The sequence below is a fragment of the Neovison vison genome, chromosome 7 (assembly GCF_020171115.1).
Source record: "Neovison vison isolate M4711 chromosome 7, ASM_NN_V1, whole genome shotgun sequence".
NCBI classification, from domain to species: Eukaryota; Metazoa; Chordata; class Mammalia; order Carnivora; family Mustelidae; genus Neogale; species Neogale vison.
Window position 1 is genome coordinate 40629504 of NC_058097.1, and position 265327 is coordinate 40894830.

Consider the following 265327-nt stretch of genomic DNA (forward strand, 5'->3'; position numbering starts at 1 on the left):
CAAAATATCAGAGATATCATAAATGTCTATCAGTAAATGTTCTAATCTAATGATAACTTCATTACCCGAAAACACTATACAGCTGTTAAAAGATATGAAGTCGATCAGTCTACAAGGACATGAAAGTATGTCCAGGACATATTGCTAATTGAAAATAAAGTTACTGGGGTGCCTGGGTGGCTCAGTGGGTTAGGGCCTCTGCCTTCAGCTCGGGTCGTGATCCCAGGGTCCTGGATCGAGTCTACAAGGACATGAAAGTATGTCCAGGACATATTGCTAATTGAAAATAAAGTTACTGGGGTGCCTGGGTGGCTCAGTGGGTTAGGGCCTCTGCCTTCAGCTCGGGTCGTGATCCCAGGGTCCTGGATCGAGCCCCACGTCGGGCTCTCTGCTCAGCGGGGAGCCTGCTTCCCTTCCTCTCTCTGTCTGCCTCTCTGTCTACTTGTGATCTCTGTCTGTCAAATAAATAAATAAAATCTTAAAAAAAATAAGAAAAAGAAAAGAAAGTTACAGAATGGTATAAATTGAGAACACTATGTGCAAACATGTATTCCCATAACCCAGGTTAAATCAGTAATTACCCCTGTGGAGGAAGAGCTCGGATAAAGGGGCAGAAAATTTTCACTTTTTGCATTATACATTTCTACATTATATTCATATTTCAATAGGTGTGCATCATGTCTATAATAAATGTAATTTAATAGGTGATTTTGATTTGTGGGCATATGGCCACCATCTTACTTTATACTCTTTGCTGTTCTATTTGTAGTAAGCATACTGAACATATTCCTAAAAAATTAATCGCATCAGTCATTTTCCATTTCTGATAATGTGGGTCAGAGTCCCAGGGCGGAAGAAGAAGGCTGAGATGAGCCCAACATTCTGCAGTCCTTTGCTCTTTGAAGCATTTCTTGATTCAAGGTCATATGAAGGTGGGCTGCCCAACAGAAATCAGTGACTAGGAATCTGGGAAACCAAAAATTTAAACTGTCACTTAAAATCCAGGAGGGGCTACACTCAAAAAGGGTAAACTGCAAACAGACACCCCTCTCAAAAAACTGAACACAAATTTAAGACATCTTTCAATCCCAATCTAGATTAAGGTAATTAGCTCTTATCTACTTGCCTGCCAGGAGGAAAAATTAAACCCTTTTTGAAGGATGATAACATTCACCACAGTGCCAAATTATTTACATTATTTGTCATACATAGTAACTTGTATTCAGTCTAATATCACCAGGATGTCTATGCGTTATAACCAAATTAGATAGCATATAGAAAAATAGACAATAATAAATAAAATTTTAAATGAAGGAAAAAGAAAATAGTACATAGGAAGTAGTATAAGCAGATCCTTAAGGGATCCATATATTGTGAATATCAGAAATGAACTTTAAAAAAACTGATTGAGGCCCTAGCTAGAATAATAAGACAAGAAAAAGAAATTAAAGGTATAACTTTAGTGGTATTTGGGTGGCTCATTTGGTACAGTACCTGCCTTTGACTCAGGTCCTGATCCCAGGGTCCTGAGATGGAGCCCTGCATCCTATCTAAAGCTATAGTAATTAAGACAGTGTGGTATTGGCACAAGGACAAATGAACCAGTGGAGAAGTATGTAAGATCCAGAAACAGCCAGACACACATCAAATGATTTATGATAAAGGTTATGGAGTAATGCAGTGAGGAAAGAAGGATTATCCTTTCTTTTTTCAAAAAGAGATTTTATTTATTTATTTGAGAGAGAGAGAGAGAGAACAAGCAAAAGCACAAGTGGCAGGAAGAGGCAGAGGGAGAGGGAGAGGGAGAAGCAGACTCCCTTCTGATGCTGGGCTCGATCCCAGGACCCTAGGACCATGACCTGAGCTGAAGACAGATGCTTTACTGACTGAGCCACCCAGGCTCCCCAGGAAGAATGATCTTTTCAACAAATGATATTGGGCCAATCAAATACCTGTACAGAAAAAAAAATTTTTTTCCTTCTATCTTACCTACATGAAAATCAAATTCAAACCGATTGGTTATCTAAATGCAAATGTAAAACAATGATGCTTTTTTAAAAAAAGATTTTATTTGTTTATTAGACAGAGATCATAAGTAGGCAGACAAGAAGGCAGAGAGAGAGAGAGAGAGAGGAGGAAGCGGACTCCCTGCTGAGCAGAGAGCCCGATGTGGGGCTCAATCCCAGGACCCTGATATCATGATCTGAGCCGAAGGCAGAGGCTTAACCCACTGAGCCACCTAGGCACCCCAACAATGATGCTTTTAAAGGAAACTGTAAGAAAGTATCTTTATGACCTCAGAGTAGACATGGGTATAAAAAGTAGTAACCATAAGAGAAAATAACTTGAGAAAGTTGACTATATTAAAATTTGAAACAAAGACCGTATCAGGAGAGTGGTAACACACAAAAGTGAGGAAAGATAGATGCCATCAGTACAGCGGACAGACTCATACACAGACCATGTGAAGATCTCCAAACCACTAAGAAAAAACACCTAGACAACTTAGTAGAAAAGCGGGCAAAAGACAATCCTAAAAGGTGATATCCAAGTGTTCAATAAACTTATGAAAAGATGCCCGACCTCATTCAATATCCTTTATGACAACCACTTTGGGAAAATAGCTTGACCATATCTGGTATAGCCAAACATGTGCATACGTGTGGCCCAGCAATTCTCCTCCTAGCTATATACCCCTCAGAAATACCCATAAATGTTCACCTAAAGGTACGTACTAAAATATTTCCTAACAGCATTGTTTGTAACCAAGCTGAAAGCTACCAAATGCCCCCAACCACTGAGTGGATAAACCAGTGAAAGACTATATGCCGTGATAAGAATGAATTAGCCATAACCAGACAAACAATATGAACAAATTTCACAAAAATAATATTGCGCAAAAGAAGCCAGAAACAAAAGAAGACATATATAATAGGTAGGGACTAAGATGGCCCTCAGTCATTTTTGCTTTCTGGTATTCATGCCCCTGGTTAGTTACCTCTCCTCTCCCAAGTATGGACTGAACCTCATGACTCACTTCTAATGAATAAAATGTGACAATAGTGGTAAAACTGTCACTTCTGATATTAGGTTGCAAAAGACTGGCTTCCCTCCCAGATTCTCGCTCCCTCTTATTTTCTCCCTGTGAGGGAAGTTGGTGCCATGTGGTGAATTTCACAGTAGGGAGGCTTATACGGCAAGGAACTAAGGGGAGTCTTAGTCCAACAACTCAAGGATCTGAATCCCATGAACGATCTCCCTCTGGACTTTGATCTTCTCCCAGCTGAGCCTTCGGATGAGGCCACCGTCATAGCTGACCGTCTGAATTCAGGAGGTAACCTTGAGTCAGATCTACCTAGCTAAACCGCATGTGGATTCCTCACCCGCAGAAATGGTGAGATAAGTGTTTCTTGTTTTAAGTTCCAAAATTTGGGGTTAATCTGTGATGCCTAGGCTCAGCAACGTGGGTTCCCACTCACCAAGACCAAACTGGCGATGGCCGCCCCCGAGTGCCCAGTCTGCCAGCAGCGGGGATGTGCAGTATTACCCCCCTCCCCTCCAGGGTGTTTGGCTGGCTGCCTGATGACGGGTGGATTTCACCCAACTACTTCCAACACGGAAGAGGCCGTGTTTTGTTCTTACCGGTGTGGGGGTGTCTGGGTGGCACAGTCCGTTAAGTGTCAGACTCTTGGTTTCAGTTCAGGTCATGATCAAGGGATCTAACCTTGATCCCTTGATCCCGTGATCCTCCACATGGGGTGGAGCCCTGAGTCTGCTTATCCCTTTCCCTCTGCTCCTCCCCCTGCTCGCTTGCTCGCTCTCTCTCTCTCTCTCTCTCTCTCCCTCAAATAAATAAATAAAATCTTACTGGAGTAGACATTTTCTCTGGGAATATGGCTTTTTTCTCCCTGTGCACCATGTTTCCCCCAAAGCGACCACCTGTGGACTAACAGAATGCCTTATTCCCCATCACAGCATCCCACACAACACTGCTTCTGATCTAGGAACTCACTTCACAGCAACCTGAGCGCAGCGATGGGCCCATGCTGGTGGATTTCACTGGCCTTGCCATGCTTTCCCACCATCTTGAAGTAGCTGGTTTGACAGAATGGTAGAATGGCCTTTGAAGACTCAGTCACAGCACCAGCTAGATGGCAAATCTCGCAGGGCTGGGGCAAGGTTCTCAAAAAGAGTGTATTTGGAATCAGCATCCCGTATAAGGGGCCGTTTCCCCCACAGCCAGGAGTCACCGGTCCAGGAATCAGGGGGAGGAAATGGGAGTGGCACCACTTTGTATTACCCCTGGTGACCCACTAGTGAAATATTTGTTTCCTGCTCTGCACAGGCATGCTCAGCCGGCCCAGAGGTCTTCGTTCTGAAGGGGGGAAAGCTTCTACCAGGACACACAATGATTCCATTGACCTGGATGTTAGGGCTGCCACCTGGCCACTTTGGACTCCTTGTTCTTCTGAATCAACAGGCAAAGAAAGGAGTTACTGTGTTGGCTGGGGTGACTGGTCCCGATCACCAAGGGGAAGTTGGGCTGTACTCCACCAGGGCGGTAAGGAAGGGTATGTCTGGAATAAAGGAGATCCCTTAGGGCATCTCTTAGCATTACCATGCCCTGTGATTAAAAGGTCAATGGAAAACTACAGCCCAATCCACGCAGGACTACTAATGGTGCAGAGCCTTCAGAAATGAGGGTTCAGGTCGCCCCACCAGGTAAAGAATCAGGACCAGCTGAGGTGCTTGCCGAAGGCAAATGTAGTATAAAATCAGAAGCAGAAGAAGGTAGTTACAACCCCCCCTAAACCATGGAGCTGGTTACAGAAAGGAGGGCTGTCACCATCACGAGTATTTCCTCCTGATTTTATTATGAATATGTGTGTGCGTGACTGTGTGTACGTGTGTGTAGCAAATGCCTTTGTTTTCCTCCCTCTTATTCTCTTTAATGTAACGTAAAGTGTATTGACTTTCTGTTATACTATTTAAGAAGTGTTCGTTTGAAATCATAGTATTTAAGTTACAGGATATCAAGAAGAGTCAACATCCCTCAAGGACTTTACCCCCTCTTCTGGGAAAGGGGTTAATGTGTTTTCAGTGGTATGGAGAGTGGTTGTATCATGTTAGGTGGAATTATGATTGTTTTTATTTGAAGATTCACTTGGTTTAAGGGATGCCGTGGGTGCCACGTTGACAAGGGGCAGAAATAAGGAAGGAGGGAAAACAGAAAATGATGTCAAAGACATATTGAAAATGTTTAACATCATATAATTGGGGTCCCAGAGCAAGAGGAATGAGAGAATGGATTTCAAGTTGGCTATTTGCAAAGCAAGCCACACCTGGGCACATCATCGTGAAAATGCTCAAATTAAAGATGATGAGAAACCTGGAAAGTATCTAGAGAAAAGAAAGGACACATTTTCTTCCAAATTGACAGATTAGTTTTTGTTTTGTTTTGTTTTGTTTTAAGGAGGGGTTGGGGGCAGAGAGAGAGAGAGAGAGAGAAAATCTCAGGCAGGTTCCTGGCCCAGCACAAAGCCCAACATGGGGCTTGATCTCACAACGCTGAGATCATAAACCTGAGCTGAAATCAGGAGTCAAACACTGAACCAACTGTGCCACCCAGGGGCCCCCGACAGCTTAGTGGTTTTTTTTTTAAATAAAGATTTTATTTATTTATTTGACAGACAGAGATCACAAGTAGGCAGAGAGGCAGGCAGAGAGAGAGGGGGAAGCAGGCTCCCCGCTGAGCAGAGAGCCCAATGCGGGGGCTTGATCCCAGGACCCTGGGATCATGACCTGAGCTGAAGGCAGAGGCTTTAAACCACTGAGACACCCAGCAAACCCCCCACCCCAATAGCTTAGTTTTTGATAGAAAGAATAAAAGCCGGGTGTGGGGAAACCCCAAAATAATATCTTTAACACACTGAAAGAAAATAATTGCCAACATAGAATTCCACATCCCATGAAAATAGGCTTCCAAAATGAAGGTGAAGTGAATAAATGTTTAGACAAACAACCAACAATGTTTAGACAAATGTTTAGAGAGAATTAATCACACGTATACTCACTGTAGTACAAATGGTAAAAGGTGAAGAATTCAAGAAGCACGAGAAAAATAGTCCCAGAGTTAAGGGTGGAAATTCAGGAAGAATCAAAGAGCGGCAGAGAGAGAAGATGCGTGTTTACGTCTAAGTGGACACTGACTGCACAAGACAAAATAATAATGACTGATGAGTTTTATATACACGTAGAATAAAAACATATGGCCACAAGAGCATGAAAGGTGGGGAGGGAAATTATCAGAGCAGACCTGAAACAAAGATCTGAGTTCAGATATGCGATTCAGGAAGTTTAGCCTGGTAATGTCACTGTGGGACTGGGGAAGTGAGGTGGGGAAGGGAAAAAAAAAAAACAATGAAATGTACATAACCCAGTCATTCATCACTGTGTGTAATTGGAGCTTAATTGTGCTTGGAAACTCTAGGACCAGAGGAGAAGAGGCACCCCTGAGTTAATTCCACTTCAGGGGCAAAAGAGCTAGGATAGTTGCTCACTTTCTCCGGCTAGTAATTGGTTGAGGATTACTTCAGGGAATTTTAAATTTCCTGGCACTTTTAGTCTCCTCTGCCCCCAGCACTCAAAAAAGCCCTCAGGCCAGGTTAAGTCATGGATGCTGGAAGTTATACATTGAGCCAACGGGCATGGACATGGTAAATGCCAAGGGGGTTTATGTGGGACAAAGAAAGTACTACTGAAAGCAAGGGAGTTCACAACGTCAAAATTTATTTTTAATCATCCAGGAAAAAAATAAGTGAACGAATTTATATGAGACTCTAGTAAACAGAAGATGGGCACTGTTAACTTCAGAGGTCAGAGAGTCAAATTATATGTATTTGACAAGTAAATGGAAGGGAAAAAAGATTGATAAAAATGGCTGGATTCATCAAAAAGAAGATTGAAAAGTTGAAAAGGTGAGTGAAGAGGAATGGAATGAATGGGGGACAAATACGAAGATGATAAGTTTTAATCTTGATGTATCATTAATTGCAAAATATGTAAAAGAATTAAATTTTCCAGTTGAAAGACGAAGCTGATCAGATTGAAAAACAGAGCGCCCAAAAATGCTGTTTACAAGAGAGACACACCTTCAATCCAGATCCAGAAAAACTAAAAATAAAAAGATGGGAAATATGGACACTGTGAACAACACCCAAAACAAATTTGGTGCAGTTCTATTAATATCGGACAAAATCTGTGTTAAGATGGAATGCATTACAAGAGAAAAAGAGGATTAATGAGAAAAGAGTCAGTCACCAAGGAGATACGACAATTTAAATTTGTATGCATCTAGTCACATAGTCTCACCATGTTTAAAGCGAATGAAACGGAACTAAAAGGTGATTCACATTCGTAGTGGGAACATTTTAGCACATGTCTCTCATTAACTGAGAGGACACACAGAACCAATAAGAATATGTAACATGCCAATGGGATTAACAAATTAATCTAATTAACGTCTATAAAATATTGTTCCTGACATCCGGAGAGGACACGTTCTTTTTAAGAATGTGGTAACATTTACCGAAATTGGCCATATATCATGGGCCAAATTTTAGAGGACTGAAATCATACAGGATGTGTTTTCTTGCTATAATGGAATTAAGCTAGAAATCAAAAATTAAAAAAACAATGCCCAAACCCCCACATGTTGGCAATGGTGGCTCCGTTACATCAGGTATCAGGGAAAGGCAAACTAACAAGGTAATGAGTTGTTTCTGTAAACCCCCGATCCTCACTGAACGGCTAAAATAACAAAGACTGACTGATACGACATGGTAGGATGTACAATGGAGTATATCCATTTGGTAGGGCTGCTCCAACAAAACACCACAGGCTGAGCAGCTTCAACAACAGAAATTTATTTCCTCACAATTTTGGAGGCTGGAAGTCCAAGATCAAGGTGTCGGCTGGTTTCCTATGAAGGCCTCTCTCCTTGGCTTGTAGGGACCCATCTTCTCCCTGTGTCTTCGCATGGTCTTCCTCTGTGTGTATCAGTGTCCTAATTTCCTCTTCTTGGTTTGTTTTTTTTTTTAATTTTTAAAACATTTTATTTATGTATTGGAGAAAGAGAGAATGAGAGAGAGCATGAGGCGGGGAGGGTCAGAGGGAGAAGAAGCAGACTCCCTGATGAGCCCGGAGCCCGATGTGGGACTCAATCCTGGGACTCCAGGATCATGACCTGAGCTGAAGGTAGTCGCTTAACCAACGGAGCCACCCAGGGACCCTAATTTCCTATTCTTAAAAGGACAGTCATAGCGGATCCCAGGCCACTCTGAAGACTATTTAATTACCTCTTTAAAGACCCTGTCTTCAGGGGCAACTGGATGGCTCAGGTGTTTCAGGAGGGAGACGGAAAGTGACTGGGGATTGGGAAACACGAGGGGGGCTTCTGTCCCTTGATCTGGGCGCTTGCCTGGCACAATTCCATTGAGTTGGCACTTAAGTCTGTGCAATTTTCCTCGGTATATTAGCCCAGTAAGAAGGATTAAGCCCCTAACCCAACCTGAGCCTGCTCTGCAACAGATTTTATTTTTATTTTCTTTGTTTTTAAATTTTTTTTAATTGTTGCTTTTAAAGATTTTATTTATTTATTTGACAGACAGAGATCACAAGTAGGCAGAGAGGCAGCCAGAGAGAGAGAGAGAGAGAGAGAGAGAGAGGAGGAAGCAGAGAGCCTGATGCGGGGCTCAATGCGGGGCTCAATGCGGGGCTTGATCCCAGGACTCTGGGATCATGACCTGAGCTGAAGGCAGAGGCTTGAACCCACTGAGCCACCCAGGCACCCCTGTGCCACAGATTTTAAAAAGCCACTTTTATCAGGACAAGGACCACATCCCTGTTTTCCGTCCATGTCAGGCAGGAGCCCGCAAGGACAAATTGGCATTATTCTCTCCTAGGTGCTGACCACACTCTGAATTCAGTTCCTCGGCAGGTTTGGGAAATTTCTCCCCAGAGACTACCACTCCCATGCACAAAGAAACGTTAAGTGACTATTCTTAGAAAGGGGAGCTTAGGGAAGGGGACTACTTTTTATGACCGCATTGAGAAAGGATTCAGGAGAGAAAAGAGCTTGGGTAAACAAGACAAGAATAGAGTCCAACAAATTTACCCCCGCGGTGCCTTCATCCCCAAAGGAACTAAAACTAATTTTCAGCATGGATCCTTCTTAAGGGCTTAGATGCCTTATTCCCAACTGATTATTCAGCTGAATTTAGGCGTTAGTTTGCAGTCCCATTCCCAAAGCCCTCTCTTCCCCGCCTCTTCCGGACCCCGCAAGGGAGAGCTGAGCACTGGGAGCTGTGGTCTCTAGTTTTGATAGAACAGAAAAAAAAAATTTAAGTTACCTTTGGAATGCTTAAAATTTGGCATCTGTGTTCCTCATGTGATTCTGGAAGTATCTGGCTCTTTCATTCAATTCTGTATCAAAACCAGAATTATTTTCACGACAATCTCAGTTTCATGAAAAACCCAGGAATCGCGGGTGGGGATTTCCTCCTACACACGTGCCTCACTGGCCCAAGGCCACAAGTCTTTTGCTTTTCCATGTTAAGGAGAACAAAATCCTGGCAGGGGTCATGGTGGGGGCGCCTGGGTGGCTCAGTGGGTTAAAGCCCCTGCCTTTGGCTCAGGTCATGGTCCCAGGGTCCTGGGATGGAGCCCCACATTGAGCCCCGCGTCAAGCTCTCTGCTTGGCGGAGAGCCTGCTTCCCCCATCTCTGTCTCTGCCTGCCTGTCTGCCTACTTGTGACCTCTGTCTGTCAAGTGAATAAATAAAATCTTAAAAAAGAAAGAAAGAAGTATGGTGCTTCCTAAGCCTCTAGTCGAGAACACGCTCTACTCCCAGATGTGTCCCTCTCACTCTTACTCAGATACAAAATGGACCGATAGGTCCCTTTTAAAATACAATTCATTTAGTAGTATGTCATTTGGGTGACTTTTACTTAAACTTCAAATTAAAAAAAAAAAAATCTCCCTGAAGGGACATATTTCATGTCAAGAGACAGGAACTGAATTTTTCCTTAGTCTAAGTCAGACTGCCTCTCTGAGCACACATCCGCATATAATCCTTGCAAAGCAGGGCTGGGAGGAAGGGAGAAGGCATTTCCCCAAAGAATGACTGTGATTATATCTACAATAGTGCATCCTAAGAGGAAAAATGAACCTGGCAGCTCTCAGAGTAATGTGACACCTGTGGACAGCCATTCTAGATAATTGTGTTGTCTTGGCACATTGGGGTTGGGGGAGTTGATTATCTTAATTACTCTACAAATCTGCCCCCATACATCAAGGCCCACCTTGACCATCCTACTTAAAGGTACTCAATACCTCAGCCTTTCCTCCTTATACTCTTCCCGCACCCCCAAGATTTACCACCTTTAGTACAGGGAGGAATGTGACCCCAGGAAGGCAAAGATCTCCTTCCAGTTTGTTCCCTGGTACATACTAAATGCCTAGGACCAAGCCTTGCACATAACAAGCACTCAATAAATACTTGGGGACAATTTGAAAATTCAGTACCTTCATTAACCAAAGGCCAAGCCTCCTAATCTTGCCTCAGCTCGAACTGAAAACTTTGATTACAAAGTCTTTCCTGAAAATAGAACTAAATCTGTACATACAGAGAACAAACTGATGGTGACCAGAGGGAAAGGGAAGGGGTTGGGCAAAATGGGTGAAGGAAGGGGGTGGGTACAGGTTTCCAGTTTTAGGGTGAATCAGTTACAGGGATGAAAGGTACAATGTAGGGAGGTGAGCCAATGGTATTGTAATGGTGTTGTACGGTAAAGAAGGTAGCTACACCTGGGGCAAGAATAATATAATGGAGGGACCCGTCCAATCACTACACCGTACCCCTGAAACTAACATGTGTTGGTCAATTTTACTTGGTGAAAAAAAAAGACCCAGTCCTTGCTGTTACCCAAAGGATATGCTAACATTTTCCAGAGATGGGATCAGGTTGCACTACCCTACCTTTTTATAACACCACTTAAAATACATCATTATTAACAAATATTAATCTAATATGAAGGTCATAAAAATTCTGGAAATTAAAAAAAGCTTACATATGTACAAATACATCCTCTGTGATGTCAAGCAAAGTTGGGGTTAATTGAAGATTCTCTGAAGACGAACTCAAAGACACAACACATTTGTCTTTAATCACGGCATGAAGTGTCTGTGTGAGGAACAGCATATGAAAAGTACATGTCCCATTATGATTGGTAAAACCGTGTAGAAGATGCCCGGTGTGTGCCAGACCTCTAATTTCCCCCAATAACCCTTCAAGATAGTGTTACCACCCACAACGATAGATGAGGAGACTGAGGCCCCAAAAGGAGAATGACCTGACCCAAGGTCACACGGATTTCACATGATCTCAGCCCCAGGGTCTACCCCCAGACGCTGGCTAGCTCTCCAGAAAAGCACCCAATGCCATTCCACGTGATATCCACATATGTCATTGGTTTCGTATTCTTAGTCAACACATATGTTTTGAGTAATTGTTATGTTCTTAGCCCTGTGTTGGCTTCCTTGGAGATTGCTCTAAGAAGCCTGCCATCTCACTGGGAGGCACTCATGAACCCCAGGGAGACCATGTGAACAGAGGAGTGAGACCCACATGGATGCTAGGGGAGTTCCGAAGAGGGAGGAACCCCCATGGGCTGGGCTCCTGGCCCTACTCATGGTGTGCCCCTTTGCCTTCTCGGCCAGGAAGGGCCATGGGTTGAGTTTGGATTTCAGCTTCTATCTCTCCCTCACAGTGGCACCTCAAGTCTTTGTGAGAAGTGACCTTTCCCCACCGTGTGGTCTTGGCACAGGGGTGACTGTAGGCTGCTGTATCCTGCCCGCCCCTCTCCCCCAGCCTCTGTGGAAACCAATGAGGCAAATCTTTCCTCTCTTAGATTCTGGTGGGGTGTGAGGAGACATGGCACAACCAAGTGTGGAGCCAGTGGCCAGCACCTTGGGTCTTGCATAAGCGACACAAAGATGGCAGGCCACGGGTAGGCAGCAATGACGATGGTAGATAGAGGTCAAACCAAAGGACCTCATCTCCATTGGCTGCTCCTGGGATGAGTCAGTGATACAGGCCCTTGAGATCAGGTTCAACCCCTCCCAAGTCCAGAAGCCTACGAGATCGTCCCACAAACCCCTTTGCAGGTGACATTGTCCCAAATTTCTTGTCCAGTCTTGACTGGAAAGGTGTGTTTTTCCCTTTACCCTTTATCTAGAACTTAATGTGGATGGGTATAGTTCATGAGAAAAACGATTCTAGGGACGCCCATCACTGAATCAGAGGGTGAAGGCTCCTTTCAGGAAATGGGTGTTCACTTACTCCATCAGTCAGAGTGTGCCTGATTCTTACCTAAGAATTCTGTTCTCCTCTGAAGTTTCCTGAAGCCACCAGGAGTCATGGAGTCATGAGCGAGCTCAGGCCCCCAGGCTGAACAGGGCTCGGGCTCAGGTGGTAAGGAGGGCAACGCCAGGGCGCTGGGGACCCTGCCCATCTTGCTCTGTGGGATGATGCAGGGAGAGGCTTTCCTATATTTTGGCCCAGAGCATAAGATCTTATCTGCAAAACCACATCACTCTGCCGGCTCCTGAAACCATCAAAGAATGAAGCCTGGGATGACCCATTTATTGGGTGAATGAAGGCTGCACGCCCCGGCACTCTTCATTACCTTGCACAGTGTCACGTATTAATTCCCGGAGTGTATTTTCTGGACACATCTACCCCTTTAACCTCCCTGCACTCATAACTACAGTGTGCAACTGTAATTTGAATTCATCAAAGCCAATTATTCCCAGTTCCTTTTTTTCAACTCAGGGTTTTTTTTTTTTTTTAAGTTGTCATGGGAAAATAATTCTTAATAAATCCCTTTAAGCACAGGGAACTAGGGCAATTACAGACATTTTAAGAATTATTGAAACATTTTTAAGTTTTTTTGATTTATGTTCCAAAGGACATAAGTAATCCTTTCTTCTTCTTCTTCTTCTCCTTTTTTCTTGCTGGAAGAGGTTCAGTTAATTTCAAGGACAGACATGGGGCACACAGACTGTTCAAATCTAATTAATGATCTGGCTTTGCCCACAACAGTCACACCTTCAAAACATTGAGGTTGTAGCTAATCATCTGAAATTCTCCCACACTGAAATAATTGCACACACCCTTTTGGGTCATGACAGATATATGTGCTGGGTGAATTACAAGAAGGGAAGGCGCACCCCCAAAGGGAAATCAAGTTATGTTTGTTAGTGACTCATCAATTTAATCATGTATTAAATATTCAATATCTGATGTAAAACATTTAAAATCCTGGGGTAGTACCTTGAAGCAAAAATACACAAGTCGGGTTATCCAATCGTGTGAGTGGTTTTTTGTACCCCCAATTAGATTAGAAAATCCCACAGCTGGGGAAAGCAAGCGGGGGAGGTCCCAAGGATGGTACAGCTCAGAGATCCGTGGGTGACTGAACCTGATGAGTTTGGGAGGGGGTTCCTCCCAGTTTATGATACACGGGAAGCCGAAGGCCAATGACTCTTGGCCATTGGAGAGATTCCCCCCATGCCCAGTGGCATTCACCTGGAGCTAACTGCATTAGAGCGTGCATCGAAAAAGGAACGCAGCATTTATGACTCATATTTGCGGTTAATCTAAAAAATACTTGATTTTTCCATGCATTGATAAACTTTAAAAAATAGAATAAGAGGGAAAAAAAAAAGACCTTAACACCTAAAAAGTTAGAATGTGGCAGCCGTATGTCTCTTCCAGTTGAGAGCCAAACCCTAACAGTTTACCCAGTAAAAAGACCTGGTCCACCAGGTTAAAAAATAATGCCATAAATTCCATCTGAGTCAAAGTTGAGTGGTGGTATGTAGGTCTGGAGTACGACTACAAAAAGAAGTATTAGAACAGGCCACAGCATGCCGCGGGAACTATCAGACGCATCTTTTCTTTGGCACAGAAGTTTGGAATTCACGGCTCCCAGGAAAAGAACTGCGTGTCAGTCCGAACTTTGGATCCTGACCCTGGGAGTCAGCTCTGTGATAATTCTCATGTGTGAACCGAGTGGTTTCTAAAGGCAAGAGAGCTTTTCCCTGTGGGGTTCGGGTGCTGTTGTCAATGGGGCATCTTCCAGCCGTGTTTCCTATAATCAGCTATGATCCTTGGTCTTGCCCAAGGAGGATGCCCGTGTAAGATGAGAGAGAAATGAGCGGTAAGGCAATATTAACGCAGAAGATGGACAGGGTCGAAAGATGGACTGCCATGTGAAGATCATTGATGATTCAAGGGAAATCGGTGTTTGGACCTGCGTGTCCGACACAGGCCACGCTGTCAATGGCGCTGGGGATGGTCTAGGGCTGATCTTCCATTTTCCAGTGTACTGTGGACCACGAAGGACCCCCTCACTCCTGCCCACTGGCCCGTGGCCCCAGCACTAAGCCCTTCTGATGGGGGGCGCTATTCCCAAAGTGCCCCAGGCTCTTGCCTTTACCTTGACAACAATCTGAAAAAGAAATTCACACTACACAACCAACTGCGGAGGAAAGGTTAATTTGTGGGAGGTCCTCATTATCCTAGGATAAAGAGTATCACATGCCACCCAAGCCAACCCCTACAAAAGATTGGGGTGAATCTAAAATTCCTGAAAACAGGAACCAAAATTTCATAATAGAGTGAAAAAAAAAAAAAGCTATGATCGGGGGTTTGCCTGGAATATTAAACAAGCATTTCGTTTATATGTTCTTTTATAGTTCAGGAAAAGTCAAGTTTGCTTTCTGTTTCAGAAAACCTGGGGTGAAACCATAATCATACACAGTTTTTAAAACTAACAATGAATGTTCAGGTGTTGAAGGGCGAGGTTCTATTTATGGTGCTTGATGATACTCTGGATTGTCCCTTAGACTGTGGCAGTGTGATGACAGAGTCACTTGACTCATTTTCCCAAGAGTTTCCCTTTGCTTTAAACTCACTCTGTTGCATGTCCGTTTCCTCTATCCTGCAATTTCCCTTCCTCGGTTGGTCACCTGTCTGAATCTCGCCCTTTGCTTGTGATACAAGCAATCACTAGACTTCCACAGACTGTGAAATCTGCCCCCCCTTTTTGCAATATCACACCAGGTTGGATTTATTGTACGTGGATGCTAGTCCATTGTCCCAAAGGACTCACCCCTCGAGAGAGTCACACGAAAGGCGAAATCACTCCCCTGTTGGCTCAGGAGATGTATAAGGGAGAATTAATTTCGACCGTGGCAAATTCATCCTCCATGGCCATTCATATTCTCATGTTATGATTATCTTGGATCCTCTGAGCAACTTTGTAAATATCAGGCTTTGGATAAAGAAATCCCCTTTTACTTCCCAGAACTGAATGATGGCCCATTTATTCTTTTCCAATAATACAAGACTAATCTTGAACTGGAGCCTAAAACTATAAATTCTCTTAAGTAACTAAAGCTTTGGCTGTATCCTCAATTTTTATTATATGCTGTTCTCATAATTATTTTCTGAGCATAAATGAAATTGCCATTTTTATTATATCTGAAAGATTTATTATACCCCAAAGATTTTTTTTAAAGACAATTTTCTCTTGATTTGTAAGTTATTCAATTGTTTTGTTGATCCTCTTATTTAATATCTAGCTTTATTGCATGGCAGACAATAGACATTCTACTTTTTTGGAATATATTCACATGTCCTTTATTGCCTAATGTAAATTTGTGTGTATGTGAAGGCTTCATGCATGTTTGAAAAGAATGCGTGTTCTTCAAGCAATATAGCACTAATAAATTTTATGCGTTAAATCATAGTTAGATATTCCTATGCAGAACTTTCTTGTCTTTTAAAAATAAAAGACACAACTTACATTTCATACAATTCACTGATTTTGAGGTATACAATTCAAAGTTTTCTGGTCTATTCACGAGTCTGTACAGCCACCACTATATTCTAATTTTAACCTAATGTTGAAATCTACTTCAGACTTATGACTTAGTCCCAGTAAAGGGCACTTTAATCCTAAAAAAACTCCATTCTGCCCCCTCTTTATGCTATTATTGTTATAAATATCACTCTTCTATATGTTAAAAACTCAATAATGCATTGTTACGATTAATGCATTATGTAGTCTCACGTATTTTCAAGGAGCAGAGAAGAAGGGAAAGCAAGTACACTTGACCCTTGAACAACATGGGTTTCAATTGCATGGGTCCACTTTTATGTGGATATATTTTACTGTACAGTCCTGCAAACGTATTTTCTCTTCCTTATGATTTTCTGAACAACACTTCCTTTTCTCTAGCTTCCTTTATTGTAAGAATATAGCAGATAATACATTGAACATACATAATGGGTGTTAGCCAATGGCGTATGTGATCAGTAAGGCTTCTGGCCAACAGTAGGATAGTAGTAGCTAAGTTTTGGGGGAATCAATATTATATGCAGATTTTCAACTGTATGGACATGTCCATGCCCCCAAGCCCCGCATTGTTCAAGGGTCAACTGTGTATATTATTAGAGTTGTTACAGTACCTTCTTGTTGACCCTTTCTGGTTCTCTTCATTTATTATTGCAGATTCACATTACCACCTTGTGTCCTTTCCTTATCCCCACATAGCTTTGCTCCTACTTTCCTTCTATGTAAAGTTACTGTCAAATATATTGAATGCCTATTTATTATAGACCCAACAATACAATTATATACACATTGCTTTATAAATCAGTTTAAGGAAAACAGGAAAAGAAATATATAATTATGTGCTGTCTTTTGCAATTAGTACATAATTAGCTTTACTGAAGCTCTGTGTGCCTGTGTGTGTGTGCGTGCGTGTGTGCATGTGCGTGACTGAGCATTCAAATTACTGTCTGAGGTCACCTGCTTTTTGCCTGAATGATTTTTTGTCAGGCAGGTGGGCTTATCAACAAATTGTCTCATGTTTTTATATCTCAGAATGTCTTTATTTGGCCTTTGTTTTTTAAAGATAATTTTAGGGGATATGAGATTATTAGTTTGACAATACTTCACTTTCCACACTTTGACTGTGTCATCCCACTTATCACTGGCTTCCATTCTTTCTGATTAAAAGTTAGCTATAAATCTTCCGGCAGACTCCTTGTGTGCGATGAGTCGTTTTCTTTAGCTGCCTTAATGATTTTATCTTTGCCTTTGTCTTGCAACATTTTTACTATGATGTGTCTGGGTGTGGATCTCTTTGGTCATCATACTTGGGAGTTTCTTGAGCTTCTTGGCTGATAGATTGATGTGCTTTTTTCAAATACTTTTTTTCTTAAATAAAGATGGTGAATTCTTTTTTTTTTTAAGATTATTTACTTATTTATTTGACAGACAGAGATCACAAGCAGGCAGAGAGGCAGGCAGAGAGAGAGGGGGAAGCAGGTTACCAGCTGAGCAGAGAACCTGATGAGGGGCCTGGGGTCATGACCTGAGCCAAAGGCAGAGGCTCAACCCACTGAGCCACCCAGGCACCCCTTTCCAAATACTTTTAATGTTCCTTTCTTCTCTTCCAGCTAATTCCTTTATGTGTATTTTGGTGCATAGAATAGAATCTTACTTTTTTTCCAAGGCTCTGTTATTTTTTTGTTGTTGTTTTCTTCTTTATTATTACTTTTTTACTCTCTGTAGATGGATGTTGATCTGTCTTTATTTTCGACAAGTTGTTTCTGCCAACTCAATCTCCTGTTGAATCTGTCTCTCTAGTGAAGTTTTCATTTTCATTTTGATTATTGTACTTTTCAACTCCAGAATATCTGTTACTGTTTTTTTTTTAAGATTTTATTTATTTATTTGACAGAGAGATCACAGGTAGGCAGAGCGGCAGGCAGAGAGAGAGGAGGAAGCAGGCTCCCCATTAAGCAGAGAGCCCCATGCGGGGCTTGATCCCAGGACCCTGAGACCATGACTTGAGCCTAAGGCAGAGGCTTTAACCCACTGAGCCACCCAGGCGCTCCTGTGTTGCAGTTTAAGTAATTTTATTCCTCACTGCTGTTCTCTGTTGGATGAGACATTGCTATCATCCTCTCTTTTAATTCTTTAAGTATGAATTCCTTTAATTCTTAGAACATATTTGTAATGGCAGCTTTGGAGTTTTTGTCTATTTCACCACGTAGGCCCTTTTAATGCCATGCCTTTGAAATATTTATCTGCTTGACCTGTCAAAAAAAAATAGAGGTATATTAAAATATCCCACTAAAAATGAGGTTTTGTGCTTTCTTCGCCTTATATTTCTAACTTTCAGCTTTCCAAATTTCAGTGCTGTCACTAGGTGCATAAAAACTTTTGATTTTGGTGTTTATTTTCTATTTTGGTGTTTTTTATTTTCAATTTTTTTTTATTTTTTAAAGATTTTATTTATTTGACAGAGAGAGAGAGAAAGGGAGAGAGGGAACACAAGCAAGGGGAGTGTGAGAGGGAGAAGCAGGCTTCCCACTGAGCAGGGAGCTTGATGTGGGGGTTGATCCCAGGATCCTGGGATCATGACCTGAGCTGAAGGCAGACGCTTAATGGCTGAGCCACCCAGGTGCCCCTATTTTGGTGTTTTTTAAACACTGAGCAGCTATAAATTAATATTTGGCATAATGAGTATCAGAATATGCACCCATCAAATTTAAGCAAAAGAACATATCACTAATTTTTTCACTTTTTATTTTGAAGAACAAATTTGGAGGATTCATAATACCGGATATAAAGGTATTACTATGTCAACATAATATGTCATTGTGGTATTAGCTCAAGGGTAGATAGGCAAGCAGACCAAATGCACAGAACAGGGAGTCTGTTTTTTAATTTGTACATGGGCAAATCTGCTGTTTTCTTTTTAAATTCTAGGTCTCATGAATTATTTAGGAGAAACTTCCCTGATCCATGTATATAGGAAAATGCTTTACTGTAATGATTGAAAAAGTTCTTTCTACACTTAGATCCTTAACTCATCCAGAACTTCAGTAGTGTGCGGTAGGCATCTAACAGCCGGCCGTCACTCTCACATCTGTTGACTGATCCTTTCTTTCCCCCTGAACTTAAAAGGCCATTTGCATCTTCTAAATTCCCATATGTAACTGCTGCTTTGGGGTTTTCTATTCCATTCCCCTGGTCTGTTTGTCTAGTCTTGGACCAGTATCCCACTGCTTTAATAGCTATGACTTAAGGGTATATTTTGATTTTTTGGGTAGCACACGTGCCTGTTCAGTATTTTTCCCTAGGCCTGTGGTGAGTTCAGAGGGTACCTTCTAAGGTCTTCTGAGTCTTAAAAAAAAAAAAAAACTGAGGCCAGGCAGAGCATATAGATTCTACAGAAATATCTTTGGTGCTTGCCTTCCTAGCAAGGACCACGAAAATACACTGGACAGAATTATTGCCTTCAGCTTCCTCTGGGCCCCATGATGCTCTGACGTTTCACTTTTCCAGAGTCAGTTCTCTTTCCTAAATTCTTGTTAGCTCTAATTTCACATTTAAGCATCTCTATAAACCACTATCTCTCCATTGACTCCTTTGGGATGAACTTTCCTTCTAATTTGCAAAAACAAACCGTAATATGAGAAATTCCCAACTTCCTAATGGCAAACTTACAAACTTGCACCCAAATCTATTCTTTCCTCTCTTCCTCTTGTTAAAATGGGAGGACAGTCCTTCCCTCTCCCTACCAGGCTCTATTAAGCAAGATGTAATCCTATGCCCTCCAGCCCCCTTAGGGAATTGCTCCTGTCCATCCTCTCTATCTGTGTTTCAACATGCCTGTCTCTCTCACCCTTACACACACACACACTTACACACACACACACAGACACACACACACTTTCACTCCACACTTCCTGCAGCTATCCTGTTATCTCCTCTTGCTCAAAGCCACAAGTGTAGAAAAGTTGTCTAAACTCATCATTTCTTCTCCTCCCACTCGTTTCTCTGTCTGCTGCCAAGGTCGCCTGTCACCTGTTAAATCTTTACTAATATTCTTGCCTCTGATCGTGCCCTCCTTCAATCTGTTTCTCACTGTAGCAGCCGGAACAATCCTTTGAAGTTGCAAATTTGGACTCATTCTTCCTCTCCTTGAAAAGCTTTCATGACTTCTTATTGATCTCAGATAAGATCCAAACTCCTTGGCAAGGCCTCCGCTGTCAGTTTCCTTAATCTCTTCAGCCCTCTCCAACCCCAGGCTCTGCTCACAACTTGCTTCTCAATGTCCAAGACTGGCTCTCTGTGCCTCCCCTGGTCTTTCGTTTTGTAGCTTTGTCTGGCTAGCTCATACTTAACTGCCTGGACTCCAGCGAGAAAATGGGAAGCGTTTCCTGACCTGCACCACTCCAAGACCAGATGAGGCCCCCTTCTTTGTGTTTCTCTGGCACCTGGCGCTTTATCCCTACTATGTGGTACTTACCATATCACACTGTGTATTTCTCTCTGTCTCCAACTAGACTGAAAACTCTTTTTTAAAAAAAATATTCTTTTTTTTTAAAAATATTCTTTTTTTTTTAAGCTTTTATTTTTTTGACAGAGAGATTACAAGTAGGCAGAGAGGCAGGCAGAGAGAGAGGGGGAAGCAGGCTCCCTGCTGAGCAGAGAGCCCAATGCAGGTCTCGATCCCAGGACCCCAAGATCATGACCGGAGCAGAAGGCAGAGGCTTAACCCACTGAGCCACCCAGGCACCCCTAGACTGAAAACTCTTGAGAGCAGGGATCATTTCCTAATCACCATCCAACACTGACATTGAGCAAAGTGCCTAGTACATGGCAGATAAACAACTCCTGTAATAGCCTGGAAGGTCAGCATCATCTGTGATTTTTTCTTTTTTTTTGTAACTAAAGAAGGCTGCTTATTTTTATCGTGGTGAAAAAAACACCTATTATAAAATGTATATCTTGACCATTTTAAAAAAATGATTTCATTTATTTATTTGACAGAGAGATCACAAGTAGGCATAGAGGCAGGCAGAGAGAGGGTGGGGGGGAGAAGCAGGCTCCCTGCTGAACCGAGAGCCCGATGTGGGGCTCGATCCCAGGACCCTGGGATCATGACCTGACCCAAAGGCAGAGGCTTAACCCACTGAGCCACCCAGGTGCCCCTTGACCACTTTTAAAGGTACAGCTTAGTAGAGTTAACATGCATTTACATTGTTTTGAAACAGATCTCCAGAATGTTTTCTCTTGCAGAGCTAGAACCCATACCCCTCACACAACAATTACTCTTTCTTCTCCTCCCCCAATCCTATGTCCTGCATCTGTGAACTGGAGTCCTTTAGGTACCTCACGGAATGGAATTGTTCAGATTCTGTCATTTGTGACTGGCTTGTTTCACTTAGCGTCATATTTCCAAGTTTCATCCACGTAGCGTGTTTATGGAATTTCCTTTCTTTTTATTTCTTTTTATTATTATTATTTTTATTTAAATTCGACTAATTAACATGTAGTGTATTATTAGTTTCAGAGGTAGAGTTCAGTGATTCATCAGTCTTATATAACACCCACTGCTAATTATATCATGTGCCCTCCTTAATGCCCATTACCCAGTTACCCCATGCCCTGAACCCCCTCCTGCCCAGAATTCCTCCATTTGTTTCCTGTGATTAAGGGTCTCTTAAATCAAAGAAGGTGATTAAGGTGTTTCCTGTGACTAAGGGTCTTCCTCTCTGATTTTGTCTGGTTTTATTTTTTCCCCTCCCTTCCCTATGCTCCTCTGTTTTGTTTCTTAAATTCCATATATGAGTGAAATCTTACCATAACTGTCTTTCTCTGTTTGACTCTGATTGATTTCTTTCTTTTTAAGGCTTCAGAGGACTCTACTGTGTAGCTGTAACACATTTTGTTTTTCCATTTGCCCACTGATGGACTTTTGGGTAGCTTCCACCCATTGGTGACTTTTTATGGTTTTCTATAATATTTATAATTCTGTTTTTTATAAGTTTCCAACCCTACAACGTTTAAATACAGTACTTCAGATAATATAAGCAAACATATGCTTTCTAGAAATATAAGAGGCTTTATTAAATATAGTATTTTGTTATTATAAAGTTATTTGACTCTTTATACATTAGAATGCATATATAACTCATATGTATTTCACTGTATAAATCCTTGTTAAGAGTAAAAACACATAAGACTAGGTATCAATCAGTTTAATTTACACAGAAGAACGAATCTAATAAGATTCATCTTTCTAAGGTCAAATTAACTTAGAAGTATAAGGTTCTTACTTGAGAGTCTGCACCTATATATCAAAAAACTATATATATAAACTATATATAACATATATGTATAAACTAATTCAATAAATGGGAACATAGTATCATATAGAATTTACAACATATGTATCTCTTCCAAAGCAAAGTGTGTATCTCTCTTTGAAAGAAGGAACACAAGTAATTAATCTTAATTTTATTCAAACAACAGACAGCCCAGAGGAGAACATTTTTAATCAACACCTGAGATCAGGTGGGGATGGATCGAGTTCTGTGCACTAATGGTCAAATTATAGCACAATCCATACAAACAGGCATTCAGTTCCTCAAGGGAAAAAAGACAAAGGAAAGAAAGGTGACTGGAAAACAACAACAACAACAGACAAAACCCAGTAATAGTTCAAGTCATCATCCTGTTCCTTTAAGCAATTACCCACGTTAGGTATATCTTTTCTTCCAAGCATCACCTTCATTTCTTGCTGAGTTTTGAGAATTTGGTCACCACTATTTGGGGTTAGTTAAAATGGACATTTAGATCAGTTCTTTATCTGCTATTGTTAACAATGATATAATGTACTTCCTTGTATCTTTGCCTGCATGTGTGATGATCTTCTGAGAATAAATGATTGAATTGAAATGACTAGGTCAAAGGATGTGCACTCTTCTAGGGTTTTTATTGCAAATGGCCAAATGGCCCTCCAGAAAGATTCTATGAAATTGCTCTTCCCCTGACCAATTTACCTTCTCACTATTGTCATTTATTAACATGTTTTTCATTATTTATAATCAAAATAGAAAATGGCATCTCATTGAATTGATTTGCATTTGTTTAATAAAAGATATTTTTTCATGTCTCAGGCCATTAGTATTTCTTGTGAAACTCCTGTTGACATTCTTGTTAATATTGTGGCGTTCATCTTCAGATTATTGATTCTCTCTCTTTTTTTAAGTAGGCTCCACGCAGAGCATGGACCCCAATGTGGGACTTGAACTCAAGACCCTGAGATCAAGACCTTGGTTGAGATCAGCAGTCAGCTGCTTAGCCGACTGAGCCAACCAGGCGCCCCTATTGATTTTTTTAGAGTTACTTATATGATAAGGAAATTGATACCTCTTATATATTGCAAATATTTCTCTAGTTTCTCATTTGTTACTAATTTTATTTATGTTTTTATGTGATCAATTTCGTCAGTCATTTCCTTTGTTTTTGACATGGAAGTCAAAGTTAAATAACCTCTACATAGCAGGTTCCTATCCCACAGGGAAGTAACTTGCTAACTTCTGTGAGAGCTGTGGGACAGGCGTTCGCTGCTAATCAGGGAAATTTTTATTGCTGTCTGTTGTGTTTGGGAAGTCTTGCCTCTTGTTAGCCATTGGCTCCTTCCTGCCAATGATAACCAATTGTATCTGCCTAAGCAATGCAGTGGGCGGTACAGGGGATGAAGGAGGGGTGCCAGTCTCTTGAGCACCCAGGCTGTTTCTTACTCCCAAATCCCCAGCAAAAGCTGATCTGATCCCGGAACAGTGGTCAGAAATAGAAAATTAACATTGATCTGGTACTAGCAATAAATCTATAGACCCAGTTCAGTTTTCTCCAGTGACCCCACTAACGTCTTTTTTCTGGTCTAAAATTCAATCTAGCATTCCTTGTTGCCTTTAGCTGTCATGCTCCTTAGTTTCCTCTAATCAGGGACAATCTTTCAGCTTTTCTTGGTCTTTCATGACCTTAACTTCTTCTTCTTCTTCTTTTTTTTTTAAGTCTCCTGGCACAGCACGGAGCACAAACGGGGCTTGAACTCATGACCCTGAAATCAAGACCTGAGCTGAGGGTACCTGGGTGGCTTAGTTGGTTAAGCGACTGCCTTGGGCTCAGGTCATGATCCCAGAGTCTCGGGATGGAGTGGCGCATTGGGCTTCCATCTCCACTGGGAGTCTGCTTCTCCCTCTGACCTTCTCCCCTCTCATGCTCTCTCTCAAATAAATAAGTAAAATCTAAAAAAAAAAAAAAAAAAAGACGTGAGCTGAGATTGAAAGTCGGTTGCTTAACCAACTGAGTCACCCAGGCACCCCTGACCATTTTTTAAGAGTACCAGTCAGTTATGTTATTAGTAAGTAACTTGTGAGGAGATACTTTGAGAATATGCAAACATCCTGTTTCTCATTTTCACCCATTGATTTTAACCTTCATTGATGATTCATTCCCACCAGTTATTACGGTGGTGCTTGTCTAAAGGTGATTTGCTATTTCAATAATTCTTCCCCCATTTAGTAATTGGAATTTGTTATGAGGAAGAGCTGTTTCTTTTCTGTGATTTATTTGGTTATTCAAATTATTTACTTATGTCAATATTAACTCATAGCTATTTAGTTTATTCTGCAACTTACAATTCATTACGATTATTATTCAGTTACTCAGTTGTCCCAGATTTGGCCATTGGGAACTCCTTCAAATTAACTCCTAAGTTCTTGTGATGGGTCTCCGTCCGTTTTTGAGCCTTTCTTTACTTCCTGGCACCAGGAGATGTGCCAGATTCTTCTTGTGTTTTCCTGCCCAATTCTGGAATCAACCACTTAACCAATGAACCCTAGTTCCACTCACTGAAGGAAGATATTTAGAAACCATGATTTGGTCCCTAGGGGGCATCATTACTACTGGGCTGTTTTTGCTTTTGGGTCCTCTCAGTGGACAAGGCTAGAGAACACACATTAAGTACATTCTCACACACACCTACACACATCTGTATTTATTTCTCTTTCTATCCATCTGTGTATATACTACGAATCATGAATTCATGCCACTAATCTCAGATTCCAGCCCAGATTCCACCCCCCCCACCATAGGATTGATTCTAGCCTTGCTTTCCTCTTATTTGTAACTTCTTTCTCCAACAGTGAGAAACTTGATCTCATTATCCAAATGTATTAACTTGTTTGCTTGGTCCTAGCATGTACATAAAATAGTTGCACAATTGTTACCCTACCCCTTTTTAAAAAAATCAGTAACTAGTGCATATTAATTGTGTCAAGTTATTTTTGCCATTACCCTTATCCAATCCAAATACTATTTTCTAAAGTTATTGAGGTTAGAAATTCAGGTTAGCCACAGTGTGGTTATGTTGTTCATTTGTAGTGCAGTTAGGTTCATTGGTTGCTATTTGTATTTTACTTTGGGTCCCTCCCACATCCTGGTTGGCGTTAACTATCTATTTATTTCTGGGGAGTGTGAAACTTGACCATGGTCCTCAGAGTCAGCGCTATTAAAAAAGGTACATTTACTCTCCCCCTCATCTACTCTACCTTCTTTCCAATTCCATCCACCCTTGTAGATAACCAATCTCACTAGTTTCTGGTTTATTCGTCCCGTGTTTCTTTTGCATTAATGATCCCCTGCCAAATCTTGATGGCAAATGGACAAACATGGTAGCCAGGGCTCAAAAGGACATGGTCATGAAGAGTACAGATTTCTTAAGGTGGAAGGTGTGGGTCTGTTCAGCGGGTGAGCTACTTAGATCGGAAGAGGTGGTAGCCAATGGTATGGAAACTCTAGTTTGGGTGGTAGGGAAGGCCAGTGACAAATACAGATGTAGCCTTGAGGTTGGTGGCAGCAAATCTTTCCAGGAAATGGGACCATTCAGAATCCTAGAGAAGCTCTTTACAAGTGGGACTAATTTATTGTAAGTAATAAGTGGACTCAAGCCATGGAAGAGGGGGACTGCAGTAGATGTCATAGTGTTACCCCCCCCCCCGCCCCGGTTTCCAGGTCCCCATTCAGGACAGGTACCCTCACTGTCCACCCCCCACCCCAATGCATTTTCTAATCCCTTGTAAGTACCTGGCACAGGGTTATGTGCATAAAACAGAACTTTCTCTTCCTATAAAATCAGAACTGAGTATAGCAGATGGGAGAATAGCAAAAAACACCACAGTGTGCATTTCAATATTAAATCCTATGCCACGGAGAAGAAAGAAGAGGGCCAGCGGGAATTGGAAGAGTTAGCAAAACTGAGAGCGGCCTGGGGCTTGAGGGGTGGGGAGGATCTGGGTACGTGGAACAGGGAAGGAGTGGCCACTGTGGTGGCAGGCAGGACTACTGGGCATTTCTAGCGTTTCTCCATCATGTCCCACTTCTTTTCCTCTTTCCTCTCTGCCCTAGACATGCTCTGACCCCACTAGCTGTTCTGGCTGCTGTACCCTTGGTTTCACTGGTAGTTTAGCCAAGATAAAGCAAGAGAACATGTTCTGTATGGCTCTCGAGTTTCCCCAAGTCTTGCCATCTGTAGATTTGTTCGGGTCTCTTTCGCAGCAGGAGAACAAGTCTCCAACTGCCCTCACCAAGTATTTCTTGGCCAGCTCCTGGAGCCCCACCATGAGGCCCTGCACCACTAACACGGCCCCTTGACCATCATCAAGGTCTCTTGGAGACAGGCCCTTTGGCACAAGTGCTACTTCGGCTTCTTCTTTGCAGAGTTGATCTCCCCCCACCCCCACCAAGGGGGTAGATTCCTGAGGTTTACAAAAACACACATCCTCCAGGCCTCAAAGCAGCTCCCCAGGGCTGAAGAAATGGGGTCACTCACAGCAGTGGGGGGAACTGTCCCTGTCTTCATAAAGATTGCTAAATAGTGCTTCTCTCTCCCAATCCCAGATGTTTCCCCGGAAGCCTTTGCAAAGAAAAAGAAAACAACGGGGCACCTGGGTGGCTCACTAGGTTAAGTGTCCGACTCTTGATTTCGGCTTCAGTCACCGTCTCAGGATCATGAGGTCGGTCCTGCGTCAGCCTCAGAGCTGAGCGTGGAGCCTGCTTGGGATTCTCTCTCCCCCTCTCCCTCTGCCCCTTCCCCTGCTCAGCATGAACATGTCACATGCTCTCTTTTAGAAAAGAAACCAAGAATTGGGTCCTAGGTAGCAAATGCTTTTTGGAAGGACAAATTATTTTTGTGCTTCCCATGTGCCAGACACCTTGCTAGCTTCTTTCCATGTCAGTTTACTTAATCGTTATAGCAACTCTATGAGGTGTGTACTGCCCACCTTCTCTACAGATGAGGAACAGAGCTTTAGCTACGTCCAATACAGCCAACATCACTGTCATCTGTCTCCAAAACCCATCCCACCGCCGTGATGGAGACCAGTGTCCTATAGATTTTATATAAGCCAACAACAAAACAAATACCAAAGACAAAAACAAATACCCATTTAGCTTCAGTTTGGTGCTTCATAGGCACTGGAATAATAATTTGCATTACAATTGTTATGTAGCAGGTAATTGGTGCATATTCAGTGGATGGAAGATACAAGACCCTTCTGGGACCACAAAAGATACAGATGAGCTCTCCTGATATGCATGACATCATAGCCTTCTCTTATATATATAGATGGCACTTACCTACCTTTATATGCACAGATGGCAGGTACCTAGCCTCAGGCCCACAGATGCATGCAGCTCTCATGTGTATGGTCGGTCTGTACCTATCTTCATGTGCTCTCATGGTACACAGCCACCCTTGTGCACACAGATGATATGTACTTTTCTTTATTTTTTCTTTTTTAAAGATTTTATTTATTTGACAGACAGAGATCATAAGTAGGCAGAGAGGCAGGCAGAGAGAGAGAGATAGAGGGATGTTGGACTTGATCCCAGGACTCTGAGATCATGACCTGAGGAAGGCAGCGGCTTAACCCACTGAGCCACCCAGGCGCTTGATACATACTTAAGGGCACAGGTGACACCTTACTCATAGGATAAGGCAGTCTGACATGGGGTGAAGTGCTTTATAATGGACATTCACACTACTTAGTAACTGTTCAAGTTTGTACCATGTGAGATTTTTCTCTTTCATGCATTGGACGCGCTTATTAAGGTTAGGGTGTTCTAAGTTAACCGTTCAGCATCGTAGCCCCCTCCCTGAGCTGCCATGTCAGTGCGTGGTGACCTGTTCCTGGCTGTTTGATAATTCCATGGATGAACAATTGATCCAGCTGGGCATTGCGATCCCAGAGTCCTTGCCTAAGACTTTGGTAACAGGGACTTAAAAAGAGAGTTGGCTTTCTTTAGTGACCAAAACTGTGGACATTGAGGCTGTCAGTGACTAGATGAAGAAAGTTGATGTGCAAGCAAAAGATCAATGAAACCAACACACACACACACACACACACACACACACACAGAAAGGCAGAGACAGATATGAAGACATTTGAGCATTTTAGTTCTTGGTTCTGATATGGCCTGGGTGTTTCATGAAGAGGGGCCTAGAATCTTTGACCAAGTCCTTCTCTCTGCTAAGGCTAGTCAGGGATGGTTTGAGGTTAGTTCCAAGAAGAGAGCCCTTACCAGTGCAGAATGTCTGATGATCCTTTTTGTGCTGATACACTGAGTAAATACCTACTGAGAGGCAGACCTGTGACACTCTCTCAATGCTCAAAATAAAGATATGGCCCAGATCTCCTGTCAGAGATGGTTAATCTGGTATACTAATTTTTCAGAAACTTTCCAAATACAAATTCATGATTAAGTACTTAAGTATTATCATAAGTACTTAAGATACATTTAAGCTACATGCATAAGTTTGCCTAGTAAACTTCTATTGATCTGGCTTTCTAAACAAGAGTTTTGAAATTACCAATTTTTTCCTAACCCTATGGAAGCCAATGAAATAAGATATAGTGACTAAGGAAACTATTCTGAAAAACACCTCTTGGGATACACTACAGGTCGACATGAACACCTTCACTGTTCTGTGTATTTCAGGGCCTGAATCATCAAAGCAACATGAGGCACAGCTTGACCTTGAAGTGTATTTTAGTCTCCCATAATTCTATAACTTGTTTAAAACTCACGTATGAGCATGATGGTAACAACAGCTACCACTTCTGAGCTCTTGCCATGTAGTAGGCAGGTACCTTTCTGGGAGCCAAATACATATTAACGCCTTTAACCACCACCGCAATCTTCTTGGGTAGATACGGTCATTTAATCCCTATTCGCAGATGACCGAGAGGTAACATAATTTGCCCAAGGTGACACAACCATTAGGAGGTTAAGCTGTGGAGAGGAGCTGTGGAGTGAAGCCTGATACTAGAATCCACACCTCTTAGGTAACTAAAATAATCCTAGCAGGTCTCAGGTTAAGTAGCATAATCTAACAAGACATCCTGCTTCTCAAGTCCTTAGAGGGGATTTTGATGTAGTATTTCTTTATAAGCTCTTTGGATTTGTGAATATGGATCAGGTATCAGGGAGGCAGACATCTATGCAGGAAATCTTTTATTATGAGGGCTAGAGGCCCTGTGACTCAAAACAGAGCAACATGGTGGATCTCCTCAACCCAAAGATGGCCTCTGCCATTCTCTCCTTGTTTCCTTATGGTGAGAGCAAAGCTTTCCAAGGTTTCCCATCTCTCTTGGGGTGAAAGTCAGAACCCTTCTTGGGCCACAGACCTTGTCAATCTCACCAGTCTCCACTGGGACACTCTGCCCTGATTCTCTGGCCTTAACATTTCTCCCATCGTAAAACCTTTAGGTAAGACATTTCCTCTGACTGGTACCTACCTCCACTTTATCTGTGGCACTTAGGCAAATCCTAACTCATCTGTTAGGCCTTCCCTGAACCACAGACCACATCTGGTTCCCTTCTTACAATCTCACAGCATCTTGTACTTCTTTCTTGTATTTATGAAAGTGGTAACAGAAAAATTGTGTAATTACTGAGTATCTGTCTCCCTGGCCCTGGGGACAAGCTTCAGGTAGGTAGGGGTTGTGTTTATCTTGTTCATTGCTGGATCCCCAGCACTTCATTGCTGGATCCCCAGCACTTAGCCCACAGCTTAGCAGGTAGTTAGCCCCTAATTAATATTTGTAAACTCAGTAGAAGAATTATCAGCTGCCAGCTGAAGAGGAAATACTCGAATCTCCTTGGCATGGACCAGACCTGTCCAGACAAAGACAATGCTAGAGCAGATTGGCAGAGTGGTCAGCAAGCCAGAGGATAAACAAGTATACTTATAATTTTTTTCTTCTATACAACTTTTAAGTGATTGGCAAGTGGCAAGGGCAAAGTTGATTTTGTGAGCAATAAAATACAATCCAGTTTTAACAGTGCTAAAATCTTGATCAAAGAAATTTCAAATCAGAACGCTGGGGGGCCAAAGTAAAAGAAACATTAGTGGTTTTGATGGTATTATGTCTTGCTACCAAGTATGTTTCTATGGTTATAGGTGTTCGCCTTTAGTTGCAGCTCTGTCAATTTCATGTTTTATCTTTAGTTTTTGCAAAGGTTTTTTTTTCTTTTTCTTTTTCTTTTTTTTAAATCATCTCTTTACTGATTCCTCGAAACAATCTTAATGCGGAGAACCGGTGCCATGGCCTGGGCGATGAAGAAATGTTTCCTCTTTCAAAGACTTATTTTTTGGACGATAAGAATTGCTAAAGAGGAAGCAATCAAACCTATCGCGCTGGCGCTGTCCTCCACCCAGCGCGCTGCTTCCTGGTTTTAGACGCTTTCAGATCCTCCAGCTAAGTGTCATTGGACACATAAAACCGGACTGCCATGCGTTTTTTGTTGTTGTTTTTTGTTTTGTTTTCTTGAGATCCCATCTCTCGGTCTGTTCACCTGGAAGATACCACACGGAAATCCGTAGCGCAAATCCAATTCCTTTCCCGGTGGCAATGAACCAGTTTGCAGCGTTCACCAATGTGACAGCAGTCCTAGGCCGACGCTGGGGAAATGTGGCTCCACTTGTTTTCCGGCAAGCCTGCGGCCCCCTTCGCGGCCTGAGGTCCTTCACTTCCCTCCAGGCTCCGCCGGGTGCCCCGCAGTCCCGGGAGGCGCGTCTTGTGGGTCGCTCCGGGGGACGATCGCTGCGAGGGACGCGCAGGGGGCCTCTCCGAGGACGCGGCAAAACACAGACGGACTTCGGTGATTCAAAAAACCACCGCAGGAAGTTGGGCCTCCCAAAGACAGGTGCTGCCTTCGCAAGGCCTCAGCTCCCCAACGCCTCCAGCTCTCACCGGGCCCTTCTCGCCGCCGGTCGCCCACAGCTTGGGTCCGCCGCCCCGCGCGAACCGCGGAGGATGCGGGCGGCGCCAGGAGCGGCCGCCAAGTCCCGCCACACCCGTCCGCCTCGCCGCGCCTTGCCGCGCCGCGGCCAACGCCTCCACCACGTGCCCGCCTCCCGCAGCCAGACCGCTCGCGATTGGCTGGCGGCGCCGCCCGTCGCGAGGGGCGGGAGCGTCGCCCCCAGGCCGGCGCTCCAATTGGTCGTGGCGGCGGCGGCGGCGGCGGCGCGCGCGACCCCAGCGAGGAGGGGAAGCCGGTGGCAGCGGCGGCGGCGGAACGGGCGGAGGCTGCCGGTTTCGTAACCGTCGCTCCACCTCGGTGACTCGCGGGCTGCGAGGCCTGGGTTCGTCGGGCCGCGCCGCGCGGGGCCGCTGGGAGTGGAGGCCGCCTGGGGGCGGGCGGGCTGGAGGCGCAGGTAAGGAGGCCGCGGGCAGGCGGGCTGAGGGAAGGAGAGGAGGCCGCGGCGGAGCCGGCCGCTTGCCTAGGTGCCGGCCGGGCTCGAGGAGAGCCGGCCGGCCCTGAGGCGGCCGGCTGGCCGGGAAGGCCCCGCGCGTCCCGCGGCGCGGGCGGCGGCCCCGCGCGGCGTCTGATGCAACCTGCCGGCAACACCCGGCGGGGCCGCTGAGCTCATCCCTGGCCGCGGCCCAGCGCCGAGGCGCCACCCGCCGACCCCCGCGCTCCCCCCCGGGAGCCCCTCGCCGCCGGTCCGCGACGGGACGGGGTGGGGTGGGGCGGGGCGGGGGACGAGGTGTGCCCCCTCTGGAACCCGGCGTCTGTTGGAGAAACGGGCAGTGGTGACAGGCCAGGCGCGTTATTGGCCCCCGGGGATACGGGGTGTTCCCCAGAGCAGCGGGAGGTGGACCGTCCCTCACTGTAGTGCCACATCGGGTCTTGCCCGCCCCTCCAAGACCGCTCGGTGCGGGCAGGCGAGCCTTCGGTTCCGAAGTTCGTAGAGCGTCCAAGTGGGCAAGGAGAGCAGTTCATGGTGAAGTCCGTGACTTTCCAGAACTAATCCCGCGCTCACTTGAGGAGCTTGTAATGCGAATGTCCCTGCACTTCACTGCCCAACGAGGTTAGACGAACGTGCGGCCAGTGGACTGGGAAAAGAGACGGGCCAGAAGCGGGGCGCTTCGTGAGCCGGTCGCAGCGAACACAGGCTAGAAGACCGCTAGCAGAGGTGTCCAGGTGAAGAGGATGGAAATGCATGTTTGAGGGGGAAGGGTCTTCTGTCCTCCCGCGGGAGCTTGTATGTTTTTAATCCTTCGGAAGGTTTAATCGTTCCGTTGGCCTTGTGTTTGAGACTTGTGTTGTGATCGGGCACCTTAGAACGTGTTGGTTTCAGAAGGGTTTTCAGGTGAGTGGGTTACACCAAAAACTGGTAGTTTTCTCCCCGAGCCTATACTCCGCGAATCCTTACGTGAAGAGTTTGCCCTTAAATTCAGATAGGATAACGCGACTCCCAGATAAATTTTGGAAAGAAAATACTGTAAGGGCTCGCTCTACTAAGAAATTCTGCATCTTAAAGTTCCTGATCCTGGAAAGTTTAAAAATCTGGTCAGCGATTACCACTTGATCAGTATTGGGGAAGAGCTGTTCTTAAAGCGGATTCTCTTGTTTCTGAAAAAGCTTCCTATAAATAAGGCTGAGTAATTACAGGATGCCAGTGAGCTGAAGGATTTTTCGATTTCTTGATTCCTGCTTCTGGTGGGTGCACTTGTCTGATTCAGTCGTTTTTAATACCTGAAAAACAGGAGGAAACACGATTTCATTTTTTCAAAGCATCCGTTAAATTCTCCAGAGCACATCATGACCGTCAGCAGTTGTCTAATTTTGGAGAGGTGGTTTCACCTGTAGGGATTTAAACAGCACCTGGTGAGTCCCTGGTAAAGACAAATAGGACCTCAGGGGATTGAATTTGGTCTTTTGGTCTAGGATTGCCTCACCTGATCACAGTAATGGTAAACGTGGGTAGCTGCAGTTCCTGGTCTGTTGTATATTCTTGGGAGCGAGTGTTTCCACGGGGTTCTTGTAGGTTCATTGGTCTCCTACCTTTCTGGCTTTCCAGCCCTGTGGGTTAAAAAATTTTTTTATTTGAGTAAGATTTCCTGTTAGAGGTATATTTGTAAACACTGTGTGTACTGTTTTTTTGTATGTTGTAAATCCTACCAAAAGTAGATTAAAAAGATGATGTTAAAAAAGACAAATGAACGTACATTTTCTCCATACTCTAGTGGACCATTCATGTACTCCCCGAAGGGATGTACCCTCCTTCATGGAGCCCGGTGTTGGGTCATAAAGCAAGCAGCGGCAGCTAAATAGAAATCCTGCTCATTTGGGTATGTATTGACTTTGCTTACCTTGACATCACGTTAAGTACAGAGTTGTCAGACCTTGGCAACATGTACCCAAGAACTTGAGGTTATTCATTGGAACACATAACTGGCTAAATAGAAAATAAAGGTTCTTAGATGAAGCAAAGACCAGACAAGAAATGTTCATTGTGTAGACCGGGCACTCGAAGTAGCAAGTAGACTTGTATTCTTATTTTCCTGTCCATCTTTAAGAAAGACCAAGAACTTAGCATAGGAAGACTACTATCTTACTAACACTCTTGATTTAATTGTGGTTGTTTTAAGAGATTTCAGTGCTGGAGAATCTCATTTTTATATAGGACATTTATAAAAATAAATGTTTTCTCTTCGCCTCTGAGCCAGTATTGGACAAATATTTCTCCAGCACCACTACTCTGGCTAGCCCTGCACTAGGTGCTGGGCATAGGATATGAAGACAGAGTCCTGCCTCTAGTTTGGTCTTCAGGGAGCCACACTATAGAGCTGGCACTGACAGAGAAACTAGGGGAACGGATTGGACAGCCACACAAAGAAAAAAGAAAGCGTGACCATTTAGGGGATCGGCAGTTGTTCGGTATTATCGCGGTGTGAAGAAGCATAAGGAGCAAGGGCTGGGCCGGGAGTGAATACCTTCAATTTGATGCTGGACCCCGGAGCAGGTTTGAGTGCTCAGTTGCTCTGGAGACCATGGTTGGAGGGTGCACTGCTAAACCAGAGGGGATGAGTGCCCCTGGGAGATGATGTCAGCCTGAGGTAATTCTGTGGTGTTAGGACAGAGAGGGATGGTGCTTAGAAGTTCTTTTGGAAGGTGGATGGGTAGAATTGTCAGATACCGATGATTGTACAGATTGGGAGTAAGGGAGAAACATCTATGAATATTTTGGAGTATAGATGCTCATGAGGAAATTTTGAGTTGAGAATTTATTTTGGGGAGCATGGGGAGGAATATCTGGTTGTCCATAACATCAAAAAAGAAATGACAGGAGAATTAAGGAAAGTTTTTTTTTTTTTTTTTTTTTTTTTTAGAATTAAGGAAAGTCTTGACAAGTTTGCTTTCCTAAATGAAACTTGAGAGAAATTTGTTTTACTCATTCTAACCTTTCTGAGTTTTCAGTGTGTTACTGATTTGAATGAACACTACTTAAATTAAGAAATCTGAATTAAAAAAAAATTTGCCCAGTGGACCGTCTTTCTAAAGATCCATTGTTAATCTGCAGCATTGGCTCTCAAACCTCAGTGTCAGTGGAATCATTTGGAGGGCCCTTTAAAACAAGATCGCTCAGCCCTATTCCTAGAGCTCTGGATTCTTATGTGGGGGTAGGGGGGCAGCCTGAGAATCGGCATTTCTTTTTGTTGTTGTTGTTTTGTTTTGAGAATCTGCATTTCTGACAAATTCCCAAATGCTGCTGCTGCTGGTCCAGGGACCACACTTTGAGAACTACTGATCTTCAGTTTGTCTCCTGCTCCCTGCTTGAATGATTCACATGCTAGGAAACGAGGCACCACCCTACTTCCTGTAGAATGAACTTTGGAATAGTGTTTGTCCACATAGGAGCCAGACTTTTGTTTATGATTGAATATCCAGATTTGAAATAAACTCATTTTTTTCCCTGTTGTAGTAGCTCAGTAAATGTTTGTGGAAGGAACAAAAGCATAAGTGATAGTGGAAACTGTGAAATGTGTAACTTTGAAGGCAGCTATATTTGGCTTGTGTAAAAACAGAATTGATAATCTGGAGTTAACTTTCTTGGACCACTTGGCCCTTTGATCCCCTTTACTTGGTTTACTTTCCTTAATGGATATTTTTCACTTAAAACTTACTTTGTTGGCTTTGGTTGAGGAACTTAAAAAAGATAATTTTTGAGTTCTTTTTATTGTTTCCAAGTTTCCTTGCTTGTATTATTACCAGTTTGATAGTTACTCTTTGTTTTTCAAGCAAAGGGCACATTTTCAAAGCCCCCCTCTCCCCCTCACACCTGCTATGTTCAGCCTAGTACCCTAGAGAGAGGAGTCAGGCTGAGGTAAAATAGCTCTTCCTCATTCCCGTATCTTTGGGTACAAAAATGGGCATGAATATCACTGAATTTGGAGCCTGTATTAAAAGCTTTTAGTGACTTGGGAATAAAAAGCAGCGCATAGTGACTGCCCTATCTTTTATAGTGACTGAAGTTCGTGGTATATTTTCAGAGTCAGAAGACATCTAAATATTCTCTGTCCCTTGGGGCGCCTGGGTGGCTCAATGGGTTAGGCCGCTGCCTTCGGCTCAGGTCATGATCTCAGGGTCCTGGGATCGAGTTCCACATAGGGCTCTCTGCTTAGCAGGGAGCCTGCTTCCTCCTCTCTCTCTGCCTGCCTCTCTACTGCTTGTGATCTCTCTCTCTGTCAAATAAATGAATAAATAAATCTTAAAAAAAAAAAATTCTCTGTCCCTCATTTGCAGTTGGGGAAATTGAGGCCCAAAGAGGGGAATGATAGGTCCAGAGCAAAACTGGGGGAGCCAGAGCCAAGACAAAAATTGACCTGGTTCCTGCTCTGTGTTTTTTGGATCATTGTTTTCTTTGAGCTGTCTGTAGAGATTAGCTTTAAAGATTAAAAACATAATTGGTGTATGAAAAATGAAAAAGTTAAATAAGATGACCATGATCATGATAGTTGAGACAATTCCCAGGAGAAGTATTAAAGAAGTTTTAAAAGTCACCTAAAATTCTTACGCTCACTTTACACCAAATAAATAAGCAATAATGTAGATGGCCATGAACAGTGGTAAGGTGGCCCAGATTAATACTGAATTGCCACTGTTCAACTGGAAGGAAAAATAGTCAACATCATAAATTATCCAAAAAAATTGTAAAATATCTATTTTTAAAAATTTATTTATTTGACAGACAGAGATCACAAGTAGGCAGAGAAGCAGGCAGAGAGAGGAGGAAGCAGGTTCCCTGCTGAGCAGAGATCCCGATGCGGAGCTCGATCCCAGGACCCTGGGATCATGACCTGAGCCGAAGGCAGTGGCTTAACCCACTGAGCCACCCAGGCGCCCCTGAAATGTCTATTATTTTTTTTTTTTAAAGATTTTATTTATTTATTTGAGAGAGAGACAGTGAGAGAGAGCATGAGCGAGGAGAAGGTCAGAGAGCAAAGCAGACTCCCCATGGAGATGGGAGCCTGATGCGGGACTCGATCCCGGGACTCCAGGATCACGCCCTGAGCTGAAGGCAGTCGTCCAACCAACTGAGCCACCCAGGCGTCCCTGAAATGTCTATTATTGAAGATAGACTTGGAGTCGATATCCATCTGTGGTTTGGAAGGAAGCTATCTCTTTTGCCTTAGTTTGGAGTGAGAACAGGTGACCCACTAACTCAGGGCTGCATGCATGGCTTTGAAAACAATTGAAAATAATGATAATATGGACTTTAAAAGGAAAGATTTTTAAAAGCAGACCAGTGAAGAGTGTTTATATGAGAAACGCCTGGCTAAAGGTTTGGGTGAAGCTACTGGTGTTTACTAACTGAGCTTTTCCTAAGAACTGTGAGATGTACTCATTTGAGGCATTTCATAATTCCGGCTCCAGGTTTTTTCCACTGATGTAGGTTTCGCAGTTTTGTGAAAAGAGAGCAGGATAGTTCTATGGTTCGTAACACTGCTGTCTGAATTTCCAAGAGTCCTGATTTCTTGGTGGACATGGCTCATCTGCTGAGTCAGTTTGTCTTGAAGTGACCTCATGATCCTGTATGGGCTCATGTAGGTCTGCTTTTGACACATCTTGAGGCCGTTGTAGTGCCCTAGTTGGATTGATGGTGATCCAAGTATGACTAGTCTCTGAAACTGTGGCTTCATTCCTAGGAGCAGCAGCACAGGAACCCTGGAGAGTTGGTGTTCCCTCCGCTGTGTCTGCCGTGTTCAGTGGGTGCCGGCTCAGGCTCTCTGCGTGCTTCAGCCCCATACTTGCTCTTCTTGGAGTGCATCATTAGGGCTTTTGTTTCTTTCCCTGTGGTTGCAGGTTGCCCGTGTTGAGATGTGTTTATAAGTTATGTCAAGAAGGGGAAAAAAAAAAACCCCACGGTTAGAAGCAGCATGGTGGGATGGGGCAGCACACTGGAGGTCCCAGAGCTTCTGGATCTCTGAATCAAGAAGCTAACTTGGGAAATCGGTGTAAACTACGATCTGTGAGGTCATTAAAAATGAAACAAAAAACCAAGCCCCCTCCCACCCCTCCCCCAGCAAAAAAAGTCTTTTCATAATACTTCATAAAGATGTACTCCGGGAGAAAAGTCAAGTTCTTGGTGACTCAGTCTCTGCATATTGGTGTCAGAGCATGCAGTCATCCTGGCAGGTTGTGGAGGTCGGGCACGATGCCGTGGGATTCTGTTTTGATGTGAGCCAACAATTGAAACTTTGTCCCCCTTTCTTTGCAGGTGTCTCTTCTATCCTAATTGAACTCAGGTTTTCCGTGTTTTACCTAAACATCTCAAATTTCTCTCTGGCAGATTGCCAAGTGCTATTAATTCGTCTGCGCTACCTAATTAGTGGTATTCTTTTGTTTTTCCTTCCATTTTTGATAATAATCACAGATGGGCAGTACCCTCGGGGATTCAGGTGGGCTGAATTTGGCCTTCTGGTGCTCCTGTACTAACTTACCTTTCTAAATTAAATGATTTAGATTTCTGAAACATTGGAACAGTTGGCAGTTTCTGTATACTTTTCTCAGCATAATCAATTAATGTTGGCCTGCTGTTAGGTACATGCAAGTTTAATCTCATTTGATCTTGTCATTTCAAACATTTTAATGCAATTTATTTTTTAACTAGGTACATGTGAAGATTTCTTGGCAGCTTAGTGTGGAAACCATTGATCACTTTGCTCTCATTTCTGCCTGTTCTGTGTCCGCAAGAGAGCGAGCCCAAATGAGCAAGATAGCCCAGCAGAACAGCTCTCCGGGGATAAGTGTTATTCACACTCAGGCTCATGCCAGCGGCTTACAGCAGGTTCCTCAGCTGGTGCCTGCTGGCCCGGGGGGAGGAGGCAAAGCCGTGCCTCCAAGCAAGCAAAGCAAAAAGAGTTCGCCCATGGATCGCAACAGCGATGAGTATCGTCAGCGCAGAGAGAGGAACAACATGGCTGTGAAAAAGAGCCGGTTGAAAAGCAAGCAGAAAGCCCAGGATACACTGCAGAGAGTGAATCAGCTCAAAGAAGAGAATGAACGGTTGGAAGCAAAAATTAAATTGCTGACTAAGGAATTAAGCGTACTGAAAGATTTGTTTCTGGAGCACGCACACAACCTTGCAGATAACGTGCAACCCACTAGCACTGAAAATACAACAGCTTCCGATAATGCAGGCCAGTAGACCTCACCTCTTCGAAACTTCACGACTCGTGGCTTGAACGTTAAAGGTGTGACTGCCTACACCATTCATATCAATGGCCGAACACTGTCTCGTTCCATTATTCAAAGATCCACTGAAGGTTGTTTTCCAGGATCAGCACTGAAGGGTTGATTAGCTTAAAAATGTTAGCCATGTAATTTGAATATCTAGTTTTAAATGATAGGGATTTTTTTGTGTGGATAAAACATTTTTAAGGTATATGGTAAAAAAACAAACAAAAAAATGCACCCCTGGACCTTGATGTTCTTAATAAATCCTCACTTCCAAGAAATGCTTCTTTTGTAGGTTGATAAAAGGAATGGGGAACTGGCAGGTCCTGCAGAAGGGTCTTGGTTTTATTGGAGATGATTAATTAGACTAAGGAAAGTTGAATGCCATCTCTGTTGATTGTTTTGTGATTTGTTTTTCTAAATTATGTATTAAAAATCCTTAGGGCTATAGAAATCAATCACTTTGTAATTTGGAGTGATTTTATGTATAACATAAACCTTGTTTTAGCCTAATTAGTACTCTTTTCCCCCAACAAGTGTAACTTTTTGAGTATTGGTGCCAGGTTAAGTAAATTCCGTTGTGTTTTAAAGGCAGCATTCAGCCAGTTGGCTTAAAAATACAAATAATTAGGCAAATAGGTTTCTTAAAAATAACAGTAAAGCATATTAGAATTATCCTTTTGGGATACCTTTGGGTTATTGGATCGGCATTATTTTGTTTTCTAACAAGAAAAAACCCCCAAGAGTTGTATATCACAATTTTTATTTCTGTAGATGGTGGTCAAATAAGTAAATATTTTTAAAATACCATTTTGACAGTCAAGTTAGTAAACTAATGCCTTAACAGTTTACAGATTGGGATTTAGGTAGTTTCTCCTGTGTCTAAATATCTGAAATGGGGCCATGATTTTTAAAGGCATAAATTTCTTGTGAAGGATCATTTGGCATTTGATCCTAACCAAGTGATTATTAGAAAAATATGTCATCAACTCTATGCCATCTCCCAAAATAGTAGTCTAAGAAAACTTGAAAGTGTAAGGTTTAACCTTTAATTTATTTCACTTAAATACATCTTTTTATATTGTTTTTGTGATGTTTCTTTTTCTAGTTAGTGGGCTCTTGTAGACTTTTTGTACCACTGCTTCTGTTTGTTCATTTGTATGCTTTTGTGTCCCATAAATTATTTTAGAAAGAAAATGCTGGTAAAACTCAGGATATTGACATTTTTGTTGAGATTAAAAAATGGCCGTCGCTGAAGTCGGGGATTGCGCAGGTCTGGTTCATGTCAGTGTCAGTGGTTTTGATTGTCTTTGTTGATTTCTTTCTTTTCTTTTCTTTTCCTTTTTTTTTTTTTTTAAAGCACAATCCTAGCTCAGATTTGTTGACTTTTGTGTATTACTGTGTGTTTGTGTCTGGGCTGGTGACAAGAGACAAGAGTTGCATCTGATTAAAAAGTTTGTGTTACCAGGTATCTTATTTGGACATGGTCACTTCATTTTTGGCCATATTGTTTCTTACTAGGACCTAGAAGTTGTCCCCTTGGGTTGGTGCAAGACTGCTGTCTTTGCTCTTCTGGGCCAGCGGAAATACCATTGTGACCTGCAACTCAGTAAAGCCATTATTAAGGCCATGAGCCTCTTCCACATGTGACTGGAACCCAGTGTTGTTCATGAGAGCCACTGGCCCGGGAGGGTTAGCTCCCCAGAGGGCCAGAAGACAGGATTGAGGTTTCTGTTAGGGTCCAACACCAGTTTACTTTGGCTGGAGTATCAGTCTGCTTCTCAGTCGATAGATGTTTTGACTAGGAGGTAACCCACAGAATCCTCCTGAATCTTTAATAGCCGACTGATATTATATAATTAACCTAAGTAGAGGTGCAGTTAGGCCACTTGAATCTTTAAGTATCTGTAAAGGTATTAACAGACATTGTTACCTCTTGTTTATTAAAAAAAAAAAAAAAAGTCTTTCAGAAATTGATGTCCCTGTGGAATTCATGGTTACCAATTATATGAATTGACTTAACCATCTTGGAAAAGGAGCTTTAGGGAAATCATCAGTGGTGTGCACTCGAAATTTCAAATCCGAACAGATTGAAATTTTAGGAAAAATTGATTCAAGCTTTCCTGTTACCTATGCAAACCAGAACTTGAGCACAAGCCATCATGTGTGCATAGAACAAAAATGTTAACCATTGTCTTACTGAAGTGTTTGGGAATGAAAGTTTGCAGTTTGATAGATTTCTCAGTATCAAATTGAGGGAAACCAAGTATGGGGAATGGGTAGATTTAGAGCTTTGGGAATTATAAGTTGACTTTTGTAACTTCTGTAGGTTACATGTGAACCTTTAGGATTTGATCTGCCTTTGCTGGCAGGTCCCTTGATTTAGGAATTAGGCTTTAGTGTAAATGTCTAACTGCATCAGCGTCATCCGAGATGGGTGCTTTCTGGGTGGTATTGGCAGCAGGTGGTGAGATCAGAGCAACTCTTCCGCTGTCTGGCCCCTTGTGGTGACTGGAATGTGAGCTAGGATACTTTGGACATTCTTACCAAGACGTAGTAAGATAGCAATTTTTTATGACCAGGTGTTTGAAATTTAGGTCACGAGTGTGAAATCCTGAAATTTACATTAAAAAGTAGTATGTGCAGTTTAATATTTGGTATTAAATCAGCTTTTGATGTTTCTTAGTCCCCATTAGAGGGCTTGAAACTTTGTACCCGAACAGCCCAGTTAGCACCTTTCGATGCCTTAGAATAGGAAGCAATTTTCTGTTTGACAGAAGGTAGGGAGAAGAAAGTCCATTCTATAGCTGTTAGAGTTGCCTCTCAGGTAAAAGTCCTTTACCTTGTTCTTTGTGTTCCTGGCCTTCCTCAGTTTGTGAGATTACTCTATTTTTTTAAATATAATTTTATTTCTTTTAATGAATTTGAAATAAAAAAACTTTGGAATAATGACTGTATTTTCTTGTGGGTTTCTTTCTGTTCATATACACCGAGGAAGTAGTCCAGATGTCCAGGAGCTCTGAAGAGCAGGCAGGCTCAGCCGTCTTTCCTGCTCCCAGCCCAGGGCAGGGGTGAAGGTCACTGACGGGTGGAGGGGGGCGTGAGGGGGTGGGCAGGGAGCAAGAGGTGCTTTTGTCCAAGCCTAGATTTCCCTGATTGGATAGGAACATCATTTCCTCCGAATATAGAGTGCCTCTTCAGGGCTGTTCTTTGTCTGGTGGTCTCTAACTCGGAAGCCTGGACTAGGGTAGAGAAGGCAGTGGCTGGCACGCCGGCTCGGATGCCTCGTGTCTCGGTGTGTGGTCTGCGTTCACACAGTGGCAGGAGAAATGAGTTCTTGAGGCTTTGAAGTAGATGGCAATGTCAAAGTAAGGCCTTTCCCCTAGCAGCACAATTTATAGCGTGTACCTCGTCTTCATTTACGTGGTGCTGTAGAGTGTCTCTACAAATGAACGAGTCAATACTGAATCCGTGCTGATTTGAGTGTTTCAAGGGAAGATGTCATTTAGAGGCTCTTCTGTGATCCTTCAGCCATTTTCATGTCTTGGGAAATAGGTTTCTACCTACTGCATCTAAATGGCAATTGTAGTGCAGTAATTATTTCTGTGAGTAGTACGTCCTATTTTGTTTTTACAAAGTAGGTGTAATTTGGAAGCCCATAAACAGTTTGTCTTGGGAAATTTTCTGTAGAGATGGTTTGTGAAGGTGACAGCTCTTATTTCAGCAAGAGCACTTTCGGACCTTCTTGGTCACTGCCGGGGAGTATCTAGAGCCTGTGGGCACCGTGCATGTACTCAGAGGAGACCGCCAGCCCCGGGTCATCTCCTACTGCCCCACACACTCCTCCCGCAGCTCTAGGCCTGGAAGCTCTGCAGTGGTGCCTGGAGTGCCCGGGGTGCAGAACTGGGCTTGGAAGCCAAGGGGCATCTGGCCAGGCCTTCCCGCTCCGCCACCTTTCCCTTCTACTCCCGAAATGTGTTCCCCTCCTCCCCCACTGCACAGAACCATCATCTCTTCTTGCCCGGACTTGGTCTCCTTGGACCACTGCCTGCTCTCTGGAACCTTCTTTCATTCCCCACTGCACCCAGAGGGAAACCCAGTCTCCTTGTAACGTGGCTCCCTTGATCTGTGGACTTGCTTTCCTTCTGTCCTCTGTCCCCTATTACTTTGGCCGCAGGGCTCTTCCAGGCTCTTTCCAGGCTGCCTTTGAACAGCTCACGTCGTGATGCCTCATCTAGTCTCGCTAGCCCCCTGACTTTCAAGACAAGGCCAGCCCTGTTACTTTCCTTCATGGCACTTTTCCGTGAAGAGATTTGTGCTTGTTCAAGGCGAAGCCTCTTGGGAACCCACAGGTTCAGAGAGCAGAGGCGCGGTGGGTTTAAACTACGCTGGCCCAGAGGAGATGCTTAGTTATAGAGTGAATGAATATGCAGATCCAGGGTTTCAGAAAGGCTTTTTGAGTGCTCTTCAGCTTTCTAGAAGGGTCTCTGAGGTGTTTCTGAAGCTGTATGCATTTCTGCAGAGGTTTGGGGGTGTGAGGAGTTGGGTGCAGAACACGGGATAGAGTGGGCTCTGCCGGCCACCTGCGCCCCGCACCACTGGAGGGGTTCCTGACTCCCTGACCCCGGCAAGACCAGTCAGACCTATGCTCCCAGCATCTCTCTGCAACAAAGAACATGTAGTTACTGGGAATTGCCCCTTACTCGTTTGACCTTCTTGCTTGGCAGTCACAGAAAACGTATGTGAAAGAGGCAGTTTTGGTATGAGGTATCTGAAGGAAAGGAAGGGGAAAGATGTGACGCAGCTGGCTCTATTTCTCCCCACAAACGAAACTGTCCCTTTAGCGTGCCGGCCTCACTTTAACCAGGTTTCTCTGGGGGGGTGAGGGCAGGTGAAACCCCGGATGGCAGAACGTGTCCTCCGCAGGTGCAGCTGGGACAGAGAAGCCTTGCTGAATGGAGACTCCTGACACTCAAGACCGTCACTGCCAACCGCTCAAGGTCACAGATAACTTAGGGACTGCCTGTGCATTGTAGGAAACCTAAAAACATGGCTGTGATCAGTCTGAGGAGTCAACGAGATAAATGGTGATTTGGAACCGAGGTGGTCTCATTTTAATGTGGTCACTTTGCAAGCACTTTTGTGTTAGAGCCACAGGAAGAAATTGGTTTGTACTCAACGCTTCCGTGACATCTCAAAAGGCCTAGATTGGGCTACAGAGTTGACCACCTGTCAGGGTTTCATCTCTGGTGTCCCTTCACCTTGGCTCGGGAACTCCTGGATGAGAGCGCTGTGGAGAGACAGGCCCAGAGCGGTTTGGCACAGAGCTTCCCGGCTTCCGGCCTGGGCTGGGCCGTGGGACGGGGGACGGGGCCAGCAGAGGTGAGGATAGGCATATGCCATCGGCCGGGACTGGGCTTAGCTGGCCCTAGAACGCTCCCTGCCTGAGTGGAGTTTGGTCCATGGAGTTACACTTAGGGAAGACAAAAGGTCTCAGCAAACATGGAAGACATGGGAAGGCTCACCTCTGCCACGGAGCTGCCCTAGGTGGCCGTATTATTCGGGTGGATGCTGGCTTTGCTAGCATGTCCGCATGGAAAGGGCACCAAGGACAGGCATCCCTGCAAGTCTCAGGTTTTACAGAACTGTGCCTTAAGTGCCACAAAAAATTCTGACCCCTTCCGAAATCGAGCTTTCTGGCAGTAGCCACGTGGAAAAGGCTTCCTCCTCCACAGGTTCACCGTGTTAGGGTAGTGCCAGCCCTGGGTCCCAGCAGCTTCTAGGTCTGCGCATGCCAGGCTCTGCTGCCGGGCGAGAAAGAACAGAGAGGAAGTTGTGTACAAAGGACCATTTTTGGAAAGTTTTTATTGCAGGTTCTACTCTGTGCATTTGATTTTTGAGAGAAAACATTGGAAATGAATCTTCCCTGAGCAGAAGAATACAAATGACAGCAAGACACATCTTAGTTGCTGCTAAAGAGCAGAATTCTTTTCCATTAGCACTTTAAAAGCCACCGTCATTCAAGCAAAGTGTGATCTTGCAGAGCATTAAGAAAGAGTCCCACTCCCCCAAGGAAACAGCACGCTCAAACACGGACGCAGCCATGGGATTTCTGAGCACCCCTCTCTCGCCGCTCGAGGGCCAGTTGTGAAGACAGGTGGCAGGCTGGGTCCCTGGTCCCACTGGGCACTCCCCACTGGCTCTACTTGGGGCTAGAGAAGGGAGTGAAGGCCTTGTCCCTGCCTGCCATGCACGCTTCAATCTCCTCCACCGTGCGGGGCACACAGGTCAGCAGTTCCATGCCGCTGGCGGTCACCACAACATCCTCCTCGATCCGGACCTGCGTCACAATGACAGACACTCACAGGGGCGCCTGGGGGGCTCAGTGGGTTGAGTGCCTGACTCTTGGATGTTTGCTCAGGTCATGATCTCATGGGCCCTGGGATTGAGCCCTGTTTCAGGCTCGGCGCTCAACAGGAAGTCTGCTTGAGATTCTCTCCCCCACTCTGACCCTGCCCCTACTCAGACACATCTAAAAACTCTGGGAAAAAAAAAAAAAAAGAACAACAGACACTCTCATTCCTTCTGAGCTCTGGCCTCACACACTAGATTAGAGGGTCAGACCAGCCGCTGGTTAGAGGCGTCCCTTCTGAGGAGCAGCCTGTCCTGCCCAGGATGGAAGGGGCTGGCCTCTAGGCCGCTGCGGGAGGCAGCAGAGAAGCAGGCTCCTCCCCCAGGGCCATCTGTTTGCCCGGTGGGCGGGGCGGGTTGTAGAATCTGCATCTGTCTTGTTGACAGACCATGGGAAGGCACAGGCCGGATCCTTCTCAAGAGGGGAAGTGAAGTGTCCGCCCTCCCACCAGCGCTCTTGTCTCGAGACCATGGGGTGACGCACCGCAGCGTGCGGGTGTCCTGGGAGCCGGGATGTGGGGCCTGTGGGCACTCACCCCGCCAAATCCCCGGAAGCGCTGCAGGACCTCGCGGTTGAAGAAGCAGGCGCGGGCCGGGTCAGCCAGGGCCTCATCCAGGAGGTGGTCGATGAAGTAAATGCCCGGCTCCACGGTGAGCACCATGCCGGGCTCCAGGTGCCGTGTGGTGCGCAGGCTCCGCAGACCGGGCTCATCGATGCGCTCCACACCCTGTGGGGAGAGGAAGGGCTCAGAGCACCGCAGCATGGACGGAGGGCTGCGTGCCTCGGCGGCAGTCGGATGGCCACAGGCCAGCCAGGCGAGCCCTCCCTGCAGCCAGGAGCGCTGGCGCTGGCCCTGGGGGCTGCGGAGACCCTCCCCTCTCTCAGATACCTCTGGACTTGGCCGGTTCCTGCCCCTTGTTACCCCCAGCATGAGTGCAGAGCCCCAAGGACCCCCACGTGCACAGACCCAGGGCAAGTTGCCCAAGCGGGCCGGCCTCCCCCAGGCCACATCCCCCGCCAAGCCCCGTCCCCGCTAGACAGACGGGCAGAACCAAAAAGCTCTTAAGGAAGCTTCGACACTTCCCATGCTGTATCGTTTCTTCCAGGCAGCTTGAGTGGAAACCAGCCCTAGGAGTGCTGGGTCCCACTCCTCCAGGCTGAGACCCAGGTTTTCCGTGGGGCCTTCCAGGAGGAGGGACAGGTGCTCTCCCCAGGGCCGGCCTGCCAGCGCCAGCGGTTGTGGACATGCACGGATGCATGTGGAGCCTGTGTGCGTGGCCCGGGGGCTGAGGCTCTGATGAGGCTCTGAACCGGCCCCCAGCCCAGGCCCGTGAGCTAGTGAGCAGCAAGTAGCCTTCCTGGTCGGGCTGGGAGCCTGCCCTGCCCCACTCGCAGCTCCCCCCTGGAAGCCCAGCTGCTGGGAGACAGAGCTGTCATTTCTGACTGTTTGGGGGCCAAGAACATCAGACTTCAATTAGCGGTTCATGTAAGGTAACCAGAAACAGGCTGGCTCGGCCTCCGCAGCTGGGCACAGCAGGGAAGCCTGTGACCGGGATTCCGTGAGGGTGGGGATGGCGGGACACGCAGGGGAACTTGTGCACAACCACTGTGACCTGGCGTGAGCTGGGCTGGGGCGGAAGAGAGGAGGGGACACCAAGGCACCGTGACCCCTGATGCTTCCTGCATTGGGCACAGATGCCTTTGTGGAGTAGCACCCGATCCCGTGACAATTTCTACCCCCAGGGGCGAGACCGGAGGGCTGGGGATGCATCCCTGGGCTCAGAGGGGAGATGCTGTGGGGCCGGCCAGTGGCCTTCGGCCATCTCAAGTCTGTGCCTGTCCCTTTCCCTCCGTCCCAAGGTCATCAAAGCTGGGGGCCCAGCAGAGTCGGCAAACCGGTAGGCTCAGGTCTCCCCGCTCCCCCTTAGCCACTGTGGGCGCCTGCCGGGCCACTCTGTGGGTGTGCCCAGGGGAGGGCAGTCTGCTCAGGCTTGGACAGAAACAAGTCCTCTGGAAATTTCAGGACCAGCCCTCCAATTGTGGTTGAGGGGAGAGAAGGAGGGGCCCCTGCCACAGCCCACCAACCCTTATCCCTTCAGAGCATTAGCTCCCAGGAGTTTCCTGCCAAGGAGGCCACCCGAGCAGGCCCTGGCAAAGTGTCGGGGGCTACGCTGTGGAGAGCAGCTCCCCCCAAGGGGAGAGGCCGAGCTCCCTTCCCTCCAGCTCCAGGCCCTAAGCCCTGGCGGCAGTTGGGGGCGCCTGCCCGTGCCGCGTCCACACCAGCTTCCGCCAGGGCAGCGGGCCGGACGGGGCCTCTGCCTTTACAGGGCGGAGGAGACCCAGATGTGTCTGAAGGCCTGAAATAAAACAAATGACTTTTATAGGAAAAGCCATATTTTTTCTACAATGTTTATCTGTCAAAAGAATAGACTCTGCGAGCACAAAGGGCTGCTTACTGGAAAAGATAAAACAGTTTGCTGCCAATTTTCTCTGGTGGAAAAAAAGCGCTCTGGCGACTAATGAATAACGAATCTCAGTTAACAATGTCTGGAAGGCCCTGCTTTTGGCTCCCTGTACACAATGTGATGGATAGAAATTAGGAAATTAAAACTGATTTTGTTTCTCCAAATTTAACTGTTTACACTTGAGGAAAAAAATAATTGAATAATAATGCTTCTCTTGAGCAATTCCCCCCCCCCCCAAAATCATCCTTCGTGCTTTCAAAATACCCTGCAGCCAACAGGCCCGGCCTAGTCTTGGCTAACCGGCTGGTGGGCCCCAGGGCGTGCACCGATTGCATAATCAGCCCCCTGCACCTTGGGCTCCGGGCCAGGAGGCAGGACCAGGCTCACCCCGACCCACCCGGGCCCGGAAAGGCTGCAGCCACCTGCTGGGCAGGGCCTCCCCAAGGCTGGCTGAAAGCACCCTCTGGGTGGTCCTTTCAAGAATCAGCGGGTAGGAAGGGGAGGGGAAAGCCTTGTCTGGAAATGCCCACAGAAGCCTCCCTCCCCTGCTAAGGGGGCCTGGAGGGCCTGCAGACCAGGAGGCCACGGGGCCGTGCTGGGCTGGGGCTGCTGCCAGGCCCGTGAGGGGCGCTGGGCTCTGCTTGTCCCAGGAGGGACCTGGGTCCGCCGCCTCATGGCAGTGCCTCACCGCCCTGGCCTGTGTGAAGCCAGAGGCAGGACACGATGGCTGCGGTATCACGAAGACTCAGCTCTCCCACTGCTCTGTGGGAACCAAAGATCTACCACCCCGTAGGGCAGGGGCTCCCCACCCTGTGCATAGCCCGGGGCTCACCAGGCAGAACACACATCTGCCAGCAGGCCCTGAGGCGGGGGCCACCAGAGGCAGCATGCTGGCACACTTTGGGGAACGCCCCTCACCCCCACCCTCGCTGGTGCCCACAGCAGCCCAGGGCTAGCGCAAAGCAATGGATGCAGGGAGAGGAGGGGCAGGGGGTGCTCTGGGACCCCATTTCTCTGTCTCTGACCTGTCTTACTCCACCCCAGCTGGCTCCCAGAGCCCTGGGGAGGGCCACTCACACTCACGTGTCCACACTTACCTTGGGATAGCCTCCCACATCGTGCACATCAATGCCCAGGAAGTGGCCGAGCCCGTGAGGCATGAACACGGCTCCCAGGTGGGCCTGGACCATGGCGTCAATGCTGCCGCTCAGGAGGCCGATGCGCGCCAGCTCCTCCAGGTGGATGCGGTCGGCCAGGCGGTGCATGTCAGGCCACCAGACCCCTGTGGCTCCAAAGGAGGCTATGATGAGCTGTGGAGCCTGGCTGCCTGGCCGAGGCTCCCCGAGGGGACCCACGAAGCCCCCGGGCAAGCTGAGGTGGGAGGGTTGGAAGTGGGTGGCGCAGGTGCCGTGCCCGGGCCAGCTCTAAGGCAGGGCTTTCCCTGCAGTAACTGGGGATCTCAAGACTTTCCTCTTTCTCCATCGCACCTTCAGGGGTAGGCTCCTGTTGCCCACGGCCAGATGCCCAGCTTAGGTTTAATCCCCAGCCCACGTCATGTCTGCCCTTGGCCAGTGCGGGCTTCTGGGACCAGGGAGCCCAGGAAGATCCCTGAGCAGCAGCAGGACAAAAGCATCTGTCCCCAGCAAATGGGGGGCAGCCTCAGAGAGCCCCACACCAAGCTCAGAGCGTCAGGCTGTGAGGGGGCATCCCTGCACACCCCAAAGTGGGGCTGATTCACACCTGGACCCACTGTGGGGAAAAAAGGTTTCTGGGGTGAAGGTACAGCTGGCACGGCCTGGCTGGCAGGGGTCTGTGGCCCTGCCCGCTACGAGCAGGGGTGGGCCATCTCCGTGGCAGCCCAGACACCCAGGCCCCAGACTCCTGATCAAACTCATCTTTGTCCCATGTTTCTGAGGCAAAGGTCACCGTGGAGAGCACATCACCAGGCACCGAGTTTCGGGGTGAGCAAGCTCCAGGGGCTCCGCCCAGGGCTCTCAGACAGCTGCCCGCAAAGAGCCTCAGCTGTTGCCAGGGCACCATGGCCCTGCCCATGGGGCTGGGGAGTCCCCACCTTCAGCCTCACTCTGAGGCACTGGGCACTCGGCCTAAGCACCCCACAAGGATGGAGGCCGGTGAAGCTCCCTGCCCCACCCCACCGGGCTGAGTTTGGGGCACACATGCCGGCTGAGGCCCGTGTGCCAGGCAGACAAAGTGGGGGCACACACCCCTGTGCAGTGCTCCAGCCAGAAAGGCCAGGGCCGGCCCTCGTGGCCCCCTCCACGTGGGGGGCGAGCCTGGCTCCCAGGAGGCATCCCCACGACGCCCTGCCATCCACACCCTCCACACGCCTCATGACGGATGACGGCTGCTGCCAAGGAGCACCCTGGCATTCCACACCATCGGGGGCCTGGCTGGGCCCTGTGCTGGCAAGGGCTGGGCCGGCAGGGCTGGGCTCTGGACTCTGAAATTCTGTGGTTGGCAGGGGGTAGCCCAAGGGCTCTATCCAGGGGGAGAGAGAGATGAGAGCCCACTTGGGGACATGGGGCATGGCCCCCCAGACATGCACTGGGTTCCAGGCCTCCAGGTGGGCCCCTTCCACACCAGGCCAGAGGCCCCACAGTCGGGGTCTTGGGCTGGACAGAGGCACAGAGCTGACCCAGCCTCCCCAGGATCTGAGCAGGAGGGCCACTCCTGGGGCAGTGGCCAGCTCCTGGCCACAGGCACAGAGAGGCTGAGAGGAGAAGATCCATCTCTAGAGAGAGCTTCCTTGGAGACCAGCTCCTGAGTCCTGTTCTGTTGTACCTGCCAAGGGCCACAGGCATCCCGGGCTCTGGCTTTACCCGCATGCACAGTGGAGGTTCTAAGCCCTGGAGGCAGAGCCAGGTGCGAGGCTCGGGACGGTTGGGCATCCTCAAATGGAAAGCTGGGCACTGGATCCCTGCTCAGCAGCTCGCCCACCTCCCTGAGCCTCGGATGCCTCTCTTTGTCACAAAGAACTGCGATGCTGGCCCTAGAAAGCCAGCTGCAGAGGCTCTGGCCTGTACCAGGGGTCAGTAGCCTCCTGAGACTGTCACTGGCCCACCCAGATGCCGGTTCAACCCTTGATGTTGGCCATGCTCCTGGGGCACCAGCCTGAGCCTCGTGTCCTCACTCCTCCGAGGCCGACTGGGTCTACCTCGCCCTTCCCAGGCCAGGCCACTTGTCACAGAAGCACACGGAGGCCTGAGTCAGCCCCCTGCCTGCGACTCAGCCCCTGGGGCTCGGCCAGCACTCCCTCCCTACGGTCCCGGTTATACCCCTCCCTGCACCCTGTCCCCCAGCCGGGCCTGCCAGCTTGCTTCTCTTGTCTCTGGACCAGAGGGCTGCTGCCTCCTCTGGGCACCCCAGGCCTGGCCTAGCAAACGCCGGTTCAAGGGAGAATACAGCAGGCTCGTCCCGAAGTTCTGCTCCTATCTCGGGGGCTCTAGGCCGAAAAGCGCCCCGGGCAGTTCTGCAGACTCGCTCCTGGCTGGCTTGGCCCCTGGGACGGAGGAAGGGCATCCCTGGCGGCTCCACAGCAACTCCACTTCTCTTGGGCGGGGGGGCCTTTTTGGGTGGCTAGAGGGGAGCCCCAGGAAGTGGCCTGATGTTGAGTCCGGCCGACTTCCAAGTGGGCTGTGGCCTCGGCAGAGCGGGGAGTCAGGTATAAATCACACTCCGCGCCGGCAGCTCGGCTCCTCTCCTGTCCTCCTGGGGCCGGACGTGAGGGCCCCAGGCGGTCCCCACGGCGCCTCCCGTCCTCCTGGCCTGCGCTCCTCGGGGCTGGTCTTGCACACGCGCTCGTGGCTGGCAGGGGGCTGCTGCCTGTGTGTGGTTAGGGTTGTGACAGTGATTCAACCTCCAGCAACTTGGCCCCAGCGTCTGGCCCGGATGCTGGTTACGACACCCTGGGCCAGGGCAGGGGCCCCGAAGTGTGTGAAGGTTGCTGTCCTTGGGCTAGGCTGGAGGAGTGGATGCACTGCCCCCCGCCCCCCTCCCCGAGCCCTCCGTCAGCAACCAGCAGGCACCTCGGGACCCACGTGGCCAGCCAGCCGGAAGGCCCGGTGGGCCCCTCAGGCCGCTCGTACTGGGGATGGATGCCACACTGGGGAGCACACTGCAGACAGCGTCACCAGCCCTGCCCGCCCTCCTGCCTCCAGCAAGCACTGAAGCTTGTTGCCTTTGCCCTGGACATCTCCTGAATCTGACTCCTGACCCCTGTGGGCCTCCTGCTGCTTTCCTGCAATGCCTCGTTCCCCCTGCATTCTGCAAGAAGCTGGGCCCTGCCCTGTGCACAGAACCCCAAGTTCCTCAGCCTGGCCTCCCTCTCACACGCCCCTGCGCCCCGAGCCCCGGTGGTGCTGGCACTGCCCTGTGCCTTCCACCTAATGGCCCCTTAGCTGGGACCACCTCGCCAAAGCCCCTCCCTGCCCATGCTCACTCCCATTCTTCTTGTGGGCCTCTGTTAAGGCTTTCTCTAGGAAGGCCTCCCTGACTGCCCCTTCCTGTGCTGTCAGAGCTCTTCCTGCCAGAGGACGGCATCTAGGCCCTGCTGTGGCCTGGTCCAAGCCTGCGCGCTGAGAGGAGGGACCCTCTCCTTGAGGTGGAGGTACTGCTCTGTGCCTGACCAATGGAGGCCTGAGGAGGAACCCTGGCTGCAGCCGGTGCTGTCACCTCACCGGCCCAGGATCTGTGTGCCCCCGGCCCTCTGCGCACTCAGACCCCAGGGTGCCGGCCTAGCAGCTGGGTTTGTGCCTCCCACCCTCTATCTGGCTGTGGGCTCCGAGGGACCAGAGCCCTGGTGCCCAGGCCCCAGTGTGTGCCCAGAACAGCCCCAGGTCATAGCTGGTCTTCTATGCCCCGATGCCCCTCAGGCGACACCTTCACCTGACAGGGCCCAGGCCCAGGCCCAGGCCCAGGCTGGCTCCTTGGAGCCTTGGTGGCTGAGGCCTCCTGCCCAGAATGCAGCAGACTCGGGCTCAGGCCCGAGCTCGGCCAGGAAGGCCCGCAGAGCTGAAGCCTCACAATCCAGACAAAGAGCTCACTTCATCCAAAGACAACGGCCCTCAGGAGACCCTGTGTGCGCCAGGCTCTGGGGGTGCTGCAAGCAAGGCGCGGGGCCGGGTCCCAGGGCAGGCCCGTGGGCTGCAGGGAGCTGTCTGGTAGGCCAAGCTGGCGCGGGGCTGAGGGCTTCCAGCCACCAACCCCCCCCAGACCCATCTGCTGCCAGGACCTTCAGGGACCCATTCACCCTGCAGGAAGGGCAGGGGACAGCGTGCGCCCCGTACTGCAGGCGCCTCCGTGCTAAGCGGAGCGTGGCTGCTCCTAAAGCCTGTGTGCCACACCCCCCACCCCTCCCGCCGCAAAGAGCCCCAAGGAGTAAAGAAGGCCAGGGAGGGTTGGAACTTGCCCACCACCCTACAGCCAGCAGGGGGCTCTCAGGGCAACAGGGCCACATGGAGGCCCTCACCAGTCAGCCCTCCCTGCCCTGACTCCTGCCACAGAAGCAGCCCACCCCTGCATGTGTTGCCATCTCTAAGAAGAGGCCCCAGGAGAGTGCGACCACTCCAGCCGGTCGGGAGGCAAAGCTGGCAGAGGCACCCCCACCACAGGCCATGGCACACATGTGCCGGGCCACAGGGGCACCTCCTTCTCTCCTCACATTGGCTGCAGCTCCCCTCCATGCAGGTGACCGGGACCCTAACCGCTGCAGAGCAGGGAGAGGGGGGAGCTGTGCACATCTGCTCATTGGAGTGAGGGAGCGATGGGGGGCTTATTTGCATAGACAGAGACTCCCCCACCACTTTCACAGCCTAGGAGCAGTGGGGCCCTGAGTCCAGGGCCTCTGCAGGGCCCCGGTGGGGGGGTGGGGTCAGGTGTGGGGCTCGAAGGGGCCTGTGGCCTAAGCGCAGGAGGCCAGGGTGGGCAGGTGAGCCCAGAGAGAGGAGCGTCTGGCAAGTGGGAGGCAAGGCTGTGGGGGGCCTGGGGACTTCAGTTGTCCTCACTGCTCCGTGGTGGCAGGAGGCACAGAGGCTATAGAATGGCTCCACAGCGGCCCACAGACAACCGTCTCTGAGGTGCTCCTGCTGGGATCACCCAGGCCTCCCTTGCAGGGGCTGAGTGGTCCCCGTGGCACACCCACTGGTCTGTCTCAGGTGGGCCACCGGGCCTGACACAGAACCCAGGGAGAGCTCGATTCCAGAAGGCAGCACGAGGGGTGGGCAGGCATGGCGGTGGTGTTCTCCGGGTGCCGTGCCCTCAAACCCTGTGTGGCCCCTCTCCGTGATCTCAGCCGCCCTTCCCTGGCTGTCTGGGGGACAGGGAGGAGCGCTCTCCTGCCCCCCGATCCCAGGTTCCGTGTGTGCTGCAGTCATGCTGTGCGGCTCCTCTGGGCACTAGCTGCGCGCTGGCTGTCCACTCACTGCTCCTTGCGAGGCCGCAGGAAGCAGTCGTGTAGTCTCTGTGTATGTGTGTCTTGGCCCAGCAGCTGAACCCACAAACCAGGGGCATTTCCGCTAGCACAGGACATGGGGCTGACCTGACCACGGCCTCCTTGCAGCTCTGGGGAGGTGACCTGTCCCCACTGAAGCAGCCCTGCTTGACCGGTGCCACATGGGACCCAACAGGGTCAGCCCTGGGGAACTGTCAGTGGGGTGGTCAGCGTCACAATCCCCAGCCCTGGTAGGAGAGGAAGCTAAGGCCCCAGTACAGGCCCGGCCTGTGCCCCACTGTGTGCTGGGGGAGCCCCCCCTCATGCGGTGTGTGGAGACGGGCTCAGCTGAGCCCAGCCTGGTCCGGCCTGAGGCCTTCTGCCTGCCCCGAGAGTGACACGGCCAGGCAGCCTCATGGGACCACGGTGCCCGGGGGAGTGTGGGGTCAGAGCCCAGGCCCTTCTCAGGCAACCGGGGCCCTGTGGACTAGCCTGTGAGCTGGCCACTCTCTGGGCAGGATCGGGGCGGCCCTGTCAGTTGGCCAGGACAGCGGCTGGGGAAGTGCTACCCATGTCCCAGCAGACTTTCCTGTGGGTGTGTGGGCAGGTGCAGGTAGGCCAGCCTGGGCCCTGACTCCCGTCTCGCCCCGGGCAGAGGCTAAGCAGGGCCAGGGGCCCGAACCCTGGAGCTCCGAGCTGAACAAAGAGCTCTCCTTTCCGAAGCTCTGCCTGCCATCCCTCCAACCCTTGCCCTCCCTCCCCAGCACGAGGCACCCGTTGGCCTGACTCTGCCTGCCTGGCTCTTGAGTGTGGACCTGGTCGCCCGCCAGCCCTCCCTCACTGAGCTGCAGCCCACCCCACCACCTCCTCGAGGGACCCAGCGTGGGGGGTCGGGCCACAGGGCCCCTCACGGGCTCACAGACAGCAGATCCTGGCTCCGACCTCAGAGGGCGGGGGCGTCAGGCCTTCCAGCCCTTGGCCTGGACTCCAGAACATCTAAATTCACAACTGCTCCTGCTGCCGGCCACGGGGTGGAGGGAGACACTAGGGAGCGCCCCACAGCACTGGGCTAGTGGCATAGAGAGAGTGAAGAGAGCAGGGAGGGTCATGGCCCCCGGGTGACTGGAGACGGTGTCTCCAGGCAGAACTTCAGTGGGAATAGGGGATGCCTCCCGGGTTTAAAGGTCAGGCCCCCTCTCCCCCTGCCCCGGGGGGGGGGCAGCCCATTCCTTCCAGCGCCCTTCCTGCACCTCCCCCACAGGGGAACTGGCCACCCCATCCCATGCTCTTCTGTCTCCATGCAGCAAGCATCTGGAAGGTTCCCTGTGTTTGCGCTCCCGGGCTGACTAGGCTTCTTAAACAAGTGATGAACACAAGATCCCCTTTCCTTCTGAAGCCACCAAACCACACAAGTCCTGTCACCTTGTCACCCCAGCAGGGGCTTAACTTGCAGGTTTTCCATTCTTGTCTTCCCTTGGGGGCCGAGCTCCCCAGCCTGGGACTCCTCTGACTGCCAAGCTCTGCCTCGACCAGTGAGGGTGCCGGGAGGGCCTGGGTCCACCAGTATCGCTCCACGGCTCCCTGGCCTCGGCTGGGGGCCCAGTGGCCAGACGGGGGCCATCTGGAAAGGATGCTCAGGGTGCCTCTCAAACTGACACCCTCTCAAACCCGGCCTCCTAAGGCTGTGAGTCCTCCCAACACCTGGCCTGGGGGCCCCGGGGTTCTTTAGCCAACACACAACCCACAGGCTCAAGAGGCCCCAGTCTGGGGACCTTCCTTTCCTAAGGAAGGGCTCTATGAAGGGATGCCGGGCTGACTGCATGGTCCCTCTGATTTCAGAACAAGCTCGGATCCCAGCCTTTGAGGATGTCATGGCCAGGCCCCCGGAGGGCCCTGCGGCAGCCACCCACCATTCCCTGAGCGCCGCAAGACCAGAGGCAGTCCGAAAAAACAGGCGCCCCAACACCCAGCCAAATGCCGGTGTTGGCATCTGCCGGAAAAGCTCTCCCTGGAGGGGACCCTGCTCTGGGACAGGAGAGGGGACACGCTGACACCCCAGGGGCCCCTCCTTGCAGGGGTTCTTGCTGGCGGAGGGTGTCCAATGGGGTGCAGGGTGACTTTGGGCCAAGCTCCCCAATTCCCAGCCTTGTCCCTCCTTGGTGGTCAACCCCTTTCCCAGCGCTGCTCCTGGGGCTCAGACACCACGGGGCATCTCAGCCGGTTTAGCCCGTGAAGGGGGACGGATTCAGGCTGTGGAGGGCCTGCCCCACGGCCACCAGCGTCCTCACCTGGCTTCATGGCGCTCATGACGGCTCGGCAGCTCCGCAGCACCGCCTCATAGATGGCCTTCTGGTCTGCGGTGAACTTGCCGTTGGCCGGGAAGGAGCATGTGATGTCAGAGGAGAAACAGTAATACTCTCCACCCATGTCGAACAGGCTGTGGGGAGAGGAGGCTGTGAGGCTGGGAAGCCCCCTGCCCCAGACCCTTGCCCACAGGGCTCAGGGGCAGCCTACTGGGCCCCAGGGGTGTCAGGGTGCTGAGCCCCAGCCACCTTACCACATCGCTGGTGCACCAGCAGTACAGGGCCTCCCCCTGCTGCTGTGTCCTCATGATGCTCGCTCAGGAGACCTCTGACTGCAGAGCAGGGAAGCCCGAAGGGACCCGCACACTCCCCTGTCCTCCCCAGCCTCTGCTGGCCAGCATCTGGATGCCCAGAGTTGGGGCCTCACTTGGAGAATAGAGGAGGGGCCGAGATGTCCCCAGGCCCTGACTCACCACCTGGCCTCCACCCGAGCATTCCCTTAGACCCTCCTGGGACTTCTTGGCCCCAGCACTGCTCACGGGAGCTGGGCAGGGGCCTTGAGATGCAGGCACCCACGCGGGGGGCAAGGTGGGCCAAGCCACACCACCCAGCTCTCCTGGACCCCAGGGTGTGGATGAAAACTCCGCCAATGGCTCTGTTCCAGCACCAAGGGCCCCCTGAGCAGAGGGCGGTGTCCTTCTCCCTGCTGGGATGGGCCAGATGTGCTCTACCACGGCCAGAGGTCAGGCCCGTGGCAGTCCTCATGTCCCACAGGGCAACCCCGCATCCCCAGGGGTGGAGAGGAGGAAGGCTAGGAGGCCCTAAGCCGGGTCTGAGAGCCAGCAGAGGTAGGCTGCCAAGTCACAAGGGTGGCACAGCGCACCTGGCTGCCAGACCCCCTGTGACAGCACCCAGTGTGGTGGCGCTGGAAGGGAGTGGGGTGGGTCTCTCTGCTGCCTTTGCCGCCTGCCCGTGTGCACAGGCCCAGGAGCAGGGGCCTCAGCATCCTCAGCAGTCAAGGGCAGGAAAGAATCCTCCCCCTGCACTCTGTGTGCTGGGATGCGACAGGATCCGTGAATGGCTGCTAGGTCACCGCGCTGATGGGACCCCAAATGAGAGCAGGAGAGGTGTACAGGCGGAGCAGTGCCCCCCCCCGTCCCCCCCAAGCATCTCAGCAGGCCACTCGCCAGCAGGCATACAGAGGGGGCCCTCCAGCACCCTCGGCCCTTCATCAGCCAAGCATGACGCTGATGGGAGACAAAGCCAACTGAGGGACAGCAGTCCAGCCCCGGCCCGGGATTCTGCTGCGTCCCCAGCGCCAGATGACCAGAGTCGGGTGGAGCCGAGGGGTGGGGCTGCCCTCTGCCACTGTGCCCTGCTCTGTCCTCCGTCTGCAGCTGCACAGATCCTGGCAAACCTGAGCCCGGGGCAGGGCTGTGCTCTCCTCCAAAAGCAAATCCTTGCGGTGAGCCCAGCGGCTCCACCAACATCCCAGGGGTCGCCCGAGCGCCCGCCTTTGGGGCCCTGAACCTGGACGACAGAATAGGGGGTCCTGGCCCCCACCTGTGGAGGAGTAGGGCCTGACGGGCAGCACCCGCTACTCCAAAGAGACAGAGTTTTAAAGGAAAAACTTGAATGCCCAGACACTCTGCTGGAATCCAAAGTCCCCTGCCGAATGAGCGCTTTTTAATCTCCTCTCTTTTTCCGGTTGCAAAACACCATAAACAGTGTCAACAGAGCAAAAAGCACTAGATAACACCTCAGGTGATTCTAAGGGGGTGGGGGGAGGGCCCCAACCAGTACACCACGAGAACTCCAGGCCGGGTCAAAGTCACAGACTCTAGGGGACCCTGCCTGGGGCAGGCTTGTGGGGGGACTCAGACATCACTGGGGGTGACCTGAAGACAAGACAGAGAGGCCTTGAACGGACACACCTGGGGGGCTCCAGACACAACAGGGGGTTTGGGCCAATAGCTGCCTGCAGACTGACCCCTGTGGGGGGCACTCTCGCCCCCCCAGAGCTGGCCAGGAGGGCAGCGCGCATCTCAGCCCTAACCTGCAGAGAGCGTGAGGCTCTGAACACAGCCCGGCAAAGCCCCGTGTCAGGAGGGTCAGCAGCTCAGAGCCCAGAGACGGGCCCTCCTGTCCTGACTCCAGCACTGGACCCCCTGGGCCTCAGCACTTCTCCCTTTAAGCACGGGACGCCACCGCCACCGTGTCCTCTCGGGGCCGGCGTGTAGGCAGGTGTGGGGAGTGGATCTGCATGGGGCCACGGCCCACTTCCACACCGGGAGTAGAGCATTCCCATGTGCTCCTCCACCCCAAGGCAGCAAAGGAACCTGGTTTGTGGTTTGTTGATTCAGAATGTCCGAGAGTGGTCTGAGCAGACAGGACACAGCTGGGGGCTGGGGCGACACAGACTTGTGGGGGCCACCCCACCAGGGGGCAACCTGCAGCGGCACCCCTGAGGCAGACGGCTGGACTGTGCTGATCTCAGAGAAAAACAGAACTGCAACTATTTAGGAAACGAGGAAGCCCAAGGCATGCTGAAGTCTGGAGTCACGGAGAGCAGCGGAGACAAGACGCTTCTCTGGGGCAGACGAGTCGCGGGCCCCAGTGCTCCGGACACGCTTCTCAAAAACACGGCGAGAACGTGGGACGGGGTGCCGGGGTCCCTCGGCCAGCCCAGGTTTACTGTTCAGACTCGAGAAGACCTCGCTGGGCTTTGTTGGGTGAGGCCCGCCCGCTCGTGGCAGAGGGAAGTGAGCGCCCAGGCGGCCAGTTCCATCCTGCCCAGGGCAGCTTGGGCACGGGGCTGGAGTCTATTTTCGTGATCTCAGTTCCCTATCTTTCTCTGCTTTAAAAAAAAAAAAAAATCCCCCTCAGAGTTCCTACACGCACAGGTTACTCAGATTCAAGGCCCTCCGGAATCCAGGGACGAAAGCCGTGTCTTCCGTAAATCATCTCCCTCCAGCTCCCCTGTGCCCACTTCACTCGTCCTCCAGCACAAAGCGACAGTGGGGAATTGGGTCATCCTTTGACTCCCCTGAGCGCTCAGGATCCCCCTCCCCTGCTGCTTGGGGCACCCACCTGGCTGCTACCATCTTTGGCAGAGGGACACTATGTGATAATCTAAGACATCTGGGAGCCGTTACGCATCTCCAGGCAATACGCTGGCATGCCTCTGCTCACATGTGTTTATCTGGTTCTATTTCTGGCCGGGAGGAGAGGTTCTGTCTGCCCTTGGCTCCTCCTGGGCAGCTTCATGCCCGGGCCGCCCGCCACACTTGGCTCAGCCCGGCCCTCTCCAAGCCCCACTCAGCTCCCCGGGCCCCACCGTGGGGTCCGGCCGGCCCTGGGGCACAAGGGCTCTGAGATGGTCGGGCCAGTGATGCAGGCTTGGGCAGCATCCTGGGGAAACGCTGCTGTGCGCGTACAAGGCTCTCGGTGTTCAGTGTCTAGTGTGACTCTTCACTGTTCCGAGCTGCAGCCTCGCCCCCGTCCGCCTGTCACCCAAGCCTGGCGCTGGGCCTGTCCGCCGTGGCAGGAGCATTTCAGACCTCCACTCGCCGCCGCCCCAGCCTGCGTTCCAGGGGATTTCTGAGAAGCAGGAAACTCCTGCTTCCCTCCAGACCTCAGCATGAGAGAGGAAGACGTGCTGCTCGCTTTCCCGTTCATGTCCTACAGCGGACAGCCCCTCCGGACGAGGCATGTGGCCCACCTACCCGCCCCCAGCCTGCCCTTCCGCGGGATGCCCAGGTCCCGTGGTGACCGGTGGGGCTGAGGCCATCACTTGGAGGCCATGGGCTGACTCATCAAGCAGAGCTCTCCCCAGTCCCTTCTAGGCATCCCTGTTCCCCACCCCAGCCCTGGGGACAGCTATTCCTCTGGGGCTCAGGCGAACAGGAAAGTTGCCCAAGTGACCAGCCCCCAGAGCCCCAGAGCCCGTGAGGCCCGGGGTACAGGCTCGGGCTGGGGGCATCCTGTGTGGCTGGGAAGAACTGTGTTTCCCGTTCTACAGATGGCGTGGGGAGTAGTGGAGCGCCTGTGTGGGGCCATGTCCCCAGGAAGGCCATACATGACACAGTGACTGTCCACTCAAGCGCTCATGCCCCTGCGGCACAGCAGACGAGGGCTGGGCATCAGGGCGGTGGCCTCTGCCGGGGAGGGCCGGAGTCGTGTCACGAGCCCGGCACATGCTTCGTTTCACTTTTTGGGTCAGCAGCGTCCCGTGATGTCTGTGAGCACCCAGGCTGGACCAGCGCTTTTCGACCCGGGGGCGGTGAAGTCACTGAGTGGGGACAGGTTCTGGTCTGGTAGGTCATCCCCTGCATACGTGGGATGGAGCCCGAATGTGAGGGTGCTTTTCACTGGGACAGAAAGTGAGGGCTACAGCCACGGGTCTGGCTGTCCAGGCTAGCAGGGTCTGTGCGCCCCCAAGAATATTCTCTTAACCCTGAGGCCTGGGCATGTGTTTAAGATCACTGAATCCTTGGTATGGGGCTGCTGAGTGAAAGTCAAGTGTTCCTCTGAGAACAAGGGGACAGGGGTCTGGGCTGGGCCTGGCACCAGGGATCAGGCTCTGGAAAGGACACTCGTTCTCTGAAGTCAACCAGGACATCAGGCTCCAGGACAAGGGAGGCCTGGAGGCTCCCTCACCTTGGCCCCGCCACCAGCTTGGGGGAGCCCTCCTCAGTCCAGCCCTGCCACCAGCTTGGGGGAGTGGGGTGGGTCCTAGACACAGACTCGCCCCTCCCTGGGGCTGCAGGGGACTGAAAGACAGAGCAAGTGGCTCCTGGGAACAGGCAGGACTGTCCCATCACAGCCTGCAGGATACCAAGGGAACTGCTGGGGCCCTGGGGTGAGCGGTGCCCACCCCTCACAGCCTGCAGGCCTGGTGCATGGTGGCCTGGGACGGAATGGGTGAGGTAGGGTGGCACCCCCCAGGCAGTTAAACATCTAGTCCATGTCAATCCTATGGAACTAACTGAGAATGAGACAAGGGCACTGGTGGCAGGAAGGGGGCCAGCTAGGGAAAGAGTCTGCGTTGGCCACGACCCCTCATTGGCCTGTCCCCTCCTCTAAGGATGGGTCAGCTTTGGGGGTGTGACGTGGCCAGCAGGGGCCACTGACGCCAGCAACAAGTCAGATGTCTCCAGGGGCTTCCCTGGGAGGAAAGCCCATATTTCTCCAGGCAGAGAGAAGCAGGGCTGCGGTCACTGTGCGCTGTGTCCACTCTTCTGCCAGTCGGCGGGGCAAGGCAAGCGAGACAGGGCATCAGGCTGTTAACAGGGCAAGGAGAAATAGAGGCCCCCGAGCCCTGACAGGAGAGGAGAGGAGATGGGGAGAAGACATAGCATGGGGTTGGGACAGGCGTCTCCCACTAACTGGGCAGGCTGCCCCCTCCCACGGCCCAGGGGCAGCAGGACAGAGCCTCCAGCAGGGAGGAGGCCTGCCCACACATCCTGGGGCAACGCTGCCCTCTTCTGGCCAGCGCTGGGATGGCGGGCTCCCACCCACATGCCGCATCCTGCCTGCAGCTGGGTAACTCAGGCCTGGGCATCCTTAGACAGGCGCTCCAGAAGGTTCTGAGGATGACCACAGGGCATTCTACCTCAGGGATCACTCCCCCACTCCCTGATCAGATGGTGGGAGTGGGAGGCAGCAGTGGCGCGGGAGGGGTGTCCCAGCTGTCCTCCCAATCAGAACCCACTGGAGGCACACCCTGGACCCCTCCTGACTCTGCCGCTGGGGTGATGCTGCTGAGGGTCCCCGGGGACACGGGAGCACTGCAAAGGCCAGCCCAGTGGAACACAAGGGAGGATCCGACTCTGGGTGCCTGGCTTCCCAGTGGATTTGAACGTGGACAGTGGCGCTCCCTGGTGGCCATGGGTGGCCTACTAGCCCCCTGGCACTTCCATCTGCCTTGGGGACTCTGGTTTTCAAAGCCCAGGCTGTCTGTGCGAAGCCAGGGCAGCCCATGGGCGCCACATCTGTCTTCACAACATCGGTGCTCACAGCCACCTGGATGGAGCTGATATGGTGGGGAGGGGTCTTCCCAGGCTCCCACCCAGAAAGGGAGTCCAGGGCCAGAAGCCACCATCCTTTGGGTGAGCACGTGAAGAGCACGCGTTAGCAGGAGTTCCAGGCTCCTGCTGCCCTGTCTGATGAGGTCTACCACTGCCTCAAACGCCAGAACAAAAAGCAACTAATGGCTTCTCTAGGACTGTGGCTGGGAGACAGGTTCTTGAATAACCCGTGAAAGGGCTCTGAGAGCCAGGGGAAAAGGTCCAAGGGGCCCCCCAAGAGGCCTCATGGCTCTGAGGGAGCTGAGTGTGAGACCCCCAGGGATCTGAAGCTACTTCAAAGTCTAGGTCCCTCTTTGTCCTTCATGTGGAGCAAGTGGGGCTGATGCAGCAGAGAGACATGGGAAGGGGTCCCTGGAGCAGGCATGGTGGGCCAAGCAGACCTCGCTGCCCAGCCCCGGGCGACAAGGTGGACGTGGAGGGAGAACCAGCCTGCCTAACCCAGAAGGCCTGTTCCCAGGCCATGACTGAGGCTGACAGCAGCCTTGGCCCAGCTCCCGGGAAGGAGCTGGTCCCGGAGAACAGGGGCATGGCAGGGTGGGCTGTCCTCACACCCCACCACGCACTCACCCAGAGGACAGCGTGGCACTGGAAACACAGTACAGGCTCGAGAGCTACCTGCCTCAGGCTCTGCGGAGCCTCTCCCCACCAGTCTGCCATGGAACCCGCTGCTGGAAGGTGGGCCTCGTGGTCCCAGAGCACAGGCAGAAGGCCAGCCTGCTGGCTCTGAGGACAGTCACCACTGCCACTCCCACCCGCCAAGGCCGCGCTGCGCCAGGCTCCCCACTCAATACCGCTTATTCTCGCCGACTCCTCCTAGGGCTGGGTGTGGATGGAGAAGCTGAGCCCTGGGGCACCGGCCACTCAGCCAGGGAGGGGGAGGGCAGGGGCTGGAACTAGGGACCCTCTGCGGTCATCATCACACATCACACGGCCCGGGTTCTCTGAGGCTCCCTGTCGGGGGCTGGGGACATGTCTGGGACTGGAGACAGAGGGACAGGAAGGCTGGCTGTCTCTCAGCCCCCACCCTCACCTTCTCCAGCAGCGCCTGACTGTCTCGGACCCTCTCTGGCCCCAAGCAGCCCTTTCCTCAACATTTAAATGTCTCTGGGGCATTTTCACCTGACTTCAAGAGACGGTGATCCAGGGCCTACCAGCAGGCAGGCGCCTGGAACAGTGGTGCTCTGGGAGACACTCAGCTCCAGGAAAAACTCTGCACTACACTTCTGTTTTGGTTTCATACCTGATGATGAAGTATCGTGGCTTTTATGTTGGGATAACAGAGTGATCTATTATTTACCGAACACAGTAGGCGCGGCAGATCAATTTCAATAAAACAATGGATTATAAATGCTGCCAGCAATCTGGCAGTGGCAGTAATCAACAAAACATGTTGTTCTAAATGCTGCATAATAAATTGACTATAATAAACTCATAATTATTCTACTGGCTACATTTCAAAGTTAGCACTAGAAAAATAAAATCACCCATTTGGACTTGGCATTCACACCCACGGGATTCCTGGATCACTCCTGTCTTAGCTGCAAGCAGGAGACGTAGGTGCCGTGCCCCCAGGAAGGCCAGGGCCACATCTGGGCCCTGTGGAAAGCTGATGTACGCTGCGCCCTGGTCAGCCCAGCCCCAGCCCAGCAGCGGGCAGCCTCAGGACACAGCTGTGACCAGCCTCTCAGGGGGTGAGGACCATAGTGGGGGCAGATAAAGAGGAGTGTGAAGAAGTAGCTACTTCCTCTGGGGTGTGCCAGGTTCACAGAGGAGAAAAATCATGGCCACATGGCACTGCCACAGGGCCTTCTAGGAGGCCAGAGCTGGCCCTAGGACAGCTGAACCTCTCTGGTATGGCTAGGTTGCTGTTTCTGCCCGGGGACTAGAGTTCCACATCCTGGACTCCTGGCCCAGCCAGAATGAGCGGCACAAAGGGCACTGGGAAAAGCTCCAGGACACAAAAGTCTGTGGAGATGCCAGGTGGTCTCTCTTTGGGGCCACCTGTGGCTCAGCCATGGTCCAGAGGGCACAGCCCTCCCCTCTCTGGCCTTGGCCTCCAGCTGAGCCAAGTTTAAGGTAGCCACCTCCCTCCCTAAATTCCTCTGGCTCTGTACCTGGGCCTCCCTGTGTCTCAGTGACCTCACCTACATGTGGGCAGGGCGAGGAGGGGTCCATGGGTGGGGACAGGGTAGATGTCCCTGGGGCCAGGCACTGGGGAAGTCCCGTCAGGATTTCCACACACCCCTTGGCCCCTGTACCAAGAAGGACCTGAGCCACCCTGGGAGGGGCTCAGCTGCTTCAGGTGTCCACCTGTGTATGCTCCCACCCCTGCTCTGCTGGCCCAGGGCCCCGGGAAAGAGCACATGAGCTCGTCCCTGCCTTTCTGACATATTACTTCAGCCCCTTCCTGCTGTTCTGAGAGCCATGTGCTGGCTCCACTGACAGAAAAGTAAACTGAGGCTCCGAGAGGGAACTCAGTGGCTTTGTTTCCTCCCAGGAAGCTGAGCTGGGCTCTGGCCGACAGCAGTCCCAGAACAGCCCATCCCGCTACTGACCCTGGGTGAGTGCAGAGCCCGCAGCCAGCCGCGGAGCCCGGTGTGCCCTGTGGAAGGGATGGAACCCCCAGGATTGGGTAGATGTCTGAAAACACTTAGCAGGGACAGCCCAGAACACGGCTGACACCCCCGAGTGGATGTGGGCCAAGGCATCCTGTGTGCAGGCTCCCCCAAACCACCACAAGGTTGGGCTCCACGTGCGGGAGGAGGCCAGGCTCTGGCCACCGTAGCTCCGGCCAGGGACGGAGCCTAGCGGGGCGACACCCACAACGCGACGCGAGGCCCGATGCTGCCAGGGAGCCGGCCGGTGGGACTCCTGCTCAGGTGCCCCTGCAACCAGGAGCTTCAAGTCCCAAAGAACCGAGTGGGACCGGCCGTGAGTGCCTCCCTCCCCATGTGTTGATGACCACGGCAAGATGTCTGACGGCCAAGACAGGGGGCCTTGTGGGTGGCTCTCAGTGGTCCTGTGGCCACCTGGGCTGGCCCTGCCCGACGTCTGGGAGGTGGAGAGGAGAAATGGGGAGTGCCCAGTGCCTGTGAGTCCAAGAGAGCTGGTCCCAGTCAGCAAGGCACCCACAGATCCCGGCCAAGGCCCGGGGCAGCTGCCCAGAGAGGTGCGGCACATGGGTGGGACTGAAATCCTGCCAACGGGAGAGCCCGTCGGCGGGGCTGGGGGCCGCAGATCCTGCCCATGTCTGCTTGGTCAGGGCTCAAGCCGGTGCTCCGAGCACCTAAGTTGTGCTCAGGGAAGCCCTGCAACCAGTCTTGAAGGTCAAGCGCCCCTTGTGACCTTGTGAACTCATGGCCATTTCTGGATGGCTGAGGCTGGCGGGACTCCCAGGGTGGGCGGCTGCCCAGGGGTCCTCCCTGCTCCAGACTGGGGCCCGCCCTCCTGGTCCCGAGCTGGAGATGGGAGTGTGGTGAGTGTGGGGCAAGTGCCGGTGGCTGGCTCAGTCCCCCTCTGAGGCTGCGTGTCACCCCCTCTGTGCTCCCCCTGCCACGCACAGAGTCCCCTGCACCGGCTCTCGGGGCTTCTCTGGCCTTGCAGAGAAGGCACCGTGCAGGCAGGCAGCCCTGGCAAAGAAGTCTGGGCCAGAACAGACAGGGCCTCCCAGTGCTCAGCCCGCTCAGGCTGGGACCAAGAGGAACCCCCAGTCAGTCCTCCTGGAGGCGGAGACTCACCCCACCTCACCCCACCCCAGCCCCGCGGGTCATAGGCAGAGCCAGGGCAGGGGTGGCTCGGGGCTGGCCTCACTCACCACATGTCGCCATCCTGGATGGTCCGGTCGTTGGGGGCCCCAGCGTGTCCGTAGTGCAGCACTGCCGAATTCTCACCACTGCAGAGAACAGGGGGAGGTCAACACCCGTCCTCCCCCAGGTCCTGGCCCATGAGCAGGACCAACCCTGCTCCAGGAGAGGCCGGGGGCGGGGGGTGCCAAGTGGGGCCCTGCAGCCGGCGGCCAGCCTCATGGCTTGTGGCTCCTGTGCTGACAATGTGCAGGGCTCCCCCAGCAGAGCGCCGTGCGGGCAGGTACCCTTGGGGCTGGGGATGTTGGAATGGCAGGGGGGTCAAGGGTCTGAAGCCCAGGGAAGGGACCCCAGGGAACCCTCCCTTCCTGGTGGAGGCAGTGGGGAGGCCCAGGGGGAAGGGCCCGGACCATGTCAGGGGCCGCCGTGCTGCCTGCCTCACTCCTCTCCTCAAGCTTGCTTCCCTAATGAGCGACGCCTTTAAGAAAAAAAGGACTTCTAAGTCTGTCCAAAGGAAAAAAAAACCCCACCTGGGTGTAATATTTATGGCCCTGTTCAGGAGTCTCAGGAATCATAAAAGTAGAAATAATGATTTTTCTCTCTATCCACCAGAGAAGAACATTTCCAAAGACTGCGATGCTCGTATGTATTATTCATGCGCCGAGGACGTGCGCATCAGCAGAGCTGCGGCCCCATCCTGGCTGGGCGGAGGCCAGACCTTCTGACCCGGGGCCGGGGGCCGGGCCAGGAGAGCCTGGTGTGCCCAGGAGTGGAGGGGGCCGGCCCCAGCCAGGATGTGCCCTCAGACACACCCACAGTGATACCCGTGACACGCACACAGCCGTGCACACCCACAGTCACAGGCTGCCCTGTTCTCCGGGTCATTTGAACCCCGTGGCCTCCAAGCACACTCAGCTTCATGCAGCTGACACACACAGACACACATGGAGCCTCCTGCCCCAGCCACAAAGGGCCACATGTGGGGGGACATGCTGGCTGTGTGTGCCCGCGGGGTGGCGAGGGAGAGCACGGCAGCAAGCGCCCCGCATGGGCCGGGAGCCTTAGGAGGGGAGAAGGACTTTGCTTCCGTGGCGCTGCAGTGGGCATGGGAGGGAGCAGGTGTGTCTAAGCCTGGGAGTAGGTGGGGGGGGGTCACCTTCCCACAGCCCTCTCCCTCCGTCACCCCCACTTACCTGCCGCAGATGCAGGTGTAGGAGCTGTGGCGCATGCCGCCCCGGGAGTAGCAGTAGTGCTCGAAGAGGCTGCGAGGGAAGGAGGGACATCAGGACGGAGCTGCCAGAGCACACGCGCCCCCCGACCCCTGTAAGCCCTTGGCCCAGGCTTTGCTCGGCCAGGAGTTCTCCTGGCTCCAAGCTAGCCTCAGAAGGCCCTGGGCCTGACCCTGGGGAGGGGCCCGGGAAAAGGAGAGCAGAGCCGCTGGGCACTGGTCTGGAGGACAGGGTCAAGGCGCAGGCCCTCACGGAGACAAAGCAGGGCAGAGGGGTCTCTGGTTGGGGGCAGAGAGGGAGAGAGAGGCAGAGTCTTAGGACAGGCCCTTCTTCTCCTTCCTCACGTCAAGCAGCAAATGGCCCCCTGGACAAGCTCCCCCTCTCTGGGCAGGGGAAGCAAAGATGAGATCCTAGAGAGGGTCGCCAGCTCCCAGGCTGAGACCAGAGCCAGAGCCTGGGGAGGCCTCCAGCTGCACAGGATATCAGCAGACCCGGGACAGAGCCAAGGTCAGAGGGTGAGCCACCCTGTGCAAAGGCCTGGGTCCTGCCCCCTGCCTTTCTGGGACAGATCCTGCAGATGACTACAGGGGCTGATGGACCAGACCAGCCTCATGAACACCACCTCAGCAGTGCTGAACCCTTGGGGGGCCATGCTACCAAGAGCTCTGGGGAGGCTGTGGCCCTGCCCATCCTCCTGACCCCCCATAAGCTCCAGGACCTGGGGGCTCTCTACTCAAAGAGCTCAGCCTCTCCAGGCCTCACCCCATCCCTGATGCCTAGGCAACAGCTCAGGCCCAGCACCCCAGGAGCCCTGGCTGAGAAGCAGGTCCAGTGGACCCCAGTCCACCCACAGACCACCAGGGCAGGGGCCCAAGCACAGGGCTGTGCCGCTGCTCCCGTCCTCAGAACACCAAGGCTGCCTGTGGGCATGCTGAGTGGCCATCCTTCCCCTGCACGTTCGAGGCTGGTTTCGGGAGCGTCTATATAGAGGAGTCTAATCTTCCAGACACTGTAAACACCAATTACGTGTAATTGTTATGATTGGGTATTAAGTAGTTGTCATGCAGGAATGGTTCTGCTACGTTCAGTCGGCTTCCAGGCTTGCTTCCCAAGCCTCCCAGGATAATTGTGTATCTGTGAGTGAACGATTCCCTCAACTGAAAGGATTTCAGGAACTGCCACGGGGGCAAGGAAGGGCACACACTGGCCCCTTATCAGTGCCCTGTATTCACAGCAAGGGCACACCAGGGGTGGCCACCAACTTCCACCTCTGTCCCGGAGACCGTGGACCAAGCCACAGCCCTGTGTGCGGCTACAGCCCAGTCCGTGCATTCCCGGGGCCAGCATTCCCAGGGCCCTGCCCCATAGGCAGCCTCTGCTCCCAGACTAGACACTGGGGCCTCAGACATGGGGACCCTCGCACAGCGAGCCCACAGTGAGGGGAGGGCGTCTGACATGCCACGGAGCCGAAGTGTTCCCTTAGAAGGAAGACCCAACCCTGTGGGGATAGAAGCAGATCTCAGGGACTGCATGGATCTCCAGGGGCTGGGGACAGTGGGCCTCTCCTGGGGTGGGGACAGGCAGACAACGGCAGGTGGTGGGAACAGCCAGGAAGGCCAGGCCAGGGGACAGCTGGGCTGCCTGTGCGCGCGGATGAATAAGCGGGAACATTCTGCAGCGGCCTGACGATGTGGGGAGCGTGGGCGGCTTCACTCCCCCGCAGCCAGTCTCAGTGGCCTGCGTTTCCCTGCCGTGTCCTCTGCTCAGGAGAAACAGCCTTCACGACACGCTCTGGCTTCCACTTAAGAAAAAAGCACTTTAGGGTAAACGGCATAGCTTACAGAAGCGCTCGGCTGAGCGGAGGCTGACCCAGTTTTCACCTGCGGGTTGCAGCCCCGCAGTGGGGCAGCTTCTAGCCACAGGAAGACGAGAAACACCAGAAGCTGAAAAGTCACTCGAGCTGAAAATGACTTGAGGTTCTTCAAAATTGGACTTTGGCACCTAATTTTGGTTTAAATGAACTTTTCTGACGCGATGTGAGGACCAGCTGGGGCCTTGATGGCAGTGACAGGTGAATGCAACAGGCCCCCTGTTTTCTGCTCACACGCCTTCGAGGGCCTTCTCTCTGGGCTCTCGAGCCTGGGCTGCGGACACGGGCAATGGTCAAGGGGGCCGTGGAAAGATGCGAGTCCCACAAGGGGCAAGGGTGCTTCCATGTTGCACACTGGGGGCACAGGAGTGACGTGGAGCTCCTGTGGGGCCTGGCTGGGGCTCGGTCAGAGCTGCCCCTGTTCCCGCTACACGGCTCACAGACCAAGGCGGCAGGAGGGCGGTTCGTAAAGATCCCTCTGGAACTTTATGGAAAATACGACCAACTGTGGACCAGATGAGAATCAGGTGGCCCGTGATCAGAGGGGACTAACTCCTGACAGACTCTACAGCCCAATTCGGCTGGAAGCTACCCATCTGTCCCTGGGGAGCCACAGGGAGACCATGGCAGAGTCAGCTGAAAACTGGAACCGGAACCGCCCCACCTCCCACACTCAGAAGGGCTCCGCGAAAGATAGTACACGCAGGACCGTGCTCCTGGGACAGGAAGGAAGAGGGAGCTGCCAGGCTTGGGAAACTGGAGGCCTTGGCTTTTGCTGCCATGTGGGGACAGGGATGAGGCCTCAGGGGCATGAGAAGAAGTAACAGAAGAGAACAGAGACCCCCACCCCCACATGCCTGGGCTGGGATGCACCCTCAGCAGAAGGGCAAGACGTGGAGAAATTTCACCAGCGTCGTAACAGGCCATCGGAAAGCCTGCCTGGGCTCTAGGGAAAAAATAAAATACCGGCCCTCCCTCAGAGTTGCTAGTGTGGGTCTGCCCTCCGGGGGGTTCAGGGTCCAGCGTGAACCACCTGCGTGGTTTGGAAACTCGTACATCAAGAAATCAGCAGAAGCTATGTTGCTGAATGGTGTCCCCAGCAGGAGTGACACAGAGCCAACTGGGCAGCCACAGCCTCAGCCCAGGCCAGCCAGGGTCTATGTGCACGCTTAGGTACACAGACACACACACGGGTGTATATACACACCGCCACACCCTGAAGATGAACATTAGTCAAGAGTTGTCAGACACAGCCAGCACCAGGCTGAGCCCCCCAAAGACTTCTGAAAACAGAACTGTCGGGCACTGTAAGTACCTACGAACTGACACCTAACCACAGAGCACGAAAACACAACACAGCAAAACTTCTGGAGGTGACCAGTGTATCCACCAGCAGAGGGGGGCAGGAAGCCAGGCAGCAGGGCCCGCAGCCCAGAGATCACTTCCGCCTGCTCTTTCCATCTGTGACTCCCTCCTGTGTGCCCGTGTCCTGCGGGGCCGACCTGCCCCACTCCCTCCTGCTCGCCTGCATGGGGCATGGGGTGGGGAGCACATGGCTGGGCAGCAGCACGTGACCTGGCAGCAGGGGGGTGGCTTCCTGATGTGCAGAGGCGAGCAGGGGTCTCATGCACACCGGCCACAGTGTGGTCCCTGAAGGTCCCACCGGGCACGGCCGTGCCTCTATCAATTTACCCTCTTTGCCCATAAATTTCTCCCAAGCAGGACACGAGTGGAAAATGCTTTGTCTCCAGGCATCAACGAGAACCTTTCAGGAACCTGGGCGAGTCTGTGCTGTGAATAACGAGGTGGATGGAGCGACCCCAGCGACAGAGGGGCAGGCCCATTTGTCAGTGCCTGGAGATGACGGATGGGGCAGGGAGAGCAGATGCCGCGGCCCCGATCTGCAGGAGCGGGGTCTCCAGGGACAGCACTGCGGGCCTCCCCCAGGGCCCGCACATCCAGCCCACGGAGCCTTCCTGGGCTCACAGCCCAGCTCCTGCCCTCTGAGGTTTATCGCCTGATGAGCAGATAGCCACGGTCCTATAAAAATGCATTAGCTGCCCAAGATGATGGCAGAAGGGCTGCCCAGGGCAGCCGGTGTCAGTGAGCCATCAGCATAAGTGTGAAGGCCGGCAGCCTGGCCAGCGGGGGAGGTGAGCAGGGGCTGCATCACCCCCCCCACCCAAACCTGGGCAGATCCCGGGAGGCCGAGCCGGGAACAGGAGCGTGGAAGGGCAGATGGGCAGGCTGCTCCCCGCACATGGCTTCTCTACCTGGTGCGTGTCCCATCGTCCTTGCTCTGGGCCACATGCCGAGCCTCATGGGGCCCCGCTCAGTACTGATGCTGAAGCCAGATCCTAGCTCTGCCATATACCAGCTGTATGGCCCGTCTATGCCTCAGTTTCCTCGTCTGTAAGATGGAATAACAGCACCTCCCACAGAGCTGCTGTATCACTTACATGATGAGACACACGGAGGTTGTAACGGTGTCTTCCAGGACACATCGGCTGTCACCGCTGTGCACGTTCAGGGGCTTCAAAGGGACTGCACACAGCAAGGACCCCTCGAGGGAGGCCGGGCTTACACACAGAGTCTCTTGTCCTTTAAAGCCAAACAGAATCCCCCCGTGGCCCAGACCCCTGTGCCCACACGATGCGTCCCCAGGACAGACACGCACACAGGCGTCCTCTGACACGGGGCATCCAGCTGCCTCTGTCCTGCTCATGCCTCCGGAAGTCTTGCCTTCTCAGGGATGTGCGAGGGCCTCAAGGGGTGAGAAAGGAGAGCATGGGTGTGTCTCCTGCTGTCCTGGGGCTAATGACCATGTTCTGAGCCGTTATCACAGCACTGCTGTACTCTGGATTCACATTTACTCTCAACTACCCTTAGGTTGGGGGTATAAACGACAACTACGTAATGAATGTGATGGGCCTTTTGGAGACCTGAGGACTTACTAAAAGAAAATTCTTGATAGTAAGAAAACCACAGTCCCAAAAACAAGAGCCCTGGGATTCACCTTGAGGCGAGCAGAGTGTGTTTCTGTTTTCCTGCTTTCCCCGACAGGTAGGCAGCAGCAAGAGAGGACTCGGATCTAGACCCCGAGGAGGGGTCCCATCTAGGGGACAGCAGGAGAACAGCTTTTCCAGGGAACCAGAAGCAGAGACCACAGTATTTCTTGAGTTTCCAGGGAAGGGTGGATACTGTTTCACTCGCTTCTTCTGGGCTCATCAGAAAGCACCCATGGGGGAGGACAGTCCCCATCCCGCTCTGGTCATCACGGGCCACCCACCGTGGCCGGGCTCTGCCCAAATTCCCGGGAGAGCCGCAGCTCCTATAACCGAGTTCTCCATGGGCCTCTTGAACGGCAGGTTCAGGACTAGGTGGGGGTGAACTGGGAGGCTGCCTGTCCCTCTCCTTCCCTGGGCCCTCCCTTGAGGAAAGACACAGGGCACACTAGGGAGCCATGACTGAGGCTCGAGGGTGTTGGAACAGAGCAAGTAACATTCACAGAGTTTGTCACCAAGAAGGGACCGAGCTGGACTAAACCCAGATATGCAGTGCTAATAAAACCACAGCTCACGGCACAGCCTACAAGACTTGGCACCCACAGGGGGACAGACCATAAGCAGTGGCTCTGTGGCTGTCTCCACTAGCAGGAGCTCCTTCTGCCTGAGGCCCCCCACCCCAAGTTCCCTCCCACTGCCCCACCTGAGTCCCCGACTAGGGACAACGACACCTTCTCGCCCGGGACCTCCCACAAGGCCCCACCATTAAGAGAAACCGAATGGCCCCTGGCAGCCTCTGGTGTTACCAACAGCCCTTTAGGGGAAGGAGTGATTCTCCTCCTTTGTGGGAAAAAGGCCCGGCAAGAGCAGCCTCAGAGACAGGGTCACGGCAGGAAGGCGAGGAGCACTGGAGAGAAGCCACTCCCTCGCTCCCCACGAGCAGCAGCTATCAAGGTATGAGCTAATTAGCATTTTAATTGGATAATTGGGAATTCTAAATCGCCTATCTTGTATTAAGCATAACTGAGGACATAACATGACATTCAATTAACAAATATTCCTCTTTATTCTTGACATGCTTGATTAGGCTGGATTTCCGAGTTCTTTGGTATCAGCGACGGGAGAAAGCCCTTGCCGCATCAGACTGCTAATAAATGCAAATCACAAATATATCGAGAAGATTTTAGAAACTCTCTACACAAAGGGGGAAAAACACCCTCACCCATCATCTTATTCCCCAGAGAGAACCTCTAGTCAAGTATGTCATTGAACATCCTTCCAGGCATTTTTTTTTTTTAGAGGCATAAACACAGATTTCTAAAAACAATAATGAGCTGTATATTAAAATAATGAAACCTTCCTTGAAGCCACTTTTTGACTGAAGTCTAACGTGCACACAGAAGAGGACTGTGATCACAGGGACCCAGCACAGTGACCCAGCATGCAGGGCCCTGCCCAGCCCGGCCTCCCTCCCTCCCTTGGGCACCTGACTTCCAACACTGCTCCTGACTCCTGCCTCCCCTGGATCTTTACATCGAGCCCTCTCTGTTTCTCCTGCCGCTGCCCTCAATGCCCTCGAGACCCGCCCAGGTGGCAGGTGGCTGTCACTGCTCCTTCTCCTTGTTGGTAGCATTCCACCTGCTCTGCTCATGCTGCTGCTGAACATTCTGGAGGTTTCCAGACTGCAGCTCTCATGAATGGGGCTGCCGTGGACACTCATCCTGCTTCACACCTATGCATGGGGCCCAACTGAGCTCAAAAGGTGCCCTGCCGCCAGCCCTGGGGCACGTCAGGGAAGGGTCTTGCTAAAGCAACACCATGTTCCCTTGCCCATAGATACGCATCTGTACTGTATTTATTTTTCGGGGTCTCTCTGTCCAGAATCTGACCACTGCTCCCCGCTGACGCTGGTGCAGGCCACCTTCTTCTCTCGTAGGGTGATGGTGACAGTGACAGAGCCGATCTCCCTGCTTCTGACCTCATCCCCTGTGGGGGGCTCCTTTGATGATGATCTAAGTAGGACCACAGAGTCCTGACTTGCTGGGAGCAGCCCGCTCCCTCTCATTTTCCCCGTCTCCTCTCATCTTCTCCGTTCGCCTCCCCACTGCTACTCTTGGGACTGCCAGGCAAGCTCCCAGTGCAGGGCCACCAGAGGAGTCCCATTCTCTCTGCCTGGAATGTCTGTCCCAGAGATCCATGGCTTGCTCTCCCCGTGAGGACTGTCCCAATGTCCCCTTCTCAGGGACGCCTGTCCCCAGTTCCCTGGATAAAGGACTCCCTCACCCGTTGCCCTCACCGGACGACTTCCATCCATCCATCCAGGCATCCATCCATCCACCCAACCTTTCTCACTTCCATTAGGCTGGAGTCTTGTCTCTACTGCCCACTCAAGTGTCCCCAGAGCCCAGAATTGTGCGTGGCACACCGACGCCTCCCCATACATTTCTGTGGAGTGATTGCACCGTATATGGTTGTGTGGGTGGCACCACACCCTGTAATTTACTTCCCCAATTTCACACTGCTGGGTATCTAGGTTGTCTCCATCTCCGTGTTATGATGGACACCTGTGGCCATATGCCTTTCCCTGCCTCTGGACTCAATTCCTAGAAGGAGAATTACCTGGGCACATTTGGAGTCTCAGGGCCCATTCTGCCTGATAGACCCCGAACAAGTTCACGAGGATTTTTAGGGTCCTGGGCACCACGGGGACGGGCTGCCCACTGAGCTGTGAATCTGGCAGGCAAAACAAAAAAGTATTTTGTTGTTTCACTGATTAACTGGCCTGTTTACATGCTTATGTCCTCGTATTTCTTCCTTTCTGAGTGGCTTGTATTTTCTTTTTTTTTTTTTTTTAGGAAAAATGAATGTTCTTATCTTTAGACCTTATTCATCCCTAAAGGATTTATACATGAAGGACACTAGCCAGTGGTGTTGACCATCATCTAAGTAGCAAGGAGCTGGCCGGTTCTGACCCCTGTAGGACCATCTTTGCCGATACCCTGAAAGAAGGGCAGGGCGGTGGGGGCAGGAGCTGCAGTCAAGAAAGGTAGGACTGACCGGTACCTGGAAGGGTGATGATATACAGGAAGACAAAACCTGAAGTCTGCAGCACGCAGCTCTGGTGAACATTCTAGATCTGTGAATCTAGACCCCTTTGGGGCTGACGCTCTTAAACGAGTGGGAGGGCCCCAGCTTTGGGAGGCCCGGGGAGAGCTGCACCCAATGTACCTTCAGCCGGGATCAACACCTGCTCGCATCTGACCCGACTGCAACAACCCCGGCCGACATCAGCAATCATAGCCTTCTTGGCCCCAGAGCAAAACCATCGTGCCCCCCACCCCACTTTAAAAAATGCTCCGGGCCACCCAAAGAATCACCCGTGGAGCAGCAATGTATAATAAGGAAGGGACAGAGGGAGCTAGTTCTTGCTTGACACAGTCCAGAAGCTACTTCCCTCCCAAGGATGACTGCACCCCTGCCTCCCCTCCCCAGGAAGGTGCATGGGGAGGATGCCCATACATGGGGAGCCTCCTGGAAGAGCAACAGCTAGAATCTCCCCAAGCACAACAGAAGTCCATGCGATGGCATCACGGGGTCCACCGGCACACATGTTCTACGTGTCAGGTGTTTATTTTAAAGTGTTCCACTCCACCTACGGCAGATCATACTGAGTTTCTCTCATGACAGGGATATAAAGCTTTCTTTTAAAGGACATGTAAAGAAAAAAAAAATAAAGAAACCATTAAGCAAACAATACTGCAAGTGGGACAAGGACTCGGCAGACGGTGTGGGGGTGTCACGTGACTGATGCTGGGGGATCTAACAAGGCTTTTCTGCAGAAAAACCCGTTTTTAGCTCCGGGAGGGAGTACCTTGGTCCAGAAGCTCCCTGCTCTCAGAGAGCACCTGCCTGTCCTCGGAACACAGCTGGTGGGAGGGACTCTAACAGAACCCGGATTCTCTCCTGTACTCCCCTCCCTTGCTCCTGTCCCCAGCCTAGGGGCCTCAGATACCCAGCCAGTGTGGACCCTCAGGGCAAATGCCAAATGGGCCCCCTCTGTTCTTAGCGCCTGGAATGCTGGGGGGGGGGTCTCGGGGGACGATGCCACCTCTGGCAAATCTGGCTGCTAAGGGCCTAGGACAAGCAGATGCCAAGTTCTTACCACGCCCCTCGGCTCTGCCACTGAGTGAAGACACGGAAGCCTTCCCTTCAGCCTGAATCCTGGCTGGAGCCTTACTTGGCAACGTTTCTGTCATCCTTTGTTTAATGGCCCGTCATAAAGCCAGGTCACTAGACAGGGCCTGCTCAGGGCAAGGATCCTCACAAATGCCCACGTGGGTCCACGGTTAGACAGCACCATGGGTGTGTCTGGTGGCCACCACGCCCCGCATGCGGCGTCCTTGGAGCCACCACTGGCCATGAGGCCCCACTCCACAAATTCCTGCCACCGCCCGTGGAAGAAGCAACACCTGGAATCCTTCCCCACAAAGGTGCTTCCTATACACAAATCCCGCAGAGCCTGAGGTCCCGGCTTCCACTTGGCGCGGCCGGGACACCTCTCTACAGGAAGAGAGGGCTGTGCTTTCTGAACCCCTCCAGGGTGTCTGGCTTATTTCTACAGAGCCCACTACTACCTTATTCCCAAACATCAAATTTCTCTGTCAGCCTCATCATCTTAAAGTATGTCACAAATCTGCCCTCTCAGATAGAACGTTCTCTGGAAAGCACTGTTTTATGTCAATGCCTCTCTAAAGCAGCGGGTCCAAAGCTTCAGATGGCTCATCGCAGCCCAGCCCCAGCTCTGGTCAGGCCTCTGGGGCTCTCCTCTTCGGACTGAGTGGCCTCCTGGGTCCCATTTTTCCTCCCCACAGTCCTCTGCTCAAGGTTCTTGACACCAGCCAGGCCCAGAAGCACACATGCAAACCATTCTAGGTGTTCTAGGCCCAGTACACGGAATACAGGGAACTCGTCCCCTGGGGTATCAGGGTGCCTGGGGCCACCTCTAGCCTAGAGGACCCAGGAGAGCGGTGTCGCTGCAGCCCGGGATCCCGGCCAACTGCAAGAAGGGGGAGCCATGGCCGCCTCACCAGGTGAGTGGTACCCCAGGAACCTAAGACACAGTGTGTCCTCTTCGAGAACATTCTCCTGAGCTCTGGGGAGACACAAAGCCCAGGTCGAAGGCAAACTGTCAATGGAAGGAGGCCCAGACACCGTCTGGCAGGCCTGGGTGGGCTCTTGGTGGCAACGGCCCTCTCTGCCCTGCGCGCGCTTGCATTTCCCAGCAGCAGCCTGGCTGCTCAGCGCACACCGCCTGGGACCCTCTCCTAACAAGCCTTTGCGTCCGGCTCACAACTCCAAACGTTAGTTGAGACACACTTGGCTGGACGAGCGACAGCAGTGCTATTTATCACTTTGAAAGTCTTTATCCACTTAAGATGATGAATGGGGAGAGCACCCAGGCTGCCCCTGTAGAAAGATCAGCCCTTAAGAGAGGAGGCACCACCAGTGGGGGGCGCTCTCCAAGCACAGGGTGGGGCTCCTCTCACCAGGCCCCCAGGACCTCAGCACCGGCTCACCCCACAGGGTATCTCCTCACCTGTCCCCAACATGCTACAGGATGACCATGCTGGGTCCACAGGGAACAGGTGAGGTGATTTAAGAACTTGCTCTTGTACTCAGAGCCTTTCCCCTGCTGGCTTCCTGCAGATAGAGGGCAGGTCCCTAAAAGTATCCTCCAACCTCCATGAATTAAAGAATTTTGGTAACTTAAACATATTTATCAATAGCAAATTAATAAGGTCTAAGTCCTATGATGACAGGGTGATTAAACGGTTTTTTAAATAATCCATTTTTAATTAAAATGCTACCCTCTCTTGGTTTCTGGATAGATTCAAAAGAAAGTCTTAACAGATGTCTTGTTTTTAAATACACATTATATAAAGCCAATAATTAGAAGAATTCATGCTTTTAATTATACTTTAATTATTCTTTGCCTATTGATGCGAAGTTAAATATTCTCTCTTTCTGGTACTACTGCCGCTAACCGAAGCCAGCAGACGGCCAGCAGGAACTGTTCCGTGTGTGAAGTCCTGTTTCAGAGAGCTGTATAGAGAAGGTTCTCTGGAACTCTCTGTCTTCCTCCTGGCAGATGGCATCTATTTCTAGTGAACTGCCTGGTCTGGAGGCGCTCTCCCGGCTCCTGGCCAGGAAAAGTCATGCTCCAAGGCCAAAGCACCAGCTACATGATGAAGGTCTGCGTGTCCCCTCCTCTTGTCCGGTCACGAGGCCAGGAAGGTCCCGTGGTGGCTCCATCCCCTCCCCGCACACACCGCGAACCGTCTTCACCAGCATGACCCACACAAACAACCAAATCGCCCACCCAACTTCAGCAAGCTTACAGAATGCCACGCGGACTTGGAGGAGGGGGCAGCGGGAGTCAGGCTGTGAAGTGGAGCTTCCTGCTTCCTCTCCAGGGAGGGTCCATACTGCCTGGTGGGCCTCGAGCACTGTTACGCCCTCCGCCCCCAGCCCCAGCCCCCCCCACCCCCGCTGCCAACACATGAGGGCTACCCTCGCACCAGGACTGCTGCCGCCCCTCCACCCTGCTCCCTCAAGCCCACCTCGCTGCCCCGCTAGCCAGGCCCCCTCATGGCCCACCTGCGGGCCCCAGAGAGGTGGTGGCTGGAGGAGGCCGTCAGGGGCCTCTCCCCTCTCTCACCATCTAAAGCCCTTCCTAGGTGAGCCCTCTCCTCTCTCCTCCCTCCCCCCACCCCACAGACACACCCGCCCTTCATGGCTTTCACCTCTTGCATTTGGCTGTGCCCCTTTTTCCTACCGGTCTTGAAGGGAAGTCATAGATACAGGCCCAAGGCACCCTACGCCCAAGGCTGGGTACAGGGAGGAGCACGCAGCAGGTCCTCAGTAAACATCTGAGGAAAGAGTAACGGATGGCAGGGACGGTTGGCGGGACATGCCTGATGGTCCAAACAGAACACGTGCACATGTGCACATCCCAAAACAGGGGGCCTTAAACCCCAGCTGCTCCAGAGGCGCCTGGGCGGAGACCTGGCCATGTGCTCGCCTGTCTCCCTGTAGTCCGTGGGACCATGGGACCCGGTTCTCGCCAAAGGGAGCATGAGTGGGAGTAACGTGGGCCACTTCCAGGCAAGGCTTTTAGGAGCGGGTGTAAGCTTGCCACGCTTTATCTCTCCCCTCTCAACGGGGGGCAGAAGAGTCAGGGAACAGAAGCAACTTCGACCCTGGGGGAGGACAGTCCCGGGGTCTGCCTCAGACTGCGACGTGAGGCAGGAATAAACACTCACTGTGCCCGGCCAGTGAGATCTGCGTTTTTGTTGTTAGTGCAGCAAAGGCTATGCTATGTCGACGAACACACATAGGAATTTAGAATACGGTAAAGGTGGAGTTTTTAGGTCAGGGAGGTAAAGACATCATTCCAAGATGGTGGGCTGATGGGCCATTTCACGGGGGGTAAAAATGCCCCGCATCCTTGCTTACTCATCACTTTTTTTTTTTTTTTTAAAGATTCTATTTACTTATTTGACAGAGAGAGATCACAAGTAGGCAGAGAGGCAGGCAGAGAGAGAGGGGGAAGCAGACTCCCTGATGAGCAGAGAGCCCGATGCGGGGCTCGATCCCAGGACCCTGAGATCATGACCTGAGCCGAAGGCGGAGGCTTAACCCACTGAGCCACCCAGGTGCCCCAATTACTCACCACTCTTAAATGCATTTTAAGAAGACCAAAGAGTTACACGTAAAATATACATGGGGATGCATGGATTTGTCACACGGTCCATACCAGCCTGGAAATATGTCATAACTGCACAGAAAGTTTTTTTAAAGAAAATCGTAAAACCATAAAGCTAGAAGACAGACGTGAGCAGCTGAATTGTATTGAGGCAGAAGAGGAGGCCAATGCGGGGATGTAAAAGGCATCAACTGCACAGGAAAGGAGGAATTTGACAATCGATGTTTAAATGGTGCATCACACTGGGAAAAAATATTCTGACAAGTAGAAAGGTAACATGAAAGGCCCTAATGTGACATGCTCTCGGAGACCAGTAAGCAGTACCCCGAATGTCCCAACAGCAGCTTGTGCCAAGGACAGACAAGCCACAAAGACAAATGGGAGAGAAGCACCTGCAAGAGAAGCTTCACTTCCCAGTAACCAAAGAAGTGCAAACAAAGGTCAGTTTTACTTTTCCCTTATTAGTTGGTAGAGATGAAAAGTGATAAAAGGAACACAGTTGACTCTGGGGCCCGAGTGGGTACAGGCATTCATGGGTGTGTGTGTGTGTGTACACATATGTGTGTACGCTCAGCTCAGTGGCAGACAGTATGGGTTCTCGAGGCTGCCTGGCTCCGCCAAGACCCATCTGTCTGCTGTAGGATCATGGGCCAGATTCTTAAAGCCTCTATGTGTCCTATAAAGTGCAAGACGGTGCTACTCGTCACACCTCATGGTATTAAATGAGAAAATTTCTAGGAAGCACATAGTATGTGCTCACCAGACATTAATGTCCTGGCAGGTATAAGGGAGAGTAAGTTCTGGAGGACAGGTTGGCTTTGTGCATCAAAATTTCCCCCAGCAATTCCAGTTGCGGGAATTTACCCCAAAGAGATGGAAAGTTAAACACTTGAGAGAGAGAGAGAGAGAGAGAGAGATGAGGTTGATCGCTGCAGTGTTGTTCAGGCTGGGAAGTCCAAAGCCACAGGGCCATTCCCAGGGGAAGACTGGTATGAGCGGATCCTGGGCGGGGCCCCACATGTGCCGTGTGCCTGAGCTCAGAGACGGAAGAGATATCCCCTTGACACAGGAGGAGGAACAGTGTGGTCCCAGCAGATCAAAGTCTGTCCGTCTGTCCCCCTGGAGAGACCCGGAAGCACGTCTGCTAAAGCCACACCTCTATCACAGGTTTTTTTTCATACCTTACTTATAAGGTTCTGTACTGACTGAATTTCCTATTGGGATATGTGATATCTTTTTACCAGAAAAAAAGCTGTTTCATTTTGAAAATATTTTTTGGAAGAAATGAAATCTCCTTGTTGAAGACCAGCTGCCCTGTACCAGTCTTGCCCCACTCACTGCCCCTCTCCCTCCCCAGGCCTCTCAGGATGTGCTGGGCCCAAGGGACCCAACCCACACAGCCAGGATCTGGGACCACTCCCCGAAGCTGCCACAAGGGGTCGCAAGTGCACACTGCCTGCCACCCGCACACAACAACTTGAGAAAACTTTGGCTTGGCTTTGGGGACTGCAGTTCAGAAACTCAGTAGGCAAGGCTCTCTGGTTTGGGGTATGGAGAATCCAAGCCACGAGAATGTCTGCTCAGCCCTGCTTCCAAAGCCCACTTAACTTCCTTCTCTGGACTCAGATTTTGTGGCAAACCCCCTGTCTGCACAAAGAGATAGGCCTCCTGCAGCGGGAGTGGAGGTTGTCAGAGCCTGGTTGGAGAACAGCCCTTCCTGCTTCCTCTGTCTGCCCACAATGTGGTCAGTGCTGCCCTCAGTGGGCCGCCCACCCCTCAGGGAAACACTGGAGCCCCCTCAGGGCTCCCACTGGAGTAGAGGGAGCAAGAGACAGGATGGGGCCAAACAGGCAGCTTGCAAGGACGGAATTAAGAAGCAGATCCCCTTCTGGGGATCTCTCTGTCTCCCTTGGGAACAGAAGGAAGTGTCTTTGCCCAGGGCAACCACGCTGCTCCGCAGAAGCGAGCCTGCCACTGTAAACAGATTCAGCACATCCATACAGGGTAAGTCACCTAGAATGTATCTGATATGACATTCGCCAAATGCCTGGGAAAAAACTCGGATTCAGCAAACAGCTCCGATTGGAGGGGCCTACCAATCACAGCTTCCAGATCCCCCAGGGAAAATGCCCTCCGTGCATGGGAAGCCGGGGATCCCTGCACTGGCCGCCTGGGCACACATATTCCAATGCCACCCCCCCACCCCCATACTGGCCTGCAGAGCTGTGCCCCGTGCGTGGTGTCAGCCCCCCAGCCCCTGTGGTGTGGTGTGCTGGGGGCCAACACTTTAAGAGAGTTGTTTCTACCCACCTCGTTCTGGGAGCCACACAAACACTTCTAACCCGTGGGAACCGGCTACCTTTCCTGGCCTTCCTTGCCTTGGGCAGAAACAATCTCAGCGATGCCCCAAAGAGCCAGGCAGCCCAGAAACTTCAGTAACTAGGGAACGAGAGTGCTTTGTGAGATTTTCGTAGTCTGGATGCCAGTTCTTACCTCTTTCAGTGCGAGCAGGTGTTTTGTCCTTGAACTGCAGAGCCAGAGCTCTCTGCTCCCTGCGTGGGGGGCATTCCCGCCGAACAAACACAGGGCACACCAAGACCCCGAGCCTGTCGCCCCTTTGGTACCTCCGGGGGACTTGACTCATTTATAAGGCAATTTTAATAATAACTACATATTAATCCTACATTCCCTTTTTACCTATTTCATTGACTCTGAGCTGTTAAGGATTAGGTAATATATTACAATAGGCTTCTAGGGACTTTTTATTAACTAATGCCCCATATTTAAAAACCTTCCCGTCCAACGAGAAACATTAAGAAATGTGGTCCCTTTTATAATTGCTTCTAATCGACTCGATATGCAGGTCCCGGCCTTAACAGACAGCCAGGGCGGTGCTTCCCTAAATTGCATTTAACTTTTCATTTTCTTTCTGTCACTGGCCAACGTTAGAATTCTGAAAGCACACAAATGGTCATTTGACTATGTCAGCCTGTCGCTCTCCAGAGGCCTATATATTTGGGAAGCGCAAGGAGTGTTCGTGGTAAGAAACAGACAGCAGCCTTCCTGCCCAGGCTGTCACTGTAAGACCTCTGCTTTGCATGTCCGCTCTTTGCTTTTTGTTTTTTTGGGTGAGCCCATTTACTGAACTATAACACATACGGTAAAGGACACACAACTTTAGTGTCCCAACTGATGACGTTTCACGACAAGATCCCTGGGATCCCGACCTGGAACCTTTCCCATCAGGCAGATGCCATGCCCGTCTCTCCCCCGGCCCTCTGCTCCCCCATCAATATGGTTTTGCCTGTTGCGGGGCTTCCAGGAAACGGGATGAGACCGCACAGGCCTGAGTCTGACATCTTTCCCCTGACGCTGCCTGCCTGGCAAGGAGTGGTCTGTCCACGTTCTCGCGCACAGCAACAGCCCATTCGCCCTCCCCCTCGACGGTACCCGTCCGATTATCCATCTCTATAGTGGGCTTTGGGTTCCCGCAGTTTCAGAGTACTCCCGGTCCATGCACAGAATGTTCTGGCACATGTCTCTGCAGTTGTCTGCAGGAACGGCCAGGGACGCTCAGCCAGTCATCTTTCAGGGATCGTTCAGTGTCTGCTTTTAATGTTTGCTATTTTTCAGCCTAACAGGGAAGAGAGTTTCAAGCCCACGCCTTTAGGAAGCAGAGGCATGAACTGGGCGGGAGACATCAGAGCGCCTGGCCGGGCCTGGGAGCTGCCCGGGGCCATAAGAGTCTTCTCCGCAAGTCCCTGTGGGACCAGGGCGCATGTGGCCCTGGCTCGGCCCCAGGGCAGGATTACACATCTCGAGGACACAGAGCGAAGACACAGAGGGCGGCAGATGGCTTCTGATGCCCCCTCAGAGGTAGCTGTCTTTCTGCAAGTAGACCCTTCAGCAGAAATGAAAAGGTGGTCAGAAATGCGGAAGGAGGGACAAACACAAACCGGCTCAACTAGGAAGAAAGCTGCTGGCTGGGGGCGCCCGGAAGTAGCTGGGAAAGGTCCTGCCCTTCAGGGCTGCCTGAGCTGGGTCTCGGGAATGGGGTCAGGAAGGAGCCAGGAAGTCCAGCCAGCGACAAGTGAGACCCAGGCCCCCTCCCTGCTTCCAGCGATGCCTTGAGATGGGGCCAGGGTCGGCAGCTGTACCAACACGGGGCAGTTACAAACATCTGAGGACAGTGGAGAGAAGGAGCCAAGACAAACACCGGGTCCCACAGGGCAGGAGCCCCAGGGCACAGAGGCCTGGCTCCCGGGGCAGCCAAGTGCGGGCAGTTGAGGTGACAGCCCTCTTGTCCATCCGGCACTTCCAGGCACAGAGAAAAGGCCCAGCCTCCCAGGACTGTCCCAGTAAAGCCACCAAGCTGAGGATCCTTTGTTTTCATTTCCAAATTCAAAGGGCCCTTGGCTAAGCCAGCGTCTGATCCCAACTCAAAGCCATACGGCACCCCTGGGGAGCCCGACACAGAGGAGCCTCAGCTGTGACAGCCCAGGGGGCTTGGAAAATTGAGGGCCCAGAAGCCAGTTTTAGAAGTTTATGAATAATAAATGCAATTAATGTGATGGAAAACAGAATCTGGAAGCTAAGCTGAGGCCCCAGGGCGGGTGACTCACTGGGTCACCCTCCCTTGTCATTTCCTTCTGCCGGAGCCCCTCAGAACAGACAGGTGGTCCGGAGGCGGGGGCGCCGATCCCCCATCTGGCCACAGCCGGGAACAAAGAACAACCGGGGTCTGGGTTTGGCCGAAGGACAAAGGCCTCCAGAACCCATCCCTTTTCTTTAGCTCTGGGCACAGCGCGCCCTGGTGGTAGGGTTCCTGGCCCCTGAGCCTGCCTCTCGGGCCCCCATGAAATGGGAATGCCAACCACACTTTGCCTGGATGGCGTCCTGTAAGTGCGGACCCCAGCATCCTGGGGGTCAGCATCTCCAAGGGCTGTAGGCAGTGGACTGCCTTAGGCTCCTCATACCACACTGCCTTGGTGGCTCCCACTGGGGCTCTGACACCAGCCCCACATGAAGGTGCTCGTGGTCTCCTCCTGGCTCTGCCTGCCCAGTGCCTAGCCCTGACTATCCCTTCAGCAAACGTGGGGCGGGTGTGGACGGAGAGGCTGGCCTCCTGGACACAGTGAGAAAGAAGAAAGGCAGATGGACCTGGGGGAAGAGAGGAAGAGCCTGAACTTAAACCAGCCCAGAGCTCCCCCTGGCTTCCTGGCCCGGCTTGATGTCCGGGTGCTGCTCTGACCTAAGGGAGGTAGGGGAGAAGGCGCAGGGCAGAATGAAGGGTCCCTGCGGGGGAGGGGCAAGGATGGGCTCCCGGCGCCTTGCTTGGAGGCTGGCACAAGCCTTCTTGTGTCTCCCGCTGGCCCAGAATGGGACGCTCCTGCTTGACAAGGGGGACACAATCAAGGGCTCCAGTGGGCCCAAGGCTGAGGAGACCCCCGCCCCTCCTGTGGGCCCAGGAGGCGCTGGGGGCTGCCGGAGACCCTCCTCATTCTCCCCCCGCCACTGCGGGGCCATCCGTGAAGATGGCTGAGGTGTTACCAGGAAGGCTCTCACTTACTACAAATTGTGCCTTTATGGGAAAATCAATGGCACTGCCTCCTTGGTCTCCCACACTTGTTGCTGCTTTGAAGTAATTACTCCGCAGGGCGACGGGCTGGAACTGGGCCAGTGCTCCCAGGAGTGCCTGCCTGCCCCCAGCCCAGCATCTCAGGGAGGCCCAGGAAGGCGAGCTGTCCAGAGAGACACGTCCATCACACCCGGATCTCTGTGCTTGTCCCTTGGGTCTGCCTGGCAACGCCATCACATGCCTCCTATGCGCCAGCCGTGACGTGCTATGATCGTGGGGTGAGCCAGGCAGACCAAGGCCCTCAATCCACAGGGACATTTCCTGAGTGAAGCTGGACACGGCAAAAGCCATGTGCTGGGAGAGCACAGCCACAGGGACAGGAATCACTGGAAGTCTCCCTGAAGGAAGGGGTCTGCAGCAGAGGACAGAGCAAGTGGGAAATCCCGAGGCAGAGAGAAGCAGGGCATGTGAGAGGAAAGGCAACCAGGCCTGAGGAGGCAGCCAGAGCGTGGGGAGCAGCAGGTCAAGCTAAGTGAGCCACGTGGTCGGGGGGGGGGTGCTGAATCCCAAGGATGTGGCCCCAGGAGGCTGGGGAAGAAAACGCCCTCCCACCTCCGACCCTCAAGACGGCTGCATCGCCTGCTCCTGGCACAGCCACTCCAAACGTTAACTTCTCAATGCAGTCTAGTTCTTTCTTTTGAGATTCCTTTAAATGATAGCTTGTTTAAGTACCAACATCAATTGGCCAGCAATTCCACGAACAAATGCTTCTCTGCTTGTCTCCAAGTTCAGCCACTTTTATTTGTCCCCAAGTATTTGGCAGGAACCGGTTACATCAATAAAGAAACGTCAATTTTTAACAGCCACATGAGATGCAAAAGCTTCAGATGGATTTTTTTTTTTTGTCAGCAAACAGGACGCCTGGAGGAGCGTCATTAAGAGCCATTGGAGACACATGGGCAGGCCCGGGAGACGGGGCTCCAGATTTAGCTTGGATTAAGAAGACACTGCAGGCGCCGGGCCTCTCGGCGTCATAAATAACACTGAAATTTTACACCGTGGTTGAACTCTTCGTTGTCACAACCGTTTAGGTCACAGAGTGTGTGAGGCTGTAGAGCAAAATGACAAATCTCTTTCCCCACCGCTAAGTGCATGGAGCCCATCAGAATAAATCCAACCACACCGGCCGCTACTGGGCAGCAGGCAGCGACACGAGGGGGAGACCGTGGAGGGGGTCCTGGCATCGGAGACATCCTGGACAGTGATTTCTGGAGGTGCATGGACTATGAGGAGAGGAGCCTGTCTTCTGGGTCCCCCTTGTCACTTCCTGCCACGTCACCTCATGGTTGGAAGAGGGGGGCTCCAAACCCTTGGTAACGCAAGGATTCCGATACCCAGACTCTCCCCAAAATGGCCAAGTCACAGCCGAGCTGATGAAAGGGCCAGAGAAAAGTGAGGCAGGAAGGATGGTCTCTTGCCATGAAATACAGGGACGGAAGTGTATTAATGCCGTGGGTGATTCTCCTGGAGAGCCAGAAGTAACCCTCCAAGGCCTGCTGGCTGGACCCCTGCCCAGGTGTAAGCCCCAAGGATATCACCTGCCAACAAGACTTCAGGAAGCATCGGGGAACTGGGCCAGGATCGAAGAGGGCGGCCGCTGGGCACTAGGTTTCTGGCACACTCAGCTGAGCGTGGGGAAGACAGACCCATCTGCTCCCTAGCCTTGGGGAGTCGTCCCAGAGGCGGGGACACTGCACCCCAACAACCCCCAGGCCCACGCCGTACATGTTCAGCAAGATAGTGCCAGTCTTACGATCCTGTCCCAGCCCAGAGCCCCAACCCACACAGGGGCTGCCTCCTCTCCTGGGCCAGACTGGGCCAACTCTCCTGCGGTTGTCAGAAAATGGAACCTGTGGGGCCCTTCAGCCTCTAATGTGCAAGGGCAAGGCCACTCCGAGAGCCCAGCCCCAGTGGTCTTCCTGCACTGGTTGCTCTCCTAGAAGCAGAACCGTGGAGCCTCAGGTAATGGCAACTCTTTGGGACGGAGGGGTGGTCTCTCCCCGTTCTTTAACAGGAACACAGCAAACCAGCAGAACGCTTCCTAGCGAAAAGGGACCTGCTCTCCAGGACAAGCCAACGGCACGGTTCTCCTCCCCGAAGTGCAAAAATGTCTACCCTGGGAGGGGACCTGGAGGGGCGCTTTGAGGGGCTGCTCCCCCCAGCCTGAGGAGGATAAAGCATGGATGGATGGGGTCCGCATAACCTGGCATGTCTCACATGCATCCACGGCCCCTAGAGTATCCGGGCCGTGCCTGGGTCCTGTACTTCCTGGCCCGCCACCTCCCCTGGGCTGGGCTCCTAAGCTGCCGGGGGCCACGACCTCTGCCAGGATTGGGAGCAGCACTAGACCGTCCAAATCCTCACCCGGAGGGGCCAAACCTCAGACAAAACTGGGTCAGCACAAACGGGATTCGGGCGTGGGCAGGCTGGCGCCTGTGTGGGCTGGCTGGGATGCCCACTGAACCCCTCTGAGCCGCTGGGTCTGCTGGAAGTCCCAAGCCGTTGGCTTTAGCTTCTTGAGAGCTCTCTGCAAAGGAGAGGCCCAGGGTGAAAGGGACGTGGCCCAGACGTGACCCGAGAGCTGGTTCCTCAGCCGTCCGCAGTCGTGGAGCCCAGTGTCGTCCTTGGGAAGGGTGGCTGGTACCCCTGACTGTTGGCCTGCCTGGCTAAACCAGATCCCATCCTCTGAGGTGCTGCCACCCTCGGGCCTTGATGAATGCCCTCCATGAACTCCCCGGAGCAGATGCCAAACTTTACAAGATGAGGTTCCAAGAAATGTCCTTAATGATTTTATGCCAGCCTTTAGTCAAGCAAAGCAATGGTCCATTTATAACCACTCTCAATGACATCCAGTGGGTCCTGTCACCGGATGGGTGACCCTCGCTGGAAGTGGACCTTGCCCCACTCATTCCTCTGTTCTTCCCTCTGCTGCCTCATTTTCCCCAGGCGCAGGGGGTCTGGACTCTTCCCTCAGTCTTCCCCACCTGACCTGGCAGTAACTCCCCCTGCCGAGAGCGCAAGTCAAAATCCCTGGAGTCACCCTTGAGCTGTCAGTAAATGCTGCTGGCTCTATCCGGTCTAGAGCACACCCCCCGATAACTGCTGGGCCCCTGGGTTCACCAGGCCTGGTGTAAAATTATGCCCAGACCTTGCCTGCTTCTTACCTCCGACACTCTGACCCGGTGCCGGTGCCCTGTTACCTGTTGCCCCCACCTTGGGGCCTCCTCGTTGGCACCCCTGCAGCCAGCTCCCACTACCATGGGATCAGGTCCCTCCTCTACTCGACCCCCAGCCCCAGCCTCTCTTCTCTGCCACTCAGGCCTCTCTGAGGGTCTTCTGCTGACAGCCGAGGGCCCCCTAGCACCCGGGTTTCATTTAACCTCTGTGCCAGGCCATCAAAGCCACTGTGTTCAAAACAGCAAATCACTCCCAGGACTTTTTCTGTTATCTTTCCCTGTTTTTATTTTTTTCCCTGGTATTTGCTACCACCAAAAATGCTGTACATTTCACTTATTTTTGTTTATCTCCCCTCGAGCTTCACAGACAGGTTTTCCTCTGTCCTGTCTATCCTAGGACAGTGCCTGGCACCTGTTGTCACCCCATAAATGTTTATAATCCAACAAACTGGCAGAAATGATCTGGGTGTAGGCCAACACTCGCCAGCACACGGGGGGCCTGCTTGCCAAGGCCAGGCCGTGCGTGGGTGGGGGGCAGGTTGGTCCGCTCGGCCAAGAGCTCCGAATAGTCCAATCAGAGCTCTCTAAAACAGACAATCCCAAGTGTAATTCCTAGCAAGTTCCAGCCCTACCTACTACAGCCAGAAATGATTTCAGAAACTCCTGGTCTTGGAGGGACAGTGAGCCTGGTTCACGCAGATTCCATCAAGCCCAGAGAGATCAGCTCTGGCTCTCTTGGGCCTCCTGTGATGGCCTCAAAGTCTGCCTACAGGAACGCCCTGCCATTTAACAGCTTTCTGGTAAGGCTGGCTCTGGTCTGGCCCCAGAACGACCTGCGGATGATTGCCACACACACCACATTGCAACACCAAGCATGCCCCTTATCTGCCAGCACAGGGGCTCGGATCTGACTCCTTGATAACCACTGGGCCGTCGGGTTCCCAGGGCCGGTGACCACATCCACAGGAAGGGAGGCTGCCTGGAAGGGCGCACTGCCCAGGGGGAGGTGGGGGGTGGGTCGTGACCTTGCTCTGACATGCATGACTTCGGCCCCAGTCAGGTGGATGCTCCTCGTACCCTGAACCTCCGAGGGTTGAGTGAGGAGCCATCCTTCCCCACCGCCCGAGGAAGCAGCCCTGTTCCTTCTCTTCCTCAGGAACACCTGCTCTGTGCCAGGCCCAGGCCGCCCTTGGCCCCAGGGCAGGGCTGGTTCTCCCTGGGTCCTGCCTATAGCCTCGAACCTGCTGGGGCTGGGCCCTGGGGACACCTGGGACACCGTCCATCCCTGCTGGTGACCTCTGCCCACCCCTCCACGCTCTCTCCCGTCTCTACCCCACCTCTGCCCTGTGCCCAGCCTGTCCCTTTGCTCCAGACCTGCTATCTCTGAAGGGCCACAGGGAACAGTTCCAGATGCTGCAGGAACCTCTGAAGACCACAGCCTGCTCTCAGGTGCCGGCTGCTGGGTTCTCTGGCTGGAGCTGACCCTGACCGGGGGTGGGCAAGGTGTGGGCTGAGCCTCCTGCCCCTTCTTAGGCAGTCTCTTTCCACTTCAGGCGACTGAAGCTTCTTCTTTACCTAGAGTTGGCCAGATTCTGCCCTGATTCTGGCATTGGCTTATAAATCATCATAATTCATGACATCAACATATTTGTCCTTTTCAATCTTTATAGGGAGTTTAAAAACCAGAACTCCCCACAGGACCATCGGGCCTTTCTGGTACCCCGCACTGTACAATGGTAACTGCTAGGGTTTGAATGCCAGCTCCTCCACCTGCCAAAGGGATGACCTTGTCAAGTTACTCGGCCTCCTGGTTCCTCACTTTCCTGCCTACAGAGGGGATCAAACAGTAGTCCCTACATTCAGAAGGTGGCCATGAGGATGAAATGGGCTGTACCCTCATTTGGTCACAGAAGGGCAAAGGGCCCACACTGGGCTGGCATGCGGTCAGCCTTCAGGAAATGCCTACGGTGCTGCCGCTGCCACCATGGCTGCTCTCCCCTAGACCCCTGCTCCGTGGGAGCATGGCCATCCCAGCATGCTACATCCCAGGGCTCAGGGCAGTGTCTGGTAAAATGCTTGCTGCAGGGGTGCCTGGGTGGCTCAGTGAGTTAAGCCTCTGCCTTCGGCTCAGGTCATGATCTCAGGGTCCTGGGGTTCTCTGCTCGGCGGGGAGCCTGCTTCCCCCACTCTCTCTGACTGCTGCTCTGCCTACTTATGATCTCTCTCTGTGTCAAATAAATTAATAAAATCTTCAAAAAAAAAAAAAGTGCTTGCTGCGAGAGTAGTGGTCTGACTCAGGGAGCTTGCCCTGGCCTCATGGGCTTCAGGTCTTACATCCTGGTCCAAGCACTTCTCACCCCCCACTTGATCCTCCTGGAAACCACCACCTTCCTATCCCCACATGTCACTAATGTGTCATTTCTAAGACTCTAGATCTACTGCCTCTGGGTCCTCCCCACTCCTCCACCTACACGGTGACCCCAGGTTTGTAGCCTGTCCCTGGGAGACCTGTCCCAATGTTGTCGTAAGACCGACCCACCTCCTGCACAGGGCATAAGGGGACCTATGAGGGCCAGGCCTGCATGCACACGTACACACACACGCGCGCGCACGCACACCCAGGCACACACACACTGGAGGCTAGGGCAGGAAATAGAGCCAGGCTCTGGCTCCAAGCGCAGCGCCTGGGCCCTGGGAATCTTTCTCCCATCCAAATCCATGGGCCTCATAAAAGCACAGTCCGAGGGCACAGCCTCTACCATTTTCAGCAGGAAATACACTGACTGGGAGGCAGGAGGCAGCAAAGAAATCAGACAATGGACGGACCTCAGCGGGAACAAAGCTCAGTCAGTGCAGCATGGCCTGCCACTACCAAGGCGTCCAAGTGAGACGTGGGGGACTCACTGCCATCCTTCCCTTCCCCTCACCGCAATGTCTGATCCACCACTGGATCAGTGTCAATGTCAATGACACAATCAATGTCAGCTCCAGCTCCAAACTCATCCTTCCCCCACCCCTGCCGCCTAGCCTGGGCCACAGGGGCCTCCCCGCTGCCCTCCTGCTGCCACCTCGGTCTGCTCACCACCCAAAGCCACGGCCTCATCTCCCAGCTCCCTCCCCAGCCACAGAAATCTCGAGGGGCTTCTCACTGAGACCCAGCCCTGCCACCAACTCGTCTCTTACCCGCCGGGCTCCAGTGACTGTGCCCTCTCTCCACGTGGCAAGTGCCAGTTGGCTCCTCACTGCCCTCAGCCTCAGCTCAAGGGCCACGACAGGACCCGTTCTTTCCTGGACTCCAATGTATCACCATGTGTCATTCTCCTGCTTGTCTGGCTTCCTCTCTGAAATATCATCTGTGACTCTGGCCAGCTCCCTCAGGCCCAAGCCCTTCTGAACGCGGGCATTGCAGAGTCACCTAGGGAGCCAGCAGAATGGAACCCAGGCCTGATCTCTCCTGGGAGCAAAGGCAGTTACCAGCTGAGTTGTGTCCCTGCCCCCCAATTCATGGCGAATGTGACTGTATTGGAGGATGGGGTCTTTGAAGAGGTGATTAAGTTAAACCGAGGTCTTTCGTGGGGACCTCATCCCATCTGACTGGCGTCCCTACAGGGAGAGAGAATTAAGACACACAGAGGCACGAGGACGGATGCCGGTAGGGGGGAAGGCCACGTGAAGACACAAGAAGGCAGCCAAGGAGAGAGGCCTCCAAAGAAATCAAACCTGCTGACGCCTTAATCGTGGACTTCCAGCCTCCGGGACTATGAGAAAATAAATCTGTGTTGTTTGAGCCCTTCCACCTATGGGATTTGGTTAGGGCAGTCCCAGCAAACTTGACACCTCCGGGCCGGAGGGATGAGAGAGGTCCCTAGAGGGAGGGAGGCGGTGGCCACAAACCACCGGTGTTTGAATCACCTACGACCTGAAAGTTGAACTAACAGTGCCACCAGGGTTAAAGCCAAGACCTCAGAAGAAGAGCCAGGCAGAGGACAGATGTCAGGAGCCCCTCCCTCGAGCCTGCTCCAGCCGCAGCGTCACGGCAGGCCGGGAGGAGCCAGGATCTCTGCAGCAGAGAAGTGAAGGAGACCCCCAAGCAGCCCACCCCTGGCTGGGGTTCTGGCTCCCCACCCCCACAAGGAAGGGCTGCCAGTCTGAACCATAACAGACGGCAGCCTCTTGGAAATTCATTTCTTGCCTCTTCAAAGCATTATGGATTGATTGCCAAGTCTCACCATAAATCAAAAGAAAGTCACTACTCATTACCTACTTAGAATTCCCTGAGTTCTTCCTGGGAAACCATTTCTCAGCTGTTTGATCTCTGAGCCACCAGCACTATCTCTAGGCATGCCACCCATCACGGCAGCCACCAGACACTTTTTTCTTCCAGGCTCCTTTCTCAGCACCTAGATGAATTTCCACCTTTCTCTAGTTTCGAGAAGAGCTGCCAAGATAAATGATTCAAAGACTCCGGCTCACGCTGAAAATATATGGACTGTGTACAGCTGGTTCTGCATAACCCCGCGCTGGAGGGGCCACGCTGGCAGCCAAGCCCCAGACTCACCAGGACACCAGGACGCTCTCCTGTGTCTTTTCACCCCTGGGATAGTGACACTTGTCCAGCTTCAGCCAGCACCAGCTGCCCATTCCTCAAGTTAAGCCCCTCCCACCTGAGTAGAATATCGCCAAGCACCCCAGGGCTTTGCCAGCTGGCTGTGGCTCGTAGAAGCAAGGAGGTGCCCCATTTCTAAACTGGACACCCAGGAGGAACCTCTTTCCCAGTCCCACTGCTAGCACCACTTGCCAAAGGAACCCCGCCCCCAAAAGGGCTCCTTTACCCCCCAGGGCAGCAGGGTCTGGCTGACATCTGCTTCCCCCACCCAGGGTGCCCATCTCTATCGACACCAGCCTGGCTCCAGAAAGAGCAGTGAAACCCTACTTCTCCTGCTGGGGTGAACAGCAAGACAAAGTAAAACAGCAAAAACGAAGTCCAGCCAGGCCCTGACCCTAACCACCAGCTATCTGCTGGGGGGGGCGCAGGGTGTGGAATGGGCGGGGCCAAGGAGCCCCGGTGACCCCTGGCTGGAGGGCTGGGTACCATGCACCGGGCCCCTGCCCTTGCCAGGACCCCTGGAAGACCCGGCTGGGCGGCCCACAGCACTGTTCCTGCAGGTCACGAAGTGGGAACAGCCCCAGCCCAGGCCCAGACACAGAAGGTTGGCAACTGCCACTTGCAAACGAGGGCATCCAAAGTGCTGTCACAAGTGTACCTGTGCAGCTGGCGGTGCGTGTGGCTCCCTCACAGAGGGCAGCCCCGGGGAAGGCAGCAGCACACAAGAGCAGAGGGGGTGGGTAGGGGCCACTCCACCCCAGCGCTGGCTTTTCTAACAGCACAGCAGAATAAACCGAACGCAGCTGGCCAGGTAGGAGAGCAGTCGTGCCGGAGCTGGGGGACGCCAGCCTGCGTGGCCAGGGTCTTACTCCAGGGCTGTGGCCAGCATCTCATTCCACTCAGAGAAGCAGGGCACAGGAGGAAACCTTGGAGCACGGCACCTCCAGAGGCCCGGGAACAACTGGGGATGCGCCACAGGGATGCCATGCTCGCCCAGACCCCCGGCCTGAGGACTGTCACCACCCCCGGCCCTGGGCAGCCTGGCTCGCAGACAGCCTCCCCGCTCTGCACCGCCAGCGCCAGGTGCGGAGGGTCCCGCACCAGTGAGAGCTGCAGGTGAGCAGCAGCGAAGCAGGGCAGAGCTGCCCCAGCCCATCTGCCCAGCCACCCTGACCCTGCGCTCGTCCTTGCTCTGTGCTGGGGCAGCCACGGGAGCGGGTGCTCCGACAGCTGCTGCAGGAAGCTCAAACGCTCGCACTAACCAGAGCTGCACGCAAGACAGTAGGGACAGCCAGACGCAGGGCTGAGGGGCCCCGGGGGGACTTGTGCGGGACACAGGCCTGGCTCCGCAGAGGCCCCAGCACCCAGAACCTGTGGCTGCACCCTCTAAGCGGAAAACCCCTTCCTGTGGTTTCATCAAAAACTACCCCCAGTTTTCAAGAGCAGACGTGCCTGCTGGCAGATCTGGAAACGGGCTTTCTGAGTTCCTGGATTAAACCCTTGATGACATCTACAGAATTCTGAGTTAGGAGGGAAAACTCCCAGCCCAAAATAATTGCTCCCACAGGGAGCGTCTTTCTGCACCAGCAAGTAATAGGTCTGGATGAGAATTTTCTGAAGACCAGTACCAAACCTCGCCACAAAATCACAACTGTCTGCCTGCTCCGGGCGCCAAACCTGGACCACGGCTCCAACGGGACAGTTGTGCGCTGGGCGCTCCTGGGACTTGGAGCGGTGCTCTCGGTCGGAACCCAGCCGGACTGCCTGCCCTCCCAGATGGACACTGGCCCCCAGGCTGCACCCCTACCCCTTCTGTTGGCCCTGCAGCTCCTTCACAGGGTGCAGGCAAAAGGGAAAGGCTCTTCTACAGTGGGGGTGCGTCCCCGGGGGCCCCTGGAGGGTAAAAACTGTAAACCAGCGAGGCCGACCGGAAATCTACACACAAAACCTAGCAACCTTTCTCCTTCCCTGTAGCTCTCCCATTTTTCTTACAATACGCGAACCTTTGACTATCTTATTTTTCTTTCATTTGATAGAGACGTTGGTATGAGAAATCCTTCTCGACTTGGAAAGCAGCTGCGGCCTGAGAACAAGCAATGACTGCACAGGACGATGGAGGAAAGGGGCTGCCCGGTGCTGGAGGCGGCGACAGGGAGTGGTGGGGTGCCTGTGGTGTGGGTCCGTAGCCGCTAACCCCCACCCCCGGGTTGTTGCTCCCTGGGAATTGCAGCCCAAGCTAACCAACGATTTCAATTTCTAGGAAAAGCCAGAGAGGTCTCCTGATTTTGCATTATTGACTCAAAACAGCCAAAACAATAAGATGTCTCTTATTGCCACCAGGAGAAGGCTCAGCACTGCCACACCCCCCGATTTGGCTCACACCCTTGCTCAGCAACTCTGGTGGCTCAACCTGCAACCCAAGCTTTCCTGCTCCTTTCGTCTGGGCCTGAGCGATTTCAACAGCACCCCACATCCGGGGCCAGACAGCTCTCCATCAGCCGTGTGGAAGGAGCCAGAACAAGCCTCCCTGTGGGAAATGGGAGGATAGTTTGCAGCCCGTGTTTTTATGGGATCCACGAGACAGCACATCTGACGAGCAAGAGCAGACAGTCACGGATGGAGAACAGGTCAGAACGGGCAGGGGCTCTCCAGATGAAACCATGGCAGCCAGGTCATAAAAGTGTAATGAGTGTGCCGCACAGCCGGTGTGCAGGAGTTACCGTAAGTGAGTGGGAAGAGAGACCCGAGAACTTTCCACTGGTGCCAAAGTGGGAATTATGACAGAAAAGAGAAAGGCCAGAGGAGGCGTCCAGGGGACCTGATACATGCAGAACAGGAATTTAAAAGCAAGATCCTAAAGGCTTCATTGTTCAGATTAAAGGACCGGATCCTAGTCCATCATGGGAGCTCACAGGGACGCCTCCAGGCCTGTCTGCACAGCTTCTGGCCCCCTGTGGGTCACCCCATTAGCTTCTGTAACTGAGAAGGAAGCCACAGAGAGACTGGGGAGTGACATGATAAATAAGAATATCCCAGGTCTTGGAAAACATGACCCAGGAGGATACATGCTTGCCTCTGGGGAGCAACCAGTGAGGTAACAGCAGACACAGGGGTGTTGCACAAAAGCCACTGCTGCCATCCTGTCCTCCACACACAGACAAGCCCCACTGGGGGCCAAGCCACTCCTGACCCCACAGACTGTTGCTGACATCACTAGACCTGTCCCCCGGATCTAAGTTGACAGGCTATGTCCTTCTCCTCCTCCTGTGGTCTGTGTGGGAAGTACGACAGCTTCTTTGCTCTACCCTTCATTGGCCTAAGTCAGAAGACTCCCGATCAAAGTCTTGCCACTTGAACCGTGCGGTCCTCCATACCCCCAACCCCTGCACTGACTACCGATTGAAGAACTATACATGGCCACGGAGAGTTCGCACCTCTTCTCAAGGGGCCCCCTTCACCCGGTATGACAGTGCTCGTTTGGAAAAACTGTGACGAAAACAACTACTAAATAACACAAATATTGAAAATAATGGATGGAAGGAGAAGTGAGACAGTAAGAAACTTGACGGATGGGGGCAGGGGGGAAGATAAAGAGTAAAACTGTGATGAACTTCTCATTTTTCCAAGTGAGGAATCAATATTACTTGACTTGCTCAATCCCAGGACTCTGGGATCATGACCTGAGCTGAAGGCAGAGGCTTTAACCCACTGAGCCACCCAGGTGCCCCAAATTTACACATTCTTTAACTACAGTAGAAACTAATAACCAAAAGTTAACCAAGACAATTAACCAACCACATCTGTTTGGAAATTAGAAGAACTTCCAGAAATTAGTTCATTTCTTAGGTCAAACATCAAATCAACCAAAACTTCTTAGGACATGGTAAAGGCAGCATTCAAGAATATATGAGCCATGAATACTGTTTTTCTGAAAATAAATAAATTGGAAAAAAAAAAAAGAATATATGAGCCACTTGACGATTCACAGACCTGTACCCCTGGGGCAAACAATACATTATATATTTATAAAAATAATTAATAAAAAATAAAAAATATACGAGCCAAAATTCATTTATGACTCCACAAGGAAGGATGAAAAAAAAGCTAAGTTTCAATAGAACAAGTTAAAAGATGGCTGTTCAAAACAAGGCCAGGAAGGAAGGAGAAAGGAATAAATAAAACTGGGGGTCTGGGAGTTAGATCAGCAGTGAAGCAGGTGATTACATTTGGAAGCTGACCGTATGAAAAGACCAACAAAATGGCTATGATTCTGGCAAAGCTCCTCCATATAGAAAGAGCAGGAATGAGAAAGGAAGCACAACTACAGGCACAGAGGAGATGGTTTTCAAATGTAAAAGAAAACGACACAGGGCGCCTGGGTGGCTCAGTGGGTTAAGCCTCTGCCTTCGGCTCAGGTCATGATCTCAGGGTCCTGGGATCGAGTCCCGCATCGGGCTCTCTGCTCAGCAGGGAGCCTGCTTCCCCCCCCCCTTCTCTGCCTGCCTCTCTGCCTACTTGTGATCTCTCTCTCTGTCAAATAAATAAATAAAAAATCTTTAAAAAAAAAAAAAAAGAAAAGAAAACGACACAGTTCTAATAAGTTCAAAATTCTCGATGAAAAGAAAAGCCTTCCAAGAACCAAATTTATATTCTATGTCAACTATGCTTTAATTTTAAAAAATAAAGAAAAGAAAATGATTAAAGAGGAAAAAAAGAAAAAAAAAACCCTTCAGGAAAACATTCTATACTCTAAGAGGGATAAAGGATCAAGTTAGGCTGAAACAATCCCTTAGGAAAACCTAAAAAGTTATCTGAGAAATTCTCCCCCCAAGAAACAGTGAGTTCTGACAGTATCATAGGACTTCTTTCAACATTCATGGGACAGACAAGGGCCTCTGCGTTCCATTTTTTTAATTGAGTTTTTTATTTTTGTTCCAGCATAGCTAACATCTGATGTTATATTAGTTTCAGTTTTCATTCAACAATCCTATGATGACAGTGGCTCATCACGAGCGCCCTCCTTAATCCTCATCCCCTAGCTCTCCTACCCCCCCCCACCCTGTCCCCTCCAATAACCATCCACTCGTTCTCCGTAGTTAAGAGTCTGTCTGTCTCTTTCTTTTTTCCCTTTGCTTGTTTGTTTTGTGTCTTAAATTCCACTTGGGAGTGAGATCATATGGTGTTTATCTTTCTCTGGCTGACTTATTTTGCTTAGCATTATACTCTCTAGACCCACCATGTTGTTGCAAAGCCCCTCTGCTTTCTAAACTGTTCTAGAAAACAGAGAAATGTGGAGAACTTCTCAAATCGCAATCTCAAAAACGCTGATCTCAAAATATGGCAGAGAGTTAAAAAAAAAATGCATAGCTCAAGCCCCTGTTTTGAATCTTTATAAAATCCTAGTAAAAGAGTAACCACAAAACCATCGTGATGCTGCTGCCTGGTCCAGATACTGTCCTCCTAACCACCCTATGAAGGGCTCTTATCATCCTTCCCCCAGATGGGGAAACGGAGGCACAGGAAGTGGCAGGACTGGAACTCAGACGCAGGACACGCCAGTCTCTAGAGCTAGCGCTCTAACCACTGCTGTACACTGCCTCCCCATTCCAGGCCTGCGGCTCATCGTGGCAGAGATCCGTCACGATGGAGTACCATATGTGCCAGGGATGCCACACCAGCTCCACAACAGGAAGTCTCTGCGTCAAATTCACCTAAGATGCTCCTAGGGCCCAATCTTGGTATCTGACATCACACTCTGATAAAAGGAACCAGGGCTCCCTGCAGGAACGGCTCATTCGGGGGCTGCAGTGGGGAACATACAAACTGAGCTGGGAACGGCTTGCTGTGCCGTAAAGCAGGACGGTGCTCAAGAAGCAAAATGATTGGTGTGTGTGTGTGTGTGTGTGTGTGTGTGTGTGTGACCAAGGGACACAGGAACCAAATGACGGAGCCTCCAATGCCCAAAGAGAGAATGACATGAGCAAGAAAATCAATTATACTGGACTATAACTCAAAGTATAAAGCAAGCACCTATGGGTCCATGCAAGTGTAAGTAAATAAGTGATTGAAGAAATACGTGAATGGGGAAGAAGAGAGAAATCCCCAAAACAGCAGAATCATGGTGTATAAAAATACCCCGCCACCAAGGGGACAGGACATAACTCCAAGCTCCTTAGGCGTGGGCTGCCCCGAGACTTCCTTCAGAGAGTACAGCTCGGGAAGTTGGGAAAGAGCAACTTTCCAGTGGAGAAACTTGACAAACTGCCTCAGGGAGGTGGATCAAGGTCAACACCAGTGGTGAGGTTCACAGCATGTAGCCACGATATGATGGGGTGCGAGCGACGTGCTACCTCTGTGGTCTTCCTCCCACTGACCCATGACCCCCATCTAAACTCTGAGAAAAAGATCGGAAAAACTAAAACAGAAGGACCTTGTACAAAATATCTGACCAGTCCGCCTCCAAACTGTTAAGGTCATCAAAAGTAAGGAAGTCTGAGAAACAGTCACAGCCCAGAGCAGCCTAAGGACACAGAACAGCTAAACACAGTGGGGCGTCCTGGGTGGGATCCTGGAACAGAAGGAGATTATCAGGTAGAAGGTAAGGAAACTGGAATAAAGCATGGACTTCGGATAATAATAATAATAATTGACCAATAATGTGTCAATATTGCTCCTGAACTGTGACAAATGTGCCACAGTCATGTTAATGATGGGAGTCAGGGCTGGGGTAGGTGTCAGTTAGCTCAGATTCCTGGAACTTTTCTGTGATCCAGAATGGTCACAAAATTAGAAGTTGATCAATTGCCTGAAATACATCTGCACAAAAGGCCAAGGGAGATGCCAAAAAAGTACCTGACAGTATTCAACATCCTTTCCTGATAAAATCTCCTGGTAAGCCAAGGAGAAAACACTACTTCCTGAAATTGATGACACATATTTATCAGAAGTCAACAGTCAGAATCGGGTTCACTGGTCAAATACTGCAGGAAAATCCATAAAGATGCCTGCTGTCATCCCTGGTTCTTACTGGGATTCTCAGGGGGCAATTCCCCAGCATTTGAAAAGGAACTGCCTATGTCCCTTGGCTTTGTCCCCAAATGCCGTGATTAGGACTGCATCGACCAGACTGCATATTTCCAGGAAGCCTTTGCCTCTGATTCTTTGTCCACTCTTCGGGCTGAATACCAGGCTGCTCTGTGCCCTAAATGTACCCATTTTCCAGTTATTCTTACAGGCAAAATGAGCCACCTTGGCTTTAAGCCTCAGAGCCTTTAGACCCCTTTCAGACACGGGCTCTACTGAACAGCACAGAGAGAGCTACTCCCTTCTGTCACGTCAGGCCGTGTGCACAGAGCAGGCTCGGGGGGCGCACGGGATCTGCCCTGTCCAGTAAGGGGTGGTCCAGGAGGAGGTACTGCCGGCTCTGAACACCGAGGAATCATCTTTCCCAGGTGGCCCTGGCTCTCGGAAAGGGCTCAGCTCACTGAGGTGCGGCCGGCTAGATGTGGTGTTCGTGGGCTGCCTTCCTGAGGGGGAGCCAAAAGAAGGGGGTTTCCTGACCCCTCTCGTGGTAGGCCGTGTGTGGCCGGCCTCCGACAGCCAAGGAAGCACTGGCAGAAAACCCTCATCAGCCTCACAACACAAGGCAAAGAGCAGGTTCTGCCATACCCGGACCTGGGGTCTCAGCAGGCCCTTTTTGATCAAGCCACGCTGTGGCTTCATCTCTCAAGGTGGCCAACAGACAGAGGATGTCTGCGGAGGGGAAAGGACACTGCCCATGGCAGTGACCAGGCCCAAGGAGAAGGCCCATCACGTCCATTCTTACCCGTGGAGCTCCGGGTAAGAGGGTGTCTGGACCCACCCCTGCCCCAAAGGCCCCAAGCAAAACTCCAGCACCTTCATCGGGTAAGGTAAACTGAGGGTGGCTTCACTGATGCCCAGGCTCGCCTAGGTTGAGGGCACACTAGGTCAGACCACTCCCAGGTGACTGAAAGCCACACATCTTCAGAACCTCCTGGAAGGATGAAAATATGGGCCTTTTGGTGACATCCGTCACCATCTTCTGCATGCCCCATGAGGGGCACGGCCAGAGCCATACAGGGTCATGTCTCACCACCATGCCCAGCACGCCAGGCAGGGAGAGCCCTGGGCAAGACCCAGAGCCAGAGGGGAGCACGCAAGCCCAGGCTCCTGAGGGATGGGCCATTGGTGATTACAGTGCACCGGGGGGGATGGACAAAGGGAGCAAATCTGAGAAGGGTCGGTGGTCTCCCAAGACCTGGAAATGCAGCCCCCATAGATGTATGCGGAAGCCAGTCCCATCATCTGGGGGCCGCGGGACCTGGGGGAACTGTGGGGTGGGTGGGAGCAAGGGATGAGCTCAGGGGTCAACTGTGTCGGGTGAGGCCGAGAGCTTGGGTTGGGGGACGGGACAGGAAAAAGCAACTCGTCTGTGTCAGCAGCCTGTGCTTTCTGTAGCCATAATCTCCACAAGGTAGTAGGCTTGTGTTGTAGGGTTTCCTATAAACTCTCCCATATTCCAGTTATCCTCACTGGACTGAAATGTTTTAATCCTCCAAAAAGATTTTTTAAAAATGGCTTTAACAACACAGCAAGGGTTCTGCAACTTGTTCCCTGGGATGGAAAGATCATCTACCTGACCCCACAGCCCACAGCTTACATGGTGTGCGTGCGTGTGTGTGTGTGTGTGTGTATGGTATGCGAGTGCTGTGTGGGTAGGTGTGGTGTGTGCGTGTGTGGCATATAGCTCTATGGTTTGTGAGTGTGGTACGTGGTAGGTGTGTCTCCAAGTGTGTGATGTGGGTGTACAGTACATGTGGGGTATATGGTGGTGCATACGGGCAGTGTATGATACGTGTGGTGTGTGCATGGTATTGTGTGTCCATGTGGTGTGTGAGGGTCATGGGGTGTGCATTTAAATGGTATATGTGTATAAGTGGTATGTGTGTTATGTCAGTGGGCAGTGTCTGTGGGGTGTGTGTGTGTGTGTGTGTGTAGCATCAGTGGAAGGTGTCTCTGTGGTGTGTGTGGGTATTTGTGTGTAATATGTGGTATGTCTATAGGGTGTGTGTGTGTGTATGTGTGGTAAGTCTTCAGGGTATCTGTGTGCATATGTCTATGGTGTGTCTATGGGAGCATATGTCTGTGAGGGGGTGTGTATGTGGTATGTCTGTGTGCATGTGTGCAGTGTCTGTGGTATCTGTGTGTGTCTGTGGTGTGTGTGGGTGTGCGGTGTCTCTCTGTGTGTGTATGTGTGTGGTGTCAGTGCAGCCAAATGCTCTACCACTGAGCTATAGCCCCATGTGTGATGTCAGTGGACAGTGTGTGTGTGTGCGCAGCGTCATGGTATCTATGTGTGTCTGTGGTGTGTGTGGGTGTGCGGTGTCTCTCTGTGTGTATGTACCTGTGTGGTGTCAGTGGACAGCATGTGTGTGTTTGTGTGTGCACTGTCAGCGGTATCTGTGTGTGTCTGTGGCGTGTGTGGGTGTGTGGTATCTCTGTGTGTGTGTACGTGTGTGGTGTCAGTGGACAGTGTGTGTGCGCATGCATGCGTGGGCACTCAGGGTCAGGGGAGAAGATCCCATCCCCTGGGCCCTCGAGCTTCCCCCCCAACCCCCAGCTCTGACTCAGTGGGCACACCACACACCCAGGAGGTGCGTCGCTCCGTCCGGCCAGAGGGCAAGAAAGGCAACAGGCCCTGCACACAGCACAGCTGGGCGAGCGCTTTGCTCATGCAGGACTGGAAGAGAACAGGAGGCTACCAGTGTGGGCCAGTGTGGGCCGCTGCCTGGGACAGAGCAGCACAGCAGAGAGAGGGGGGGAAGCAGGCTCCCTGATGAGCAGAGAGCCCAATGCGGGGCTTGATCTCAGGACCCTGAGATCATGATCTGAGCCAAAGGCAGAGGTTTAACCCACTGAGCTACCCAGGCACCCCTCTTTTTTCTTTTAACATGCCCTCAAGAGTGTACAACAAGCCTTTGATAATAAAACAACAAAAAACCCCGAGGCTTAGGACTAGAGTCTGAGCACTGCTGCCTTGATGTGCCCTTTTTTTGAGAAAAATCAGCCGCATCTCAGCCTCTTGTCCTCTGCTCCCATCCTGCCTCGTCCGGACACACAGGAGTCCCTGCTCTCCTTGCCCTGTGTCCCCCAGGGGGGCTGGTGCCAGCCGTGCTCCTGGCAGAATGCCCAGCAGGTTCTAGAGATGCTCTTTTGACCCCCCTGGGTCAGCAGCCTGCAGAGGAGTCTGGCCGCCCTGGGCCTTCCGGCATCGGTTCAGCCTGCGTGACAAGGGCCACAGCCCGCGGGAAACAACACCAGCTCTAGAGGAGACTTTATACTCCCCACCTAGTCAAGAAAAGAATTCCAGAAGTTCACAGCAGCATAGAGGACAGCAAAAAATAGCTTGGGACACTTCCCTCTGTCTCCCATCCATCCAGCCAAGCCACAGACACGTACTTCTTGACTCCAACCGTGGGGCAGACACTGTACATAAAGGAGATGGGACTTCAAGAAGCCTCCAGCCCTCTCAAGGACGCAGACTACAGAACTGCGTCACAGAGCCACCTGGGCAGTGACAGAGAAACTCGCCCGTGGGGAAGAAAGCTCAGGACAGAGAAGTCAGCCCCCTGCTCACCACTGCAGTTTCCCCACAGGCATCAGCTGGCCCTGGCCATAGGGAGCGCCCTAGTCAAATCTGGCCAGGTACACCCCAAGATGTCCCAGAACAACCATCTTCCCACTGCCTTTGGAGGTGACACTGTCTGCTCCCCGGGTCACCCTGCCCACCTGTCCTTCAGGAACACACTCCGTCTTTGTTCTCATCTTCTCTGCCTCACTTTTCCTCGGCGCCGTCCACAACCTCCAAGCCTGCACCCCAGGATGGTTCCTGCTTTCCTTGCGTACCTCCTACAGCCAGCCATGGGGGGCAGGGCATACAGTAGGCGCACAACAGTGCACACACCCACCGAGCCAAAGTAACGCCCCTCGGCACCCTCAGGGTGGCCCTGGCATGAGATTCAGTCTCGATTCTCCTGATCCACAGAGAAGGCAGCCGTGGGACCAGGGGATGGAGGGTGGGGGGTGCCGAGCGGCTTGAGGACTAAGGGATGATGTCCCCACAGCTCAGCTAAACGAAGACCCCTTCGTGCGACAGCACAGCTCAATGGGTAGGCTCTGGATCCCACACAGACAGACTGGCGTGGACTGGGCATCGACAAGGTTAAGGAGTTACTGTTAATTTGGTTAGAAGTGAGGATGACGTGGTGGGTTTGTAAAGGGCGAGCCTCCTCCACTGAGCCGCCTGCTGCCAGTCTGACAGCTGAACCAACACGACATCCGGGGTTTGGTTTTAAATACGATGACAAAACAAGACAAAATAAAAACCCTGGTGTGGACTTTGAGGTCATTATCCTGTCCTTTCTTCTTTTTGTAGGGGGTGGTAGATACTTGAAATTTCGCATTAAAAGAGAAAAAAGACCTCCATGCCCTGGATGGGGGAGTAGGGAGCTGGCGGTGGGGCTCCAAGAGCCCCTGGTCAGAGATCACACTCAGGCCCGGCTGGGTGACAGCGGTGGCGGGCTCAGGCTCTGGACCCCGGGGTGGGAGGGTAGCTCCTGCCCCTCCCAGGAGCTGGCTTTAGAGCTAGGCTGCTGGCAGCTGAGGACACAAGGCCACTGGCGTGCAGGGGACGGCAGGGCTCCACTCTGGGGCAAGTTAGCCCTGCTCTAATTTCTGGGTTATTTTTGTTTGAGGCACCTGCTATGGGCCAGTTCAGCTGGGAAGAGATTTGTGGGGCAGTGCCTATCTGAGGGTCTGCTGCCTGGCCCACCTCTCAGGTAGCCCCCGCATAACTCACTCTGTCCCAGATCCTGGTGGGGGACAAGGACCCTGGGACCAGCAGAGCAGCAGACCATGTGAAGGCAGAGGCTGGGACAGCTGTGTGTGCCCGTCACCATCCTCCAGAGTGACAGAGCTGGGTCCCTGACAAAGCTCTTGTTCCATGCCCCCTCCTGGGACACCACAGCAACGAGGGCCCTCGAGGCCATGTTAACCTCTTTCTACGCAGCGTAAGAGGACAGAAAGACAGAGGCCCTCTGTTCCGGACTCCTTTCAGGGTTAGACTTTGAAAGAGATGCTCTCCCCAAGCCACACCATGGTGAACATCACGCCCGCTGTGCCCATGACCGACTCTGACCCTGCACCTTGCCCTCACCCCACACTGACACTGTGGGCAGGCCAGAAAGCCTGGGAAGGGCATGTGGGGCAGAACGGTCCCTCGGGGCACCCAGGTAGGCTCTGCAAAGTGGGGGAGTGGGGGCAGCACCAAGCTCCTGCAAGGCCAGGTAGGAAGGGACAGCCCAGAACAGGGGTGGCGGTAAAGGGAAAAAAGTCTTTTTTTCTGTACACACGACACTCTGACACCAAGCGTGTGGGTTTTCCACACCAAGCAATGTTCCAATCCTCTGTGGTCACCAACCGGATGTCCTACAATTTAATTCTGAAGCTAACTGCCCGAGTTAGCACAGACCTCAAGGTGAAGGGCTCCGTACTTACGACTGACTCGCTATAAATTGGGGGTTTCCATGACCCCTTCCTTGGGTTTATAATCTGCTTGAGTGGTTCACAGAACTCAGGAAAGTGCTTTACTTACTATTACCACTTTATCAGAAAGGACATAACTCGAGAAAAGCCAAACGGAAGAGAGGTGAGATGCGCAGGGCAAGGTACAGGGGAAGGGACGGAGAGTCTCTAGGCTCTGCCCCCAGGCCTGCCACCCTCCCAGCACTGCCACTGCTTATGGTTTCTATGGAGGCTCCCTTCTGCAGGCACAGCTGAGCAAGTCACTGCTCAGAACTCCCCCTCTGTCCGCTCTCCCCTCCCCCTGGAGTTCGAGGGCAGGGCTGAGAGGCCCAGCCCCCAGTCTCGGGGTTGGTTCCTCTAGCAACCAGCCCCCACCTTCTAAGACTCACTCAGGTGCACGTGAAAGGGGCTTATTGTGAATAAAGACACTTTCCCTGAAGGGTTCTAGAAGCTCTGCGCCAGGAACTGGCAGCAGAGACCAAATGTGCTTTCTTAGTACTGGCAGCCTCTTCTGCGTGGTCTCCTCCGCAGAGCTTCCAGATGGTGTGGTCACTGTGGGGAGATGCTGGACTGGGGGTCTCCTGCCCCAGGACCCGGGGGGGAGGTGAGCCACTGGGGCATTTTGGGTGTGACCCCAGGGCTTCCTCAGGCCACGGGCAGCACGTGCTGAGCCCTGGGCCCCAGAGTCGAGTGGCGCTGAGGAGCTGACTGGGCCCCACCTGTTGTGGCTGGGCCGCCCCGGGAAGTGCTGGAGGTGGCAGACGGGCAGTGGCTCGCTGTGAGCCTGATTGGAGCCAGAGGCCAATGGAGTTCTCCAGAACGCTTTATGAGCCACTTAACCATTCCTCGACCTGGCCGTCCAAGCACAGCCGACCTAACGGTGATGTCCACACATAAAAATGGCACGCTGCGTCACCAGCAGCCTTCAGAGTCCCGACAGGAGTATACGGTCACGTTTCCCACAAATTGCAGAAACAAAGTCCAAGTGTGGAATGATGGGGCACTAAACCATCCCGACAAGTCATCAGAGGCCATTACCGTCAAACACTCTGCCCAGAGCCAGGGAGGTGGCCACAGTCCGGAGACAGACGCCCCGCTCCCGCCACCGAGCCCTGCTCACGGTCCCCGCTCTGCCCCATGGCACTCATCCAGTCCCCGCTCCGGGGACGTCGATGACTATTTCTCACTTTTTAATCATTACCCAGAGAAACACAGCAGCTTACCTCTCCATCTCATATTCCTTCATTCCCACTTTTACGGCCTTCATTACCTGGAGGATGGATATTAAGCAAAGACATTTGTATTAAGGAGATAAGTAACACTGCCTTATAAATAATGTATAGCAGCTTTTCAAAAGAAACTATTCTTTTAAAAAATAATAATAAAATAAAAAAGAATGTCTGGGTGTGCGGAGGTGCAGACACGGGACAAATTCGAACTGTTTTAAAGCTCCAGGAGCCACACGGTTCACTTAAACCATGCAGGAGCGTTTCCACTTGGGGGCTTGTAAGCACCCGGCACCAAGCCACTGGGTGGGCTCAGGCGGTGGCCAAGAGTTCACCAAGATGTCTGGTGAATCCTTAATGCTCGGGAAGCGATGCCTAGCCTAAAAGGTTTCCTTTGTTTGGCTGTCACAGAACACGCAGAAGATGAATTCATGCAAGAGACCGTGGCCCACCCATGACCCTTGTCTGTCTCTCTCCGACTGTCACTTATGCCGGCACCCGGCTGTCCCAGTCACCCTAGGCGTCCTGCAGGAATACACTTCCTTGTCTGCTCTTCCCCTCAGGTGAAGTGGGGTGGTTTGGGGAAGAGCTGCCCGAGAGAGGCTATTTTTGAAAAACGGAGGGCAGTGACCACTGTGCTTGAATCACGGGTAAGGACGGGAGATCCTTTAAAAGGAGCTGGAACCACCTGAATGCCAGGAAAGAGAACCCCACACTCCAGGAAGTGGGGACTTCTTGCTGGGGAATGTCCCGAGGGTGGATGCCTTCAGGGGAGGGGCTAGGGCAGAGCCTCTGCTGTCCCTGTCCTGCCCCCACTGGGGAAGAGAAAAGAGCCACCACCTGCTGCCTGTTCACATGGCACTCAAGACTGGAGCTGCCGCGGGACCGTCCATCTCAACGAGGCCCTCCCGCCCCACTCAGAGCCCCGCTGCCTGCCCAGCCCAGCTACAACAGCGCCCAGCTTACCTCCCGGTGGGCCTCGCTGGAGATTCTATTGGTGTAACGCAAAACCTCCAGCTCCATGTCCGTCTTAAAGACCCGGCTTTAGAGAGAAGAACAAAGTGGCAAGTCAGTGATGGGGGCTGGCCGGACCCCTCCCACCCACGGTGACCTCAGGGTCCACCACACTCGGTGTGGGCTGGGAAGCAGCACGGGCCAGCTTGAGCCCAGACAGGCCATTGAGGCATGGGGGTGTGCAGTGGGGTGCTGGAAGACACCCAGATTCTGCAGCCAGACAGGTCTCGCCTCACCAAGACTCAGTTTCCCCATCCATAAAAGGGGGATAAAATCTACCTGGCGAGGCTGTTGGACCTGAATCTAGTGTGCCGACACTCAGGGCTCTGCCTGGTAGGCTGAAAAGGTCTACTCCTCCCCACCCCACCCACCTGCTCTTGGGGCAGCCCAGGAATCTTCCCCTAACCCAGTCAGGTCCCCTGCAGGATCCAGGGATGGAGGTGGCAACAGTGGGTGGTGCAGCCACTTCCAGCCGCGAGTGCAGGAAAGAATATGGAAAACAGCCAGTCTGCAGAGAGGAGGAGACTAGGAACAGGCAAGAGGAGAGGGGGGCTGTGTGGGGAAGGAGGCCCTGCTCTCCTTCGAGACTCCGCTGTGCCTCCTGTAGCTGGATTGTTATGGGTCCTGGGGGCCCCCATAATGAATTCATGCTAATTTGCCCAAATGTGGTTAGGTCTCTGGTCTTGGCGATCAACCTCATTGCCAAGCACGAATCAGCTAGAGAAGCTACGTAAATATTCATTTTCAACCTCCACTTCAGATAAGCAACTCCAGGCCATGGGCATTTCAGGGGCAGCTGTGACCGGTCATTAAGGGTCCAGTGTCCTTGGCGCATGCCCTGTGGCCAGCTCTGCTTCCCTTACACAAGATGGCATGACTTCGCCAACGCTCCCACACAGCCTCTCCCTCTCGCGAAGGGAACACACTGGCGCACCCTGCAGATCCGCAAAGCCAGGGTATCTGACGATGGCGGACCAGCACGTCCCCCCCCCACCCCCATTCACTGTCTCCTCCAGCCGCCGTCTGCATCCTGAAGCCTGACCAAGGCCAAGGATGGCAGCGAACCTCTGGGGACTTCACAGAAGCAGCCTGAGCCAACCGCTGACTCACGCCGTCTCCATGGTACCATCCAGCTGGGACAGCCAGCCATCTGTCACAGGGAAGTGACGGAGGCATCTTACAGTACCGTGACGCCCTTCTAAGACCGTAAAACCTTCTGGGAAATGTGGAAAAGATAAACCCGTCAGCCTAGGGAGACTTTTTCCACATGAACAGCCTTTCTTTCCGGAGGAAGCAAACCCTGAAGCCTGACACTGGGCTCTCTGTCATCAGAAGGTGTCTCTGATTCCCCACCAGGGGGCTGGGAGCAGTCCCACCAGCAGAACAGGAAGCTGCTTCCCGGGCCCTGGAGGGGAGGGTGCAAAGCCTGGGCAGGACTGGGATGAGCAGCTCAGCTCCTGAGGTCCAAATCCACTCACAGGATAACCAAGCAGCCCCCGGGGCTTCGCTCCCCACTGCCACCTGCTCAGCCCAGCCCGAGCCCCTGGTAAGCAGAGAGTGGGTCACTGTTCTCAAGTGCAGTGATGACCAGAGTAACAACACGGGGGAGCCAGGCCCAGGCTGTGCCCACCCCCAGCCCTCTGCCCCCCTATTCCACTCAGATCCCTGGTTCGTCCTGCCAACATTTCAGACCCCTAGGCCCTATGCCACACAGCCACATAGGCTGGGCCAAACCCCCACGAGGGATGAGCCAGAACCTGTGCCCGCTGCAAGCACGATCCAGGGCCACAAGGGCCGCAGGCAAATCTTTGACTAGGCGGATGGTACAGCAAGTTCCCGGTCACCAGCCCCACCGGCCTCGGCACCATCCCAGTTCTGCCAAGAGCTGCTAGGGGACACGCAGGGCCGGAGGGCTCCTCTCAGCTTTATCTCCCTAAGATCTCTCCCCTCCCTGGGCCTCCTCCCCTTCTCAGCAGACAAATGAGCTCATCTCTCTCCGCTCCTCTCCGAACTCCCAAGCCTTCCCCTCCACACTTGTGTTACAAGGAAGGGGCAGACCAGGCTCAGCACCCCAGCATGCACACCTGGGCTTGGACCCCACGTGGCCCCTATTACTGGGAGCTCTGTGACCACCCACTTACCTCTTCCTCCTCCACCAGGCAAGCTCTACCTCCCACTACTCTGCCACGTTTCTGGAAGGCAAACCATTACCATCTCTGCTTTGCGAGGAGAGCAAGAGCTGCTTCTGCGTTTTATCTCAAACCTCTCGTCCATCTCCTCCCCTGCCACCACCCCCCCTGCCAGCCCCCCCTCTCACCAACATGTGGGAGCAGGACCCCCGGCTGCCAAGTCCAGAGGCATTCTGGGACTGCCAAGAAGCAGCACGGGGAGCCCTGCCTCGTCTGGCCCCATCTCCCTTTCCTGCCCCTCTTCCCTGCTCCCGAACCCCAGTCACTGGCACAGGCCGCTCCACTGTACGTGCACCTGCATGCCCCCGGGCTCTCTAGCTCAGCGTGACCCCCAACTCCCACAGCTCACCCCACAGCTCCGCTGCACCCGTGCTGCTTCAGACAGACACCTGCGCGCCCTCCCAGGCACCTCCCTGTCATCCATCCATCCATCCATCCATCCATCTGTTGCTCCTACATCCAAGTGAGGACCGAGGGCTCCAATTCTACCTCCACAATCTCTCTCAGACCCTCGGTTTCTCTCCATCCGGCCCATACTATCTCCAGCCTGGACAGCGCTCCCGGCCTCTTCTTGCCTGCAGGCCTCTGTGCTCACTGGCAGTGGCTGGGAATCTTTAGGAAACACAAACGCAACCAGGCTTTTCCTTGCTTAAAAGCTTTGAGGGCCTCTAAATTCCTCCAGATGGAGTTAAAACTACTCACGAGCCTTTCCATGCCTGTCTCCACCACCTACCTCTTCTGCTCACCCCCTTTCACCACCAGCTCCCACCTCGACCACACCTTTCTCAAGGTGGGGAAGGAGCTCCCCAAAGCCCCTTCCCTAGATTTCGAGAGCAATCTACGGGAATCCTTGGAGAGCTACCACACGCGGGACTCTTACATTTAAGTCTCTTCCTAAAAAGGCTGTGGTCCTGGAGGGCAGTGTTGCTTCACCCTAAGGGCTTGGCCCAAAACAAACACACAGGAACCAGGGTTGGAAATAGTACCTGGTCATTGCACCAAAGCTGGAAAATGCCTTACTTCCAGAAATGAGAGCTCGTGGCTCTTTTCAAAGAAGGAAAAGAGGCTTCCTCCACCCCACCCCAGGGGAGTTTGGCAGACAGCATGAGTGGTCGCTCAGCCAGGCCTGCCCTGCACGGGACAGGGGCACAGCCTGCCCAGGCTCCAGCAGCACAGACTGCCACAGCCACTGCCTCGCCCTGAGCCACCCGGCTAGGAAGAGGCAGCCCCAGGAGCTGAACCACAGGAGCCCACAGCACAGGCTCTCCCCATGGCCCCTCCCCGCAGTGGGAGCACCCAGGTCTGCAGAGGGGCCCAGGAAATCAGGCCATTGGCTTCTCCTCCAAGGAGACTCGGTGCCCAAACCACACTCTCTTCCCATCAGAGACACCAGCACTTCCAACCAATGATGCTGAGGCCTGCTTTCCTTCCCAATTTGAATTTTTGGGAGATGACAAACCAGGCCTTTACCTGGTTTACTCAGAACTTATTTTTAAGTCATGTTAAAAAAAAAAAAAAAAAAAAATCAACCCAAACCAGGACAAATTATGCCACAAAGGCAGTTCTCCAACAAAACCGGCCTGGCCCAACTGAATCCAAGCTTTAAAGGCCCTGAGAACAGGCTCACCTGATTATCCACAGGGCCCTTGGGGTCTAAGCCTTGCCCAGGTCCCAGGCGTTCAGCTTGGCCCAGTTCTCTCCAGGACATAAGCACCAGAAATGGTTTTTACGATGACTGTAAAAAATAACAAGACTTCCCAGCATTCTGCAGTTTCTCCCTATCTTCAGGAAGGACTGACTGCCCCGACTCTGATGCGGCTATTTCTATGACTCCCGGACATGAAAAGATAAAGAAAAAGAGGATTCCACCACGGTCCAGCCTATGCTGTCCCGGGCCCTCCAGAGTGAGGGCCATCTAGTGTCCCACTCAGTCACAGCCTTGTTTGGCCCCAGAATGTGTGGGGGTTGGGGTAAGAAATACTATCTGCAAGTCTTCTGCCACCAGGATCAGACCAAGGCCGCATCCTCCAAGAGGCACCAGAGGACCCAGGCTCGGGACAGGACAACACAGGTGCAGTTAACAGGTTGGGCTGAGAACAGCTCAGGCTCTTTGACGAGTAAGAGGAGGTGGCTGACATGTGCAGGCAATGCAGGCTGTCGTGCAGAGTCCCCAGGCCGGTGGCCCTGCCCGTGAGCAGGACGGGGGAGAAGGCTCCTCCACCACGCCAGGCCCAGAGTCCCCTGCAACAGGCCAGAAATGACAAAAACTGGACTCGGCTGGGATTTATTTATGCAATCTGTTTTGTTCCCCTTTGATATGCATAGGTCACGAAGCTGCCTCTGGGCATTAAACCCAGGATTAAGACATTAATTAGCTGAGGTTTGAATGCTCCACTGATTAAAATAGTAGCAAGACAGGATGAAGTATATCCAATATCAGTCTCTAAGCATCCAAGTGCCACCGTGGTGACCAACATCCACTTGAAGGGAGAGGAGTTCCCTCTCTCCCAGAGATGAATGTGCAGAGGGGCTGGTTGTATGGGAGCCGACGGGCAGGAAGTCAAGGCCACAGGACCCCATGTCCATTCCTTCCACACCCCATGACCTGGTGCCGCAAAGGATAAAATCCCGGCACAACAGGAGGGAGAGAAAGGAAAGAGCTACTTGGAATTACGTATCCTCGGGAGGCTCAATCAGTAAGTCCTCTCAAAGAAATCGGAGCCATGAAGACAATGGCGACTTCGTTCAGCAGTGAGCTAAGTATGCTTGAGACTTGACGTGGGCCAGACGGACACAGGCTGCCCCGGAGCGGGGGAGGCGGGGCACCTCAGTGTGCTGGCCTGGGGCCCAGCATGCCTTCCTCTCTGCCTGATGCCCCACAGCCCATCTCCCACCTTCCAGTTCGTGGTCCTTTGAGGCCTCGCTCTGCCCTAGGACCCCCACTGTCCTTTTGGCTTTCTTGTTAACGTAGGATTAAATGCCTATTCCTGAGGAGACAAAAAGCAACCCGACTGGAATACTTTTCACACACCCCCCCGAGAATCTAGGTCATCATCTACGTATCTTTTCTAATTTGGGACGTGTTACCCGGGACGCAGGATGCTGCCGTGTTTCTGCCCCGGAACCAGCCACACCTCACCATCTCCCGGGCACAGAAAAGGCAGGGAAGTAGAAACAGATATGCTACCGCGCTGCCTGATTAATATACGCACGACACCTTCACTCTGTAATTAACAGCTCTAAAATCGGCGTGTGACTCAATTTAACACCGTCTCACTTAAAACCCCAGAAGGCGCGGCGACTGGGGATGTGCTTCTGGGGCGCTTCCCGACGTACTTCCCCGGGATCCGAGGCACAGAACTATAAAGACGGCACAGAAGTATCTGCCTTTATTTCCTAACCTAACTCCAGATCGATTTAATCACCTGCGGAACGGGAGAGAGGAACCACAGCCTAAATTATGGAAGTGAGACGCCCGCTCTCCAGTCTCAACTTTTGACCTCCACATTCAAACTGCGATACCCGGCACGAGGAGAAAAATGATCAGTTATGATCTCCTGTTTCTGGGGAGCAGTATGATTATAGAGGAATTTACAGGAAATCAAAAAGGCACTGCTCGAGCGAATGGGAAACAATAAAGCAGTCACAGAGAGGAAATGAATGACATCCAAAGAAACAACAAGGCAGGAAGCATCCTCTGTGCTGGGAGAGGCTGCTCCTTGTTTCTATCAGACAGGCCCCAGGAGGAATCGCATACCCCCAGCCCAGTGGCTAGCGGGGAGGTGGGGTACATGAGTAGGAGGGACATCGAGGGAGATGAAGCTCAGCTGCACAGCCTCAGGCCCCCACCCCCACTACACCTGGCCTCACACAGAGCCAAGCCGGGCCCTCTGAACACCCCTGCGTGTCCCGTGGTCAAGAGAGGACCAAGAACACGGCTGATGGTCAGGCAACCCCCCCCACCCCTCCAGGGCACCCTTCAGATACACAAGAGGCAGCTCAAGATCCTGGGATCACCCACCTCGGCTCAGCTCAGCTCCTGGCTTTTTCTCAGGCAAATCCCCTCCTGTGCCTCAAGCTTCCTCATCTGTAGAATGGGGATAATCAGAGCACCTAGCTCTGATTAGAGCATAAACAAAATACCTCTTTGAAGAAGGGGACAAGCTTCAAGTGCTTAGCACAGTGCCTTACACACAAGCAGTCTCAAAGGGTGACAGGGGCGCCTGGGTGGCTCAGGCCTTGACCTCACGTCATGATCTCTGGGTCCTGAGACTGAGCCCCGCATCGGCTCTGCACACAGTGGGAGTCTGAGGGGATTCTCTCTCCCTCTCCCCCTCCCCACACTCACATGCACACCCTCTGTCTCTCTCTCTCCCTCAAATCAATAAATCTTTTTTTAAAACAAGCAACAGACATTGTATTAAGCTGAGTCAGCACTTGACTTCTGCTTTCATTCAAGCCTTGAGCCATCACCTATCAAGGGACAGCACTTCGGCTTCGCCGTGAGAAAACCAAGGCTCAGCGCTATAGGCTGAAATGGGTCTCCCTCCAAAGCGGAAACGCTGAAGCTGAGCCTCCGATGTGCTGGTACTCAGAGCCTTGGGAGGCAAACAGGCCACGCGGGCAGAGCTCTGGTGAATGGGACTGGCAAGACTTATAAAAGAGACCCCAGAGAGCGCCCGCCTCTTCTGTCCTGTGAGGACACTGTGGGAACACGGCCATCTAAGGACCAGGAAGTGGGCTGTCACCAGACACTGAGTCTGCCACCACCTCAGTCTTGGATTTCCCAGGTTCTAGAACTATAGAAGCGCATTCCTGTTGTTCAGGAGCCACCTGCCGTGGTAACTGTCATGGCGGCCTGAAGGGTTGAAGACACTTGGTGAAACTTCACCAACTAGGTATTACCTCATCACCACTGGCAGAAAAAACAGGCTCAGGACACTGAAGTGACCTGCCAAGGGGTACAGGCTGGGGTTAGAGTTTGGATGTGCCTGAGTGGCCGGTTTTTCTGTCACCTCAAGCAGCCCCTCTCCATGGGGCCTAGATGGGAGGGGGTAATGAAATCATACAGGACACAGGCGCCCAAAGATGTGTCAGTCAATCATAACGACGTCACAGAAACCCCCCTCTCCTGGAAACGAGGGCCCAGCCTGCCATTCCACCCAGAACCCTTCCTTCTCTTCTTCCAAGAGGGCAGAGGGCACCATGGATCTCACTTGAGAATGACTGCGGTCACTACGGAGGCCAGAACCCACGCTATTAAAACACACCCTTGAGGCAGTAAAGACAATGTGACATTTCTAAAATAGTTCTACTGCCATCAAATGTCAAATTTGTTCTGCTGCCAGCTTTGAAAAAGTTGGGAGGTATTCTTATGAATGCGGAATCCACCTCAGAGCCTTGGAAATGTCGCTAGAATGAAAGCAAAGTTCCAAAGTAACAAACTAATGACTTCCCCCTCAGGAGATGCTGGAGCGTACAACCCAGCACGGTCTCCAAAGCACCCGAACCGTAAGTGGCCAGGAGGGAGTGTCACACGTGGGGCGTAAGTGGGTGTGGGTCCATTCCTGAGTATCCAGGATTTGTTCTTCTGTCAGCTGGGAGTTGCAGAGGGCAAACAAGAAACAAGAAAAGGCAGCTGTGTACCGAAAGGACACAGGCCCCGTCCTCAGAGCGTGTGTGGCTGCCAAGAAAGTTCCCACGGTCAGTACGATGCCTATGACGGCACTCCAATTTCCATCTCTGGCCCAACCTCGCTCCCATTGGAACATGCTTCAGACTGCTCTTCCCAGTCATCCCTGTCCTGGTGACATACTATCCAGCTGTTCAGGACAAAAAACTGGAGTTAGCTTCAACTCTAGCCTTCACTCATGTCACAGCCAGCTCCTACTAGGGGCGTTCTCCTTGCCCACCACTCTGTTCTCAACTCGTCACAATACCCTTCCACGACTACCTGGATCCTGCAGCAGCCTCCTAATTAGCAACCCGTTACTTCTCTTGCCCTACTACTGAGTCTCCAGTCTGAGGCCAAAATGATTGCTTGGGTGGGACGCCACTTCCAAGGCCCACAGAGGTGATGCCCACCCAACCTGAGAAAGTTTACCCTGCTGTGACCCAGCAGAAACCAGGTGTGCTGCAGGTACAGATGGACTGCTAGTATCAGTAAGGAAGGAACGGAGGTAACAGAAGAATACGTACAACAGGATGCCAACTTGTCAGGACATAGAAGCAACATGAGAAAACATGTTTACCTTTCTGGTAATAGGATTATGTGTGATGTTTATTTTCACTCTTTTCATTATCTATTCTAACTGACCACATGAGCATGGCTCACTCATGGCAAGAGTTTTTTTTTGGGGGGGGTTGTTTTGATTTTTAAAGATTTTATTTATTTATTTGACAGAGATCACAAGCAGGCAGAGAGGCAGGCAGAGAGGTTGGAAGGGAAGCAGGCTCCCTGCTGAGCAGAGAGCCTGATGCGGGGCTCCATCCCAGGACCCTGGGATCATGACCTGAGCCAAAGGCAGAGGCTTTAACCCACTGAGCCACCCAGGTACCCCTGGCAAGAGTTTTTAAAAGTCTCCTAAATAAAAGATGAGAGAAATTTAACTGACATTCAAGTGACTCAGGCCCTTTTGGAAAATCAGACCAACTCTCTCTCACTCTCTCTCTCTCTCTCTCTCTCTCACACTCACACACACACACAACCACACAGAAGAGAGCTATCCTGGGGACCATCTTGTCTGAGGTGGCAGCAGCAGGGTATCTCAGCCTTCTGAGTGGAGCACAACAAACAGCCAAAGTAGCCACAGGCAATACTCACCACTCCACAATTTCTGGATGAAGAATGGTATTATTGACGTTAAACCTGTAGAGGAAAAACAAATCAAATTAGTTCAATGGTCTATCACCTTCCTGCAAGAAATACCAAGGCATACCAAGAAAGGGCATGACCCAGAGAGGGCCCCAAGCTTTAACTTCATGACCGTCTGTCCCACAGAAAGCCTGCCGCTCACTTCCTGAAGCAGACTTGCAGCCAGGCCAAATGTTCTAAATGCAGTTAGAGAACAAGCTGCTTGGCTGCAGACCACCACCCTCCACTCTCGCTAGGTGGACCTAGCAGCCATAGCCGCCTCTGTCAAGTACACCAACATACACACAATAGGAGTCCCAGGAGAAAAGGAGAAAGACAAAGGAGAAGAATTTTGGCCAGTGGCGGGCGGGGGGGGGGAGGCCCCAAACTTCACCAATTTAATGAAAAACATGAATCTATACATCCACAAAGCCCAATAAACTCCATATAAGATAAATCCCAAGGACCCACACTCAGACGTATAATCTAACTGTCAAAAGACAAAGATAAAATCCTGAAAGTAGTAAGAAGAAAAAAATGTGTGACATATGAGGAATTCTCAGTAAGATTAATGGCTGATTCCTCATCAGAAACTATAGAGGCCAAAAAGGCACGAAGATGAAAGGGAAGAAAAAAAACAATGTGTCAACCAGGATTCTATATCCAGCAAAGCTTTGATTCAAAAATGAAAGAAAAATTAAAACAGTCCCCAGATAGACAATAGTACAGAATTCATCGCTAGAAGACTTATTCTACCAGAAATGCTAAAGGGAATCTTTCATACTGTAGTGAAGAACACAAGAGTAACTTGAATCCACATAAGAAAAAAAGGGCATCGATAAAAGTAATGACATAGGCAAGGAGAGAGATGGGGTAAATGTATTTTTTTTGGAACTCCTTTCTCCACCTCTCTGACTTAAAAGACAACCATATAAAGCAATAATCATAAATCTGATTATTTTCACTCTTGACCAACGGAACAGGTGAAGACACAATCTGTACGCAACAACAGCACAAGGGAGGGGACAACATGGAGTTCTACGGAAGCAAAGCTGTTGTACACTACCGAAATGAAGTTGACATTAATGCAAACTAAACTGTCACAAGTTTAAGAGGTCATTTGTAATCCCCCGGGTAACAACTAAGAAAATAATTAAGACATACAGAAAAGGAGATGAGAAAGGAATGTACCGCAAAAAATCAATTAAGTACAAGAGAAAGTGGTAATGGAGAAGCTGAAGAACAAAAATGACATATGACAATACAGAAACTAATAACAAAATGGCAGAAGGAAGTCATTCCTTATCAGTAATTACTTTAGATGTAAACAGATTTGATTTTCCAATTAAAAGGCAAGGACTGGCAGAAGGAATTAAAAGACATATGATACAAGTAAACACTCTAAAAAGACACACTTCAGAGTCAAAGACACAAACAGGTTGAAAATGAAAGGATGAGAAAAGGTGTATATATGGGGCGCCTGGGTGGCTCAGTGGGTTAAGCCTCTGCTTTCAGCTCAAGTCATGATCTCAGGGTCCTGGGATCGAGCCCTGCATTAGGCTCTCTGCTCAGCAGGGAGCCTGCTTCCCCCTCTCTCTCTGCCTGCCTCTCTGCCTACCTGTAATCTTTCTCTCTGTCATATAAATAAATAAAATCTTTAAAAAAAAAAAGATTAGTTGACTATATTAAAAAAAAAAAGGTGTATATATGCAAACAGAAACCAAAAGGGAGCTGGAATAGCTCTATTCACATCAGACAAAATAAGGCTTAAGACAAAAAAAATTTACTAAAGATAAGGACGTTTTATACAAATTAAAAGATCAATTCATTAAGAAGTCATAATAATTATGAGCCTATACACACCTAACAACACAGTCCCAAGATACAGGAATCGGAAACTGACAGAACTGAAGGGAAAATAATTAAACCCACAATATCTGGAGACTTCGGTACTCCGCTTGCAGTATTGGACAGAACAACTAGATAGAAGACTGACAAGGAAACAGGAGACGTGAGCAACACTGTAAACCAACTAGACCTAACATCTCTAGACTACACCACCCTACAGGGGAATACCCATTTTCTCAAGTGCACATGGAACATTCTTCAGAATAGATCATATGCTAGGCCATAAAACAACTCCCAACAAACTTAAAAGGACTGAAATCATATTGAGTGTGTCCTCTAAGCACACTGGAATGAGATTAGAAATCAATAACAGAAGAAAGATTCACTCATCTGTGGAAATTACATTTTACAGCTCGGTTGGTCGAGCATCAGACTCCTGAGTTGAGCTCAGGTCATGATCTCAGGGTCATGAGATCAAGCCCTACATCAGGTTCTGCCCTGAGCGTGGAGCCTGCCTGGGAATCTCTCTGTATCTCTCTCCCTCTGCCCCTCTCCCCCAAAACATGTGTGCACTCACTTTCTCTCTCCTTCTCACAAATATAAATCAAAATCTTTTTTGATTTATAAATCAAATCTTTTTTGAAAAAAGAGGAAACTAAACCCAAAGCAAGCAGAAAGAATAGAATAATAAAGATTTGAGCAGAAATAAGTGAAATAGAAAAACAGTAGAGAAAAATCAATGGAATAAAAATTGGTTCTATGACAAGATAACAAAATTTACACTTTTAGACTGACCAAGAGACAAAGAGAAGGCTCAAATTACCGACCAGAGATTTAAAAAATGGGGTGGGGACATTAGTACTGATTTAACAAAATTAAAAGGATTAAAGGATTATAAGATGTCTTTTCTATATGGCAATAACTGGATAATTGAGATGAAGAAGACAAATTCCAGGGTGCCGCAGTTAAATGTCTGCCTTCAGCTCAGGTCATGACCCCAGGCTCCTGGGATAGAGCCCCATGTCTGACTCCCTGATCAGTGGGGACTCCACTTCTCCTCCTTCCTCTGCCTCTCCCCCTGCTTATGCATGCGCTCTCTCTCTCTCTCTAAAAAAAAAATAATAATAATAATAATAAATAAAATCTTTAAAAAAGAAAAAGAAGAAGAAAAATTCCTAAGGACACAAACTACCAAAACTCTTACAAGAAAAAAAAAAAAAAACAATCCAAATAGACCCATGACAAGTAAAGAGACTGAATTAGAAATCAAAACCTTCTCACAAAGAAAAGCCCTGGATCCAATGCCTGCATCATGAATACCAAATACTTAAAAACGAATTGACAACAATCCTTAAGACTAGAAGAGGAAGGAACACTTTTCAACTCATTCTACAAGTTTGGAATTATCCTGATACCAAAACCAAAACATCACAAGAAAACTACAGGTGAAAATCTCTCATGAACATTGGCACCAAAAAACCTTCAACAAAATACTAACAAACAAAATCCATCAAACAATCTGACCAGGTCAGATTTAACTCAGGAATGTGATTACTTCAACAGACAAAAAGAATCAAATATAATACACCATATTAACAAAATTTAGAACAAAACCACACAGATGTAGAAAAAGGATCTTATAAAATTCAACAACCTTTTGTGATAAAAACACTCAATGAACTAGGAAGAGAAGGGTATTTCCTCAACCTGATAAAGGTATGTACAAAAAACACACAGCCTATGTCAAAGTTCATGGTCCAAGATGAGAAGCTTTCCCCTAAGATGAGGAACGAGGTCCTTCCTCTCCACTTCTGTTCAACACTGCCCACAAGAAACATTTATCATAATCATCATACACTGGAAGATTCAACAATTTTCAAAGCACTGAGATACAGAAAATGCTCACTGATTACAGCAGAATTAAACTAGAAATCAGTAACATAAAGAAAACTATAAAATCCCAATTTGTTTAGAAATTAACCAATAGATTTCTAAAGACTCACTGTTCAAAAAAAAAGAAAGAAAGAAAGAAAGAGAAAAGAAAAGTGTGAAATGTCACAATGCCCAGAGGAAAACTGATAGCTCTAAATGCATTTGGTGGAAAAGAACATTGAAAATAATGATCTATGTGGCACCTGGGTGGCTCAGATAGTTAAGCATCTGCTTTCAGCTCAGGTCATCATGATTTCAGGGTCCTAGAATCAAGCCCCATGTTGGGCTTTCCGTTCAGCAGGGAGTCTGCTTCTCCCTCTCCTTCTGCCTCTCCTGCTTGTGCTCTATCTCTTGCAAATGAACAAATAAAATCTTAAAAAAAAAAAAAAAGAAAGGAAGGAAGGAAAGAAAACAATGATCTAAGCTCCTATCCCCAAGCATGACCCTTTCTTTTCTCTCAAGAAGCTAGAGAAAAGGGGCACCTGGGTGGCTCAGTGGGTTAAAGCCTCTGCTTTCAGCCCAGGTCATGATCCCAGGGTCCTGGGCTTGAACCCCACATCACGCTCTCTGCTTGGTGGGAAGCCTGCTTCCTACTCTCTTTCTGCCTCCCTCTCTGCCTACTTGTGATCTCTGTCAAATAAATCAATCTATGGGGGGAAAAAAAAAAGAAAAAGCTAGAGAAAAAACAAACCTAAAGAAATTAAAGGGAAATTAAAAAGCACAGAAATCAATGAAATAAAAGGCAAACGTAAAGAAACATCTATAAAGTCAAAAGTCGTTCTTTGATAAGATAGACATAATAGAAAGGAGACCCCAAGAGACAAAAAGATCAGGTCGGGGTACATCATGTGTGACCCAGAGCTCAAGCTGGCAGTGAGAGAGCTGGGGAAGCCTGGCACACAGCCCAGCACAAAATGCAGGCCCCGGCAGAGAAGCTGGGGCAAGCCTTCAACCCCCTTCAACCCTCTAACCCTGTTCCATCTCCAGTGATGATATCCAGTCAGAATATCATACATAGGGCATGTTGGCTCATGACCAAGCAGGAATTCTCCTTGGCCCCCGTTACTGATGTTTGAAAACACCTATCTAATGCCATGGTTATGCAGCTGACACCCCCGCCGCTGGCTGAGCCCACTGAAGAAGGAAGGACAGAGGAGAGAAGTGGGAAGGGGGCATTAGCAGGCTGGGAGGATTCCAGATCTCCAAAGCTTTGGGGACTCCTCCATACACAAATAAGACCAACTCAAAGTCACCTGAAATGTTGTACAATCAAAGCCCTACTTGTGAAATATCAAAGAGACCACAGGCAGCCAACATGGTTCAGAGTCAAGAACAGAGCAGCAGATGACATAAATCAAGATGACAACACAGACTCTGCCTCCCATTTCCCCAAATGTCACTTTGATGTTAGGAAAAGCAATGGCCTGTCTACTCAGCAGGCAAACACAGCAGTAAAATTTCACTTTACAAAATGTACGTACACATACCAACATGCTCCTCCGGACACATGAGCAGCAAAGTGACCCAGCACACAAACACAGCTGCAAACACAACAGATACGATGAACACACACCCAGGCAGGCACGTACTTCAGAAGAGGCACAGGCAGACACACACACACACACACACACACACAGAGACACACCCAGACAGGCATACGTTTAGACTAGTACACAAAGTACACAAAGACCCCCCCTAACTATACACACATGCAGAAACACACAGACTCATGCAAAAGGGTACTCAGATACAAAAATAGAGAAATATTCAAGACACACACAGGAGAGTCCAAAAGGCGTTCCCCACAGTGTTGATAGGGTCTAACTTGGGGTGATGAAATTCGGATATTCCTTGCTTTTGCCTCCTTCCTAGTCAGCATTTTCTCTAACGAGTATGTATTCATTTGGGTAAAAACAACAACAAACCCACGGATGCCTATGAGGGTCGGTTCAGCCTGAGGGACGGGTGACAATGGGTGAGTGGGATGAGCCCAAACGCCCCTGCCCCTGGCCTTCCCCCTGCAGTTTCTAACCCTGGAAAGAAGGTGAGGCCCGCTGGAGAACATGCCCCACAAGGCTGCCCCACTGCCCTCGCCGGCTAGGGGCTGGGATGGGTTCCTGTGTCCTCCTGGGGATCCCATGGGTCGTAATGAGAAGCTCAAGTTAACCAACACTACCTTGATACGCAAGTTAACAGAAACCACAAAGCCAAGTCCCCACCCACCCACCCAACACACACAGACCGGAATTTTGTTGTAATCATCAGGTTTTAACAAAGTCCCTCTCTTTCCTGGGTTTAAAAATTCCCATCTTTGGATATTTATATCCCTACATCAGCAACCCCCAAATTCAGCAGTTTCATATTTAACTGCTTATTTAAATGGAATTAATTTGTAACCAATTGTCTTCAAATATGCAAGGCAATTTAAGTAAATGCCAAAAGATAAGAAATATGCTTATCCTGAATAACCAGCTGATGTAAAATATTGACCATATTTCTCTCTCAGACAACGACGCAAAACTGAGCCCTCGGCAGCTCACTGCCCTGGCCCAGGGCTCCCAAGGAGTCTGCAGGCTTCAGAGGGAACTGTCTCCTGCACCCCTGGGGGCCACCTGGCCCTGCAGATTGTCTTCTCCTCCATGGTCAGCCTCTCTCTCTCTCTCTCTCTCTCTCTCTCACAGGACAACCTGCTCCAAAGCCTACCTCCTCAGACGCTAGCAAAGATTTACCATGTCTGCCTTTGCTCCCAGGTTACAGGAACCAACTGCTCCAGGCAGCCATGGGAGGCAGCCCACAGAGAAAGGCCCCATGCCCTCCTTACCACACCCCTACCCTCTTCCCCTCAGCTCTGGCTAGCCCCGGCCACAGAGCAGCCCTGGCCATGCCCTCAGCAGGACCTGGAAGGAACACCTGACCCCAATCTCCAGCTAGAGTCCATGGGGTGTCTGATCCTTCCATGCCTCCTGTGGGAGCTCTCCCTGCTCCAGTGTGACCACACATGGAACTGTGGCCTGGGCCAGAGCCCAAACTCAGCATGAAGCCCAGCTGACTATCCCCGCCTGATTCTGTCACCCCAGGGAGAACAAAGACACCCTTCCTGGTAACCCCAGGGGCTGCGCGTCATAGGGAAATCCCAGTGCATGTCAACCACCCCCACCCCACTACTCTCCTCTGGTTCCATCTGCTCCCGGTTCTCCACCATCCTCACCAGCGCGAGCCCGGGCACACTCCCTGCCGTGGGCATCAACTGGCCTGTCCCTGATCTGAGGAGCCTGAGAGAGTTCTGAGGTCTCCCAGGACCAAAACCACAGCCCCACCAAGGTCAGAGACCCAGAGGCAGCCAACACTGAGAAGCCAACTTGGAGAGAGGGTCACAGGCGACTGCACTACTGGACAAGCACCCAGGAGGTCTGGACTGGGCGGACAGGTGAGGTCACTGCTCTACGAGAAGCTCCCTTCTCCCCCAGGACCAAGGGACAAAGGTCGCCTGGGATGGCCCAACAGCATAAACCTAGCGCCCAAACTTCTGCCACAGCAGGTCAGTCAAAAATCCAAGACATGAGGTATTTCAGAGACGTTCAGAAGGGTCAAAACCCAAATTTCCAGCAATAAGATGCTTTACTAGGGCAGTAAGAAGCAACCGGTGATAGACACCGATGGAAAGTAGGACAATAGCAAGCCTCATCTTGCTTAGGAAACAGGCTATTATTACCACAGCAAACAGCTGGAGACGCGGCAGGCAGGCAGACGTGGCTGAGCAGACGCAGTCCTCAAGGACAATGGCAGAAGCCACGAGGGAACCGAGTCGAGGTGCTGGCAGCCAGGTGAGTGGGAGGTGGGGGACTGAGCAGCACCCAAGAGCCCGCGAGTACAGACAGGACCTTCCAGCAGGCAGCTGGAGACAGAGACCGGGGTCCAAAGGCGTATCTGTGGCATGCAGGATAGAGCACCCACCACAGGTTCCTACCCCACAGGGAACCCGAGGGCCGAGCTACTCGAAGTGGGCCCCAGAGAGAAGGGAGGGAGGACCACAGGCACTGAAGCAGAGACGGGAGGGAGGACCACAGTACTCTGAAGCAGAGACACATGGAATGGCTCTCACCAGCAGCGTGTCAGCCACACTGGGGACCAAGCCCCCAGCACGGGCCTGCGGGGGCAGGCTCTCGGCCCAGCGGAGAGGGGCCGGAGAGTACCCCAGAGTCAGCCCCATCCGGACTGAACTACAGATCAGAGAGGGACCAGCCAGGGCCTGGGGAGCACAAGCAAGGTTAAGGCAGAGCCTGGCTTTCCAAAACAGCTTCCAAATGCCAGGTGGGGTGGGGGCTGGGCAGCACACAGGCTCCTCCAGGCTCTTGGTGGAAGCTGAGGGGTCCCACGAAGCAACAGGGGCCAGAGACTGAGGTCTACATATATTCATGGCAGGACTCCTTCTAGAGAAGAGGCCTCAGCTTCCATGGCCCACTGACTGTGACATCCCTGGAATCTTCCCACGCCTCCTCTCTGGGAAAACCTGGGGAACGGCCAGCAGTGCTCTGCTCTCGGGGGTCACATCCAGAGCTCCCTCCCATACGTGCCACACCACCTGCCAGACCCGTTCCCAGGTTGCTGGGGAGGCAGTCTTGGCACCAGAAACCTCTGGAGGGGGCAGGTGAAGAACCCGCAACTCACTGAATCTTCCGATCAGTGATCCCGAAGCCCACCTGCCCCACTGCACAGATGCAGAGACCAAGGCTCAGGGAACAATGGGGCTGCATGGGGATGTGCTTGTGAATGAGTGAACACCTGTTTCCTGAGCACCAGCTCCATACCAGGCTCTGGGGGAGGGCAGGATTCCATTTCCCCCCCGCCATGGTAAGCCCCAGCAACACCATTACGCATGGTGGGGGGCTGAGGCTCAGAGGGCAAGCTCTGTTAAGGTCAAAGCACTGGTCCGCGAGGTGACCATGAGGGCTCCCTCCTCCCACTCACGGCCCTCCCCACGAGGCAGAGACCTAGGGAGGCTGGTGGGGCCAGCCCATGGGAACACAGATGTTGGTGCTGGTTGAGGCAGGCCATGCTGGGGGACCAGGGGAGGCTGGGCCCAGGCCTTTTACTCTGCTCTGGGGATGGGTGGGTTGGGGGTGTTGGCTGGGGCGGGGGGCAGGCAGGAGGCGCTTGGAATGGCAGCTCCAAGGCCAACATTTCAAGGAGCAAGCACGTGGCTACTCTGGGGAAATTCCCAAGAGGATGCAGGGATTTGAGCAACGAGAAGCAAACGGGATACTCGCCCCCAACCCATCACTCTTATCATTGGGGGAGTGATACATATTTATGAGCTCATAATCCTTCCTAATCACCCCTACATCACACAGACGCACCAACTCCCCATGGCTTGGGCTCATACATAATTATAAGGCACTTCCTTTGTCACCGCCTCAGTCCACCAAAGGATGACAGGACGCAGTGGCACAGATTGAGTGTGGTGGGGGAGGAGCTGGGGATGGAGGCCCAGAATCAAGGCTGGGGGGCAGTCCACACTCAGCAGCCTGTGGAAATAGGCCCCCCCCCTCCAAGCGCTCCTCTGCCACTGCCTGGGGCTCCACAGACACCCCAGGGCCAGTCCCCAGCTGGCCTGGGGACACAGCCCAGCTGGCAGGAAGCACTCTCCAAGGGCGTTGGTATAAGGGAGACAAGGAGGAGGGCAAGGTGCCCTACATTGGCCCCACATCTGCCTTCCTGCCTGGAGAGGCCCAGGCCGGGGAATGGGGTTTGGAGGACCAGCCTAGAGCTAAACGAGGAAGCGAGGGCAATTAAGGGGTCCCTAGCTGAGACTGGGGCAACAGATGACTCAGGCTGGGAGAAGTCAGTGCCAGGACTGAGGGGAGGGGCTGAGAAGAGCAAAGACCACAGAGCTGAGAGGAGGCCTCTAGAAGGAGAGCAGGCCCCCTCGCCCTGCACACGCTCCCCAAGCCCAAGCCAGTCAGCACTCGCACCGCGGAGCCCAACAGAGAAGCAGAAGTTGAAGCGATATTAGGCAAATCATTTTTCTAAACATTTCCTCAAAATACATGATCCAACCCCTTTAGCATCCTCCTGTTTAGCTTGTGTTTAGCTTGCAGACAGGGCAAGGCCACCCAGTGAAGAGGTGAGCAGGGGAGGAGGGAGACTATTCCAGGGGCCCCAGGACTCACTTGCTGATGCCCTCGAAGGAGGCCTCCCGGCACACACTGCCGCTGTCCGTGTTGACGCCACGCTGCAGAGACACGGGGAGCAGGAAAGGCAGACTCAGCACATGGGGCCACCCCACAAGGCCCTCCACCTGCAGGGGAGGGCCTACCCCCCCCATCCAGCCTCAGGAGCCCCCACTCCAGCCCAGCAAACTCATCCCTTCCTGCCATTCAGGTAACCCCCAGCCAAGCCTGCCCTCCCACCCCTGCACAAAGGCAAGCTGTCCATTCTCTGCCGCAGCTTGAACATGGAGGAAAGGAAAGGGACACACAAACAGCATCCCAGGGGAATGAAAGCCTCCTGCGTCAGACCAGTTTGCTGAAACCGGCTCAGACTGTGCAGGCACACATGGGGCTACGAGACTGCTCTCCCCGCCACCCCATCTACTCTTCCAGGCTGGCTCCATCTCCCTCAATGCACACGAGTGTGCACACACTCCCCACTGACAGGACCCAAAAAGCTCGGTCAAACCCAGCCCTCCCGGAGACGGAGGAAGGACCCAACTCTGACGTGATGGGCACTTCTCAGTGACACCACGGAGCTATGGTACCTCCCTGTCCTTTCCCTGACTGGGAGGAGACCCCCAGTGGAACTCAGACAGGAGAGGAGACAAAAGGGGACTCAGAGAAAAGCAGGTCATCCCCGGAGAGGCAAGGCATTCTAAACTGCCCTTCCTCCTCAAGAACGACAGGCCAACATTGAGTAATGCTCCCTAAAGAAAACACACCGGTCCGTCTCCGACCACAATCATCTCACGTAATCTTCCTGCTCGGCCATCAAAACAGCAGAGCGGAAAAGAGACAGCGTGTGAAGTGCTTTAAAAAAAATTAATTAATTAATTAATAAATAAATAAATAAATGAACCAAGAAGAACTATTTCTGAAAAAGAATTGATGAACGAGGGAAGGGTCACTCTGGGAGGAAGAACGGTTGTACACGTTCCACATTTGAAACTCCCCAAGGTCGAGAAAGTGCAAGAAAGCAGGCTTCTTCTCTGAGCCATTTCACAGCCTGAGGACCCCCACAGCCCTATGTAAGTCACCAAGGGCCCCCCGTGCACCCCAACCCAACCCCAGGCCATGGCAGACCCTCGGTCTAAATTCTAAATCTGATGCCCGACAACAACCTCGTGGACGCACACCATGGTGTGTCTTTTAAAATCCTACTAACAGGGGTGCCTGGGTGGCTCAGTGGGTTAAAGCCTCTGCCTTCAGCTCAGGTCATGATCCCAAGGTCCTGGGATCGAGCCCCACATCCTGGCATCAGGCTCTCTGTTTAGCAGGGAGCCTGCTTCCTTCTCTCTCTCTCTCTCTCTCTGGGAGCCTGCTTCCTTCTCTCTCTCTCTCTCTCTCTCTCTGCCTACTTGTGATCTCTGTCAAATAAATAAATAAAATCTTTAAAAAAAAAATTCTATTAACAATGGAAAAGACAGGCGGTGGAAGCATACTGACATCCTTATCCACAAACTCCACAACTCAGCCTGACACAAATACACCCTCCAGCTGCGTCTTAACCTCTGTAGTAGGCAAGGTGTCTTCTGGCAGGACCTGGCCCATCCCAGGGACACTGGAGGATGGAGGACGTGGTCCCGGTTGTATTCAGCCGCTCTGAATGACGTGTCACCACCTGTTACTGATGACCATTCCTCCTGTTTTCCAATCCTCTACAGGGGCAGGCAGCTCTCTAAAACCCTTCCCCATGGCGCCAGTCCCTGGACACTGGCCACTTACCAAAGTGAGGAGGACAGAGGGGTTCTGTGACGTCAGGACGCTGGCGATCTGAAAGGTCAGAAAGAAAATTCCACCTTAGAACAACCGCAAAGACATCTGATAGAGGTGACAACGCCACCATGGCTTAATGATGGCAGCTCATGTTTACGGAGCTGGTTGTAAAAACAGGCAGTGATATTGTGGCAGATGAGAAGACGGAGGCTTGCGGATGCTAGAGGACTTCTGAACGCCACATGGCTTTCAAGTGGTAGACAGGGAGAGACACCTACATCGGGCACAGCTTCCCACATGCCTCTGGGCCCCACACACATCCCAGGCTTCATACCGCCAGGCCCGCCCAACCGACCCCCACCCCTGCCGGGAGGCCAGCACCTCTGTCCATCTGCTCCCTCCTTTTTTTTTTTTTTTCATCCGCTCCCTCCTGAAAGACCTGTTCCTACTACATCTCAGGCACCAATCCCAACAGCGTTCTGTCCCCAGGGCAGACACCTTCCTCCCTGCACCCCCATGCAACTCCTAGACTGCATGGAGGAAGCTTCCCCTGATCCCACCCTCTGTCCCCAATCCAGCATCCCCACTCTCCAACCCTGCTCCACCTTGACCCACTCGGGCCTTGCATCCCTGCATTCTGGCTGCTTCCTATCCAAGCCCCATGAATGAGTGTGCCATGCAACCTCGTCTCTCCGTGCCTCTGCTAGGGCTCTGACCCCTGCCTGGAATGCCTCCTCCCTGCTCATCAACCAGTGAGGCCCTCTGTATCCCAGACAGGTTCTTCACTCCCTCATCGCCTGCCCTATTCCCTTGGCAAAGTGCCCACCACACTGCTTTAGCTGTGACATTTGTACCCGACAGCGCCAAGCACCCTGGTGGGAGCACTTTCTTCCTCTCCAGGCCCCCCATGCCGCAGTCTGCCCTACAGCTTGGTTACCGAGGCCCCTACTGTAGCTGAGCCCCCCGTTCCCACCCAAAACTCATTTGAGCCCTGACACAGGCGAGCGTGAGAAGGATTTGTTGTTTGTTGTTTTAACAGCTTTCCTGAGCTATCACTGACATGCTCTACAATGCACATATTGAAAGTGCACATTTTGATAAGTTTTGACATATGTATATACATGTTTTTTAATACTGAGAGGCTCCCAGAGAAAACCCGGAATATACTGAAAACTGAAAGATGGTAAAATACACCTACAATCTCCTCCCCAGAGACTTTTTATCTCTGCACATGAAAACAGAGATCTGTAATGACATCTGGATCCTATGAAGTTACACACTTCACTTGCTTCCTGAGATGAAGTATTCTCTAACCGCGTGATTTTTACCAGTCACTACCGGCCGGGGAGGGGAAATGCCCAGCGAGCCGCCGATCATGGCTGTGGTCACTCCAGGCATCATCTCATCTAACCACCCGGGAAACTGGGGTTACTCATGTCCGGATTTCACAAATGAGAAAACAGACAGGTTCAATCATTTGCCCAGGTTCACGGTTACAAATGAGCAGAAGCCAGAGCTGAATGTACGGCTGTATGGCTCTCTTCGTGGACACGGCACAGTTCATTCATTCATGCCTCTGCTGGACACTTTAATAATTTCCAACAATTATCTAGCAAAAGTGATGCCTTGATGAACACTCTTCTGGACAAGTCTATTTCCTTAACACAAATCCCTTTAAAAATGTATTTCCTTAAAAAAAAAGAGAGAGACTCAGTGACACCTCTGGGTGGAAAGCCATATGCTTCCTTGAGGTTTTTGATGCTGGTGGCCAGACAATTCTCCAGATATGCGCCAAGTGCCCTCCCCCAGTGATGCACAAGGCCCCGTCTCCCCGGACCCTCCTCTCTAACTCTGGCACTGCAGACCCCCAACCCCACCCCCGATCCCAGCCTCTGTGCTGCACACATCAACAGCTCAGCTGAATCCCTGCCACTCCCGAAGGCCCTCCTGGAGGGGGGGGGGCTCATTAGAAGGAATAAAAGCCCTGCGTGTCGGGCCTCTGGGTGTGTTGTCACGTCGACATGAAGGGTCTCCATTCATGGGCACAGAACGGCTCTGTCAACGACGGCAGTGAGTAGGCAGCCAGGGACACAGAGGAGGGCCAGATCCCAAACGTGTGGTCTGATGGTCTTTCTCTCAGCGCTGGCCGGGGACACGCTAGTTAGGAATGACGGAGAAAGCAGGCCGCCGGATGCACGGCCGGCCAAAGAGCTGACACAGCGGGCAGGCTGGGCATCCGCAGGCTCCGGCAGCACGGCGTCTGACTGACCACGACTGCCTGCGTGGGCCCTGGTTACCTCTGTGGCTGAAACACCTCTGCCCATCCGGCAGCTCGTTCTGCCCTCCTGCACAGAGACCCACCAGCATTACGCTCTCAGCAGCCTCAGAGAAAAAGGAGACGGGGCTGTGCCTGTGCATCAGCCACTCAAAATGCAGCTCTAGCACAAAGGACAGCCCAGCTCTGTCAACACTGGACCAAGTGTCCTCAGAGTGGTGGCCACTGGGGACCCATGAGCTCTCACAGACCAGTGCTGTTTAATGCCCCGGCTGTGCTGCATCCCGCGGCTAGCATCAGTGTCCTGGACAGCCATGCCTCTCTGGCAGGTTGAGGGAGATGGCACAGGCAGAACTGATCAGAGGCTTGTGCACAGGGACCCTCCCCTAGGGATGATCCGAGGCTGCCCACGGACCCCGCAGGCCCCCTCACGCTCGGGGCCCCAGCCAGGCCTGCAGGCTACCCTTCAGGAGTGATGCGCCAGAGAAGCGGGCAGGGCAGTCCGTAACCAGTGCTGCCAAGAAAGCCCGCGCTGCTCGAGGGAGCCGGGCTTTACCCCGCAGGCACCCAAGCTTGTGAACTGTGCTGGAAAGCCTGGCTGCGGCAGGCGGTTAAGCATCCGACTCCTGGTTTCAGCTCGGGTCATGATCTCAGGGTCATGACTCCGAATCCCACGTTAGGGTCCACACTCGGCATGGAGTCTGCTTAAGGCACTCTCTCCCTATTGCACACACACTCTCTCTCTCTCTCCAAAGTGAATAAAACAATCTTTTTAAAAAATGAACTGTTTTTCATGGCCGTCTGAAACAAGGGTGCAACTTGGTGGCTGGCAATGCGTCTAGAAATCTGAACTTGCTTCTCAAATGTAAATGTCAGAAAAGCTCCCAAGTGCACAACGGGCCCCCCTGCCAGCCAGCTCCCCTTGAGTCATGAATACCAGCCCTGGTGCTGCACCCGCGTGAAATGCCTTGAAGCACCTCCTGAGGCCCTCCAGAGCTCCCCTTTCTTGGGGGGACCTTCGTTTGCTCTGCCTTCTCAATGATTAGAAGCAGGGCCATCTCTGGGGATGACAGCCGCTCTAGCAGACACCTGCATTTCGTACACGACAGCGAGTGACCAGCTGTGGCCTGGGGTGTGGGCCTTCCTGCCTTCTTTCAGGAAAGACAGGTGTGAAGGGCTTCCCAGCTGTGATTTGCCACAGATGGCCGAGGCTGCCTGACATCAGCTGGGGGCCGGCACCATAGAACTGGCCTGGGGAGCCCTTTCCCGATGCAAGGGCTTTCATGAAGGAGCAGGCCCCAGGCATCTCAAAGGCCTCCCAGCACAGGTGTCTCCCCACAGCAGGTTTAGTGTCAGGCTCCATTTCAAACCACAGAAAACCAAAGACTCTCGGGAGCCTCGGTCATCCCCTATGTCTGATAGGACAAATGCCCAAGTGGAGGCCCTCTGGGGTCCAAAGGTCCCGGGGTTGTCCCGTAACTCTACTGTGCCCCAGCTAGGGGGCTGTAGGTGAAGCCCATCACCTTGGCCTTGGCCTCTTCCTCTGCAAGCTGTAGACCCACCAAGGGACGGGGTGCAAGGGATAAGATCTGTCTCGATGTTACTGGAAGCTGCAGGGGCCACCCCAGAGTAAAGCTGTCAACAGTGAGCCCCTGTCTCCAGTAAGAACCAGAGCAGTAACAGGACAGAACTGATGAACCCTGACAGTGATGACAATGGGACACAGCAGATAGCTCCTGGACCCAAGAGCCTGTCCTCCTAACTCCTCTGAAGTCTTTGTTTCAGATTCTGCTTCGTAAATACAGACTCAGAGTAGCCACTCCCACTCCGTGGGGCTATGATTCCACACGATCGCCACAGGTTTTCCCGTCCCAATGCTCCAGACCCATGTCCCTGCATCTGGAGGCCAGCTCTCCCCACTTCTCCCCAGAAATCACAGGAAGAATGGAGCTGAGGCTCCCTCAGACATGAAAGCAACGGTAGCTGGGGAGGCTGCAGCACAGAGACGCTCTGACTTGGTGGGCTGAGATCCGGGCTGCCCCATCCAAGTTTCTGGGAAGGTCAAGGTCCCCAAGGACAATAATGTTAACACACAGTTTACAGAGGCAGGAGGGATACACCTGCCAAAGGAGAGGGTCAAGAACAAAATCAGAATGAAGGATGGAGCAGGTCACTGCTCCCTAGTACCTAGTACGCACTCCTAGTACTTCGAGATACAGGTAAAAGGCAAATGATCTCATCGGGGCATGCAAATAAATGTTCAGACTATTTGAGATCCTGTACCCAAAGAGATCAATACAGCAGGTCACATGTGTATCAACGGATGCTTTAAATGCTGTGAGTCACCCCCAGTAACTCGGTACTGGAATTCCAGGACAGAAAAGAAAGATCCATCAAAAGCCCCCTCTCTAAAACCCAACCAGGCAGCATGTACTGTAGACACAGGTGACCGAGGCCTTGTGGATGCGAACCACACTCCTTCCCCAAGGCCCTCCTCACCAGGCACTGCCCTGCTAGTCACCTTTGCCACACACCGTGTCCTGGCTGCTGAGTTCAGCTCTGACACCCACACACCCCTGGAACCCGGCAGGCAGGATGTGACAGTAACGTCTGGGGGAAGGGCCTTAAAGACAAATATAAAGCAGAAAAAGGCAAAGTACAGAGCAGAACACAGCCAGCATCCAGCATGTCCCCCGCAGGTTCTAAGAGCCGGGGTGGGAGGGGCGCCAGTGTGGACCAGAGTCAGCAGGGGGTGCAGCGGGCTGGCACAGGCCTCAGAGCACAGCGAGAGGGGTGGGCACGGCATTCTAGGGCAGCAGAACCGGAGCAGGACGGTGTCTCTGTGTGGGAAAGTACTAATGCAGGTCTGCCTAGGGCCAGACGCCCCCGAGCAGACTGCACCGGACCCCTGCCCCAGGGCTGAGTCACACTGCTTCCCATACTACTCTGTGAGCCCAGTTAGGATCCCTGCGAACCTGCCTCTCACCGGTGTCGTCATTCCCCAACACAGCCTCATCCTACCCAGGGGAAGGGGCAGCTGCTTGGTCTCTAGCTGGCGGGCTCCTCAGCTGCTTCGACACAGACCCCCAGCTCTTAGGTATGCCCACGTGCGATCTGGACCTGGCTGGGGAAATGTGGCATGGGAGGGCCCCAACTCCCACCCAGCAGATCCTGCCAGGTTGGGGGTGGGGCTCGAGTGGCAGGCAGCAGTAGGCACTGACCTTTCGGTGCTTATGTTCTACCCAGCACTGACCTGCACATGGCATGGGCGTTTTAACAACACCCAGGGATGGAGCAGCGTTGGGGGCCTTGGTCCCCCGAGGAGACCATAGGGGCACATAGCTGTGCCCTCCCCTCTGCCCCTGCCCTGTCCCATCAGCCGTGGACGTCAAGGGCTGGGGCAGGGGCAAAGTCCTATAAGGACAGTCATTCAGCTACCCAGGTCACATGACACTGCTGGGCATCCATGCTGGGAAACAGATTAAAGCCAGGCGCCCTCCAACTGCACCCCACCCCACAGGCCTCTCAAAGTCTGGGGCCTTTCTGGTGGTGGCATCTGTAGCCAGCAAGGGCTAGGGAGGGGAACTCCCCAATACACGAAGGCCCAGGCTGAGCGGAGGGGTGGGGGGTGGGGGGGTTGGGTGTTGGGGGAGGCGCTGAGATGAAAGCTGTCCTCCCTCTGGGAAGCTAAGCAGTCACAACCCAGGTACCAGAGGCCTCCAGCCACTGAGTGAGGGACACTGGCCAGGCAAAGGGTTGGGGCGGGGGGCGCTCTTCAGGGAAGTCTGAGGTTCACAGTCCTGCCCACGCTATCCAAACGAGGGCGCTGCTGAGGTGGCTGGCAGCCAGGTGGCAACTTCAGCCAGGGGCTATGGCAGTGGGAGGAAGGGGGTGCCAGCGTGCTGAGGGGTGAGGGAGGCCTCAGTGGCTCAGAGAGGAGTTGGCTGCTACTGACCTCATCTGTATACTGGACGTCATCGACAGCATACTTCTCCTTGAAGTATTCCTTGGAGTGGATCCTCAAAGGAAAGCACAAGGAACACCAGGGTCAGGGTTTGACACACTCGGCATAGGCTGCCATCCCACCCCCATGCCCAGACCCTAAAGCCCTGGGCCCATCCCTGTCCCGGCACTGACCAGGTGGGCCCAACACAGACTCGGAAGCAAAGGGCACTGGGCCACAGAGTGAACGCTGAACCACACCTGCCTCCCCTGACCTCCCCCAGCTGACTTTGGCCCATCCTCGGAGCCCGTGACCCTGGCCACCTGACCTCCTCCAGCTGACCTCTGCCTGTCCTCAGAGCCCGTGACCCTGGCCACCCACAGCATCTGCAGACCACACCTCCCCCTCCACCGCTGATGAGAGCCCACCGGGCTGCCAGCCAGTTTACCCTTTGGGGCATGAAATAAGCTGCCGCCTGGGAGCTCTCCCATGGAGCCTCTTTAGAGGAAAGTTTTAAAATTAACATTTTAAAGAAGTCAATATCAGTATTACTCACTGTGATGAGAAACATTCAAGCTTACTCATCATCCCTGAAAAATCAGCCATGAGAAGACAGAGACAAAGGGAGGAGGAAGCTGGGCCCCCTCCCAAAGGGCTCCCGGTCACAGTCAGGGTCACAGTTGCAGGCCAGCAAGCACCACCCCACCCCCCAGACTCCTGGTCAGTGGCTGAGTTGATGTCACTGCTGGTGACAGAGCTCACCCGAGGTGGAGCACTAGCCACACAAGGGGAGGGTGTCTCTAGCCAAGTCTAATGACGCACACATGCCATCCTGCGCCATCCCACGCCTGGGCACCCCATCAGCACGGGGGGATATGCCCCCAGCCTGCCTGTGATCACATGGTATTCTAGTCACCAAGTGTTAGATCCGAAAGAGGCCTCAGGGGAAAACAGCAGATGGTTTTCAGCCTGTGCTTCCTGGACTCTCAAGGGTGAGCAGATGACAGGGGGGTGAGGGTGCCAAGGACAGGGTGCCTGGGGTGGCCCAGAGGGGACAGGGGAGGGAGCATACTTCCAGACTTGGAGAGGACCACCTCCGAGAGCAAGCTCCCTGTGCCTCTGAGACACCAGTGACTAGCATCACTGGCCAGGAAAGAAAAGCCCTCTGCCCTCTCTGAGCCCTGCACCACCCCCTGTCCACTCAAGCATGCACCAGACAGTTCATGGTGAAGAAGGCAGCATGGACCAGGGCACAGATGCACAGGCCTTGGGGACCAGCAGGGAGATCACAGCCCCACGCAGCAAGCGCCCCTTTGTCTTCTCTGAAACTGACACTGGGGGTCAAGCTCTTGCTGCTAATTACATTTGCACAAGGCAGTCACATTGGCTTCCACGTCTGAGACAGGACTCAAAAGTTAAACAGTCGAAGTCTGGCACGGCCATTAGCATGGCCTGGAGTAGCTATCACATCAGCGGGATGATAAGCCCCTCACCTGGATGCCGGAGGCCCTGGTTCTCCATCTAGCATGGACAGCTCACTAACCCTCGGTCACTAAATGGTGACACTCTCCGCCACGCACAAAGGCAAGTGCCAGAGGGTGAGGCGGGACCATCAGCGTCCTCGCCATGTCCACCCTCGACTGCGACCCCAGCTCCAGGACAGGCGCCCTGCATCCCCAGCGGGTTCCCAATCCTCCTCTGGCCCCTCATCCCATCATCACTCACAGCTGTGACAGGCGTCCACAGCAAACTCCCAGAAGATTTGAGATGTGCCAAGGACCTGCTTACGAGGGATGCTTCCTACCGGGGGTGGGGGGACGACATCTCAGCCACCACCCCAGGGCACGTGTGCCTACCCGCCCTGCCTAGGAGTCTCGGTGAGCCTAGACTTGAGTCTCACAGACCTAGACTTGAGACCCAGGAACATCTCCGTGTACTCAGCCTGAGGTCTTCACAATGTGGCACCAGAGGAGATGGGAGGAGGAGGGGTAAAGGGGAGGCCAACGCGAGGTGGCTGTGACCTGCGGGTGGCCCTGGGGCTGCGCGCACACCTGTCCACCCCTGGCCTGCCAGCCACAAACCATGCACTTGCCACAGGAGCTAAGAAGCAGCCAGCGCCAGCCAAATCACAGGAGCGCCTGCTGCTGCCACCCGGATTATCTGGGAGGAAGCGAGGGCGGGTGCCAGCCCCGCCACGTGCCCTGTGCCCTCCTCAAAGAGATTGATGGACACAGTCCAGAGCACCTGCTGGGCCACGAGGGCCAAAGCCACCCAACTACCACAGGCCTGGTTCTCAACAGAATGACTGCTTGACAGATACGATCTGAAGAGCTGCGAGCACCTTTTCTGGCACTCTGCGTGCCATTCTTTCCTTAAGGGCACAGATAATTCAGTTTGAATACTGCTTATTTTTCATGTTTGGGGGCTAATTATAGTAAAAATAATTTAAACATCACCTGAAGGGCTAAGCCAGCCACCGGCGGCTCAGCAGCCATGATCTGGCAGGGTTGATCCAAGGAAGGGGCGACACGCCCACGAGAGCCTACAGAACCAGCAGGAGAGGTCACAGGACACAGAGAGACCCACCAAGAGCCAGGCTGGTGGCAACCACGTGGAGGGCCTGTACCCCGCCCCGCGTGGAGTCTGGGGTCCAGCAGGGGAGCTCATGCCAGATCCCACCATACGGGAGACCCAGACAAAGCCACTGGACCAGGGAAGAGCAGGTCAGAGGGGAAGCCTGCCCCAGATCAAAAATCCTCCCTTTGAAGGGAAGAGACAGCTCTGTCAGGAGAGCGGAGAGAGCGCCCCACTCAAAGGTGTCTATGCCTTTGCCATGAGCAGCTGGGCCCAGCATGACTTAGAGGAGGTCTTTCCCGGAACTCAGGGTCAGGGTCGACACAGTGAGTAGCAGCCCCTGTGCCGGGCCTCCTGTGGGAAGGAGACATTAAAGGAATGCGTGTGGTACGCACTCCATAGAGCCCTCGAGAATATGAAATTGCCAAGCACAGGTCCTGCCAGCCAGCTGCCCACCTGTGTGCGGTTAATGAATAAATAAGAGGACCAAATTACAGCAGTCACCATCAATTTCCAGCAGCCAGAGTCCACCTTCAGCTGCACACAGCGCCACTGCCTCTCATTCCGCTCCCGGCACAACGCCGCGCTCTCTCTAGAACAGAGGTCGGCAACCACTTCAGGAACCGAGGCCCTGGTCAGAGCAACACAGATCTTTCCAAAGCAATGCAGGTGACTGACCCTGACGACCACGCCCATGAGGGAGGGGGCATAGGGCGGGGGGAGCACCAGGGCTCAGGAGGCCAGAGGAAGGAGGCCTGTGGTCAGCAGAGCCAGAGCCCCCGGAGCAGGGCTGAGGACGCCGGCACCTGCCCCGCTAGGGAGGCCACGATCCTCCAGAACCTCCAGCAGGAGGACCCAAAGGGACTCCCTCGGCCCTCCTCAGGAAGGCCTGCCCCTTCCTTAGCGTCCGGTCAGCCCTCCCTGCAGACAGAGGGAGCTGGGGCGAGGCCACAGGGCAGCTGAGGCAGCCTGGTCTGGGGTACCTGGACACATGCACACGTGCACACCGCGTGCCAGACCATACACAGCACCGCATTCCACTCTGCACCTCACGTACCCACTCTACATACACACCCCACGCCACGTGCACACCCTATCCCCAACACACACATACCATACATGTACCCACACTACACCCGGCGTGCATGCGGGTGCACACGCAGGTGCACACACACACATACACACACACACACCAGCTCAGGGCCTCAGCCCCGGAGAAACTCACTCCTGGGCAGTGCCCTCATTAGGATAAGCACGCTCCTCCCGGCAAAGCCCACCATATCAGGCATCCCATCTCACATTTTGAGCCCACAGTCTCAGTCAGGGACAAGGGCAGAACATAGTCAAGATGCAAAGGTTCTAAGAGGGTCCCCCAACTTGGCGCAAATTCACTCACCCTCTATGGGCTCTGAAGCCGCCCCGTACTGAGACTCAGAGACAATTCCCTGCCCACTCCCAGGAGCCCAGGCTCCCCAGCAGCCAAAGCTGCCATCAGCTGAGCCTGATTCTAACAAAAAATGACGGGCAACACTCACATCCAAAGGCACCAGACTTTTGCAAGCAAAGATTCCAAATGAAAACAAATTAGGAGCTACCATACTCCTGCCCCAAAAAAGGCCCCGGGTGAGGAACAGGCCCCCCAGCGTCCGCTGCCCTGACAACAGAGGCCTGCCCTTTACGCAGGAAGTGGCAGATCTAGTGATGGGAGTGCTGTTTCCCCGGACGACTTTGGACTGCGGTATCTGCCAGATGGATTTTCAAAAGCCATCAGATAGAGACTCAAAAGGAAGCTGAGGAGCTGAAGGTCAAATGTTCAGTCTGGTGGGTTTTGATTGCAAAGGCCAGATAATCCCACCAGCCTTGCTCCCCAGCCCTATTGATCACGAGAATGTCTGGGAACAGCCACACGCAATCAGACCTGGCAGCTCCCCAACTCCAGCCCCAGACAACCAACCCCTTCGTCACTGCCCCTCTGTAACCGAGTCTTCTCTCCTAAAGGCTCGGGACACGGGGACCAGGAGAAGGACACACCGGAGCAGAGGAAGGGTAAGGTCTGCCCAGGTGGCCACAGTGGGGAGCCAGGTCTGCAGGAGGCCAGGGTCCAGCTCTCTGCTGTGCAGCCGGAAGGGACCAACCTGCTCATTCTGGCCTGCCCAGCACTCTCCAAAGGGGAGACCCACACTGCAAACCCTTCTCTACACTCAAAGGTCACGTGAGCCTTTAGGTCCGCACCTACACAATCAGCTGGCTCAGCAAAAGCAGGGCCAGACTAAAGGAGAACTTTTTTTGGTGGAGATTTATTTATTTATTTGAGAGAGAGAGTGTGTGTGTTTGTGTGTGTGTGTGTGTGTGTGTGTGCGCGCGCACAAGCAGGGGAAGGGGGACAGAGAGAGAGAACTCAAGCAGATTGCCCACTCAGCACAGAGCGTGACGAAGGGCTCCATCTTATCACCCTGAGATCATGACCTGAGCCGAAACCAGGAGTCAGATGCTCAACTGAGCCGCCCAGGTGCCCCTAGAGGAAAACTTGTAAGAGCGGCCCTGAAAACCAGCCACCATCAAAGCACAGAATAGTATTCCTGTATTACTGAGGATTGCGCTTCGGAAGAGCCAACTGCTAACAGCTGTTCCCTGACCAATCAGGTCCTGGGTTTTAAACACTCCAGTCAAGTGCCATTTGGCTCCCCAGATGGTGGCTGTGGGGAAACATGGTGAGATTTGCTCAGATTTTCCCACTGGATGGTGGAGTCCCCAAGGCAGGGAAAGGCCTCTCCGCCCACAGCCCTGGAGGACGTCCACTCTCCAGGACAGGCACTCCCGACCTGACACAAGACAAAGCAGCAGACAGAAGGGGAGATGCGCTTGGAGCCTCCCCACACCATCTGCAGATAGAAAGTCCAGCAAGGCCCTGCTCAGACCCTCCCCTAGCCCCCTACCCATCCCACAACTCACTGTGGAGCCCCTCTGCCCGCAGGACTGGCACCCTCAGAGCCAGCAGACAGGGCCACGGGGCAGCTCAGAGGGCAGCCAGGTCAAAACCACGGGTGCTGCCCATGCTCTGGAGCCCCAGCTATTTCTGGAACGTGCCACTAGCAAGCAGGGCAGAGACCACAGCTCTATGATCACCTAGTGCGCAGGAAGGGTTCTGGAAGAATTCTCTTACGGAGACCAGACCTATACTCTCACCAGGAAACTCCTCATCACAGCTGTAACAGTTACCAGGGTTTTGGGGCAAACCATACTGACATTCTTCATGTTCAAGGACTCCAAAGGTCCGGACTTGGGACAGAGCCCAGAGAGGACAGCTTATTTCTGCTCTATGAGGTCTGGGACCTCAGCAAGAGGAATCAAAGGCTGGGGCTTGGAGTCACCCACTCTGGTGGGTGGTCTGGCTGTCAGCTGGGCCCCTGCTCCCATCCACGAGGTCCCCCTACATGGGCAGGTGTGGGCTTCCTCACAGTATGGCAGCTGGGTTCAGGGACAGGTGTCCCATGAGCAAGAATCAGGGGTCTAGGGGCGCCTGGGTGGCTCAATGAATTAAGCCTCTGCCTTCAGCTCAGGTCATGATCTCAGGGTCCTGGGATCAAGCCCCACCTAAGTCTGCTCAGCAGGGGGCCTGTTTCCCCCAACCCCATACCTGCTTCTCTGCCTACTTATGATCTCTCTCTCTCTCGGTCAAATAAATAAATAAAAACAAACAAACAAAAAAAAGAATCAGGGTTCTAGCCACAGGATGACCCTGCCACATTCATGCATCAAGGCAGTCACCAAGTCCCAATCCAGGGGGAGCAGCGGGGGTTGGGGAATCTACCTCTCCATCGGGAATGGCCACAACTGTCGCTAGGGCCATTTTTGGACATTACAAGCTGCCTGTCCCTGGCGTCTTTACCACCAACTTTCAGTGTCACAGAGTGAGCCATCCCTGCAGTGCCCATCACTATGACGACATCCCCGGTGGTGCCTCACAAGCAGCCTTGTCACTGTCCTACAGATAAGGAACCAGAGGCCCCAACAGTGACAAGAGTTGCTCTGGGAAGAGGCCATGCCCCACCAGCCAGCCAGCCTCCAGCAAGACTGACCCACGCGACCTGCACAGGCCATGCCACCATCCTGAACCTGTACCTCTTTAAAGCAGGGAAGTCATAAGGATTCAACCAGGAAGATGATAAAGGCTGACCGTCAGGGCTACCACAGGACGGGGGGCAAGAGCTGGGGGGGATGAAACCACTGTATAAGCACCCATATCTTCAGGCCTGCAGGAGGAGGAGTCCTAGAAAAATGCACTGAGGAGGGCCTGCCAGGGCCAAGCCTGAGGCCAGTGTCTCTGCAGGTAAAAGACTCCACGGTAAAGTGGGCAGGGAGGGCAAGAGGACAGAGCAGACACCTGCGGTGACCAGCCTCCCATTCTGCACCCCACTTCTTACCCTTACCCAGGGCTGGGTGGTGTGGAGCCTCTGGGGGCTCTCACTGGGCTCACCTTGTCCAACACACCGCCCCGTCCCTCAGGAAGAAGGCAGCACAACCTTCCAGTGTTCCCCCTCACACAGGCATGGAGGCTGTGGGGACCTGCTCATTACAGCAGGGACCTGTTTCGTCCACCTGCCCCAGGGCCTCTGAGAAGGCCAAAACCTAGGTGTCCAGCCATGCCCTCCAATGGGGTCCAGCTGGGTCGGGCATGCCCAATTCCCACCCTCCTTCCCCAGGGCCAAACAGGAAAACACACCCAGGGGAAGTACGGCCCATTTCTCTTCTGCTGTCAGTTCTGCTTCAAGCTGTCTTCACAGTGAAGCCAATGGCCCATGGCCGGAAGGCCTCAAAGCAGAACTGTTATCATCTTGTGAGCCTGAACCCCTTGCCCCAAGACGACAGAAGAGGTACCTCTCAGGCCAACAAAGGGGGCTCTGGAGTGTGCACTCAAGGGATGGGGGGGAGGCCCTAGTCTGGCCCTCTGCACGGAACAGGTCCCTATAGTAGCCACAGGCCCTGGTAAGGGGGGATGAGGGACACCAGGCAGCAAGGGCTGCAATTTAGACATTAGCCTGGAAGAATCATTCTCCAGGTGGAAATGACACGCTGGAGGTGAGGAACATTTAGCAGGATCCCAAAGGCCTCAAGCAGCCATGGTTAAGTATGGCTTCTGCCTAGGCACATTGCAGCAGGCAGGATGGCTCCCATGAGGGGCAGACACGGCCAAGAGCCCTGGAGCTGGCAGGTGCGGTGGACCATGGGGAGGATGCCTCCAAGCACATCCTGGGCCCCCCATGCCACACTCCTCCCACAGCACAATCCTAGAGCCACTGTCCTATCTCACAGGTGAGCTGAATGAGGCAGGACCTCCTGAGACAGAGCCAGAAACAGGCACACAGCAGGCATCCAGCAATGCCCCATGAGAGATGGGCCTTGGAGGAGGGTCCCAGGCTGCCCTCTCTGACCCAAGCCAAACCCCATGACAGCCAAGGTGGGGCCACCTGCCACTGATGCCACGCAGGAGGGATGGCCCACTGGGACCAAAGCCTCTGGCATTTTGACAAAGCTGTGAATCCAAAATTTCAAGATTAACAAACAGTACCCCACACAAACATGACCATGTGGCTGCGGCTCTGACGCTCTGCCCCTGAGCAGGCTGTCAATGGACCCCACCACGGACATGGCCCCACCTACCCCTACTCCTTCCCTCCTTGCCTCCACAAGCCATGCCCCTCCCCCCCCCACCCCACTCTCAATGGTCAGCAGGCCCAGTTACAGGACCGGATTGCTCCTTACTTTCCCATCCAGGTGGCATAGCTGGCAGGAAGCCTGGGCACAAACAGGGTCGACTTCCCAGTGCCGACATTGATCGTGCCGTAGCAGCCTGGATCGGTGACGCCGAATGCCCAGTGAAAGAAAGACTCCTGTGATGGGAACAAGGACCTTGGTTATTAGGTCAGCAGGACAAAAACATGAGGCACAAGGAGAGAGACTGGGTGTCAGAGCAAGCATCCGAGTCAGCTCAGGCCCCCTAGCTCTCAAAGCCTGCCTCCCAGCCTCATCTATTCCCCACCTGTGCACTCTGCCTCCCCCACCCCATGCCAGCAGTGGGCTGTCCATCAACCCCTTCCAGGATGTGGCGTGGGGCAGCCTGGCTGGCTCCTCTTACCCTGCTCTGAGCCTCCTCTAAGGATGCCCCGTCCATGCGTGTGCCCAAGCCCCACCCACAACCCCCTCTCTGCCCACACCCCTTAGGCCCCTGGATGGGCACCCCAGGGCACACTAGGACGCGGGTGCCCATGCGAACTACAGGCCCGGCACAGCCCTACCTGAGCGTCTCTGCTGCCCCCATGCCTGAAGGTAGGCAAGATGCCACCTTGACTTAGACACCCAGGCCAGACATCTGCACGGAAATGGATTCTTCCATTTAGAACTTCTTCCTTCCTTCTCCCACCCCTGGGGCAGCTGATGACTTCAGTGTTTAGCAATAAACACTAAGCTCAAATAATCTTATAAAGGTATGAAGCGGAGGAGGATCTCTTCTAAAATTAACCTTGCATAACAGCAGTAAGGCAGCCAAGGGCTGAATTTAGGAGATCGCTTTTTAAACCACAGAATACGTAAACTTTGGGAAGCATCAAGACTAGTCAGAAAAGACTTACTGAGACCTCCACGTCTCTAGAAACCAGGGGACTATAGGCTTGCAGCTGCAAGAATGTGGCATAGGGAAACTTTCCAGGGGGAGCCACTTTCGGCAAAATTCACTGCAATCGCTCTCAGCAGCTGACAGCCCGTTTGTGTCCTATGGCGGGCAGGGGCGTTGGGGGGAATGACAACACAGCCCTCTGCGGAGGCCACATCTTGCTGCCCCTCCACAGTTGGGTCCCCTTCACATTTCCCTGCCTCCTCCTGGCCTGGATGCCATGTCCCCGAGGCTCTGCTGCCCCCAAGGAGGATACAGAATTCCCAGGGTGGAACCCCACCAGCTCTGGGCATGGCGGGGAGCAGAGCCCTATCCTTAGAGTCCAGAGATGGGATTCTAAATAATGCCGGCTCCCCCTCTGGCAATGCCGGCTCCTCTCCGAGGCTCGGTTTCACCATCTGTAAAGTGGGAGCAGAGCTGGGATCAATGAGAGTGGAGCCAGCTCAGGGCCTCTCTGGTTTTCTGGGTGAGTTCCTCTGTTGAGGGTCCTTGCTCCTGCTCCTGGAAACTGAGTGATGCCTACGATTCTCAGCCAAGGCCACCACATCTGGGCTGGCTTCTAGCAGCTAAGCTACCCTCTACCACACAGGGTTCCAGAACCTCAAGGCTGGGTGGCTCAGTGGGTTAAGCCGCTGCCTTCGGCTCAGGTCATGATCTCAGGGTCCTGGGATCGAGTCCCGCATCGGGCTCTCTGCTCAGCAGGGAGCCTGCTTCCCTCTCTCTCTCTGCCTGCCTCTCCATCTACTTGTGATTTCTCCCTGTCAAATAAATAAATAAAATCTTTAAAAAAAAAAGGCATCCCTAGTCTACTTCCCGGGCAAGGACACTGAAGCCCAGGAAGGGTCACAGAGTCAACAATGGCCAAGCTGGGATGAGTGTGAGGGCCTCCCACTCCTGCCCAGCACCCCATTCCCATGTCTCCTCCCGGTCTGCTGTGGCCCGTGTCTTCCCTGCTGCAGGCAGAATCTGGCCCCAGGAAGTCAGGCCTTCCCATCTGCACCTCTGCCCAGCCCACCCCTTTACCACTCACTCCTGTGGCCACCACCCCCCAAGCCTGCAACACCCACTCTCAAACGCACTCGTGAGAATTCACCCTGGCCTTCAGAGCCCATTCCAAATACCGCCTCTTCCGTGAAGACTTCCTGCCTGCTTGCTCCACCAGGAATGTCATTTTTCTGTATTCTGACTAAGAGCTGAGACTGGCTGGCATCAGCTCCTCCCCCATCCACAGCTAGGAGGGCTCTACCCCTCCAGAGTCAGGGCTCCCTAGGTGCCAGGCCTTGGCCCACCCTCTGAGAGCCTCTCCAGAGTCCCCTTGCAGGTAAAGCTTCCCAAGGCCCACCAGGTCCGATGCTGGGGGAGGGTGGACAGACCACCAGAGGCCTGGGGCGCAGCTGAAGGGGCAGGAAGGCAGGAAGGCAGGAAGGCAGGCTCACCTGGCGGAAGAGGATGCCCGTGTCAGTGCAGTAGCGCTGGGTGTCCTCCCCGCCCTGCAGCAGCACGACAGCGCCGGCCTGCACAGCCGGGTTCTTGCGCAGCCGCTCACACAGGCGTTGCCTGTTCAGGGCGAAGAGCGCCAGGGGCACCTTCAGGGTCTCATTCCCCAGCCAGAACGAGGGTCTGCAAAGACATAAGCACAAGTCGCCACATGGGCTCCTGTCAGCGCCACCGAGCCCATCCACCGCCTGCAGCCTGAGGTGACCGGAGGGCCAAGCCTGCTGGGGGACCCCCTCACCCAAGCTCAACCTGCTTGGCCCAGAAATAGCCCCTCCCTGGGCTGCCAGGGCCTCGTAGACCCCGCTCTCCTCAACTGTCCCCAAGCCCTGGACCCAGAGTGGGGATGATGGAAAGCTGCTTCTGCTTCACCAGTGGGCAGGTGAGGGCCCTGGAGGGAAAGCCTGCAATGGTCTCAAGGAGCTTACATCCATGCAAGAAGGATCTGTGATCTGTGATCTGGCCCAGACAACATGGGATCCCTGCCCTCGTGCGTACATGATGCTGTCTTTTCTCAGACCCGGCAGCCCAGGACAGGACACCTACTATCAGGACCTGAAGTGAGTCTCTGCTAAGGGGACCATGGTGAGATGGACCAGGCAGTGGCAGCCCTAGGAGTGCCGTCCTGGAGGACAGATGTCACCGGAGAGCAGGTGGGCATCTCTCCCCACCCCACTCTCTTTTACGCCAAGAAACAGCTTACCCTCCAGGCACCCACCCCCCAAGGCCTGCCTGCTTCCGCACCCTGCATCCCATGTCTATTCCCAGGTCGCTCCAGCATCACGGTTCCCTTCTAGGATCACTCCTCACCTCCAACGGACAAGGAACCTCACCCTCATAATAAACAAAAATGCTTTCCTTGACTGCCACACACTTCCAGCAGTTGATTTCCCACTCCCCTTTGAAGGAAGTAATCTCTGCAGAGTCGCTCAAGCCTGACATTCTGGTGCCCCAGCAGCCCACGCTCTCCTCAATCGCCACCTTGGGCTTCGGCCCACCCCTTCCCGCACTTGAGCCCCTGCCAGGCCCCAGTGACCCCCACACTCCCCATCCACACTGGCTTCCCACTCCTGACCCAGCCTCTGGGCACCCAGGACCCTGGGGACCACTCTTTCCACAGCCCCCAACCATGCCCAGGCTCCCTCCCTCCTGAGCGCCTCCTCCAGCTGGGGACCCCCATCTCTGGCCTGGACAATCACAGGGAACTCTCCAGGATCTCTTTGGTCCTAGCTTCCCCCGACAACCTCTTCTGTACCCACCCAGAAGGATCCATTACAATGCAGATCTGTGCAGACCCTCCCCTGCCTGCTGCCCTCAGCTGTCAAGTGCACTTGGAAGACAGCTACCAGGCACTGAGGGGATCTAACCTTTGCCTGCAGGGGCATCCCAGCTCTTTATCTACGTCTCTGCAGAAATGGCCGCTCTCCCCAGACACTTACCAGTACTCTGTCCCAACCTTATCCCCTGTTCCCTTCACTCCGCTCTAGAGCACACAGTACTGCGTAACGTCATTTATTACCTGCTCCTGGTTCCCCCAGGGAAAATGTAACCTTAGGAGGGCAGGGACCTCACCTCCTGTCAAGCAGGCCCCGGGCTCTCCGGTCAGGCCCCCCAGCACTTCAATAAGGCTCCAGGTGATTTAGCCACTGGGAAGCAGGACAGGATACCAGAGGGTGGAGGGACGACAGGGAATCCATTCCTTGCTCCCTCCCTGGTGGAACCTGGAACCTGACAGCTGGCGGACCCACCCGTCAGGGCCACAGCTCCCAGGCCTCCCTTCTCCCAGCACCGCCTTCACTGGTTCCTGGCCAGCTTGCTGCCTCTTCTCTCCGAGGTCCCCTGAACCTGCCTGCAGCACTGTAAACTGACCCTGCGGTAAACTCTCATCACCCCTTCAAGTGAGGCTCTGGCAGGTCCCTGGCCGAAGTGACACAAACACCTGTGTAGACACAGCCTGTGTTCGCTGGGGCTCACTGCAGGGGCTGCCTCCGCACACAAGACTGTCAGGCCCACGGACACAGATCTGGTTCTGCTCTGGTCACTGCTGCCCCGGTGCCTAGCACTCTGCTCGGCACACGGCATGTACTGGATAAATACTTGCTGAGTGGACAACTGTCACAATGTGGGGTCACCCACACAGCTGTGCTGACCAGAAACTGCCACATCAGCTCCAGTGCAGCAGGAAGCCGAACCCTGGGGCCCAGCCTGGCCAGAAAGGGTGGACGGCTCACGCACACCCCACGTACATCTGTGGGACCAGAACGCCCGGGTCCCTGGACATGGGCTGCCACTCACCCTCCCAGAGAGGCTGGACAGGGGCCAGCACTTCCTTGGGGCTGGGCCCCTTTTCTGCTGCGCTCAGCCCCAAAGATCAAAGGGCAGAGGTGGCAGCTCATAAACATGCCTGCGTCCCAGCTGGCCGTGTACGCAGGAACCGAAAGTGCAGCCCCCAGCATCCCCGCGGCTTTCCCCTCACTCAGCAAAGTCCGTGGAGCGGGTGGCCCGGGGAGAACCTTGTCACCGCACACTCCCCAGGGGTGGAGGGGCTGTTGCCAAGGCACCACAGCAGGTGGCTCTGGCCAAAGCTGCGAGACGCCTGCAGACTCCGTAGCACAACCGGCTGCAAGGGCCCGATTCCAGCCCGCACCCACCCCAGCCCTGCCCACCTCGCCCCCCACCACTCCTCGCCCCTCTCCCTGGCCCTCTCTCCTTAAACACACCAGACACCAGCTCTCCTGGCCTGCCACCATGCCCCCACCAGGAGGGCTCTCACAAGGGCTGGGCTTCCACTTGTCCAGAACCTTCTGAGAGGCCTCCATGTCTCAGGGCACCTGGACTGTGACATTCTGGCCCACGGGCCAAGCAGCCCAGATCAAAACAGGAAACTTGCTAAGAATCCTCTCTGAGAGCGACAGCCGCTACCATGAAGAAAATCTGCCCTACTGCCCAGGCCCCCGTGGGCTCAGCCACAACACAGAAGAGCAGGGCAGGCAGGCCGATGAGCTGCAGTCACTCCTTATGGCAGGTCACCCCCAGAATCAAGGTTCATAGAGATGCACCCTTTGATTTCTCCTGGTGTAAGCCAATCCTGTGAGAAAAGATTGGGCCCAGAGCCAGTGCAAGTGACTTCCTGCAAGCTCAGCAGAAGCAGCACCAATAAAACATCTCCACCTGCTTTCCACTAGGCTCGCCGACATCCAGAATGTAGAAGGCAAAAGCCAGGTCATCCCCAAGTGCCAGCATAAATAAGGCAATGGCCGAGAAAGACAGCAGGGGCTGGCAGACTGGCTCTGGGCACCAGGGAGACCCAGAGCTCAAGTTCCAGCCCCCCATCCCACCCCAAAGCCAGCCCAGCCCTACAAACCGCCAGGGCCCAGGCAGCAGCTGGTGACCAGGAGAGGGGCTGGCCTCAGGCAAAGTGTGATGTTGCTGCCCCTGCAATCCTTTCCTGTCCCCCCAAAACCAGGGCTGAGCACCCCCTCCTCTCCTATGGCCACATGCAGGGCTCGTACCCAAGGCCCATGGGGATTCACACATAGAACTGAGGGATTCCATCTACTTGGATGGGAAAAAATGGTTATTTTTATGGGCTCGAACCTTCATCCCAATATGCATTTCCCGATTCACTGTATCAACAATGTATGAACCTGTCACCAAGAACAATCACAGGCATTTTCCTATCACGTTACTGATGTCACAGTAGCTCAAAATGTCACCCTTGTTCACCACTGCTTCAAAACTAAGGTGGTTATTAGGCCTGCTGCTTTTATAACTTAATGGGTTAATAACATCTATCACAATACTGTAAATTTACTAACATTTTGAGAACTATTTTAATACAATCGGTTTTCCTTGTAATCCTCCATGTTTTCTTTTATGCATTTAAAAGCATCATGTTGAGACAGGGGCCCAGGCCTCCCCCATACACAAGGGGTCCATGGCACAGACAAGGACGAGGTCCCTGCCCGGAATGTGATGCCACTTCTAGAGGGGGCCCCACTGCTAAACTCCCAGCAAGAAAGGCCAGCCGAGCACCTCCTGCTTCCTCACCCCCAGCCTCCGGGTTGGGCCAGGTATCAAACCCACTAGCTGACTATCAGCAAGGGCAACCCACTCACTCTGGCTGGAAGGGTCGGGGCAGCGGGGGCGCTAAGCACACACAGAGACAGAGAGAAAGACAGCCATATGGAGTCAGGACCAAGCCTGGAAAGGGGCCAGAGAGGGCAAAGGGGCACTCAGCGGCCAGTCTGACTCTAACAGACCCACCCTTACCCATCCACCAGGGTCAGCCTGACACCTCCTCCCCAGGAGCGCAAGGTTCTCATCAGGGTGGGGACAGGCTCTGATCCTGAACTTGACTCCTCACGTTACTTTCTCTCCCAAAAAACGCTGACTTTATCATGACCTATGACCCAACGGGTTCATACCCAGGGCAGTTCACCTGCATTTCCTTGTTGGCAAAGGCCCTCTGTGGAGCAGTTCCCTGGGAGCCATTCAGTTAGAAAAAAATAAATAAATAAAAGAGTTTCTTCATCCTACGCAGAATTCTGTCCCCCTCGCCATCCACATCTCCAATAGTGTAGTGTACCTCTCCAAGAATTCTGTCACTCTGTGTCTCCTCCTCTTGCCTCCCCCTTTGGCCCCAGAGGATCAACTTTGCTGGAAGAATTGTCCTTCCAGGATTGGCCAGGTCCAGGCTCACCCCAATCCAAACAAGGAGCCTGGCTCCTCTGTGCCTTCAGGAGAGCAGGAGGCCAGTATGAAGCCCTGAACCCAAATGAAGCCCCTGGAACTCTCTGTGATCACCTGGCTGGCCCAGATATAAAGACAACAGACCTTTATCTGGGCACTGGCCTATACCTCTTGCTCTCTCTGCCCCTTTCCAGGCTTGGTCCTGACTCCATATGGCTGTCTTTCTCTCTCTCTCTGCCTGAGGGGCACCCAAGGACTGGCACACATGTCATCCAGGAATTGAAGTCTACCCACACTCTCCCCTGAGCTCAGGATCCATGCCCTTCCATGGAGCACACCAAGACCAGAGGCAGACAGGTGGACGGCATGCGCCGTGTGTGCATCTGCCCCAGTGGCCTGTGAGCACCTAAGGGTAGGCCCAGTACTGATCCCGAAATACAGCAGGTGCCCGCTAAAGGTTTGATCTCTATGTCCTAAGCTCTCTCAACCCTGTTCTGTCTCCATTCTCCCCACCTCCCCAAAAGAGAAATGCAGTCGGCCCACTGGTTCCACCATTCTAATCCCAGTCCCCAGCCTGGCATCTGGGGCAGTGCCCCCTCTCTACCACTTCCCCTCCTAGCCCCCAGCACCACCATGCCCATAAGTCATACCCATCACTGGGCCTCCCCTTGAACTCACACACAACCCAGGGAAGCAACTGTCCAAAGAGCACGCCTGATTAGATTAAAACCCATGGATGGCTTCAGCCCCTCAGGACAAAGTCTGGATAAGTCAACTGGAACACCACACCCTCCAGCACAAGAATGCACCCCACTTTCCCCCATCCCCAGCACAGTCTTAACTCTCAACCTTTGTCACTCACTCTTTGCTCAGATGTTCCCTCCTCCAGGGCACTTTCCCCAACGCTTCGGTGAACCCATCTGTCCACACTTCCTGCCACCAAACTATTCACCCATTCTTTCATGCAGCAGGACTCTGGAAGCGCCTACTGTGTGCAAGGCACTTACCAGTGAGGCCCAGGAATGAACGAGAGAAAGACCCTGACCTTACATCCCAAATGAGAAGACAAGAAACAAGTAAAATAACAGCACTATATAGTTTATCAGATGGTGGTAAGGACTACAAAATGTAGGACAAGTACAGAGGGAAGGCTTCTCTGAGGTGATGTTTGGGCCCTGAAGGAAGTGGGGAAGTGCCCCGCTGGGGAAGGGATTCCGAGCCCTTCTCAGAAACCGCCTCCTCCGGGGAGCGCTCCTTCCCCGGCAACCAGCAACGCGGTCTGCCCATCTGAGGGGCGTGGCCGTGAACGCGCCTGCAGGTCCGAGCCCCCACCTCGGCCACGCGCGCCGGTGGGGCCTGAGCGCCAGGATGGCCCCGAGGACCACCGGGCAGCGGAGAGGGGAGCTCAGCTGCCCCTGACTTGGAGCGCGCGGTCAGCCGCCCGGCGCTCGGATGCCCGCCCCACGCTACGAAGCGCGCTGCCCGCGGCCACACAGCACGACCAGCCGGGCCGCGGGCCGCCGGCAGGGGCTATCAGCCCGGAGACCCAGGCCCCCTCTCCGCGCCGCCGGCCAACGGCCAGGGACGCGAGCAGCACTCACCCAGTGGCCGCCGCCATGTTCGCCCAGAGCCAGCGTCACGTGAAGTGAGGCATCAGCTGAGCCCGGCCGGGTCCCCACTGCGGGAGGCGGGGGCGGGGCGGGGCCGGAGCCCATGCCCCGCCCCTTCTCGCGTCCAACTCCGCGAGGAGCCGAGTCCTACTCTTGGGGCCAGAGCCAGGGACAGAGGCCTTTCCACAGTAAGGGGGTTTCCCCAGGCCTTGGAGACCTCCTCCCAACCCTGCTCCCTGGGGAGGAAACCCAGGGCGGGGGATGGGGAGAGCCTTTGACCCAATCTAGGGGCGGGGCAGTTGTAGCTGAGGAAGGGAAATGACTTGAGCAAAGGCCGGGGCTATCGGAGTACCAAAAAGTTCAGTGTCCAGGAGAGAGGTGTGGAAGTGAGAGGTAAGACCTCAGAGGTAAGTAAGGGTCAGCTCCTGCAGGGCCTCCGGTATGTGGCTGGAAAGTTAAGTCCGGTAGGATCTTTCCAAGGTTCCTCAACTGCAGGATGGAGGCAGGGGGGTGGGGGGGTGGGGGTGGCGTGAGGAGGGCTGGGGAGAAGGGCACACATGGAGGGCGCAGTTCAGGAGGGAGAATCTGCCAGAAGCTGTCCCTCCTTTCCTTTCCTGGTCACTGCTGTTGCGTGCAGGTTCCTCCAAAGAGTTGGAGGAAGGAGTATCAGGGAGGGAGATTGGGAAGCAGGTGTTCCAAGGGAGCAACCTAGGCTGCAGGTGTTTTGGAATATGGGGCACCTGGGTGGCTCAGTGGGTTAAGCCTTTGCTTTCGGCTCAGGTCATGATCCCAGGGTCCTGGGATCGAGCCCCACATCAGCTCTCTGCTCAGCGGGGAGCCTGCTTCCCTCCTCTCTCTCTCTGCCTGCCTCTCTGTCTACTTGTGAGCGCTCTCTGTCAAATAAATAAATAAAATCTTTAAAAAAAATGATAGTAATACTAACAACTACTGGCAACAGGTACGGAGCACTCCCTGTGATCCCGTCCTTTGCAGATGTTAGCTCATTTAATCCTCACAACAGCTCTGTGTGGTAGGCTCTGTCCTTTTTAGGCCATTTTACAGATGGGGAAACTGAATCCTAGAGAGGTGGGTAACTCACCTGAGTTCACACAGGAGCCAAGTTTATGCAGTGGCACCCCTGACTAGTTACCTGTGCTGGCTTTGTGAAGGAAAGGGGCCCAGAACTGGGGGTGGGGGCACCCCTGAGGTCCTGGGTCACATGAGGGTGTGCAGATGTGCAAGGACAGGAGGTAGGGCCCAGCCCATGCTCATGGGGATCCTGATCCCAGTCCCCAGCTGTTTCGAAGCTGGAGGTAACTTCTGGTTGAAGGGCATGGGTTTGGGGATACCTCTTACTTCTTTGTCAAAGACAAGGATGTAGGTCACTGTGGCCAGGCTGGGAGGCACCAGAGGCTATGAGATGGAGAAACAGCTGTGATGTGTTCCCACAATACTGGGAAGATAGCCAACCCCTTACACAGGGAAAGGAACCAAGCCAGACCATAAGCAGAGTGGGGGACCCAGCATGGCCACTTTGAATCCCTGCACCAGGGACGCCTGGGTGGCTCAGTTGGTTGGACGACTGCCTTCGGCTCAGGGCGTGATCCTGGAGTCCCGGGATCGAGTCCCACATCGGGCTCCCAGCTCCATGGGGAGTCTGCTTCGCTCTCTGACCTTCTCCTCGCTCATGCTCTCTCTCACTGTCTCTCTCTCTCAAATAAATAAATAAATAAACTTTAAAAAAAAAATGAATCCCTGCACCATCCCTGGGTTCCTCATCTGTCGTGTGAGATCTAATGACACCACCCCGTGGGGCTGCTGTAGTGTGTCAGGAGCAAACATCCGGGCACCTTTAGCCTGTGGCATAGCCAAAAGAGGTGCCAAAGGCACGAGGAGGAAGGTGACACCCAAATAGCCCTTCACCCCTCCCTGACCCAGTTAAGGTAGAGGAGAGGTGATGGAAGAGAGCGTCCCCATCCTTGCTCCCCCTTCCCACTACACATATAGCAGCTCTCAGTGGTCTCCTTCCAGGTAGGACTCCCCCAGAGAGGGTCTATCAGCCCCCTTGCCAGTTTCCAGGGGGGAGAGCAGAGGACAAGTCTCTATACTTTACCACCTGGCTCTAGGCCCCCAAGAACTTGCCCCCCCACTGAACAATTGCGCTACCTTCAGCTAAAGAAACTGCATTCCATAAAAAAGAGACACTTTTTAAAAATAACAAAGGGTGAGCAGAATGAGCTTTTCATGTTCCTTTCCAGAAGAAAAACCTGGCCCTGAGCTCATTAGAGCCCCTCCACCATTTCTTTTGACATAAAATATGTCAAAATTAAGCCAACTGCCAGCTCAGAATGTTTATTAACATAAAAAAGAAGTAATTATCTTAAACATCCACAAAAATGAAAGAGGGAAGGCACCTACCAAGTCAGTGGAGCTCCCTGGTGTCCCTGCCCTTGACTCCTGTGCACCCACGCCCATCTGGACGGACGGCCAGCCCTGCTGCCCGCCACCACTGACCCCTCCCCATCAGAGGCTGGGGCAAGGCAGGGCCTGGCCCCACCCCCACCCTTCCTCATCAGGAGCTGGGGCTCCCAGAGAAGCAGCCCTGGGAGTGGGAGAAGATTGCGTAGTTACTCATGCAGGGCAGATCCGGACGCTGCTGGGAGCCAGGAGGCAATTGGAGAAAGATTGATTTTAGAGAGTTGGAGCAGGAGTGTGTAAATCAGCGAGGGGGAGCACGAGGCAGCACACTCGGGCCTTAAGCGATGTCACCTCCGAGGTTACAGGCCTTTGGCTGAAACAGTCTGCCATCACTGTGACCTACAAGGGGGAAGGGGAGATGTTCTTGCTCAGCCAGCCCAGCAGCCAGAGCATCCAAACTCTCCCCAAGTGCCCTGCCCCAGCCAGATGCCCACAAGAAACTTGGTCCCAGGAAAGCTCCTCCTTGGAGCTTCTGTGGCTCCTTTCCCTGAGACACTGTGTCCTGCCAGGTTCCCCCACTCTGCCCACCCCCTGCCACCTAGCTACGTGTCCTTGCAGCCCCATGGACATGGCTGACAGCTGACCACCTGGAGATGGCAGCCCCAGAAGTGGTTCCCAGCTGGAATGACACAGAAGCCACCCTCGGGGCCTTAGAGAGGTGTCCCCTGGAAAAGGCGTGACATGGGCCTCACCCATCTTCAGCTGCATACTGGGGACACTGGTCTGCTGGAAGTCTCTGCAGGACCACATTGGAGGTGGCCTAGATGCTGGGTCTGTTTTTGGCTACCAAGCTGTCCCCGTTGGTGCCACTCTGAGACGGACCACGCTGTGAGGGGTTGAGGCCCAGAGCCTATGCTCCAGAGGTCCTGGGGCAGAGGAGGAAGAGGAGCCCACTGTCGGGGGAACAAGGGTACAGACTGCCGTTTCCTCCCACCATCCCACGATTACTGATTCTGGGCAGGAAAGCAATGGGAGCCAAGCTCATATCTGGACCTGGAGCTCCCAAGGGTCAGAGGACAGAACTGGAGAGAGCCAGCAAGGGATTCTGCGCCTGCCCCAGGGGAAGCCCAGCCTCAGTGTGTGAGGCGTGTGATGTGGGGTGTCATGTGGGGTTTTTGTGATTGTTTTGCTTTTGCTGAGGCAGAAGACTGGGCTCAGGGAACTTGTACTAAAGGCACTGAACAGAAGGAAGAGTGAGGGCAGGAGTGGCATGTTCCTACCCAACCTCTCCCGGAGTGGGGAAGGAAGGAGCGTGATGGAAAGGGAAAGCCCACAGGGCGCCTCTCCATCAAGGCTCTGGCAGGTCCCAGCCTTCAGCCTCTGCAATGTCGGCAGAGACAGCCGCAGCTCTCCCATTCCTGAGGCCAGCACGACCACCCCCCTTCATCACGCACCCCCAGCATCTCCCCACCTCACTCCTCCTGCCCTTTCCTCCCTACCCACCCGCCTGAGGAGCCCTCTTCCTGCAGAAAAGAGGCAGAGGCTGAGGGGCCCTCCCTGGACCGCCCGTCAGCATCTCAGATGAAGTGGTCCCCGCTGAGTGCTTTGCCAGGGTCTACGAGGCAATTCAAGATGAGAAATGGCATGGTGGCTTCAGGAAGGCAAATCATTCCAACAGCACCTTAAAAACATCGACGGAAACAAGCTCTTTGTGTGTGTGTGAGAATGGGGAATATATTGTTTTTCACTGTTTGGAAGACTGCTTTCTCATCTTGAAATCACAAGCTGTTTTCTTCCAGAGAGACTTATAAATACATCCAATTATCGACATTCAATATAGGAAATAAAGTTCTGAAATGGTTTTCTTCCGCACATGCGGAGTGGGCCGGCCGGGTTGCGCAGGTGATAATGACTTTTATTTCTTGCAAGTCGTATCCGTGCGGAGTGGCTGGTCCCTCCACCTTTTATTGCTTTCACCTTTATTACATTCCCCATGTTGCGCTGGGCTATTCATTGGTGTAACTTTATTACCACTTTCAAGATCTTGATAAAAATGAATGAGAGACCTAATTCCAAGAGTGTGAGTGCTAAGTCCCAGAGCGGGGGAATTTGGTCATGCAGCTGGTGTCCTGGGGGCATCTGAAATCTCCCTTGGGACTGGGTGGGGGGTGGCAGGGGCAGGGATGGCTCTTACTGGGCCCAGCCCCAAGTTCCTGAATATTGGCCCTTCCTGCTGACATTCACAAACGCCCAGTTCCTGGGTTCCAGCCAGGGTGGCATTTGAAGGGGGACATTTTTGTCCCTTTAATAAGATCACCCACAGACCGTGTCCCCAGCAGCCACATAACCTATGCATGTCACCGGTAAGACTGGGGCCACTTGTGACTGTGCCTTCTCTCATCCTTAAACCTGTCAACCCTTCCTCCTCAGTACCTTGTCCCTGTCCTGCCTTTCCCTTCCTGAGGGCCTTTGTTACCACTCCCCCATGTGACTGCCAAGGCTTCCCAGCTGCCTGCCTGCCTTCAGTCTCTCCCCATTCAAAGGCCCCGTGCTCATCAGGATTCTTTGCAGCAAACAACCCCTGAGTCTCTCTCTCAAGCAGAAGAGAGATGTGTTGGAAGGATGTCAGACAGCACATTTGAAGGAGGGGCAGGCTCGGAAAACAGACAGGAGCTAGGTGCGTGGGTGGCCCAAAGCACAACCAAGCCACACCACACAATGCTGCCCAGAACCCTTGCCACCCCTGCTGCCCTTGGACATAACCTTGGACGGACACAGCATCCTGAGGCTTCACTCCCCCTGCGGCCAATACCCTTGGTGGGCAGTGCAACCCGTTGCAAAACCCAAGCCTCGTGCCCACACTGGCTATCTCTGGCCTCTTTTGGCTTTGAGGCAAGGGCGGGAGGGTTGGGTTGGCCCATGACATCTCACCAAGTCCCATTCTCTAAACAGAGGGGCTTAAGATGCTGAAACGTAGACACAAAGCCCCACGGCACACAATGATGGGTCAACTTGGGGTACAAGCAACTCCCCCACAAATGAAACATGAAAAGTCCAACTTGGACAAACTCATCCTGAATATTGTGAGTAAAAAGCCTAGAATGCAATTATTTCCATTTCAGCACAAGTGTGAGTTTCTTGCTTTGTGACTCTTATTTTCAGTTTACATGGGAAGGTATATAATTTTCATTTCCTTGGCTCTAAAAATCTTGCCTGGCCCTGCCTGTATGTCGCTGACAAAGAAATATTCCCCAAGCACAAAGTGGCCCATTAGAAACCATGTCATGGGGAAAGAAGTGCCTGGCCTTCAAAAGCCCGGTCTTCTGACTTCTCTGGTTCACACTTTACCCATTTGGAAAGGGAGACAAGATGCCTTTGCCTCCCTATGGGGCAGTTCCGAGGGAGAAATGAGGTCTTGGGAGATAGTAGATACAAATGTGGCAGGAGTCCCTTTTGTTATTATGATACTTATTAGAGAACATTTACACAATGGTTAGGAAGGTGGATATAGGAAACTAGATCCCATGCCTAGGTTTGCTATTTATTCACTGTGTGGCACTGGGAAAGTTACTCAACCTCTCTGAGCTTCAGCTTCCTTCTTGGTAAAGTGGGGGTGATGGGTCTGAGTTTGGGGGATTGTTGTGGATTGTTGTGAAGGTGAGATAGGCTGGTCCTATGAGACACAGCACAGCCCCTGGCTCATGATGACCACCAGCCTTATGTCAACGGTCAGATAAGTATTAGGGCATTAGGAAAGGACCAGACCCATTATCCCATGCCCCGTGAAGTCACGCTCAGCCCTGTCCTCCTAGAGAGCAATTCTGATGCAAAGAAGCGAGTTCCATAACCCCAAGCCCAGGCGGCCAGGGCTCACTCCCTTCAAGAACGCTGGCTGGGTCTGGGGCTGCCTGACTACCTTGAACCTGCCCTGGGCGTCCTGCCTGTGGGCTGGAGCTTCAGTCTGCAGGGGCTCCGTGTGTGGGCATGGATTTGCCTGAGGAGAAGAGGGGCCCCCAGAGATTTGTGAGAGGGGCTAAGGACATATAACCAATGGCAATATTGCCCTCAAAGTCTTCTCGCTGCGTCCACACTCTTGCTTAATGATGAGGCAACCCCTCCCGCAGAGAGACCGTGTCCATTTCTCCAGCCCTTGAATCTGGGGTGGCCACTCAACTTACCTCGGATAACAGGACATTAGCAAAGGCACAGGCCTTGGAAGGCGCTCCCCTATGGGAGCTTGCCCTCTTGCCATTCTCGGAAGGCTTGCCACCTCGTGGAGATGCCCTGGCTGGTCTGCTGGAAGGTAAGACACCTGTGGGACAGCCCGCCAACAAGCAGACATAGAATACAGGCTAGGCTGGCCCAGATTTTCAGCCTCCAGCCAACCTGAGAGCCGAATGCAGACTCATGAATGGGTCCAGCAGAGACCGGCGAGCCGGCACCCAGAATCCTGAGCTGCGTAAATGATTGCTTAGAACCATTACATTGAGTGACTTGTTCCACCAGTTTATCAGAACCAACACAGGGCAGAGGGAGGAGAGCCCGGGGCTCCGCCTCAGAGCCGAGGCTGGGAGCCTACGCCATGGGGGCTGTTTGCGCTAGGAACTCGGGGAGCTGCGGGGTCAGGTGTGAGGACCACTGCTGTGGGGCCCTGGGGAAGAAGTGTGACCTTCACCTCACCCCTGCCTAGAGCACAGCCCAGCTTCAGCTTGGAGAAGGTCACAGGGACGTGGATCCTGTCCCCGCACCACATGGTTGCGTTAACTTGGGGACCCCCCCCCAGAGGCAGCAGTGCCCCACAGCCGCGTGGCCGTATGAGGCCGGGCAGTGGTAGTGCAGGGATGGGGGTCCATCTGTGGGGCTTCCTGGGAAGCAGATTTGAAGAACAGGAAGTGGGATAAGAATCCTTCTAGGCACCCCCTACGATCCCTGGAAGAGATTTCCAAGGAGACTGGAGGACCCACATCATAGAGATGGGGCTGGGGCCAATTAAATGGAAATTATTATATCCATGGAACAATGCTTATCCCCCAAAACCAGTGATCCTACAGCCTGGGGACTTGGCTACACTGTCACATCCCAGGGCAAGGCTGGCATGGGGTCCACCCACCATGGGATTACACCCGGGAGGCCTGGATGGGTAACTGAGAAGTGACAGTCAGCAGGGCGTTTATCCCTGCTGTGGAGACACCTGCCCAAGTCCAAGATCGGGACCGTCCAAGAGGAACGCCCTCCTCCACTTCCGAGCACTGGCCATTATATTCAGAGCATCTTTTCACAAAGATTAATAGATAGCCTGGAAGTTGCCACTGCCATGCTCCATCCAGACGGTAGCACTGGCGAGGCCTCAGAGGTCAGGTTCACCAGCAGAGTGATGAGCCGGCAGGGGCCTCAGTCCCCTCCTCATCTTTCCTGAACATTCCGTGCAAACAGTCTTTGGGAAAGTCACAGTTTTATTTCCCTATCTCGGAGATCAATATTGAGGGCTTGAGGGAGATTTTACTGAAGATCAGCTCACAGTGGAAACAGACCACGAATTCGCCTGCAGGACCAGCTGTCTGAGCACTGGGTGTCCCTGGGGCTCCCCCCACCCCCCTGCTCCCAGCCTCAGGTTGGGAGCGGGAGTGACAGCCAGGCCTTACTTCACAGGGCTCTGGGAGGAGAAGGGACTGATCATTTCCAGCGGGCACCACGTCTGCCTGAGGGGGAAGGTGGCCAACCCTGGGCTCGGGAGAGCTCCTGGAATTTCTGTGTTTGTTCCCTGAGCTCCAGTCTACAGAACCGGCAGGACAGAAAGCCAGTTTTAGCTTGGAATCTAGCACCAAGGGCAGGCTCTGTCACTTCTGTCACAAAGGGGCACTTGTTATGTGAAGACCAGGGCCCCTTTCTGCGGGGTCCAAGTCCTCTAGGGAAGGTGCACCCAGCTTGGATAAGTTCCAAGATCTGCCGGTGTGGTTTTGGGCAGGATGGTGGGGGGTTGGGGAGGAGAGAGGGGAGGTGACATGGGAGCCACCCCTCAGAGGTCCGGATTTAGTGGGCTGAGGTTGGACCCTGCCAGCCACTCCTCCAGGGATGAGGGGTAGGCACGGGTCATCAAGCCTGACCTCATCAACCTCCAGCGCTCACATGCTAATCCCCTTCCCCCCTCCAGTGAGGCACTTTCATCTTCCCTCCTGCCCATGAGGCCCCCTTCTGCCCTTCCCACAGCCTAATCAAGACAGCTCGCTGGCCTGGCCAAGTACTGGTACCCACGGGGCCCCCGCCTCCTGGCCAGAGAGCCCGCGAGCCCCTCCGTTCCACTCTAAGACTGACACAGAGTAAAGCTTGCGGAGACAAACGCTATAAGGCCTTGGGGAAATAAATTGGAACGGCTCATTTGGAGAGCACTTTAGTGATCGCTATTAAAACCCAAAAAATTAAAACTCAGCCTTCTGACCCGTAATTGCAACGCTCACCATCCACCCGGAGCCTCCCCCTCCTTGTGAGCACAAGGAGATGTAAACCGGCGTTCTCACTGCAGGATTATTTGTGATAGTGAAAAATGGGAAGCAATCCCTGAGTTCATAACTCCCATCTGCTTGCGTGCTGGGAGAGCAGTTAGGAGGAATGTCCTAGATCTACAGGTATCCACACAGAGAAGTCCCAACAGCACTTTGTTGAGTGAAAAGTCAGAAGCACGACGCACGCCGTGTTATGTCGTTAATGTTTACAAACCCATAAAACAATAGACTGTTCTATGAATTCTCTGCGGATGCGTGTTTTCTGTTGTAAAAGCACTTACAGGGTCTGGAAGAAGATAAACCAAAGGTTGTCTTCAAGGAGTGGGGGATGGTTCTGCAGGAGAAATCAGAAAGGGATGGAACTTGATTTAGTGGTATAATTTCTTAGAAAGGAGGAGGTCACTCATCATTTGTGTCATCAGAAATAAATAAAACCACTTTAAAAAAGAAAATCTCTATCTCGGGAAGGGCTGTACCCTTTGTGTGTTGGGAGGGTCTCTTGCAAACTGGGGAGCTTGTTTTAATCCAGAATCTGTTGGAGCCTCCCAGCGGTCCCCTGCGTGCCTCCGCTCTGGCCCATCTCCACAATGGTGCCCTCCCTACGCCCGGCTCCAGAGTCACAGTCAGACCTAGTCAGGGAAGGGAGGTTGGTTGGTTTGTGTTTTGAAGGAAAAGGCCTGGTTCTTATTGACAAGGATCATGGGCAGATCATTCTGGGACAGTGCCGAGAGAAGAGACAAGATGCAGGCAGCATGGGTCTGAGAACCCCAGAGGAGGGTCCCACAGGACCAGCCGAGAAGTTCACGCAGGATAGAAATCATCCGCAAGCCAGAGGAAGCAAAAACAGAGTTTATTGAATAGAGTGACAGGTAGAGAAGAGCAGACAGAGTGTCTGGGAGACTCAGAAAGGAAAGGAAAGCAGAGTGAGTCTCCCTGTTCGGGGCTGGGGGTTTATGCTAGAAAAGGGTCAAGGGTGGGGTGCCTGGGTGGCTCAGTCATTTGGTATCCTTGGTCTCAGCTCAGGTCGTGTCTCAGGGTCAAGAGCCCCGCGTCCTACTCCGTGCTCCATGGGAGTCTGCTTGAGGTTCTCTCTCCCACTCCCTCTACTCCCTTGACTCACACACATGTGTGTGCGTGCTCTCTCTCTGTCTCTAAATTAAGTAAATAAAATCTTTTAAGAATAGAATAAAATGGGGACACCTGGGTGGCTCAGTGGGTTAAGCCGCTGCCTTCGGCTCAGGTCATGATCTCAGGATCCTGGGATCGAGTCCCGCATCGGGCTCTCTGCTCGGCAGGGAGCCTGCTTCCTCCTCTCTCTCTCTCTGCCTGCCTCTCTGCCTACTTGTGATCTCTCTTTGTCAAATAAATAAATAAAATCTTTAAAAAAATTAAAAATAAAGAATAGAATAAAATGAAATAAATGAAAGAGGGTCTAGGGTACGTGTTCCTTCGGGGTAGGGTCCGATCGAAGGCAAGTGTCATGTAAACAGCAGGAGTTATTCCAGAAAGTACCGAAAGTAGGGGAGTGGGTGCCAGGGTCAGCTGAGGCGTATTTGAAGCTAACGTCCCAGACCATGTTGAGGATCTGGCTCTTCTTCGGTGTTCGCAGGTGTCTGGGGCCGAGGATGAAACTGAGATTGATTAACTTCCTTGCTCCCCAACCCCCTGCCACCCCCGGAAGCGGGATTGGACTTTCTTTGGCTTGTTCAGAGGCAAAACGAGGAACATGAGTAAATGGGGCCGAACAGAGAATCAGCAGAGACGGAGCCTCCCTAAAATGGAAAGCCTCGGCTTCCCCACTTCCGTGGGTAGTTGGGGCTGCTGGGTGGAGGGACTACGCTGGCTCACGGGAGCCTGGACCCCACGTGGCCAACCCCACCATGCCACTCCTGCCCCCCACCAGGACTCCCCACCCCGCTTGCCAAACTCTGCCGCTTCCCTATTGACCGCCATCTCCCAGCCTCCTCCTCCTCCACCAGGAGCTCCTCTCAAAGCCTCACCCCCACAGCCCCTTGACCCTTGACTTTGTGACCCTCGACCCTTGACCCCCACCTCCACGGCACCAACCACTACCTGATCCTCAGTCCCCCAACTCCTGTTCCCCATCTCCTCTCCCCCTACCCTGACCCTTGCCCCTCAACCCAGGGCCTGCTAGCTCCTCCCAAAGAAAGAGTTCTCCTGCCCTTGTCCCCACAGCCCTTGAGGGACACGGGAGCCAATGCATTAGTGGACAGGCAGGCAGGGAAACAGACATGGGGTTTCAGACATTTACTCCTTAAGGAGCAGACCCCCCCTCCCCCTCTCCCCAGGATTTGCAGGAGGAGCTCAGCCCCCTCCTCCCTTCTGATTTCCAGCTTCCTCTGCGGTTTCCATGGATTCTGAGAATCCTCCCAGCACCTGAGCCCAGAGAGAGGGGGAGGGGAGTGAGGGAGCAGCCCAGTGGGCTGGGGGAGGGCAGAGGAAGCTGCTTTTCTGACTCAGGCTCACCTGCCTGACCACTCCTCCCGGAGACCCCAGAGGGGCACCTGGGCTCCCAGGGGAACTGATGTGTCTTGTGCTCCTTCTGGAAAGCCCAGGGGACTCCAGGAAACCTCATCTACCCTGAATGACTTCAAAGCCAGCTCATCGAGGGGCTGTCACCCCCAACCAGAAAATGCCAACTGTGGCCACAGCAAGATGGGACAGCGCCCAGACTGGCTGGTGAAGGTCACACTCTCGGTGAGAAGAGCAGGACAATTTAGGGAAGTGGCCATGGACATCATTGGGTCAGTCTCTGTTCTGTGGGACCTGGAGGCGCCCAGGTAAGAGCTCACTTGGGCTTTATGTTACTGGGGCTCTAAATGCAGAATCTAAACCACCGGAGAGAAGGTAAGAAGGATCTGCCATGGGTAGTCACTGACCATTGTCCGCTTGGGGTATCCATCATGCCCCGCTTATCCCCTTCTGTTCTGCCAAGGCCCATGAGGGCACTGTCACTGTAGCTGCCCAGCAGCCCAACATCTTTTCTCTCTTGAGGCCTGCTAGGTGTGTAGGCCCCAAGCATGGCCAGGCCAGAGCCCTGCCCAGGATCCAGCTTAGCCAGAAAAGTTTCCGCAGGCTGTGGGAGCACCAGTGAGAGCCAGGACGGGCTGCTGAACAGGCTTTGACCAGAGCCAGTGTCGACGGGGCCATTGGGCAGGGGCTGTCCCCGCGGGGTCCTTCAGCCAGCCTGGTCTCAGCAGGTCCGGAGAGCCGCCTCCCACTCTTCCAGTGAGGTCCTTTCCACGTTTCTTGGCTCCAGTGCACTTTTGAGAGTCTGCTTGAGAGGTTTGCCGAGGGGTGGGTGGGCTTCACTGGGCGGTTAGATTCTTGGGAATCCGTCGTGATCTCAGGGACCACCCACGACACGAGGCCTCCTGGTTGCTCTGTCTTGGCTTCTGGTAGAATCCTCTAGAATCTTTACAAGCTAGTGCCTAGCTTCCCCCCAGACCAACTGAGTCAGATTTCCCAGGAATGGAGACTGGACCCAGGGATTTTTGAAACCTCCCTGGTTGACGCCACTGAAAGTCAGGACTGAGAGAGCTTTGAGACAGAGTCCTCCCCAAATCTGTCGGGACTGCGGGGGAAGGGTCCCCCATGAGGGTGTGGGAAGCGGGCAGGGTGCCCTCTCTTCTGATCAACTTCACAACCAGCTCCCCCTGATGAAGTTCTAGAACCTAGGTGAGGTTCGGTGGGCTGAGATCCGGAGCCGATGACCAAGAAAGAATTCTTGAGACATCTTTGGTGCAAAATGGTGGTTTATTAAAGCACGGGGACAGGACCCGTGGGCAGGAAGAGCTGCTGCCCCTGGTTGTGAGGGCAGGCATGTTATATACCTTACGGTTGGGGGGAGGTGGTGAAGGGATGGGAGATTTCAACAGAGTTTTCACATATTAAGGAGGGCCTACAAGGTGCAACATCAAGATAGTTGGGAGATTCTTAGTGGGGTATTATGATCCTGCTCTCATTTACATTCCCTTCTACCTCAGTCTCCTCCAGTTTATGGTGGGGAGGGGGACATTAGGGCTTCAGGAAATGAGAGTTATTTGCCTCTGGAAATTTGTGCTATTGATAAGGTAACCTCCCTGTTTAGCTCTCCAGGACATCTGTAGAGCAAGGGAGATTCCTGTTCTGCAGGATTGCGATCCCTGCAAGTTAACTATTTATCGTTTTATGGCAGTCAGGGGTGCCTGAGGAATGCTACACATATGGAGGGGAGCGGGTGAAGAGGGGGTGCAAGGCGCCAGCTTCTGCTCTGTCCTCAGCCAGCCTCCTGCTCCCTCATCACCCCCAGAGTCAACATCCGTCCACTCTGTTCCTGCTTCCTGAAGGCCGCCCGTACGGGCCCTGCCTCCTCAACCTCCTTGTCCCTTTCCCCTCTTTCCCCCGCCCCCAAATCCTGGCTCCATCTTCACATTAAGCCTGAATGAGCCATGAAACCTGGAAAGGAAGTCATCTCTCTGCAACCTTAAAACACACGACTCACCTCTGACGCGGCCCACCCCACTCCCGGGGAGACGTCCACCGGCAGACACGGGCCAGTCTTCTCATGACGGTACTGCTCAGGAAACCCACAGACCGGAGCCATCCACTCAACAACAGATTGGGTAAATCAAGTCACGTTCTCATATGGTGGAATCCGTGCCAGGGAGAGGTGGAGCCTCAGAAGCCTGGTGAGGAGTGGGATGGGCCGGGAGTGTGCTTGAAGATTCCATGCCTGCCTTGGACTCTGCAGAGCTGAGCAGCTGCAACAGGCACAGTGGGGCCCGCAAGCCCCAAAAGCGCTTGGCCCCTTCCAGGAAAATTTGCCAATGCCTCACCTATAAGGTGGGGGGAATGGAAAGTGACAGGGAGGGAAGCGAGACTTTTTAGTGAGCACCCTCTTTTCTATCACTTTGCTTTTGGGAACTTATAAATGAATGAATGGTCTGGTTTTTGTTGTTGTTGTTGTTGTTGTTTTTAAAAGATTTTAGTTATTTATGTGACAGAGAGAGATCACAAGTAGGCAGAGAGGCAGGCAGAGGGAGAGGGGGAAGAGGAAGGAGGCTCACCACTGAGCAGAGAGCCCGATGTGGGGCTCGATCCCAGGACCCTGGGATCATGACCTGAGCTAAAGGCAGAGGCTTTAATCCACTGAGCCATCCAGGCACCCCCTGGTCTGTTTATTTAAAAAAAAAAAAAATAAAAAAAATCCATGGGAAACCTGTGGCTCAGTCGTTAAGTGTCTGCCTCCAGCTCAGGTCATGATCCCGGGGTCCTGGGATCGAGCCCCGCATTGGGCTCCCTGCTTGGTGGGAAGCCTGTTCTCCCTCTCCCACTCCCCCTGCTTGTGTTCCCTCTCTCTCTGTCTCTCTCTCTCACTCTCTCTCTCTGTCAAATAAATAACTATATAAATAATCTTTTTTTTTTAAGTCCATGAAAAAGTGCACTAAAAACCTCATTTAAACTGTGGGAAGTCAGAACAATGGCCAGCCGTGGCTGATAGGGCCTGGAGGGGGACACACAGGAGGAACGCTGGGCCCAGCGATGTTGAATTTGACTCATCTGGGTGGTCCCGTGGGAGTCTTCAGTTTGTGAACACACTGGGAGCTGCACACTTAGGATGGATGCACGGTCCGGGGTGTGTGCCGAACTTGAGGGAGCGGTGCTGGTCATTGAGGGGGCTGCCTCCAGGACGAGGACGAGGAAGGTGAGGGAAGCGTTTGCCGTTCTTTCTAAAGGAGGGAAGGAGAAGAGATCTGAATTGCCAGGTTCATTTTCAAGTCAGCTGAATATGTGCGTCCTGCTGGCAATGTGTGCCTCTGTGTCTCCAAGGCCACCTTGGACCCTGACACCTGGGTGCTGAGAGGTGCAGACAGGAGGCCAGCCCAGGTCAGCCCAGGCTTCTCATCCCCTCCTCCCAACATTCCCCTTGCCCCAGACCTGCCCGGATCCTTTCCACCTTGTCCCACTTGGCCTCCTGGTGCCATAGGGTCCTGGGGAACCCCTACCCTCTTCTTAAAACTGGGAAGAGACCAGCCCACCCCTCATGTCATGGGCCACCCCTCCCCCCACCTCCGTAACACAGCAGCTTTATCCCGAAGCTAAATTCTTCCCTTGGCTCCTTTTCTTTTGCCCAAAGGAATCATCGGGCCTCTCAGGAATCTTCGGGCAAGACCACTAACTTCAAGCAGCCACTCCTTGACCTCCACTGATATGCCCCATCTTGGGGACCTTGCGGCCAGCTGTCCACCCAGAAATCTGATGTCATCTCACTTTCTTTACTTCTTTTTTTTTTTTTCTTAAAGATTTTATTTATTTGACAGACAGAGATCACAAGTAGGTAGAGAGGCAGGCAGAGAGAGAGGAGGAAGCAGGCTCCCTGCTGAGCAGAGAGCCCGATGCGGGGCTCGATCCCAGGACCCTGGGATCATGACCTGAGCCGAAGGCAGAAGCTTTAACCCACTGAGCCACCCAGGTGCCCCTGATGTCATCTCACTTTCATGGGTACATCTCATCTGGTGCCAGCTCCCCTCCTAGATAGTTCTGGCATTCCTGTCCCTCTCCCACACACTGCCCTGGACCAAGCTCTCGCTCGCTTGCTCTCTTACCAGGGTTATCGCTCGAACCTTCCACGAAGCTCTCCCAGCTTCTGCCCAGTGATCCTTTACATAAAAGAGATCTCACCTGGTCCCTCCCAGCCGCTCACAGCATTCCGAGGATGCCATGTTACCCTTAGGCAAAACTAATGCAGGCAGGACTGCCTTTTAGAATTGCCTGGAAAACTTTTAACAAAGTTGCATCCCACCTGACGCCAAATCCCCACTGAGTTGGGCCTCCGGGGCGTGGGGCCTCCAACAGCTCCTCGTGCCTCCTGTGCTCAGCTCCGGCGCCATCATTCTCTGTGCAACCCCCCCACCCCCTTCCCCAACCACACATCCCCAGCACTGGCTCTTCTGCTTCCAGACCTCATGCACCAAGCAGGAAGTACCTGTCGCTCCAGCCTCGGACCCTTGTGCTCCCCTGCCTCTAGCACCTTCAGGGACACCCTGGACTCTCTCCCTTGCTCCCTCCTTCCCCTGCCTCCCCTCCGCTGAGGTGTCCTTCCCCCCTGTGCCTCCTGCCCCTTCCTTTTCGTCCTTGTCCTCGTCCCACGCTCCCCACGAGCCCTGCTGTCTGTTTCCCTGACTAGAACCGCCCGCCAGGAGGGCACAGAGCCTATCGACCTTGTCTCCTTGACCCAGCCTCTCTCTTTGTCTGAACGTGGGCTCCTTGGAGCTCCCTTCTCAGCTGGGCCCCAACCCTGGTCTGTAATGATGAAGTTCTAGAACCTAGGTGAGGTTCGGTGGGCTGAGGTCCGGAGCCGATGACCAAGAAAGAATTCTTGAGACATCTTTGGTGCAAAATGGTGGTTTATTAAAGCACGGCAATGGGGACAGGACCCGTGGGCAGGAAGAGCTGCTGCCCCGGGTTGTGAGAGATGGCAGGTTATGTACCCTGGGGTTGGAGGAAGGTGAGGGGAAGGGAGGTTTCAACGGAGTTTTCATATGCTAAAGAGGGCCTACAAGGTGCCAAGATGTCAGAGGCCTACCGGAGGCCTTGCCCTGGCGGCTTGATCAATGTTGTCTTTAGACCAGCCATTAACATTAAGATAGTTGGGAGACTTTTTGGTGGGATGTCACAATCCTGCTATCAATCGTCTTTGCTAGTGAGATTTAGGACATTTGTAAGCCAAGGGAGACTCCTGTCTAGCAGGATTGTGAGCTCTGCAAGTTAACTATTTGCTTATTGCATGGTAGGACTGAGGGGGAGCGGATGGGGGGTGGTACAAGGCGCCAGCTTTTGCTTTGTCTTCAGCCAGCCTCGTGCTCCCTCATCATGTAAGGCCTGTAGCCTCAGCACAAAGTCAGGACACCCAGCCTAACAGACGTGAGCCCCGCCTCTCATGGTTTCTAACAGCTCTAGGCCCTGTCCCTGCGGCCTCCCTTCTCTTCCTGCCTGGGAAAGCTAAAGGCTGTCCTAGAAATGTGCCCTTCGTTCCTGCCAATACGTGAGGATAGGGTCCCCCGGGTCCCGGTTTCTGGGGGAGGATAGGGGCCTATTTCCAGAAGCTCCCAGTAGCCACCCCCACCTGCTTTTTGCTGATTTTCCCTTCTCCAACTGCCCAGCCCTGCTTGCTCGCTGGCCCTCCCCATGAGCGCCCCCATCACCTCCACATGAGGAGTGGAGCATGGGTATACCGCCGCTCTTTGTCCTATGGCTGCGGCTGCTAAGATCTGTCTTTTTGAGCCTCTGGGTCTGGTGTTCTGCATATCCTCTGCTCGTTATCCTTGAGGGAAAGGCAGGCAGGACGCTAGAAGGCTCATTCAGGCTTTCTGATGAGGCCCCGGGCACGCTGCACTTGGCCAGCCACTAGGGAGGGAGTGCCCCCGCCCCTGAGTGGGTGCCCCTGGTGTACTGACTTCCTAGGGTTGTTATAACAAATCACCCCATGCTAGGGGGCTCAAAACAACAATTTATTCTCCTGTGGTTTTGGAGGCCAGAAGAGCCAAAGGAAGCTGTCTGCTGGGCCGGTTCCTTCCAGAGGCTGGGACGGAGAACAGTTCCAGGCCTCTTTCCTAGCTTCTGGGGGCCCCCGGAAGCCCTATCCTCCTTGGTTTGAGACTCCAGTCTCTGCCTCCATCTTACCTGGCCTTCTACCCTGGGCTGTGTCCTCCCCCCTTCTGACCCTTGTAGAGCCACTCGTCATTGGATTTAAGGCCTGAGTCCACACCGGGACATGAGGGGACTCCCCTTCTGAGGAACCCATGGGGCAGGGAGGACCCAAGTGGAAACAAGAGATTCATTCCCAGGATGCTTGCATAGACCCCGGAGCCCTCTCTAGGGTGTGCAGAGAGAGCGTGCACACCTGTCCACCCTCTCCCCAGCCCGGAGACATGTCACCTTTCCTATGTGGGGTGCCGCCCCCTCCCCATACTCAGGACAGGTCACCCCGTTGGGTCACCCACATTCTCTCGCTGGAAGATTCAAATTGCAGTGCGTAGCCAGGATCAGGGCCAGCCCTGAATGGAATAATGAACACATCACATGGGCTTATCAACCAACACCAAAGACTCCACCACGATGGTCCCCAAATAATATTTTCAACAATGGTTGTATTAGAGTTGTGGGATTATAAGGGATAGTCTTCTCTGTTTTCCAAATGTTTGCTAAGGTGCTGATATTATCTTCGTCATTAAAAAGCTAAACATTGAAAAATTATCTCCCAAGTTCCTTTTGTCAAGAGTACAGCCAGGATAATTACCATTCTAAAGAGGCTGCTCAGGGGACAAGCCACCAATTCACAGATGGGGACCCCTGAGCCCTCTTCTCCCTGCCCCCTTTCCAGTTCTGATCGCCAGAAGGTTACACAGCAGCGGAATATTTCTGCATTTTTCACCCAGACCTGTTTTCGCCACTGAACTCCCTGCCCTCAGTTTCTGCCCAGGTTCAACAGACACAACGCAAACATGTAGATTGCATTTTCCGTAAAACGGCTCAGAGACACTGTCCGAGGTGTTGTTCACGTCTCTTGCAAAGATCCGAGTGACACGCTCCTGTTGGAGTCATGGCGGAGGGGGGAAACGCTCTCTTGATCAACCCCTAAGCTCCCGAAGAGCTCAACCACGTCTGTTTAGCTGACATTGTTTCTCCAGTGTCCATGCAGTACGGAGCACTGACGAACTGTTTGAATATCGTTTGTAGCATGAAAGAAAAAAGGAACTTCTTGACTTGCCCGACTTGAAAGTCCAAAGTACTTTTGCATCAAGTGCAGCCAGATGCCAGGGTCCAGAGCTTATCATCAGGAGTCTAACCTTCCCACCCAGGCTCTGTTGTCTTGTGTTCTTTGCCTTCCTTCTCAGGCAGGCTGATTCCCTGGGACAGCCAAGAAGTCCACGACATTGTCCAAAGTTACTCCCGCACAACAGCTTGTCATCCCATAGGAAGCGGGTACTTCATTCCCCAAAGTTCCAGGGAGGCCACTGGTCAGCTGGTAGGAGCTGCATGCCCATCCCGGAACCAGCTGGGGAGGCCAATGGAATGAGGGCCTCTCATTGGTGGATCTGGGTCATGTCCCACCCCTGGAGCGAGGGGGAGGAGCCAGCTGCATCCCACTCCAGGTCATGGAGCCTCTTCTGCCCAGGGAGGACAAGGACTGGTACTAGAAGAGGATCTGGAGGGAAGCTTGTGGAACCAAGGCTGCCCAGTCTCTGTAATGGCCCAAACCAAACTCCAGGTTTTACCCCTCTACCCTGTACTTCCCCACCCTGATCAATGGTACAACCACCAGCTCTTCTGTTCCTAGAGCCGGAACCCTGCAGATTATTCTTTGTTCTTCCTTTCCCTCCCCTGTGGGCTCATGGCCTGTGAACCACCTAGGCCCCCGAGGGACATGTGGCCACAGAGGCCCAGCCACCCAGCAGTCTGACTTAGTCCAGCACAGCCCTCACCTACGTGTCTGAAAACAGAGGAGGGGAGAAGTCATTATGCCTATTCTATGGATAAACACAGTGAGGTCAGGCTGGGCTAATGAGACCTCTCCTCGGGCTATCCAGGAAGCTGGTGGCAGAACCAGGACATACTCCAGGCCTCCTAAGACTTTTTTAAGAAGATTTTTTATTTTTATTTATTTGACCCAGAGAGACACAGGGAGAGAGGGAACACAAGCAGGAGGAGTGGAAGAGGGAGAAGCAGACTCCCCGCTGAGCAGGGAGCCCAATGCGGGGCTCTATCCCAGGACCCCAGGATCATGAGCTGAGCCAAAGGCAGACACTTAATGACTGAGCCACCCAGGCACCTCCTGGCCTCCTGAGACTTAACTGAGAAATATGCCCTCTGTTGCATCACACCTTGAGCTGTGGCCCTGTCTGCAAATGGCCACCAGCACCAGTGTGCCTGGTCCTTTCATCCAACAAGCCTCCCCAGCCAGCCATGGCCCAAGGTCTCTAGCTTGGAAGCCCTGGGCTCCCTCAGTGCAGGGCAGGTGGGGGCAAGACTCCCCTATGGACCCGTGGCCATGGATGGGATAGCACCGAGAGAACATCTTTCCTTGGGAGCTCCTGGGCTTGGGTTCCAAAGCCAGCCTTCTCCTCGACCAGCTGCTGGACATGGGGGCAGCTGCCAGATGTGTCGGCACTCGAGCTGTGCTCTCAGTAAAGCAGGACCCCCTTGGATTGAGGCTCAGAAGGCCTCCAGACGGGGCCAGTTGCTACTGAGGAGAAACGTACCTTTGCTCATGGGCTCCTTGGCTTTGGGACATTTTAGTCTCTGATACAGAAGAAAGGATGTGCTCCCATTCAGAGAATCCAACGCAGCCCTCATTAGCTGCGCCCACAGGTGTCTGGCAGGTGCAAGGTGCAACTCTGGGCGGCGCCATCCATTCCATTCCTGTGCATGGTGCCCCCAGGAGCTGGGAATCCCTGCCTGACATTCTTGTTCACACAGTCCCCTTCCTCCCGCCTCGCAGCTCCGTGGTAGCCTCATCCTCTGGGCCACTTGGGTCCTCCAGGAAGAGGATGCTGAGATGCAGTGAGGGATGCGACAGGTTTATGGAGGGGCAATGTCTGCGAGAGAAAATAGGGAAGGAAGTGATTGGCAGGGAGAGCTTCAGATCCCAGCGGAGATGAGCTGAGACCTCGGCCAACCGGGGTACAGGATGGCGGCCCGGGGGCCCATGAGGATCTGCATTCAGCCCGCAAGTATCCCCACACCCAGGGGAGGGAGGCATTAAATAGCAAAACAATAAAAATAAAAAATAACAGGGGTGCCTAGGTGGCTCAGTGGGTTAAGCCTCTGCCTTCCGCTCAGGTCATGATCTCAGGGTCCTGGGATCGAGCCCGCATCTGGCTCTCTGCTGAGCGGGGAGCCTGCTTCCTCCTCTCTCTCTCTGCCTGCCTCTCTGCCTACTTGCGATCTCTCTGTCAAATAAATAAATAAAATCTTTTTTAAAAAATAAATAAATAAAATAAAAATAACAAAAACTCCCACCAAGACAGGTAAAGACTAGAAGAAAGAAGGAAGTTTTCCATGCTCTTTGACCCAGAGGCCCTGAGTTTTCTTTCTTCCTTCTTCCCTTCCTCCCTCACTTTCTTCCTTCCCCTCTCCCTCCCTTTCCTCCCTCCCTTCCTTCCTTTCTCTTCTTTCCTTCCTTCCTTCCTCTCTCTCTGCCTCTTTCTTAACCCTGAGCCTTGCAATGATACAGCCCTGTCTTCAGGGCTGCTGATGGTGCTGGTTCTCACCCTCTGAACTCATGTCCTGGGCTCTCTCACTGTGGCCCCTTCCCAGGGGGCTCTTCTCTGGGAGGAGATGGGGCATTTGCACATACCTGCAGGAGAGTCGAACATGGGGCAGAGGGAGGACCGTCGCTCATCCCCCCCACCCCCACTGCTCTGAGCTCCAGTCCTCTGCCTCCCCTGCACTTCTCACCCAACAGCCCCTGACCTTCATTCTGCCCTCCCACACCCTTCAGTGTCTCCTTTGCCTGGACTGCTCCTTCCAGCCCTTTCCGTGGCTGGGTCCTGGGTTTCTCACACCTACTGCCTATCTCAGAGGGCCCTGCCTGAGCCCGGTTGCATTTCCTCCACAGCTCGTGAGGATCTCTGAAATTCGATTTGGTTACGTGTCTGCTGGCTCTCTGCGCACCCACTCTCCCTCCCTCCTTCCTGAGGGCAGGACTCTTTCTGTTTCCCCTGAACAGGACTAGATGTGTCCCCCGAACAGGACTAGATGCACAGCCAGAGCCCAGCAAACATTTGGTGAAGGCACCAGGAGAACAGAGGGCTAGCTTAGCATTTGAGCCACAAGTCTTGGTCTAAGGCATGACTTCCAGGGTGCCGGGCCAAGAACCAGCTGGACAGACCACTTCGGGCTGGCCCACGCAGCGGTGGGGGGGTGCTGTGTGGAGTGGCCCAGACTCCCTACAAAATGCTCCTCTCCTGCTGTCAGCCACTGCCGGCAAGGTGGCCGGGAACACCAGGTGCCCCAAGGGAATAAATGACGAGGGACGAGGTGAGGTGTTGGATACACTCAATTACTACCCCAAACCCTATCATTGCTCATAATCTGCCTGAGATAAATCACAGGCAGGTAATTATTATGTCAGACCAGGTAGCAGAAAGAACTTTTAAAATAGCAATCAAAGAACTTCCTGGTTAATTCAAATCTACCCTGACTCCCTCCAGGGGATAAAAGTGCTTTGGCTGTAGAATTGGCCAGGCGTAGAGAAATGCAATTGCTCAATGCAAAATGGGGGCTCCTGGACTTAATGTTGCTCTCTGTCAGGCTTCAGAATAGCACACCTGTCAGGAGTCCTAAATCAATGATCACCCACCCAGAGTAAATCATATCGCGGTGACGTTCTATTTTTTGGGTGTCAAACCCAAAATCTCCAGCCTGCTTGCCAGTTGGCTCCCAACTCTGCTCCAGCCGGGCCTCAGGCCCCAGTCCTCTCCTTTAGTCCTGCCCCCCGACCCCCAGCCCTTGGCCCCTGGGTTTCCCCCACTAGCAGCCCCTCCCCCTTCAAAACATCTCCCAGGCTCAGCTCAAGCCACGTTTTCCCTGGGCATTCTGACCCCAAGCTTGCAGGAGTCCTGTTCTTGGGATCTGTCTCCGAAGCCCCCACCTGTTGTTTCCACCCCCAGAGGACAGTGCTAGTTACCTGTTCTTGTACTGGTCAGAACCAGGGGCTTTCCTGGACCTCAGTCTGCCCATTCTCATTCTCTTGAACAAAGCAGCCCTCCCAGACCAGCTCCACCCAGCAGCAAAGACCACTTGGGGCTAACTAACGCCAGAAAAGTAGGTGGGTTTCCTGGAAGGATGCTGGGCATGGGGAGGTCTTTGGTGGAGGCGACAAGTGTAGAACACCCAACCCACTTTGGGTCAAGCGGAACCTGTCCGGGGCAGGCTGGTCGGGGCTGGAATCAACCGCGCTATCTCTGGGATCTGGGCCCTGGTCGACTCTGTTGGTGACATTCCTGGGATCTGCGTGGTGACCTGGTAGTTCCTCACACCTGCCCAGGTGTGAATCCACCAGCTCATGGTAAACACTGCTCCCACTTACCTCAGATAAAAACCCTGGGGTGAGTTCTAGGGGACCTGTGTGGCCAGCGTCACAAGCACATTCCAGAGCCAGCCTCCACCCCCAAGCTGGCCTCCTCCTAGAGAAGGAAAAGGAAGAGAGGGTCCCCCCCTCCCCAGGGAAAGAGAACAGGGGCATTGGTGCCATTGGGGAGGCCCTGCAGCGAGCCTGGACAGGTGCACACTTCTGGGGGGGGTCTCCTCGGGACCCATCTCTGGAGCCTCCCTGAGCAGCTGGAGGTGACCTCTCTCTCCACAGCTTTTAAGCAAGGGTTCTTGGCCAATGCAATAAGACTACAAATAAAGATGAAGTAAAGCAGCACAAAAGATTAGGAAGGAAGAGACAGTATTATCATTCCTGGCAGATAATATGTTTATGTTTACCTAGAAAATCCAAGCGAGTTAATTGTGCAACAATTAGGGGCACTGAGAAAGCCTGGAGAAGCGGTCAGACGGAAGATACTCGGAGAAAACCCCACAGCTGCCCACACACCAGAGCATAGCTGACTGGAGAATGAAATGAAAAAGGGCCCCTTCACAACACCAGACAAAGGAACAAATGATATAAACTTACACATGCAGGGCCCGGATGAAGAAAACATTACAGCATTAACAAAGACAATAGGACGTGGCTGGTTTGAGGGAAACAGTTCTTTTGGGGGTGGGTGAGGGGAGACCCTGCAGGTGCGGAGGTTCCGGCTTTCTCCAAGTTTATCTATGTTTTCTATTGCGATTCCAGTTTAAAAAAAAAGAATTCCCAAAGTCACTGGAGTTTGAGAGGAAAATGCACAAGGTCCGCAGAAAGAAAACAAGAAGCCAGGCTGGGGGTGGGGGGGCATTGCTGACCCCACACATCGGATGTGGTTCTGCCACATGCCAGCCCCTCGGGAACCCTGAGGACCTCTGTCCCTGCACAGCTGTGTGTCACCACAGGTACTGGGGATAGGCTGGCTCTGTGACCCCGAGCCTGGGTGCTGTCTGCTGGGTGGGTGGCCCCCAGTGGGTTCTGAATCTGTGATGGGAAGGGAAGATGGGAAGAGTCTCCCGAGGAAAAGGGTGGTGGGCCTAGGGGAGGGGACCCTGGGCTGAGTTGGGACCAGGAGGGCTGCATGGTGATGTCTCCCCGGGCTCTCAGGGGTCTCTGCCCCATGCAGATGTGCAGGGAAGAAGGCAGGTGGGTCAGGGAATAGAGAGCTGTAAGGGCCTGGGCTCTGGCTGAGGAGTACCGGCTCTTCCTCTGTTCTGACCCCCTTCTGTGGCTTCCTGAGCTGGGAGGCAGAGCCTCGGATCCCCTTGACCTGCCATTCCTTTTGTTGTGTGATCCTGGACGTGACCACTCTGTCCCCGATGTTCCTCCATTTCCCCTTCTGTAACACAGGGAAGCAGCTGGAAGTCAGGGGCTGGTCTCTCCAACAGGGCTGCCTTTCTCGGCAGGTGGAAACTGCCCTCTGATAAAGGGGAATGGGATGTCCAGCTGGCTGGGGAGATTTGGGGGGGGGTGGTGCAGAGCAGAGCCAAAAGCCCAGGACAGCCTGGAAGGGAAGCGTCCCTTCTTGCTCCCCCACCGCCTGCTGCCTCTGTGCCAGAACTGGGGACACTTTGCCGCAGGATTCATGACGGGGCTGGGTGGGAGCTGTGACTTTTTCTGCCTTACAGCCGAGGTCGCTTTCAGATTCATGGGAGCCATAAACCCGCGCCCTATTTCTGCTCTAATTGAGGCTATTTGTATTGGGACTAAAATAATCAAGAGACAATTTTATTGGTATATTTTAAAAAATAACTATATCCTATCCATTTAAGTTATGTCACCGCAGTGAGAATCTGCTTGGGGACCCCAGGGCCCCAGCTTGGAAGGCCTATGCTGGAGGAGCCCTGTCCCAGCCCCGGCACCCTGCACCTCCCCAGAGTCCAGAGCAGAGGTGACACTGATGGAAATGCATCCCCAGGACCTGAGGCACAAGCCAGGGGTCCTCCGGAAGACAGGCAGGGAAGACTGGAGAGTGGGCGTGCCAGCCCAGGGACCCCAGAGCACGGCAAGAAAGCAGAAAGAGGGGTTCTCTGGGTCCTGCCCAGACCTTGGCCCAAATCTGGCCTTCATGGGGGCCCTCAGCATTTTGCCACTCAGCAAGGAGTCATCTGCCTATTTGGTCACCCCATTCCTCTCTGGGGACCCCCCACTCTTTGCCCTCCAGTTGCTCAGGAGCTGACTGCCCCACCAGCTCTGGGACAGGTCAGTCAAGCCTTCCCCAACCATGGTGGACGCGTTCAAGGTTGACTCAGCCTGTTATCCCCTCGGGGACGTGAAGCAGGTGCCGGCCCCTGGATTTTTCTCCAGCACATGTCATTTGGAGTTAAGTCTGTTTGAGCTGGGCTTTGGTCCCTGGGATCAAAAGAGTTGTAATTGCTGTAACTTCCGCAAGGGAGAGAATAATAGCTCCTGCCTGGTGGGTTTGGACGAGGACCGAGGAGGAAGACGCATGGAGGGGAGACACAGGCCGCATCAAGCCTGGCCCCCACCCCCAGCCCTGTAAACAGGGACCGTGGCTGTTGTCAGGGGCGTCAGGAAGCACAGACACTTGTCACCGGTACAAGGAGACAGGGAGAGTCTTAGAGGACATACTGCAGCCCAGGCAGGGCCTGGGTCTTGTTGGGAGGCTCTGGCCCCCACGTTCGAGGGAGGCAGGAACCGTTTTTCTGCTGACTTGGCTGTGCCACCCTTGCCTTCTCCATCAGGGCCCTCCTGCGTGGGCCTGACATGGCAGCTGGTGCTCAGCCCGGGGCCCTGAGTCACGGGAGGCCCTCAGCTAGGCTCCTTCTTCCTTTTCCTCCTCAGCATCCCCGAGCTCTCAGCAGAGCTGACTGATGGGGCCAGGAAGCCCCCTCTGGGCCCTGCATTTGGAGCTAAGCTGGGGCTGGCATGTGTGCCCGCCAGCCTCACGGTGCTCCCACAAGCAATCGAAACTCCGGGCTGCTGGGAGCAGGTTCTCTCTCCCCTCCCCGCCAGGACGCCGCATTTGTCCAAGCCATTAACAGATGGTGGGAGCCTTGCCACCCCGCCCAAGAAAGACTTCTCTCTGCTGGGCTCAAACCCTTTTGGTCTTAAATAGCGGGGAGAAAGCCCACCGTATACCTGGGGTTGGGGGACAATACCTTCTGCCCCAGGGCCTCTCTGGTGGGTATAGTGCTTGGGGAAGAGCCAAGAGAAGTATGGGGGCCACAAAGCCCCTTGGGACTCCTAGCCCTCCTGACCGCTGGTTCAGAGCAGACACTCACCCTTGCACACCCACAAACACCCACACGCCCCGAAGTTCTTACTTTCTCTGCCTCTGCCAGAGCGGACAAAGTCCGGCAGGTGGCTCTCTCTGGAGCTCCACAGCCCTACACGCCCCAGGCTCTTTGTGAGGTGAGCCAGGGAGACGGCCTGCTTCTGGGCATCCGAGTTCTCCCCAGCCCTCTGGGTCCCCACCCAGCCTGACAGGTAGGTCCTAGCTTGGATCCTCTGTCCTTGTGAGTGTCGGCGCCCCCCACACCGCCCCCCACCGCCAGATCCTGGATCTCATTCTTTCCTGTTGTCAGCCCTTATGTGCCACAGGACTTTGCAAGTCCTGCTGCCCTCATAGGCCCAAGTGCGAAGTGCAGAGGACACGAGGCCCACAAAATCCTCCCAGCCTCAGGGAGACGTGCAGATGCTGGGCACCTTTGGTACACCTGGCCCCTGGAGTTCAGTGTGTGTGTGTGTGTGTGTGTGTGTGAAAGAGAGAGAGAGAGAGACACCCTCATCACTGGATCTGGGTTACAGGCCTCCCCGTCTTCAGGTCCTAGAGGGCACAGTCTGGCAGTGAGCACACCCCTGTTTCCCCCAGCAATGGCAGACTCTTTCCCCCAGTAGTGGTCTCAAGGATTCCCACCCACCATCTCTGCCCCCCAGGACCCTCCTACCAGTGCCCACAGAGCCCTAATCCAGACACATGGACTCCTGGACAACTTCCCACAACCATCTGCACACCCAGAACAGGCAGTGTCCCCCTCAGGGCATAGTGTAGGGCACCCCCTAACCTGGCCCTATGTCATCACTCTACACATAGGACATGAGTCTACCTGATCTTAGATTCCCACCATGGGCACCTGCCTGTCCATTCTCAGAGGCCCTCCCCTCGTGTCAACGAGCCAGGCCCCTCCAGCACAGCCCCATGGAGGGGTCCTAGCCAGCCCGGTCTGCTCAGCTCTTCCTGACTCAACTGTGGGGGAATCAAGAAAGTCAAGAGTGTGGGGCGCCTGGGTGGCTCAGTGGGTTAAAGCCTCTGCCTTCAGCTCAGGTCATGGTCTCGGAGTCCTGGGATCGAGCCCCGAATTGGGCTCTCTGCTCAGCAGGGAACCTGCTTCCTCTTCTCTCTCTGCCTGCCTCTCTGCCTACTTGTGATCTCTGTCTGTCAAATAAATAAATAAAATCTTAAAAAAAAAAAATTAAAAAAAAAGAAAGTCAAGAGTGCCCTGTGGACCCAGGCAAGCCAAAAAGCCTTCATGGAGGAAGCCCTCCTCCTCCCTGGGCTCCTCAGACCAGTAGGTGACCTGGTGAGGAAGGTCAGCCAGAACCCAGGAGTGTGAAGACTCTGGCAGGGGCAGGGGGCTGGGCCTGCTGGAATGGGGAGCCCTGAGGTCCTGCCTTCAGGACCCACTGTGGGACTCTGGGAGCCACCATACCTGTTCCCTGCTGGTAGAAGTATACCAAAGATGCCCTGGAAAGAAGTAGAAGACAGAGGGAGAGAGGGATAAAGAGAGAGAGTGGGGGAGGCAGAGGGAGGGGAAGACAGAGAGAGTCTGAGAGCCCCTCAGAAGTATCTGGAAAAGCCACTGTGCAGACTGGGAGCTGGTGAGGAACAAGGGGGAATCCAGGAGGGGACAGAGAGACATCTGGGCCCCGCAGGAGATGACTAGGTCCACCCTAAAAACAACCCTAGATCGGGAACGAAAAAAATGAAACAAGATGGGATTGGGAGGGAGACAAAATATAAGAGACTCTAAATCTTGTGAAACAAACTGAGGGTTGCAGGGGGGAGGGAGGGAGGGATAGGGTGGCGGAGTTATAGACATTGGGGAGGGTATGTGCTATGGTGAGTGCTGTGAATTGTGTAAGATTCATAGACCTGTACCCCTGGGGCAAATAATACATTAAATTGTTAATAAAAATAATTTTTAAAAAAACCCTCTAGATGGCTGTGCCAACATCTAAAGACCTCACTCCATTCCATCCCCACTCCTTGTTCAGAGGAAGGAAACTGAGGCAGACGGGCAGCTCCAGGTTCCACTGCCAGCTGTGGGTGTCCAGAACCCAAGTCTGGGCTCCCAGTTCCGTGCTGGGCTCTCGCCAGCGACTGCCCCAAACCACGGCGCCTCTCTCCATCCCTCAACTCTCCATCTGCAAAATGGGAGCGTAGAGCCAGAAAGTTGCAGCTCCCCCTTCTGGCTTGGATATCCAGAGACTTGGGACCCCTCTCTCGGAGCCTCTGGGAGCCCAGCAGGAGCCCGGGCAGGTCCAGAGTCGCCTCCATTCTCGCCATTCGGCACCAGATCTTTTTTTTTTTTAATTAGCTCTGTCAGTTACACAAGTAATACCTGCTGGCTGGCTAACCGATTTCTAATAGCACAGAACAATACACGGTAGGAGCCGGGAAGCGCCTCCCACCCCAGTCTGTCTCCACTAGGTGCCAGCTGTTTGGAGCAAACCCGAGCAAACCCTTCTCCAGCTCTTTAAGCGGTTCTTCCTGTGGAATCCGGGAGGACAGTCTGGAGCGGGTGAGGGGTGGGGGCACGACACAGCCCTGAGGCCAAGGGCAGCAATCCCATACCCGAGCCAGCCCCCTGCCCGCACCGGCCCCTCCCGGCGCCAGCCCCCTGCGCGGCGCCCAGGGACAGGGGCTCATTATCCCATCCTGTCTGCCTTCCATGTTGCAGAGTGACAGCTGTTCCGTGTTTAATTACTGATGGGCTACGGCTATGCCAACCCATGAATAAAATTACAGTTGTTCTGCAATGCAAATACCACGGGCTTGGAGTCTGAGGGTCTGTGAGGCGCTCATTTCGATTGGCTGGCTTTTTTAATGAGAAAAGTTTCATTACACTTTAAAGCACATTAGTAATGATGAAACTCACACACCTCAAGATTTATATAGCGCCGCAAACAAGTAGCAAGGAGAAGGGAAGTTATTTATAACTTCAAATATGTTCCTGTTCATCTGATTGCATTGTTTTAGGGAGCAGAGCATTTTTAGCTGATAATTGCTTTAATGATAAATGGGGAAACTCAGGACCAAAATATCCGAAGTGTCTTTAAAAGACCAAACCCTCACCTACAATTGGGATGAATGAGCTGACTTAATTTAGGGGAGGGGACTAGAGAAGAGGGAGCATGACCTCAGCCAGGCACAGGTGGGAGGGGGATAAGAATAAATTCCAAAGAGTTGGCCGTGGCAAGGGCTAGCCATCTGCAGGTGCCCCCATGTACCGGTTCAGCCGATGGAACCAAACCTGGGATACATGATCGTCCTGTTGAAGCCGCTTCTGCTGGACCGTGGGACTCTTCCTGCTCTGTTGTTCTTGGGCGTTTCCCTTCTGAGTGATGTCCCCATGATCTTGTGACCAGATGTCTCATCTGAATGATAATACAAAGTTTGGATGCATGATCTAAAATCCACATAGATTTGCGGGGCGCCTGGGGGGCCCGGTTGGTGAAGCGTGTGCCTTGGGCTCAGGTCATGATCTTGGGGTCCTGGGATGGAGCCCCATGCTGGGGTCCCTGCTCAATGGGGAGTCTGCTTCTCCCTCTCAGTTTGCCCCTAGCCCCGGCTCGTGCACACACACACACACGGTCTCTCTTTCTCTCTCAAATAAATAAAAACTTTAAAAATAAATAAAAATAAAATCGATATAGATTTGAATCCAGAACATCTGATTTGACTTTTGCTTTCCCTGAGAACATGGAGCTTCCCCAGGAAGAGAGGCATTTGCTGATTAATGGGCCTAGGAGTTGGCATTTCTCTCGCTAAGTTTTCCATGGAGATCCTTCCCTCGGGAGACACAGCTGAGCACTAGAACAGGAGAGCTGAGAGGGAGGATTCTCCAGCTGGCCTGGGTCCGAATCTCCAAACAGAATAGAGCTGACAAACTTAGCAGCTTTGGTGCATTTCATTTGTTCCCTCATTCTGCCAACATATATTTATGGCAGGTTTACCATGAGCCAGACTCCTGGCACACTCAGACGAGGAGGCTAGAGCCCGAGCCTCCAAAAGTGGCTGCCTGGGTGTGGCAGAGACAAGTGAGCCCCACGAAGTGACGATGTGACAAGGACTGTCATGGAGATATGGATCCCCAGCTCAGGGACAGTAGAAGGCAAGGGCCCAGTGCTGCCTGGCAAGAGGAGGGGACATCAGGTTGGGGATCGTCCCCACCAGTATGAGCTTGCAGGAGGCAGCTATCACCTCCAGGTCTGTGGGAGGGAAGGCGACTGTGTGGGCTGGGAGCACAGGGGGTGAGGTGGACATCAGGTTAAGGGGCTTATTCCCGAGAGTCCCTTTGCAGCTCAGAGCTGGGGTTCAGAGCGACCTTGAGGCAGCTCTGATGGGGGCAGGGAGGGAGCCCTGACAGAGGGATGGGCCAGCAGGCAGACCTGTGAGAAATAGCGAGAAGATGGAGTTCGTGTTTTCTGCTTCCTTTCTCTTAGAGGTCAGCCAAGCAGGGCGTCTCCCATCCATTCTGCCAAGGACCCCACCCTGGATCAGGGGAGGCCAAAGAAAAAGGGGCAGGAATCCCAAACCAGCTTTGGCGTGTGTGCGCATGTGCACATACAGTCTTGTTTCTCCGCATGTGTTTATCCGTGTGCCTCCGTGTGTGCTATGTGTGGCTCCCACACGTGTGCATGACTATACACGCATTTGTGTGCTTATGCCACGTGTAAATGTATATGAAATGCTCACGTCTGTGCAAGCACACGTGCGTGTGTCAGTGTGGGCAGCATGTGTGAGCGTGCACGCTGTGAGACGGTACACTCGTGCGTGCACTTGAGGATGTGTGTGAGCACGTGGGTGTGTACACGCTATGAGACGGTGCGCTCGTGCGTGCATTTGAGGATGTGTGTGTATATGTGTGTGTGTGTACACGCTGTGAGACGGTGCACTTGTGCATGCATTTAAGGATGTGTGTATGTGCGCGTGTGTGTGTGAGCACGCTCACCAGAGGATCTATGTCTAGACCAGACATTGGGTTTATTTGTTTTTGTTTTTGTTTTTGTTTTTAATAAAACCTGACAGCTGGGAAGGGACACAGCCTGACACCAGCGCTGGAACGTCTCCTATGAATCGGTCCCGCTCCGCACACAGCTCATTCCCTGGGCGGCTCAGGTCGCTGGAGTCTCCTTGGTGAGGGGAAGCAAATGGAAACCAAATCATCACTGAGAGTGCTGCCTCCTGGGAGAGCCCACACCAGGCTCGGGGGGAAGTGCGGGGTGGAGGGCAGCTGAGGATAGCTGGATGGGCTCCCCTACCTGGGACCAGCCTCAGACCCCTGGAGACAGGAAGGTGCCCTATCACCTGGGCGTCTGTGTTGGTGCACATGAGTGTGGGGGGTGTATATACACACATATGTAAGAGTGCACACGAACAGATCTGTGCAGGGCACGTGTGCATGTGTGTGTGTGCATGTGCACCTGCCCGGACAGGCATGTTGGTGTTCATATGTGTGTGTACACATGACCTGTGTTTCCTGGAACAGGAACAACTGTCTATGTGGAGCACAGAGCTACTCAGAGTCACCTCCAAGGACAGCGTAGATGAGGGGTAGCTCCCTTTCTTTTTTTTTTTTTTTTAAAGATTTTATTTATTTATTTGACAGAGAGAAATCACAAGTAGATGGAGAGGCAGGCAGAGAGAGAGGGAGAGAAGCAGGCTCCCCGCTGAGCACAGAGCCCGATGCGGGACTCGATCCCAGGACCCTGAGATCATGACCTGAGCCAAAGGCAGCGGCTTAACCCACTGAGCCACCCAGGCGCCCCGAGGGGTAGCTCCCTGATCTACGAGCGTCAGAGCCGCCCCACGAAGCCGACCTTGCAGGGGGCTAGAGGGCTGGAGGGGTGCCGGATGGGTGCAGGACAAACCAAAGGCACTCTGCATCAGGCCTGTGCCACGGCGGGCTGGGAATTTGCTGCTTGTGCTAGAGGCCGGGTCTCTTCCTGTGGGCACATTGGGGGTCAGCCGACAGCATAGCCCGCAGTGATGAGGTCTCTATTGGCTTTGAGGCACCTTTCTTGGGCAGCCAAGTCACTAGAGGTGTTTCCTCTTCCCCCCCAAGGCTGGGGCAGGCAGAGGGACCGGGGTGTGGCCTATGGATGGAGATGGAGTGAGCGGAACTTGCCCATTTTGGTGACAGTAGGAGGCTTGCAGGGGTGACTTGGCAGGCAGAAAAGCTAAGTGCTTGGGACGCAGTAGACAGAGACACCAGTGTAGACAGCTTGCCAAGCCGCAGAGGGGAGGTAACCTGGTGGGCAGGACAGAGGACAGAGCTGATCCAGCTACAGAATACTTCTCACCTGGGAGCGGGGTCCTGAGTCCATTTCACAGGCAGGAAACCAAAGCTCCCAGAGGTTGTGGCCACTCAGCTGGTCAGGTCAGCGGGCTGCACTGAGGTCATCGGGGCCCATGGTGCCGCCTCCTCCATGCAGCCCTCCTCTCTTGTCGCTCCAGCCAGGCCATGGGGCCAGCAGGGTCTCGAGGTACCAAGACCTCTGAGCTAAGTCTAGACATGTGGGAGCTTCCTAGAGCGGACGTTGGACTGGACAACTGGGATGCTTGGAGATACACAAGGATTTCCTTTTGCCTCAGCCCGAGGTCACAGAGCCTCATTTGCTGAATTCTCTCCATTTGCTCACTGTGCTCTGCCGGCAGGGAGGGGATCCCTTATTTTGAATATGAAGGAAGGGCATTAGTGAGGTAATGGGTAGATACCTGGACTGTGAGGCTGCATTTTGGAGGCCCTGCAAGAAGAAGAGGCTGACTCTGGGTCCCAAAGTGGAGCCCAGATGATATTAAACTATTAGATATTAATGAGTCCATCTAAAGTCACTGCTCAGGGGCGCCTGGGTGGCTCAGTGGGTTAAAGCCTCTGCCTTTGGCTCAGGTCATGATCCCAGGGTTCTGGGATGGAGCCCTGCATCAGGCTCTCTGCTCAGCAGGGAGCCTGCTTCCCCCTCTCTCTCTGCCTGCCTCTCTGCCTACTGTGATCTCTGTCTGTCAAATAAATAAATAAATAAAATCTTTAAAAATAAAAATAAAAAAATAAAGTCACTGCTCAGTGTGTGTGCATATGCATGTGCATAGAAATATATGGATGTATATGTATACGCATGTATACATAAATAGATATATAAATTATGATTCCTAGATGAGTTTGGGGAAAGATTAGTGTTGTAGGATAAACCAAAGTAGCACAGTGGTGTTTTTTTCCCTTGGGAGTACCATGTTTATCCACCAGCATTCTTTAGTAAAGTCCTGACTTGGAGGTGAGAAGATAATCCCAACCTCAGGCTTTCTATAGCTTAGACAGAAAGCACAGAATGCGATCTCAGTCTAACACAGGATTGAACCACGGATGTCGCGTCGTAGCAGGAATAAGAGTGACAGCTTCTATTCCAATAAGGAAAGCCTGAGCCTCACCCAGCGATCTGCTCCCTGTACCCTGTTGGAAGGGCTTTGCCGACATTCGGTGTCTCCATGAACTCAAACCATAGAACCGAAAGTAGGTGTTGTTCTTTCCCCCGTCTTCGGATGATTAAGGTGAGCTTTCTGTATCTCCAAATTTCCCAGAGATGTACCATCAACTTTATCACAAGGACACTGCGTTTGCCCCCTGTTCAGGTTTCACTGGGGGAGTTTACTCCTCAAACTCTGGCCATGGGCATGAGTGACGACAAAGTAATCCGAGGGTCGCAACTTCACAAGCATGAGCTGTGTGCACAGAGTGGGTGGTGTGAGGAGGTGGTTTCAGATCCCTCCCTGAAATGAGAAAAATGCAAAAAGGAAACCCGGACCGTCCCGCTGACATTCAAGGGAAGCCCCAGCCCCTTGACAAACGTTCAGGAAGTTTCTGCTAGGTGCTGGGTAGCTGAGTCACAGCATAGAGGTCGCTTGAAGTGGCCCCACAGTCCTCTTTCCTGGGTGTGGAAAGAGATGGAAAAAAGTGTGGTGTCGGGGAAGGTAAGTCAAGGAGATGCTGGTGGGCCTGACACGTGTCTTCTCTAAGGCTTGTGGTGAGCACAGTCATGGGGAAGTGGGGGCCAGTATCTACGACATATTCCAAGGGCCTTCAGAGGCTCCAGGCATTCGGCCACGAAGCAGGAAGCAGCCTTGCATGCTGGGAGGTTTCTCTCTTAACTGGTATGGAAGAACTCCTTCTAGAACCTTCTAACTCAGAAAGGTGGACTAGAGAGGGTCAAGCGTGTGCACCTTTTTCCCACAGGGCCCACCAGCCACGAGATTGGCTATGCTGGGCCTGGACAGACCGAGGGTCCACGCCATACAGAATTCTCTGGCCAGGTTCTTATCAAACGGTCCCTTCCCCCACTGCAGCAGGCTCAGTCTGCCCTCAGGAACTCTATCCCAGAACAAGAGGGCTGCACCTTGCTCATACCAGAGGACAGGGCATGCCTCACCCCCATCCGGGAGTGAGGATGAACTCAAGCACAGACAGCGGAAGAAAAGATGGATGGAGCAGAAAACCATATTGTGATAACATCAAGGAAGGAGGAAAAGCCAAATTTTGAAAATATTTATTGCAGTGACAGTAGAGGTCTTGGACAATTGACTCTGTGACATGCAGAGTGCGTTCGAGGGGATTTTTCAGAATGCGGCAAAAAAAGGACCAGAAAAGGTAAAGGCAATTGGAGGGGGGACAGCACCTTTGAAGCCAAAAATATTGGAAATCCAATAAGGGTGAGGAGTGTTAATGAAGAATACAACACAATTAGCAGAAAAGAAAAACATTCAAAAATACAAAAGAGGAAAACCCACTGAATTGAGACAGATCTGACCTGTACCTTGAAAGGGTTCACTCTCCACCAGGCAAAACAGATAGATATTAAAGGAGAGCTGATCGGATGATCTGATCTGTTGAATGGATGAAAAATAAGGGCCTAACTAGGCCAGCTGGTCCTAGTTAGTCTCCCTGCACCCCTGCCGTCCGATTCTCCTCGGAGGGAGCCTTGCCCTGACTTTTTGTTTCTCTTTCTCTGCATTCTTACTTACCCTTCCCTCCTCCCGCTCTCAAACCATCATCATTAATCCTGATGCAATATACTCACACTTCTGGTCCTGCCTCTGGGCTGTCCAGATGGCCCAGGTGGCAGGAGAGTCTCCAGGGACCAGAAGCAGCCCGTGCCTACAGGCTGAGTCTCAGCCAGTCAGGCTTTCCCAGACCAGGGCCCCCATCTGCAAGTGGGATCTAGATAGGCAGAGAGAAGAGACCCATCCTTCCTTAAATCCAGATCGGTCAGTGGACAAGCCCTAAACAGCAGAAGACACATAACTACTGGGCCACATTGTAGATCAAATGAATGTTGTCCTGAGTCCGTGGGCCCGCTGGGAGTGTGCCCAGACCAAGCCAGATGCCACCTGGCAGGGCTGCTATGTCCCTGACCACCCACCCACCCTATGACCCAGGGAGGGAAATGGCCTGCCAGCCAGTCTCTTCTGAGGCAACTGTGGCCCAGAAGGATGAGAAACGTAATTAAAATCTCAGGTGCCTTTTCCCAAGGGTCATTCCAGCTGGAGAGCCTAAATACCATACAGGGTATGAATGTGCTACATTTATTATTTTCACCATGGAGACGTCCAAGGAAACTGACCTTTTCAGCTTCAATAAAAACGGATTTTCCTGTAGGTCCTTTGACAGCAGCTGTGATCATGAGCCAGGCTGAAACTCAATATTAAACACCGAAGAACAGAAAAAGGAGGCGCCTTCCCTGGGCCTGTGGGGTTATTGACAACTGTCTGCAGCTACTCATGGGAAAGCATGTGGGGACCTGGGATTTGCTCTGAAGGGATTCCTACTACTTTTCTCGGACCCTCATGGCTCGGACAGCCCTCGGCATCAAAAGTGTCTATTATTCATGCACCGAGTTCAAGGTGGATTGCACTTAGAACAAAGCCATAGTAGCGGGCTTCTTTGAGATTTCGGAAGGACTGGGTCTGGCATGTTCAGGACTCATTGTCCCTCCTTGTATATGCCCAGGAGCCCCCAGCACCCCATTTTGACTCACCTTCCCCTTAAATGCCCCCCAGGGCTGGCCATCTTGATATTGCTTGACCACACCGGTGGGAGAAACCTTGTGGACCGTCTACCCCACCATGATAGCCAATACTTAGAGGAGAAAAATAACGGTCAAAGGGTAACAGCGGTGCCTTGCACTGAAATAAGAGGTTTAACCATGGTGAAACCTGGAATTCTTGTGAAAAGCCAGTGGCTTGACTGGGGGAATGGTTGCAAGTTCCAGACTTATACCGCAACATAATACTCAGAATGTCTAGATCTCCACGAAGGAGGTGAAGAGGGTTAAGAGGTACAATCTTCCAGTTCTGAAACAAATAAGACGTGGAGATATTAAGTACAGCATAGGGAACCCAGGCAATAACATTGTAACAACTTTGCTGGCTGGTGGATGGTAACTGGCTTATCATGGGGACCCTAGGTTGTGCGCTGGAAACTAATACAATATTGTATTTTGATTATTCTTCAATTAGAAACAAAAACGAACAGTGGCTTGACCTCAGGCATTTCCTCCTTCCCCTTCCAGCCCTGCCCCAGTGAAAGTGAAGCAGTTACAAAAGGTTAAAACAAACAAGGATGAAGAAAGATGAGGAAGTAAGAGCAGTGAAGGATTTCCAAAGAATTCTGGAAGGCAGAAAGAAGAGGAAAAATGAAATCTGAGAGGGCAAAGCACAGAAAGAAACATCAGAGGTGTCTTGGAGGGGACACTAGGGAGCATGACTCCATGAACCACAGAATCCCCAAGTTCAGTAGAGGAGGGGCTGCGTTCCTGGAGCTGGGAATGGGCAGGGGCGTTGCTTAGGAGGGAGAGGGAGAAGCAGACTCTCCACTGAGTGTGAAGCCTGAGGTGGGGCTCGATCCCAGGACCCCGAGATCGTGACTTGAGCTGAAGTCAGCTGTTTAACTGACTGAGCCACCCACGCACTCCCCAAAATTATTTTTATTAGGCTTGTGGCAGAGATTTCAAAATATGTGGGAAAAAAAAATTCGTGGGCACCTGGGTGGTTCAGTCAGTTAAGTAGCTGCTTTCAGCTCGGGTCATGATCCCAGGGTCCTGGAATCGAGTCAGCAGGGAGTCTGCTTCTCCCTCTCCCGCTGCTTGCTTCTCCGTCTCTCTCTGCCTGCCGCTCTGCCTATTTGCGTTTTCTATCTCTCCATCATATAAATAAATAAATTATTTTAAAAAATCATGACGGGTGTATTGAACACCCAGCAAATAAAAAAGTGAAGTAATCACTAACTCTGGAGGGAAAGCGAAGGTTGGACAAGAAAGGAGATGGGACGATATTATACTTCCTGACTTGACAATAAATAATATTTATAAAATCATCATGACATAATCAATGACTCTAGACTTAACCAGAAGTGTGACCAGGGATCATGGAAGAGAAGTAGGGAGAGGGGCCCTAGGAATGCTAGAAACTCATTCACAGGGGCGCCTGGGTGGCTCAGTGTGTTAAGCTGATGCCTTCGGCTCAGGTCATGATCTCAGGGTCCTGGGATCGAGTCCTGCATCGGGCTCTCTGCTCAGCAGGGAGCCTGCTTCCCTCTCTCTCTCTGCCTGCCTCTCCATCTACTTGTGATCTCTCTCTGTCAAATAAATAAATAAAGTCTTTAAAAAAAAAAGGAACTCATTCACATAGTGGGATATTAATATGGAATGACAGGACCCCCCCCCCCCGTATGAAGACAGGGTTGGGGTTGAGACTGTGGATTGGAAATATGGAGAGAAACACGAGTGGAATGGGTGTAAGAAGTAAAATCATTATGTCTGGGATCAAGATTGGGACCTAGGGAATTAGAATGCCATTCCTTATTATAAATCTTCCAGTAATATTTGACTTTTGAACTACAGGCATGCATTGCTTTGATAACAACATTTAAAAATTAAACAAAACAATATTAAAACCTAACAATGTAACTCAGATGCCCCTTACGGTCTAGATAATATTTCACATGCAACAGAAAGACTAGGAACCCTCCTGAGATTTGTGCAAATCTGAGCCTGAGAGTGGGGGAGGGGTGAATTATGTTCTCACAGTGCTTCAGGCTCTGCTGTTCCCTCCACTCGGTGTCCTCTGCTCACCATCGCGTCTCTGTGATCTACTCATCACGGCCCACCCTCCCAAGCTTCCCTAGCCTCCCCAAGTCAACGAGGTCAAAGGCTGTGAGTGTTCCAACCTCTGAAGAGGGGGTGCTTCTCAGACTCCCCCTTTTTCCATGGCAGGGCTCCCCGCTCCAGCTGGTCCCCTGCCCCCACCCCTGTCCCAGCAACAGGAGCTCCCAAGAGCCCCAGCTCTTATTCCCATCACCCCAGGCCCACCGGGGTTGTGCACACGCATGCGCGTGCATGCACACACATACCTACACGTGCAAGTGCGCACGTGCACGCGCGCACACACACACACACGTGGGTCTGCACAAAGAGCAGACCTTCTGAGCAGAAGCTGGAATGATCATCTTTCCTTCACCAGGCTCCAATCTCCCAGAACAGAGTGGCGGTTTCAAGCAGCAAAATTTTCCTCCACTACACGTCACTCCCCCAACACTGCCAAGCGCAAGAAGCTGTGACTCACCGTGGTCCAACGACGTGATGGTATCGCGGATCATCCCTGGCAGCTGGCGATCCCCGTGCTCTGCGTGTGGGCATGCAGGGAGCCATGCCATGTGGCCTGGCCACCATCCACCTTCCCCGAGCACGAAGATTGATGCTTAATGCTCTGACACTCCGACTTCCATCTCGGCAACCCAGAGATCAGAATGACCCACATGGGGGGCTCCTGATAGGAAGCCGGGGGTCGGCGATTTTAGGTGTAAGGAGCTTCACTCACCCAGAACTGCTGAGGAAGGACTTTGGATCCCCTCACAGGCCTTGAAGAGCGTCTCTGTCCTGCGGGGGCTGAGGACTTGTCGGGGAGGAGAACAGATCTGCGCCTACAGCATGACCTCAAGCTCATGGAGAACAGCACTGCGCATTCCTCTCCCATCTCCCTGGCAGCATTATCGCAGGCCTAGGGGACATCTGGAGTCTTATCCCTCTTCACCGGGTGACCAGGGCCCACCTTTGGTCCTCCTGGCCTTCCTGAGGACACTATCCACACAGATGTTCAGGGAAGGGCTACCTCCAGCTGGCTGGTCCCGGGATGAAGCTGCCAGTGTCCCCATGGACAGGGCAGCCCACAGGAAAGGACTCACTGGCCCGGGCCAGCCCTCCCGTCTTCGGGCTGACTGCCCTTCCATGTGTCTACTCTGCCCTGTGGGGCCTCAAGGAGAGGGCAATGGAAGGTTCCAGGGCAATGTCCAGCCGCCACGATAAAGCCACGTGTCCAACAATGGCAGAGAAGTGAACAACCTGGGTACAGCGCTGCCCAGAGGCTATGACATTGACCACTGACCTGGCTGTACCAGCCTCCAGTTCAACCCAAGTGTGGACACGTGGTCTTTCCTCAGGACTGCAGAGGACAAAGGCCAGCATACCCAGGCAGCTTGGACTTCTTGAGCCTGGGAGGCTGCATTCTTCCCAGCTCCTGATGCACCCCACGGGCATCCTCGTCTTGGAGCCTGTCCTCTGGAGGCCACATCTCAGGGCTTTTACCTCCTGGAATCTGCCTGTCCCTCCCTCCCCGCATGCCTCCTGCCTGGGCAGACACAACCTTCTACCCTAGTCCAAGTTTCCCCGAAGGAGGACACCAGATACAGTCTTCTCTTTGGGCTCAACGTCCATCCTCCTATCCCCTGCCCCCACCCCACCAGGACCCCCTCCAGAAAACTCAGGGGCCACTAGTCAGAAGAAGGAGAGCCCGGTGTCATTGAGGATGGAAGGAGGCCAGAGTCCCATCCCATCCGCATTTCAAATATTCTTCTTGGAGCAGGTCAGTCTCGCAGCTGTCATTGGAATCCCGGGGCACTTGGGCTGGTTGCCATAGGGCTGTTCCCTCCCACCTTCCAGAAACTCCCTGCCCCCACTCCCAAGTTCTCCATGGAACTCCCTTTGGCTGGGAGCCTGGCCTTGAACTCGAGCATGCCAGCTCGGACTTCCTAAGGAGCCACCCCAGGGCCCTCGCCGAAGAGCCGGGCGGTGGGGGAGCACACGCTGTCCTGAGATGCTCTGTGTCTATGGAAACGCTCATGTCTGTGCGGCAGGAAGTGTTCCCTCCTTCCACCAGCAAGTCTGGTCCTCACTGGTCTCCAAGTCACCAGGGCTGGGATCAATACCGGTGTGAGCAGAGCTGCCTCCCGAGTTGTTAGCTGTCCTCCTTGGTTTGGAGCATAATCCATAATGCTTCTGCGGACTCCTGGCTCCCCACAGGCTCTGGGGGTTGCTGAAGAGTGGGGCATCCGGTCAGGGCGTGGGGGACACGGGGTCCTGGGGGCAGTTCTGGGAGAACCGTGAGGAGCAGGAGGCTGAGCTGGCTGTCAGCCGCTCCAGCTAGGAGCCCGACTGCCCTTGATCTGGGGGGCACACACACCCGTCTCCCCCCAGCACCAGGCACCGGGACCCTCCCCAGACTTCCTCACGCAGCTGAGCTGCCCACACGTTCTTGTCTGTCGAATTTGCTGGGGACAATTTGTTGAGAATCGTCCGTCTGCTCAGCCATAATGAGACTTGGCCCTTCCACTCTGGCCCTGGTCGGGGGTGTTCCAGGGAAACAGGCTTTCCAGGGATGTTCGGCTTGGCCGTGCCGTATCCTGGCAACCAGACCCAAAGCCAAGTCCTCCTGAGACCCTGGCTCCAGCCCAGCGCAGGGCAGAGCGGGGACCGGCAGCCGTGGGGGCTGCTCTCCCCACCCACCCTACTCCCTCCTCCCTTTGGTGCCTGAGCCATGGAGAAGTCCGCACCCCTCCCAGGGAAACACACCCTTCTCCGTACTGGCCTGTTTTGCCATCACTGCCTCTTTGGGCTCCCAGGGCTGTCCCTGGGGTCACCTCCTCTGTGAAGGGGATGTGGGAGGGCGACACTATTCCTCCTGCACCCACTCCGGGGCCCATGGCTCCCCAGCTGCCCACACCCTTCTGCCACCCTTCAATGCACAATTTGTTCAAAAGCCACAGCGGTGGAGGTGACTTTGGGATCAGGGTGAGGGGCTTGTGATCTCCAGACGCAGACCTCCCTGCCCTCAGGGCAGACCTCTCCAAGCCGGGCAGGGCTGTCTTCCCAGAGGACCTTTCTCTGCCAGGAGCAGGAAAAGGGAGCAGCACACTCTGGGGCGCAGCCCCACCTGCCATCTTTGGGGATCCCCCTCGAGTGGGTGACGCCTCAATTTTCCTGGCTTCAATTTGGGGCCAACTCTGGAGGGCAGCTCTGGAGCTTTCTGGAGGGCTGGCTGGGGGCCTCAGCTGTGTCCCCACTTCTCTCTCTGCCCACTCCTGCACTCCTCCCTTCCTTACAGGGGTCCATCCTGAGAGCCTTCGCCCCCTGGGAAGCCCCCTGCCCCAAACTCTCCACCTCAGTCGGCTTCCAGGAAACTCAGCCTAGGATGGCCCTGGGCTCTGGGGCCAGCAGGTGGTGGGGACGGGGGTCTGGGGCTCCCATCCTCTTGGAATCTTCACCACAAGCTCAGAGTGGTAACCGTCCAGGTCCTGACCTCCAGCGGACCAAGACATGGGTCTGACCTCCCGAACCCCAGGCCTCCCCTGGCTTACCACCGCTGTGAAAGTCTCCCTTAGTGGTAGACATTAATACTCTGCCCAGACCGTGTGCTAGCCCCTTAGCGCCATCTGGGCACCTTGGGCCCTGATTCTGGAAGCCGCCTTAACAATTTCCCAAACGCCTGCCCCAGGGGACGGGGAGCTGCTTTGCCCTCAGGCCCGGGGAGTTTCTGCCCCTTGGGAAGCCCTTATGGGTTTGTTGTTGTTGTTTTACAAACACAAGAGCAAAGCTTTTAATATCTTCTTTTTTTAAAAGATTTTATTTATTTATTTAACAGACAGAGATAACAAGTAGGCAGAGAGGCAGGCAGAGAGAGAGGGAGAAGAGGAAGCAGGCTCCCTGCTGAGCAGAGAGCCCAATGCAGGGCTCAATGCCAGGACCCTGGGATCATGACCTGAGCCGAAGGCAGAGGCTTTAACCCACTGAGCCACCCAGGCGCCCCTTAATATCTTGTAGCTAAAACATTCTGGAAGGGACATCAGCTCTCCCCGGGCATGGATACTGACTTGGAACCCTTAGAGCGGGCCTCATCCAACCCTGACAGATGGTTTCCAGGAGGCAACCCAGACCTCGGTCACCGGCTGGGAGCTCATGGAGGTGGTGAGAGGAAGGCCCAGCAGGCCCACCAGCCCTACAGTAACTGGGTCGGGCGTGTGAGAGCCCAGCTCCTCACTTCAAGGTGGGGATGGCTGGGACTTTGCCCAACCGTGTCCCGCTTCTTCTCTGCTCTGCACCCTTCCCTTCCTGCTTATCCCTGGGAGCGCACGGGTGTTGCTGCAGGGCCTGGTCCCAAGAAGCCCGAGCCGAGACACTCTTATCAGAGAAAAGATGGAGTCGAGAGAGGACCAACGCACACATGCCCAAGCCCGTGGGCCTTGCATTTCCATGTTTATGTCAGGTCGGGAAGAAATTTCTCCCACTCAAGCATCCACCACTTAAAAACTGCTCACCCACGTTTTCTCCCATTAGTTTTGAGAGCTTCAGTTGTTATAATTAAATCTTTAATCCACTGGTTGGAATTTATTTTGGTGCACAGTATAGGGAAGGAAACCAATTTAATATTTTTCATAAACAGTTAACTAATTATCACAGTGTCGCTTATTTATTTATGTGGCTTTAAAATTAAAAATGAATTAGTACATGAAATGATTGCCAAGATATTATTAAGTAAAAAAAAAATAAGAAAACAAAAGGAAGAATGGTGCATATAATAAGCTCTTATTTGTTTAGCAAACTGTAGACAAGCACTTCTCTATGTGCGGGCAGTTCCTAAAAGGATTTCTAGAGATCGTTTCCATAAACCATTGATGGTGATCACCTCCAGAGAGAGGGACAGGGTTCTGGAGTGGAGACCTACTTTTCATTGAATATCCTTTGACTTATTTGAATTTTTTTTTATCATGTTCAGCGATGCCCTTTTTAGTAAAAAATAAATTAATTTAAAAAATTCAAGACTCTGTAAGCTGCAAGTAAGAAAACACAGCTGAGCTAACTTGAGCACATGGGGGCACATATTTTAAAGGATGTAGGGATCACCCACCCTGAGCCCAAGGCCAGGACAGCCACCAGTGTTGAAAACCAGGGATGCAAAGCTATCACGACAGCCCCTCCTCCCGGTCCAGCTGACTCCATCCTGGATCAGAGGACTTTGCTCCTAATGGAAAATGTCTGAAACCCTCCTGTCCTTGCCCTCCCTGCCTTCTGAGCTCAGGAAGTCATGGGGTTCCTCTTCTCAGAGCTCACTTTCTTTTCACTCGACCACTTCAAGTGATGATAGCACAGCCCACTAACAGTAGTAAGTTTCATTTAGACAAGGTGACATGTTGGGGCCCTCTGGGTGGCTCTCTCGTTAAGCATCTACCTTAGGCTCGGGTCATGATCCCAGGGTCCTGGGATAGAGCCCCGAATCGGGGTCCCTGCTTGTCGGGAAGCCCGCTTCTTCCTCTCCCATTCCCCCTGCTTGCTGACTCTTGTTCCCTCTCCTACTGACTCTTGTTCCCTCTCTTGCTGACTCTCTCTGTCAAATAAATAAATAAATAAAATCTTCAAAAGAAGAAGTAGTTACATGTTAAGAATCTTCCTGAAGGGGGCGCCTGGGTGGCTCAGTGGGTTAAAGCCTCTGCCTTCAGCTCAGGTCATGATCAGCAGGGAGCCTGCTTCCTCCTCTCTCTCTCTCTGCCTGCCTACTTGTGATCTCTGTCTGTCAAATAAATAAATAAAATCTTAAAAAAAAAAAAAAAAAAAAGAATCTTCCCGAAGATGTCTTCCTTCCCATGAGGAATAGGGGTGTGATGGGACCAAAGGATTCTTGCCTACCACAGTTCTCTGGTGGTTTGCCTCCCTGGCCAGCAGCTACCCCAGGTCTATCGGTCAAGGGGGGATTTCTCGACCCAGTGTCTTTTGGGCTCATTCCAGAGATGAACACTGGGGAAGATCCCCCTGAGGGGGCGGACGGCCTCGGGAGTCCACTCCCAGCTAGAGCCCGAGCTCAGAACTGTGGATTTCCTGAGGGACTGAGAAGCAATCACAAACTCCTGTTGGCCAGGCTTTCTCTCCTCTAGCAACGCATCTCTTGTGAAAATCTGAGCCATGCAAAGGCAGGGGTCCTCTGTGGCTTTTACTCTGTGCTGGCCCCTAGTCTAGACCCGAGAGCCAACAAGCACCATGATGCTTCTCTGATGGCTTCAGAGTTGGGTGTGAAGTCCTTTGTGTTCTCAGTCAGCTCTTCATCTTTCAAGGACTGACTACTTGTAACTCCACTTCCTGTACCAAGGTGGATATCTTTTACTATTCTTCTGGTGTCATCATCTAACTAAAACAGTCTTAAACAAAAATATGGGGTTTTTTTTTAAGGCTGTAGAGCTGGCGGACGGAAACCAGGCCTTGGGAAGGTCCACACTCACTCAGAGCCTGGATTCCCGTTGCTGGACAGTTGAAAGAAAACATGGCTGCCAACCTTTCCTAGCCAGAGAGGGGACAGGTCTAGCCACATGAAGGACTGACTTTCTTTCTTTCTTTTTTTTTTTTAAGATTTTTATTTATTTATTTGACAGAGATCACAAGTAGGCAGAGAGGCAGGCAGAGAGAGAGGAGGAAGCAGGCTCCCTGCTGAGCAGAGAGCCCGATGTGGGGCTCGATCCCAGGACCCTGGGATCATGACCTGAGCCGAAGGCAGAGGCTTTAACCCACTGAGCCACCCAGGTGCCCAAGGACTGACTTTCTTAGTCTGATCCCAAATTCCTGGCCAGAAGATCTTGACTGGCCTGGCTTGGGTTGATGCCCACCCCAGGTTCAACCCCTCAGGCCAAGATGGAGGGCTGAGGAGAAGACAGGCACGTGGTACAAGATGGCTGCTAGTCACTCACCAACTTTGTCAAAATAAGGTGCTAGGATTAGAGATTGTTTTGAGTGGAGAAGACACCTCTTCAAGGTGAACAAAAATCTAATGGTATAGATGATCACTTTTCCGTTTCAAGAGAAATACATGTAAATTACAGCAAAAGCTTTAAATTCAGAAAACAGGAAACATCCTTGATTTCATATACTGAAACAATCACTATGAACACCTTGGTGTTCAACTCTCCTGCCCCCTTTCTCCACTTCATCCGTGGGTACGCATCCTTCCAGTCTTTTTTTTCTTTATTTATAATAAATTTTACACATACTTGGCGGTAGAATATGACTGCTCGGCCTGCTTTATTAGAGAATCTGAAGTCTTAGATCTTTTCTCTCTCCTCTGTTGTATTAGAGAGACAGAATGCAAATATTTCATCTCTCCTCCAGGAAGGTTTGCATATTAAGCCCTTCCTGCCCTTGAGAAAAGAAAGGGTAACCAGGTTTTTGGCTGCTAAATGACGGGCTTAATGGCTCATCAAATCAAGCCTATTGTGAAAGAATGAGAGAAGATGAGGGGTTTGTTGGCATTTGAGGTGAGCAATAAACAATACCCTTCTCTCCCCATCAAGTTTTGAACCAGCCGAACAATAAAATTCAGTAATCAGGCAGATGGAGATGAAATTGTCAGCTTTGGTTCTGATGAGGTCGACGTGAGGTCCCATAGAGCTGCAGCCCCTGTTGGGTTTCCTAATATTCTCCCCCTCCCCAGCCATATATCCCCTCCCCTCCAGCTGGGACAATGGTTAGTGACATCCCCTTGCATATGTATCTACAAAAACGGATCACACCATATTCACTTCTCTCTGAAACCTGCTGTGTCCTTTGTCAATACCCTTTGCTTTACTAACCTCCTTTAGTTGACATCTGAGTTGTTTTAACCTGGAGACTATGATGAACAACCATATTTTTATTGTTTTTAACCTGTTTGATGATTTCCTTGTGATAAATTCCAAGAAGTGGATCACATTAAAATTGTGTATGCATATAGCAGGACGGTGGCCATGGAAGTCGGAATCGCTAAGGAGTGTGTAACAACTCACCTGCCGAATCAACTAGCCCTTTATAAATAAATAAATAAATAAATAAATAATTGTGTATGCATATTGCTACATTGGTCTCAGAAAGATGGTAACAAAAAAAAGAAGAAGAGGAAGAAGAAAGAAAGAAAGATGGTAACAATTCAGAATCATCCTAACAGGGTATGGAAGTTCCTGTTTTTTTCCCACGGGCTCATCCACATTGGTAATTACCCTTTTTTGCTCTTTGCAAATATGGCAGACCAGAAATATATTGTTTTAATACATATTAATCATGATCACTAAAGTCGGATGTCTTTTAATGGTTCTTGTGCATTTGCACTTCTTTTGGAAGATTGCATTTGTCTTTTCATTTTTTTCTTATTGACTTTTAAGAGCTCTTTATATGCTGAGGACAATAACCTTTTGTTCATTGTAATGTATTGCAAATCACTTCCTATATACGTTCCTCGTCAAGATTTTTTTTCTGATTTTTTGGGAATAATTTGGAGATTTTTCACTATACATATGCCAGGTACATTATAAAATACGTACTATATACCAGGCACTGTTCTAATTGCTTCACATGCATTAAATTATTTAATCCAGACAATAATAACCCTGTGAGGGTCATACTATTATTGTACCCATTTTACAGATGCAGAGATAGGCACAGAGAAGTTAAGTAACTTGTCCAAGGACATATAACCAGTAAATAGGACTCAAGCCCATTGTCTAGCTAAGAAGTCCTTCCTCTAACTGTAACTTAATGCTGCGTATATTTACGCTAAACCCTAGAGAATCTGAAATGTTTCCTCGGGTTGTGGCTGGCATATGCATGTTGAAACGCTCCCCAGACAGCTGGTCATACCCCAAGGATGAGCACCAGTGATCAGTGGTGTTTTATTTGTGTTTTGCGCTACAAACATTCTAAATTTTTATGTAGTCCAATGTGTCCTATTTCTGTTTTTCTTTAGTACTACCTAAAGGAAAGGCCTGCCTCAGTCCAAATCTGTCAGTTATCTATTGCTGTACACAACACTCTACTCCAAGGTATAGTGGCTTAAAATGATAAATATCTATTAGTTTTTATGATTCTCTAGGTGGCATTTGGGCAAACCTCCACTAGATGGTTTTTCTGATGGTCTCAGGTAGGATCACTCACGTGGTTAAAACCAGCAGTTGGTTCTGGCTGTTTGCTGGGATGTCCTGGTTCTCTGGTAGAGAACCTCTCCCTTCCTCCAAGCGCCCACGCTGGCTTCCATTGTGGCACAGTGGTCTTTGGGCTTGGAGAAGGCCAAGTAGAAGCTGCAAACATCTCCTAAGGCAGAGGCTCCAGACCTGGCCCAAGGTCACCTCTCTGCATTATTTTGGCCCAAAGCAGGTTATGAGACCAGCTTAGATCCCAGGGGTAGAGAGACAGACTCCATTTCTTGATAGAAAGAATACCAAAGCCACATTGCAAAGGGCCACAGACACAGGAAGATAGATTCGCTGGAGGACATTATTTTAACAACCTACCAGAAGATGTTGAAATCACTCTTCTGCAGTGTCTTCTAGTACTTTTTATTTTAGGTAAAATGCACATAACATAAAATGAACCATTAACCATTTTAAAGTATACAAGTCAGTGGCGTTTAGTACATTCACAGTGTTGGGAAACCAACATGTCTGTCTGGTTCCAAGACATCTTCATCACCCAAAGGAAAACCCATACCTATTGACTGGGCAGTCATTCCCGAAGCTGCTTCTCCTCAGCCCCTGGAAAACACGGCTTCCTAGCTCTATAGATTTACCTGTTCTGGACGTTTCCTATAAATGGCATCATACAATGTGTGGCCTTTTGCATCTTGCTTCTTTCTCTCAGGATCATGTTTTTAAGGTCCATCCCTGCTGTGGTACATCACCAGTGTATCGTGCCCTTTTAGAGCTGAATAATTTTCCATGGCACGGACATGACACACTTTCTGTATTCATTCATCAGTTGGCGGCTATTTGGGGTATTTCCACCTTTTGGGTTCTATGACTCTGCTGCTATAAACATCTGGTTCTCTTGATTCTTCTTACATTGAAATTTTGCCCACATCTGGGATTCAATTTTACACCGTTCAAGGTAGAAAATCGGACTCCGTGTTCTGCCTTTTATCCCAGTGGTGTGTATTGATAGACCATCCTTCTTACACCAATGTTTTCAGCCACTCTTATCACATCACCGCGTGTGCCTTTGTGCAGGTTACACACCCCCCGTTGTGTTTTCGTACCCTAATCTGTAACTTGGGGTAGTAATAGTAACCCATCGCACAGGGCTGTTGTTTGCATTAAATGAATTCATATATTTCAAGTGCTTAGAACAGGGACTGGTACATGGGAAGTACCTGTTAATAAGTACCCATCATTGGGGCACCTGGGTGGCTCAGTCGGTTGAACATCTGCCTTTGGCATAGGTCATGATCCCAGGGTCCTGGGATCAAGCCCCACATTGGGCTCCCTGCTCAGTGGGGAGCCTGCTTCTTCCCCTCTCTCTCTCTCTCTCCCTGTCTCTCATGAACAAATAAATCAAATCTTTTTAAAAAGTACCCATCATTATTCTTAGTCATCCCAAAGTACTACATCCGTAAGAAGCCACTTGGACTCTTTCCTGTTCTGTTGTTCTCTTTGTTTCCATTTGTAGTGCATATCGTTTCATATTTGTTTTCATTTCCCGTAAGCCAAGTCTACCTTCATTGTTCTTTAAAAAATAAATAAATAAATAAATTAAAAAGTTCTTGGTTCATCTTGGCCATTTGGAATTCTTCCAGTTGAATTTTATCAGGTTCCCCCCCCCTCAATCCTGCTGGGATTTTTATTAGAGTTACATTTATAGATTAATTTAGGGAAAATTGAAATATTTTTATTACCAAGTCTTCCTAAGCCATAGCATGGATTTTCATTTATTAAACTCTTATTTTATATCTCACAGTACAGTTTTGTAGAGTTTTTCTTTTAGGTATTGTGGATTTCTTTTGGTTTATCCCTGGATATTTTATATTTTTGTTGCTATGGTAAATGGGGTTTTTTTTCAGTATATTTAAGTAGTTACTATTTGTGTTTAGGGAAACTATGGATCTCGGTTCTTGTTTTATTGTTAAAGTTCTAAAGTTTTTTTTTTTAAGCATATCTTCCAATAATTACCTTCTTTTCTCTTTTATCCATCATTTTATCTATTTTTTTTTTCTTGACTTATTGCACAGACTAAGACTCTTAGAATGCTATGAGATAACAGGCATTACAGCTATGAGAAGGCTTGGAGGAGTTGGCAGTGGGTGGCGGGGAAGGTGTTTCAGTGCAACAGAGTGAAGGAGGAAAGTGGTGATGTGTTTCCAGAATGATGCAGAGAAAGGAGAAGTTGGTACTGAATACTATGGTGGGGACTGTGGGTTTGACTTGGCAATGGTGGGCGTCAGACTGGTGTGGTCGGGTTGTATTTTGGAAGCATGGCTCAGGCCATCATGGAGGGTATACCACTGGGAGGTGAGACCCAGACAGAATGACCAGAGGAGTCTTCAACAATCATCAGATGAGTGGTGACAAGGACGGGAGCTGGTAGGAGTATCTGCTGGTGCCCTTGGTGATGAGGGACACAAGGTCTTCTGTTGGATTATGTCCTAAAACCCTGGGGCCCTGCGTCACCTGGGGAGCACACCGAGAACGAAGGTTCATGCTTCTCCAAAAGAGGTTCAAAGGTGGCAGAACCAAGCTAATGGCCCCACCTCCCTCTAGTCTCACCTTCCAGAAGAACACCTATACTCTCAGTTGTACCTCCAAGAAGGGATGGGGTTTTGTGGGATTTGTTCCTGTTTCTGTTATTGATTGTTGGATGTAATGTAATTAGTACCCATAAAAACTCAAGATTCTGGGCCTCAGAGGGATAGGACTCCAGGCTTTAGGGTAAACCCATCTCACACATCAGGGGTGGTGACTTTCTTCTTCTGTGGTCAAGTCCCCTCAGGTCCCCTCCTCCTTTATCTGGTTTTGGTTGGCTCAGCCCCATAAAGGTCTAGGGTCACCATGGTCATCTCCAGGTTGGGGGGAATGTCTGGGGGGCAAGCCTGGGAGATAGTGACCGGTGTGATAGTGGTGCTTCCCCACTCCCATACCCTCCACCCAGTATCCCCAAGGGAGCTATTCGGACCTCCCTATCCAGCCATCATGGAGAAGAAGAACAAGAGGCATCTAGAGACTAGAGAAGAGAAGTCAGCTCAACACCCATTGCAGCTGGGCCAACAAGGAGCGAGTATGCAGCTAACAGGTGAGAAGAGAAGGGACAGTCCTGGGGCAGAGAGGGGAGCAGTTGGATGGGGGATGGCGGGGGCCCTATGAGGAGTTTGGGCATGGAGTGAAAATCCTCAAGGACCTCAAAGTCCTCCAGAGCAATCAATGTGGGGGAGGGCCAGCCCTGGCAGAGAGCCCTTTGTTCCACTGGCCCCAAACTCCACTAAGGAGCCCAAGCCCATTCCTAAGCCTCACCTGATTCTGTGGGGCTTTCTGCTCGGTCTGGCTGCCTTTCGTCTTTTTGATTCCAATCAGCATGAAAGCAAACCAAGTGTCCCTGGCTTCTGGTTCACCAAAGTCCAAGAATGATGGCGGACAAGAGATAAACGGTGATCTTCTACCCAAACCCAGAGCTGGATTCCCAGTTGGGACTTTGATTTGGTAGTCAACAGAATCATGTCTCCTAGCGATGCTGGGGATGGGCTGCTGTGTGGGCAGGACTGCTCCGCCCACACCTGCCGATGCTCGACAGCCCCACCTGGTGGTGCCTGGGCATCACCTGGGCACGGCAGAAACCCCCAGACTTAACCTCTGGCGGTATAGATAGAAGGTGCAGGGTTTTCCCCGTCATCCCAGACCCCAAACAAAGTGGGAGACCACTTGCCTGGCAAGCTGCTCGTCCTGATTATGGGGATCCTGGGTCCTCCCTCCAGGAAGTTGTCAAATCTGCAGCTCCCTCTCTCCATGACAGACCTTGGCTGGTGGGCAGGGCCCCACCCTACCTCTGCTTGGCAGGTTGCTCACCAGTGGACATGAAGGACCAATCCAAGTCTGGCGTTGGTTTTACTGTTGTGTGTTCACGTCTGCTGGGAGGAGAACCTATTGGAAATCGGCACGGACGGAGCATTTTAATTAACAGAGCTGGTCTGAAACATGAGGCCGATGCAAGTTTGCTCAGTGCTGAAGATGATCCCAGTTTAACATCGGGAGAGAAAAAGCAATGAAGGAAACAGATGAGACGAGGTAATACTGGGAGTTTATGAATCCTGGGCATTTTCTTGTGGCTTCACAGTGATCGCTTTTAAACTGGCTGTCACCCATGCGTGAATTATCACCTCAACCTGGGAGAACGGGGAGGCCGACAAGACATACACCCCCGCACAGGACACGGGCACTCGCCCAGCTCATAATTCTTTCTTATGCTGCAAAAGTGGAGAGCACTGTGATAGCAAAGAGAGATGTGACCCTTGTGATGCCTTTGGAAAAAAAAAAAAAAAAAAGAAGAGGAAAGAAAGAAACCAACCCTGGGGGCAGGAGAGGAAAGAGGAGAGCTCAGAAATAAATAACAAAGCAGGATGCTATTTACATACCCAGGGAAGGCCTCGGAGACCACGCTCAGTGCCTTGGATGTCAGTAATAACTCGGTGATGGAAATAAAGAGACTGCAAACCCACATCGCCCGAGATGGTATCAGCACCGTCTTTTCCCTTTGTTTCCAGGCAAATTCCAGCACAGCAGAGGGCCAGACAGGCCAGTCAAAGGGAACAGTGAGGTGGGGGCAGGGGGTGAGTCCAGTGGTCCCCATGAAGACTCAATTATGTTGGCTGTGAAGAGATTAATTAGAATTGAATTTTCTATTGATGTAAACCTGCCTTTTGCACCTGCCGCTGGCATCCTCATTACTGGTTTTCTATTACAGGGGATTATATGATGCAGGGAAATAAACTTTATGCTTCCCGAGCGGTCCTCTTCAAATGGGTTTATTGTACTTAAGCTGGTGGAGAAGAGGGTTACCTGAGAAATATATGATTTAACCCATTCTCTTCTTCTTCTTCTTTTCTTTTTTATCTAACACAAGGGGAGCCTCCATCCATTTGTGGAATTTGTAAGGCACGGAGGTTTTTGTTTTTGTTTTAAAGATTTTATTTCTTTGGCACAGAGAGAGACAATGAGAGAGGAAACCCAAGCAGGGGGAGTGGGAGAGGGAAAAGCAGGCTTCCCACTGAGCAAGGAGCCTGACCAGGGCTGGATCCCAGGACCCCTGGATCATGACCTGAGCTGAAGGCAGATGCCTAACGACTGAGCCACCCAGACTCCCCAGGCACAGAGGTTTTAATGTCCGCTGGCTGGGTGATAAGCTGTGTGAAGAGGCTTGCCTTACTCACTCTGTGCCTTGACACTTCCTAGGAATCGCCAACTCCCTTCACTGGGGTGAGTGACTTTGTGCAGTTCTCTGGAGGACATGGCCCAGAGGTCTGAGGGTAGGAACTGGAGACCCTGGGATTTCTGCGACTTGCCCCTTGGAGAGGAGGTAGAGGTGATGAGAGGGGTGGGCAGCACCTGTGGTCTGGGGGCAGCTGGTGACGAAACAGCGCCTCCTGGCCCATGAACCGCCTGCTCCTCCCTTCCAAAGTCAAGGGAGGCACAGGTTGGGAGCGGGACCCTCTGTGCCCAGGGAAGGCTCAGTAATTGTTCATTAAATGGAAAACAGGAGCATCACCCTCAAGAGCCCTTCATCCTCTCCTGCTGGGATAATGACTAACCTTTTGGCCTCTGCTGTCCGAGCCATTTAATGGCTCGAAACCCAGGAGGAAGCAAATAATTCACAGCAATTTTCTATAAATCTGAATTTCATCTAAATCACCTTAAATGATGCTACCTTCCAAACATGCCCTGAATTTGGGTGTCCAAGGACGAAGGTGGTCCCTTATGTTCTCATGTGGGTACACCTGGCATCCGATTTTCTTGGGGACTACCAGGAGCTGCAGTTGGGGGCCTAGATGGGACACATCAGTACAGGTCTTTCCTGAAATGTCTTTCCCTAGTATTTTTGGAATGAACTCAGTGTGAGCCCCAGAGCCCACCGATGTCCTTGCTTCTTCTCAGCAGCCACCAAGGTGAATGCTTAGTCACAGTCCTGGCTTCTCCAAAGCATCACCAAACTGGTTCACAATTAAGGAGAAAGGACTATATCCCGTCCCTCCCTTGGCCAGGCCAGTCTCTCTCTGGTCTTCGTCTGGAAGGCACCTTCACAAACGTGATTCACCAAGAAGGTTCCCGGGACTCCACAGCCACCTTGTCCAACCAGGGGGAGGGCTGGCATCCAAAAGGGTCAGGAAGTGACCTCAGAGATACAGCTATGACTGACTCAGAAAGAGGGAGGAGCTTAGCCTTTGGTAGGGGAGGGGGAAGGGGTGAAAGAGGGAGGAGGGGTCGGAGGGTCTCGGTGTCTTCTATATGTTTTACCGGGACAAAGTGAAACCCCTGCCTCATACAATTATTTAACAAATATTTATTGAGCACCTACTACATGCCAGGTGCGGCTGGGAATACAGTCGTGAATATGGCCGCCGCGGTGTCTGACGTCCAGGAGCTTATATCCTGCTGGGTCAGTGGGTCTTTCTAATTTGACACTCTGTCCTTACTCCGGAGCTAGAGCCCTAAGGGAAATCAGTCATGGCCACAACCACCGCCCCTGGGCGTGTGGAGAATGAAGAAGAAACGGTGGGATGAGGAAATGTTTTAAAGGAATCTCTTGATTGCAAAATAAAACGACAGAAAAAAAAAATAAGCCAAAGAAACGGACAGCTTAAGGAGTTATCATAAAGACCACCACCGGCTTGAGGACTAGAACTTCACCAACGTCCCCAGAAGTCCCTCATATGCTTCCTAGCAATCTCAGCTGCCTTCCTCCCTGCAGAAAAGACCTCTCCACTGATTCCCACAGTAATCTATTCTCCGGCTTTCTTTAGAGTGTCTCGCTCGAGTGTGCCTTCCTAGACGGATGAGGTGTTCTTGCCCGTTGTAGAAAAGCAGATTCGTCTTAAGAGTCTCTTTTAATCTATAGGCCTCTCCCCTCCATCCCTTTCTTTCCTTTACAATTTATCTGTTGGAGAAGCTGAGCTTTTTGACCCAGAGCTTCCCGCTGTCGGGATTCTGCTGATGGATACCCTTGATGCAGTTCAAGAGTGTTCCTCTGCATTTCTTGCAAATTGGCAGCTGAACCCAGACTTTGGATCAGCCTCAGGTTCAGTCATTTTGGCAAGACCACGGGTCTTGTGTTCTTTCACTGGGAGGCGCATGGTGTCCATTTGTCTCTCTTTTTGCCAAAGTAGCAGCCGTTGGCCTCTCAATACCTGGGTCTGTTCGTTCACTGAGGGGTTCGAGATGGTGATATCCTAATTCCACGTTTCTTTTTTATGTATTAACTTGAGTACCTCTATAAAGAGAAGGTCCTGCTTATCTACCCCGTGGCCACCTAGTGGTACAAGTTTACAGGATATGTGTCTGATTCTTTCCTTTCCTTACCCATTTTCAAGAGAATAAATTTGTTCCTTATCATCTGAAGGCGGTGATGTGTATTTTTTTTAAGATTTTTTTAAATTTATTTGACACAGAGAGAGAGAGAGAGATCACAAGTAGGCAGAGAGGCAGGCAGAGAGAAAGAGGGGGAAGCAGGCTCTCCACTGAGCAGAGAGCTCGATGCAGGCTCGATCCCAGGACCTTGGAATCATGACCTGAGCCCAGGGCAGAGGCTTAACGCATTGAGCCACCCAGGCACCCCAAGGCAATTATGTTTTAAGAAGTACTATGTATTAAAGGTTTAAATATATTTGATGGGTTTTAATCCATTACAATTATAATCTTTATTGAAGTCCATACAGTTCCATATTTGGCCACTGGGATCCTCTCGCAGATGGCCCCCATGTCCGTTTGACACAATTGTTTAGTCTCTGCCCCCCTCCTTGCTTCCTGGTGTGACAAGGTGTGTCCAGCTCATCTCACACACTTCTTCCTCCAGACCTTGGATGCAATCAGCCGTGGAGAAATCAGACCCGGAGAAATCAGCCGTCTCTTCAAGAAGTCCTGGTGTCTATTAATGGAGATCCTCTTTTAAAGCCAAACAAAAGAAAACAAACATAAAACGTCAAGAAAATGAGAAGACAAGCCACAGACCGGGAGAAAATATTGTAAAGACATATCTGATAAAGGTCCGTTATCCCAAATATACAAAGGAATAAAAAGAAATGAGCTATCAAGCCACAAAATGGCATAAAGAAACTTAAATGTATGTTGCTAAGTGAAGGAAGCCAGTTTGAAATGGCTACATCCCTGTGATTCCAACTATGTAACATTCTGGAAAAGGCAAAATTGTAGAGGTAGAAAAAAAAATCAGTGATTGCCTGGGGTCATTGGCAAGAGGGGGAAGGAGGAGGGATGAATAGTCGGACCACAGGGGATTTTTAGGGCAGTAAAACTGTTCTGTATGATACTATAATGGTGAATACATGTTCTTACACATTTGTCAAAATCCACAGAATATACAACACAGAGTGAGTCCTAAAGTAAGCAATGGGCTTGGGTTGATGTTGGTCAATGCTGGTGCGTTAATTGTTGTGCCAACAATGTACTCATGGCCACTGGATGTTAAGGATAGTGGAGAGTGAGGGTGTGGGGAGGGGATTTAGGGGAAACTCTGTACTTTCCATTCCATTTTGTGGCAACCCCAAAACAGCTCTAAAAAATAAATTATATGAATTATTGCAAAAAAAATTTAAAAACCTCATGAATGAATACCGATTCTTAAATTCAAATTCAGAGTTATTGGGTGTTTACCTAAAATTTTCTTTTTTATACCTGAATTCCTTTTTCTCACCCCAGACTCATAGCACAGGGGATGACAAATCAGCATACCCAGCAATGGCTCTTACCTTATTCTGTCACACCCACAACAGCCTCCATGCAAAACATTAATACTTCCTCAATCAACATCATCATTGAAAACAGGTAACATTTTTCCCTGTGCTACCTCCTTCCCATATCCCTCCTCTTTATAGATAGCTGTCATGTAACTATATACCATCAGACATCTAGCCATCATACATTCTACTCTTTCCTCTTTAATCCTCATTTATTTGCTCTTTTTTAAAGGTTTTATTCATTTATTTGACACAGAGAGAGTCAGCGAGAGAGGGAACACAAGGAGGGGGAGTGGGAGAGGGAGAAGCAGGCCCCCTGCTGAGCAGGGAGCCTGATGCAGGGATTGTGACCTGAGCCAAAGGCAGATAGATGCTTAATGACTGAGCCACCTAGGTGCCCCTAATCCTCATTTATTCTTAATTCTATAGACAATTTATATTTCATGTTCACCTCCTTATGGCAATATCCCTCTGGTCACCTTGGGTCTCTGAGGCTCATTTTCTAGTGGATTCCTCAGGAGGTTCTCATGGGGTCCATATTTCCTGAATTCGTGCACGTTGGTGTGAATTTGTACTCTCTACACTTGACAGTCAGTTTCCCAGGATGTAAGATCCCTGGTTCACATTCCATTTCCTTGAGTATCTTAAATAGAGTACTCTACTTGCCCCTGGCACGTGTTGCCCTCAAGAAGTTGAAGATAATCCCATTTTCTGAATCTTGTGCTATTTTCCCTTAGGTACTCAAGGGTTTTTCTTTTTCTCTAAACCTTCATACTAAACTAAAATTATGCCTTGGTTTTGGTAACTCTGGGTCAATATTTTCAGGAATGTGGTGTGAACTTTCATTATGTAATCTCAGCCCTTCCTTATTGCTGAGAGAGTCTCTTGAAATACAGCTTTTGGTATTTGCTCTGTTCCCTGATTTCATTTTTTTCCCCCTTTGGGAACTCCTATTCTCTGTGTGTTGGATGGTCTTTACCTAGCTTCAGGATAGGTCACTTTTTCTTAAATTCTTTGTATTGTGCTCATTTCTTTCTTTCTTTCTTTTTTTTACATTTTATTTATTTATTTGACACAGAGAAAGATCACAAGTAGGCAGAGAGGCAGGCAGAGAGAGAAGGGGAAGCAGGCTTCCTGCTGAGCAGAGAGCCCGATGTGGGGCTCGATCCCAGGACCCTGAGATCATGACCTGAGCTGAAGGCAGAGGCTTAACCCTCTGAGCCACCCAGGCACCCTGTGCTCATTTATTTTTGATCTCTAGAAATTTCCATGTTTTCCCATCCTCTCCTTTTTCTAAGGCGTTCTCCATCATGTTTACCCATCTTTGTATATTCTTTCCAATTTACTGTCTCAAAATGATGTCTTTTAGACACAACTCTTTCTTCAGTTTGTCATTTCACTTCTGAGCTTTTCCATTTCTGATTTATGCTGTTTGTTCATATATCATTTTCTTAATTTATTTTCTCTTTTTTTGGAATAGTACGTTATAGGTCTTTACTTGTTTGGTAGGCCTGTCTCTCTGGTGTGCTTTTCATTGTCTGTAGAGACAACATTCTACCGCTTATTTTCTTTTTTCTTAAAACAACTTTGTGTGGGATCTGACCTTGATCCCTTTCTGCTGCTCATTTTTGTAAAGGTGAAATTAATTTTTCTGAGCTTTTAAAAGGAGGTTCGTTCGAGATAGCTTTTCCAACTTCCAGCATTCTAACTTCACAAAGCTCCCTGTTTCGTTTCATGCAGTTAAAAGGTATGTCTTTCTCTTTCATCTAGATCTTCTGTTTGCTTCCTCTCTATTCTTGCTCTGTTCAATTTTGATCCTTCTCTCAGTAGTTTCTGCTCGGTGTGGGGCCCCTGTCCGGGGAGGAAGACCTGGCTGGTCAGCCTCAGGAGTTCCCAGGGGCTAGGCTCTCCATCCTAAATGTACTTACGTAATGACCTTTGCACTTACACACTGTAGCAGTGGGCAAAATGCCTCCCAGTTTCAGCTACCAAGTTCCAAAACTGCAGTCCGGTGTTTTCCGGTGAACACCTATTGGCTATTTTGGGGTGCTTCTGTTCCCGGCCATGACAGGCACCCTGTTTCTTCCCTTTGCCACTATTTTGATGTTTGGGAAGGATACATTACCCACTCTTTTTATTGTGACTGTTCCCCACTGTTTGGTCTTCCTATCTAGTTGGGCTGTTCCGTTTTAGGGGATTCAAGAATATTCAAAATTATACCACTAACACTGTGACCGTCTTCTGAAAAGTGCCCCAGGAAGAACTTTTAATAACTGAAGCATGGTATATCACAAGCAGACCAGAAGAGAAAAATTACGTAAACATCTGCTTCCAAAGTCATCTGCTTCCAAAGCCTGCTGACCTTGGCGATTTGGGTGGAGTGTTATGGGGTGATCATGACATTGTACAGTCCCTGTTGATCTTCTCACTGCATCTGAGTTCCACCGGGGAGACAGTTCCAACTTCTCCATCTCTTGAACTTCCCCATCTCTCCTTTTCTCTTTCTAGATCTTTTCCTGGTACCACCCACAGGCTTGCTTTGTGCTGCCTGAGATCATTCTGAAATGAACTCCCTGCACCTGGATAAACTTGTCTTGGGTCTGCTTTGGGGAGAACACAGCCCAAGACGGATGCAAATCTATGTTCCAGGAGCCTTGCCTGTTACAAACACCTCTCTTGTAGTATAACCTGCTGATGATTTTCAAAAATGGAGGGGCGCCTGGGTAGCTCCGTGGGTTAAAGCCTCTGCCTTCAGCTCAGGTCATGATCCCAGGGTCCTGGGATCAAACCCGCATCAGGCTCTCTGCTCAGCAGGGAGCCTGCTTCCCTTCTTCTGCCTCTCTGCCTACTTGTGATCTCTGTCTGTCAAATAAATAAATAAAATATTTAAAAACAAAACAAAAATGGAATGATGTTGGCTTCATATTTTTCATAGTCTTTGGTGAGACACGATTTTATTCTACACAAATGAAACATTTGTCTTTTCTGTCTACACACCCCTTTATTCCCTCACAGGGCCCCGGTTGATTAGCTGCTTCCCCTAGACACTGTCTTTCTTGAATGCTAGGTTTGTTTTCCCAAATTCAGCAACCCCGTTTTCTACATGTAGAGTCTTTCCTTTTTCTGGGCATGAACATGAGAGTCCTTTATCTGTACGTACCAGAATATCCTTTGTGTTTAACCGAGTATATACGGAATTACCATCCGTGGTCCTTCGTGGCTGGAAGTCTTATGAATGAGGACAGGACAAGTGAGATAGGTCAGGTCGTACGCCACCTCTTCTGTGAAGCCCTCCCTGATGCCCCAGGGAAGACCACTTGGACACCTCTCTCACAGCTCCACCATAATCTGCCTTGCATTCTAGTCTGTCTGTCTGTCTGCCTTATTCCTTCAGTGTGAGCTGTTCTCCCCATTGCCTCCCTTCATCCTGGCCTGAGCAGTCCCTCAGCAAAGCCTTTGCTGGGCCATCTCTGCCTAAAGGTGGGTCATTCCAGACACCTGAAAAAGAAGCTGGGGCTTCACCCTCGAGTCTGCCTCCACCTCTAACCAGGACAGAGCGGGGCCCCTGCTCTCCACCCCCCCCCCCCCCCGCCGAATCCTGGGACAAGGCACAGAGCCTGGAACAGGTCCAGAGGGAGGACTCATTTGAGCCCCAGCCCTCACTGTGGAGAGCAAGCAGACAGGAAGCTCTGTCTGAGGACAAGGAGGGGGAACAGAGTGTGACAGGCTCCTTGCTGGGACCTGCAGGGCTGCCTTCATGCCACAAGGCCCTTCGGGTGGTGTCAAAAGAGGAGATTTGGGTTGTCTTGTGTTCTTTTTTTTTTTTAGAACCTAACTTTAAACACCATTGACAGCAAGATGTCTCCAGCACGAAAGCCAACGGGGAGGCAGTGGCTCAGTGTTTCCATAGCTACCGACAGGACGCCACCGGGCAGTGTTCTGAACCCTAGAGCATCTCAGGCTCTGCCTACAGGATGAAGTTTCCCAGGCTCTTGGAGAACTCAGCAATGAAGTGGCAGGGGTTTATCTCGGTGTCTGCTGCACTGCCTGCTATTTTCACCGACAGGGTTCCATTCCTCCAGGTGTCCAACTCTGTCCCCTCAGATCACTCCTGTGTCTGGGAATCCTGAGGAAGCTGGAGATGTCCCTTGCCCCCACAAACCTGCCACGGGTCAGGACAACTGCTTCCAAAGCCTGGTGACCTTGGCGCCTTCTTGGCACTGAGGGGATGGCTCAGCAGGGTTTGGGAGGATGGTTTCCTGGGTGGCTGGCTGGCTTTCAGTGACCCCTTGACCGTGGAATAGGAGACACCGACAGGACGTTTTGGCATTACCAGTGTCCAGTTGGGAGAACCCCTGGAGTGTCTGCGGAACCAAACCCTCTCTGGCTTTTCCACTTTCTCCCTCTGAGGGTACCTGCAGGACAAGGGTCTGGGCGCTCTCCTCTAAGGATGACCCCACGGCGATGTCTTGCCACAGAGGAGCGGGCAGCTCAGGTGCTGGAGGGGGAGAGGCATTCCTGAGCTGATGCCCTTGTGTGTCCCACAGAGGGACAGGCTGCCTGATTGATGGGCTCCTCCTGGTCTCGTCTCCTTGGAAGCATCCTCCAACAGGCTTTTGTTTTCAGTCCCGGTGGAGAGATTCCTGCTGCCAGGCGTTGTGTGGGCTCCCGGCACAGTGTGAAAATACCACTTGCTCAGGACCGCCTGGAGACGCAGGGTAGTACCTGTCGCTGCATTTCCATCTCTGCTCAGGCCGCCCACATGGATTGGGGCGCAACTCGCCTATCCTAAAAGGGTCTGAGCAACTCTTGAGAATAACTGAAGGCTTTTGGGAGATTTTTAGAGTGTCCGTCCTTGGGGCAAACAATGACTGGGACCCACCAGAGTGACCCCTTGGCATTCCGACTCCGAGGACACCGACCTGTGGCTCCTCCAGCATGAGGCCCCCAACCTGGTTGTGAAATTGCCCCATGCATGACCTCCGTCTCCTTGTCACATCTCGGCACTCCTGTGACTGTAAACCTCCCGAATGGGGGGGGGGGAGTCCCAGGGTGCACATCCTCCCCCGCTGGCATGCTCCTGGGGGCATCTGATGAATGTTTCTAGAGTGTTCCTATTCAAAACAATCCCTTCTTTCCTTTCAAAATCATCAAACCCAATTCTTAATACCAAGCATTAGAGGTACAATAGCATTCACATTTGCATTTAAAAACATGCTTTTAGCTAGCTCAGGAACTCAAAAGACAACTTAAGCCCCACTTTCCCCTGCCAGGGGATGGCAAGATAAGAGTGGATTTACAACCCTTGGTCAGGGTGGAGGAGTTCTAGAAATGTGCTCCGGGCTGAAGAAAATCTTGCCCTGAAAGGACCCCTCCCCCCACTTTTCAGACCCCACAGAGCACTGGGCAGGGCTCAGAGACCCAGATCCACTATGCTCCGGAGGGAGCGACCAGCAGTCTCCTGACAGCTGGCCGAGTTGTGCCAATCCGGCCTAAGCAAGAGAAGTCAAACCCTTTACCACCTGAAGCAGAGAAGACTGCCCCCAGCAAGCCTATTCCCCCTTCTTTGACTGACAGTGAAAAAGTCAACTTCAGCCCCGTCCTGCGTGACGTGAATGCTGAGTTAGTTTCGACCAAAGGAAAGAGCATTTATTGAATTGTGGTATAAAAATATTCCAGAATTTTAAATTCTTTCCCCCCAAATAAAAAAGAAAAATCTCCATTGCTTATGCCCAGGGCTTACCTGGTCCTACAGAACCCCCTCCCCGCAGTGAACCCCGCCACCTAAGTGTCCTCTCCCATCTCCTGGGCAGGCCGCCCGAGGAGGGCCGGGCTCGAGATCTGTGGGGACTGAAGGAACAATCGGCAGCAGCCCAGCCCAGTGGTGTTTTGTTTGTGTTTGGTTTTGTGTTTGGTTTTGTTTTTTAATTAAGAAGCACCAAAATGAACTTGAGCTTGGCAAGACCTCAAGAATGAAGCCAGGTTGGCTCTGAGCCCAGTCTGCATGGATGGGCTGGACTTGGACTTGAGCCTGGCTCCCTCTTGGGCTCTGGGGTCAACAGGGGCATGTCTGCAGATCGGCTCATCTTAGATCTGCGGAGGAGGGCAGCCTTTCCTGCAGACCCCAGAGGTCCTCGACCCCCACCCTCACCCCCAGGGAGCTGCTGTCCTCCCTCCTGGATTCTCTGCTCCCCATCCCCACTCTGTGAAACCCCTCCAGTGTCCTTTCCAGGAGTCCTCCTTTTTTTCTCAAGTTAGCCACGTTGTTATTCCGTGCTACTCAGAAACCCCTATCTGTTTATCAATTCTCGTTCCTGCTAAGGATGGGCACTGGTGTCACCTTAGCCTGCCTGAGAAACCTACTCTTCACAAAGGAAGTATTTTTATGATGGTGGAATTTCAGAATTTGCAACAGGCATGGAGGATGCGGGGTTGCCCGGGAGCCCAGGGGCACTGCTGGGGTAGAGGTCTCTCTCCAGACATGCTGGCAACAGGAAATTTGCAGGTGACTCAAAAAAGCAGGGAACAAAGAGACCCATTCCCTCCAGCTTCTCCAAAACCCAAAGGGTGACAGAAAATGAGAAGGGTCACAGGGAATGGAGGAACAGGGGCAAGGAAGGGACATTCATCCAATATGGTCCCGGGTGGTCAAGGGAACCTCCCTGGGCCTCCTCTCCAGGGGAGGAATTTTTAGAAATTGTGGCTTTACAGCACAAGCCTGGAGGGGTCTCAAGAGCCTGGTCTACACCCTCCCTTACTGTTCAAATGGGGAGGAAAGTCTTGGCCCCGGTCCCACATCGAGGCCATGGCAGAGGCAGCTGGGGAAGGCAGCTATGTTCCTGGAGAAGGGGCTCCCATCCAGACGGTGTTCCTGGACCTGCCACTCCAGATGCTCCCCTTCCTTCCCCAGAAAGGTACTCTGGTTCTCACAGAACGGAAAGTTGAAGACTCAGGACACAGTCTTGCCATGGGCTTATGGGCCCTTCTTGAAATACAAGGTGCTTCCCCATCGCGTTGCTTTCAGCTCCCCACTCAAAGGTAGGGAGGGAGAATCTGCACTCCAGCGGATACCCTGGGAGCCCAGAGTCCAGGGAGCGTGGTGGTGGGGCGGGGTGGTTTGCCTGCCAGCCCAGGGAAGGGGGGATTTGCCTGCCACCTTAGGCCATACCTGGCCCGGGCCCCCTCTTCCCGCCTCTTTGGCAGCAAATAGAGTGGCTTCTGGACCTCTCCCTGACCTCTTTCAGGGCTTGGGTTGTAGACTCCTGGGGTGATCTAATGCAAATGTCTTTTTACCTTCGTTGGGATGCAAAGGGAGAAGTTTGCCACTCATCTTTCTGCGGAGACACACATAACAAAAACTGCAAGCGAGCACACGGGGCTTCATGCCGGGAATTTGCAGCGTTTCTCCGCCTCTCTTGCTGCAGAGGCCGAGCCTGACTTTCAAAAAAGGGCACGCAGCCCTTGGCAAATCCCGACAAGGAAAACACAGTGCAGGTTGGTGCCAGGGGCCTTGAGCCCGCTTTGGGGATTTCCCCGAGGGCCTCTTCAAACCAGAAGGAAGTCTGAGTGAAAGATTGGAAATCTCGCCTATGTCAAAGGAATGCAGCATTGTTGATGCCTAGCAATGTCTGCCTGAATATTAGATGCAAATAAGTGCTAATAAGTACAGTTGGAAACGCTAATGGAAAAACCTTCCTTCCCGGGAGGATCACTGCACACAGATGCGCGGGGTTCTGGGGAGGGCCTGACCGGCCCCACTTGCTGCTAGCTTGGTTTTCATAAAGCCTGTGTAGAGTCGTCCCGTGGAAGTAGGGCTGGTGTGGACTCATCCAGTGGACTTGTGATTCAGAGCCTCCTTCTGGCTGTAAGGCTGGGCTTAGGGGATGGAAACTCCTCTCCCCATTCCCTCCCAGCTGCCTGCTGAGTGTGTGTGTGTGTGTGTGTATTCTCCCGCAGAAGTGTGCCTGGTACTGAAAAGCTTCCCTGGACCATCAGCTTTCTTTGGCAGGTGCCCACCCAATTAGTGGCCAGGCCTCTGGGTGGTGAGAGATGGCTGGAGGTATGGGGGCAAGAGGGGTTAGAGGGTCAATGCTCTCTGGGCTCATCAGGCAAGTAGCTTTCTGCTCACTTAAAACCCCCAACCTCGCCTTTGTTCACCATCTTTCTTTCTTTCTTTTTTAAAGATTTATTTATTTGACAGAGACATCACAAGTAGGCAGAGAGGCAGGCAGAGATAGGGGGAAGCAGGCTCCCTGATGAGCAGGGAGCCCAATTCGGGGCTCGATCCCAGGACCCTGGGATCATGACCTGAGTTGAAGGCACAGGCTTAACCCACTGAGCCACCCACGTGCCCCTGTGCATCATCTTTCTTCCTGTTCTGCTCTGATAGCTTTTGGTCATGGGCTGGATAAAGATGCCACTGCCCTGTCCCTCCTGACCCTTGCATCCTTGTCCCTGATATTCTGTCCCTCCAATCTGCAACTGAATGAGGAGGAGCAGCGCAGTTTCAGCCCTCATATGCAAACACAGGTAACACAGAGCCAGTGGAACACAGCTAGGCCTAGCACCCTGGGTCTGGAACAGTCTCTGAACTCGGAATCTTGGAGAGGGAAGCCCACTGAACCCACTCCACTTTGGAATCAGCAGCTCAGCCCTGGCTCTGCCACCCTCTGGATGTATGGCCTTTGGAAACCCAGTGGCATCCTTGTACCTTGGTTTCCTGAACTGGAAAGTGGATATGATAGTGTCTACTGTGTTGTTGCAAGAATTAAGGAAGATTGTGGTAGTGCTGGTCTGCTGAAGTTTGTCTTCTCACCTTCGGTGTTCTCTCTCTGAATGTGCTGAGCTCACCTGGGGCCTCTTAGGCTGGTGGCCTCCTAGGCCTTCTGCAGCTCTACTGCTGGGGGCTCCCTGGCCTTCTCCAGGAGCAGCTCTGCACCCTGCTAGGGCTGCCCCAGGCCCTTCCCTCTCTGATCAATCAAAGGCCATGAGTCCACCTCACTCCCCAGCTCCATTGCACACTCAGCAGGGTGGAGTGGTCAAGCCACACCAAACGGTAGATAAAATGAGAGGTGGTGAACATCCTTTATTTTCCTAAAGCTTTCTGGGCAGGTTTTTGAAAATACTGGGGTCCCATCAAGATTAAGAAGTGACTTATTTACAGCTTCTTCGGGTTCCTGGGAGAAGCCAGCCCGCCTTCCTTCCCGGCACCTGCTTGCCCCCTGCAGGTGGGGGCTGCCTCTTTTCAGGAAAAACAGGACTGGAGTCAGAGCTCCCTCTCCCCCCTTCCCATCCGGGCTCCGTCCTGGTGCTCCGGACTGTGCCTCTGCCCCTTTCTCCCGTGTTGTCGAGGGTGTGTATAGGGAGGAGCTGGCTGACCCAGGGTCACCGGGTTCACGAACCCCGCCCCAGTCCCCAAATCTCAGCACCTGACTCAACAAGCACTTCAAGGAGGTAGCCCTCAAGGAAGAGCCTGGGTCGTGGGTCCTTTCAGCAGAATCCAAAGCCCCAGGAATTTGGGGACACCTGGGACCAAGGCCGCCCAAGACCTTGACCAAATTTCACTGAGGCTGTAGCCCAGGGATCCTCTCAGAATGCTGCTAGGGGCCGATCCTCAGCGTTTCACCAGCCCCGCACCCCCGCAGCGGCCGGTCCCGAGCGCGCGCCGCTGCCCAGCGGTGGTCACGGCCCGCTCTGGTGACGCCTAGTCATTTTCCCAGGTCGGCGCCGGCGTGCGACCCACCGAGGCAGTGGCAGCACTCTGGCCGCGCTCTAGAGCCAAGTGGCAGCCCCGAAGCCCGCTCTCAGGGATCCCGGGAGACTGGCGCGGCCCCCCACACCACCGCCCCCACCCCCGCGGCGGTTGGACCGCGCCCAGCGGAGGCTCCCTCGAAGCGCGCGGCCAGCGGGGCCCGCCGCTGGAGCCGCAGAGCGCGCGTGGGCGCGGCGCCCGCGAGCTCCTGGGAGGGACCCGCGGATCGCAGGAGTGATCCCCTCCCGGCCCGGCCCCCGCCGCCACCGCCACCGCGGGGCGGGGCCCAGGCCGGGGGCGGGGCGCCGGGCGGGCGCGGCGTTATTTCCAGCCTTGCCGGAGGCTCCGCTCGCACTTCGCTGGGAGCCTTCCCGGCGCGCTAGCCGGATCTGGCGGTTCTGTGCGGAGAGGAGAGGCCGGCGGTGGGGGCCGGGAGGTGGGAGGCAGGGGACGGACCCGCGCCCGGGGCCGAGGAAGAACACGCCACCGCACCCTCTCCCCCTCCCTCTCCTGCGCGCTCTGGCCGCCGGCCCGCGCCGCTCGCCTCACCCACCGCACCCGGCTCAGCTCGGAGCGGGAGGAGGCCCCGGGCCCAAGCTGGGGCGGAGGTCCTCCCTGCAGCCCGGAGCCCGGGAGCGGAGGATTCGCCGTGGAGGACCGAGCCTGGGCTGGAGGCGCCCGCGACCCCGCGAGCGCCGGCTGCGCCAGGTAAGTGCGCTGCGCCCCCGCCCCAGCCCTTTCCCACCCTGTGCAGCTCCCGGCCGGGAAGGGCGCCCCGAAGGGTCCCGGGAGGACCCGCGACTGCAGTGCGTCCCGGCGCCGAGAAGCTGCACGGTTAAGCGTCCGAAGCCGCGGACGGAGATAGGGTGCGCGGGGTTCCGGTCCGGCCGCGCTTCGGGCACCCGCTCCAGTAGCGGGAACTTTAATTAGACTTTTGCTCCATGGCTTTCACTTGCCGCCGCGCGTCTGTGCACTGCAGCCCTCGGGCTCCCTCGGTCCCCGCGGACGCTCTGCTCTTCTTCCCAGCTCTGGGTGCCGGGCGCGGGGAGGCGGCGTCGGCGGCGTCGGCGGCGGAGAGGGCCGGGCTGGAGCGCCCGAGGCGCCCAGGGCTTTCCCGCGCGCTCCAGTCCGGGATTCGGGGGCGGGTGGCTGCCAGGGGCGGGGGAGGAGTTCGGAGCTGCCTGGGCTTCCTACCGAGCGGCGGAAGGTGCCCCCCGCGCTCCGTCGCGCGCTTCTCCACCCCGCGACTCTCCAGGGCACCGGCCTGTTTTGTACTTGAGGCGAGTGTGTGTGCGTCAGTGATCGTGTAAAGGTGTGCGCGTGCGAGTGTCCGGGAGTGCGGGAGTCCGAACCTGGGGCGACTCCGGTGGGCGCGGGAAGGATCTGCTTCGCCGCGGGACCCAGCCGAGCTCTGGCGGCGGCTGCAACTCCAGCTGCTAGCTGCCAGTTTTGCCCGCCTGCCCTGACCTCGGTACAGGCCGACGCCGCCAGGCGAAGGTGCGTTGGAGGGTTTTGGTTGTGCCGGTGTTGGCGCTTGAGTCGGAGGGGAACCCTCTTCCTTCCCAGGCGCGGGACTCTTACCGCCCTAACTTTGGCCCTACATGTGGTCCCCAGACCCCGGGACCCCGACCCGGGGCTGGCCCGGCAGCCGCACAACGCCCTCGGCTGGGAGCACTCGCTGCGGGGCTGCTCTAACTGAGAAGTACGGGCAGATCCCGGGGTTCCCAGTGTTTATCCGTCTCCGGTATCAGGTGGCTATCGGGTCCTTGGGCGCCTCCCTGTTGGACCCTGCGCAGCTGGGATTGACTACGCTAGGGAGAATGGGCGGCAGGGCGGTTTGTGTCTGGCCCGGCAGCAGAGCGGGAGCGGAAAGTGGTTGAGTGAAGGGACCATAGCCCCTGTGGGGTGCATGGGGTGCATGGTGGAAGAGAAGGTGGCAGAGGAGGAAGGGACAGACTGGCCCCTTCCCCACTTCTGGGATGCTTCCAAGCTTCACTACCAAGCCCACGTTTTGGGGGGGTAACCTCTCACACCCGAGTTCACCTTGGCCCTTGCCTATGGGTGGGGAACTTTTCTCAAGTCCTGCTCTAGAGCAGGGTGGCCTCTGGAACAGAGTGGCTGAACCCTCTTTAAACTTTGCCAACTGTTATGGCCTCTCCTGGCCACCCTCTGTCCCTGTCCCAAAGGCAATGCAGACAGGCTGCAGGAAGAGGTGACCTTCTGCTCCCTGTAGGAGACCCTTTTAAAATCCAGGCTGCCCACCACGTAGGGCAGGACAGGGCCGAGGAGCCCTCCCAGGAAGAGTAAAAGCACATTTCAGAGTCCTCATCAGACTTGCCTCTGTGAAATGACCCACAGGAGGAATAAATTGCAGACTGTGAAGAGGTTGAGTTTCACAGGATGGTCAACAATGTAATAGCATCTGAACAGAGATAACCTCAAATTCAGGCCCCATCCCATTCACTGCCTAGCCCATTCACCCCAAGACATACCAGTAGGGTGGCTTATTTATTTCTTTACTTGGAATCAGACTCCGCCGGAGTGAATTATGTTCCCCTGGTATTGATTTTTAAAAAGACCCCAAATTAAAAAGTCAAGGCTTTCCTTAAAACAAGGTCAAGGATTAATTATTTATAGAGAGACATCAATCAGGTGAGGTGGGGGCTCATGTATAAAACGCCTGAGCAGGCCAAAGAATCATGGGCTGATTTTCACTGTCTCTGGCTGGGAGAGAAGAGCAGGCTTGTCTGACCTTCTGGGTTTGGCAAAGCTTTGCACGATTGTGACCGGAGGAAGAGGCTTTGTAACTCAGCCTGCCGTTTGAGATGCCTTTTTAATCTTGTAGCCAGAATACCACTTGGGAAATTTCATGCATATTTGCTGTGTTTCCATAATGAACATTTACTGATTACAGAGTATCAAGGGAATTTCATTTTTTAAACATTTATTCAAATGTCTGTTTATGTAAGCTAATAAGTCTGGGAAAAGTTCAGTAGTGACTCCCCCCCCCCCCCCCCCCCCCCCCGGGATGGTCATACGGTCATTGGGAAAGCGAGCTGGTGAGCTCCTTGCAGAATTTGCTTGGGATTCACTTAAAAAGTGGGAAGTCAGAGTCTCCTGACTGGAAACGCCCTGGCAGACTCTCTCTCTGCTCTTTGCTCAGAGTTTGTGCCAGCGTCGACCTGATAGGCTTTTTGTGGTTTTGCTGATCGAAGCCATGGGCGCTGAAAGCTTTTATTGTGATTTGCTGATGCATCCGGCTGGAGCCACCTGTCGTGGGTGCTGGAGTCTTGTGCGGGCTGGTGGGAAGCAGGGGGGCCCCCTTCTCTGGCCAGCAGCCTGACTTGGAGTGGGAGATGTCTGTCTCAGCTGTCCCTGCTGTGTCTCCCTGATTCTCCCCGGTGGGTGTGACAGCCTCCTTGGGGAAAATGTGAAGCAGGGAGGTAGCCGGTGGGCAGGACAGTGGACCAAGGGTATGGCGGCACCTTCATGAATGGCTGTGGCCATTAGAGCCAGTAAGCACTATGTGAAACAAGGGCCCTGGCCTTTCGGCTAGTCAGAAAGTAACGAGTTAGAAACAGGAGATTTATGGAGGGCTGGCCCAGTGAGATCATTGTGGCCCTGCTGTGGGACAGAGAGAAATTAAAAAAAAAAAAAAAAAAAAATCGAAGGTCGTTGTCTGGGTGTGAAATTGGAAGATGGTGTCCTGGAGCCTTAGGAAATTTGCTGGGAGCAGGGATCCTGTGCAGTGACAGCATGGGGACAGCAGGCTCCCTGGCACTGTCTTTGGACTCAGAGCCAGGACTAGCCTGACTCCAGAGCGGCTGTGTTCCCTCCCTCCGGGGAAAAGGCCGCCCAAGGCAGAGGGAACCCCTGTGTTCAAACAACCAGGGGACAGGGCATTTCAGTCAGGTGGCAGGGGACATGGGAGATGCCATCTCATTTCTTCCCAGCTGGAAGGTGTGGGACCCCATGGTCGGCAAATCATCGTGGCCCAGGATGAGACTTACAAATCGGTGGTGGGAACAAGTGTTGACTTTTACCCTGCACAAAACTACTTGTCATTTGTGACCTGGGGGCACTAGCAGGCACCTGCTGGTTGAAATGTAGCCTCGGCCAGCAGCAGAGTGGGGGAGCCTGCGTCCAGGTGGGGAGACAGCAAAAGGTAACTCTGATTCCATCTGGAAAGCCAGGAAGTCACAGTGTGCGCAGGCAAGGGGCTGGGGCTCCGCCGCATCCCAGCTCCCCTCCTTGTAGGTGGGCCATGCCTTTCTGGGAACTCAGGGGGCGGGAGCGGGGGTGGGGGTAGGCGAGGCTCCCTGTCTCTGCCAAGCTGCTATCAGAGGCAGCCCTGGTGAGCAACAGTTATTTGAACTAAACGAGAGTTGTCAACGTTGAAACCCGGAGCCGGAGAACCCCATCCCACTTTCCCATTGTCCCACCTGTTGGGGCTGTCCTCCATTCTGCCATCAGGGAATGCTTGTGGAGCAGGTAGCAGGTGTCTGTCTCTGGGCCAGGCTCCAGGGACAGAAAGTAAACTAAACTAAGAGAGACCCCTCCCCCCGGGGGACAGCCACTCCCCCATCACTGATTCTTCACTCACTGATTCACGCTCTGCCAGATGACGCCATTGCTAAACAAGTAACCGATACGTGTGTGTTTCTAGGCTGTGACAAGCAGATAAAGGAAACATCTGGGTGATTCGGAGATGCATCGTAGAGTAGCCTGCCCGGGACTGAGGGTCAGGAGAACCTCCCGGAGGAGGTGAGGCTTCGGCTGAGGTCTGAAGGAACAAACCTGGAGCTAAGAAGCAAGGAGGGGGCGTGGCCAGGGGGAGGGAGAGAGCTTGCCTGGCAGAGTGTGCACATGCGTGAGAGGGAGGTGCGGGAAGTCCCACGTGGCCAGCAGAGTGGAGGGCTTGATGCAGGTGGAGACAGCCAGAACCCTGGCCATGCAGGGCCTTGAAGGCCAGGGAGAAGCTTAGACCTTGACCCCAGCAGCTGCTGCAGAAGAGGGAGCCCAGTGAGGAGAGAGCTGCAGTAATCCTGCTGGAATTACTGGAATTACTGGGGGGTCCTAAAGAGGAGCAGGCCCATGGGAATCTGCTGGGATTCTGGCATTGGATTTGGTGTCAATGGGGAGATTGGGAAGGCCGTCGGGACCCCGACTTCTGAATCACCACTGGAAGCTATCGCTTCCCTGAGCCACCTCCCCAGCTGCACCCCTAGATCAAGAATTCCGGGCTCCTGTCCCCTCTGGTCGGGTCATGTCCTCCAGGGCTCAGGCAGCTGCGTCTATGCCCCTGCCCACATGGCTCACCTTCTAGCTTTCTTCTAAGCCCCTGGGCCTTCGGCTGCCTTGCCCCCCAGCAGGGAGTGAGACTCAGTAAGTGACAGTCCAGTGCCCCATGCTCTCCAGTGAGGACAAGCTGCTCTGTGTCCACTCTCCTTTTGAACTGATTGCCTGCAAGGCTGCTGGCCAGAGGTGGCCCTAGCCTGGGTGTCATCCACTTAGTTTTGTGGGGCCCTGGTAGGTCCTTTACCTGCTGCCACCCACTTGAACCTGCCCTGGCAGCTGGCCAGCACTGGAAAGGACTCGCCTCTGGTCACTCCAGCCCTCTTTCCTCCCCTTCTCCCTGTGGGAGCCCCTCTGGACCTGCTCCTGCCCTCTGCTGGGGGCTCTGCCCTGGACTTACAGCTCCCCAGCTCCCTCCGATGTTGGCAAGTTCCCTGTGGCTGTCTGCAGCTCCGCTCGTCATCCGCACAATCCACTTGGCCCCCTAGCTCTGTCTTGCAGAGCTGGGGTGGGGGGGAGCGGCTCTATGAGTCACCCCGCTTCCCGTGGTGCCCACGCTGCTGGCTGTGGGCCCCGAGCCGAGCGGCCGCTGAGCTGCAAGCAACAGCCCAGGTCGCTGTCACCTTGTCCTCACTCTGGCTGGGCCTGAGCCAGCTCCTTCCCAGCTGGGCCAGACTCGGGCACAGGAGGGATGAGAGCCAAGGAGAGGATGCTCGGAGGTAGAAATGAATCCTCTGGCCCCAGGTGTTTCGGGAGCTGATTCCTCCAGCACTGGGACCCTTTGCCTGGAGGGTGGCATCACCACACTGTCCCTCCCTGATACCTGGGGGCTGCCTCATCACCATAGACCACCGGCCAGGTGCCCAGGTGCTCACCAGTGGGAAGGTGACACAGGAGAGCCCTCTGCCAGCAGCCCCTAGTCCAGACTGACTCACACTTGGCAGACTAGTCCTTCCCCCCGCTCAAGGCTGCTGCTTCTTGGGGGCTGACTCATCGCCCTGGACAGGACCCATCTGCCCAAGTCTGTGAGCACAGAGACCCTCCAGCCCTGAGACTGGGGGGCTTTGCTTCCTGTGCTCCTGATGGGAGCGTGCCCGACATCCAGCAAAGACTGACAGCAGTCCTTCTGTGTGTGGAGCCGCCTGCTGGGCCCAGAGGAGGCCGAGGGAGCATACGAGCAGGTTTCCGCACTGATAAAAAGCAGTGCTCGCTCTGGCTGTCGGGGCCGTGATGAGGTCGGAGAAGGGACTCAGTGATGGCTGCTGGCTGGTGGAGTGAGCTCCACTTTGCACTCTGTCTACGCCAGCTGAGCCAGTGCCTGGTGGAGGGGGTCTGTCTACACTGGCTGCGTCTAGGATGGGAGCACGGAGACTTTCCATTCAGTCCGGGCCAGCCCCACTCTCTGCGGGACTTTGTAGAGGGTTCAGAGCCCTCAAAAGTCTCTGTGGCTTTGGGCATGGTCCCCGTGTCTGGGCTCTCCAACCCTTCCCCCATGGACATGGACCCTATCCATCAGGCCCTGGCTCCCAGAGCTGACGGGGGTGAGTCCACCGTGCAGAGCAGTCCATCTACGTTGGTTGAGCCCAGTTTGTCATGCAGGCAGTTTGTTTATACGGGTTGGACTCAGCACACAATTCAGACAGTCTGTCTACACTGGTCAAGTCACAGAATTATGTAAACCCTCTGTCTACAATGTTTGAGCCAGTGCTCAGAGCAGGTACTCCGTCTCTACTGGTTGAGCTGGAGGGTGGGGGGGGAGCAGCCAACCTGGTTTGGCTCCCTCTGCTCCCCCACCGGAATTTTCTTCTCAACCCCTTCCCTTATGTGCTTCGGGGTCCGATTCGAATGCAATGTCCAAGGAGCTTTTCTTGACGGCTCCCTCTGCTTTCCCACGTCTGATTCCAGTGCCTTCAGGCCAAGGTCTGTCTGGGCCAGGAGTGGGGTGGCCGTGGGGCCTGGTGATGGGTGGTGAGCTCCACGGGCTGTCCCCTGCCCCCTTGTGGCGCTCTGGACACCGATGCTTCCTGGGGTCAGTGGCCACTGGCTCCTTGTCATCCTGCACTGCAGCCACACACGTGCCTTTCTCTCACAGACGTCCTGTAGGTGTGGATGACTTGTTGCATCTGTCTTGCTTCCTCCTGTTCCGATTTTGGGCGTCTTTGTCCCCTGATGTTATCTCCCTTCCCGAGGGTTGGTCTCGTCTGCACATTTAATGTCTGTTCATCTCTGGGAAGACGCGATCTAGGCCTCTTATTTACCTCTAATCAGTCCCTCTGCTGTGAATTCAAGTGTCAAGGGGCAGCCATGAATGGCCACCAGCTCCACCTCTCGGCCTGCCCCCATGCAGCCAGCCCCGGGTTCTGAATGAAACCAGCACCCAGGGTCACACCTCCGGGGTTCAAATCCCAGCTTCTCCACTTAGTCACCCCGTGAGCTAGAGGCTCAGTTTCCTCATCTCTAAAATGGGGATGACAGTAGAATCCGTGTCCTGGTGGCCATATTATTATCTTTATTATCTCCTGTGTGTGGTCTGTCTGTGAGTCCCTTTCTGTCTCAGGTGCAAGGATACATACTGATCAGGGCCTTGCCTGGTAACGTGACAGAGGCTTAGGGGACATGTGACCCCACTGGCTTGTGCCCCTTCAAGTCTCGCCCTTTCTAGACAGGCTCCCATCCATGCCTCTTCCCTATCCTGCATTCAGTCCATCAGAAAACTTTTTTTTTTTTTTTTAAGATTATATTTGTTTATTTGACAGAGATCACAAATAGGCAGAGAGACAGGCAGAGAGAGAGAGAAAGTAGGTCCCTGCTGAGCAGAGAGCCTGATGTGGGGCTCGATCAATCCCAGGACCCTGGAATCAGGACCTGAGCCAAAGGTAGAGGCTTTAACCCACTGAGCCACCCTGGCACCCCAGAAAACTTTTTATTCTGAGCGCAGTATGCATACCGAGATTGTGTGCACCGCGTCGTGAAATCCCACAAGCCAAACACACCTATGTGCCAGCCCCCAGAGCAGGACTGGGAATGTGACAGGTGTCCCGGCAGTCCCTCGGTCCCCTTCCAGGCCCTTCTGCTCTACCGCGGCTAACTGCTGTCCTCCCTGGGAATGGCACTGATCAGTTGTCCTTGTCTTTGAACTTGATGTCAGTGGAATCCAAAGTCTGTACACTCCGGGGTCTGGCTTATCGCCCTGGGTGTGAGACCCACCCACCTTGTTTATTTGTTCGCGCAACTATGTGAGATGCCGTTGTGCGAATGTACCCCGGTGTACGCCTTCATTCTCCGGCTGACCGACACGGGGATTGCTCAGAGTTTGGGGTTGTGGTGAACAGTGCTGCTGGGGGACATTCCCGCTCGTGTCTCTTGGGCACAGGTGCTCGCCTTAACGAACATCGACCGAGAAGAGAATTGCTGGGTCTCAGGGCACCTGTAGGTTCACCCATGCGGGTGCTGTTGGTTGTCTGACGTGGTTGTGTTAATCCCCCGCACGGACACCAGTTAGCTCTGAGCGTTCCCGTTGCTTCACACCTTTGTCGACACTTCCTGGGGCCCATGTGTTGTTGTTTTTTTTTCTTCCCCGTTTTAGCCATCCCATGAGTATGTAGAGGTATCTCACTGGAATTTTGTTTTTTTTTTTTTAAGGTTTTATTTAATTATTTGACAGACAGAGACCACAAGTAGGCAGAGAGGCAGGCAGAGAGAGGAATGGAAGCAGGCTCCCTGCTGAGCAGAGAGCCCAATGTGGGGCTCAATCCCAGGAATCTGGGATCATGACCTGAGCTGAAGGCAGAGGCTTTAACCCACGGAGCCACCCAGGCGCCCCATCTCACTGGAGTTTTTATTTTATTTTCCAGATGACTAATACAGTTTATTTATCTATTTGGCTAAGGATTTGTTGAACTTGACACCGTTATTGAACAAATTTGAAGATTCACTTCCGTCTCGCATATTGTGGGTATCTTAAATGTCTGGGGGTGCTTGTGATTCCCTCTGCGGGACAGGCTTGAATCTGCCTGTTGGAGGATAATGGGTGCCGATGACAGGTGTTTCTCTGGATGAGACTGGGGACCCGGCCACTGGCCTCAGGATCACCCCGGGAGCTGTGAGAGATGCAGGCACTGGGCCCCGGCCCCAGCCCCCAGTCACCAAATAAACTCTCGTGTTCTCTTCATCTCTCTGTGGCTCATCTTTCTTTCCTTTCACACATTCCATGAGCATGAGCCGTCTGTCCATCCTGTTCACTGCCGTGTCCCAGAACCTAACACAGTCCTGGTGTCCAGTGGGTCCCCACTGACCTGCCCATTGGCCTCTGCGCTCTCCCACCCCAACTGTCTTGATGGGGTTTTGTCCATAGCCTGGGCTGCTTGGGGAGGGTTCCGGGAATAGGGCTCTGGTGCCTCGGAAGGTATCCCGTCCTGGTGCTCTGCCCTTCTAAATGACCTCCTTGTCTCCAGAGCCAGCTTCTGACCAAGGCCTTTGGGTCCTAGGCCCAATACTCTGTGTTGGTGTCCCCAAATCCCTGTATACCCCCAGAGCTCTGGGCATTGGCCATTTAGGAACAACTCTTGGGTGACCTTATGTCTGATGGGCTTCTCCATCATTGGGTCCCTCTGGAGAAGCCTGAAAACACCCCCCAAATGTAGCACTCCGTCCCTCTGCCACTCTGTGTCCTCTGTTTCACAGACGACACACCCCTGGGTCAAGGGAAGGCAGGAGGGCCAAGTCTATGACCATCTCATCCCCTCCTGCCCAAAACAGGAGTGGTTCCCATCAAAAGGGGATAGAGCCTCCTTTCTTTGGGTGTTTCTTGTTCCCTTTCTTCTCAAGTCTGGCATACTTACTTGGAAGGCAGTATGACCTGGGGATGAGAGCTCTGGGTCAGACCTGTTGGATTCAAATCAAGGTTCTGTTCTTGTTTGGTTTTGAGACCCATCCCTTGCCCCCAGGGAAGAAAAGGCAATTCACACACAAGCCTGATGCCATCGGCAGGGGATGGCTAGGGTGGCCAAGATCTCTGAGGTTGAAGAGTGAGAGCAAGGGATTCTGGCTGGGGCATCTGCAGGCAGGAGGCTTGGGCTGGTCCTCAAATGTGCAGAGGAGAAGATGAGACCTGATGGGTCACTCAGTGTGAGCCCCACCCTTGAGGGTCCACAGGAAAGGGAGTTATCAGGGCCTTCCCTGAGAACTTGCACTGAGCTGACAAGAGAACACAGTCTCGTTTACCCAACACCCAAGGGCACAGAGTAATGATCAGAGTTCATTGGTGAGTTATGGAAGTCTTCCTGGAGGAGGTGAGCTGGGGATTGCATGTTAAAGGCCAAGAGCGAGAACTTTCTCCCCGTGTCAGTAGAAATTCTCTCCAAACTGTAGAATCATGGGGCACGGACAGTGGGCGCCACATACCATTGGCTTTAAAATAGGGCAACAAAGAATCTATGACACACACAGTGTGTTTATGCGGTGTGGAGGCGGTGTGCAAAATGGAAGAGCTAAAAGCAGTTTGGGAAAAACAACACCTTTTTTTGTTGTTGTTGTTTTTTCGGTGGAAAGACAGATTAGAAGGGTTTATGCTCTTCTGTGATAACTAATATGAAAGGTTTATCAAAGTTTAAAAAAAAAAACAAAACCCTCGACGCTTTCTCCAAAATTGATTTGAAGACTTGGCAGATTTGAAGAATCGTTCAGTAGCGTTTTATGGGTCGATGCTAATTTGATGCAGCAGACCCGTGCATCACGCCAATTTACTGCCAAACCAACATTAAGCACAGACCTTTCGTGCAAGGTTTATAGGCGGACAGCTCATAAAGATGCATGCTTGACAAGTATTCTGCTTCTCTTAGGATGTGCGATATGAAGTGTTTATCAAAAACTAACTAAATCGCCCTCGCCTTTTCCTCGTAAACAATCTCCGGGGACTTCAGGCCTGGATCGCGGGCGATAATTCCCATGCAGTATTTCACTGCTCCGGCTTCTGGTACACGGGGAGCCTTTGTCTCCAAAAGCCACAGGTAGCCATCCTCTGGGGTGGAGGGTGCCCTTAGGGACCACTTTGGAAAGAACGTGTAACCCAGGCCACAGGAAAGCCAGTAATGTTCTTCTTACCAGGGTCTCCTAAAAGCAGTCGAAGTTTGCACCTGAATGAGATCTGTGGCCCCAAGGAAATATATCTCCTGCCTTCGTTTTTGTTTCCTGGGCTGATGTGTGATGGGTGATCACCGCATATCTCTCTTGGTCCAAATACGTGTCAGAGCCTTGTCAATAAGGAGATCACCCAGCTCTGTTTTGCTCGTTGGAAAGTGCTTAACCATAAAAATGGCTGAAACTCCTGTCTTTCACCACCGAAACCCACAGCTTCCATTTTCCACAAAGGAAAAGTGGACTTCGGTGGTCCTTGGCTCCTCTGCACACCCCCAGACCCCCAGTGTCTCCCAGCCCCGTGTTAATTACGGGGACTCCAAAGAAGCAGGTTGCTGGGGGAGGGGTCCCATGGTGCACAGACCGCAGTGAGCAGGGAGCCTGTGAGCAGGGAGCCTCGTGGGTTTTCACAGGGGGAAATTTGATCTTGGGCAAATGTCAAGACGTTTTTGAAATCTGTGTTATGATATCAGCTCATTGCCAGTGTAGGACTTCATCTGGATTTCATAAATATTGAATGGACCTCGGCCAGCTGGAGAACACAACAGCTAACCCCTCCCCAACACACACACACACACACACACACACACACACACATCCATGGCCATCGCAATCTATTGCCGAGTTGTCATGAAAAGCCAATTGGTGATATTTCAATCACAATGTTCTAACAAATTCCATTCAAATTCCTTCGGAATGGGAGCTAAGCCTTCCTCCTGCTGCTGAGAGAATGATATGCTAAATGTAGCTTCCTGGGGCCCTGGCAGCCATCCAGGCTTTGTAATTTATAGTTCTCCTTCGTGGTTCTCCAAGTGACCTTGGAACCTCCATGCTGGTGGATTTCTTAGGTTCGCACGTTGCCCTCCGTCATCATCTCTTACGAGACGGGTCCCCAGGCGCCCTTCCAGCACCCACCAGCCTGGAGCTGGAGAGAAAGGATGTGAGCCGGGGTGCCCAGGGAGCCCATGGCAGGTGATTGGAAGATTGCTTGTTTGCTTGTGACCTTTCCTCTGAAATTGATGTTGGCCGCCAGTAACAGTCCAATATTGTGTTTCAAGGCGGCCTGCTGGTGACAGGAACCTCCCTCCAGCCCCCGCACACAGCAGGTAATCCTGGAAGAGAAGGGGAGGGACACTCCGTGCAATTACATTCATCAGCTATTTCTGGTTGGGGAATAAACAAAATGGCCCAAAGTGCTGCTGTTACAGATTCTAGCAGAGGAGTGGCGTGTAGGAAAGATTAATGTACAATTAAAACCCGTGTACGGGTAAATTACAGGGTGACAGCTATCTAATGCAAACACCGCAGACGTGTAATTAAGAGGAGTTACGGGCTCTCGAGGATGGATTTGCTGAGGAAAGTGCTAGGGAGCTGTCTGGGGAGCTGGCAGGACAGGGACCTTGGGCCAGAGGGGAGGAGGCGGGGTGGCTGGGGAGGTGGAGAGGGAGAGTCCCGCAGCCTATGGGTGGGGGCAGCCCAGAGGCAGTGGGTGGGTGGGTGGGTGGGCACCGCAGTTCCTTCTGGGTGAAGCAGTCTACCTCCCCAGCCTCGGCCAAGTCTTGTTCCAAGCTTCCAGCTCTTTCTGGGGCCACCCCGCTCTCCCCCTCCTCACCTTTGGCTCTGTGGCCATGAGCGCCCATGGATGTCTTTTTTTTTTTTTTTTTAAACGTTTTTAATTTCTCCTGCTTTGTCAGCTTTTTAAGGAATATGTTACATTATGTGGAAATTGGATGCTAACAAGATTTGTATGAATAAATTAGACTCTTAACTTTTTATGTTATTACAGAATTGAAATGGACTCTAATGACAGTCAGAATTAATGTTCTGTTTCAAATAAATGCCGGGGATGTGACTGAATTTTCAGTGCACTCTCCTGTTTTGAACGTCTGGCCCTTTCCTGAGAGGCCTTTCTGGAGAGCAAGTGGGAGACACCTCCGGGCCTTTCTCGTGGGACAGCCTTCTCGCCCAGCCTGTCCACAGTGGGTGTGCTGGGAAACTGCCGCTGCTGCTCCCAGAAGTACCCCCCAAGAAGAACGGCCCTTGGCCTGGGGGGGGGCTCCTTGCCCAAGGGTACATCCCTCACTGTGTCCTCCAGCCCCAGATTGCCCTACGGGATCAGCTGAGGCCTCACTGCCTTTCTCTCTGCTGGCTCCTGCCCCCTCACATCCTCACAGGGGTCTCCCAGGAAGCCTCTCCAGGGAACTCAGTCCGCCACACTGGCTCTCAGGGATTTCAGATTTCCTACACCAAACCTCTGCCCAGGTGTCTCTTCTGCTGCAATCAGAGTCCCCAAGGACCAGGATTGGTCTTTCTGCTCTCTGTCCCCTTCTTGAACCCCGGGCTGGATGCCATGCTGATGGGATCTTGGCCTCGGTCCTTATCCTCTTTGTAGGGTTTAAGCAGCAAGCAGTGGGACCAAAGGGATCCCCCGGATCTGACTCCCAAACTACCTGGCTCTGTGTAGGGGGCAGACTTGGAGGGATTTTCTGTGATGAAAACTCCCATGTCCCAAAGGGCAAGGTTATTGGGGGGCTGAGGACACAGGGTTGGGGACCACAGGTGATGGTGGGAGGGAGGGGCCTGGTAAAGTATCAGAGAGCGGGAGGCAGTCCAGACCTGGAGCAGCCTCCGTGAGGGGCTCAGCCCCACTCAGGACGCATGGCAACAGACACGCATGGGTTCTGGGAGGCCAGGAGCCTTACCCCTTGGAAGGGAACAGCAGATCCTGGGCACCAGCTGTCCTAACAGGATAGGGGCGCAGGGTGGCCAGATATTTGAACATTCAAGAACAGACAGATTTTTGTACAAATTCTGTTCCTTTGGAGTATGGAGACTAATCCTGAATTTAAAAATCAGTCTTGCACTGACCACACAATGTGTCTGTGACCTGCGTCTCCCTTCTGGGCTGGAAGAATTTGCAACCCAGAGTTTTATTGGCAAGGTGGACAGTTTCCCGCCTAGAAGGCGAGGGCCAGAGCCCCTGGAAAGGGACAGTAACTGCAGAGACCACAGGCCATGGCTGTGCAGAGCTATTGGGCTGCAGGCAACAGTGGCCTGCCCACATGTGGCCTCTGTCCTGCCCCCCGCCCCCATCTGCTGGGAAGGGGGTCCTCACCGGTGGGTTTTGTGCATCCATGCTGCTGGGTGGGCCCCAAGTAAGGTTGGCTTTTGGCAAGTTTAGCCCTGGGCCATCGGGCCACTCCACGTGGGTGAATGGGTAGCAAAGGAGCCCGTGTGGATTCCCACCCTTCATCTGACAGACCTCACCTTCAGCATTTCCTGTCTCCTCCTTCACAAGTCTTAGAAAACCCCTGCAAAAAGGCTTTAGCAAGAGTAGAAAAAAGATTAAAAAAAAAAAAGGGTATAAATAAGAAAATAAAAGTCTTACCACCCACTCAGCACGTTTTCTGGAGCTGGGGTTCCCATACATTGTTCCAGAGAGGGAATAGCTTATATTTATATCTCTTTATATGCATAAACTCGTAAGTCATATTCATTTTATAAAAATGTAATAATTTTTATCCCTACTGCACATACCCTGGTTAATCACTGTATATATCACGAACGCCTTTCCAGGGTAACGGATCTATTTCCATCCCACGTTTGACACCTGCACAACATTGCTTCATGTGAATTTATCATAATTTATATAAACAGTTCCCCGTTGGACATTTTGGTGGTTTTCATTTTTGTTTTTCAATTTTAAAGAACGTCAAAGCGAACGGTCTTGCTGTATTCCTTGGTGTCACTTCAGGATAAATTTCCAGAAGTGGAATTGTTGGCTCCGAGGGTCTGCATGGTTAAGACTTTTAATATTTCCTGACAAATCACCTTTCCAGAAAGACCCAGCAGTGCGTGAGTGTGCCTTTTTCGCACCGGCAAATCTTCATTTTTTTAAATCTTTGTCAATTTGATAGGTTAAAGAGGGGCGTGCTTAGTGCTTTTTAACAATAACTTGAATTTTCCTCAAAGTAATATATCTATATGTAGTTTAAAAAGCATAGGTGGTAGAAGGCTTATAATAAACCCAGCACTCCCCTGCTTCCTCTCTCACCATGTCTCCTGGTTCCGCTCCCCAGAAGCAAGCCCCTAGGACTCTTCCAGCAACTTTGCCAGTGGGGAGTACTACCTCTGTATTTCTGTATAGCCTGTATACTGCAGGCGTAGAATGGCCAAGCAACCATCAGACCACTGTTTACAGAGCACCTACCCTTTGCTGACCGATTTCCAAATGCCATCATTATCGTTTGCTTAAGTCTTTTATTTCCTGGGCCCATGTGTGGTCTCTTCTGTTTTAGTCTGCCTATTTTAGGACCAGAACCCACTATTTTAATTAATGTATCACATGAACACGTTTTTGATATTATAGAGGGCAAGTGTTTTCCTGTTATTCTTGTGTGACTCCACATTTTTATTCTTTTAGAGGTGCCCTTTAGAAAGAACTGTTGGGTCAAGATTCCGATGATATCCCATAGAGATTTGTGTTGGGGTTGTGTTTCATTTCTAGATAAACTTGGGATAAATTCGGAGATAAATTGACCTATTAATATCTTTATTACGTTTTGCCATATTGAGTCTTGTGATACCTTGAATCGACAAGTTTTTATTGAGAATTTGGGCCAGACACCATTCTAGGCATTGGGTTTATCCCAGGAAACAAAGTAGAGGAAGATCCCAGCTCCCATGAAGCCAACATAACAGTTACTTTGGAGAGCCAAGCAGGGTAAGGGGGATTGGAAGTGTGGGGTGGGGGTGGGGCGAATGGAAGTACTGAGTGGGGTGGTCAGCTTGGGCACCATTGAGAAGGGGGGACATGAGATTTGGGGGGAATGTTGGCATGGATCTTAGAGATGACCCAAACCAGTGGTTCTCCACCTGGGGCAATTGTGCCCCCAGGGGACTCGGGAGGCTACTGGCATCTAGTGGGGACAGGCCAGGGATGCTTCTGAACATTCTACCATGCACAAGACAGTTCCTGCAATAAAGAATTATCTGGCCCCAATTGTTGATAGTGCTAAAGTTGAGAAGTCTTGACCCAGGCGAATATCTGCCAGGCAAGGGGATACTCAGTAAAAAGTCTTAAGGCAGGAATAAGGAACAGCAAAGAAGTAGAGAGAGGGAAGGCCAAGGGAGCTGGGAATGAGGCCACAGAGGTGAGTTGGGAGGGAATGGGGAGAGGGCCAATGATCTGGGCCTTGTAGGGCAGGATAAGGAAATTGACTTTACTGCCAGTAAGTTGAGGAGCCACTGTGGGGTATTGAACAGAGGAGTGCCATGATTGAAGTATGTTTTGAGAGGATCGCTCTTCTTGCTACTGTGCTGAGGGGCAAAGAGCTGGTAGGTTCTTACAGTGAGAGATGGTGGTCTGAGCCAAGATGGTGGCAGCAACGTGGAGTGAATAGGTCAGATTCCAGGTCAGTTTTTTTTTTTTTTTTTTAAAGATTTTATTTATTTATTTGACAGAGAGAAATCACAAGTAGATGGAGAGGCAGGCAGAGAGAGAGAGGGAAGCAGGCTCCCCGCTGAGCAGAGAGCCCGATGTGGGACTCGATCCCAGGACCCTGAGATCATGACCTGAGCTGAAGGGAGCAGCTTAACCCACTGAGCCACCCAGGCGCCCCTCCAGGTCAGTTTTGAAGGCAGAGCCAGCAGGATCTCATGGATTGAATGGGGTGTGAGGAAAGGAAAGCTTTAGTCTGAGCACCTGGAAGGATGGAGTTACCCCCAACTGAGTTGGGAAAGACAGTGGGCACAGGAGGTGTTGGAGGGGTTTAGACCAGAAGTTCAGTGAACACGTACTGTATTTGAGATGTCTAGTACACATGCAACTGCATATGTTGGTTGTTTGGTTGGATATACAAGTGTGGAGTTATGGAGAGAGCTGGACATATAAATTTAGGAGTCATCAGCACATGGTTTTTGAAGCCAGGAGACTGATTGAGGTCAGTTAACCAGTGAGTGTAGAAAGAGAAGAGAAGCAGACCAATAGCTGACACCTAGAATATTCCAACAGGAAGAAGTCAGGGAGATGAAGAGGGACCAAGATCAGAGGCCAAGAAGTGACCAGTGAGGTGGGAAGAAACCGGGAGAACATAGCATCTTGGGGGCAAGGGAAGAGAGTGCCTCATGGAGCGCATCGGTCACCTGTGTCAACGCTGGTGGAGGACCCAGGATGGACCAACGGATTTGGCAGTGCGCCTGAAGAGGAGTGGCTTTGGTGAAGTGGAGGGAACAACGTTCTGATTTAAGTGGGGCTATGAGACAATGGCACGAGTTGAGAATATGGGTAATAAGAGGCTTTGCTGCAAAGGAGAGCAAAGAAATGGGAAAGTTGCTGCTGAGGGAAGAGGGGCTGATACGGCTTCTGTTTCTGCTTTTAGGTAAAGGGGAGAAATAGCCTGTTTTTATGTTGATGGGAATGATCCAATAGAAGGTGGGAGATTCTGTAGGTAGACAAGAGGATCGCTGGAGCAAGGTCTGGTAGAAGGAGCATTGAAGTTGGTGGAAGTTGAGGGATTGTCTCTAGGAGCACAGCCCTGGTGAGGGCTAAGAAGGCAGAAGAGTGGGTACAGATCTGGTAACTGGAATATGGAAGTTCTTTCTCTCTCTCTCTCTTGCTATAGCTCCCCCCCCCCATTACTGAGATAGAATCACATGACATTCTCCCATTTAAAGTGAATAATTCAGTGGTTTTCTTCCTTTCTTTCTTTCAGATTTTATTTATTTTTATTTATTTGACACAGAGAGAGAGATCACAAGTAGGCAGAGAGAGAGAGAGAGAGCAGGAAGCAGGCTCCCTGCTGAGCAGAAAGCCTGATGCAGGGCTTGATCCCATGACCTGAGCTAAAGGCAGAGGCTTAACCCACTGAGTCACCCAGGCACCCCAATTCAGTGGTTTTCACTACGTTCACAGAATTGTGCAACCATCACCAAAAAGAAACCCTATCTATGTTATTTCCCCAGTCTTAGGCAACCCCTCATCTACTTTGTGTCTCTCTAAATTTGTCTATTGTGGACATTTCAGGTAAATAAATCGTGTAATAGATTGTCCTTTTGCTTTTTTTTGTTTTGTTTTCACTTAGCATAATGGTTTCCAGGTTCATCCCTGTTGTGGTACCTCATCATTCCTTTTTATAGCTGAATAATATTCCATTGTATGAATATACCACACTTATTATTGTATCTTTTCACCCATTGATGGACATTTGGGTTGTTCTTGGTTTTTGGTTATTATTAATAAAACAGCCAGGTACACATTTGTGCACAAGGTTTTTGTGAATATATGTTTTCATTTCTCGTGGTATATACAGAGGTGTGGAAATCCTCAGTCCTTTGATAACTCTGTGCTTAACCTTTTGAAGAACTGCCAGATTGTCTTCCAAAATGGCGGCATCATTTGACATTCCCACCAGCAATGTATGGGTGCTCTAATTTCTCATCTCCTCAGCCATACTTGTTACTGTCTGTTCTTTAGTCCATAGCCATCATAGAGAGTGCAAAGTAATCTATGATTTGCATTTAGCATTTGATTTCATTATAGTTTTGATTTGCATTTCCATCATGACTCGTGCTGTAGAGTGTCTTTTCACGTGCTTATTGGTCATTTGCACATCTTTGGGAAATGTCTATTCAAATCCTTTGCCTAGAAATTTATTTTGTTTTGTGAATTATGGAATTGTAAGAGTTCTTTATGTATTCTGGGTATAAGTTCCTTTTCAGCTATATGATTTGCATGTGTTTTATCCTATTTTGTGTATTATCTTATCACTTTCTTGAGGGTATCACTTGCAGTGACAAAGTTTTTAATTCCAGTGAAGTCCGACTTATGTATTTTTGTTGTTGTTGTTGTTTGTTTCTTTGGTATTGTGTCCAAAAGAGCCTAACCCAAAGTCATAAAGATTTACCCTTTCTTTTTTTTTTTAAAGTTTATTTATTTATTTTAGAGAGGGAGAGCGAGAGCGAGCGCGCATGGAAGCAAGAGAGAGAGAGAGAAAATGTGCACATCTACATGCCCACACAGGGAAGGGGAGGGGCTAAGGGAGAGGGAGAGAGAGAGAGAATCTAAAGCAGACTCCTCCCCCCGCCCCCGCTCCATCTCATGACCCCAAGATCCCAACCTGAGCTGAAATCAAGAGTCAGATGCTTAAGCAATTGAGCCACCCACGTGCCCCAAGATTTACTCCTTTCTGCTTTTTTATTTATTCATGTTTTTAATTTAATTTTCCTTTCTATTTGAAGTAGCAAATATTCCCAGGATATTAAACAGTAGTGGGCTTTTCTTGTTCTATTCCTGACACTAATGTTTCACCATTAATCATTGATGCTGTCAATACAGTAAGATTTTTAGAACTTAAAAAAATAAAGTATCCCAGGGGCACCTGGGTGTCTCAGTCATTAAGTGTCTGCCTTTGACTTGGGTCATGATCCCGGAGTCCTGGGATCAAGTCCCGCATCGGGTTCCCTGCTCAGTGGGGACCTGCTTCTCCCTCTCCCACTGCTGCTCTGCCTACTTGTGCTCTCTTGCTTTCTCTGTCAAATAAATAAATAAAATCTTAAAAAAAAATAAAAATAAAGTATCCCATATACATTTGTGTTTATGAATAATCAAGGACTTCTTCCCAAATTTATTTGATCCATCTATGGAGATAAACATGGTTTTCTTCTTTGATCTATTGATGCAATAAGTTATATTAATAGATATCTAATATCTGTTATGGCAATTCTGTAATGCATTTCTGGATTAATCTTAATTTGTTGGGGGTACATAATTATTTTATTATACTGCTGCTTAATAGCCGGAAGTTTTATAATTTCCTTTGTAATTCTTTGGCTCATGAATTATTGAGACTCTTAAACATTTTAAGGGCATTTTTTTCTTTTCTGCTTTTCAGTTATTGCACTGTAGTCGGAAATTTTGGTTTGCATGCTATTGACTCTTTAATTTTAATTGAGAACTGTTTTGTGTCCTGGTTGGTATATGATCTTTTTTCCCCCCCATTATATTTAAAATGACATTTAAAATGATATGTATCATTTAAAATAATACATACCCTCTAATTTTGGGGTGCAGAATTGTATCTGTATCATCTATATCTATCTATATTATCTTCAGTTAGTCTTGTTACTTGTACTGTTTGTATCTTTTATATCCTTAAATTTTTTTGATGCTTAATTTATCAACTTCAGAGGGAGATGTGTTAAAATCTCCCAAAATGATTATGAATTTGTTCATTTTTCTTTACAATCTTATCATTGTTTACTCTATATTTTTCAAAAGCTTTATTATTAGATGCAGATAGGTTCAAGATTATGATATTTTCTTAGTGAATTACCCCTTTTTTCTTTGTGTAATGACTCTTTTAATCCCTATTGATGCTTTTTTTGCTTTACATACTGTTTTGCCTTATATTACCTTTATGAAAACAACCTTTGCTTCTTATTTATGTATCTTTCGTTTGTTATGTATCTTTGTTACCTTTTCAGTATCTCTTGACTTCCAGCATTTTTGCATCATGCTTTTGGAAGGGTCTCATAACCAGTTCATCTTTTTTTGTGTGGTTACTGATGTATTTGCATTCTTTGTTTTGTTTTATTTTGTGTTTTTTGCTTTCCTTGGTTTTTCATTGTTTCTTCTTTTTTTCAAAAAAATGTTTTTGAACACATCTTCTTTATCGATTTATCAGTCGATGGAAAATATTACTCAGCCATCAAAAAGAATGAAATCTTACCATTTGGAATGACATGGATGGAGCTAGAGTGTATTATGCTAAGCAAATATGTTAGTCAGAGAAAGACAAATACCATATGATTCACTCGTATGTGGAGGTTAAGACACAAAACAGAGAAGCATAGGGGAAAAAGAGAGGCAAACCAAGAAACAGTCAACTATAGAGAACGATCTGTTGGTTATCAGAAGGATGGTGGTTAAGGGGTAGGTTAAATAAGAATAGGGATTAAGGAGGGCACTTGTGATGAGCACTGGATGGTGTATGGAACTGTTGAATCACTAAATTGTACACCTGAAACTAGTATTACACAGTATGTTAACCGACTGGAATCTTTTTTTTTTTTAAGATTATTTATTTATTTATTTGACAGATAGAGATCACAAGTAGGTAGAGAGGCAGGCAGAGAGAGAGGAGGAAGCAGGCTCCCCGCTGAGCAGAGAGCCCGATGCGGGGCTTGATCCCAGAACCCTGAGATCAGAGCCGAAGGCAGAGGCTTAATCCACTGAGCCACCCAGGTGCCCCCCCCCTCGACTGGAATTTAAATAGAAACTTAAAAAAATATTTTCTGCTTTCTGCAAAGTTGATTTTACTTTCTTTTTTTCTTATTTCGCTCCCTCTACTGATTTAGAAGTTACACATTCTATTATTTATTCTTTCAGTGATTACTTTCACCTTTTTAATGTGCATACTTGGCTTAATACAGTGTGAATGACTCCAAGATTTCTGCCTTCCTCCAAAACAACACAATGACAGAACACTTCAGTTCTGATCATATCCCATCTTATATCTTGTCTATTTTTAGCGCTATATTGTTAATAAGCTCCTAATTTTTCAATCAATTAATATTAATCAATATTAATTAATTAATTAATATTAATTAATATCATTAATATTAACAATTAATGGTTAATTAGATTGATTGCTGTTTTCCAAGTTCTTTGCTCACTCCTGCTTATTGTGTCCTACTCTCTGGGTTCCCTTTCCTACTGTTTCCTATAACTGCTTTCCTTAGTCCTTTCAGGGAAGGCTTGTGGAAATGCCCTTGGATTTTGTTCATTTAAGTATGATTTTGCCCTTGAATAGTTGAGCTGGGTCTAGAACTCTGGGATGATAGGTGTTTTCCTTTAGCCCTTGAAGAGCTAGATTATTGTTTTTTGGTCTCTACCATTTGTCAAAGGAGCCCTGGCATTAGTCTGCTAGTCCTTTGTGGATAATATCTTTCTCTCTAGTTGTTTTGGTGATTTTCTCTTTGCTTTGATATTTCAGCTTCACTTGGGTATATCTAGGTGTATAAGTTTCTTTTCCCTGCTTGGAAGTTGAACAGTTATTTATTCAATTGTATGGTTGTCTCAAGTTCTGAAGTTTTCAGTCATTATCTCTTTAAATAGGTCCTTTCCTTACTAGCCCTTTAAAGGCCAGCCGCTCGTGTGAGGGATGTGATGGGTAAGAACATGGACTCTGGGGATAGCTCCGTGGATTCAACTTTCTTCAGTGCTTAATAGTTGAGGACAATGACTTAAACTCTCTGTTTCTCAGTTTTCTCATCTAGAAATTGGGCATAATAATAAACTCTTAGGTTGTTGTGATAATTAAATGAATTAATATATGTAGAGTGATTAAAATGGCTCCTGGCATATGGTCGGCCCTATGTGAGCCTTAGTTTCTAGTGTTCCCTGAAGGGCTCCAGAGACCCTATACTGATAATAACGTGATTATACGTTTTCTAGATGCATCTGACTTTGTTTTAGTCCTTGGGGATGCATTTCTGCCAGTCTCCATGCTTATTAGTATCGTTTTGGACCTTCTTTTATTCTCTTCCTTATAACCTCAGTCTCCTATTTTCCATGGATGCGTGCTGGCTGGTTATGTCAGATGGATCTCCTGGTCACAGTGTCTCCTGGTTTAACTAATCAATCCATTATTAAACTCTTTTATTGCGTTTTGAATTTCCATCACTCTGTTTTTTATTTCTAGGACTTCTATGGAGCTTTTAAAGATCAACGTGCTATGTATTTTAGTAATTTCCTGTTCTTTCATTGTTTTTAGTTCCTTTACTCACTTAATAATTTAAAATACAATTATATTATCTTTTCCCAGTTTTCCCTTATTGTAGGTTCATAGAATGCTAGTCCTTCTGTTTGTTTGTCAAGCTGATTTTTCCCTCCTGGTGAATCATTTCCTTGAGCAGATTATAATGTCTTTTTTTTTTTTAAAAAAGAATTTATTTATTTATTTATTTTAAAGAGGGGGGAGGGGCGGAGGGAGAAGAGAACCTTCAGCAGACTCCACGCGGAGCACAGAGGTAGATGTGGGGCTCGATCTCACCACCTTGAGATCACTACCTGAGCTGAAACCAAGAGTTGGATGCTTAATCGACTGTGCCACCCAGGCGCCCCCAGATTATAATTTCTATATGATATTCTAGGGAAGCAAAAATTATCCAAACGAAGACTGGGTTTTTTTGTTTGTTTTTTTGTTTTAACTTTTTTATGGTAACCCTATGCTTCTTGGATTGTACCAGGATTGCTTCGGAACATTTCAAAAAATGTTTCTGCTGGCAGTCCCAGGGATGCATCAGCTGGGACCCATTTTTCCCATTATTTCTATATGTGAGGATTCTACACCGTATATGTAGTGTAACTTTCAGCCTTTATAGCCAGGGTGCAAGCTTGGGACTTCCTTTCTTCCTGGAAACTGCCCGCCCCACCCCCCCCACCAAGATTCTTTGTATTTCTCCCAGACCAGGGCTGAGGGTTCCTGCCCCCCTTTCACTGAGTGGGAGGCTTTCTAGGGCCTAAGTTTTGTGCGGGACCTCAGATCTCACTCCTTATCACAAAAGGGATGAGAACCCAGGCTGGATCCCTGCCCTTTGTGGACACCGGTCCCCCATCCTGGTCTCTGGGGTCTCTGTTGCTCCAAGGCCTCTGGGGCACCAGCTGACAGTTTATGACTCCGACTCTCAAATCTCTTCATTTTGTGCACCTGAGGATTTCCTTTTCTTTCCTTCAAACTCAATTATGTATTTAATTATTTTATATTGTGTTTTGTCCAGCATTTCCATGCATTGGGAGCTGGGGGGTGTTAGTGTGTGTGTCGAGGGGGAGATGCTGTGCGTATCGGCCATCATCTCTTATTTAGGATTTTTAAATTTAGAGTGACAAGCAAGATTATTCTGTGATTTTTTTTTTGTTTCATCTTTGGTAGGTTTTGGTACCCAGGTTATGCGTTATTCATAAAATTAATTAGGAAATTTTCCTCCTTTCTTTATCCTCTGGAACATTTTAAATAGCATAGAAAATTTCAGTTCCTTGAAGGTTTGAAATTTTCCAGTGAAATGTGTCTGAGGACTACGCCTCTAGGGGCGGGGATGATTGTTTTCCATACTTATTTTCTAGTTGGCTTTTCTACTTCTTAAATCAGTTTGTATTAACTTCTGCTTCCCTAGACTATCATACATTTAATCAAGATTTGAAAATCTATTAGCATAAAGATTCCACGTGGTATTCCTATGTTTTAATTTTTTTTTTTTATCTCTGGCTACATCTCTTTCTTATTAATGCTGTTTTTTCCTCTCTCTCTCTCTCTTTTGTTTAATATTTTATTTATTTATTATTAATATTTTATTTATTTATTTATTTGACAGAGATCACAACTAGAGAGGCAGGCAGGGGCGGGGGTGTGGGACAGAAAGCAGGTTCCTAGGACCCTGAGATCATGACCTGAACTGAAAGCAGAGGCTTAACCCACTGAGCCAAGTAGGTGCCCCTTTTCCTCTCTTTCTTTTCTCGATTGGACTTGCCAGAGATTTATATATTTTATTGACCCCTTCTGAGAAACAGCTGTTGGGTTTATTTATTCACCCTATTATTGAATTCCTAAAAATCAGTACTTCCTCCTGTCATCTTTAATCTCTTTTTAAGGTTTCTTATCTTGCTCTCATTCTGATTTTTTTAAGTTGAATGTTGAAGCCATTTATTATTATTTTTTTCTTTAAGAATAAAACACTTAAGGCAATAAAATTTCCTCTGAGTACAGTTCTGGCCACGTTCCCTAAGTCTTGGTGTGCATAAGTTGTCACCATCATAATTTTTCATAGCCGAAAATTGCTATTTTTATCTCCTCTTTGAGTATTTCATAGCCTCTAAGTTTCCCTCTTGTTATTAATTTCTAGTTAGGCAGTATTGCATCCCGTACATTTTATCAAAACTACCATATTTTTTTATGAAATTGGAATGATCTTGATTGTAACATATACCATTATTTTCCATACCATGAAGAAAGAAAAAAAAATCTACTGCTGCTTAAATTCTAACATCCTGTCAATTGTAAGATGTATCTTGGTTTCAGAGGTGATGTGAAAAAAATACATCTTAGAATGTCTGAAAGGTGGACTTTGTCGTTCATTTTTCTTTCTTTCTTTCTTTTTTTTTTTTAAAGTAGGCTTCACGCCCAGTGTGGGGCTCACCTCGGGGCTTGAACTTACAACCCTGAGATCAAGACCTGAGCTGAGATCAGGAGTCAGACGCTCAACCGACTGAGCCCCCAAGGCACCCTGGTTTGTTTTAAATTTAAGTGCATTGTGACTTGAGAATGTGACCTATATGGTACTAGTTCCTTGCAATAGAGTTTAACCCTGTATGTGGTCAGTTTTTTATAAATGTTTTACAGATATTTGAAAATAATGTATCTTCTCAGTCTGCCGGCTATAGGAATACATGCACACGTATATATTTCTGTACATTCCACATATATATACATTCACACTCACGTGTATATAAAGTCAGTCTTGAAACAGTGCTTTTCGAATTCTCTGTATCCTTGCTAGTTTTTTCTTGTCGTTTGATCTTTCCCATTTCTTTTTTTTTTTAAGGTATTATTTATTTATTTGACAGAGAGAGAGAGATCACAAATAGGCAGAGAGGCAGGCAGAGAGAGAGGGGGAAGCAGGCTCCCCGCCGAGCAGAGAGCCCAATTCGATCCCCAGGACCCTGAAACCATGACCTGAGCCGAAGGCAGAGGCTTAACCAGAGCCACCCAGGTGCCCCTTGATCTTTTCCTTTTCTAAGTGAGACCTGTTTTAAAATCTTCCACACGAACAAACAAAACATTTCCACACTGTGGTAGACTTGTTCATTTAATTCGTGATTACCACTTTTTGCTTTACAGTTGATCCTTGAACAAAGTGGCAGTTAGGGGCACCCATCCCTGAGCAGTCGAATATTACAGTCACACTTTTGACTCCCCTAAAATTTTACTAACAGCCTACCGTTGACTGGTGTGATGATAACATAAACAGTCGATGAGTATATCTTGTACATGTATTACGTACTGTATTCTCACAAGGGTCCCTTACTTTTCCCCATTGTTTCTGCCATTTCTGGGCTGTGTCGTTCATCTGTGAGTTTTTTCAAATGGTCACAAACCTCTAAAAATGCTCTAGTATACTGTTTGCAAAATTTGCATAGTTCAAACCCATATTGTTCAGGAGTCAACTGCGTATATTTTGAGATGCTTTTGTTAGATGCCAACGAGCTCCTAATTGTTACATCTTCTTTTTTAAACTGCCCCTTTCCACCTTCTGTTGTGCCACTCCTTACCCCTCCCCTCACTGATTGTTTTGGCCTTGGGCGCAACTTCATCTGATAGTAACATCACAATGTCAGCTCTCCTTGGGTTAGTACTTCCTGGCATTCCACTTAACATGGACTTATTTCTGTTGCCTTTGAAAGGCTTTTCCAACAAGATTGATGGCCTTCATCCGGCTGGCAGTAGGCTCTGTGTGTGTTGGAGCACATGTTTCTGAAGGCAGCAGAGAGCACAGGGAAAGGCACAAGCTGGGGAACCTGCACGCCTGGGTCCAGATTTTGGCTCTGCTCGGCCAGGAGGAGGCAATTGCACACATTCCTTCACCTCCCAGGGCCTTAGTTACCCCATTTATAAAATGTGATCAAACAGAACCTCGCTCATGGGCTTGTTTTGAGCATTAAATATGAAAATACACAGAAAATGCGTAGACCATGGCTTGACACAGAGTGAGCGTTGCTAAATGTTAGCTGGCTTAATCCCTAACCGGTTATTGTCATCACTGATATTTTGGATTTATTTCCTTTTTCTTTTCTTTTCAAGATTTTCTTTATTTATTTGCGAGAAAGAGAGAGTGCCTGAGCAGGGGGAGGGGTAGAGGGAGAGAGAGAGGGACTAGCAGACTCCCTGCTGAGCGTGCAGTTGGTCCCAGGGCTCAATCTCAGGATCCTGAGATGATCACCTGAGCTGAAGTCAGGTGCTTGACCAAATGAGCTACCCAGGCACCTCCTTGGATTTATTTCTATCACCTTATTTGTGGCTTCTGTTTACTATTCTCCTCTCTTGTGCACAGTCTAATTGATAACATTTTCTTTTTTTCCTCTGTTGATTGGAAAATGGTGGATTTTTTTTTTCCCTATCCTTTGAGTACCCTAAGATGTTAACATACCTATATAACTATAAACTTTTAACATGTCCAAAGTTATCATCTTGGTCATCCTTCAAAACGAACACGAATCTTCGCACACGGGGACTGCACAGTCTCTCCTACCATCTTCCATCTTGTTAGAGTTGAGTATTTTTTCCGACCTTAATACAGAACCGGTATTACCAATATGTAGAGTCAATGGTTAATTCAATTTGCTAACAAATTTTTATCAATGCTTGTGTTTTTTAAATCTTGCTCATTTCTCTCTGGGTTCATTTCTCTTGCAGAAATGTATCCTTTTGTGGTTTTTCTTTTTTTTTTTTTCATTAAAAGACATGTGTTTTCATTAAAAAAAAAAAATAGAGTGACCCCTATTTACCTATAGCACTTGGAAAAAAATGTATACTTCACTGTCTGCTGTTGTTCAAACCACCAGTGGGTGATCTGTCTTTTCTTTCTGGTAAACTTTAAGATTTTTCTTTTCTTTCTTTCTTTTTTTTTTTTTTAAAGATTTTATTTATTTATTTGACAGAGAGAGATTACAAGTAGGCAGAGAGAGAGAGGAGGAAGCAGGCTCCCTGCTGAGCAGAGAGCCCAATGCGGGACTCGATCCCAGGACCCTGAGATCACGACCCGAGCCGAAGGCAGCGGCTTAACCCACTGAGCCACCCAGGCGCCCCTTTTCTTTTTGTTTTTTATTGTGAAGTTTTATCAAGATAGGTGAATTTTTTTAACTTTATCCTGCGTAGCACTCTCTATACACTTATACACTTTCTGTGTAAGAAATCATGTGTTTCTTCAATTCTAGAACGTTCTTAGCCATATCACCTCAGTTTATTTCTTTTCCTACCAGTACCCCATTCTTTTCTTTGGAAACTCTGTCTTCAGTGAATGGGGTGATTTTTCCAACAATTGCATAAGATTACAGAGTTTGGATGGACCAAAAAAATTTTTTTTAAGATTTTATTTAGTTGAGGGAGAGAGAGACTCCCCCCCTGAGAAGAGAGCCCAATGAGGGGCTTGATCCCAGGACCTGAGATCATGACCCCAGCTGAAGGCAGACCCTTAACCAACAGAGCCACCCAGGCGTCCCGAGATGGACCAAAACTTAATTAAACTTTCAGCCACTGATGGGAATTTATATTTTTCCACCTTTTTTTCCTATTAAAAACAAAGCTGTAGCCAACATTTTAATCTTTTTCTTTTCTCAGATTCTATTTTTATTGTATTCTTTTAGATAATGACTTCTATTGAGGTTTTCTTTCCTGTAGTGTGATATAAACCCATTTTTCTAAATATTCTATGAGTGAGAAAACTGTATTCTGTTTGCTGAGTGCAAAGGTGTAAGAGGGAGTGCCAGAGTTTTATTAGTAAAACATTTAATATTCTCACTTAAATTTGCTTGCATAATTTGTTCACTTAAAAAGGGTTAAAAACCTTTGTGACCCGGGGATTTGTTAAGTCTCCTTTTAACCTAGCCGTTTGCTTTATAGACTCTGAAGCTATGTTGGGAGATGTATCAGTGCCTCTCTGGAAAGGTCACTCCACGGGTTGACCCTCCCATTGTCCCCCTGAAGCCTTCTTTAAAAAAATATATATATATATTATTTTAGAGAGGGAGAAGGGGCAGAGGAGAGAATCTGCAGCAGACTCCCGCTGAGTGGGAAGCCTGCCCCAGAGCTCGATCTCCTGACCCTGAGATCATGATCTGAGCTGAAACAAAGAGTCAGATGCTTAACCCGCTGAGCCACCCAGGTGTCCCTCTCCTGAAGCCTTCTTGACCCTCCTTCATGGGTGCTCGGGATCTGCCAGGCTCCCCTACCTTCCAGCAGCTGCCCGGTCCCCCATCCTGTGCCCGCTGCTCTAGGTTTGCGGGAATTCCTGGTGGCACCGGCTTCCCTGCTCCACTCTGCACAGCTTTCTTCCATGAACACAGGCTCTGTGCTGCCATCCCATGTTTATATGGATTGGATCCTTTCAAAGGAAATTGGGTGGGAAAGGAATTAGGCTATTGGTGCCTGCACAGAGGTCCCTTTCCTCCTGTCGGCTGCTTTCCAAGCGTGAAAGCTCTTTCCGTCACTCAGCTCGACTTCCTTCTGAAGCTCCAGCTCACCTGCGTGTGCAGGTGAACTCTGTCCATATATGCACGTGTTCATGGCAGGAAGGAAGGGTTCCAGGACCCCTGGCTGCAGCGTGGGGACCCAAAAGCTGTGTGGCACTGACAGCCTGGGCTTGATTCCAGGAGAGGGGTTTCTCCACTTCCCGGCTTGTTAACAAGGGCCAGGAATTCGTTCTGCTGATGGGATGTTAGTGCACAGCAGCAGCCGCTGAGTACCTCTGGCGGGCCCAGCCCTTGGTTGGGTACAGTGCTGCGTGACCTCACCTTGTTCTTACAGCAAAGCCCCAAGAACCACTGATGTGGAGGAACCCAAGGTTAAAGCCTGAGAGTGTGGTCTTCCAGTCAACCGGGGGGTGCGGTGGGATTTTCAACCTGGTCCTCCATTCCTGGCCACCTCGTGAATTTCAGCGGGTCAGAGCTCAGTACCCCTCTGCCCTGCTTTCTTTCCCAAAGGGAGGATCCATGGAGCCGTTCGCCATGGCCCGACCATCAGGGGAGAGGCAATGCCCCTGCCCGGCCATGCTGCCCCGCAGCCCACACAACCCCAACCCCAGGCACGAGTGGGACTTCCACTCCTTTGGCTGGTGTTTATCCAGCTGCTTGTGGGTGGGGAGAAAGAATAGGCAGACAGCTGCTCTCCCCTCCCCAGGTCTCTTCTCCACCACCAGCCAGAGTGTGTCTTTTTTTTTTTTTAAAGATTTTATGTATTTATTTGACAGAGAGAAATCACAAGTAGATGGAGAGGCAGGCAGAGAGAGAGAGGGAAGCAGGCTCCCTGCTGAGCAGAGAGCCTGATGCGGGACTCGATCCCAGGACCCTGAGATCATGACCTGGCAGCGGCTCAACCCACTGAGCCACCCAGGCGCCCCAGAGTGGGTCTTTTAAACAAGAAAATTGCATCCATCTGGTGGGAGAGGTTCATGCACCAGTTACCAGACCTTTGCTTGGGGGGGGGTGCCCCGATCCCTTACCTGCCCTCCCCCAGTCTCTACCTCACAGGTGCCTTTCTTTGCCCAGACCAGGGCTGCACACCATGGGGCCTTGTTTCAGGACCGTTTGCATCCCTGGGAACCCCGTGAGGGTGGGACGTAGGGGCCAGCACGTGGTGGGAGCAGTACTCAGTGAGGGAGGTCCAGCAAAGGGCTAAAGTGAAGGTGGGAGAGCCAGTGAAGGCAGGGGGAAGAGGAGGAGATAAAAAAAAGGAGTGGGGGGAGGATGCTCTTGAGCCAAGCTCCAGGCTCTGCCTGTTCTAAAGCCTGCCTGCCTTTGCTGCACCGTTCCCAGAGGGTGCCGGCTCTGAATGCCTGTTTAAGTCACTCCACGAAGCTCAGCTTCTCAATCTGTTTTTTATTTGCAAGGGCCAGATTCATCTTCCTTTTTTAAAAGTCAAGCTTCTGAGAAAGTCATTTAAATTCACAGCGATCCTCCTTTCAAATAGCTTCTTTGAATGGGGTATTTGGAATCATGGATCTTAGGGGCTCTGCCAGGAGAGGCTGAGGGTCATGCAAAGACTCATTGTGGGCAAGGGCCCAGGCGCCCTCAAGGTGTGGGGGGTGTATCTACCCATAAATGGGGTGGGCTCCAGGGGCCTGCAGGCCGTCCACTGAAGGTCACGTTCCAAGGTGACTGGTGGTTATTGATTGTCCCAGGAAGGAGAGCTGGTACTGTCACCTCCAAATGTTTGTGTGCCTTGAGATTAGAGTTTGCAACACCCCCACCTTTGGAATATTTTGGACAGTTAAAAGGCATGAGATAGATCTGTAGGAACGGCCTGGGAAGCACGTCCAAAATGTATTGTTAAGTGAAAAGCCAAGTAAGAACAATGCGTACATATATAACATTGATGGCTATAAAGCCACTAGGATATATTCACTATTTACATATTTGTAAGTACATATCTAGAGATCAGCCTAGAAGCGATGACCCCACATTTCCCCCGGAGTGGAGTGGACTGGATTGGAGTGGTTTTCCAAGGGATCTTTCATTACACTGTTTGAGTGCCCCCCCGCCCCGTGAGAATGTATTCCTGTGTGTGTGTCTGTGTGTGTGTGTGTGTGTGTGTGTGTGTGATTTAAAGAGATAATGTGGATTTGGAGTTGGGGCTCTTCACGATTTGCCCTGAGCATCTGGGATTTTTGTTTTTATTTCTTCAAGTGATGGTGTTGAACGGCTTACCCATAGTTGATTGGGCATCCCCAAGGGTTATTTGATGATTGATAAAGAAATCACATTTATAGTTTAGGTCAGAGGTCAGCAGACTTTTTTTTTTTTTACCTAACGGGCCAGGTAGTAAATATTTTAAGCTTCATGGTCAAAAAGGTCTCTTGCTAAAACTGCTTGGTTTTGCCACCTTCATGTGAGGCAGCCATGATGATACCAAAAGGATGGACATGGCTGTGTCCCAATAAAACTTTATTTATAGAAACCTGTGGCCAGTCCTTTTGGCCTATGGACTGAAAGTGGCTGGCTCCCCACCGGTTTTATCTAATTTTAAGATACAGATAGGTACAAAAATAGAGAAAAATGGCTAATGGAAGAATTTTTTAGGAATTTAGTCAGAACTATCGTGTTGAAAGCATTGTCTGAGGGGCCACAAACTCTCTCATGACCTCTATCAGGGCATTAACCCCACTCATGAAGCCTCCACCTGCATGATCCTATCAAATCCTAATTACCTGCCAAAAAACCCACTTCCTAAAACCATCACCTTGAGGGTAGAGTTGTCAACATACAATTTTGAAGAGGGGGGACACATTCTTTCCTAATGGTAACTATCAGCTCTAATATTCTGTAAGTTACTCTTAGAACAGGTCAAGAAATGGATATTGAGGAAGTAAGACAGCCCAGTGCAACTGAGGTCTGCAGTTTTGTCCCGAGGCTAACTATTTAGCCTGAATGTGTCAGGCTAAAAAAAAAAAAAGTACTGCCTTTCTCAAGGACTGTCCTGCAGCCTCTTCCAGCCAGACCAGGGTGAGAGAGGGGCTTCTAGAACACAGGAGAAAGGCCTGGATAAGGGCATTTGCTGGGGCTCTGCAGGGAGCACGCCTTCTGGAAAATGCTCCAACAGTGGTCTGATCTTGTGCCAGTCTGTGAGGAGCCTGATCTTGCACGTGGCTGGCTCTCAGTAAGCTTTGGTTATGTGAACAGGGCTCCAAGTGGCCTAGACACCCCCTCCCCCCGGCCCTAAGGAGGTGGTGGGCAGGGTCAGACTTGGGGCAGAGGACCAGCATGGCCAGGTTTGGGGAGACGCTCTTGGCATCCCCAGGTTAGATGCCGAGATCCAGACAAGCCTCTGCCATCCTGGATGGGGTGTTAGAACACTTCTGCTTTAGCTTTTCCCCCGGGGTCAGAGGGCTGAGGTTAAGCACCGTGGAAGGACTGGAAGGACTCATTGGCACCCAGCTGCATAGACCACTCTCATTAGGTCGCTAGAGAGATGCAGCACTCGTGTATCTGGCATTGAGCAGTTCACACCCCACGTGACTTGGAAGGTCAGGGGCCGCCTATGGAGTGTGGTTCCTCTTGTCCACGCCCCCTGTAGCCTTCCAGGTGGAAAGAGGATGTGTGCGAGCATGCGCATGCAGTTGGGCGTGACTGTGAAATAATCACTGCTAGACCAGCACCTGCGTGTCCTTCCTCCCAGCCTCATGGGGAGAATCCTGCCTGCCTGGCATTTCCCGGGCTTCCCTGCAGTCAGGGTAATAAGAAAAACAGGTCCTGCTGGTCCTGGAAGGAAGAGGGGATAGGGTTACTCAAGGAGGAGCAGATTCTTAACAGTGGTGGAAAGAAGGGAGTAGAAGGAGCAGGAAGCTATTGGCCAAGGAGGCTGAAATCTGGGTCTGGGGGCAGAAGGAATACACAGGAGATTGCGAGGCAAGATGGAGACAGGGCTTTGACAGGGAGCCGGGCATTACAGGTGGGATCCCTTTTGTTACCTTAGTGAGCTTTGCAGATAGATTTAATTAGAGGTTGGTTGTTAAATGGGTATTTTTATAATTCAATTTGTTGAAGCTACAAAAACAAAACCAGTTCATTTCTTCCACACACACCCTAACAACCCCACTTCTGGCCACCACCAATCTCTTCTCTCTATCTTTGAGCTTGGTTTTTTTTTTTTTTTAAAGAAGATGGATAGATAGATTCTACATATAGAAGAGATCATATGGGGGGTGCCTGGGTGGCTCAGTGGGTTAAGCCGCTGCCTTCTGCTCAGGTCATGATCTCAGGGTCCTGGGATCGAGTCCTGCATCGGGCTCTCTGCTCAGCGGGGAGCCTGCTTCCTCCTCTCTCTCTCTGCCTGCCTCTCTGCCTACTTGTGATCTCTATCTGTCAAATAAATAAATAAAATCTTTAAAAAAAAAAAAAAAAGAAGAGATCATATGGTATTTGTCTTTCTCTGGTTTATTTCATTCAGCATTATGCCCTTGAGGTCCACCCCGGTTGCCACGAATAGCAAGATTTGTTCTTTGATATGGCTAAATAATATTCCACTCTGTGTGTGTGTGTGTGTTACATCTTCTTTATGCATTCACCTATTGACGGACACTTAGGTTATTTCTGTATCTTGAGTATTATAAAAACTGCTGCTCTGAACATGGGATGCAGATATCTTCCAAGTTAGTGTTTTCATTTTCTTTTGATCAATATCCAGAAGTCAGAAGTGGAATTGCTGGATCATAGGGTAGTTCTAGTTTTAATTTTTTGAGGAACCATCGTACTGTGTTCCACAGTGACTGCACCAGTTTGCATTCCCACAAGAGTATATGAGGGCTCCCGTTTCTCCACATCCTTGCCAATACTTGTTATTTCTTATCTTTTTGATAATATCCATTCTAATAGGTGTAAGGTGATATCTCATTCTGGTTTTGATTGGCATCTCCCTGATGATGAGTGATGTTGAGCATCTTTTCATGTACTTGTCTTTGGAAAAATGTCTATTGGGATCTCCTGCCCATTTTTTAATTGAATAGTTTGGGTTTTAGCTGTTGAGTTATAGAGTTCTTTATATATTTGGGGCCTTAGCCCCTTATCAGATATATGACTTGAAAATATTTTCTCCTATTCAGTGGGTTGCCTTTTCATTTTGTTGATGATTTCCTTTGTTGAGCAGGAACTTTTTACTTGATGTAATGCCACTTGTTTGTTTTTGCTTTTGGTGTCAGATTTAAAAAATCATTGCCAAGATCAAGGGCAACAACCTTACCACCACCTATGTTTTTTCGTAGGAGTTTCATGGTTTCACGTCTTTCATTCAAGACTTAAACCCATGTTGAGTTATTTTTTTGTGTATGGTGTAAGAAAATGGTCCAGTTTCATTCTTTTGCATATGGCTGTCCAGTTTTCCCAACACCATGTATTGAAAAGACTGTCTTGTCCCCATTGTATGTTCTTGGGTCCTTTGTCATAAATTAATTGACCATATATGTGTGGGTTAAATCCTGGAATCTCCATTGATCTGTGTATCTGTTTTTATGCCACTACTATAATGTTTTAATTACTTTAGTTTTGTAATATAGCTTGAAATCAGGGAGCTTGATACCTCCAACTTTGTCCCTCTTTCTCAAAATTGCTTTGGCTATTTGGGGTATTTTTATAGTTGAATACAAGTTATAGGATTATTTGTTTTATTTCTGGGGAAAATGCCATTGGGATTGCATTAAATCTGTATATTACTGTGGCTGGTATGGACATTTTAACAATATTACTTCTTCCAATCTATGAGAATGGAATATCTTTCCATTTATTTGTGTCTTCAATTTATTTTCATTTTTGTCTTATAGTTGTGAGTATAGATGTCTTTAACTTTTTGGTTCAATTTATTCCTACGTATTTCATTGTTTTTGATGCAGTTGTAAATGGGACTTTTCTCTGAATTTCTTTTTCTGGTAGCTCATTATTAGTGTATAGAAATGCATCAGATTTTTGTGTATTGATTTTGTATCCTGCCACTTCACTGAATTTATTAGCTCTAACCATTTTTTGATGAAATCTTCAGGGCTTCTGTATATGAGACATTATGCCACTTAAAACAAGTGACAGTTTTACTTCTTTTTTTCCAATATGGGTGACTTTCGTTTCTTTTTCTTGCTTAATTACTCTGTCTAGCACTTCCAATACTATGTTGAATAAAAGTGGCAAGAGTGGGCATCCTTGTCTCATTCCAAATTTTAGAGGAAAGGCTTTTAGCATTTCACTGTTGAGTATGATGTTAGTTGTGGGTTTGTCATATGCAGTCTTTATTATGCATACATACGTTCCTTCTATACTTGCTTTGTTTAGAGTCTTTTTTTAATCATAAGTGGATGTTGAATTTTATCGATCTCTTTTTCTGTATCTGTTGAGATGATTATATCATTTTTCTCCTTTGTTTTGTTAATGTGATGTATAACATTAACTGATTTGTGAATGTTGAATCATCCTTGCATCTCTGGAATTAATGCCTCTTCATCATGGTGTATGATCATTTTAATGTGTGTTGAATTCAGTTTGCTAATATTTTGTTGGGGATTTTTGCATCTGTGTTCATCAAGGATATTGGTCTGTAATTTTCTTTTCTTGTGCCATTCTTGTCCATTTTGGTATCAAAGTATTGCTGGCCTTGTAAAAAGAGTTTGAATTACTCTTACTCTTCTAATTTTGGAAGAGTTCAACAAGGATTAGTATTAATTCTTCTTTGAATGTTTGGTACAATTCACCAGTGAAGACATCTGGTTCTGGACTTCTGTTTGTTGTGAAGCTTTCCATTACTGATTGAATCTCCTTACTAGTAATCAGTCTGCTCAGATTTTCTATTTCATCATAATTCAGTCTGGGTAGCTTTATGTCTCTAGGAATTTATCCATTTTTTTCTAGGTCATCAAATTTGTTAACACATAATTGCTCGTAGTGGTTTCTTAAGATCCCTTGTTTCTATGGTATCAGTTGCAGTATCTCCTCTTTCATTTCTGATTTTATTTAAGTCCTCTTTAGTTTTTATTTTTTTCTCTTTATTTTTTCTTGGTGAGTCTGGCTGAAGGTTCATCAATTTATTTCTGTTTTATCCTCAAAGAACTGCCTTTTAGTTTTGTTGATCTTATCCATTGTCTTTTTAGTCTCTTACTTATTTCTGCTATAATCTTTGTTATTTCCTTTCTTCTATTATGGGTTTCACTTTTTTTCTTTTTCTTATACCTTGAGGTATAACAGTAGGTTATTTATTTGAGACTTTTCTTGTTTCTTGAGGTAGGCACTTACTGCTATTAACAGCTCTCTTATTTCTGCTATTGCTGCTTCCCATTTATTTTGGTGTGTTACATTTACATTTTTACTTATCTCAGAGTATTTTTAAAAATTTCTCCTTTTATTTCCTCTTTGACACACTGGTTGTTCAGTGGCATATTGATTAATCTCCACATATTTGTGAATTTTCCGGTTTTATTCATGTAATTTCTAGTTTCCTACAATTGCAGTCAGAAAAGATGTATGATATGATTTTATTCCTCTAAAATGTATTAAGATTTGTTTTCTGACATAATGCATGATCTATCCTGGAAAATGTCCCATGTGCATTTGGGAAGAATGTCTATTCAGTTGCTTTTGGGTGGAATGTTCTATAAATATCTAAGTCTATCTGGTTTAATGTGTCACTTAAGGCCGATGTTTCCTTATTGATTTCCTGTTTGGCAAACCTAATCCATTTATGTAAGTAGGGTATTAAAGTTCCCGTATTATTGTATTACTGTTTATTTCTCCTTTAGGTCTGTTATTATTTGCTTTATATATTTAAGTATTTTGTGTTAGGTGCATAAATATTTACAAATGTTATATCTTCTTATTGGATTGACCTCTTTGTCATTAGGTAATGCCCTTCTTTCTTTTATTACTGCTTTTATTTTAAAGTATATTTTGTCAGATGTAAGTATAACTACTCCAGCTTTCTTTTGGTTTCCATTGAATATCTTTTTTCACCCCTTTATCTTCAGTCTATTTGTGTCCTTTCTTCTGAAGTGAGTCTCTTGTAGGCAGCATATAAATGTGTCTTTTTTGCTTTAAATCCATTCAGCTACTCTGTGTCTTTTGATTGAAGAATTTAGTCCATTTACACCTAAAGTAATTATTGGCAGGTACATGCTTATTGACATTTTGTTCACTGTTTTCTGATTTTTTTATTTTTTTCTGATTTTTTGGGAGTTCTTTGTTCCTTTCTTCTTGCCCTCTCCCTTTGTGGTTTGACGACTTTCTTAAGTGGTATGTTTATATTCCTTTCTCATTATCTTTTGTGTATTTCCTATGGGTTTTTCCTTTTTAGTTACCATGAGGCTTACATATAGCAACTTATAATAGTCTACTTTAAATTGATAACATCTTAAGTTTGATCCCATTGTAAGCTCAACATTATTATTCTCCTTCCCCCAATGTTTTATGTTTTACCTCTTTTTAAATGTACCCCTTAACTAATTGCTGTAATCAATACTTATTTTTACTGCTTTTGTTATTTAACCTTCATACTAACTTTATGAGTGATTAAAGTGGCTTAAGTGGGTATTTTTCTGAAAGGGACCTCAAGGATATAGTCACAGGTGTGTGTGTGTGTGTGTATCTAGGTTTGGATATACAGACGTTAGTCCAAATAGGTTTGGATATACAGACGTTAGCCCAAATAGGTATAAGCAGCATCATTTCACCTTGAAGAATGGTGTTCATAGAAGGTGAAGAGTACCTTCATTTTTCCTGTGTCCAGGCAGACAGTGGCCAGCCTCATGTGGATGTTGCCCAGAGCCCCGGGTCTGGAATGGCAGTGGGAGAAATGACACAGGAGAAAGCCTTATGCAGCACCCAAACGGAATTTCCTCCCCTGCTAGAAGTTAGATCCAATTCACACCCTCGCGCAGCTTGAAGGCTGGCGTTGGCTGTGTTTGGTAACATCACAGCAAACGGCTGCTTCGTCTCTATTTTGGTTCTTGCCACTGCAGCTTCTCTCTGCACCTTTCAAGAAGTGTTCCTTCCTCCTGGAAGGCTGGGGCGCCAAGCTCCCCCAGCTCCTTCCCATTTTGGTAAATTAACGAACAAATGGTGCCAAATTGTCCTCGTCTCTTTCACAAGATTATTCGTAACCAGCTTATTTTCTTTCCGTCTATTGAGCGAACGCATTAAAACTAAAATTAAATCATTACCCGAAGCACAGACTACGATCCCTTTCATAATTACATCCTCTTAATTGGCATCTGAGGGACTAGCCCATCTGAATGCTTGCTGGAAAATGTCTCAGACACGTTTAAATTTTTTTTTTTTTTTTAAGTTTAAAGGTCAACAAGAATATCTTACCTTAATTTGACAAGTGTATAAGAAAGCCGGTAAGACCGGTTTATGTTCAGGTAATGCACAAAGAAATCTATAAATCAAGCTGGGCGAATATTAGATGATGCCATATCGGAACCATCTGCCTTCCTTCTCAGAAGAATCGATACTGCAAAGAAAGCGCCGAAGATGTAGTGATTTATGCCCTTGTGTCAGGGGAGAAATATGGGCCATTTTTAGAGTCACTTCATATCATCCTAAAACAACAGGGCCTGAGGGAAAGAATGAGAGTGACCATAACCCCCCACATGTCAAGGAGCAAATCTGCTGCTTGGTATTTGATTATCTCTGCTTGACAAAGGGTGAGTCTGAGGTCCCTTCCTGCCCATGACTCTGCCCCCTCTGCTATTGTGTGTGGGAAGGCTGCCATGAACGCTGAGATGGCGCAGGAGGGAATTAACTGAATTGCATCTGAGTGATTGTTGCCAGGGGATGGAGGCTTAGAGCTCGGGGACCCTGGATTTTCCATGCTAGCACGCTGCTTAAAACCCTGCCTTCCTTTTGAGAGCCTTCCTTGGCCTCCTTCATCATTGGCCTGGGAGGACCAGGAACTCCACCCCTCTGTTTAATGTTGCATGTTGGGGCTTGGTCCCCACTACAACGTCTGCGAGGGGGCACAGGTGCTGCGGCTCTCCGTGGTGGGGAGAAAAGTCTCTGAGTAATTAGGGCTCGGAAAAACAAGTGACGTTGTCTTAACCACCTTCCCCAGAGGTGGTGGTCGACAGCAGGACTCTCCTCCAGGGAGACAGAGGAAGAGGAACAGGTCAGGAGAGTCTCTGGCAGATGTATCCATCTCTGGGGAAAAAAAGGAGGATTTATAAGGCTTGAAAAAGAACATCTCGTAATTGGAGACATCTTCTTGTGCCAGGGGCTGTTCAAAGCATAAAGTTATATTCTCATACTCCCCACTAACAGGATGCAAAGCTTTCTGCAGTTTTCCTGGTGTGGGGTTTCTGCAGAATCTCCAGGGAAAGAGATCTGGCGGTTTCGCTCAGTGACACCTGTGGGAGGTACGTTGTAGACTGCCACTGTGTGTTTGTGTCGCCATACGTCCTACGGTTCCCACTCCATGTCATGAACATCAGAAGTGGTTCATGTTTGACGGTGAGGATGGGCTCTGAGGGAGAGTTTGGTTTTTCTGTTTACTACAGAGCAGCACAAAAAAGGGACCGGGAGCCTCTTACACCTCCGGTTTTATCCTTTCCCAGAGGCGAAGTTGGTCCTAACACTGCAAGCTGGAAATCAAAGTAAGATCATTTCCATCGCCACAGGTGCCACTGCACCGTGCTCATCACTTTTGTGCGAAACAAACCCACAGACACATCCTGCTTCTTGGAGCCTGGGCATGGCTGGATGCCTGGCCTGCCCCCCGCCCTCTGGCTGCGGGCTGTAGAGGTCACATTGCAGTATGCAGACCAAAATTGAGCATCAGGACTCCTGATTTTGCTTTTTTTCCCCTCGAGGCTTATATCTATTGCAAAGGTGGGGCACACCTTCCTTGAGGTGCTCTGGGCAGGGATGCCAGACCTTCCTCATCCCTTAAATAGTGTTGGACCAAGATCACATGAAATTTATTCTAAAACCTGTGGGTTTCATTTTTGCCTGCAAAACATCCTTCTCTGCTTCACAGGAAAGAAAGTCGAAGCGGAACACATTGTCAGGATCTGAAATGCTTGTCACCTGTGTGAGCAACCTCTTGGTAGCCTTAAGGACACAGACCCACGCCTCATTGGAAACTCCCATGAAACATACACCGAGGGCCACCAGACTTTGTCTGGGAGAGAAAATGAGAAACCTTGGTGGAATTCATTGCAAAGGCCAAAACAATGACCTAGGGAGGGCAGAAGGTTGGAAGTTTTGCCAAAAGTCAAATGTATTTTTTGGCTATTAGTTGTCATGAATGGATGACAAAAGACCATGTGTATGGGCACACTACCTGGGTATACCGAGGGGACCTGTGGCTAAAAGGTAGATCAGAGGAAATGCTGTTTTCTTGAGCCTTTGAGACCACTGGTAGAATTGGTTATTGTCTGAAGCGGAGTCAGATTTCTTTGAAGTAAATGAGTAAATTATTTTCATTGGAAAATAATATTAGACTTTCCATAATATGTGTTCTTGCAATGCTAAACTCAAGACAAGGACTGTGTGTGTTTGTGTGAATCTAGAGGAAAACCTCACAAATATTTTCAGAATATGCTCCATCATTCCTTGGCAAGCTTCAGCTTCTAACAATTTTGCCAATTTTTAAAGAAGACTTCAACCTTACTTGCAAAATAATTAATTATGTACACAAAGAAAAGAAAAGGAAAAAAAAGAAACCAACCAAAAAAATGCCCACCAAAACCCAAGGCCTCAAATGCCAGGCTGTTTTCCCGGTTCTGCGATGATCTGACTGCCCGTGAGCTCACAGCACATACCAAGCTCTGGTGTGAACTGAAATTGTCAGAGTGGGTACATGGTGAGCACATGGGCCGAAGATAGAAGGTACCATATTTTTAATCATCAGGGGAAAGACCAGCTACATTCAACTTTCAAAGTTGACCATCCTGACATGCTTGGCCTACTCTGCAGAGAAGACTGAAATAGTTTAGCAAACATGGAATGTCAAAATAAATACCAACCCCTTTGTGGGTGTGACGCGCACCAGTGGAGGTAGCCCAAGGCCAGTGCGGGGGGCTGAGGCGCTTGTGCTGGGAGAGGTTACGTGTTTTTCCTTCTTGACAAAGTGCTCAAGGGCCAATTTCATGGAAGCCCTTCCAAGAAGGTCACCATTCTCGGTGGGGCTGCTGTAGCCTGAGCTCCTGAGATATTCCCTGGAGAGCCCCATTAGGATCCTCCATGGCTCCTGTTTCTCGGTGACCTTCAGGCTGTGCTAGGTGATGTCCAAGGGCAGTTCGTTGCTCCAGCTGTGGGTTGACAGACTTGCGTGGGAGAGAAGCACCTTGAGGAGCTCTGATCATTTTCCCAAAGTAGTCACTAACATGATGGAGCTGTCCCTGTGCACTAGGTACTGCCCCTTAATGCTCAGCTTGTCCTTAGGACAACGTGTGGGGTAGCCATTATTACCTCCATACTGCAGGCAGGAAAACCGAGGCACTGAGAGCTGAAGCAGCTTGCCCAGAGTGACACGGTCAGTGCCTGATGGAGCCAGGATTTGGACCCAGGCCACTTGGCTTCTTCCCAGTCCTCACTGAATGTCTGTATCCCACATTCGCTCCACCTGCAAGTACCAAGCTGCTGACTTTCCTGTACTTCTGGCTATGGAAACGAGTGACTTATAGGGGCTCCTGGGTGGTTCAGATGGTTGAGCTTCTGCCTTCAGCTCAGATCATGATCCTGGGGTCCTGGGATTGAGCCCCATATTGGGCTCCCAGCTCAGCTGGGCATCTGCTTCTCCTTTTCCCTCTGCCTCTCCCCCTCCTTGTGCTCTCTGTGTCTCTGTGTCTGTCTCTCTCAGATGAATAAATAAAATCTTAAAAAAAAAATAAAAAAGAGAGAGAGAGAGAAAGACTTACAGATTTTTCAGGATCCAGAATCCTCATGTCAGAAAATCTCATGGCCGACAAGTAGACTGAAGACACATACTGCTATCAGAGCATCAGAGTAAAAACATGTAATTTTCAACGTCAAAATAAAGTCCTCTTGTTAAAGTGCCAATTCTCATAAGAATGACAGACCTGCATGTTCGCCTTATAGCCGAAACCTCTCTCCCAGACTAATTTCTTCCCTGGCCTTCCTGCTTCTGCCCTTGCCTGCCTATGTGGCCAGTTGGGTTCTGTTCCAATCCAAGCCAGATAATGCCCTTATGTTACTTATAGTAAAAGCCAACTTCTTTTCAATGGCTAACCCAACTGCCCCCCCCCCTTATTTCTCTGACTGTGTCTCCTTTCCCTCTTCTTTATGTTCACCCCTTTGTAGACAAACTCGGTGTCAGGAACACTCCCACCCCAGGGCCTTTGCACAGGCTGATCCCTAGATATCCCCATGGTTCAAATACCACATTCTTGGTGGAATAGCCTCCTTCCCCATGAGAACATATTGACCTATTTGGGGGTATTACCTTGTGTCAGTGGCTCAAAGTAGGGGTCCTTGGGCAGATGCGTCTGTAACAGGGGAGCTGCAGATGATGGAGGGGAATAAGAAGGGTGAGGCAGGGGTGCTGACCATCAGAGCAGCTTGGCTTAGAGGGTGAACAAAAGGAAGAGCGCCCAAGCTGACTTGCAGAACTGACTGTCAAAGCTAACTGGGTTCAGACAAGAAACAAGACAGGTCAGCTAAGATCATGACTGCCTGGGACCAGCTTCCGAGAGCAGGGAGCCTGGGAGCAGGTGTTGATGACCCTTGGTGGAAGGGCTTGCGTCCCCTCTGTTTGCGAGAGGAGAGCTGGAAAGAGGAATGCTGTTTCCTGAGCCACTGGGAAGGTCAAGACCAGAATGGGAAAGGGTCAGGTTTAGGAATCTGGCCAAAGACATCAGATGGAGGATTCCTCTCGGTCAGGATTGTCCTGAGCGGGACAGAACTCAGAGGTTGGCTCAGCGACATCCTGTGGCTCCATCAGATCCCCAAATCCTCAAAAGGAAAGCCAGTTTCTGGATTTATTTTTAATCATTATCAGCTTATGTCTGTGATACTGACAGAGTGAGCATCTCAGCTGCAGGGGGACTCTGGCTCAGGCCAGGGCCCGTGGTCTACGAGTGAGGTGAGTTTGTCCGGGCTCTCAGCGGGGCGGGCACATCTCATCCCCGCACACCCAGGCAGCTTCAGTGCCCCTGAGAGCACGACTTCTTGAGGGAAACGCCATTGATCAGGCCAGACAGGAAAACAAGTGGCCAGGACTAGGATGAGTGAATATTCATTTGGAAATGTCAATGCGCAAGGGGAGATTATGCCTGCGGTGACTTGCCTGGCAGGATCGATTCAGGACCTGAGGTGAATCAGATGTCTCCAGGGGCTGAGGGCTTGGGCCGGGCATCCTGGGGATCATAGGGGTGGGGGGGAAGGGGCCCGAGAATGAGAATGAGCAGTGAGTTCAGACGTTTCCTGGCTGTCTCGCCCCTCCTCATAGTTCTTGAGATGCTGATTGGAGCTGGGGCTGCCTGTGTTTATGGGGTGCGGTGAGTGACCTGTCTGGCCCTTTGTGTTCAGCCCCATCTCCCCACCCCTGCCACACAATGGTCACCAGGCCTGGGGACATCTGTATGCATGGCTAGGGGTTGAAAGCCTCAGGACACATAGTTGCTGGGGAAAAGGGGGTCTGCTGAGCCTGCCTCAGTCTGAAGGTCCACCTCAACCTCCTGGGCACACTAAGGGCCTGGGGCCAGGGGAAGCTGTGAAGTTTGGGACCAGGGTCCTGTCTCCTCACCTTGCAGTGGGTGGATGCATGTTTGGATTCATCTGCTTCTCCCTGGCAGCCTGGTCCCTGGCTGGAAGCCTCCTAAGCAGAGGTGAGAGGTCATTGCTGCTAGCCCAGGAACCCAGGACCCCTGCCAGCTCTTTCCTTGCCAGGTGCACTGTCACCTGAGGGGGAAGGGTCTGCCTCTCCCCCCACCCAGCCCCAATTAACCATCTGCGGGAGCTGCTCTCGGCAGGGGGGAGGGCCGCGGTCCCACTTCTCTGTGCAGGCTGCTCAGCTAATGAGGGGGTTTGTGAAATTTTTAATTATGGCTTCCATGCCTGGCTTAATTATTTGCATATGGCTTTTACAAGTGAGAAGAGGACGCCTGCGTGCTGCGTTTCTCCTCAGCCCCACGTTTGACTTTAATTAAAGGCAGAACCTGAGGTCTTTCCATCACTAATGATCGTGGAAAATTAGCTTCCAATTCCCAGGGGTCGCCAGAGTGATGCACCCTGAGGCGGAGAGGGGACAGAGGGGGAAGTGGAGCGGGAGGCACAGATGGCAGATGGCCCTGCTGGGCTGCCACTTCGGAGCCCCGCTCTAGCCCACCCGCCCTCCAGGCCCCCGCGGGAAAGGGGGCCTTGCTCGCCTCTGCCAGGAAGGAGGGCTGACCCCAGGCAGCAGCTAGTGGGGGAAGCGCCTCTGAGCTGGGGATGACAGTCATTGGTCATCGTCCCGGTGGTCACAGGGCAAAAGGATGGGAACTTCTGAAATGCCCACTTGTGTGCGCACGTGTGTGGACACAGGTCCCCCCCCACACCCGTGCTCGCCCAGACACAGCCACAAGCCCTCACCTTCTCCACTCACAGGATGGAGTCACAGACACGCATGTGCTCACACACACACATGTGTGCTCACACACACAGTCCCAGGTGAGCCGAGGGCCCTCATGGAGGCCGGCGTCTTTGTGGGAGCCAGCAGGCTAGTGCTGTGCTGGGAGGGGCAGGCCAACAGACTGGTCTCACGGAGGGCTTCCGAGAGGGACGGAGTGGCCCTGTGCCCCTGCCCACTGACAGACCAGGTGTGTGCCAGCTTGGGTCCACAGTGTGGCTCCCTCTGTCACGGGCGGAGTGGTTAATCCTGGGACGTGACGTGGGGAGTGGCAGACAGCGCTTCTTGGACCTCAACCTGCAATGGGCCTCTATCACTTCATCACAGCGTGGCCTTGAACAAGTTACTTCTGAAATAGTTACCTCTCTGAGCCTTTTTCCTCATCCTGGTCCTAGTTTTTCACGCAGCTTTTGTACCTAGGGGACTCAGTAGCCCACTCTGTGTCACGCCTTCCCCTTGTCTCCTGGTCTTTGAGTTTGGAGACACTAATCTCACTCCCAGCTCCAAGAAAGGCAGTTTCATCCCACTGGTCCCAGGCCTGTGCCCACCAGCACAAGGCATACCCCCCAACCCTAGGCACTGGGTCGGGGCGGTGGCCTTCGGCTCAGGGTCCAGGAGCTTGGCTCCACGGTTAGGGACCAGGGCTCCCCCTCTCCTGCTGAATGGAGCAAGGATGCCCCTAGGCATCCTGTGGCCGCAGCCATCAAACAACCATGCAGAAGCCACCTGAAGATAAAACGTGCCTGAGGACAGAGGAGTGGAGCCTCGGGAAGGATCCAGGTCCTGAGGACTCTGTGGAGCTACGGGATTCCCAGTGGGATAGGGTTTCTGTTACTTAACCTCTCAGCACATCCTGCTTGTCACAAGCCTTGTGTCAAATGCTGGCCTGACACTGTCTGCACACAGTTGATGACAACCACTGAGGCAGGCAGGAGCTGGGCTGCTGTGACAGCATACCACAGACAAGAGGGTTTCAACAGCTGAAATGTGTTGCCTCTGAATCCCAGAGGCTGGAAGTCTGAGCTCAAGGTGTCAGCGAGGTTGGCCCCTTCTGAAGGCGGTGAATGGAGATCTGTGCCAGGCCTCTCCGCTAGATTCTGGGGAGGGGTTGCTGGTAATCTTTGGCATTCTTTGGCTTGTAGATCTCTGCCTTTATCCTCACGTGGTATTCTCGCTGCATGCGTGTCTGTCCAGATTTCCCCTTTTTATTACAACCCTGGTCATATTAGGTTAGAGGCTCAGCC

The 265327-nt window shown here is 51.5% G+C and overlaps 2 protein-coding genes across 4 annotated transcripts; one reads left to right on the forward strand and one right to left on the reverse strand.

Annotated features, from left to right (window-relative positions):
• The first annotated feature begins 31637 nt into the window (after positions 1-31637).
• Positions 31638-41984, forward strand: CEBPG (CCAAT enhancer binding protein gamma). 3 transcript variants are annotated; one of them, XM_044256277.1, is made up of 2 exons: positions 31638-31722; positions 38467-41984. In XM_044256277.1, the coding sequence occupies exon 2, from the start codon at positions 38563-38565 to the stop codon at positions 39001-39003; it is 441 nt and encodes a 146-aa protein (XP_044112212.1). In that variant the 5' UTR covers positions 31638-31722; positions 38467-38562; the 3' UTR covers positions 39004-41984. The 3 variants fall into 3 exon arrangements, with proteins under 3 accessions (XP_044112212.1, XP_044112211.1, XP_044112210.1); XM_044256276.1 differs by lacking the exon at positions 31638-31722 and adding an exon at positions 32078-32492; XM_044256275.1 differs by lacking the exon at positions 31638-31722 and adding an exon at positions 32508-33643.
• A 2896-nt stretch (positions 41985-44880) lies between these two features.
• PEPD (peptidase D) lies at positions 44881-152749 on the reverse strand. Its single transcript, XM_044256278.1, has 15 exons — positions 152684-152749; positions 146333-146516; positions 143990-144117; positions 135665-135728; positions 129444-129491; positions 127677-127738; positions 117697-117741; positions 108637-108712; positions 107668-107714; positions 67746-67814; positions 66564-66641; positions 56646-56794; positions 49007-49191; positions 45980-46171; positions 44881-45372 (listed from the first exon to the last, which is right to left on the reverse strand). The coding sequence occupies exons 1-15, from the start codon at positions 152698-152700 to the stop codon at positions 45235-45237; spliced, it is 1482 nt and encodes a 493-aa protein (XP_044112213.1). The 5' UTR covers positions 152701-152749; the 3' UTR covers positions 44881-45234.
• Between the last annotated feature and the right edge of the window lie 112578 nt (positions 152750-265327).

Bases quoted from the DNA above. Each gene is read 5' to 3' on its own strand.
- CEBPG (XM_044256277.1), top strand. From the start codon at position 38,563: ATGAGCAAGATAGCCCAGCAGAACAGCTCTCCGGGGATAAGTGTTATT.
- PEPD (XM_044256278.1), bottom strand. The intron at 144,118-146,332 runs GTGAGCCTGCCT...TTCCCATCACAG, and splicing joins CGGGCATCCTCTTCCGCCAG to GAGTCTTTCTTTCACTGGGC. The intron at 108,713-117,696 runs GTGAGTATTGCC...TTCTCTCTAAAG, and splicing joins CATCCAGAAATTGTGGAGTG to CCGGGTCTTTAAGACGGACA.